Genomic DNA, 288,358 nt, shown 5'->3' on the forward strand with positions numbered 1-288,358 from the left:
TTCCGCGCGTCTTTATCTATTTAAAATGCACGCGAAGAAAAGAGGAGGGACATCAACAAGCGCGTTCATGGACGCCGCCAGGTTTTTCGCTGTATGTGCGTTTGCCGCGAATAGGCCTACTTTTATTTCCAATTTAATAAAAGTTCCGATTTTGGTAGAAGTTTGAAACCTTTTGATATGAATTAAGAAGAGTTTCAAAATATTAAAAACATTGTTTATTGGTGTTTAAATTACAAAGAAGTTTTTCAATTTCATTGTTATTTTTTAACCAATTTTTTTGTTATTTAAATTCAAGTTTTGGCCTTCAATTTTAATAAAATTACATAAAATATTAGATTTAAGATATTTAAGTTTCTAGTTTGCTTTATTTATACCACTGTCCAGTATTTTAAATTGTTATAACATTCAAAGTTTAATTTATATTAATATTCAATTTCAAATAGCCATTCATTACATCGCTTTTTTTTTTTTTTGTTTTAAAAGTGACGCTGGAGGGGGGTGGTAGGCCTACTTGATTGACATTTCTTGTCTTTTTAAATATTCTGCAGGTACTGAGAATGTTTTTTATTTTGAAGTTATGCACTTGTAAAAGATGTTCAAAGAACGTTTACTCTTAACATCAAATAATATCTTCATGAAAATAGCAAATCAGCAACCATTGTGCATTCATGTGCATCAAAATGACGAAAAATGGCAATTGTCGGCTATCATGCTTGTGCTTGAAATCGACACCCTGTCTAAAGTATGAAAGAAAATAACCCAAAATTTCTTACAATTAATTTAAAATGTAGTGAAAAAGATAACAAAATCATTTTCAAGGCCTAAAAACGATGTTTTAGCCTCTTCAAGGAGCAATTCCATGCGTTTTCCGCGCGTCTTTATCTATTTAAAATGCACGCGAAGAAAAGAGGAGGGACATCAACAAGCGCGTTCATGGACGCCGCCAGGTTTTTCGCTGTATGTGCGTTTGCCGCGAATAGGCCTACTTTTATTTCTAATTTAATAAAAGTTCCGATTTTGGTAGAAGTTTGAAACCTTTTGATATGAATTAAGAAGAGTTTCAAAATATTAAAAACATTGTTTATTGGTGTTTAAATTACAAAGAAGTTTTTCAATTTCATTGTTATTTTTTAACCAATTTTTTTGACATTTAAATTCAAGTTTTGGCCTTCAATTTTAATAAGATTACATAAAATATTAGCTTTAAGATATTTAAGTTTCTAGTTTGCTTTATTTATACCACTGTCCAGTATTTTAAATTGTTATAACATTCAAAGTTTAATTTATATTAATATTCAATTTCAAATAGCCATTCATTACATTTGCTTTTTGGACAAAACGGGTTAAAAGTGACGCTGGAGGGGGGTAGGCCTACTTGATTGACATTTCTTGTCTTTTTAAATATTCTGCAGGTACTGAGAATGTTTTAATTTTGAAGTTATGCACTTGTAAAAGATGTTCAAAGAACGTTTACTCTTAACATCAAATAATATCTTCATGAAAATAGCAAATCAGCAACCATTGTGCATTCATGTGCATCAAAATGACGAAAAATGGCAATTGTCGGCTATCATGCTTGTGCTTGAAATCGACACCCTGTCTAAAGTATGAAAGAAAATAACCCAAAATTTCTTACAATTAATTTAAAATGTAGTGAAAAAGATAACAAAATCATTTTCAAGGCCTAAAACGATGTTTTAGCCTCTTTAAGGAGCAATTCCATGCGTTTTCCGCGCGTCTTTATCTATTTAAAATGCACGCGAAGAAAAGAGGAGGACATCAACAAGCGCGTTCATGGACGCCGCCAGGTTTTTCGATGTATGTGCGTTTGCCGCGAATAGGCCTACTTTTATTTCCAATTTAATAAAAGTTCCGATTTTGGTAGAAGTTTGAAACCTTTTGATATGAATTAAGAAGAGTTTCAAAATATTAAAAACATTGTTTATTGGTGTTTAAATTACAAAGAAGTTTTTCAATTTCATTGTTATTTTTAACCAATTTTTTGACATTTAAATTCAAGTTTTGGCCTTCAATTTTAATAAAATTACATAAAATATTAGATTTAAGATATTTAAGTTTCTAGTTTGCTTTATTTATACCACTGTCCAGTATTTTAAATTGTTATAACATTCAAAGTTTAATTTATATTAATATTCAATTTCAAATAGCCATTCATTACATTTGCTTTTTGGACAAAACGGGTTAAAAGTGACGCTGGAGGGGGGGGGGGTGGTAGGCCTACTTGATTGACATTTCTTGTCTTTTTAAATATTCTGCAGGTACTGAGAATGTTTTTTATTTTGAAGTTATGCACTTGTAAAAGATGTTCAAAGAACGTTTACTCTTAACATCAAATAATATCTTCATGAAAATAGCAAATCAGCAACCATTGTGCATTCATGTGCATCAAAAAAAAAAAAATGGCAATTGTCGGCTATCATGCTTGTGCTTGAAATCGACACCCTGTCTAAAGTATGAAAGAAAATAACCCAAAATTTCTTACAATTAATTTAAAATGTAGTGAAAAAGATAACAAAATCATTTTCAAGGCCTAAAAACGATGTTTTAGCCTCTTCAAGGAGCAATTCCATGCGTTTTCCGCGCGTCTTTATCTATTTAAAATGCACGCGAAGAAAAGAGGAGGGACATCAACAAGCGCGTTCATGGACGCCGCCAGGTTTTTCGCTGTATGTGCGTTTGCCGCGAATAGGCCTACTTTTATTTCTAATTTAATAAAAGTTCCGATTTTGGTAGAAGTTTGAAACCTTTTGATATGAATTAAGAAGAGTTTCAAAATATTAAAAACCTTGTTTATTGGTGTTTAAATTACAAAGAAGTTTTTCAATTTCATTGTTATTTTTTAACCAATTTTTTTGACATTTAAATTCAAGTTTTGGCCTTCAATTTTAATAAAATTACATAAAATATTAGATTTAAGATATTTAAGTTTCTAGTTTGCTTTATTTATACCACTGTCCAGTATTTTAAATTGTTATAACATTCAAAGTTTAATTTATATTAATATTCAATTTCAAATAGCCATTCATTACATTTGCTTTTTGGACAAAACGGGTTAAAAGTGACGCTGGAGGGGGGGGTAGGCCTACTTGATTGACATTTCTTGTCTTTTTAAATATTCTGCAGGTACTGAGAATGTTTTAATTTTGAAGTTATGCACTTGTAAAAGATGTTCAAAGAACGTTTACTCTTAACATCAAATAATATCTTCATGAAAATAGCAAATCAGCAACCATTGTGCATTCATGTGCAAAAAAAAAAAGAAAAATGGCAATTGTCGGCTATCATGCTTGTGCTTGAAATCGACACCCTGTCTAAAGTATGAAAGAAAATAACCCAAAATTTCTTACAATTAATTTAAAATGTAGTGAAAAAGATAACAAAATCATTTTCAAGGCCTAAAACGATGTTTTAGCCTCTTTAAGGAGCAATTCCATGCGTTTTCCGCGCGTCTTTATCTATTTAAAATGCACGCGAAGAAAAGAGGAGGGACATCAACAAGCGCGTTCATGGACGCCGCCAGGTTTTTCGCTGTATGTGCGTTTGCCGCGAATAGGCCTACTTTTATTTCCAATTTAATAAAAGTTCCGATTTTGGTAGAAGTTTGAAACCTTTTGATATGAATTAAGAAGAGTTTCAAAATATAAAAAACATTGTTTATTGGTGTTTAAATTACAAAGAAGTTTTTCAATTTCATTGTTATTTTTTAACCAATTTTTTGACATTTAAATTCAAGTTTTGGCCTTCAATTTTAATAAAATTACATAAAATATTAGATTTAAGATATTTAAGTTTCTAGTTTGCTTTATTTATACCACTGTCCAGTATTTTAAATTGTTATAACATTCAAAGTTTAATTTATATTAATATTCAATTTCAAATAGCCATTCATTACATTTGCTTTTTGGACAAAACGGGTTAAAAGTGACGCTGGAGGGGGGGGTGGTAGGCCTACTTGATTGACATTTCTTGTCTTTTTAAATATTCTGCAGGTACTGAGAATGTTTTAATTGTGAAGTTATGCACTTGTAAAAGATGTTCAAAGAACGTTTACTCTTAACATCAAATAATATCTTCATGAAAATAGCAAATCAGCAACCATTGTGCATTCATGTGCATCAAAATGACAAAAAATGGCAATTGTCGGCTATCATGCTTGTGCTTGAAATCGACACCCTGTCTAAAGTATGAAAGAAAATAACCCAAAATTTCTTACAATTAATTTAAAATGTAGTGAAAAAGATAACAAAATCATTTTCAAGGCCTAAAAACGATGTTTTAGCCTCTTCAAGGAGCAATTCCATGCGTTTTCCGCGCGTCTTTATCTATTTAAAATGCACGCGAAGAAAAGAGGAGGAGGACATCAACAAGCGCGTTCATGGACGCCGCCAGGTTTTTCGCTGTATGTGCGTTTGCCGCGAATAGGCCTACTTTTATTTCTAATTTAATAAAAGTTCCGATTTTGGTAGAAGTTTGAAACCTTTTGATATGAATTAAGAAGAGTTTCAAAATATTAAAAACATTGTTTATTGGTGTTTAAATTACAAAGAAGTTTTTCAATTTCATTGTTATTTTTAACCAATTTTTTGACATTTAAATTCAAGTTTTGGCGTTCAATTTTAATAAAATTACATAAACTATTAGATTTAAGATATTTAAGTTTCTAGTTTGCTTTATTTATACCACTGTCCAGTATTTTAAATTGTTATAACATTCAAAGTTTAATTTATATTAATATTCAATTTCAAATAGCCATTCATTACATTTGCTTTTTGGACAAAACGGGTTAAAAGTGACGCTGGAGGGGGGTAGGCCTACTTGATTGACATTTCTTGTCTTTTTAAATATTCTGCAGGTACTGAGAATGTTTTAATTTTGAAGTTATGCACTTGTAAAAGATGTTCAAAGAACGTTTACTCTTAACATCAAATAATATCTTCATGAAAATAGCAAATCAGCAACCATTGTGCATTCATGTGCATCAAAATGACGAAAAATGGCAATTGTCGGCTATCATGCTTGTGCTTGAAATCGACACCCTGTCTAAAGTATGAAAGAAAATAACCCAAAATTTCTTACAATTAAAAAAAATGTAGTGAAAAAGATAACAAAATCATTTTCAAGGCCTAAAAACGATGTTTTAGCCTCTTCAAGGGTGCATGCCACTAAATCCGCCTGTGAAGCGGTTTCCGGTAAAAGTTTATCACGACTATATCCCAACTTTGCATAAAAATTGTGCAAAATCGGTACAATATTAACAATTTTAATGTTGCAAATCGTGTTTTGCTAGAACTTGTGAATGTGATCTCTATTAATTTGAACAGAAAACGCGAAAATTTGACTGATGTTTACGATGATGAGCGCATGAACACACGAGGTCAAAACGCGGTTAGCAGTCGGACGTAAACACGGGAAAATCGGGCCTTTTTATATAGCGCTATTTTTCTCAAAAAGTAGACCTAAAATATGGTGTCATTTTCAGATATGTTATGCAGAATTTTGTTCTGATTAAGATGATATCAAATATATATTTCAAAGTAAGACGTAACTCGACTTATAGCCCAAAACGTGACCCCTATTTTGCACGTAAAGTCTATGGAAAGCTATTTGGTGGCATGTACCCTTTAAGGAGCAATTCCATGCGTTTTCCGCGCGTCTTTATCTATTTAAAATGCACGCGAAGAAAAGAGGAGGGACATTAACAAGCGCGTTCATGGACGCCGCCAGGTTTTTCGCTGTATGTGCGTTTGCCGCGAATAGGCCTACTTTTATTTCTAATTTAATAAAAGTTCCGATTTTGGTAGAAGTTTGAAACCTTTTGATATGAATTAAGAAGAGTTTCAAAATATTAAAAACATTGTTTATTGGTGTTTAAATTACAAAGAAGTTTTTCAATTTCATTGTTATTTTTAACCAATTTTTTTGACATTTAAATTCAAGTTTTGGCCTTCAATTTTAATAAAATTACATAAAATATTAGATTTAAGATATTTAAGTTTCTAGTTTGCTTTATTTATACCACTGTCCAGTATTTTAAATTGTTATAACATTCAAAGTTTAATTTATATTAATATTCAATTTCAAATAGCCATTCATTACATTTGCTTTTTGGACAAAACGGGTTAAAAGTGACGCTGGGGGGGGGTAGGCCTACTTGATTGACATTTCTTGTCTTTTTAAATATTCTGCAGGTACTGAGAATGTTTTAATTTTGAAGTTATGCACTTGTAAAAGATGTTCAAAGAACGTTTACTCTTAACATCAAATAATATCTTCATGAAAATAGCAAATCAGCAACCATTGTGCATTCATGTGCATCAAAATGACGAAAATGGCAATTGTCGGCTATCATGCTTGTGCTTGAAATCGACACCCTGTCTAAAGTATGAAAGAAAATAACCCAAAATTTCTTACAATTAATTTAAAATGTAGTGAAAAAGATAACAAAATCATTTTCAAGGCCTAAAAACGATGTTTTAGCCTCTTTAAGGAGCAATTCCATGCGTTTTCCGCGCGTCTTTATCTATTTAAAATGCACGCGAAGAAAAGAGGAGGGACATCAACAAGCGCGTTCATGGACGCCGCCAGGTTTTTCGCTGTATGTGCGTTTGCCGCGAATAGGCCTACTTTTATTTCCAATTTAATAAAAGTTCCGATTTTGGTAGAAGTTTGAAACCTTTTGATATGAATTAAGAAGAGTTTCAAAATATTAAAAACATTGTTTATTGGTGTTTAAATTACAAAGAAGTTTTTCAATTTCATTGTTATTTTTTAACCAATTTTTTTTGACATTTAAATTCAAGTTTTGGCCTTCAATTTTAATAAAATTACATAAAATATTAGATTTAAGATATTTAAGTTTCTAGTTTGCTTTATTTATACCACTGTCCAGTATTTTAAATTGTTATAACATTCAAAGTTTAATTTATATTAATATTCAATTTCAAATAGCCATTCATTACATTTGCTTTTTGGACAAAACGGGTTAAAAGTGACGCTGGAGGGGGGGGGGGGTGGTAGGCCTACTTGATTGACATTTCTTGTCTTTTTAAATATTCTGCAGGTACTGAGAATGTTTTAATTTTGAAGTTATGCACTTGTAAAAGATGTTCAAAGAACGTTTACTCTTAACATCAAATAATATCTTCATGAAAATAGCAAATCAGCAACCATTGTGCATTCATGTGCATCAAAATGACGAAAATGGCAATTGTCGGCTATCATGCTTGTGCTTGAAATCGACACCCTGTCTAAAGTATGAAAGAAAATAACCCAAAATTTCTTACAATTAATTTAAAATGTAGTGAAAAAGATAACAAAATCATTTTCAAGGCCTAAAAACGATGTTTTAGCCTCTTCAAGGAGCAATTCCATGCGTTTTCCGCGCGTCTTTATCTATTTAAAATGCACGCGAAGAAAAGAGGAGGGACATCAACAAGCGCGTTCATGGACGCCGCCAGGTTTTTCGCTGTATGTGCGTTTGCCGCGAATAGGCCTACTTTTATTTCTAATTTAATAAAAGTTCCGATTTTGGTAGAAGTTTGAAACCTTTTGATATGAATTAAGAAGAGTTTCAAAATATTAAAAACATTGTTTATTGGTGTTTAAATTACAAAGAAGTTTTTCAATTTCATTGTTATTTTTAACCAATTTTTTGACATTTAAATTCAAGTTTTGGCCTTCAATTTTAATAAAATTACATAAAATATTAGATTTAAGATATTTAAGTTTCTAGTTTGCTTTATTTATACCACTGTCCAGTATTTTAAATTGTTATAACATTCAAAGTTTAATTTATATTAATATTCAATTTCAAATAGCCATTCATTACATTTGCTTTTTGGACAAAACGGGTTAAAAGTGACGCTGGAGGGGGGGGTAGGCCTACTTGATTGACATTTCTTGTCTTTTTAAATATTCTGCAGGTACTGAGAATGTTTTAATTTTGAAGTTATGCACTTGTAAAAGATGTTCAAAGAACGTTTACTCTTAACATCAAATAATATCTTCATGAAAATAGCAAATCAGCAACCATTGTGCATTCATGTGCATCAAAATGACGAAAAATGGCAATTGTCGGCTATCATGCTTGTGCTTGAAATCGACACCCTGTCTAAAGTATGAAAGAAAATAACCCAAAATTTCTTACAATTAATTTAAAATGTAGTGAAAAAGATAACAAAATCATTTTCAAGGCCTAAAAACGATGTTTTAGCCTCTTTAAGGAGCAATTCCATGCGTTTTCCGCGCGTCTTTATCTATTTAAAATGCACGCGAAGAAAAGAGGAGGACATCAACAAGCGCGTTCATGGACGCCGCCAGGTTTTTCGCTGTATGTGCGTTTGCCGCGAATAGGCCTACTTTTATTTCCAATTTAATAAAAGTTCCGATTTTGGTAGAAGTTTGAAACCTTTTGATATGAATTAAGAAGAGTTTCAAAATATTAAAAACATTGTTTATTGGTGTTTAAATTACAAAGAAGTTTTTCAATTTCATTGTTATTTTTAACCAATTTTTTTGACATTTAAATTCAAGTTTTGGCCTTCAATTTTAATAAAATTACATAAAATATTAGATTTAAGATATTTAAGTTTCTAGTTTGCTTTATTTATACCACTGTCCAGTATTTTAAATTGTTATAACATTCAAAGTTTAATTTATATTAATATTCAATTTCAAATAGCCATTCATTACATTTGCTTTTTGGACAAAACGGGTTAAAAGTGACGCTGGAGGGGGGTGGTAGGCCTACTTGATTGACATTTCTTGTCTTTTTAAATATTCTGCAGGTACTGAGAATGTTTTTTATTTTGAAGTTATGCACTTGTAAAAGATGTTCAAAGAACGTTTACTCTTAACATCAAATAATATCTTCATGAAAATAGCAAATCAGCAACCATTGTGCATTCATGTGCATCAAAATGACGAAAATGGCAATTGTCGGCTATCATGCTTGTGCTTGAAATCGACACCCTGTCTAAAGTATGAAAGAAAATAACCCAAAATTTCTTACAATTAATTTAAAATGTAGTGAAAAAGATAACAAAATCATTTTCAAGGCCTAAAAACGATGTTTTAGCCTCTTCAAGGAGCAATTCCATGCGTTTTCCGCGCGTCTTTATCTATTTAAAATGCACGCGAAGAAAAGAGGAGGGACATCAACAAGCGCGTTCATGGACGCCGCCAGGTTTTTCGCTGTATGTGCGTTTGCCGCGAATAGGCCTACTTTTATTTCTAATTTAATAAAAGTTCCGATTTTGGTAGAAGTTTGAAACCTTTTGATATGAATTAAGAAGAGTTTCAAAATATTAAAAACATTGTTTATTGGTGTTTAAATTACAAAGAAGTTTTTCAATTTCATTGTTATTTTTTAACCAATTTTTTTTGACATTTAAATTCAAGTTTTGGCCTTCAATTTTAATAAAATTACATAAAATATTAGATTTAAGATATTTAAGTTTCTAGTTTGCTTTATTTATACCACTGTCCAGTATTTTAAATTGTTATAACATTCAAAGTTTAATTTATATTAATATTCAATTTCAAATAGCCATTCATTACATTTGCTTTTTGGACAAAACGGGTTAAAAGTGACGCTGGAGGGGGGGGGGGGTAGGCCTACTTGATTGACATTTCTTGTCTTTTTAAATATTCTGCAGGTACTGAGAATGTTTTAATTTTGAAGTTATGCACTTGTAAAAGATGTTCAAAGAACGTTTACTCTTAACATCAAATAATATCTTCATGAAAATAGCAAATCAGCAACCATTGTGCATTCATGTGCATCAAAATGACGAAAAATGGCAATTGTCGGCTATCATGCTTGTGCTTGAAATCGACACCCTGTCTAAAGTATGAAAGAAAATAACCCAAAATTTCTTACAATTAATTTAAAATGTAGTGAAAAAGATAACAAAATCATTTTCAAGGCCTAAAAACGATGTTTTAGCCTCTTTAAGGAGCAATTCCATGCGTTTTCCGCGCGTCTTTATCTATTTAAAATGCACGCGAAGAAAAGAAGAGGGACATCAACAAGCGCGTTCATGGACGCCGCCAGGTTTTTCGCTGTATGTGCGTTTGCCGCGAATAGGCCTACTTTTATTTCCAATTTAATAAAAGTTCCGATTTTGGTAGAAGTTTGAAACCTTTTGATATGAATTAAGAAGAGTTTCAAAATATTAAAAACATTGTTTATTGGTGTTTAAATTACAAAGAAGTTTTTCAATTTCATTGTTATTTTTTAACCAATTTTTTTGACATTTAAATTCAAGTTTTGGCCTTCAATTTTAATAAAATTACATAAAATATTAGATTTAAGATATTTAAGTTTCTAGTTTGCTTTATTTATACCACTGTCCAGTATTTTAAATTGTTATAACATTCAAAGTTTAATTTATATTAATATTCAATTTCAAATAGCCATTCATTACATTTGCTTTTTGGACAAAACGGGTTAAAAGTGACGCTGGAGGGGGGGGGGGTGGTAGGCCTACTTGATTGACATTTCTTGTCTTTTTAAATATTCTGCAGGTACTGAGAATGTTTTTTATTTTGAAGTTATGCACTTGTAAAAGATGTTCAAAGAACGTTTACTCTTAACATCAAATAATATCTTCATGAAAATAGCAAATCAGCAACCATTGTGCATTCATGTGCATCAAAATGACAAAAAATGGCAATTGTCGGCTATCATGCTTGTGCTTGAAATCGACACCCTGTCTAAAGTATGAAAGAAAATAACCCAAAATTTCTTACAATTAATTTAAAATGTAGTGAAAAAGATAACAAAATCATTTTCAAGGCCTAAAAACGATGTTTTAGCCTCTTCAAGGAGCAATTCCATGCGTTTTCCGCGCGTCTTTATCTATTTAAAATGCACGCGAAGAAAAGAGGAGGGACATCAACAAGCGCGTTCATGGACGCCGCCAGGTTTTTCGCTGTATGTGCGTTTGCCGCGAATAGGCCTACTTTTATTTCTAATTTAATAAAAGTTCCGATTTTGGTAGAAGTTTGAAACCTTTTGATATGAATTAAGAAAAGTTTCAAAATATTAAAAACATTGTTTATTGGTGTTTAAATTACAAAGAAGTTTTTCAATTTCATTGTTATTTTTTAACCATTTTTTTTGACATTTACATTCAAGTTTTGGCCTTCAATTTTAATAAAATTACATAAAATATTAGATTTAAGATATTTAAGTTTCTAGTTTGCTTTATTTATACCACTGTCCAGTATTTTAAATTGTTATAACATTCAAAGTTTAATTTATATTAATATTCAATTTCAAATAGCCATTCATTACATTTGCTTTTTGGACAAAACGGGTTAAAAGTGACGCTGGAGGGGGGGTAGGCCTACTTGATTGACATTTCTTGTCTTTTTAAATATTCTGCAGGTACTGAGAATGTTTTAATTTTGAAGTTATGCACTTGTAAAAGATGTTCAAAGAACGTTTACTCTTAACATCAAATAATATCTTCATGAAAATAGCAAATCAGCAACCATTGTGCATTCATGTGCATCAAAATGACGAAAAATGGCAATTGTCGGCTATCATGCTTGTGCTTGAAATCGACACCCTGTCTAAAGTATGAAAGAAAATAACCCAAAATTTCTTACAATTAATTTAAAATGTAGTGAAAAAGATAACAAAATCATTTTCAAGGCCTAAAAACAATGTTTTAGCCTCTTCAAGGGTGCATGCCACTAAATCCGCCTGTGAAGCGGTTTCCGGTAAAAGTTTATCACGACTATAGTCCCAACTTTGCATAAAAATTGTGCAAAATCGGTACAATATTAACAATTTTAATGTTGCAAATCGTGTTTTGCTAGAACTTGTGAATGTGATCTCTACTAATTTGAACAGAAAACGCGAAAATTTGACTGATGTTTACGATGATGAGCGCATGAACACACGAGGTCAAAACGCGGTTAGCAGTCGGACGTAAACACGGGAAAATCGGGCCTTTTATATAGCGCTATTTTTCTCAAAAAGTAGACCTAAAATATGGTGTCATTTTCAGATATGTTATGCAGAATTTTGTTCTGATTAAGATGATATCAAATATATATTTCAAAGTAAGACGTAACTCGACTATAGCCTAAAACGTGTCCCCTATTTTGCACGTAAAGTCTATGGAAAGCTATTTGGTGGCATGTACCCTAAAGTACAATTTAATCGTGTAAAAAAAGGAATTTTAAAAATTCAGTGAGGGCGTCTTCCTCAGCAAATGTTATAATATGGCTTTAAATTGAATTTTATATTAGGCCTAAATAATATTAAAAACTTTTTAGGGCCTAGGCCTATTATTAAATACGGTATTATTTATGAATGATAGGCCTATCAATGATGTTGTAACTTGTGAGCCACTATTTACATGTAATTTTTTTGATAAAAAATGTGAATAAATTTGTAGTCTAATCTAATCTAACCTGATGCCTGATCTAATCTAATCTAATTTAATCCTAATCTAATTTTTGCTGTCTACTGAAGAAAGCACGAGCCAGGTGCATGATGCGGGCGAGATTGCGTCTGGTGCACCTTCGAAAAGCGGGATACAATAACATGTCAACTCCCAGGGCGTTGTTTACGTTTCGAATTCTTTTTAAATTTGTGCCGGGATAAAATACATGGATCGAATTTGAAACAAAAACCTACTTGAGCTGAGCTTACTGTCAACTTGATCAATGTTGCGTAATTGATGATTTACATCTAACTTTCAAACGGCGAGGCAAAGTAGAATTCTTGTGATCGAATCGAATCGCAAACCGAACAGTCAACTCAAACTCAAGTAAGCTTACCGCTGCCAGTGAGTGGTTGATGCGTTGTCACGCAATGTCAGACACTGTCATTATTGGGAAAATAACTACTCGTCCTAAACATGGGTCTGTGGATTCATCTGACATATCTGAAGATTTTCCCTCGTCAAGAAGTTCGAGGCCTACAAGCAAGGACTATGCAGCCGAAATTCAGAGACTTGAATTAGAAAGACTGAAATTACAAACACAACCTTTTTCTCTTCCAATTGCTATGAGCATGATGAATGGTAATTGTAAAAGTACAACAGTGCCTAAAACTGATAATTTAGATGACAGGCTTGAAAAAACAAGAGAAGTTGAAGTACCAATAATTGCAATTGGTAAAGATGGAGGACATCATGATCATGATGATGAACTTGGTAAGTCTTGTCTTGATGAATACTGCCTAACACCCCTTCGCAGGAGTCACTCAAGCAGGTTTAGGTGGGCGCGTATAGTGCTATTTGATGCTATTCTTCCGTGTTGTTATACAATTTGTTGACTGCTGATTTGAACTTTTGTTTCTCTTCTATGGTAGTAATTTCTTTGGGCAGGTTATTCCAATCAATCAGTGTTCTTGGGATGAATGATTGTTTATAACAGTTTTTATTTGCTTGAATTGGTGTGAAGTTTCTTGAGTTTGGTGAAGTTAGTCTAGTTGACCGTTGGACCGGACGCAGGATATTTTGAGTTGGTATGGCAAGGTGACCCCCAATAGCCTGATTAAATAGATTTAGACGGGCTACTTTCCTACGTGTAGCCAAGTATTATGCATGGAACTGTAATTCGAATAATAGGGCTTTAAAATGAGGGAAATTATGGGGTAAAAAACAAGGTCAAAACAACTTTTTGAAAACAAGTGAAATGGCCATAGGGAGTTTTTGACTCGAAAAATAATTCTAAAATAATTGTAAAAGCAAGAAACAAAATAAAAATCAGCAGCACTTCCGTCACATGAAAAGATGATCAGATGAGTGAAAAGGTGCAGGAAATTTGAGAAGTTTTAGGCCCTTCACAATTGATTCTTAGTTTCCTGTTTCATGGTTGTAAATTAGGGGTTCATACATATTCACGATATAACAACGTTTCTGATTGGATTTGGGCCCTTTCTTGCTGGTCATAAATTCCGTTTATGACCAGTACGCAGGGCATAAACAAGCTGCGCCAAGCAGCGTTGGAACCCAATTAACACGATCCACGATTTGCTAGTGTTCGCATGTCACCGCGCCCATCTCACGCGGAGCGCAAAAGATGACGCATTGACTCCCGGCCGTTGACCTCATGAGCCGAGCTGCTTCCTGCAAGTAGGCCTACTCATTTTCTCCCAATTTATGAAGGAAAACGGTATGGAAATGTTACTCCACACTTTGGGGTGTTACAAGAGAGAGTGTGTGTTTAAAACACCATTAAAAGAGGGCACATCCATGAGGAACTGTGGACATTCATGATTCATGGACAGTGTTAATCCCCTGGACACTACTGGTCATCCATTAAATATTTTCATCTGTATTGAATTGCTATGTTCAGAATGTTGGGTATGTATGAACGGGGTTCATTCATAGGATTGAGGGCATGATCGCTGTTTATGCCCGAGGCGTGAGCCGAGGGCATAAATCAACGTTCATACATACTCGCTATATAACGGCACGCGTGATTGGTTGAGAGCCGGGCATAAACAGCGTTTATGCCCGGTGTCCCGGATGTGAGATCACCGGGTAGGGAAAATGCAGGGAAATCGTGTATTTTAATAACTTTTTTGTTACTATTTTGATGAAATAAGAATCACAAAATGTTCTGGGATGTATGAACGGGGTTCATTCATATATTTTCATGACTAAACGGTTGTTTATGCCCTCGCGAATGAACCCCTAAATCATGCCCGAATTCATTCATTCATATATTTTCATTAATTTATTTTAATGACTAAACGATCATTGTTGACTAAAGCAATCAATGGTGTTAACCTAAGAAAATTAAACCAAAGACCATACATAGTCAATTTTTCAACGCTCAGTCTTTTATTAAATTTTCGTCCTCTTGTGCGTCAAGAACTGTCAATACGGTACCGTACAACAAATATGTTACAACCGTTACTAATTTTCCCCATAGGTTTTACAAGGACAAATTTGTCAAAATTGAGGTAGGATATTGAATTTTTGCTCGCTATCTCCTTACTCATGAAGATTAACAATGGCCATAATTAAAATCTGAAAGTAAATAGGAAAAAAAAGATTTGGGCAAAATAACCAAAAGGGGGTCTCATTACTGTGGAAACACCCAAATGGGAGTCATTAAAAGTTATTTTAAAAGAGAAAATCCAAAATATAAATCGCGCTATCGTGTCATTCCACTAAACTTGCGACATTATGCAGTGCACGCAGTACATTCATAACATTCATCCTCATTATTATTAATTTGATAAATGAGCAGTTTTAACCTTATATAGCTCGGGTGGTCTAAAAGTCAGGATCCCCACAAATGTAATGCCAGGAGCAGAACAAACCATTCACTTGCTAAAGGATTTGTTTGTTCGAGCATATTCTCTAACGCAAAACTTGCATCCGTGAGCAAATTTGTTGCTAGTGTTTCTCAAGCACGGATTTGTGTGTGATTCTATAATGTTTTTCAACCACGCTGTCTAATGTTATGTCTACTTGCAAGCACAAGGCTCATTTCATATGAGCAAATTAGTTCCAGTAACTGTAAACTTTGTATTTATCATTAGGATAAACCCTCAAAATGGTATACTTTTTAAGGAAAATCAACTCCCATACATTTAGTTAAAAATGCGATCCCCAACCCTTTGGTTACTTTTGTGCAAATTTGTAGAAGTCACTGTGTTGGAAAATTCCTGGTACACACATAGAATTTGCCGCATTGATTGAATTAAATGAATAATTCTTACGCATTCCAATGTGAATTTTAATGATGCGATGAGCCTGAAAGTTATGAATATATGGCCTTTGTCAGATTCCCTAAATACATGGATTTAGAAATGTCTTATTTTATTTATGTACACAGGGCTACTTCCACAAAATGGAAACAGAAGTCAGTTGCTCTATGAAACAAGAAGTACACCAGAACTGAAACTGAATCTAGATTCCGTCAAAGCTGATATGAAACATGACAGACAACTGGTTCATACCATACAGGAACAACTATCTCATAGATCAGTGGAACTCAGTAGTGTCAGATCTGAACTCTTACATGGAGACAAGGTACATGTAATGCTTTTTTGGTGTGGTTTTCCCTCAGTTACTTTGATGGACTGGCCTCTGGTGTGTTGTCACTGTAGTAGTTTCAGGCATCTGTGACATGATGTGTGATTTGCATGACTCAAGACTGTAGTATACTGCGCCAATAAAGTATCCTTACACTTGGAAAAATAATCACAATTTCCAAACTGAACAATATTGGGGTAAATTTGTTTTTTTAATAGATCACTATCTAATCCTGCACATTATGACACCACATTGAATCCAATGTGACTTCAAGAAGCAAAGTTACAAGCATTTGATTATACTAAGGTCCAGTTTTAAAAGTGACAAACTGCCCTATTCAAAACTCCACAGACTAGACATCCGGTTTGAGAGTGGTGAATGGCTAATTTATGCGTTTGGCTTTAATTTAAAACAAAAGGAACAAAAGAAAACTGAAACAAAAGACCTGACAAATAAAATGAAAGTTATGAAAAGTACAGAGAAGTAAAAAACTGAAATAAAAACTGCTTTAAATAACTGTGTTGTCTCTCTTTTAAAACTCGACCTTTATCTATTCAATTGCTTGTAACTTTACTTCTTGAGGTCACATTGGATTCAATGTAGTGTCATAATGTGCAGGATTAGATAGTGCATCTATTAAAAAAACAAATTTACCCCAATATTGTTCAGTTTTAAAATTGTGATTATTTTTCCAAGTGTAAGGATACTTTATTGGCGCAGTATATGATACTCTGGGCATGCTGTCAGGACTTACAAATCACCTGTCAACTGGAAATTACTGCCTTTCATGTTTTCAATGGTGAAAAAGAAAAAAAATACAAAATTCTTTTTGGACAATTTAGGCATGATTAACATGCAAAAAATTTCCTAAAGCGGCGGTAGCTTTGAGACAAACCTTTTAATTCATGTGACCTTATCTTTAGCTTAAAACTTGATAAAGCAGTTACACATCATGACTTCATGACATCATGATTGGTAGTAATTTTTGCACATCAGATATTATCATCATTACACTTATACATGTATTTGTTTGTCATCATGTATTTTGTTCCCCTTTTGGACTTTATGACAGCACAGCAAGCTTTTGCAGCCTGTACATAAACTTGTGAAGTACAGTTACACTAGCTGTTACAGTTTTGTGGCGTATAATTTGTTTGACTTGTTTTGTTGCACATTTCAGAGAGAAGTTACATTACCTGTTTCAACCCAACTAATGGACTTACACTCAGAAGATGTTTCTGAAGAACAAAGAATGATTGCAGACCTCAGGTGAGTGGGTGTGTACGCATTCAAACTGTGGAGGTGTGTATACTATACATACCAACTAGATAAACAGTGTCTTTGAACCATTGGAGGAGAGGGTATAACACCTAGTTCCAGTAACTGTAACTCGTCATACCTAGATCGTCAGGTCCGTAGATGTCATTATGTTTATGATAAAGACTGAAGTCTTGCTGGCAGGACTAGTATAACACCTCCCATTTTGTAATACGAACACTTCCACAGTAAGTTGATTGTGTATGGATATGTGTGTGTGAAACTCCACAGTTGCAAACTCACCCCAACTCCACACTTTAGGGTCTTACAAGAGGGTGTGTGTGTTAAAAGAGGGCACATCCATGAGGAACTGTGGACATACATGGTTCCTGGACAGTGTTAATAGTAATACAATGTAGATCAAAAAATAGCATATTATGCATTATAAGCCATGACTGCATCTGGAGGTGTAATGTCAGCCCACAGTAAAATCTCTGAAGTGGTTTATCACTGTCCATCCATATTTATTGTTGGTTACTCCTAGGGGTGTGTTTGAGGTTGTGTTTGAGGAAGCACGAATACAGGAGAAATAATAGTAGACTCAATATTACACACTTACAATTTGTATCTTGTTGCAGGAAACAACTGGAGCAACAAGCCAAAGAAAACGCTGCCTTACAACAGCAGGTGTCCAAGACCGGCACACATGTCATCCATCAACGTCGTGCAACCTCTACTTCACTCCCCACCTCGACTGCATCTTCCACAATGACACATAACAGTGCTACTATATCATCATCAGTTTATACTAGTCATGCACAGGCAACACAGCAACCTAACCTGCCCATATTATCATCTAGGAAGACCTTTGCACACACAGAAGCGCCTTCATCAACACATTCCATGGGAAGTCATGATGGCACCCTACAGTCGCTCAGCCCAAACAGTTCATTGACAAATGTCACCAGTATGTCAGAGGTGTCATTAGAAGGGAATATCAGAGAATCAAGGGTGAAACCTGTGTCACTCCATCCACCTGCAAATGTGGATGGACAACGGAGGTCACCAGATAGATGCAATGAGTAAGTTATCAGTTGGTAACATTGGATTTATAATTACTATACCTCATAAATATTTATTAGGTAATCCAGACATCTTATTGGTTAATAACGCCAGCGTCCGAAAGTACAGTATTTTGACTACTTCCCGTGCCTGTGCAATTACGCTAACGCGGGAAGTAGTAAAACTTCCGCACCCTACTACACACGGTGTCTCGACCCGCAGCGTCACCGTTCCTTCAGACGTAGCATTATGCTACACACGGCGATTCTGTAGATGCGTTCATCCTGAAAATAGCGTCTGCTGCAGTTATTTTGCCGAGATTACCGATGGATAATAACACGCGAATTTGACGTTTTATGAAACAAAATGTTACTTATGGAAAGTTCAAAAGAAAATTTGAATAATATAGGTCAAAATGTAAATATTGATTGAACAGAAATCCTGCAATAAAATCAGGTAAGCAAAATATTAAGCTTGTTTATCATTGCGGCTGGCACGTTGACTGGTGTGTGTTTTGACTTTTGTTTACGATTTTACCGTGATAGTGAAAATATTTATGAGGTATAGTAAAACAAATACAACATGTTTCATTTCGGTGAAGTAGTCAAAACTACTGGTCCCTCGGTGTTGGATGATTTGACTACTTCCCTCCGCTGACGCGTCGGGAAGTAGTCAAATCACCCAACACCTCGGGACCAGTAGTTTTGACTACTTCTCCTCAAAACATGTTGTATGTGTATAATATGAATTGGAAACTTTATCAGGTGGCCATTGGCATGGCCAAAAGAAGAAATTATAGCAAGAGACAAGTCATGGGCCATACACATGCAAAATAATATTTAGACATGAAAGTTACTTAAAATGATCTAGCTAGTTGCTTGAGAATGTTTCATTTGTAATAGAAAATAATTAAGGGACAGAAAGCTTTCCCCCAGTCTATTTGATATAGGATATTGTGCAATTGGTGCATTTTATTTGCTTTAACATGCATACATTGATATTGATAATCATGTTGCCTTCCTTCATTTTGTTTTCAGAGTACATCTACAGAGAAGACTTGATCAGTCCCAGACTCAGATAACCCAACTCAAAGACAGACTCAAAGAGGTAATTATGTTACCGTAAAGTCTGCAATATAAGCTGTGGCTTATACATTGTGTTTGGAGTTGCTGAATGTTGCTTAATGTGGTCATATACAGCTGTGTGGCTTATACACCAACATATTGGTCTACATGTTTAAAATAAACAAGCAACATGTGTCCGATGTCTCTCGAGAAGAAAAAAAACACATGATTTTTGCTGTTTTAAAAACAAAATTATCACTAAAAATTTTGGAAACTAGAACCAAATATAAATGCATCAACCCGTCCGAAAAATGAATCAATCCTATGCGACACAAACGTGTGTGAAAGCACTGCGCGTAGTACACAGAGTACACATTATACACAATTCACTCGGTTGGACATCCATGAACATTGTCCCCTTCATCCCCTTTGCACAAGCGCGCGCATAGCAATCACCTCGAGAAAGGGGAACTGCTCATGTGCACACTGGTTTTACAAGGCTATTTCCCTTTGTGACATCAGCCCGACCAAGAGAATCAATGCACTCCACATACTTCTCTAACCGCTTTTGGGATTGGCTGCTTTCATATAGGAGTGTATGAACAGTAGATGATGCATATGATATTTAATTTACAGAAGAAACTTTACACTGAGTCTGATAGGATTAGCAGCAGCAATAGGTCAACATATGTGCCCATCCACCACAAACTGGTCGTAAAGTTGGCATTTTCCATTTTGAGATACAATCAAAAACAGTATACATGTATGGATTTCTATGTAACATATATTAGGAATTTGACCTTTGATGAACCATAACTTCACTTCCAGATGTCCGATGAAGCTGGTTGAGGTGTCATTGTAAAGCTGAAAATGCATTCTTTCAAAATCTGCAATAAACTGAAAATGATCTAGAGCCGACTTTACTACCACTACGTGGTGGATGGTCGCATATCTAGACTGTAGTCTGTCTTACCCCAAGTTGAGAGTAACACCATGTTGGATTTCACAGTGCAAAATTTGAATCATTGCGTTTACGCAGTTGTGTCGTACACCCCTGGGGATTATGTTAGCTGGTGCCATTCTTATCTGCCACTTCAAAATCCAACATGGCATTACTCTCAACTTGAGGTGAGACACATTATAAATCCTTTGTCGTCTACACTGCATATGTATTTGTGTTTATGCTTGTAGTGACGGCTATAATAATAAAAGAATAAAAAGAATAACTTCATATCGTGTCGGACTCATGTCTACATCTGATCTAGATGGTGGTCCAAAAGATTGGGACTAAAAACAATAGAAACATGAGAAAAACAAGCAATTTTAATTATCATAACTACACAACCAACATGCTAGAGATACAGGGTTTACACGTTTGCATAGTTTACTTGATGGGTATTAATAAGACATGATAACCGAGTGGATCAGATCAGAATTTGTTTTGACCAACATATTGTACCATTTTACCAATCAATGTTACAGCTTACCTTCCTATTTGTTTTCAGTGTAACGACATTTGTGAGCAGCAAAAAATCCATTTCCGGGACTCCATAGCTGAGCTGCAAGCTAAGCTCAAGGACACTATAGTTGGAAGAAACTCTGTATTAGATCTAAGGTAAATGAGTACTCATCCATGTATTAAAAGCCTTTGGCTGTCAATTCATGCATGCATTATACTATCCCACTTATTCGGGTGATCTTTAGCAGTGAAATTGGTAAAACTACTATGCAGCGATACAGCTTGAGGTTTTTTGGCACTTCTTAGTTAACCAGTCTCCTACTTTTTAAAATGGACATCTCCACATTTATGTTGACATGTCGCAAGGTAGTAAAATCATATCTACTTACACTGGGACAAGCTCCTAAAAAGTGACAAAATCGGTAGTGAAGTAATTAATATTCTTTCTTGCATGTAGGAAGAAGGAAGCAGAAGGACAAGAGGATCTTATCAATCAACTCCAGAAAACACTGAAAGAAATGGAAGCAGACTACAGACAACTTCAAGAGGTATGCTGACCAGCCGGCCTGGTTATTGGTTTGTTGATCAACATTTCTTTTGAATTCGCAGTAGGATTGTGAGTAGGGGCGTACCTTAACTTTTTAGGCCCTAGCCAGTCGGGCCAGTAACTAAGTTACCAGCCGACTGGAATATTACCAGCCCTAAGATCTATCAACCTCTGAACCATCAAAGTAGTGGATGCTACAGCCTACAAACCCATTTTCCTGACAAAATTTGACATGAAGTGCAATGCAAGTCCATCTTCTTGGTGAAATATGACAGATGATGGAAAAAATCTATTATTAAGGAAAGTATATAATATTTTGGATTATATTCATCCATCTTGGATATATTAGTACCAGCCAGTTGGGCAGGTACTTTTAAAATTCAACCAGCCTGACAGCAGAGTTACCCCGGGCAGGTGTTAAAGTGCACATCTGATTGTGAGAGGTATCATATGTGACTTGAGATCTTGGTAGGACCATATAAGCTCATTATTTTATTATCCCAAAGGGGATTTCAATCTGGGGACTTGGGAAATGTTGTGAATTTGACAACCTATCCTGGAATCTTGCCTTTCCGACAAACCTCCAGGAACCTGTTGATGTTGAACCTGTATGCTTTTTAAAAGCTTGAGTTTGATAGTGACATAGAGGATATTTCATGGTGACAGTATCAAATCTTGTGCACTACTGTAATCTTGCAGTGTGTATACATACATGTACATCAGCAGTTTGTTGGCATGCCGTACCGAAATTACCAGCATCATTACCAAAGTTGAGGTGAATAAAATATTAACTTGGTGCTGTTTTATAATGCGATTGGTCGATCTTTTTTAAATTTATTTTTCAGGCTGCCAAAGCTGCCAACCTGCAAATAGATTCTCTTCAACAGAATCTTTCCAGTTCAACTGCAGCCCTCAATCAAATCAACCTCATGGTCACCAAGGAAACCAACAACAGAGGGCTCACTTTACTCAACATATCCTCCTCATCTGATGAGTTTCCTTCAGCCAATCAGAGACCAGCATTAGTGGTGACATCTTTCCAGCAGTTATGGAGACACTGCGAGGAAGAGCTGAATGATGTGAAACTAAAAGCAATGTATTCTTGTAAAGAGCTTGAAGATTTGAAGACAGAATATAGCGACTATAAAGGGAAAGTTTCTGAAGAGTATAGAAACAAGTAAGTTTGCCAGATTGTCTAATATGTGAGCCAAGGGATTTTACTGGGCCCTCAGAGATCTTCAAACAAGTGAGATGACCAAGGTGTCTAATGTGTGAGTCATAATATGAGGTTTCACCAGGCCCACGAAGAGCTTCTCAAAATAAGATCCAAAGTACAGGATGGGTTAAAAATGCCATTCTTAATTTGGTACAACTTTGTGGTATGGATAAAACTCTGAAGCTTTTTTAGCTTTTAATTGAGACTAAATTTAAGTGTGTACCAAATCTACTACAACCAATAAATAAAAGTTTATTTTACCAACCATTTAAATTAAAAGTGGGGCCAAATATGGAATTTTACATTAAATATATGTGGTATTATCAGCACAATCAAGTGATTACTGTCAAGAAATAATTGTCTGCTTTTAATCATTATTCTTTGTATTGGTAGGGGGTAGTGTATCCCTGAGCATTGTGGGTAATATTGTCACTAAAGCATTTTCCACCTTGATGTGTCAGTGACATCAGTGCGCATTTCATTGGACGCAGCTACAAATTGCTAGTGTATGATCAAAGCGCTGACGCACATATGCACATACTCAAAGACACCACATGGATGTGCGCACGAAACAGCTGCCTCAACGCTTTGACGTCACTGCCACATCAAAGTGGGAAATACTTTAGCAATCAGAAATTGTTGGTCGCAAAGTTCATTTACATAGGTTTTGTGTGTAAAATTCTGTCAATTTCAATGTTGTATTACGGGTATCATGGTTCCATAAATTCAAAAATACATAGAGGGGAGAAATATGTCTGCATTCAAATCAGGTGTAAACTTTGGATAACACACCCCACAATTCATGTTATTGAAACGTTGAAATTGACAGACTTGAACACACTACATCTGTGGGAACCACAGAATTAGAGAAGGAGAACCGGGACTCCCTATACCGCCACGTACAATCGGCGCCGTCAGCTATGGGGAGAAAATTGGGGGGTATTTGGGTCCTTGCCGACGATTCTGCGTCTCATCTGAAGCGTCTTGGTACTCGCGTGCACTGGTCGCATCAAGTGCGTGTCTCAAATGTGCCCTTCATCTATGTCGCGCTTGCATGACAACGAATGCCTCGAGTGCATTCTGAGGGAAACCGAATACCCCCAATTTTTGCTCCATGCTTGTATCAAGATGGCGGTCGAGTCCAGATTCTCTGTCTTTAATTCTGTGTTGGGAACAAACTTCAGGGTCAATGATTTCCGATTGGAAGTCACAATATTACCCACCATAACATCTAATGATGTGTATTTTTATGTATAGGCTTTTTTATTACCTCTTTTAATTTGTCTTGATTCTAATTTTAATAACTATGCTGTACATATTCTTGTGTTTTTAAAATGTTTTTTCACATGTATATTGCTTGTATATGCGCTGTGATCGCTTGAAATGGCGCTTAATAAATGCCTATGTAATAATAATAATAACCAGGGTACATGCTCCCCCAATGTGTCCTGTAATATAAAATCTCTTGTTTTTACAAGCCACAAATACTCTCCATGTGTTGATGATCTTATAACTGTATACCTTATATCTCTGTTCTTAGACTCAACCAGTTAAGTGAGGAACATGAGAAACAGATGAACACAGTAACAGAGAGAGCATTGAATGCACGTCAGCAAGCCACAGGTCTCCAGGCACAGCTGGCTGTACTACAGTAAGTCAAATGTAACTGGAAACAAAGAATATTGGACTGAAGCTGAATTTAAACTAAACTAAACTCCTCAACAAAAGTTTAGAAAGTTTTTTCAAGCATCTGTATCTCAAATTATTTGTGACATATGCATATCGTGTTGCATATCAATGGATAGCTACAATACTCTCCTTTACAGTGACACCCCATTTGAAACAATAACATTTTTCACGGCTGAGTACACGCCTTGTGAATGTAGTGGGGTCTCAAACAGAATTTGCCAAATTGACCATTATTCTGTGCTCAAACAACACTAGCGGCATAGAATAATGGTCAATTTGGCAAATTCTGTGTACTCAGCCGTGAAAAATGTTATTGTTTCAAATGGGGTGTCATTGTAAAGGGAGTATTGTATATCCATTGATATGCAAACACGATATGAATATGTCACAAATAATTTGAGATACAGATGCTTGAAAAAACTTTCCAAACTTTTGTTGCGGAGTTTACATTGTAACCTTGAACTCTTCATTCCTTCTACAGTACTGATAATCTCTGAATGAAAACAATAAAAGCAATTAAAATGCATGATTTTATTGTTAGATTTGTTTACATAGAATTAGGTAGAAGCAGCTTGATGTATAAACATCTATATTGGTTTGTCAAGCATTGGGCCCAAAGTAGTATACCTCTCACCAAAAACATCCATTGGGCCTTAAAAATACAAATGTTACAACCATTTATGAATTGTAGCATGTATCCATAATCATACTACAACAAGTATGGCAGGATATGAACATTTTCATGTGAACAAGTGGTGTTTGCTAGGCACATGGTGAAACAAATTGTATAAAAGGTAAGCTATTTCTTCTTATATAAGTGCCATGCAAATCTCTCTTTCCATGGATTTTCAATGGATTTTTCTAATAAAATTTATCATGGAAATCATTATTATTATTTCTGTTATTATTTTATTTTACACAAGAAACAGTAATAAGTATAATCAAACAAGAAACAAGAAAGTATTCACTGATCATTCAATCAGGACTACCGGCCCACTGTTATGGAATTACCTGAACGATAACCTTAATGTATAGCAAGCTCAATAAAACATTTTCGAAACAAATATAAAACACAGCTAATCTCATTTTATAACTAGTTCTTGGAGCCCCGTTTTTGTTCTTGTGTGATTATGGTGATAGGCTTAATATACTTTGTTTGTTTGATGTTGTATTAATTTAGTTCTGTAAGGGGATGGTCAATGCTGGCCTCATTGGCCTTTCAGTCACCTCCTCCATAATTGCCTTGTTTTATTTTATTTGATGTTGAATTTCTTTGCATTTTGTTATTTTTTATTATGGAAATAAAGATTCATTCATTTAATACAAATGTTTCGCTGCGTTGAATGTTAGAGCCCTATACTGCAAATATTATAAATATCATATGTTGCTAAACAGATGTCGTCCATACAATTTACCATGGAAATCGTTATTATTTTATTTTACCAAAAAATCAGCTTATAAATATATTTTAACATTTTTTTTCAGAGAACAGACACATGTTCAGATGGAAGCTAAAAGTAAATATGTTAGTGAATTGGAACAGACTATAGTAGAGATGCAGCAGCAGATGAATGAAACAAGGAAAACACTTGAAGAAAGGGTAAGGGCCAATTTATATTTGATATCATATATCTTCTATGACACAACGGGGTGAATTCATATTGATTTCCTTTGTACCTTTGTGGTAAACTTCCGACTCACTGTTCAAAATTAGGTTGTCAACTGCTCATTGTACAAGGAAGCAATATGGCTATCGGAATCTTGTGGAATGCTTGTGGGACGCATTCTTTGCTTTTAAATGTACATGTCTTGTCCGAGCATTAAATGTAGAAAGAGTAGGATATCTCTAGGTTTCTGTTTCAGTAAAGTATTGCAAGATTTGATTCATTGAGACAGTTCTGTTCTTACAAGTATCGCTCAGTATGTGTAATATATTGTAAAGATTCAACCAAACTTGGATACAGCGTGGATCATGAAACAAGATATATCTGATCTACAGTAATTGAGGTTAAATAAGTAAATGGTAATAGTCAAATGGAAGGTGTATATCAACTCACATGATTCACTACACTTGATTTTAGAGAACCACAGCACTCCCTTGCTCAGATTGATGTGAGTGCCATGTTAATAGGCGACATACGCAGAGCTTTGTGTTCCTTTCAAGCAGGACAATCTGCGCCGCCTAATGTAATCAGCCAATCAGATTATCGGTCTGTGATGTTGTTATGATTATCAGACTATTGAATCAGCCACTCAGAGCACAACTTCTGTGTTTACGCTGTGTACGCTCTCAAAATGTAAACAACCGCCGTTCTTCTCTGCCACAAACTGTAGCACTGTAATAAAATTGATAAATAAAATCTTATGTTTCATGTTATTAAATTTGATCAGCACACATACAACAGCTACATCTTTTTGAAACAGACATTTTGGTGAGTACATAACCAACTGAACTGTATGCATGGTATTTGCACTGTTGGAATGAATTATGATATGGTTCCTGCATGCAATCATGAAATGGGCTACTCAGTTGAAATCCATAAACCCATATGGAAGACATGACCTTAATCTTCTACACAAGGAGTATGAATTTCAAATGAGATTACCTGAATTGCTGACTCCATTTGAAGTCTACACCCCTGTGTTTGAGATTTAAGAGCATGTCTTCCATAGGGGTGTATAGATTTCAACTGCAATAGCCCAATGTTTACTAGAAGATGTAGAAGCCTTATTTAAATTGTTACTTGTGCCCTTGCATTCTCTAACACTTCCCTATAGCTGCATGGGGTTTGTTTCAAAAACATTGTAGTTACCATGACAATTTTGAACATTTCTGTTTCAGTGTCAGTCTTTGAACAATGAATTGGATGGGCTAACTGACCACCATCAAACAGTTTCCAAAGAGAGAGATGACCTGGTCAATATTGTGGAGGGTCTTGAGCAGGAACTAGCAGATGCCAAGGTCAGCAATACTTTGTATTTCTTATACTTTGTATAATATGTATTTTTTTACATGAGTAATACCTGCTGTAGCTATCAGATTTTGAGTGCCTGGACAGGAAATTGACTTGTTTTAAGCACAAAGAGATGTACCTAAAACATACTGACTCAATGTGTGTAACGTTATGTTCATTTCACCATTTTGGATTGCAGGGCACATAGCGAAATTATCCGTAAGTACACTATTTGCCTTCCATAAGTGACACATATGTGGTTCTACCTCTGATATTGTTAAAGCGTGAAATGCAAAAATGGGTACATTTAGGCAGTGTTTTAACATACTGACTAACATTTATAAAAAATAATGTAATTGCTAAAAGTCAGGGAAAAGTGATTAAATTTCCAAAAAGAGGTTAAGGGAAAAGGTTAAGGGAAAGTTATGGAAATTTATTTAAAGAGAAAGTGACAATATGAAATCTGTAAAAATGAATATAAAAAAGATAAGAAAAAACAATATTTCATTCAAGCAAGGTGTGCTTGATGAAGGTTGGTCAGAAACTGATTTCAAGTATGTTGTTGTATCTTTTGCTTTGGCATTTTCTATTGAAGAGTAATTGAATTTTAAAATTGAAAGTCAGTGGAAATCCTGACAGGTGAAGATAAACCCTTTTTGAACCGTCAAATTTTCAATTATAGAAAATAATATACAGAGATATAATTTTCAATTAATCTTAATTCATCACACATCTTTTTGCCATCAGGACTTGTTAGCTAGGGCTGATACAGATGCTGATTCCGAACACAAACAGTACACTCACCTCACGGACACTCTGGAGGAAACAAACCAAAAGTACAATGACCTGATGGGTCAGCTAGAGAAGAGGACGTCAGAGGTTGAGGATTTGAAGAAGTTGCTTGAGGATGCTAAAATAGAAGCCAAGACACAGATGGAGGAGAAGGTTTGTATTTGATTTGAATGATTTTAAGTAAAATGTGTGTTTTTGTATCATACTTGTCAAATATATTGTGTATGCTGTTGTCTATGGTTTGTGGCACATGCTTCGTAAAGTTTAATATACACTGGTTCATTTTGCAAATAAGCAATTTTCATCTTCAACATGAAAAAAAATACATAACTTTTACAAAAACACATGTTTTGTTAAATGTTTCTGAGAAACTTTTGGTTATCATTGCAGATGTCTGCAGTTGCAGCCCAAGAGAAACAGAGATCTTCAGAGCTCACCGGTCAACTCTCAGCCCAAGTTGCATCTCTTACCCATAAATGCACCATCCTATCTCAAGAACTGGACCAGAAAGAAAACATTCTTCACAACTTCAAGCTACAGCAAGCTGACACTTATAAAAACACAGAAGATACAAACTATCAACTCCAAATTGCTTTGGCTGACAAAACAGACCTGGCAAAACAGATTGAAGAAAGGAAGAAAGATTCTGAAATAATGAAGCAGGAAAGGGACCACTATTTTTCTCTTCTTGCAGAGAGAAATAAAGAGTTGAACTCTTTGAGAAGTGAGCAAGAAAAACTCTTAATCCAGGTCAGGGAACAAGATCAGCAACTGATGGCATTCAGAGAGCAAGCAACTAGTATGACCCACCTGGTGGAGTTGAGCTCTAAATCAAGTAATGACATGAAAGACGAGAAGGCTCGTCTCCAGCAACTCTTTGAGGAACAGAAACTGGAGACCAATGGTTTGAAGATTGCGATGGAAGGTGCGGAGGGTCGGCTGAAGTTGAAGGAGAGGAAAGTGGAGGACTTGGAAGAGGCAAATAGGAGGTTGACGGAGGAGGTCAACGAGAAGATGCAGGAGATGGAGGATATTATAGAAAGCAAAGAGAAGATGCTGACTGAACTCAGAGAGGCAAAGTTAGAGGTAAATGATATGATCCGACCAGGCCAAAGGTGGTAAATATGAAATTGAGATATATAGGGAGCAAAAACCAATGTGAAATACAAGCAAAATTTGCCATATGAAAGCTCACAACCTTGTAACCAAGTATGGTAGGGGATCTAACGATTTCAGCAATAGTACTCTGGTTCTTGGATGATGATGATGTTTAAAATGATAAAGACCAAAGTTTCATAATTACCTCCTTTTGCCAGGTTGGATCAGATTGTGTAAGAAATGATTAATTTGTCAGAAATGTAATGATTTAACTGACTCTGTAAAATGAAGGAAAACTCTGTAACTTGAGATGGAGAAGTGGAAGGATCCATACAAAGTCGTGACAGAGGCTGCAACTTGAGAGGGAAACTTCCTAGGACCATAGCGTTCAATGCACCACCTCCCGTCCCAAGTCGGGGGCAGTTGTAGTAGACTAAGAGAAATGACAACAGGATGTAGTATAGCCTAGGCTTGATAATCCCAACACTTTCAAGACTGCACACGTCGTAAAGAAATGTTGATGCAGAGCAAGCCAGGCAGTGACCACACTCTCTTTCCTCACTCTCAATCCTCTTCTTCTGAAGCCTAGCTATGTGGACATGATGATTGTTTGCAATCCTTCGGATTTGCATCTTGAAAGTTTCGCCCAAAAGTCTTTATCTTTTCCCTTCTTTCTTTTTTAGGTTGATGCTATGGCCAGAGATAACGAGAGGCTAAGACTGGATTTGGTACAAGGTAGACGCCAGTTTGACAAGGACAGAAATAAGCTTACTAGCAAGTTAAGAGCTGTACAGCATGAGTTAGCAGTAACTACCAAGGCTGTACAAACTGCTAATACAGTAGATGTCAAAGGTGAGATAAGGATAAAAATGGTTTGTTGAGCAAGACTGTAGATAACTGTTACCACCAGAAGAGATTAGGATTAAAATGCATTTTCAAAGTTAGATTAGATTAGTGTAATGGTATGGATTTAGAGTTAGGATTTAGAATTTAGGATTAGGGTTAAGGTTGGGATTAAGAGATTAGTGTTAGGATTAGGTTTTAAGGTGGCAACCACTATTCTGAGTTGCTCTGCTTGTTGTTTTTTCAACCAGGAAAAAGCACTTTTTTAAAACCCTCATAAAAGTGTTGCATGGAGGATATAAAGTTATCATCTACTTTTGAAATAAATCTTTCTTGGACAATATTGTATGGCTGTTCACATTGAGTACATGAATGTACTTAGCACATATCGGACACACTGCTTGGATAAAACATTGCATTGTGTGGCTGGTCAATTACACAGATTGGTCATGCATACAATACGGCCTCATATATTTGTGGGACACACAGGTGCATTCAAATATTCTGTCCAAGAATTAATTATACAGACAGTAGATGCCTAGATTTATTATAAATGTGGGTAAAATAAAATATCACTTAATAGTCTACCCTACCACCCAAAGGCAACAAAATATGGTATGCAGTTAAACCAAGTATAGGTATCTTTCATAATTTGTTTCCCGTTTTTTCAAAATGTGTTTTAATTTTGTTTATTGCTTTTCAGCTGTGCGTGTAGCAGAGTCCATGCAGAAGAAAGTGACAGCCAAACGAGGAGAGATAGACTCACTACAAAGCAAGATACACTGGCTAGAGGAGTGTCTGGATGCAGCCCACAAGGTAAACCAACTATGGATGCATTTATAAACATTAATTCATGATTATACAGGGTGCCCCCAAAATGATTAGCTGCATGTGGGTTGAAATAAATATTTCTTGCAGGTGATGCATCACCAAATGACTTTTTAATTTCAGAATTTATCGAGAACCACAAAACATGGTTTTTGCTTTATATTGTATGATAGCTTGCTTGATTGATCCATTGATTGATTGATTGATTGATCCATTGATTGGTCGATTGACTGATTTACCTCTTTTTCTTTACAGGAAAAATCTGCTGTGATAGGTGAAAAAGACAGGCTGCTATTGAAGCTGGAAAAATTGAGCAGGCAAAATCAGAGATTGACTACCGACCTAACAACTATGATACAGAAGAGAAAAGCACAAAAATCTGTTGTCAAAAAATTAGAATCGGCACTTGAAAAGGTTAGCAGTGCCAGTCATAAATTAAATGAATCTGGCACATAAATGTATAATATTTGCAAGTTTTATGATTGTATCTTTGTGTATACTCATCAAGTGAGGAATCCCTGATTGATGAAAGAGCCAATGACAGAATATATGTAGATATAGCTTTTGTACCATTTGATCAGTGACTGCAAAGAATTGTGTTGTCATTTCAAATATAGGTAAAATTGCCCGTACAGAAGCTAGATAAATTGGAAAAAAAAATCAACTATTCAAGCCATTTAATAATCTGGAGTTTATTGGGTTCCTGTTACTTATGTTTAACCAGTTGGTCTGGACGGACACACGTTTGGGTCCTGATAGGACCAGGCTCAAGCAAATTACTCAAGCCAGGCTTAAAAGCTTAGACAAGTATGCTGACCCGTATGGAGCAAAAAAGAAAAGAAACAGGATTGATGTTAAGGAGCAAAGAAAAGAAAGGCCACTCTCAACAAATCAAGATAGCAGTAATTAATTTGCTCTTAGCTCTAAGTCTCTAAATCTGTGAAAATGATTTTATCATAAAATTCATTTTGTAACATACTAAGAACTACATATATTTTGTAAAAAGAAGCATTTGTGTATTTGTGTAGACCCTCCCTCGGGTCCATGGAGAACGACTGGTAATGTATATTACATAGCATTAAAAATCAACCCAATACATGGACCCTCCCAGTCTGTAAGCAATTTGCCTTCCAGTTCCCAGCATTTTGTGGGAGTTCACTTTTACGGAGTTGGCGTCACGCCATCTCTCTATATACCACGTCCATGTTTTCACTACATTAACGTTTGTTTAAGCGACTAAAACAACGATATTGTATCCGACCAATCAACGCAGCTTGGCAGCGCGGGGATATTTGACGAGTCTTCCCCAGCTAAATAATGTGCAAACATTTGCAAACTGCACACGATAATATACGCAATATGGACAATAGGCCTAAGTCCGAGTCGAGTGGTTGCCTTTTATTATTGCGCGTACCATGGGTCTATCAGACGCGTGCCAGTTGAGCTCAATACCATATTTGAATAGAAACTGGGGCGGGGCTTTCGTAATTGACATTGGAATCACCGTGCTTCGTTGAACGATTATTTGGAAGGGAGATCTCTAACAGATTGGACCAGTCGAGGAATCAGCGCGCAGTGGACTTTCGCGTTCAATTATAATGCGAGTATATATCTATATTGCTGCATGGTTGACTGTGTGTAATCAGTGGCGTCGATTTGTGGATGAAGAGGAATGGGTTTTTGGCATTGAAGAAAATAAGGGGGGTTACAGGACTTTGGCATTTTTTTCATAGGGCATTATGTAATTATTTATTGTTACATTATCCAGAGATGAAACTGAACCGAGACTGGGGGACAGTCTAGTATTTGTGTTGTATTTGACAAATAATTGTGTGTAATTTGCAGGCAGCATTGAAGCACTCAGAGGTACAGGCTTACATTGAGATGCAGGAACAGGATATAACAAGGTTAAAACTCAAACATCAATTGGAAGTCAAGGTACGTTGGGGTGTGGGGGTGTGTTGACAAGTGTGTGGGCTGATATGATATTTCATCTCAGAGTGTGGGGATGTGTGCGAACTTATAATACGCCTCAAATCAACTCAGTGTGTGGGGATGTGTGTGGCCTCAAATTGTCGGCCACATCACATACTGTCGTATTTCAAAAAGACACACACATCATTTCAACCTGCAAGCAGATGTATTGTTAAGCATGGACTCTCCTGGGTGTGTCTGCCAGTGCATTTGCATAGTTCTACACTATATGCATGTGGATGTGTGCTGATATTGGTGACAAAATGGAAAACAAATTGAGGGCCCTATATACCTACCATGTTTTTATAAGTTAACTTTGACATATTTTTCTTCCTTGGCTCTTTTCTTCTTTTTATCTTGCCTCATTCATCCAGGAGTTACAAAGATCTTCAGCAGTGCCAACCACCAGCAGATCAAATATAACCAATACCCATAAGGCTTACTACCCATCACTCCCCATCAGTACAGTAATTCAATCCAATTTGTTAGGTGCCAAGGAAACCAAGACTCAAGCAGCACAAACAAACAGTACATTTCTCACAGAGAAGAGACTGTTCACAGAGCAAACAGAGAAAGGGAATTCAGTACCACAAACCACCACAGAGGTATGCATTTAACTTGACTTAACATGTTGGTGCATGCAATTCATTCGCCTCGTAGACCAGGAAGGTGTATAGAATTGCTAATCGCCTCAGCAATATGTGACCATCCAGCACAACTGAGCCCTGAAGTCGCCAATCATCATTTTTGAGATATTCAACCAAAATATTCTGCTTGAAATTAGCTTTAAAATGATGTATATCATGTCTATAGTACTTGACATTTAAGTAGTGAAAATCAATAAAACAGTCAATAAATCCTTTGTTTCCTATTGTTTATTGTTAAGTTCAATGGAACATATCTCAATAGTGGCACTGGCGACATCCAGGCTCAGTTGTGGAGGATGGTCACATATATGTAAAAACAGCTTATGCAATAACCTAACATTTCTTTGATAGTGGCTTCATGTTAACAATGTCTGAATTTGAATGCCCGTATCTCCAATCACATACAACATCATAGGTATTGTTTTGCTCAACATTAATTGTTGAATTTTATGAAATTGATTTGTAAAAGATGTAGACACACTGTAAATGCAGTGTTGTTATTACAGATCAGCTTTCCCTCTGATTATGTTTATATTATTTACCACTTTCCACCAACACATGTGAATCTTCACTGTCACTCATGTTTTATCTTGTGATGTATATTGTACAGTTGCTACCACATAGTGATGTCAACCTTGAGCTAAAAGAATTGCTGTCTGAGATGAAAACTGTGTTAAATACTGCAGTAGATTCAGGCAAGCAGCAAAGACAAACACCAGGAATGCCAACAAATCCATATAGGAATGCTGTGGTTATAAAAGGTGAGAGGAGAAAACAAACAAATATCTAAACCAAACCTATATCATCAACATCTCTTTATTACTACAATGTCTGACAACCTTTCACGGTTAGGGAATCAGGCAGTACAATGTACTCTCTATAAGAAGACAACATAAAGTTCTGCTGTCCTTTAGCCACTACTTCTAATACTGACAAATTTGGCATAAACACCATTTTGAAAAACATTAAATTATCAAACATCTTAACCATGTATGGTAGAGATGAGATATCAGTGGTTCATTTCACTTTTACATTTATGACGTTTTTGTAAGTCTCAAAAATCTATTGTAACTTACAACATATCGTAAAATCTATTTCAGTAAAATGATCTACAATCGGTACCCTCAGTGTTAAAGTTATAAGGATTTACTACAGGGACCCTTTGTAAAGGTAGGACAAGTAACAGGGTATTTTTCTGGTGAAGTCTGGTGGTTCTTGACGTTACTTGAGTTATGAAGGCATAAAAGTTTAATGAACTACACCCCTGGTTATCATCATTGTAAAGCTAAATATTATGAGCCATACTGTCATTGGCACAAGAGGATCCAATCAGCTGACAATTTTGATTTCGTCTCTGTACAGGACTTGATCCACCAATCCGTACATCTTCTCCAGTCAGTAATACCCCAACACTCGCTACCTCATACACACCCCACCCTCAAGGCCCCCTCACAGCCTACACACCTACTAAGCTAACCATGGATGGACCCCCTTCACCAGTAGCTGATCTGTTAGGGCGATACAGCAGGAATGTATCAGAGTCTGGGCAGGAGAGCCTTGGTGGAAAAGATTTACTGGAATCACAGTTTAATGGGGTGAAGATGGCATCGGCAGTCAAGACCAGAAGGACAAGACACAGAAGGTATTTATGATTAGGATATAAAAAACAGGTTTGCTTCTTGTAGGTTCAAAACCAAGAGGCAAGATGCCCCTTTTCATTTTATTATTAGCTGTTATTGTTTTACTTTTGTGTGTTAGGATATTCTGTGAGTCAGTGCCACATCACCTCCAGTTGATAATGTCATTCGTGGGAGTGAAAATAGGTTGTCAATTCGAAAGTTGTTGTTGAAGGTTGCTGTCATTGGTGTTGTGTATGTCTCGATTGTGTACATGTATAATCAATGGAACCAAACAAGTTTCTAGCTCTCCAGGAAGAAGTTACTTACATTGATAAACTATACTGATAATTCCATGGCTGAGTGTTGTTTTTTCGTAGTTGAATTTTTACGCCAACATCGATATGTAGCCTTCGGTTCTGTCATTTCTAACAAATGCAAAAACCATGTTTGAATTGAGCCATATGCAGTTTGGGCCCAGGACTAATTGATTTGTGGGTTACATAATAGCCCGGACTGACAAAATATGGTAAAGTGTCTTTCAGATCATGTGGTCAAATTAATAGCAAAATATGTTATTGAATCAATATTTTTAAACTTTTGCAACAGTAGATTTCCTTTGTAGGTAATGAATGAATGATGCATGTGTACTTGATCATTTTACTGCTGCCCTTGTGAACTTGATTTATCCCATGTGTGCTAATATCTCAAGTTCAACTAGAACTAGTTGTATTTTTGTCTGGGGTCATATACATGGGTCAACTCTTACCAAGACCCTAAGGATCATTTTGGTATGCTACAAGCCTGGTAAAATAGGTATTTTAAAAAAGTAATCTCAGTGGTAACAGTTGTTAAGTGGTCAGCACAGTGAGAAAGCATTTGCCATGGTCCGCAAGTGTACTGATTAAAAACAGCCATTATTTTATTGAGTTGGTTGTTTCATGTCTCATTGGGAATTTGATAATAAATCCCACCCAGTCTCCAAATTAATATTTTTACCTTAGGCAGCACTTTTGCACCCCATTTTGAAAGTTGTGGTGCAATTAAGTCAGTACAATGTGATATCGCAATTTTGCACCACACTTTTAGAGTTGTATCGCAACAGGCACATTTTGGGGTGCAAATTGCACTGTGATAGGGCTTATTTTGAACGCTGATCCCACCCCAAAAGTCCAATCATATTTCAGTTGGAAAAGGGGAGGGACTATAATACCCAGGGCAGTGTGGATATCTATCATCTCTCATTTTTATTCAGTGGGAGTGGTCTAGTTCGTAGACACATAATCTGATTGGATAATCGCATGATTTTGGGTGCGGTTTATCAGGCCGTAGACCTGTCTGTCGTCTATCGGTAGAGGATAGTAAAAACAAAAATTCCTATCGTTTATTCTCTAAATATTCAATCAAGTAGTTTATCAAAGTTTATGCAATTATTTTTCCTCAGAGTGTCAAATGGAACAGATGGTAATCAGATCACTGAGATTGCCTCAGAGGAAGACGTCATGTCTGTCACAAGTGTGGCAACAGCGGGTGAGTTGTATTATATGATTGGAAACATGTTTAACTTGGAGAATATTAGAATAAAGGTATTGTTTGAGCCGCTGTCATGCATCTATCGTCTCATATAACATGGGCGACATCATTATTTTAAGTAAAACAATGAGGCAAAGCTGAGTTGTTTTATGCCAACAAATATAACAGTGTTCTTAAAGCTTAATTAATTGCCAGTTAATATCAATACCTCAAATTAAAAGTCACCAATCACATTTATTGTTTTCAGATTTAGATTCCAGCATGGAATCCCAGAAACATCACATTGAACAGCTGGAAGAGCAGCTCAAAGTTCTCTCCAAGATTGGAGGACAATTACAGCAGGAAAATAAAGGTAAATTCGTCGCTCCCAAGACATAGTGGCGTATCAGTCATTTTTGACAAAATGAGATAAGATCAGTTTCATAATCTATGTATAAAGCTCTACATTCTGACAAACTTTCAAGACATGCATGTCATTAATTAATAAAGTATTATCACTAATTAGGTTTGGCGTATCTCACTCAATGGAATTATTGTGTACAACATTCCCCTTGTTTTGGATGACATAGTGGCGTATCAGTGACATACGCCACTATGTCTAAATATGTGACATACACCACTATTTTGGTATATCGCGGCTGTGTGGCCAATATGGATATGAATTCAACTATTATTAGACATACTGGCGTATCACGTGTCATACGTCAATTTTGAATGGAGAATAATTTTTCAAAAAATTTGACATACTGGTGTATAAGTTTAACAACTAATTACAATTAATTGGTGAATGACAACAATGTATTTTATACATTAAATGTAACTTAAATATTTATATTTTCATATCCATTCAAGAAAGGGGACATTTTAATCGAGGCAATGTATGACAAGCGGTTAAAAGTTGCACAAACTTCAGATGCAGTTATCTCAAAATGGCCATTTTTGTGATACGCCACTATGTCTTGCGGGCGACGAATTGATCAATTTAATTTGTACAATTTTAAACTTATGCACACAAGCATATTGAAAACTTTCACCAAAATTTTTCTGACTCGTCCAAATTCACATCATCAGCTGAAATAACTGCTGGCTGACGTTGGCAGTAATGGAGTCACATGATCAGTCATGTGATATCGACCCATGTGACTCCGCTACCACCAACATAGCTCTTCGGAAGGTGGTGGCATCCTTTGTCTTTGTTAAGATCACTTCTGTTTGGGCCAGGGGATGATACTCTTGCTTTTGAGGTGCTCATTTCAGCTGCAATTGCACATATTTAAGAAAGTGTGTTGCCCGTTAATCAAATGATGATATATGATCAAAAAATTTAGCATTTCAATGAATTGCAATTGCTTTATATTTCACAATAGGTAATGTATACTGCATATCATAGTGATTACCGTATTCATTCCAATAAGGGCCCATACCCCAATAAGCGCACACCCAGGGTATTTTCAATTTGCTAAAGGGTACTATTAATGTTGAAGTGACTGATAGACGTTGGTACAGTGAAATAGCTTTAGGATTTTAAGTCCTGTGTAAACTTGCAATACATTACTGCATCAGAAAAGCTACTAGAACATCTCGGGACACTATTATTATGTAGGTAAATTTGTCTCTAATAAACGGCCCTTACGAAAAAATTAGGTAAACCAGATAAAAAATAAGCGCCCACCCAAAATGACTTTGTAATTATTGGAATGAATATGGTACCTGTATCAAAGCAAAACAGTAATCAAATAAGAATCAAAAAATGGAAAAGAGAAATGAATAATACACTAAACAAAAGTTATTTAGTTAAATTGTCTGTTTATTATCGTTGAAAAAAGGAAGCGGTTATTTTTAGTTGTGATGTTATCACAAATGATGTATTTATATATTTTGTTTTCCAGAAATGGCTTCCCTCATTAAATCTCAGGACACCAAGTTGAAGAAATGTCGGCAAGAGGAAAGATCCATCAAATCACTGGTGTCTACCGCCAAATACTAATGCTGCAACACGAATATTTCATTCAAAAACAAGATATTTAACAGAACCGATTCTTATGAAAAAACACAGATTCATCAAATCACTTCTTTTTTCCAACAAGAAATCCAACAAATCCAGTGAATGGTTGATTTTTCAAACACAGCTATGCAAACTGAAGAATTTCCCTCCACGTTGGATGTTGGTTGCATTTTATGAAAATTACTGTCTTTTTTTTTCTTATTTTCTTGCCTTTTGTATTCAATTTAAATCTGTATTTGATGCAGTTGAAATGTTATATTGTTATTTATTTGTTACCACAGTTGATGAACTCACATTCCAAGGGAAGATGCAATAAAATAATTGTCAGTGCCTACAGTAAACAGCATTATATTAGCTTGTATCTACAAGAGATGTGACATTGGACTATTCCAGTTAAAATCCATACCCCCTATCCACACAGGGGATTTAAATTTCAAATTGACACCCCCTAAAATCTGACACCCTGTCATGTCTTCCATAGGGGGTGTAAGGATTTCAACTGGAATAGGCTAATAATTAAGTAACATTAATTACAGACTAAAGTGGGGTTTGGTGTAACCAAACATCACTTTTAATTGTCTGACTTCATGGCAAGACACTGTGGCTGCATGAGATGCATGTCCTTATGCCTGTCTGTTAATTGGTTTACTATATGAACTCAAAGGTCTACTATATTACCAAAAGCCCAGTGCGCCATATTGGCTTGTCACGCCTGGAGACCAAAATAGTGTACCTCTGACATTTATCAGTAACAGTCTAAAATCTTACAAGAATTTGCCCCTGCACACCGTCGACGTCCTATACGATAAATATAAATTTAATACTCCGTTGGTGAGCGACGGGCGAGTGGTAGTGAGCGACAGGCGAGTGGTATTTCACTGAACATAAGAAAAGGAGTTCTATCTGATTGGCTAGCAATCGATCGCTTAGGTCGCTCAGTAGTCAACTACAAACTCATGCATTCAATTCGATTGAAATCGATTATTCTATTATTGACGAAGATAAAGAGCGTGATAGTGTCAATAATGTACATTGTATTGCACCTGGTTTTACCAGCATTCCTTTATAAAATAATTTTCTCAAAGAGTTGAATATTATCAAAATTTTTACCCAGGATTTCAAATTTTTACCCGCAAATTGCAGTTAAACATATCCACAGCAAAATACCGGTCCTCACTAATTAGTACATTTAATTTCCAGTTAGTACATTTAAACGAAACCTGTGATTTACGTGACAACAAATAAAATTTTCTTACAATAGAAATATCATATGGGATACTGATATGGTAGGCCGCAACCGCCACAACGTGGAGCTGCTACGCGTAGCTGACTTTTTGTTCCGTGGAGCCAAATTGACCAATCATGTTAGAGTTTTTCATTACTCGGAGGTAAAACTGACCAATCAAGTACGACTTACTCATTACGTGAAGCGAATTTAGTCATTAAGAATTTGCCAGGCGAGCTTCACGAAGTTGCAAGATATCCTCGGTCACGATAGTTATGATTCAAAAAGTAATTTATGAAAAGTACGAACCGACTTATTATTAAGATGGACATGCACTCACAAGAAACTCATACAGTATTGTACACAACTATATAGCTAGGCAGAGTGGTGGTAAACCATGCACACAATTCTGCGATCTGCAGTGTATCGCTGGGAGCTGATTTGTACATCTTCTTGTGGCGTGGCCATGGAATTCGACCTTCAGCAAACCAGTTCGGATTTACTTTATATACTAGTAGTAGGCCATACATACTGTAGTTACGGTACTGCCCGTTTTCCTATACACAATACTCAGTGCGCTCACCATTGACGCGTGACCTAGTGTATGTTAGAAGTATTATGCCATTGCCTATATGACGTTACTGTGTAAAAAATAACCAGTCAATATTTAAAGTATTCTCTGAAATTCTAGAAAATATAGTTTTGTAACATTTCCTAAATTTTTAGCTAATTTAGGTGTTTGGAAATATTGGTACTTTTGTGTTTTAGGAAGGATATGTAAACGACAGATAACACCAAAAAATATGAACAAATTATTTCTAAACCGTGTTAAGTCTGCAAACCATTATGCTTCTCATTTTCAAGAACGCTGGTTAACAATAAGCAGACTATTGTCTCATTTAAGTAAACAAAAGCCCAGACAGTATTGTTACCTTGCGTTAAGCTTTATAATCATTCACCCAACTGAAACTATAATACCAGCTCATTGTTCATTGCACAGGTAAAACAGACACAAGTGCAGTGTGTATTTAACCAGAGAAGATCTGATATAACATAGTTGAGCTGTTTTCATTGAGTGTTATCTTGGTTTAATAGCTTTTAATGGGGTTTAAGTCCTTCAAAGGTCGTGGTGAATTCTACTGTAGACATGACTGCATCATGATTATTTTAAAGTCAACAACATTCAACAATATGATCACCGTGATAGTATGACAGTATCAGTACCGTGGGTGTCAGTGATCCTGGCCTGACACAGTAGACAAACAAACAAACACGCCACACACATGGCACATGCATGCAAGGTAACATTGACTATACACTAATCAAACAATGGTATTGATCCTGTACAACTGTTTGTGGTTTATTTACATTCGATTCATTTAAAATCCACATAGTAAACATTAATTTTGGCAAGAGTTTTCTCTCTCTGGAATGATGATGCATCAACTGGCTCCGCGTAATGAAAAGATCTAACATGATTGGTCAATTTAGCTCCGCGAAGCGAAAATTAAAGCTACGCGTAGCAGCTCCACGTTGTGGCGGTTACGGCCAGCCATATTATGATCATGCGAAAATCGTAAAACATAGAATAGAAACAGTGTGGCCGGCTCTCAAAATCTCAAATTGTATGCATAGCCTGAGTCGCATGGCCTATCTCGAACAAAATAGCTCAATATCACCATGCGTAGTTGTTGAAAAACGTGAGGATTTATCGTACTACCACGGCAATTTTTAACACGAAGATATAGGGATGATGACGGTGTGCCCTGTAAGCTTGAAGGATTCAAAGGTTTGTATATGTAGGTCATAGTATGAGCTACTGGCACTTTGCATTACATGCAGAATGCAAACAAGTACACACTTTTGAATAGACCTTGAATAGATTTGAATAAATCCCATCAGCCTTTGCGAGTACACCTGAGATGTCGACGACATGCCTATCTGCGCCGATGCACACATCGTTTAGCGAAACATCGTTACTGCGCATTGAAAGTTGGTGTGATGTCAAATGATGATATCTCAGGTGTACTCGCATCAGGATACGGTAATTTCAGTTGGATACCTCCAAAACCATATTTTCACAGAAAAAACACATTTTTTAAAAGTAAGCCCACGACTTAGCCGTAACCAATTACTACTGATTCAGTGAGTTGAGAGTGGCAGATTTACACTTCTGCAAGAGAGATTGTGAAAATGATACTTTGTAACATGCTTCATCAGCAGCTTGACTGTAGACCTTTCTGGCCAAGGTATCAGACAGTAAAGCAATATTTTCATTGCAGCAGCAGGTAAAAGCCATATTTTGTGAAAGGAAACCATATGCCCATATTTGGCCGTATTTTCCATACAAAATATGTCTGCATATGGAATCGCATATTAAGACAATAATTGCAACGGCCATGATCAGTTGCACACAAACTATCAGGTTGATGAGCTACATCATATCCTATGGAATAGTGCATTATGGGAAGAAGGGAAAACGGTCTATGGATGGCATTTGTCACATCAACCACAGTACCTACAACAGTGTATCCAAGGGGTTTGATTTGAAGTGAAAAATTGCAAAACTTCATCAAAGGAATAGTAATAGGGGAAATTCTGGTATTAAAGATAATTATGCATTGCTGTTGAAGAGACCAAATGAATAAACCACCAAACTGCTTTTAATACCAAACAGTTTTATTTTATATAAAAGATTTAAGAATAAGTTACATAGTTGTAATATGAGGTCCAATACAAGAGTATAACAATAAAACACTGAAATTTATGAATTCTTTGTGTAAAAATAAGTCTTGAATACAGTTTGTGTCATGTTTCAAAAGCACTCAAAAAGGGTTAAGTAGCTAGTACACTGTATTTAGCTTAATTAGCATCCCTCCACTAATTTGAAACACTCGATGTATTTGATGCATGATTTTTAGTTGCCCAAATATGGTGATTATGAACATATTGAAACTGAGGACAGATATATATTTTTTAAACATTTGAATACAAGTATATGAGCAAAAGCTGCCAATTATTGTTTAATTTCTGGCATCGCCTGAAAAATACTACTGTCTGTTCAATTACCGGTACCTTAGATTCTTGTATTTTTAAGATATCTGAAAAATAAAAAATGTTGGTCAAAGTCATCAAAGAAAAGAACGTGATTTACACTTTTCAAGTTCAATTTAAAACCCCATTTCTTTACAATTTTGCCTAATTTTAGGCAGTTACTTGGGTCCACCAAAAGGGTTCGCGACCTTTTCACAAATCGAGTGGGGCGGTCCATTCTTAACTTAGGGCATAGACCCTATCAAATTTATCAAAAAAAATATGTCCATCAATCTGTCCTGCCATTTCAATTGTTATACTGTTCCGGTTATTGGATAGGGTCTATAGTGATGATGGTCCACCGGTTGTTGTTGCACGAAATTAGGTGAAGCTCCGTGAGCAATGCGCGATTACTTTTTATGCATAACATTATTCCGTGCATTATTTTTTCCTAAACAATGACATTACAATTTCGGATTTCGTTCTTATTTCTACTGGTTTCATCGATACAATTTAAATTGAGTTTTGTTTAATACCATCATTTCAGGGGCAGATTTAGAGGGGGGCGCACCCGGTGCGCGCCCCCTTTATTTTTTGCAGATTGGCGCCTGACTTTGTGTGGGCGCCGAGCTGCGGCGGCGGTGGCTCAGCGCCCCCTCTAATGAAAATTCCTGGATCCGCCCCTGCATTCTTTCCCAGGAATAAATAAATATGCAAGGAATTTATCTATATAAGCTGGGCCTATTCTGAAAACCTTAGTTCATCTTCATATTTATAAAATAACATATAATATTCAACAATGGGGTTTCAACACGAATTACTGGCAAATATAGGCCTATATCTATTTTGCCGGACAATACTTCCTGATGCGGATGGTCAAATATATACTATCTCAGCGTGTCTAATTATTATGACAATAATCCCCATTGCACTAAATGGATTGATTCAAAAAAGTTTATGATACGCGGCGTTCTACAGCTTTTTATAAAAATATCGCAGGAAAAGACCAAAATTGAAAAGAAAAGGGGTTTCAAATTGAAGTTTGGAATTGAAAAGTATAAATCACGTTGGGTCTAAGGCTGTGCTAACACTTTTCTTTGGTGAATTTGACCACAATTTTTTCATATATCTTAAAAATACAAGAATCTAAGCTAATTGAACAGACAGTAGTGCCAGATTATGTGGTGTGATCAAGCAAAATCAGTCTGAAGTCAGTCATATTCAATTTGCAGTTTATTGGATTGTAACAAGCATTTGCAAAGTGACATTTGCAGAAAACCCCATTGATATTGAACAACCACTTCAAAAGATATGAGCAATTAAAGACTTTCCAAAACAAGGAAAATCAAATGGAAATATTCCCTTCATTTGGCTATATCTCAAAATTAAATATTTACGACTTCCGACTGATTTTGCTTGATCACATCATATATCGTTATGAACACGGCAGAGTGCCGAATACGCAAAATTGCTGTTCTGAGTAAACGATGTTTGAAAATATTGGTACTATTCCATTGATCCTTATAAAATTTAGAACATTCGTGAGCACTCATTTGAAATGTATATTATAGAAGTGAATGTACACGAATTATTTACAATACTTGCATGTTCTGAAACAATCAATATATCCCTCAAAACGCGTTTTAACAGCTATTCGGCTTTATGCTGTAGCCAAAATGTCTCTATCACTGCGCAGAGAGAGGTCGAATACGCATTCAACTACGTGTAAACCATAGCACGCATTCTTGATTTGGGACTTTTGTGTATAAATTACTGGTTGTCTTAAGGCTATGTAGACTTAACTTGCTATAAAAGTTATAAATAATCATCAATGTAATATTTAGCAAAAACTCGAAGATTTTAAAGCAAAAATAACAATATTAGCCTATATTTTGCGTATGATTTTCCAGGATTGTCCAATTTCACGGGGGCGCACTCACATTATTAAACCACAGCAATATCATGTGGGGAATGTTTGTACTTATTTTGGTATCACTGGATAGAATATACCTACAGCTATACGTTGGTATAAAATATATCAGTATAGGACATGTAATATAGAAAATTCAGGGTTTCCCGCTATACAATGCTATAGATCAACCTGATTTGTACAGTTAAGTATACGATTCGTCTCTCTGCCGAATTCATTTATCGCACTTAGGCGCGATTCGTCCAAATCAAAATTTCAATTACTACGCCGGTGAGTAAGATTTACCATTAATTTTTGTGGAAATAAAAGACAACCTGAAACATAATCATAAGCATACAAAAACTCAATTTACTCAAAATTCTCGATTCGTCACTCTGCCGAATTCATAACGATATGATTGACACAATATGTTTTCCTTTGAGGTAATAACTAATTTTGATAATCAAACTTTAAAAAAGTCATGAATCTTAATTGTGACTGGCTTTCGATTACAGGTCTTAATAAATACATCCTGTTCCAAGAGTATTTCACCCTCAATTGAAAACAATTTTTTTTATAATAAATCATCTGGAATCAGTACGTACCAAGTGGTTTGATTTTAATGCAGGAAATGACAGGTCAAAGTCCATATATTTATTTGGATACTTGTTGTCATGTAAATACAATGCAACAAAGTAGATGCATTCAACTGACTACATGCAGAGATGCGCTAATTACCTGGGGCTAGTAACTAGTTATGTGACAGGTTATTTATCAGGTTGTACTGCATAGAAAAATCCCCTGTAGAGGACAAAATTGTAACCTTTTTTGGGCCACATCTAAAAAATGTGACATTTGTCAGGTTCTGTATATTAAAAAACTTTTTTTAAATGTCAATGTTCACAAAGACTGTTTCAGTCAGTCTCCTTGTCACAAATAACTGCTCTATTTTCTTGCCCAACAAGTCAGCGGTTATTAAAGAGAGACTGAAAACAGGTTTTAAAAAATTGTGTTTTTACAATACCAAATTGTCCCATAGTGATAATTTATGTATTTCAAGGAACACTAAATCTGGGGGCGAGTTATGAAAATAACAGGTGTGCTACAAATTGCACTTCTGGAAATGTTAAGGTGGGCTGTCATGTGTTTGCACTCGCTGGGAAGTTTAGGAATTGAGGTGTGCTATAAATCGCACTCAGACAGGCGATTTAAGGTGTGCTATTGTAATTGCACGCCTACATACTCAATCCGTTTTAATAGTGAAATGTATTTCTAAAAGTGACAACATTACGCCTTTATAATCCAATAACAATAATCCCCACCTACATTTTACACACATCAAATGAAAGCGTGATTCTTTGGCGAAGTAAAGTTTTATATATGGAAAGGCGTATCTATTTGTGATGTAGCACATGAAAAGGGGGACTTGGGGTGTAGTCAATTTTGAGTTCAGTATTGCTGCTTTGAAAGCATTTTGCAAGCTTTAAAATGACACCTCATTTGCTAAAATTGATCAAGGCATTCATACTTTCTAAGTGAAAAAGCATCCCAACCTATTATTTTCCTTATTTTTGTCTATTTTAATCTATATCTTGAAAAGCACTTTGCCGCCTAAGTCCCCCCTTTGGATGTGCCGCATCACGTTTGAAGAACGCCAAGCCAATTACTTCCGTTTTTTTAAACTACTCCCTTTTTATTCAGCCATATTTTGATTTTGACATGCTGAGGCATAAATCAGTGTTATCCTCTGAAAGAATGAGTTGCCATCTTAATTTATAATTTAGAAAAAATAACAGATTGTGAACATTAGGTAAGATTGTGTTATTGCCTATTCAGAGCAGATATCAATAGCTATTTCAGTTCCACACTGAATTTTGAATGCACAAAACCTGTCTCTTGAAAACAATAGATTTGATCTAGGGCAGAGATTACTCCTCCAATTTCTGTTGATTTCTTGTCTCTATATAGTCCTGATTCAAGAACATATCCACCGGAAGCCAAATACTCATTGCCCAGGTATTGGTTAAAAGTGTTAAGGTGGTACTACACCCCTTGATAAATTTGTGAAGTATTTTTGCATTTTTCTCCAAAAAAATAATAACGCACTGGTAACAAAAGTTATGTATATTATAGGGGCAAGGAATCCAGTTACTACAATGGCATTTCAGTGACTCAAGACAAGCAGTATGTTATTTTTGATAAGAAAAGAGGTAAAGCTAGAATGTACCTCATTTCTTAACATTATATAATGAATCACTGAAATATCAATGAAGTAATTGGATTCCTTGCCCCTATAAAATACATAACTTTTGTTACCAGTGTGTAGTTTTAAGAAAAATGCAAAATTAGTCACAAAATTGACCAGGGGGTGTACTACCACCTTAAACTCATCTCTATTCCAAACTTTTGAAACCATCGAGTCCTCTATAACAGATGTGCTGTTGTTTTAGTACTGTACTAATGGAGAAACATCTGGTTGTCTTGTCATGATGTATCTGCCTTGGAAGACGTCGGCCTCCTTTCCACGAAGAACTGAAAAACAAAACATAATAAAAAGTAGTTATTGATATACTATAATTGAAGTCCAAGGGATACTAGGGAGAAATAATCAGTATACAGATACACAAAACACTTATTGAACATAGGATGCCATCCATATATTGGACTATATGCAAGATGGTGTGGAAAGTTTCACAAAGATATCCAGAAATTAGCCAAATCTATAAGATCATGAGGCAGGGCCCATTTGGTGTGGAATGGTACTTCCTTGAAAGCACAGTTGGTGAGAGCATTTGATGCATTAGGAGCTACAAAACCTTTATAAGGCTCATAGTTGGGAGATAATGATATTGGATGTTGGGCCTTTGCCAGGCAAGGGCAGGAGGTACACTACTTTGGTACACTTGTGGTTTTATGCCTCTGTGTAGCACTCTTTAAAATCAAAGCCCTGTTTACACTATGGAAAAGTCACAATTTGATTTTGGGGTTGGATTGCAACAGAGGATTTGCATAAATTAATTTGAGTCAGTTGGTGCTTACTTGATCAGTAAATTGAAGTCATCTTCGGAGATATTTATTACCGATTTTAATGCTTATTTATCAAATGCAAATGAATTGGACTTGACGGTTAATATGAGCGAAACATGCAATTCAATACAGCAACTTTGTCAAATTGACTGTATGATTCCATACTTATTATATGAAATAGAAACTGTACATATTATTAATAGCATACTTGGCACTGAAATATAATGGAGAATAAGTCAAAATTGAATTGTGGCTATTTCCTTGTGTAAAATGTCATTATTTCCTAATTTTAGTGCATATTGTGTGACCTGGATGACCTCTAAAACTGCACACACCGAATCAACATACATGCACAATTCTGCCCCTCCAAAGTAAAAATAAAATGCAGTATCCGCGAACAAATTGCAAAAATAGTTTGTGCCTTAGGAGGCAAGTGTTTTGAATCAGTCTGCTCACAAAGTCTAATAACAGCAGTATCTACAAATAATCTTTGTTCGGCTTATTATTGGCAAAAATGATTTGGTTTTTGTTACTGCGCACATTAATAAAGTAAAACACCAGTCACCCATTATGAAAAGCACAACTACAGTTTGTTCACTCTGAAGTACAAAGTGACAACACGCACGTAAACAGCGCGTAGTGCTGCGTCTCTGCTGCAGGTATGCGTGCCTTCAAAGTCGGCACACTTTTTGCGTCCGCGTCGGTACTAGACAGACTGTAGTAAGTACCGCGCCAAATTGAGTGCACAACCATTCTAATGATTTGATATCAATCCACGATGCTATGAGTCTTATGAACTGAACAAAGTATAATAACATGGCTGATATACAGCATATTAAACGAGGCAAATATTTGAATTAGTCTGCTGCCCTCAAAGTATAATGATCTCACCTTCCTGATAGCACCAAATGCTGGCCCAAACTTCTGTATGGTCTGTAGTCTCCGTGCAATCCAGCCAGGAAGTTTACTCTGTATAGATGATCTAGCATAGCGAGAGTCTAGTAGGAGAATAGTGGCGTAGTCACCTTTGTGTCGAATTGCACGACCTATACATTGAAAACACAGGTGACATGTTATGATTTTTACTTATAATGGATTCCATTGTCAACTTCAGTCATCATTTTATGGTAATTTGACTTGAGATCATACTTTTTATTGTCATTCTAAACAGATCAACCCTGAAATTATGTTTGGATCTAATTTACATCAACTTTTGTGACCATCTTTATCAAGTTCACTCCTGTGCTTAATGTTGGCGATTCCACATTGGTGTGATTACTGCTGTGCGAGTGTGTATTCTTGCGTGTAGCATCATACATAGTATGTGCAAACCTATTGCGAGATAAGCAAATCAAATTGCCAAAATTAAATATTATAGCTGTTTAAGAATTGCACATCACCTGGCTTGGGGCGAGGAGTGAGTAGCATCAAAAATTAAATACAAATCGGAAAACCATGACAAATTTCTTGCATGTGTAATACTAATAGGAAATATTTTTGATGTGTCAAAAGAAAAAAAATCACTGAAAATTGCAGGTAGGGTGAATCTAAAATTTGCCTGAAATTGGGATTTCAAAGTGATAATTTTGATTTCTTGTTTTGACTGAGGAGGTATAACCCATGCCCTGCCATTACTCCTGATCATTACTTACCAATGGACTGGTTGACTGCTTTCATACACAGATTTTCATAGTGGATTTGTCCCGGAGTTTTACCATTACTGGATGGCTGGTAAAAATGATAATATTAAAGAAGAAATATTGGTAATTAACTTTAGAAAATTCATACAAGACAAACTTAGGGCTACATATGTACGTTGTTGACAGTAATTTCCTTATACAGTGTTACATAATATGGATGATGGGCACAGTTCCACAATAGAAAAGTCAAAATTTGACCTTATGGTATATTTTTACTATCCCACTCATAGGCAGTCAATATTTGTATACCAATGACCTGACTGAATATATTGTTGCTTGGATGACCTATTGGTGTATCTAAAAAAAAAGCAGTTTTGAGATAATTTTTTAAACTGCAAAGTTTTTAAGTGCTCCATCTTACCATAGTGGCATTGAGGTAGTCCATCTTTTCTTTCAGCTCAGGTGACTTGATATTAGCAAATGGCAAACCAACCATCACAATGCACCTATTATATTGAATACAGAAATTATGATTGATAGAGTTAAACAAGACAGTAGCATAGCATGGTTCATCATGGCATAATGGGGGGCACCAGGTCTAATTGGGGGCACTAGCCATTTTTCGAACATTTTCCTATGGAATTTTCTTAAATTTAAGATCAATTGGGGGAGGGCTTTCCCCCTATGCCACTATGCAACTGTAGCAAGTCATTGGGAAGCTGTAATATGTTACTGATTGCAACATTCATGTTAAGGGAGAAAACCAAATGTTTGATGACGTCATATAAATGAAAGTCTGTTCGTTAGGGGGAAGGGGTTTAAAACATCCAATTATGTTTGTAAAGATTAGTTAAAATATCAGCCAAAGTTGACCTTTTGGGTTGGAATTTTCAACATTTCACACAATTTATGTTTTAGGGATGAGAGAGGGGTTCAACAACGAGTTTGAGAGATTGAGTAATTTGTACTGATTTTAGGACCCCCTTCTATTTTTGGTCATGAAAACTTGAGCAGGATTTTGCATAGAAATTATATGAAATTCAGACATCACGACTTAGAGGTTCAGTCACCAAAAACAATTAAGGACACCCTTTTGTTTAAGCTTTCACTAGCAAAGGCTCTTCATGCGTGCAATGGCTGTAATAATGTTGATGCTGTTTTGGATCTAGAAATGCTACCATGCATCTCCAATTACATAGTGATTCTTATATGTGTGCAAGTATTTATAAAGATATACAATATAAAACTGACCTGCCAAGGTTATCAGAGAAGTTAATTCCTTCACTCATTTTGCCTCCAACCACACACAATAAGATAGCACCATTCATTCCTCCAGACTGTACTCCTCCTGAACAGGCTTTCTGCAATATAACATGCAAATAGCTTTCTCATAATGATGAATCCTAGCCAACTATAAACTGTTTTTTTGTTTTAATTACTAGAGAGGGCAATGTTATCACATTTTTTGCAGTGACAAGGCAATTTTGCCACGGTTATTATCCGCGCTTGGCAAATTGCATAATCATAGGGCATTTGGAAATGACTTGTAAGAGAAATATCTCAAGAGTTTTCAAGGTTTGGGATATTCCAGGTGTTTATTACATACTTGTAATATCTGTTGACATATTAAGGGCTGGGGTATGAACGTTTGGACAGTATATATTTTGGGACATTAGAGCACATGAGACATATCGAATTGCATTCTGAATACGAAGAATGTCATTCTGATATCAAATAATTTTGATTTTTTGAAATTCGCAATTTAATGCACATTTTATGGCAAATCATTAAAATTGATATTTTTGATATTTAACAGTACTTGAAGTAAACTTTATAAATCTGATGATTTATACTTAAAGTGTATGTAGGTGGGATGAAAAGCCGACGATCAATTCAAAATATTGACCTTTTGTATTGAAGATATGGATTTTTTTCCCCAAAACACCAAAAAAAATTAGGTCTTTTTAGGAAAAAAATCCATATCTTCAATATGAAAGGTCAAAATTTTCAATTGACCGTCGGCTTTTCCTCCCTGCTACATACACTTTAAGAATATATCATTAGATTTATATAATTCACTTCGAGGACTGTTATATATCAAAATTTGAAAAATATCAAATTTTTATAATTTGTCATAAAATTTGTATTATATTGTGATTTTCAAAAATGAAAATTATTTGATATCAGAGAGACATGCTTCAGTATTCAGAATGCAATTCGATAGGTCTGAGGTGCTCTCATGTCCCACAAAAAATACTGTCGAAATAATAAACGCTCATTTTAGATCCCTTAAACTGAGAGATGGGAAATTAAGGCCAAACACGAAACAAGAATTTTATGGGGCTGGCCATTCGTATGATCAAGGGAAGGCTTTAACAGGCCTTAATTCATCACAACTGTTTAGCAGTTGATACTTTATCTTATTATTTCCAGAAATATGCTGGTTTCATACTTTCTGCAGCTTGCCGCTTAGGGGCGTGACGCTTCATCATGCCACTTGCACTTGTCTGCAAGCGGAGCGGAAACGACTCTGAAAGCCATTTTTGCTGCTCAGTACCGCTCCAAAATCTTGTTCTCATACTTAAGAGCGGCACCGCTCAGAGTTGACTTGAATTCAACTCCCAGCAAGGCTGCCACTTCGGCAAAGCAGTGGAGTGATCGATATATCAGCTTGCCGCTGGTCACCGCTAGTGTTTCTGGTGTGACTGCGCAGTGAAGCAAAATCACTTTCAGAGTGGCAAAGCGGCAGGAAAGTATGAAACCAGCATAAGGAATGGCCCTGGTCTTTCACTTTGTATAATTCATCAATACAAAAAGTAGGTGGTATATTATTACCCCTAGCTTCCTCCACCTTCTCTCCATCTTTATCCATCCATCCCTCCCTCTTTCCTCCATCCCTCCCGCTTGCTTTCCCCCTCTCTCTCTCCCTCCTTCAACCTTTCCCAATCTCCATACCTCTATTATACTGGTATACTGTCCCAGCATGAAGTCCACCTGGTTGGCTTTCCTTGGTTCTCTAAACACTTTTTTCTTCATCCCTAACCTTGCAATCACACCTGTTTTCTCCCAGTGACTATAGATCAGCTTTTCATAATCATAGGAAGGGAAGAATATCACTACACCACCAGGGACCACATTGGATACATTGACAAGGACACGCCCTACTTCATCCATCTGAAATGACAAACAGATTACAGTTTTGGTTGATAATTAACGTATCCAGACTTGTAGTATTGGCACCTGCCATGAGTACGGGTATGAGTCCCAGAGCCATGGGTACAGGTATGGGTACGGATATTGGGCCTCCAGTACGGGTTAGGGTACGGGTACTACAAGTCTGGTATGCAGTATGCAATAATGCTGGTCAACGCAACGATTAATTGTTTCAATTACATCCATCAATAACCCACATATATGTGCATCTTTACTCAACCCAGATATGAGTGTGAAATTTTGCGTTGCTCCATATATTTGTGCATTGTGTATTGAACATACAACTGGATTGATCAAATCTGTAGATGTGTAGTTAAATCAGTGAATGGAAGGTACAGTTTCAATACAGCATGTTTTATGATTTTGGCACTTTATAAATAATGATTGATTGATTGAAAGTGTTTTAAAACAAAATATCAATTTGATTTTTATAAAACAAATTTCTGATATGGCAGTACTGACAATAAGGCTAAAACACAAGCTAACAGCAAAATATGATGGTAAACAATATGATGGGCAGGCTTGTCTGGCTTGTTTTTGAAATTAATATAATTTATATAGTTTTACGCATAACAAACAGGCAAAGCATTTTGCAAATTTTATGCCAAATATATGAAAAATCAACATGAAAAAAAAATAGAACACCATATTTGCATATTTTTGGGTTGGTCGGAAAAGGGAAATGCTGTTTTTTTAGACCTAATTTAAAACCACCTGTTGTACAATCATTGTGTGAAATATTCAGGGTTTGTTTTAGGCTCCATATTTCACCTTGAGAAAAATACCTTGGCCAAAAATAAACCACTCAGATTTCACACAATGACCCACCCAGTATTGAATTTTTAGTAACATTTTTGAAATGCAGGACCCATTTCTTTAAAGTTAGACCACTCGGGACCCCATGCCATGTGACAATTGTTTCACATATCCCACCTTATTCCACAGTACTGGCCTGTCCTTCATGTAAGCCTACAATAAATATACCTATTGTCAAGACTTCATTGAGGGATTATTTGTAAGCTGTATATAAATCCTTACTAGGTTAACTCTGTGGAGGCTTACATAAGCTAACACCTGGTTAGTCTTGCAACCTCATGTTATGAGATTCAGACCCCATTAGGGCTGTGACCCACTGGCTGAGAACCCTAACTTACCATCTTTGGAGTGTCCCTAGACTGGTATGTGAAATTGAAGTCAACACCTGATGGACCTGTAGTCAGTGCTATGGGCAGTAATTGATCTGGTGGAATCACATGGCCTGAAAATAAATAAGCATGCAGGAAAATATGTCATGAAACCAAAGACATTACACCCAAAGAGAACCAACTCAGAATTGCCCTATGTGTAATGCTATGGTAAATTGAACATTATTGGTTTGTCATGCATAAAGACCCAAATACTATACATCTGGTATTTATCAGCAAAAGGCCGCTTTAGAACTGTGTCTTTAAGTTTGAGCATTACAAAGGTTTGTGCGCATAGTACTTAGCGTGTATTATTGGCACAATGCACTCTCGTACAACGTATACAAAGCACATACTTCAAGTTTACTGGTTGCATGGTCAAATTACCCAGAAATCTCTATTTTCCCCTATGTTCTCTTAGAGTCTTTATTCAGCATGGGATCACATTGTTCTCCGCAAAGTATTCTTTAAAAAATCAACATCATTATATTCTTGCCACATTTTGAACACATACATACATATACATACACAAAATAATGGGTAACAAATTTATTTCCTGAAAATCAATCTGGTCCTTAGCCAAGTGGACAAGCCAGGGACATACTAGAAGAGGAAGAAGGGGGGGGGAGGGGCTTCCAAATTGTGCAGCTATTAAAATGGCTTTACCAGGACAAATTTGTAAATTTAATGTTAAAATGGTGGATAAAATTAACCAAAATATACTATCTTGATAACAAAATCTCAGAGATGCAGATGGCATCTATGGTTTCCCCCTTACCACAAGAAAATTCAGCAATCCGATCTTCCTGCACTCCAGCACAGTACAACAGTTGATGCTTGAATTCATCCACTGGCTGCATGGTTCCCCCAGCAACGATGACCGCTCTGGCTTCCTTGATGACATCTTGGAAATGGACAGCGGGGTTCAGAAGCAGGAATTTCAGTCTGGATTGGCTGAGGAAATCTGGTCATGAAAAAAATGGGAAAGGAATATGAAATTTACAGAAATTCATACAACTTATTGTGTAAGTGTAAATTGCAACCCCAGGTGTTGATGTAGGTTAACCATAATTTCTAAATGACTTCTATCTTTCTCTCATTATGATATCATGTAGTTTTTGCCTTTATCAGATTCCTGTTTGCTATTTGTTTGCTACATCTATATGCTTGCTCCAAATATTTTTATTTTTTTAAATCTGAATTTTGATGAATTTTAGTCTTCTTGTTCAACAAAATCTCTTTAAGCTTACCTTGTTTGCTGATGACAACTCTGCCATCTTTGTCTGCATTAGTGAGTGCTAATAAAAACCCTTCTATGTGCAGCAGTGGGGAGGAAAATGCCTGGTATTCATCATCAATTTTCTCTGCAAAATTAAGGCATAGGAAATCTTATTATTTGGTGGTTGTAACTTACTAATGAAGCTGTAACACATGAGTATCATTTTCATCCAGCCCAAGGGATTTTATGAGTTTGTCAGTAACAATCATAGACAGGTAGCAGGTACAGTACCTCATTTTTCTGCAAAATGCTGGTAGCATTTATTAGTAATAATTATGCCTGTGATTATGCATGATGCAAAACAAAAGAAAGACAAACTTCACCAATATCACAGAGTTCAATACCACACCCCCCAAAAAATAATAGACTGAGTTCATTTTAGTATTTAAAAAAATGCAACAAATAACAGCTGGACAGATGACCGGACAGACAGAAAAGTGGTTACTATAAAGTCTCATCTTGAACATCAGGTGAGACAAAAAAACCTAAAACAGATGTTTGCCTACTTTTCACTGTAAATATTGTATGATTTAGGCTGTTAATGTAGTTACAACATTCTACTCACATAAAATAGCACAAACCCTGTCACAGACCAATATATTATCAAATATGCATCGTACAGAAAAACTGATAGAATCACTCAGATCCCAAAACGTTTCACTAAATTTTTAATTGTACTAAAATAAACATGCTTTGGCCACCTTATTTTGCTTTTTATGTTGAAGATCAAATTGGGAATATGGTGACCATATGCTACATCATAATATGTCAAACAAATGACATTCTAAAAATGTATGTCCATATCATCCCCATAACACAGGTAAGAGAAAGAATCCTTATACAAAAAAACACACATAAAAGTATGTGAAATTGTGTACAAAATTGAAATTAAACAAGAGTGTAAAAATCTGGACCATTTAAAAAAAAACCTGAATCTGGATTTAATCCTGAATATTCTCACACCAGACAAAGTCTCTGAATGTCCCTTCACCAACCTTATTGTACTAAGCTTCTTTATTGGCGTTCAAATGTATCTATTCACTATTTTCTTTTCATTTGACCTTGCAGTCCTTTTGAGAAGTGATTTGAGATGTACTTTTTATATTTTTCCAACTTTCACTAAAAATGTCACTATCAAAGTTATATTTGTGAATATTCTATCAAAGATGATATAACTTTGAAAGGAATATAAACTCCATATTTGCTGTGAAGAATCCAGGTCACATGAATATTACAAACAAGAAAGATGCATAAGGCTATCCTGATGCCAGTTTTCAGGAAAATGTAATATTTGTGTACCTCTGGATTAACCATCTTACCCAGTACTTGTGGTTCTTCCTTCTTCTCACTTGTCTTTTTACTGATTTCCTGCAGGAATCTGGTCATGCCTGTCTGCTGAGGCTCCTCTGGTTCTTGTATCTTCACCATAGGGGGCTGGTACTTCTCTACAAACCCATTCAACTATTTAAATATAGATGGAATATGTTATCACTATTTAGTTCATCATTTTTATGCATAAATATGCAAATATTGTAACATAAACTATACAGTAGCAGAACTCATTATGCTCTATCATCCTACCATATTTTATTTCAGACCACCAGAGTGAACAGTTAAAAATCTAAATCCAACTCAAACATGCATTTAGTTACAGCCCTGGCTAACATACATCAACTTACCTTTCTTGAGATGTGGCTTCTTTCACAGTATTTCTGCAACTATAAATATACAAATATAATTCAGTGATGTAACATTTCCATCATCTTCCATCTAAAGTACATCTCAATATTCCACATGGCATAACTTTCCATTTTAACATTCCTTGTTTTATGTTTTCTACACTCTTCTCCGAGTTCTTTCGCACCAGTTTTCTGATGCAGTGACTGTATAAATACATAAGTGAGCCTTAGTGAGGGCATGAAATATCGGCACTTTATTGGCTAAACATGTTGCATAGCATCGCATGACCCAGCTCTTTTCAGGCAATGCAAGGACCTTGCTGAGTGCTGTAGGGTTTTTTTTTCATTTTTTTTTTTTGCAATCATCAGAAAAAAAAGACATAGCAAAGAAAAATTGATGCAACAATTAAAAAAATCCCACATAGCATGTGACCTTTCTCAAATTGCCCTTTTTAACCTTCAAAATTGAATGCTGTGCTATTTTGGAATAGGAAGTCAATGCCTACATGACATGTCCAGTAGGATTAAGGGGAACAGTTTTCACTTACTTTGAACAAATTTATATTGTCCATCTGAGTTGTAAATAGAAAGTCATTGATGGTGAACAGCTTAGATGAAGCAGGGCCAGTCTTCTGTGTATCAGGAGCACAGCCTATCCTACCACCCAGACATCTTATCCAAGATGCTAGGACTTGTACGATCTGCTTGATGTACATCAGGTTCTTGGCTTTTAGTCGACTCCTGAGAAGTAACAAATATGTGAACAGTTCAGATGCAAAAAATGTGATACATGATGCTCTGGTGCATGTTTGTCTCAGAGAAATTGGCCAATTTAATTTTGTTCTCAATTTTTTTGTAAACAAACAATTTTGAAATCATTACTTGGCAGTATTGTGTTATTGGTAATTGACACTTTAAATTGTCTGGTTAAAAAAAAAAAAGGTTTGTCTCATGAATATTTGGTCAGAAAGCTGTGTGCTTTACATTTTTTTTTATTTGCGACAAAAAAGTTATGCACTACGCAAGATTTCTTTTTAATTGCCTTTTTAGCCCACTTCTGTTTTTTGCCACTTCACTGCCACATTGTCATTTCTTTTACATTTTTTGACATCTAAAAAGGTCTCTGAGACTAATCCTTTTTTTGCCTCCTCTCTCTCTGTGTCAGGTGGCGCTGTGTAGCGCTGCTGTGGTCTTCACAAGAGTACACCATCTCACTCGATGCCCCCTTGCAAAATCTGTTTTTCTACTCCTCCATGTTTCCTGACAATATGGCCAAAGTACTTCAGCTTTCTCTCCATTATGCCACTTCTGATGGTTAGACTTGTACCAATCTTGTCGAGGATCCAGGAATTTGTTCTGCTGTCTTTCCATGTCACTCATAGAAGCCTCCTCTAACACCACATCTCAAAAGCATCTACTCTTTTCCTATCATTCTTGGTCATAGCCCAAGACTTGCATCCATAAGTGGCAATGGAAAACACAGTTGCATGAAGTAGGTGTACCTTGAGGTCAATGGATTGGATAGGCCTCTGCTTTTCCATATGCTTGACATGCATGCCCTGCACAGTTGTCCTTGCAATAGCCAGTCTTCTCTTAATTTCAGTTGTGCTTTCACCACTGTTGTTAATCATTGAACCCAGATATTCAAATTGCTTCACCTCCTCAATCTGCTGTCCATCTATCACAAACTCATCACTTTTCCGCTCTCTGTCTACAACCATAATTTTTGTCTTCTTTGTGTTCAGGAGAAAGTGTTTTTCTTCGCTGGCCTCTTTGATGCGCTTCATCAAAAGATCAATCAGCTCTACTCTGCTGCTACAAATAAGAGTGGTATCATCAGCGTACCTCAGGTTAGTAATTCTTGTACCGCCAAACTTCACTCCACCTTCAAACCCCTCCAAAGCTGTTCTCATTATGTCTTCAGAGTAGATGTTAAATATATAGGTTTGGTGATAGCACACAGCCCTGTCGTAAGCCTTATGTGTATATGAATATAGGTTTCAAGTATTTTGAGAATCCCAAGCTTACAAGTTTATTTTGACTTGAGTCACACAAAAACCACATTCCACATTTTGCCTAATCATACTACTAATAACGCCAGATCTGTAATGTGCTGTGTCAGTGTGTCCGTGCTGTGTCAGTGTGTAGCTTCATCAAGCTTGGACCTGTCCACTGAGATGATTGTCTATAAATAGCTCTGACTGCAGTATTGGGCTTGCAGTATTACTGAGATGACAGTCTATAAATAGCTCTGACTGCAGTATTGGGCTTGCAGTATATAGCTCTTGCACAACCAAGTTGCAACAAGTTTTTAAAGTACGGTTACTGCACCATAGCTGAACCATGGGGCTTTAAAAGCACGGTTACCGCACCATAGCTGAACCATGGGGCTTTGGCAGTATAGGTACATGAAAGTAAACTAGAGCGGTTACCGCACCATAGCTGAACCATGGGGCTTTGGCAGTATATTGTGGTACACAGTATATTCCACAACCATGTGCAAAGTGCAACAAGTGGTACATACTTGGGCTTGCAGTATATTCCACAACCAAGTGCAAAGTGCAACAAGTGGCTAAAGTAAAACATGGCTAGAGTTAAGCAAGGCTAAAGTAAAAAAATGGCTAGAGTTAAGCAAGTGCAACAAGTTTTTAAAGTACGGTTACCGCACCATAGCTGAACCATGGGGCTTTGGCAGTATAGGTACATGAAAGTAAAAGAGCGGTTACCGCACCATAGCTGAACCATGGGGCTTTGGCAGTATATTGTGGTACATGCTTGGGCTTGCAGTATATTCCACAAGCAAGTGCAAAGTGCAACAAGTGGCTAATGCAAGAAATGCTGCCGTTCTCTAGTACCATAATAAGCATATTAGTATAAAACAACTGATGCACACTACAGAAAAAACACAATTACAATTTCAAGGTTGTTAGAGGGTCATATGAACCTTGCAATGCTATTGTTTGAGATCCACAACTTTCAACTTTTTAAATTTTTTGCACCTTTGTATTAAAATAAAGTATACCACTAATCAAATTGAACTTTTAGTGTGATGCTCCATATATTTTTTTAATAAAGCTCTTGACTACCTATCCTAATGGAGTTTGCCGTACCTGTATTTTTCCATATACTGGCTTAGTTGAGAGTGAGCACGACAGAGCTGTAAAAAAAGTAAATTACATATTCCTATTAATGTAATACATATGCAGTTGCAGTACATTATATGAAGAATGGAGGCAAAGGTTGGTCAATCTCAGTCTAAAGTTTGAGTGGCTAGCTTTTAATTGACACCCTAATTTATAAATTCCATGATTAAAAGGGCATTTCATGATCCACAGACTCATCTCCCCACTTTTCTCAAAAAAAGTTGAGATTTTTATACCACTGGAAACCTCTGGCTACATAATGTTTATGTACTAAAAATTTCTTGCAGATTAATTTGTTTAGCGAAGATATCGTGAAATTTGAATTACGAAATTACAACAGTGGCCTATGGAGCAGTGTATAGTTTAATTAAATACACATAATCATGCATAACTCGCAAACGCAAAATTGGAATCAACTGAAATTTTGGGAATAAGCTTTTTTCATGAATATCTACTGAAAAATGTCATAAAAAGAGGATGCTAGGATCACAACATCCTCCTTTAAGTCTTGAAACTATGATCATAAGTAGTACATATTTTCTTGCTTTATCTAAAATTGAGAAAAATAGATACCGGCTTTGGCATCTGAACTTTTCACATTCTCAAATGACATAAACATTAGTAACAAGTTGAGATTCACATGTATTGTACAAATTAACAGATGGAAACATAGAGTGATGAGTTGACTGCCTCAATATTGCAATCATATGGAAAATTAGTCTCTTTTGCTCAAATAAAAGGGGTCCCACAGTTAAGCAATGGGAGAAAATTGTCTTTTTTTTTTTTTTTTTTCAATTATTATAAAGGGAAAGTCTTTTATTTTTTGGCTCACTCTTAATTGTCTCATGTATATATTAAACTTTACTTTCCCCGATTTTCTAGGAAATCTGATGAAAGACCTTGTCGTACAGGAGCACTAAACACCGTGAGGTATTCTCAAAATCTCACTCGATTTATGGCGAAATACACTGACATGCACCCCCGTGTCCTTAAAGTAGCGTGCTATAGACGGTCCTCACTAGATAATAGTCAGTCCGATTGACTTGGCTCAAACGGTATTTCCTAGAAATGCTTTGCCAGATTCTCCTCTCTAAAAAGGAATCTGATTGGTTACAAAATGCCGTCGTACCGTAGGAAAAACCATACCCTCTTCCGTACAGCCCTGCTTAGTGTGTTGTGTGGTAACGTATGCATTGTGCATTGACCTCGAACGCCTCTGTACACACAGCGTGCACACACTGGAGTTGAGTATAATTTATTTAAAGAGACTTTCATAGGAAAACTTTTCCATATGTCAATAAAACTGATATTTAACTGATGAGAGTACCTTTCAATATTGTTGTCCCATATTAAGACAGTAAAAAGATTTTTGTATTTGGCATCTATTATTTGTTTCCACCAAATTGTGTGCTTCATGATGATAACAACATTGCCTTCTAGATGTATCCCATAAGCCTATCTGGTAGTAGATTTATTAACATGTTACGGTATGACTTTACCTGTGCACCATTGACCTCCACACTATATACATTGGATATAGTTTCCACCAAATTATGTGCTTCATCTATGATAACGACATTGCCTTCTAGATGTATCCCACATGCCTCTCTGGTAGATTTATGAAGCAAGGTGTTATATGGCAGAACAACTACCTGTATCAGTGACAAATTACAAAGCATGATAAGACAAAGACTAAATATGTGACATACTGAAGAAGAATAAGTTTAATGTTGACAAACCCCATTAAAATCAACTCCCCTGGCCTAAGATAACACATAGGTGCACCCTTTTTTAAAGTTCTGCATAGCAAATGTATGGCAAAAATTACATCCATTTCTATATAATGTTTTTTCACTCACGTGCTAAGCAAGTCATTTGGTTTATAAGCCACAGGGCAGCTATGAGCTCCATTTGAAATCCACCCCACTAAGGAAGACTTTGAAAATATAAGTATCAGTGACAAATTACAAAGCATGATAAGACAAAGACTAAATTAGGGATTCAATCATGTTTCACCGTTGTTCATCACCGTTACTTCGTGAGCCCGAGCCGAAGTAAACCACGAGACGCGCCGGACGCGAGTACATGATTGAATCCCTTTCAACAACGAAAAGAAGCTAAATATCGTATAATTCACGATTATTTTACGAGGAATGTCAGTTAATCATTGCCACTCAGCCTTACAAAAACTTCAATGATTTCTCTTTTGATATCAGCAATAAAACTACAGAATAAAACGGCAATGTTTAGCCGCTACCTGAAAAATACTGAATTCAACTTGTAAGCTGGCATACGCACAACGGTTCCAGGCATGGCGAATTTTACGCGCCTTGGCAGAACGCGTAGTCTCGCTTCGCGTTCAGCGTATACGCTTACAGTAAAAGTGTGGGTTCATCACGGTTTAACAACGGTTGGCTCCTGTACAAAGGTATAGGAAGAGTTGTTGAATATATTTTCAACCATAGAAAGTGGAAATGGTGTGGCAGATTTTTGCTTTTTTTCTTCATTTGAAACAAAATGGTGTAAAATTCAATCGGACTTCATTAACTTCAACAATTTTCAACTTGAATTTAACATAAAATGAGTAAACATTTCCGGCTGGATTAAACATAAGTTGAACTGGAATTGAAATTTTGATGGAATATTCCAATCTCTTACCTGTGCTCCTGGTATTGCATATCTTGTGCTGTAATAAGGGCAAGCCTTGAGTTCTTTGCCCCGTGTAAGCAACTGTTCCATATCATGTATTTGAGCTGCCATGCTGTCCTTGTACATGTCCATGTTATTCTGATTATAGTAGGGACATCCTGTTGATGGTATCTTTTGCTTCTTGGCTTTCTTTTGTAGTTGATCTTTCTTTGGCTCTGTAAAACAACCATCAAAGGAATTTATAAATGAGAATAAGGATCTCAAATTCCTTCCCCATGTCTAATTCAACAGAAAAACTATTCTTGCATATTGGATTTACCTGCAAGACAAAATAATGTAGCACCAGGATCTTTGGCATATATTGTGCAGGTTGAAACAACATGCCTGAGCACTATAACTGCAAATTCACTAAAACACTTTCACTTACAATTTAAACAAACACTTTTATAAAAATCTGATTTGTGTACATGTATTTTATTTTTGAGCAAACAAAATAACATTTCAGGGGAAACAATCAATCACAGACTTTTTCTTGTTTTACATTGTTAATGTTTCCACCTTTTTGCTTTATTACATTTTGTTGTTTTGATCTGTGTTGGCAGCATCCTCATTGTGTCATCACTAATCAGACAATGTCGCTCATGTTTTGCTGGTCCCTACATTCACACAATTGGCCAGCCTGTCTCCCGACTGATTTTCTGGACCCCTCCTAATGGGAAACTAAATAGAGGCAGAAGGCCACTTCAATACCCTGACACCATCACAAATGATATTGGCCTACAACTATCAGAGATTCAACAACTGATGAAATGCAGAAGAGTTTGAGCTAGCATAATTCTGATGCTACCTCCATACCGTCCACTAATGAATGAAGATGATGTTCTGATCTACTCTTTTTCTTTTAAGGAAGGGCTATCAAATGACATCAGTCAGCTGCATTAGCCGTCCAACACTTTCATCAATATCAACTTTGTTACTTGGTAAAAAAGTTTGATGTCATTTGATGTTTATGTATCATGTATGTGTTTTAGTGGGCAGTCTTAAACTTATCCAAAATCACTGGAAATTATTGAGTATCCAAACATTTTGATAGAGCCTGTATAATTACTTGCCTTTCTTATTCTTCTGCATTTCCAGGCATCTGTCATTGACCAAACTCAAGGATTTCAACTTCTTAACTGTCTCATTGATACATAAATTCTGTAAATAAGAAATAGAAAACATTATGGATTTAAATTCCTTTATTAAAATTTGTACAGCCACTTTCATGTAATGACAGCAAATGTCAATGTGGTAAAATCACACTCTGCCGTGTTTGTGTGTCACTCATGGAGGCCATTTAATGTTCCTCAGAATAATTTTTCTATGCACCTGGCAAACTTTCATTAGAAATGCGTGGTTGCTTGCATTCTATGTGTAATGGGTTGTGTCAAAATGTGCTCTAAATGCTGCATGCACAAACCTTTGTAACATTCAATCTTAAAGACATACATTATTGTAAGATTTTGAGTTCTTGCTGATAAATGGCGGCGATAAATGATATGAAGTTATATCTTCATATTCATGAAAGAAAGTTGCCTGTAAAATTAATGATCCCACCTGTCTTGATCCCAATGCCACGACTCTTGTAGTCTCACTATATGGACTCTTCTGTATCTCATGTACAAACTGACTCAGTTGAGAATGGGTACGACTACAGTAGTAAATCTATTGAATGATAAAAAAAATAAGCACAAGTTATTTCAATATTTGAACAAATTCATTATATGTTTAATAAGCATACATGGAATAACACACTGTCAACATTTAATATGTTAATTTCTTTGGAATAATGCTGTACATTACATCTGTTTCAAACTACATAACTCACCAAGAAGCAGATTTGGGGTGCAGAAGGGTGTCAGCCCTCTGTCACATCTTTCACAGTAACTGGTAATTTGACAATGTTTCAAATCCATGATTTTCCCCTTTAACTCACTTTGGTAACATGAGGTTCATCTTCCTTCTCCTTACTGTCATCATCATCACATTTGCTGGCCTCATCATCGCTATGGTAATCCTCTACCACCAGCTTGTCATCATCATCATCTTCATCTTCTAAGGATGGATCGGATGACTTGGTCTCTTTCATGGTGTTGTCATTCTCATCCTGATTTACATCATCAGAATGAGAAAAAAAAAAAAAAAAAAAAATAATCAATATTTAACACTGCACAAGTGCACTTGTGTGTAGCCATCTCATTGGTACAACTTTGTTAAGAGCAAACATAATGAGCTCTTCCAAATGCAAACATGTAGCATAGGATCACCTGAAATGGTTCCACAAAAGGGACACAGTGGAACTGACTGAATGAGAGATAACACTCCCAGTCGCTGAGCTGAATCATATGATTGGGTGCTGAGCTGAAATGTGATCCACTAATAAAATTAGCGACAACATAATGTTCCGTAGATAGTCATAAATGTGAGTCGGCAAGGGTTCAAAATTTGGGAACCGCTGCAATTTAGTATCTATTAGGACTATCATGAAAATAAATGAAAACACTTTAATTTTGGCTATAAAAATCAGTCTTCCTGTTTAAAATAGGAAAATGACCATGCCTGATAACCTGATAACCACTATAATATTTTCCCATTAGTGAATCAGCTGGATGCATGGTTTCAATGTCTCCTATCTTCTAATTTCATTGGTTCTTGCATGTGTTCTATCATGAGGCAATAGAGTACAGCTAGATGCGTATTGAATTGCAAAGATGGGTGTATCGTTTACCTTGATTGGCACAGTTATCTTTTGCGTTGGCGCTGTGCAGTATTTTGGGCTAGGGTATGAAGAACTCAATTGATTCGCAAATTCTGTGTACAGAATATCAAGTATCAAAGCTAATAAAAAGGCCATAAATAATAGACACACTTACATCCAAACATTATTTTACACTTGCCTGTTTAGAATGACAGTAAAATTATTGTTTTGAGACCCAATTTTGAGATGTGCATATTATTATCTTTATGTGGAATTTCACGTAATATAATAGAATCTCCTGAGTCTATCAAGCCATAGATACCCGGCTGGGTCTCACAACAATAATTTTATTCCCTAATTAACCGATGATACGATGATCATACCTTCCTCTTGAATTGCTTCTGCTTCAGGTTATTCCTTATCTCTTCTAACTTAGCTTCTCTTTTCAGGATCTGGTCTTGCTCATCCTAAAAGAAAAATGTTGTAAATGTAGCAAGGAACAAAATGAATTAAGGCTTTACACTGAAATACATTGTAATAACACATAATAGGAAGGTGTCAGAAATACCAATGTCAGGTTGAGAACTTATTTTGTTCAAGGCAAGGGTTCATGACTAGAGGGCGGTATGGCCCAGTGGTCAAGGTCTTTGACTCTGGTGCTATGCAGTGAATAACAAAGACCAGGGTAAACACCTGGCTATCTGTACACCCTATCTAGTACAAGTATATCCAATTTGACAATCCTACCATAAAATTCATTTCTATGCTAAATGCAATTCTACTAACACTGTCACCAACCACTACTATCACCATGATTACACCCAGCACCACTATCATCATTATTGGCATGGTCTTCCTTCACCTCTTATCAATCATCATGTTTCATGATGTTAAATTATTTTGGTAAGATTATTAAACCACTACTAGTAGTAGTCATTCCTGTGATAGCATGAGCCTGGAGACATGATTTTCCATTTAATTTTTGTTTACAAAAAATAAACAAAAATCGTTAACTGACCTTCATTTTAAGTGCTCGTTCCTTTGCGGCTTTCTTCTCATCAAATTCTAAAACCCAATCAGGAGTTGCTACTGATGAGCCAGTAGATTTATTTCCACTTGCACTGTATACATGAATGAAAAATGTTAAATATTGAAGTTACAGGCAAGCATGTGACTCTTCTTCCTTACTGTAAAGAGAATTAAAAAAAAAACTCCATTGATCATCTCAAGGATGACTCAGTTACTAGAGCTCAATAAAGTTTGAAAAGTACCTGACCTAGAGCATTTATCACAAACTTCTGAAATCAGAGGGACCATGAGATTCAGCCTAGGACATCTAGGAAATGGGAAAAGAGGAGGAGGGCTGACAAGAACAAAGCATTGCCAAACAATCAAGTAACTTTGGTAAGAACAGCAATGAGAGGCAGTAATACATCAGTGCATGGGTGATGAGTGATTGATTGACTGAGCTATTGAGTGACTAAGCAAGTAACCAATTGAGTATTAAATTATTACCTTTGCTGCTGTTGGTCATTCTGAGCTTCAAGAATAGCCTCAACTTCTTGTCTTTGTTTTTCTTCATAATCCCTCAGCCAAGTAAGAGCTCCACATATCAGGCTCAGTGACTTTCCCTGAAAAGAAGGAATATAACTTATTTTTCCATATGCCAAGTAAAAAAAAATACAGTATTACAAAAGTAATATAATATTAATTTAATTTTTGAGGGCTGCTATTAACCCTAATCCTACCCAATACCATAAGATAGCAAAAGCTGGGTGCCTCCCTCCAGTGGGGTGAGGGCGGGCAATACATAGGCCACCTTAGACCAAATCCCCTTAGGGTTAAAAGGGTTAGAAATAAAATAAAATAAACTTTGCCATGTGTGATTTGGTACTTATATGAACATTAAAATAACTCATGTACCCCTTTACTTTTGTTGTTCCTATAATCCTAAACTGCTGTGAACTATTGATTGGTCCATGTGGTTGTCTTTTATAGTGCCTAGGTGCCTATATAAGTTCTTGACCTGTGTCACACCTCATGGGGTATTGTTCACTCTAGCATTTTATTTTTTTTTAAAAGAAAAGAAACATTTAAACTCATCCCAGTTGTAACACAAAATGGTCGTAAATAATAACAAAGCACATATCGGGGATGTCAGTGGCATGAAGTGACTTTGCAGGAAAAGCCTGAAAAAACACACAAATTTGGGCTATAAAGCCTCAAAATGGGCTGAAAAATAAAGTATGGAAATTTGGTGAAAAAAAAAGTAGGAAATCAGGCAAATGCCTGAAAACTGGCATCCCTGACTTATAATATCCTTTTTGCATTGAAGCATCAAACTTACAGTGCCAGTAGGACTCTCAAAAATGCCAATTTTGCCTGCATCTAGAGCTGTGTAGAGATTCTTCATGAAGTCCTCTTGGATTGAGTATGGTTGGAAAGGAAATGGAAAAGCCTCTGGCAATGAACAGGTTTTGTCAACCTTCACATCAGAAGATGCCACACTTTGGTTATTGGTCGCCATGTTATAACTTCAGTGGGTACCTGAAATATAAATTGTAACTACACTGTATAAACTGAATTTGTTCAGGGGCGGCGCCAGGGTATTTTGATAGGGGGGCGATGCAATTTTAAAATGTTGAAGATTGTTCATGTGGCGCGACAGTGGCGCCCGCCAGCTCTTGCGAGCAGGGGGTGTCTTTACAGTGATATACAATTTTATAGGATTTTGATGAACAGTTTATGAATAGACAGTTTGAGTACAAAAACATGTAAATTGCTCAATTTTTTAGTGTGTAACGCTAAATTTGGCCCATCATGGCGCACGACCTTAGAGGCAATTTATGGTATTTTGCTATCCCATAGAAACCAATGTATGAATTTTAAAAACAATTGAGCGACTTTTCAATTATTTGACCCGCGATTTGGGCTTACATTTTTGGCAACACTGCTGGAGGTCAGTGGGTGCATATACAGCAGAGACACTGGCGTTGATCGAAGCTGTTCGGAGAACAATTATTGATGTTTTTCGTAAGTTCATGTATTAACAATGAATAAAAGATTATAGTACAGTGTGTCGTTAATATGTCACGAACAATTTCATGATATTTTAGAGACAATAACTAACTTAAGGAAGAAGTTTTTATTCATATGCATGACATTGCACTCTGTATGGCAACTGCGTACATGTACCTACATGTAAACAAGTACGTTACATATCATACGATAACATCCTTGCAAGTTCTAACTTTCTTATCACAAGCTATCGGTTGTTCACACGAAAGTTAGAACATTTCGAACAAAATAAAAGAGGATCTCCTCTTTCATGTGAAGAGGAAGTGATACCCAGAGGTGAACTCCAGACCATTTGAATCACCATTGGCATTGCATTGTCACTGACTGTTGCGTGTTGGTGGACTTTTCTCTCAATTCAATTGCATGCCAACAAAACTTGGCAATGACAGTCGGAGGGCCATCATGCGCGTTTTCCGTTAAAGGTCAAATTATTAACGGACGCGACCTTGGCAAAAATGACCGTCGCACTCTTGGGTATGCTTTTTCACTTTTCCCGCGGAAAATTTCGATTTGAAATGTATCGTATTATGTGTAGCCAATCATCTTGGGCAATTAACAGATAAGTTTTATTAGAAAATATCTTCACAATTCTCTACTTGATTTCCATTTTGTCTACTTTTGTCGTTAGAATTCGTGATTTTTGCGTTTGCTTTACCTTCAAATTTATTTTCGTTGCTAAGGACTTCTAACCCGGATATTTTCTGTCTTAACGCTTTAATCATTCTAATTTTTAGCCAGACAAGTAATTTCAACCTTTATCTATCGATTAGTCTTTGTCCCAAATTTTGAACTTAAAATTCTAAATTGTTATAATAGTTTAAATTGGTTACCCAGATTAGGCCCATCGACGAAAATTAAGTAAACAACTTCATAACAATACCGCGTGACTTGACACCATGAACGCAGTACACGCATGGCGTGACTTTTGTTGCGCCTAAGCGCCATTCATCTGCGTTCAGTGAAATACGCGCGCATAGTTTAACACTGCTCGCATGAACCTTCTCAATGCTGTTGTCGCATGGCCTACTGTTTACTGGTATTTTTCCGTCTTGTAAAATACCATTTTCATCCCGGCAGGTTTTTGTCTTAACCAACCAAAAATCTTGATTTTTTAATATGAGGATAATAAGCCATGTTTCTAATCATATGCAAATTCCTGATTTATGAACTCGCACCATTTTTAAAATAACGCAGTTTTTCTTACTCTTTTATCTCAATTCATGACAAAAATTTGTGTTTATGTGCCCATATCATATTCCTTGCAAAGTTACGGTATTTTTTGTGAACATATATGGAATTTTGAAAGCCTTTCTTGTAGTTATATATAAAATATATAGCTATTAGGAGTTGTAGAGAGAAATTTGAAAGCTTTTAAAACTGCAACCCAAACCAAGCAAATATAAATTTTCGTTGTGTGCGTATTCGTAGCGTACAGTTTAATAATAGCGCGTCAAAGTTGAATGGCCCTCCAACTGATGAATGGCATGCCAAAGACAAGTGTAACTTTTTTCATGCCAACTTTATGACATACACTGCATATGACCAAAAGCACTGTTCAGATTTTATCTTGCAACTTCATGGGTAGGCATAGTTTTGTCATTATTTAATGGTAAAACTAATACATAAGCTTTAAAATTTAAGCTTACCTCTTGATGTTGTCGTGTTGGTAACTGGACATTTCATCCCCTCGCATTTTCATCCCCTGGACATTTCATCCCCTCGCATTTTCATCCCCTGGACATTTCATCCCCTCATGTTGAAACGCTATTGTAGCGTTCTTTACTTTGAGCGTGATAGTAAAAAGAATGCATATGAATATAATAATTGTTTAGGATCTTTAGAAGGGAATAATATAAGGGAATTATCTTTATTTAAAATTAGTCTTATTTATCCAATGTATGCACCGTGTTCTGTATGAGCTATCACCAGCTGATCATGCATATAAAAATCGATCGATGTTGAATGGCAATAGTGCAATGAATTTACCTATTGAACAGTGCGTGTAGGCCCCCTACACAGATGATTCTAATTCAGTATTAAACCTAGTTTTATTATTAAAAGTATTATCATTTTGTTATTTTACCGGGGTAGGCCTATCGTTATCATTATTATTAATATTTTTATTATTATTATTTCTATTATTATATACTTTGGTTTTTTGTTGTTGTTGATATTAGCCTGGACTATTTAAGCTAAAGTGTATTTCTTCTCTTTCTTCCTGTTATTTATGTATTTATTGTGCATTGTTTATGTATCTACATGCTTTTTATTTATTTATAATTATTATAATTTATGTATTTATTATTTATTTTGTTTGTTTGTTTATTTATTATTATTTACTTAGTTGTTCATCTAACAAAATTAGTACATTTTTATGGGAACCATGTATATGTTACATGGATAGTATGTTATCTATATAAATAAAAGGAAGTCGCTAAATCTTGTCCAGAAGCAGGCTCCGAGATGCTTTGACTTTCAGCTCTGATTTATCCGTACATTGATCGGGTACATATTGCCATTAAACCATCTGACGTTCATTTTTGCAAAACTTTTCAATCACTATGGAAATAACAAAAAAATGGTCAGTTGCTAGGCCGTTGAGGTCAATAACCTTATGGGTCAGGTCATGAGAGCAAACGCGTCAAGTGTCGAGTCACGCACCTGCGCGTACACGACACCATGGTTTCACGCGCTTTACCACGCATGGTATGGACGCACTTAATGTTGGCTTACCGCGCGTAGGCCTGTGTACATGACTGACTTCTTCTGTCAGACAGTGGCGAATCCAGGAATTTGGGAAAGGGGGCACACTCGAAGTTTTTGCCGCCGCCTTCTTGAATGGCCACGAAGCACCATTGTGTCGCGCGCCGTGCAGGGGGCTGTGTCCCCTCAGAATTGGAAACTTGGTCCAAGTAAAGACCTTGAAGCCATTCTGGGGGAATCATTGGGTGTAAGCTGATGCAAAAGGGGGTCAGTGGGTGACAGATTTGCAAAAAAGTCCACTTTTCAGGGGGAATGTTACAATGTACCCAACAGGGACCGAATTAGTCGTTAACTGTGCAAAGGTTAAATGTTAGGGGGTGGGTGAATGTCCACATTTTGGAAATTCTGCGGCCCCAAATCCTGGCTAAGATATAGGTTTAGCTATTAACAATACGGAATCGCTTAAAATGTTTTGCAGCAACTTTTAAACATGTTTCTTACATGTTTTATACTATTATAACCCGGAATTGAAACGTTTTCTAACAACCTCTACTAACCTTATGTTTTATGTTTGTTGGGATAAAGTTAAAATCAATCATTCTGTCACGAGCTGTTTCAAAAGTAATCTGAGGGATTGAGTGAGTAGGCCTACCAACATTATCACAGGTCTGGATAATTATGTTTATCAAGCTAACATGATCATTACTATTATACTGGATGAATAATCTACACCAAGACACCTTGATTATCATCACCGTTTACCATGTTTACTAAACACTCCCGTTTACTAACCGCTCCCGTTTACTCAACTAGCGGGGACCCGCGCGAAGCGCGGGTCTCCCGCTAGTATTATTAATAAGATAGTGATAATAGATAATAGCATCAAATATGTCTGCATGTAGGCCCTAGGGAAGGATCATGGCAATATTTTTGTATTGTCCACTTGATGAGGTGATTAGATTTAGTGCAATGTCATGTTATACAATAGGAACAATAGCCGCCGGCAGCCGAATTGATACAGGAAGTTGAACTCTTTCAATCAGTGTAATACATATAACTATATTGCCAGTTTTAGTCGCCCAATTGGGTGACTTTTGACTTCCGTCCCACGACAAACAAAGTGCTCCCGCGAATTCGCGACATTTTGTCTACTTTGACAATCTCACCCGCGAAATCCATTAAATATTGGGCGATTTTTGAAAAGCCGACTTAAAAATTGTTAAATTGGATATTAGGCTGTCATAGTCAAATTTTAAGTCAAGGGTCCTTCAAAACAAAACCTCCAAACAACTAATTCAAATAAAAAGAAAACATTCTGTGGTCAGTGTGCATCCAAGTATGACAATGGGAAACAAATTGAAGTCGATACACACACAGGGAGATAACTTATATAAGGGCTTAATCCCCAGGATTATCCTTAGAATAATTATTCCCATATCAATTCTCACAAGTGGCTTAAGACGACACAAGTGCCAAGCGGGGGGCCAAGTTTCTCTTTTCATGTAGGTTCACTTGGGTTTATTAAAAATAACATAATTACATATCTTTCCATGGCTCTGGGGAGTGGGGCAGTGGCTGAAAATAGGTTAGTCTACATTACCAGTTGTTATCTATTTTTTATTTTTTTGAAAATCAACTAATTTTACAAAAATGCATGATGTAGGCCTACGAAAAAAAGAGGTTGTTTTGGGGTTAATTAAAAATATCACTAACTACATGACATTATACATTGGCACGGAGGGGGTGGGCACGGGGGGTGGATGAAAATAGAAAATAGCTTAGACTACATTACCAGTCGTTATCCACGGAGCCGAGAGGGTGTTCTGGGTTTATTGATTGAAAGTTGACTGAACTTAAAACTCATGGTTATAAAAAATTGTATAAAAAGGAATGGTAGGCTATACTATTAATTGATTTAACGTTTTATCAGCAAGGAAGTATATTCGTCCCAAAGTACATTTGTATAAGGTCTCACATAAATTTATCATGAAATAAAAAAAAAATCGGTTAATGACAACAACCTGACTTCCAGTACGGCGTGTACAAGCACGACCCGAAATATCATTCATCCATCATCATGCACAAATCGGATCAAATCCTTTAGGTATTTTCGAAATGACACACAAAGTTGAGCCCCATTCAAATACATGTACATGTAGTTGTGATGTGCAGGATCATAAATGGAGAAATATAAAACTACCCTGTGGTGATTTTTTTCATAATTTGGGTTTGTTGCAAATTGTTGATGTTAATAATATATGGGTTCCTTGGGCACGGGTTACAGCTCTATGGTATTTTAGGTCTTTTGGTGAAAAGCTCAGTCTTTGAGTCCTTCCCGCCAGAGTCTTTTTTTCTCAAGTGAGTTTCTTTCTTTCATTCATTTACGAATATTATTATGTAGTGCATGATGATGATGGGGATACAGCTAGATAAGATGGTCTGAGACTAGGTATTTTCGTCTCAGATTATGCATGGTAGGGTCTTTTGGGGACAAATGCTCAAAGTCTATAGTTTTTACAAGGGAACCCTTTTTGATGGTTCATCATTTGTTCTAGTCTTTTAATTTGATAAGTGGTATAAATATGTACCAAAACCTGGACCACCTCCTCCTCACATAATAGGTTTATACTCATTTTACAGATGAGCTCAGATGATAGCTGCATGATCTGAGTTGCGCTTTTCTCACCACGCGTTAGGAGTATTATGCTGATACTGATAGAACCTCCGGGCATGGAATTACAGCTCGGTGGTATAGGGTCTTTTGGTGAAGTTGTTTTAGTCCTTCCCCGGTAGTTCTTCATTCTTAAGTTTCTCTCTTGCTTTCTTCTCTCTTTCAATATGACTAGTGTGCAGAAAGTTGAATGTCAAGAGGCGGGGTCAAGAGCTAGAGACAAGGTCATAATGTATAGGCCTACGATTGTATTTCAGTAGGGCCTAGTTTTCAACCCTGATCATGCTGATATTTTGGCATATTATTTGTAATGTTTAAACATGTCAAGTAAAAGGTAAATGGAACAATTTTGTGTAATAATAATTATGTTTAGTGAATGGGACTTTTCAGATACTCAGGTTTTAAAAATATAATGCAGATATTTATTATCAGTTGAACTGACGGAATTCCAGTTTTTTGCGTATAGTACTCCTTAGTCTTTACCGTTTAGTATTAATTTAATTAATGTAATTAATTTAATTCTCCAAAAAGTATAAGTTCTAACTATCCTTGTACTTTACTACTTTTTGAACCTTTTAATCGCACCTTATCAGTGATAAGACTCTGGTTATATTACAGATTCCCGAATGATTATATACTAGTAGTTGATTAATAGCACACCAGTCAATGATTGAAAGAATTCAACTTCCTGTAACCAGGAAAGTTGCTTTCCTGCTGTAACCATTCGGCTATTGTTCCTATTGTATAACATGACATTGCGCCAATCACCTCATCAAGTGGACAATACAAAAATATTGCCATGATCCTTCCATATGCAGACATATTTATCAATATACAATAAACAGATAAATAGGCCTAATATTAAAAATGTACTAATTTTGTTAGATGAACAACTTTAGGTAAATAATAATAATTAATAAATAAATAAATAAATAAATAATACATACGGTAATAAATACATAAATAACAGGAAAAAAGAAAATACACTAAATATAACAATAAATAGTCTGAGCTATCAACAACAAAAAAACCACAGTAAATAATAATAATAATGATAATAATAATAATATGCCTAATAATCTTACTATAAATAGGGAAATGTTGTATCTATCTATCTATCTATGTATGTATCTATGTATGCCTATAAAGGCTCTGTCAGTTTCGATCCAAATGTCGCTAAATTCATACGGGAGATCGATGAATATACGGGAACGTGTTTAAACTTTATTTGGTTGAAAACGGTCAAGAATTGGCTGCAAAAACAGTGAAAATATGGGTAAAAACAGGGTTTTTGTTATAAAAATCCTTTGCCAGACTACGCGTCACTGCAGCTGGCCGGCAACGCGTCGGCGCCTCGTGCGTAATGCGCACTACGCCAATGGGCGCGTAAACGGCGCAGCGAGCCAGATACCAGTGGACATGATAATAGGGAAAGAAGGAAAAATAATAATGGACAAAAAGGTACATGGACGGGTCACGGGATGAAGCGGTACTATAAAGAAAAATTAAATTAAAATGAGGACAAAAAGGTACGAGTAATTAGACCAACGGGTTAAAGTAACTAAATGAAACGGGAACGAAACAAAGAAGGAAAGAAACTATTCAGGAAATGTAAGAAAAAAGAAGCTAAAATAATGAGAACAGAATTAAATAAAAAACATGGAAAATCACAAGCAGCAAATAAAAAAAGATGCTAAAAGGGAAATGTAAGAAAGAACAGATTTAGAAAATAATGGGAACTGGGTTAAATAAATAAATAACATGGAAACGGAAAATCACAAGCTTAGCAGAGGAAACTAAAAAAGAAAATGTTAGAAGAGACAGATTTAGATAAATAAAAATGTACCTTTTCAATGTTTCTACCTGTTCAGTTATTCTTCCTGTTATAGTGAACGCTCCCATTTACTCATCTAGCGGGGACCCGCGCGAAGCGCGGGTATCCCGCTAGTATTAACAATAATAGTAATAATATAATGATAACAATACTCACAGTAATAACAAAAGATATTCGCGTATGCACTGTTCAATTTAAGTAAATTCATTGAATGTATAAACTATTATTACCGGTAACTATTAGTCTATTATAGGCCCTGCTGCCATTCAACATTGATCGATTATTATATGTGTGATCAGCTGGTGATATAGCTAAGCTCATGCAGAACACGGTGCATACATTGGACAAATAAGATTATTAATTTCCTTATATTAGTTCCTTCTAAGTTCAAGATTCTAAACAATTATTATATTCACATGCATTCTTGATTCACTGTCACGCTAAAAAAAGAATGCTACACAATAGCGTTTTAACACGAGGGGATGAAATGTCCAGGGGATGAAGTGTCCAGGGGATGAAGTGTCCAGGGGATGAAGTGTCCAGTATTCGTCGTGTTGATATCTCGCGCCGTCTTTTTGTACATGTTTACTTGAACCCGGAAGTCGCACAATTGTGACTCCTACATTTCTACTGTAGGGGAGACAGTGAAATAAAAGAGGGGAGATGCGATATTTACGTATAATTATTTAATAAAATTCGTTTCCTTAAATGAAAAAAAAAAAAAAAAAATAGCTTATAGTTGTATAACCATATTCCAATTAAATTGTCAACTTTATTTTTCTCCTGAAGGTAAAAAGATGATGTCAAAAATAATGTATACATTCAGTATTCCTTTTATGGAATCGATTGCCCTGACCTTTATGACCTTTGACAAATCGTCAACAACAAAACGTGAACAGAACGTGCCGTCAAAAAGTACTGAACTTCCAACAATGGCAATAGATTGTTATAAAATTTCGACAGTACTGATATTCTTGTTCTTTGCCTTTTGCTTCTTGTGGATTTTGTTGAATGGTTTTTATTGGCTACTTTCCTGAATCTGAGCTGACTGCTCGCCAAATAACTATAAGTAAGCTTACCAGGCCGCGGATGGCATAGTCACGATTATCGCACTTTCAGTTTCCCACGCGTTTGAACGGGAATTGGATTGCGTACTTTTTCGATGTCTAGTGAGCAAATTTCTTCAATATTTTGAGAAAATGATGTCAAATTTTCTATTCTATATTGTTTGGTAATAATGTCTTTTGCCAATAGTATGTTAAAGTTGTAATTTTGTGTTTTTGATCGCAAAGATCGGATATTTTCGTTCCCGATTCGAATTCTGAACCCTTCGCAAGGGTGCCGATTTCGGCAGAACTTTGACGATAATTTTGCCTTTTTGGACACTAAAATGCATTCGATCCTTAATTTTGTTTCAACCGAGTCTTAAATTAGCAAGCACATTAAGGTTGGTACCACTTTTATATACATTGATCAAATTTTAAAGATTTTTTTTCAAGTTTCTAACCGGCGCAAATCGTTAAGTGTGTAATTTCCCATTGACATCCAAAATGGGAAATACGAGTCTGATGGACATAGGAACGGCGTCCATGAGACTCAGCGAGTCTAGGATGGCATGAATAATGCTAGTCCTGCCAGCAAGACTTCAGTCTTTATCATAAACATAATGACATAAATGGACCTGAAGTCTTGCAGCGGTATATAGGGATGCACTGTACATTTAAGAAATCCAAACTTCAAGCATCAAGAAATATACCTTGTATTTGTCAGTTTTACCTCAGAGATGCTGTAGACCCTCTCTACACAGTGTAGAAACATCACAAGTAGAATGCTGCTCAATATGATAAATCCAAATCATGAAAATCAAGACATTTTGCAGAGCAATATTTTGACCACTTTTGCACTAAGTAAATTACTCCCATGAAGATTGCAGGTTTTGCCAACCCTGGGAATTTTGAACCCACCCAAAAGATGAGATCAATGTTGATCAGTTACCTCAACTTTGGGAGTACAGTGGGATTAAAATCATCCAAGCACGCCCAAACCCTGCTACAATGGGATTAAAATCGTCAGTGCATGCCCAAACTGTCCTTGAGAGAGTTCCTCAGCTGCATCCTTAGAGCCCAAAATGAGCCCACATATTGTGATGTTTCTTATTTGTGGAAAAGATAATAATAGAGTGAACTGTAACTCTAGGTACGACGAGTTACAGTTACTGAGAACTAGAATAATGCAGACATGCCAACTTTGAAATCCAGATTTCCGTACTCAGAAGAACAAAAATCCGTATTTTGCACCCTAAAACCGTATTTTTTAAATATGTACCGGTACCTTTTGCATACCTGCCAACCCCAGAAACTCCAAAAGTAGAACACATAATTGAGAGGGAGCAGTGGCACTTGTGCGTAGTTCGCAAGGCAAACTTAAAAAAACCGGGCAAAACAGACGTGTCATTTATCGGCAGGGCTGTCAACTTTTTGGAATTGCTTGGCGTGAGACAGAGCCGTAGGCCTACCCCGGAATTTGTCGACTACAATGTTCATTTTGACCCATGATTATTTGAGCCATGGCGTTCGAGAATTATTTTGATGATGCGTGAGATTCTACTCAGTTTCCAGCGTTTTGCGTGAGATTTACTACCTAGGAGTGAGATTATACTACCTTGGCGTGAGACCGTGAGAAAGTGACCCAATGCGTGAGACTCACGGCCAATGCGTGAGAGTTGACAGCCCTGTTTATCGGTATGACATTTTCGTTATTGACGCTGCCCTATTTTACGGTATGGGTTCCTCGTACTAACTTGTGCGACCGAGCACGTAACGGCCCGGGTCCAGGGGCCCACTTTACAAATTTGCAATCAAATTTGGCAATACCAAAGAACCATTCCATCAAAGTAATAAATCAATACAGAAAGATGCTTCCTTTACGAGTTATCACTCATTGAAAGTGCTACTTTAAATAATAATTTTTTAATGTGCATGCATCACCGAAAGTCGAGAGAAAAACGATGTAGGCAACCACTTTAACAGACCAAGAAAGTGGTCAAATGATACCAGTAATTCAGTCGGTAGTTTAATCTTGCAGCTGTTTATCTTTTTAAGACACAACATTTTATTATTTTGGTCAAAATTCTGGAATACCGTATTTTTTGGGGAGTGACCGTACTACCAGTATTTATCACGTTTTACCGTACAAAATACGGTGAAACCGCATTACTAGTTGGCATGTCTGATGATGTACCACATAATGTGACATGACAATCATGACAATAAGACAATATGATCAAAATTTAATAATATCAATCATCATGATCATGCATGCATGATATTCTGTTATTCAGATTTCTTTTTACAAATTAAGCGTACTGCAAGCCGTCCAGCGCGTATTATTTTGCACAAGGTCCAATGTACACTAGTGGGGATTATGCACTTTCACTTTTCAGTTTCCCATGCGTTTGAACGGGAATTGGATTGCGTACTTTTTCGATGTCTAGTGAGCAAATTTCTTCAATATTTTGAGAAAATGATGTCAAATTTTCTATTCTATATTGTTTGGTAATAATGTCTTTTGCCAATAGTATGTTTAAAGTTGTAATTTTGTGTTTTTGATCGCAAAGATCGGATATTTTCGTTCGATTCAATTCTGAACCCTTTCGCAAGGGTGCCGATTTCGCAGAACTTTGGCAATAATTTTGCCTTTTTGGACACTAAAATGCATTAGATCCTCAATTTTGTTTCAACCGAGTCTTTTATTAGCAAGCACAATAAGGTTGGTACCACTTTTATATAGATATACATTGATGAAATTTTAAAGATTTTTTTTCAAGTTTCTAACCGGACGCAAATCGTTAAGTGTGTATTTCCCATTGACATCCAAAATGGCGTAAGCCAGTCCTTTATACATAGGTACTACGTATATAGGACTGGCAAGCGAGTCTAATGTACACGCTTGACATTGCACACTAGTACAAGGAATTTAAATACGATGTCCTCATTCACAAACTGATACTATCTGTCCATCGTATATTGACTGTTACCGTACGTCAGCGTGTTGAAGGAATATTACACAGTCAAGAATAGGTTCCATCATTTTTTTGTTCGGATCCCTCAGTCTCCCAAAACATCAAAAGCGTTGCACGTATACTTACTTAAGACTGTCCTTTTTCACATAACGCAGACAAAGTAGGGCCAACTTGTCTAGAAATGGTCAAATTTTGGCAAGAAATATCTCTGTGTACCCTATGTAAGTCCCATATCACATCGTAATCATCAGCGATCATGTTTTTTTTCTGAAGTTTGGCTGGTACCCACCAGCATCATTCCCGTGACGTGACACAGATAAAATAATCGACCATATCATTAAAACGTCAACAAATTTCAAAACATAGAAATCAGTAAACTTAATGGCGAAGCGGTCTGAATTTTGAGCCATACAAGTTTACGTGGTGAACTAAGTCGCACACCGACATCGCCTGGCTAATAATTACTTTCTCTGCAGAGATACTAAAATCAATACCCGGGATCGATACACGTGAATGTCCTATGCACGAGTTTGATATGAGACGAAAATAATGAATATCTCGCGTATAAAGAAACCAGATATGGTTCCTTGCACATGAATATATATTTTGAACAGATATGATAGTCGTTAGCATGCATCTTGAGATAGAAGCTTGCGTCTTGAGTCAGAAACTGACAATAATTCTGATTTATATGTGCGAATTATATAGCGTAGCTAGGCCAATCGTGAAGGTAGTCTTAAAAGCATATGACCTATGGCGTACATGTACCATGCTCGACTCGGCGAGGTCAGTCACCTGCCTAATCGGGGCTATTGTCAGTAGCCTTAGTCAGATGTCCTTCGGCCCATTATGCGTCTCAAAACTATTAAACAGGTCGATACAAAATGGCCATGCGTGGCGGTGGATTCAACCTACCATGGCGATTTCTGCCATGAAGATATCAGGGGGATGACACTGTGCGTCGTGCACGTATAAGTGATGGTTAAGCTGTGCTGGCTAGTAACTTGCATGACTTGGAAGATCGAACCCTATCATAATCATTTGGACGTAAAAAAATGAGCAATTAACAGATAATAGTAATACCCAATGTAAATGATAATGAACGAAGGTCTCAGCAGGGCTGTCAACTTTTTGGAATTGCTTGGCGTGAGACACTGTCAACACAGAGGCGTCCCGTGCGGAATTATTTTCTCGCCTACTATGTTCATTTTGACCAATGGAATAAAAGCCAGGGCACTCGAGAATCTAAAAAGTGGGGTGGGGAGGGGGTAGGGACACCAAATATTTTTTTACGTTGCGCGAGATTTTACTAATTTGACGGCTCTTTATGTGAGATTTACTACCTAGGCTTAAGATTATATTAGCGTGAGACCGTGAGAAAATGACCAAATGCGTGAGACTCATGGCCAAGGCAATGCATGAGAGTTGACAGCCCTGGGTCTCAGTTACTGGACTACACAATAATACACAATGTTCATGACATGGTGTTGTACAATAGTTTGCAGTAAACCTTTGACGAGCGCATATTTTAAGCATACATCGCGTACTGCGTTGGACGCACTTGTTTCTGATTGGCTGCTGAGGCGCATCATGGTGATCTGCTGTTGCCGAGTGGAAATTTATGAATGAACTGTGCGCCGTACGCATTGTTAGCTCCGAATTTGCAACATCACGGTAGTCGCGTTCATAAAGGTTATATATAGTACATGTATCATGTAGATGTACTATTATTTTACAAATAAAACTCCTTTTACAAATAACACCTTGACGTTGGGCACTTCTTATACGCAAGTACATAAAAGGAACCGCTGAGTCTGACCTTGCAACATCCAACAGAAATTGAGGTATGAAATTACTCCAGTTTCAGAGGTTCTGTCGCCAGAACACCTCCAATTTTGGAGTTTCTATGGATTTTACCTAAAAACTCCAAAATCGTAGGTTCTGTGGACGCCGCAACTGCACCGCCACGTCACTTGATGTGTGCCACTGATTGTTTTTTGAAATATTCTGTGTAAATATTTTTCAGATTTCCTTTTTTATAAATTAAGCATACTATTAACTGTCCAGCATGTATTACAAATACAAGGTCCTAGATGCATGTTTGATGTCGCGCATATACACAATGATTAACGCTAAGAGGAATCTTGCAAGTTGCAAAAGATCGTAAAAGCGGCAGTTTAAGTTTTGCATTTAGAATCAGATATGGTAGATTTAATGAGGAACATCCCACCATCGCATCGTTTATCATATGGATGTCTACATGTATCATGCTATGCTTGAAACTTATTGTGTACAATTCAAATTCACAATGAACTCAACTCAATGACACTGCGTGAGCAAAACAACGCGGTGGCGGGGTAAAAGGGTCTTGGGCCTGGGGTCCAGGACTCCTTGATTTGGCAGGTCCCCGAGATTTGGACCCCTTAATTTTGTCCGTCTGTGTAGAATTAGATGTCTGGACCCCTTTATTTGCCAATTTGGACCCCTGGACTCAGCAGGTCACCGATAACCCTCGAGAAGTCCAGCCACAAATTTTGCTTACTGATAGCTTCACATTTGTGGTTAGAGACCATTGCATTCAAAGCCTAGTCAGATTCACTGAAGCATGACTATTCAAACTAGGCAAATTTTATTCAAAAGATACAGTTGACTCATCGAAATAACTTTCATCCAATTTTCCACATTAACAGAATAAATAATATCTTTTGCAAAAATTGTCAACACTGTCCAACCGAAAAACGATAGCAACATACCCTAGCATCGAATGCATAACTATTGTATGCAAATTCGAAGCTAGATTTCTTGAGCAAAGTGCGCCATGTTATGTTGGCTTAGAGAAAAAGGTATGGGAGAGAAAGAGAGGAGGCCATTCCCCTCCCTGGCCATGGCTAGGCGAAGGGTAAGTTCCCCCTACCCCCTAAGCCCATCTTGCACCGCTGTGGAATACTGACCGACACGGTTTTAAAGTTGTTGGTTTTGTATTTTGGGTCCATTTTGCCCCCATGAAAATAACCTTGTCTCTCCTGCCTTTTCTCCCAACTACTTTGTAAAAATCCTCGCTACGCCACTGTCCTGGCGCGGTAACACACGCAAGTCTGTGTGCCAGCAATATTATTTAATCTTAAAGTCCAATATGTATCTATTCAGAACATGCAACTGTTATAAATGGGGTTTAATTATATCAAAAAATATACTATAGCACCTCTCTCAAAAATCTAAAAGTGTAAAATTTATTCTCCAATAATAGGCTATTGGCTTCATTATGGCTTTAAAAAAATATTTTCCAACTCTCAGACAGCCCTATTCATATCATTTTTATAATGCGTATTGACTGTGTAATATGGCATATAGCCTTATCATACAATGCAACTTAACAGACTCCGCGATGCGACTTAAACTTTGCATATTAAATTAAATCAGGACTTTGCAAGATAGATCTCAATAATTGTAATGCCAGTTCATTTGTAAGAAAAAGAAAAGGCCATGACATAAGAGAAGAATGCAGGAATGGGGTAAACATGGTAAAAAAAGAAATGTTCTTCCCAAAAAGGTAAAATTGGACGAGGAAAGCATAGGAAAAAGTAGGAAAAGTAAAGTGAACATAAAATTTGCACCTCAGAAGTCGGGCCTGTGAATGAAATCATAAAAATATACGGTTGAAAAATCAATAGATCTAATAAAAGGGTGAAAATGGTGCAGTAAATGGCTTCATTTGGGCTTTCATTTTGAAAAAAAAATTCAAAAATTATAGTGCAAGCACTTTTTTTTTCAACAGTTTGAAAGTCCATCACCCCCTATCAAAATACCCTGGCGTTGCTGGAAGCTATCAGTGAGCAAATTTGTGGCTAGACTTCTCAAGTAAGTTACAGTTTCTGGTATTCAAAATGTGAACAAGTGCTTTTCTTCTCTGCCAGGTTTATGTTTACAATCTGACACTTTTTAGTCTGCATTTTAACCAGGGGCGGATTAGGTGGGCCCGGAGGGCCCCTCCCACAAAAAAAGAGAAGAGAAGAGAAAGGGGAAAAAAGGAGAAAAAGAGAAGAAAAAAGGGAGAAAAAGAGAGAGAAAAAGAGATAGGGGAAAAAAGGAGAAAAAGAGAAGAGAAAAAGTTAAATTGCACGTAATTGTGTAGGCCCATGGCTAAAAAAATGCAATATCGGGTCGATCGGAAGTAGGTCCTATAACATAGGCAGGCGGGTCCTTGTCCTTAAAGCATGTGAAAATGACTGTGGGCCCGTCACATTTTGTCACCAAAGTCAGCAGGGTTGTCACCAGGACCAAAAATGTACTAGTTAAAATATTGAAGGGGAAGCATAGCGATATAGTGAACGCTAGGGGCATAGGCTTTGAGGTTACCACTCCCCTAACAAATTTTTTTGTTGCTCTTTTTATGATGAAATATCATCATCCACTTCCGGAAATGTTTAAAAAAAACAAAATTAAAAAAACAAAATTAGCATAGTGACAACCCTGAAAGTCAGTATTAAGATGGATTCCATATGCTTCAACATCGATCCATGCATGCTTTAGTAATTGCGAGTCGCAAGTCTTGTAAAGTGTCAGTGGACCTGTGTAACACATAAAATTGTGCAAAGTGAGTTTGGGCCATTTTTTTCTCTTTAAAGCAATAAAAATTATTATTTTCTCTTCGCGTCCGACCTTTGCCAATTTTAATTAAATTATGACCATCTCAAGATGCATGGCCATATACAGTAGTATGCACAAGGAAACCATTTTGGATAATTGCATTCTGCATCTGAACTCTTTACATCTTCTTTTGATCGCCAGTTGTTAACTTCCACTGAATTCCACTATGGCTACTATAAGAGAATTACCCAGCGAAGAGGTAGACACTGCCGATATAGAAGGTACTATACCAAGGAGTGATGAGGACAAAGCCAAAGCAGTTGATAAATGTCTGCAAGTTCTGAGCAGAGCTAAAACAGATACAGAGATATTTGCTGCCTTGTTATTGGTAAGTTCTCAAACTAAAATTAATATGAAGGTTTATATATAGCAATTTTAATTGCCATTAAAAAAATTATGAACACATCAATAGGAGTAGCATGATCATCACAAAAGATTAACTTCCCTAAAGTGCTAATATGGCTTCAGAGGTGTAAGTCTTCCTGAAATTCCCGAATTCGGAAATGTGGCCAAAAAAAAATTCGAAATGTATTTTTTGACATTTCGGGATTGGATGATGATAGTTCATCATAAAAAGAGCCAAAATAAATTTTTTTGAGGGGGTGATACCCTGCAGCCTAATCCCGGACAAGCCCCTTACTCTTCCGGAAATTTGGCGAGGTGCTCGCCTTTGGCTCGCATGTTTTTCAGGGAATGGATCGTTACCTCACTTACAGCTCTGTGGCTTGAAGAAGAGCGCAAGAATTTCCAATCATATTGCTCATTGATGCTACAAGCATCGAAATGAGAATTGTTTTACATGACAGAAAGATTGGGGTCTTTAAAATTTTGTGTAGTATTTGGTAATAGTTCTATATTGTTTAAAATGGTTATTTGTCTTTATTTCTTTTATTTCACCTTACATTGTAGGCTGGTTTCAGCTAGTTCAATACCGTACTTCACAATTGGAAATTGTTTTCATTTATTTATTTATTTATTTGTTTGTTTGTTTGAACTTCCTTAGGGTAGCTCCTTCAATGCCAAAACACTGATTTCCAAGGCAGCCTTGCATAATTGTTGTATGTGTATCCATATATCAAAAGGATGCACTTGTCGGCTGCTACATGTGTCTCTTATAGGAATACATACCAGACTATTCTCAAGTGGAAGTCACTTCATATCATTCCCAAGTCTCTGTATTCCTAAACCATATGACTAGGGGATAATTTTAAGTTATCATGAGGCTGAGGATTCCTAGCTATTACATATATGTAAAAAGAGATATCATGTGCATCCGTTTGATATGGATACTCCTTGGGGGGTGTAACATGTTCTAAAAAAGGGGTATAGGTGCCTCCAAAAGGTAAGAAAAGTTGACCCATATATAGTAAGCAAGTTCTAGAAATTTAACCATGCATAGAGTAAATTCCAAAGATATTGGACGGCGTATACTCTTCAAAATAAGCTGTACAATAAGATATATTACATGTTTGCTTGTTTGCAAGGTAGTAAAAATTAGTAAAACAGTGGAGAAATCCTTTGTTTTTATTGTTTTTGAGAATTTCAATTGACCATATCTCAAAACAAGTTGATAACATTACAGCCCATATGTGGTGGATCAGATTGCCAAGATAATTATAACAGATATTTAAGACCGTTTGTTATTATCCATTGTTGTTATTGTTGTTCAATTGTTTCAGGTCACCAAGCTAGTGCAAGCTGAAGACACAGATGCAGCATCTCGGAGGAAAATCTTTAATGGAGTGGGCTTTACATTCTTGAACAGACTCATCAAAACAGGTGGGTTTATATTGTGGACCTACAAAATGGTCAAGTACCCATTCTGTATGGGGCAGTGAATAAGATGCTTTTGACCAGGGTGAGAAATTTAGGGAGAAATTTGAGATAACAACTATTCTCCTGAGAAGATTTAAATATATTAGGTTTTTCAGTATTGTCAAACTGGAAATTTTCATCCTATATTTATTTTTGTACTTTTTACATACCAAATTGGTAAAATAACAATGCAGTAATTTCCCGTTCATGTTCATGTATACAATGTAGGTCAATGTAAGGAAGCTTAATTAAAATCACAAATTTAAAATCAAGTGAAATGAAAAGGTTCAGTATTGGAAAAGTGCAAAAAATAAATAATGCCAAAATGTACAAATGTTCAAAAGAATCTTGTAAAATTCTCTAACCAGAATCCAAAATTGACACTCACTCATAATTCAGTACATCACATCACATCACAGAGACAATATTATTAATTGTATAATATATTTAATAACAATATGCTTTATATTGGCTACAGTTGTCTACATAATGTTTCATGCAGTGATTTAATCTACAAGCAGACATTGAGCTACATGAAATTTATTGCAATGTAGTTTGCATTGCAAAATAAACTCAACCCAGAAAGTATCGAACGATTATAGATGGTCAGATATATCGGGAACTGAAATATATAGCAAAAACTTATTTAATGTATATAAAGCGCAGCTTTCTCCTGCGCATTTTGATACCTCTTTTGTTCCTCTACGATATCATTTGGTCGAGTTATGGGCGCTTGAGTGGCTTCAAGTCGGATTTTGAAAGTTGCACTTACCTCCTGTGTGTCTACCCAGACATAGTTTGCATCGATGAGTATGTAGGTTTATACATTTTATACACAATGTGTTATATAACTCATACAAAGTTTCTTGTCATTGGATTGGCCAATTACTATTAATTATTTCTGCTATTTAGCGGCCAGCAGCAAAAGGACTATTACACTCTGTGGCCCGCGCGAGTGCAATAGTAATTAAATTCCATTGCACTGAAGCAGAGCTACCATAGCAACGCTGACAGAGGCGTGTGCATATAGCGTGAGGTTTCCCCCTCGACTCACCAATTATAGGTGCGGGTGTTGCTTGTAAAATAAATATACATTTAGATATTTTAAAATTTATTTTGTTTTCCTGGTGATTTATAAAATTAAGTGGAAGAAAGGGAACTTCTGAGTTATATAAAACAAATATCTTGTTCAATGGAAAGAATTATATTTCCATTCGGTGAAATATGAACTGTTCCATTCAACTCAGCAAAGCCTTGTTGAATGGAACAGTCCATATTTCACCTTATGAAAATATTCTTACCATTGAACTCATAAACATTCAATATTTGTATACTATTTTATTGGTTGGAATGTTGTCACAACTTAGCTATTCCATGGCTATTACTCAACCTCCAGGCCTCCCTCTGAGACTGGAGTGATGATTACTGTTACGGTGATTGGGAAAGTTAGCAGAATTTGAAACAGCCGCCTAATCTTATTATGAAAAAGTTTCAACTTGTAAAATATTGTTCAGTTTGTTATTTCCCCATTTTCTGCTCAAGTATCCATTAGGCTAAAAAATGATGGGTGACATGCCCATTAGGTGATAACACCTGGGTCAGTTTTTTCCTGCAAAAATACGATGTGACACATAATACTTTACATAGAGGATTTTTTACATTTTGCACTTTACAAATGTATTCTACTGCATGACACGGTTCATAATTTATTTTGGACTTGCCAATACTTAAACTTTCTGGAGCTCAACATGTTCAGGCACATATTTAGGGAAAATACTACAGAAAATGTGATATTATTTTACGTGTATATTCAAAAGACAGAATTTGACAAAACTATTTGCATCTGCTGCAAGTTGCAATGACTGTTACACACAGGCAAATCACACCGACTCAACATGGCACAGCAGAAGCGCAACACTCTATTCGGGACTCTATTACTACACACGCTGTACCAGAAGCATAATTACTTATATTAAAGATACACTAAATAAGGCAAAATAAAAGATTTGTCTTTACAGGCTGCGCGCATAGCTGTTTTCTAAATTCAAATTTCAGTGCATTATTGTTTTCTCCATGTTTTGATTATTTAAAAAGAATTTTTTTTTACATTAGGAAAAAACGTAAGAAAATATTGCTGAAAAAGTGGTCCAAATGTACAGTAAAACAAAATTAGGGAGTTAGTGCATAGCACATAGCCTGTTTTACTTACAAAATAAACCAACAAAAATGTAAACCACATACATTTTCATATGAGACAAAGGTTTTTGTTTTGCTCAATGGGCTAATCGAGTTGAAATCCATACACCCACTAATGTAAAAACATGATGCATCTAGAATTGTTAAAACTGTTCAGTTTGTTGGAATAGCACAAACTCTCCCTCAAAGGGGGTGCATATTTCAACTGGAATAGCCCAATGCCCTCAGTAAACTACAGTAGAAATGTCAATTGAATGAACACAGCCTGAAATGGCGTGATGATTTTTTGCATACACTGCGCAATGTATGCCAGCGTGTGCGATTGCATGCATAACACGGAAGTGAATTCAACCATGCCAACTAACTTTGGTTGGTATTGTATCCAAGGTTGTGCATTTGAATTGTAGTTTGATTTACGCAATATACGATCACAGTTGGATAGAGTGTAGCTGTTGAAAGCTGTATTCATTCAATTGAAATTCCTACTGTAGGTAGAACTACTACTACCACAACAGATGGAGCTGTATGAAGGTGGTGGTTCACATGCCATAGGATTTGTCGTAACTGAACGAACTAGTCATATCAGAGTGTTATCTTGAATTTCTTCATTAGACAATAACTTTGTGAAGAATTCCTGTTTCCTGTGGTTGGAACATGGCCAATTACAAGTGTTATGGATGGTTGGGATGGATGTGTGTGAGTTGACGAGGGTGGGCGTCAGTGTTTACTCAGAGGCCGTATGTCTCAAATTTGGCCCAGTGAAAATTATTTTGTCTCACAAAATGTGTAATGCTGTATTACAATTAGTGAATTTGGGGAATTACTGGGCCAAAATTGGGCCAATTTGAGAAGAAAATGTTTCATTTGGCGCACCCAATTTCCAGAGAGAGTAAACACTGGTGGGCGTAGTTGAGAGAAATATAGAAAATTCCTTCAAATACTGAAATTATATGTTTGAATGAGAACCGCTCCTATTTTAAAATCGGGATAATCGGAGAAGGCAGAGTGGTCACAGGGGGTGCGTTGTGTTTTGTGGAAGAGCGTACATGTAGCTGGGGTGAATTGTTAATCAAGCAGGGACTGCAAAGAAATCTAGATTATTTTTGTTTTATTTGTTTGCTTTATTTTATTTCCTTGTGTTGTACTTTGCTTTAAAATTTGTTTAAATTTACTTTATCTTCTTTTACTTCATTTTACAGTTTGGCTGGTGAAGTTAAAAAATGGAAATGCTTTTTTAAGGAAATAAAATGTCCAAACCAATGCAAAATTTATGTTGAAAGTAACTCATATGTAACCTACATTTATTGTGTGCTAGGGTATGATGAAGGCATTCAAGAAGAATAGATAGCCACACTTGCCAAAGATCACTGTGTATGGAGAAATCATATGGATGCCTGCTCAGCAGCAGAAGGATGATAATGATGAAGATGATATTAAGATTAACTTTACATGTTTGTTACTGTCTTTAATATCAGACAAGGTTCCAGAAGGATGTGATTCTTCAATGTACCAGTCTCTGGCGGTCACACTACTAGCCTGCTTCAGTACTGATCCACACTTAGTTACCCATCCACAAATGCTTAACAAGATACCAGTCTTGAAGGATATCATACTCAGTGCAAGGTACGGCTTATAAATTATCTGGCACTCACCTCTAGCATATGTCAGTCGACTCTGTTTCACCTTCAGTTTGGTAGTGGGTATATGCAGATGTGCATATTTTGCTGGTAGCACTATTGAATCAGTTGCGGTAACCTGATCCTGTAGAACATATTATATACCTCATCTAAAGATTACCGCCATCTGATTGGCTAAAAGAACAGGCATAGTTTTGACTATGCCCGCAAAAGTAACTACCGTATTGTTTGTAACAAACGCTCCCCTCTAATAAACGCGCCCCCCCTCCAATTTTTCTGTAAAAATTGACAAAAATGCAAACATTTCCATGCCATATCGTGTAGGTAAGCTTTAAACTTGCATCAGTCATGTCAGTCACGATCGCTAAATTGCATGGAAAAAACCTATTTTGACTCAACTCCCATCCATTTCATTGCCTAATTATGGTAAAATTTCACTAATTCCATGCACTTTACAGCCTTACAGGTGTAATTTTGTTGTTTCCCACGAAATTGTAATTTTCAGTGGGCGTCGCCATCTTGTATGGTCGTAAATCCCTCCTTTTAACAGGAGCACCATCGGAAATTGAACCCGATTTTTAAGCTTTTTCACTGACAATTCACTTCCAATCGCGCCCCCTTTTGGAAAAATGCAACGCCCAGGCGTTTATTACAAACAATACGGTATTCCCCGGGCATAGTTCTGCGTGTGCTTTGTTCCCAGCGTAAAATGACATTACGCACGTGTTAATGTTTTCGCGCGCTATAATTACGCGAAAATCGTCTGTGCCTTTCGCATTAAAACTATTACTTCCTCTTTCCAAAATCGATGTTTTTAACCAAACGGATGACAAGAATCTTAAGATTTGGTATATAAAACAAATATTGACTGCTTTTTATTCGGGGTATGGTTAAAATTATAGGTCATGGTGATCTCAAAACCGTGACTATGCCAATCGGCTACGCCTCGGTGCATAGTCATGGTTTTAAGATCACCTTGGGCCTATAATTTTAACCATGCCCCTCATAGCAGTCAATATTTGTATAGTATAGAGTGTACTTAAGTGCCATAAACAGGTAGGTGCACTGAAGTCAGTACCAAACTCAAGGTGAAACAAAGTGTAGCTTTTGTGAGATCCATATGGATCCACTTTATCCTATCCACAAGCTAGCTCGGGTACTGCATGCCTCGCTCCTTTGCTAGTATAAGATCTCAGCAAGTTCTAGCTGCAGTATTGACTTGAACTTGACTACCCATCCACAAATACTGAACAAGATTGTCAGTGTAAGGTAAGGTATCAAGCATCTTGATGTCAAGCTACTAGCCTGTATCAGTATTGACTTGGACTTAGTTACCCATCTCAAGGCTTGATACTGGTTTTGAAGGACATCATATTCAGTGCAAGGTAAGCTCCGGGGGTTAAAATTTAAGTGTCGGGTAATCACACAACTAGCCTGCTCCGTACTGACTCAGACTTGGTTATACCCATCCACAAATACAAGATTGTGGTTTTGAAGGATATGAAGTATCTGACCTTCTCAAACTTAAGGGTGGTCAATGCAAGTAGATAACACTGTTGGAAATTTGCAAATCAATATTTTGGTATCACATAACTAATTATCAGCTCCCTCTAACATATGGAGGAAGACAAAAAGAAGAAGAAACAAAGAAGAACAAATATACTGGACAAAAAAAATCATACTTGTAGTAAAAGTATAATATACTAATGGAAATGTTAAGATTAATATGAAATTGACGGGGACTCTTGATAATTAGTGCTTTAACATGTAACTTGCTTGTAGTTGATGTAAAGTCTGCACAAAAAGAAACGCAGCTGTTATAAACACGCCTATAGCTTCAGAACTAATAATTGTTTTCACATTATTTCAACATAAAAAGAAGGATGGTTTATTTGGCGCATTTTGATACCCAATTTGTCCAATTTTGTTCAATATTAACAATACAGCAGTGTTTTGAAGAGAAATAGCGAATTTAAAAGTTGCAGCTATTTGTATTTATTTGAAGTAAGCGTAAAGATAATGGCGGGCTTTACGTGCTACCGTGCTGGCATAATAACCATTGATCGCTGTAAACTGCAACTTTTAAATTCTGGTATTTTTCTTTAAAAACACTACTGTGTTGTTAATATTGAACAACATTTGACAAATGGGGTATCAAAATGTGTGTAAATAATTCATCCTTCCCTCTATGTTGAAATATTGTGAAAACAATGATTAGTTCTGAAGCTATAGGTATGCTTATAACAGCTGTGTTTCTTTTTGTGCAGACTTTAGTTGAATGATGTGCATAGCATGCATTGTGGATGTGAGTTTACATTGTGTGGATGAGGTAGCCATTGAATATACTGGTGATTGAATCCGAGTAAGTAATGTATGTTGTTGAATGAGCCCTGAGTTTGACCTCATCACCAACCTGCAGGGATAAGATAACACTCTGACTTTGCATGATGTACCTACTACCTGACTTGTAATAGATCTTGGCCTTGGTACTGTCGTTTTGTAGCAAGAAAACATTAGAATCAGAATTATAAACAGGAAGTAATGTAAATGAGAAATAGTACAGTCCCTGTATGTGACATGTGAACACACCAGTGCTAGGATTGAAATCATCTCCAATATCAATATCCTCAACATCAAATGTACAACAGTCTGAGAACCTGAAGTGACTTGTTGGTTAGCAGTTATCCTAGCTGAAAATGCAGATGTAGGAGGTGCTGTATAAGAAGTTCCTGGTTCACCTTTGTCACCTTTGACCCCAGTCTGACCTTCATTTCCCTCCAATCCTTGTAGTCCTGGGATTCCTATTGGACCAACCTTGCCTGGACTTCCACGGAAACCTTAAATGTCAAAAAACATTATTGTCCATTTAAAATGATTATTTCAATAGGTCCATTGGTATCATATTTGTTTTCATTTCTATGCTAACCAATTTGCTGTAGTACCATCACTATTATTTACACTGCAGGCTAGTGATAAACACTACAGTGAACATGCATTATAACTTCTCTAATTTTTGGGACATTGTGACAAGTTCAAATTTTTCAGTGGTTGTTTTGATACAAGTATCAGTCTTGGTGCTGACCACATTAAAATTGAAAATTTTCATTTTACATTTTCATTAGGGGCCGGTGTGACTTTATGGGTAATTGCATTTATGGGTGGGTACCTGTTGTGATGGATCATCACTTCAAGGTGGAGTGAGAAATTTGCAAAAAAAAAAAAAAAAATAAATTGTCTCCAAACAATTGTGAGTGAGTAGCAATGGTATTTAGTGAAAATATATACCTTCAAAATATTTAATGTAAATAACAGCTTGTAAATATATCAAATTGATAATTAAAATCTGGTCAGCTGGACCTACTATTTTAACTGGCGACGTTTCACATCCTATCCTGGATGCTTCCTGAAGCCCTCTGATTTCTCTGCAGCGATTGGTCAGTGACCTGTGACGTGTCGTGAAACATCGCCAGTTAAAATAGTAAGTCCAGTTGACCAGATTTTAATTATCAATGTGATATTTTATATACCTGGATGACGAAGAATATACACAAATATAGTTTGTCAAGATATTATTTGGCATGGTTTGATCTTTAAATTATAGTTAAGTTATCAAAGGAAATGAACCCAGGTCTCTTGGATTTGGATTCTGTAGCTAGGGACCACCTCATTCAAGCCATTTCATGCAAGCATTCAGAACTAGGACATGGCATGTAAACATATTAAATAATGACCCTCGGGTAGCCTGTGATAAGTGAATTCAGGCCCTTATGTGTATAGACGAGTTGACATGTGACGCCATTGCCAGGCAGTTAGTCAGCAGTGGCCATTGTACCATGCCCAGCAGTATACACATGCATCATATTTTGTTCATGACCTGTGCTTTTAAAACTCCCGCCATATCTGTGAGCACAATGAGACCATTGAGCATAATACATTTGGATCCACACATTTAACAAGCTATTCACAAATCCATTCTGTAACTTACCTGGTGTGCCAACCAATCCTTGCTCTCCTTTTGGACCAGGATCACCAGGTTGACCTGTTGACCCTTGACCTAGGTCGCCTTTTTCTCCCTTTGCACCAGGATTGCCAATTTGTCCAGGATTACCGGCTTGTCCGGGTACGCCTGGTATTCCATTCATTCCTGGGTTTCCTACTGGACCTATGACAGTTAAACCTGTTTGTGGAAGAAAAGTGAAGAGTCACATAAGTTGGTCTCCAGGCGAAGACCTGTCAAAGTAGGTGGACCTACTTGGACTTTAATGGCAGAATTTCTGGGAGTGTAGAATCTGGGCTGTCATGGTTGAATGTCAGGATGAGTAATAGGGCACTTAATCAAATGAAAGGACTGCTGTGAAAATGCGATTTAAATTATCATAGCTTGTGGACCTTGTATTCCAGGGAGACCTTTTGAGACCAATTGGATCTGATAGGCCTTAGGGCCAGTAATAATAAGTATAGCAGACAGTGTCCGAAATAGCAGAATATCATGGGAGAGTGTAGTATCTGGGCTATGGTTGAATGTCTGGATGAAGAATAGGACACTTAATCAACTAAAAAGGCTGCTCTGAAAATGTAATTTATATTGCCAGGGAATGCCAGATGTTGTGGACCTTGGACTCCAGGTAGACCTTTTGGAACCAATTGCACCTGCTTGGCCTTTAGGGCTAATAAGGATAGTAGAACTACATGGGCGTGTATAATCTGGGCTTTGGCAATTAATGAGGCACTTATTCAAGTGAAAGGACTGCAGTGAAAATGTGATTTAAATTATAACATAGTTAGGGACCTTGGACCCCAGGTAGACAATCTGGGACCAATTAGACTTGTTAGGCCTTCAGTGTGCATGGGTTAGCTCCAACTTATTTGCGGGATAATATTTATTTTCCTTAACAAATTCAGTTTGGGAAAAAAAAAAACAATATCAGACTGCTTTGTTCTTTTCTTGATAGTACTAGACTCCACATTCCATATACAAACCGCTGCCTTGGGGAGCAGTCTTTCCATGTTGCTGGCCTACAGATATGGAATACACTTCCACAGCATATTTGTGAGGCCCCCAGATGAAAATGGTATTTAATCACTAAAAATACTCAGACCTGCTTGAGCAATTCAGCTTGGGTTGAGTTAAACGAGATCTGCTCAAAACTAGCCATTAAGTTGGTTAAATCAAACAACAAAAATTTTGTGTATGCCATAAAGGCAGGTGTAACGGACATGGTTTGTCACAAAGTAATTTATCATTTTGTCATAAAGAAACTGACTGAAACTAAGCAAGTGAAAAAATCTTGAATCACAGGGAAGACTTGCAGACCTTGAGAAAGCAGATTATGCATTTTTGATGGAGCATTTCAAAAATGGTGATTTAAGTGTCAATCTGATTAAGTTTATCACCAAAGCTAGACTCCAAATAGCGGAATTCCATTGGGTGAGTGCAGAATTTGGGCTGTGGTGGTTGAATGTCTGGATGAGGAATAGGGCACTTAATCAAATGAAAGGACTGCTATGAAAATTTAATTTAAAATTATCATAGCTTGGGGACCTTGGATTTTATAAGGGAGTATAGAATCTGAAAATATCAATTTAATTAACCTACCTTGTGGACCTTGGACTCCTGGAAGACCTGTGGGACCTGCAGGACCATTGAGGATGGCTGAAGGACATGGACAAGTGCAGGATCCAGTCTGTTGTTGATTGTCTTGCTGGCCATGGATCATATTTGGCAATGAAACCACAATGATGAGCAAAATCACATGGTTGATCATCTTGATGTACATGTAAAACTGGAGTTTGAGAAGCTGAGACTGTAAAGGAGAAAATGAAACTGAAAAAATCAAAATTATTTGAATCAAAGGACATTCCTCGTATTCAAAATGCAATTCAATTTGTCTGATGTGCTCTCAGGTCCCACAAAACAATATGTGAAAATGTCGCTATCCATGCTCTTAAGGCCAATAATATATCAAAGGGAATGTTTTGGGTGCTTCCCTTCCAAGAAAAACCATGTACATGGGGCGTAAACGACACCCCTTAAATCAAGCCATGGAATCGCCAATAATAACCCATACCATTCCTCTTGTGTGTCAGCTTTATTTGTCCCCTCCAACCCACCTTAATCTCATTGATTTCCCTTGCTATTAGTTTCCCTTTTACCACACTAACATACCAACCTCTGTTACCTGGCCATGATACAGGGCACACCGACATCGCCTGGCTAATAATTACTTGGTACAGCAGAGATACTAAAATGAATACCGGGGTCGATACACGTGCATTTGCTATGCACGAGTTTGATATGAGAAGAAAATCTTTGGATACCGGTGTAGAAAATGATGAATATCTCCCGTAAATGATTTCGTATAAAGAAACCAGATGTGGTTCCTTGCACATGAATATATATTTTGAACAGATATGATAGTCGTTAGCTTGCGCTTTGAGACAGTAGCTTGCGTCTTGAGTCAAAAACTGACAATAATTCCGCAATAATTCTGATTTATATGCGCCGAATTATATAGCGCAGTGTATAGGCCAATCGTGAAGGTTGTCTAAAAGAATATGACCTATGGCATACCATGCTTGACTGACACTCAGTCACCGAGGTAATCGGGGATTGTCAGTAGCCTTAGTCAGATGTCCTTCAGCCTATTTATGCGAAACTATTAAACAGGTCGATATGTATAATGGCCATGCGTGGCGGTGGATTCAATCTACCATGGCGATTTCTGCCATGAAGATATCGGGGCGATGACACTGTGCAGGGTGTCCCTGAAAGAACTGTATCGTCGGAAACTTAATTGTTTGGGTATTTTAACGCCACAAATATACATAACTAAATAACTGGTGTGGTTGAGGAATAAATCAGCTATCACATGCTTTTGGAATTTTGACAATTGATTGATCGCTAACTGACTATAGTTAGCGATTGCGGTTTTCGCCCTGCTGACTACAACTTCAGAAGGTTCAGAAGGTTCACCATTCTTGAAATATAAGAATTGTACGTAACTTCGTTTTCAAGCCGTTCCATAGATTCAATTATCAATTGATGATCGTATAAATATATGCATCATCAGCGCATGAGGCATCTATTGTCATTGATAGATATTTGACTCCGTGGAATGGATTGAATATCAGGTAGTTTCGTAAAATTCTTTTTTTTTTCAATAACGGACTGGTCAATTGTCAAAATTCGAGAAGTAGGCGATGGCTGATATATTCCTTAACCACATTGGTTATTTAGTTATGTTTAGTTTATGCATTAAAATACCCCAAAATTCAGTTCCGACTATACCGTTCTTTCAGGGACACCCTCAGAAAAGTGATTATCAATATTTAAATAGATCATTAGTTGGTAGCATGCCCCGGTTTCAATTTACTAACAGTTGACTTCAAGGCAACATCACTAGTTTTAAATTAAAAAGTTATTATGTTGCATTGATACATGCAGCAAATAAGATCCAATCATTTTATTGCATTAATGTTTCATAAAGACTCCTGGAACGCAGTGTTTGACAGAGATACACACTACAATGACTGCTGTATTTGCAAAGAGAGCATATGCTAATTAATAAGTGTTATAGCAACATCAACATACACTCCCATAACATAAGAAATTACTTACGATAAGGATGAGCAGATGGTCAAGATAATCGCACAAGACCGTAGAGTTATTGCATTTAGCTCGAGAGCCGTTAGGTTCAAGAGCTAAATGCAATAACTCCACGATCAAGTGCGATTATCTTGACAAATGCACTTCTGCAAAGTAATTATCCTGCATAAACTTTTTGAGTGCATCAGATATAATAAAACGATGGGCAATTAATTGCTGCATTGATATTTTAGTTTGAAAATGTGAGAAATAGATATCATAAATTAAAAACGCTGTCAGTTCAGTCAGTAACTTGTTAGGAAAATCAATCACTGCATAAGTTAGCTACCACTCTGTGAGTGCCACACCTTTGTTTCCAATGGACATTTTATTGTGAAATGTCATTGTACAAGGAATACATAAAAAAAATTTCCACATAGCCCCCGAATAAAAAGTATTTAATTATCTTTGTAATCACTCAAAAAGCATTTTGTGTGAATTTTACATCCGAACTAGAGGCTATTAAATTTTTACGAGCCTTATTATTTTACATGTAAAGCCTATGGAGGTGACGATTAGAAATGGACGGCAATATTGAAAAACCCTCATTTTGGGCCATTTTAGACACTAAAAAGAAAAAAAAAAAAGAATAGCCTCTAGTCCGGATGTAAAATTCACACACAATGCTACCTGAGTGAGTACAAACATAATTAAGTAAATTTCATTTAGGGGCTATATCAAAAACAAAAATGTCCTATACCTTCATGGTTATGAAACAAAGGCGCCACTAGGTTAATTGTATACCAATAATGTTGATATAATCGATTGCCCTTTGAAATATATGGCCTTAATACGTTGAAGTCATTAGAAAAACAAACCACTATATAATACCAATACATGCTTCTATGTATGCAGTGAAGATGAGAAAAGATATTGATAATATCAACACAAATTTATTATAGGCCTACACTCCTGTAATTTGAGCTTTCAAATCTACTTGTATAACAATGCACGACAGTGAAATATTACAATTTTAACAGTTTGAAATTACTATAATAATAAGCATGATTATAATGATATTAGACGCTATTGAGACTTCATTTCATTTATCAAATGATTTACTGGTTTTATGATGTCCTGTTTTATTTTTATTGCAATATTTTGAACTTTTTCATTAATGGAAGTGCGATTATTCTCCTTAGATGATTTGGTTTATTAAATCTTTTGTTTTTTAATAATAGCTCCAAACAGAACAAAATGCATAATTTATGATACACATTCTGAAAACCCAATACCAGAATTTTAACACCACATAATGTATATTCATACTTTTTGATGGTATATATAAGTTATTATGCCTCCACTGGAGGTATTATGTTTCCTGGTTGTCCGTTTGTCCGTCCGTCTGTACATCCGAGCTTGCGAGTGCAATTTCTCAGAACTGGTAAGGCGTATAGTGATGCAATTTGGTGGAGGGGTGGTCATTGGTGGTCCTCAAATTTTAGCAAGTTTTCGTCACAAAATATGGTAATTAAGTACCTAATTTATGTATATCAAGCAAAATAACCTTGTGCACAGATTATCTGGAGATCTGTATGAGTTACAGTGATGAAACTTGGCAGAGAGTAGCATAGCCAGAGTTTCTTGACCTGATTTGCTTTTCAGCGCAAAATTTGCGTGATCGCAAGGTCATTGTGAGGTCATCCGTGGTCAAATCGCCATATATTGTTGCAGGTTCATGAAATTTGGTGGGAACGACTACTGTAGGAAGAAATAAATGTCAAGGTCATTTTGGGGTCATCCATTTGTCGCAGGTTCATGAAATTTTGTGGGGACAACCACTGAAAGCGAGGCAAAAATGTCAAGGTCAAGTTGGGGTCATTCGGGTTCATCTGGGGTCAAATCACCATAGACTGCTGCAGGTTCATGAAATTTGATGGGCACGGCCACCTTAGTGAGGCAAATAATGTAAAGGTCATTTTGGGTTCAAGTGAAATTGCACCGGTTAAAATGATGGAGGCATTGCTGACCCGACGATTTGCGTTGAGAACCGGCTACCGGTCGAGAACCATGAAATTCTAGTTAGTTACGTGAAAGTAGTATTTATAGTATTTGAGTGTATACTTACTACTCCCCCTTCAAATCTCCTGTCGTAGTATTATCTAAAATCTATTGTTTAGCATGCAGGTTTCAGATAATGCATTGTTTAGCATGCAGGGTTTATATAATATGGGCTATGACAGGTAGTTTGTAAAGTGTAACACACAGGAGAAGAATACATAACAGTGAATAGAAATGGGCACTTGGAAGTTTATATTAAAGGTAACATCAAAGATTAAGACACGCACATATAGCTAAAAGCTCTATGGACACGCATCATTAAAAAGTTTTCCAAAATAAAAATACACCTTATGCAATTGAAAGGGTACACAAAATTTCAATATACCCTTCAGCAAAATGATTAAAGAAAACCCTGGTGACTAGCCACAACTGAATGCTGTAAGTTATTTAATTCAAAAACCTTGTGAATGCTGTAAATGTTGTACAACAACTACTGGTGCTTGATCACTAAGAATTTTTCTCTCCCTCACAGTGACTGCTTGAACATAACAGAGATTTGTGTAAAAGATGGTGAACTAATAAACTGTAGAATGATTGTCATGATCATGCAACCAAATTATACCCTAATAAATTGCCAGTATTTGTGAGATAAAGAAACTTAAAAATTAATTCTTACTTACCAAAAAGCTTCCGACAATGTTGTTAACAGGTGCTTCCTTTACAGTGAGCTGAATGTTAATGTAACATCACCAACGCTAGAAACTGCTATGTGATTTAGTAGGATCCTGTTTCACTTTGAACTTCATGAAAGTTACGGGATTGTCTCATCATACTAGTGTCATAAAAGGTGTTTCTTTTTTCCAAATTAAATTTCTACTTTTGTATGTTGTACCAATTGTTTTAAATTATGTTCGTCTGGTTTTAGCCGTTTATCATTATTCTAATTTTCTAAAGTTGATATAAAAACATGTTTTATCAGATGATAAGAAGGTATATGGATAATGATTTTAAATTTTGTCTTTTTTTTCAGGACATCAGTTGAAAATGTGGAGAAGAAATCACTCATAGAAGACTCCTTTCAAATTCTTGTTGCCATGGCTACTCAAGACTTGGGCAGCAAACAGCTCATAGGTGATGGAATGGTGCCAGCTCTGTGTGATGTTTATAACAACTCCTACTTTGGTAAGTGTATATAGGATTGCTGAGGATATTGAACTATATGCATTGTGGATGCACTTTTGAGTGTTTTATAGTTCTTATCACAGCTCTAATAAGGGGACACTACAGTGTCAGAGCCTGTCCTGTATAACCCAAGATTGTGTGTGTTGGGAGAGGAGGGTTTGCTTTGCTTTCATTTTTGTTTTTGTTTTGAAGGTTGTTTGGTTATTTTTTTTTTTGCTTATTTGTTTCCCCAAAACTCAAATCTGCTTTTTAATTTCTCCAAACCATAACCAGATATGATGATCTTATACTATAACATGATTATATAGGCTTAGATCTTAAGAAAATGTGCAGTCAGAGAACATTAAAAATTAATAACAGTTCCTGAAAATGATTTGGCTATTGAATAAAGTCCAAAATGATTTTAAAAATTCACATTTGGGCCCATATGTTGACAACCACAAACAGATTCGGAAAATGTTCCAAGTGCAATTGAAGTTGATTGACCTGGTTGTATCTGAAATAATACAAACAAGTGTTCAGTTTATAGAATATGTTTCTACATATCAAAACATAATTAAATTGATGGTGTTGGAACTTGGCAGAACTAGACAAAATAAATTACAAGAGTATGACTTGAAAAATAATTGTGTCATGATTCAATTTCATTTTGTAGGGAATGAGCAAGCCTTCAGCCTTCTGGGAATCCTGATAGAATACTGTGGAGAAGAAATATGGGAAACAAATAGGGCATGTCTCAATGAGTTACTAAGCAGCATGGCATCTGAATTTAAACAAATACAGGTAGGTGGATGTTTTTATGATTGGGTGAATTTTGAGATTGAGTATAACATATTGGACCTAATTAGTATCATATAGAAAGCCTTGATGTATGACCCAAATAAGCAATATTTGGTCTTCTAGCTAGATAATCTACAAGTTTTAATTTTGTAGTACATGAGTAAAAGTAGATTTGTCTAAAAATAAGCCGGTTCTTCACATATAGATGTTTATAATTTACTTCATATCTGATTTTATTATACTTCATCAATTAATACATCGGCTTTGACTTCATGGCTTTTTCACAGGATGGTGGTTTTGAATGAATAATCATCTAGATGGCGGAGTATAGCATTTTGCAAACTCTCAATGAGGAGTTGTACCTGGGCTGTAGTAAAAATCAAATCCAACTGTGAACATAAATAATACTTTTAAATAAACTGTGACACAACTTTTAAGTTTAAAACTTTCTTTCAAGGAGACAGAATGTTCTCAACCAAACTTATATTGCGTCTGAATATTCTTTTATGATTTTCTGTTTTACAGGATGAAAGAAAATTCAAATTGTGCACTCGGCTAACATTATTGTTAACTTCTTCCAATGAATTGGTAAGTTTTACAAACAAAATTGATCATTTCATCATCAGTTATTTTAATAATTTAAGTTTAACTAACTTAAAAGTGTAACAGACAAATGTAAATACAGACATTCTTTGCTATGTTTAGCTATAACCACCTGGTACCCACAGTATGAAATCTATATTTTATGGTTTAAAGTTCATAAATCAGGACACAAAATGATGTGGGCCAAGTGCTGGCAAAAATCGTAGCTGGCCCGCAATCTTGGCATGTTGCAGCTCAGAGAGCCCCCAAATTTGTGCACTATTCTAGGATTTTTACGCCAGTTGCAGGCTTTTTTAGTACCATGCAGTCATCATTAGCTTTCTTCCGTGTGTTTTTTTATCATGTTTACAGGTACCAGGAGAAAATGCAGTGTGGGCCTGGGACATTCATCATGGCTTATCAGATATTCTGAAGAGCAAGACAGGTAGGCTCTCCTCCTCAAGTTGCAAACAATGCACCAATATTATCATTTTGATAAATTATGAAATGGAATTAGAATATCAAGATTGATTTGAAGCTTTATAGTTTTGATTCTCTTCGTCACTTAAATGAGACAGAGAGGGCTAGATACATATACACAATGTGTGCCCTGACCTAGTTGTATGTCTCCCAGACAACTAGGGACTAGCTGAACATTTGAAGGGTCTTGTTTTGTCAACTTGCATCAGCTCCACAAGTGGATGTGCTTTTGAGCTGTTTGTAAGCTACAAATATATCTAAAAACCCTCTGCGATGACATGCAGTGCATCTAGTGCCAAATTAGCCCAGAGTGTGGAGAGTAGTACTGTCTATCTAAGTCCCTCTGTGATGACATACATCTAGTGCCAAATTAGCCCAGAGTGTGGAGGGTAGTACTATCTACCTAGGTGATTGTAAACATTGCTGTTTGGGTGGGTGTTGGGGGACCTGGTTAATAAGCACCGAGGTTTCTTGTACTTTGTATAGTCCAAAGTCAGCAACTTAAGTTTTGAAATCAGTATCACTCCTGATGTTCCAGATGCCTGGGAGTATTATGAGCTCTAGCTAAGTCCTAATGGATTTTTTTCTTGGAATAGGTCAAAGCCAGCGTAACCCAGCCCTGAAGTTAGCATCATTCATGATGTGCCAGCTGGGAGTGTCATGGGCTCTAGGTCCACAAGGAAGTGACAAGAAACTGTTGCTGTTGATTATAAACCTAGCTTGTGTAGAAGTCAGAATGGGCTTGGAAGATAGCAGTCAGGTAAATAATCGAAACATTTAGATTTTTGAATGTCATCTTGACGATACCTATACATGAATTGATATTACACACTGTTATCAGGAAAATGAGGAATAATTCTAAATTCAATTCAAATTTGGCAGTTTGCAAGTGATACTCAGTGTGGTAAATTCAGTGGTTACCTTGACCAGAGGTAGATGTAGATCCCTATTCGCAATTGACAAGCAGAACACTGACCAATCACAAATTAGTGTTTTCATCATTTGGGATGGGAGATAGAGCTGGAAAACCTATATACAGAACCCTGGTGTAGTATTTTAAATTTTTATACCGATTTCATTATATCTCAATGGATCATTATTTTGTGATTATTTTGTTTTAAAGTGCATGGAGAAATCTGTGATTCACAATGCGTTATATAAATGCTGTTTTATTATTATTATTATTATTATTAAAACTTACCATCATAAATTGGTACCATAATCATAAGGCAGACAGAACCACATGATTTCATTTGTTTTTAATTTTTAATGTAATCATTCTTAGTAATGTATTTTTTATTGAATACATGTAGGCTCGTGTGAAATTGGAAATAGAAAACTCCCTTCAATATCTTGGAAAATCACTCAATACTCTTTGATTTTCTGGGTGTCATGAGTTCAAAGTATCAAGTTCAAACATAGGCAGTAAACCATCAGATTGGGTTATCATTTATTTTGACAGGTAATAATTCAGAATGTAAATATGTTATCCTCTTGGAAAGCCATGATCCTTATACACACACAACCCTGAACACAGACAACCTTATACACACAAGGTAATGTCCTTACCATGTACTGGGCATAGACTGAAAATTTTCATGTGATTTATTTTTCATATGGCAACATTTTCACTTTTTGTTTCTTGGCAATAAAAAGGTTTGATGGGTTTAGACTGAGTAAATGCTTATGGCAATTCAAATTTTGTAATAAATCACTAAATCTCTCAAAAATCTTACATTGATTAACTAATAAAAAACCCACTGAATCTCGCAAATTTACATAAAATATATGGACCAGCCATAATTGTTATTGCTTCTTTGTTACAGAATGTGAGTAATAGGGACATACTACCAGCATGTTACAGTGTCTTGGAATCCTGCATAGAATTCATGACATGTGGTCCATCACTATCACTTGATGAGAAGCAGGTTTTACAGCTTCACAATGCAATGACTGGGGCATTTGGAGCAGTTCTCTTCTTTCTCAAAGAAAACCAGTTTGAACCTGAAAAGGTATGGCGGTTATATCCATCTTAGTTGTTTGTTTGTTTATTTTTTTACCAAATGATATAATTTTTTATTAATGAGATTAAGGGTTCCGAAATGATCGTTTATTGCGTTTCGACAGTATTTTTTGCGGGACATGAGAGCACCTCAGACCTATCGAATTGCATTCTGAATACGAAGCATGTCTTTCTGATATCAAATAATTTTCATTTTTTGAAAATTACAATATAATACAAATTTTATGACAAATTATAAAAATTTGATATTTTTCAAATTTTGATATATAACAGTCCTCAAGTAAATTATATAAATCTAATGATATATTCTTAAAGTGTATGTAGCAGGGAGGAAAAGCCGACGGTCAATTGAAAATTTTAATCAGAATTGATGCTATATATTGGTCAATATCCCTACAGGCACAAATTACTATTTTATCACAGCTAACAATAGTAAATTAATTGATTTCATAAATAATAAGGATCGAAACATCGAACTAATTTGTTTCTATTACCTAACCTAAGCCTAAACCTAAATATAACTCTAACCATATTCCTAAACATAAATCTGATTCTAATCATAACTCTGACCATAACCCTATCTTAACCTTAATGCTACCCTCCTTAACCCTAATCCAAACATAAATGCTCTAAACCCTTTTCAGACTAATGACCCTTCAGTCAAACAGGTTGGTCCCCAAAATGGCTCTTTGTGTACCTAGAGACAAGGGAAAAATATTTCACAAGCCATGCAGTACGTACTGTAGCATGGTTATTGTTTTAGAAGAAATTCTTGCAATTCTTTACTTAAGTTTAAAGAGTATCTGTGTTAGGAAAAGCGGTTTAGAAGAAATTTTGTGATTCTTCTCAATGGAATGCGAGTGCTTGCAACCAATTAATGTTTAAATACTTATTGTAATTGTAAATGTCTGTCTTATTGTTGTTGCCTTTCAGGTAGATGACCCTCTTGTAAGAGCTACAGTGAGAGTGTTAAGTGTGTGGTTAGCAGAAGAGACTGCAGCATTACGCAACCAAGTCTATGACGTATTACCATTCGTGCTCTCAGTTATGTAAGTGAAACTTTTAATTCAAGGACTGCAGCAATGCAAGATATGCAATTCTGGTGTCCCAATACATTTTCTTTTTATCTAACTTAAAGAAATAATAGTTTTACCAAGTTTACTGTCTATGGATTTTAGTTTGTCTCTCTTCATACAAAGCATCCACATAACTCAGCATGTTATTCTTCTTCTTCTTAAGTTCCGTCGACAGGGTGGCTTTATCAATATGCCACATATCGCCAACACTAGTGCTTAGGGTACACGCGCGCAACAAGAAATAAAGGGGGGGGGGGGAATAATGGCAAAAGGATAAGGCTAAATATCAATCTAAGTGCTGTGCATGTGCTGTGCTGAAATGGATTGGTATCTAACGTGCTGCTCTAGGATGGTTTGGTAGTGTTTGAAGCTGCTGCTTCAAGGCGTCAATTGAGGGCGCTCCAGCTACTTCTTTGGGTAACTCATTCCACTCTCTCAATGTCCGGGGGAAGAAGGAGAGCCGGTGAACATCCTTTTTGATGAAATCATTTCTCAGACTGTGTTTGTGCTTCCCTCTAGTACTGATAGTCTGTTCTGCTGCTTCCAGGTAGTTGGTTTTGTCTATACCTACAAGGCCATTGAGAATCTTGTACAGCATAGTCAATCTGCTGTTTTTCCTATGATCTTCCAATGTGCTCCATTCCAAGTGTTCAAGCATGGAAGTTACACTAGCTTCTCTCTTGATATTATGGACACATAATCTGGCTGCCCGTCTCTGGATCCTTTCCATGCTGTTGATGTCTTTTGCACGTTTTGGTTTTCATTGTCATTCAAATTTTTATTAAACAATTTTGTCAAACAATTATGTCAATAAATGAATTTGTATTATCCATTTGGTTTTGTATCTTTCAGAGAGAAGTCATTTGAAGAGGCTAAACTATCATCAGACCTAAAAGAAGCAAGAAACCATACCACAGTAGCACAGTATCCTCTCTTCAAATCCTCCTCGGCTAGTACTGATTTATTACGCCTAATGCTTCCTGCATTGTGTCATCTTACAGCAGATCAAGAACCTAGAGAGTTACTCATAATGCAAGGTGCCATGGAGACTTGTGGCAAATATTTCAGCTATCAGTGGAAACAATTTGAAGACAAACAAGGAGATCAACCAGAGGTATACATTGTGACTATTAAAGACACTATCAATGATTAACGAAATGAGAAATCTATAAAATATCTGGTTCTCATAGTTGTGTTAGGCCAAAAAAAAAGTTTGTCTCAAAGCTTGCACGCGCATTTGTAAAATCGCGGAATTAGAAAAAAAAAGAAATGCAGAATTTGTTTTATTTCAAAACAAAATTTTTTCCGGAAAAATTCGGCAAAAATTAGATTTTTTTTCAAAATACCATAAAAATACCAAGTTGGGAATTAAAAAAAAAATTAAACAAAAAAAATCGCATTTCGCATTTGTTTTCAAACCACTTGTGAGCTTTGAGACAAACCTTTTTTTTTTTTGCCTTATAGCTAGCTGCATGAGATCCATTTGTTGAATGATTTATTCCAGTTATTTTTATTTCCTTTGCAGGTTGCCTTGATCACATTGTGCAATATATTCCTAAATGTATCCCTGCAAGATACAGAAGCTGTCAAAAAGGCGGAGGTTTTTACAGAGCTCTATGGACTAGTTGCAAATGTACTACCAAAATTAGGTAAGCAATGCACACCCAAAAAACCTTGCTTGTTAGTTTTTTTGGTTTCATTTCTTTTGAAAAACCATTGTTTGAAATTATTATTCATTGTTATGTTTCTTGTTGTATAGATAGAATAGTATAGTTTCTGCAAATTTTCAACTGATGATGTGTACTTTACAAATAATCCACCTTGCTATTGTATTTCTAAATGATAATCTCACTAACGAAACTAATCACATTAAATAGAACATTTACACACCCAATATAACAGTACAATTTACCAGCTGCCGAAAGGCTGTGACCGCTAAAGACTGTGACCCTGATGCACAGGTGACCGCTTGTATCTAGATATTAACAGCCGAAGTCTAGGAAATAACCCTGACAAAACTTCGGCCAGGTACAAGTGACTTGGTGAAAGGGGTCACTATAGATAGCTGGTGCTGATAGATGTTGCTGATATATATAGCAAAAAATTAAAGAATCGGTATTTCATCAAAATAATATATTTTGTTTTCAATTTCAGGCAAGCAGCATGAAAACCTTGTTCTGTCCTTCAACATGGCCGTTCTGGGACTAACACTTATGAAAAATCTTTCCAACTCTGCCAGTATCCTAGATTTAAGCGAAAGCAAAAGATTTGTTGGGGCTGTGCTGCAGATGTTTGGAAACAGTCATCAATGTGGCAAGTCAGGTCAGTGTGAAATAGCACCAACATACCAGCAACACTGGGAGGATATTACAGAATTATGGATGCTAGGAATGCAATGTAAGTAAAAAAATAAAAGGTCTAATACAAACTTAAAATAATCATCATTCCATTCTCTTGCTTATTGGGTTATTCCAGTTGAAATTAGATCGATTGAGCCCATATTTATTGGTCGAGCCATGAGTTTTTAAAATATTGGACGAGACGTAGTCGAATCCAATATTTTAAAACTCATAGCGAGACCTATAAATATTGAGCGTAAAGCATCCAATTTTATCATTATTATGTTTTGGATCCAATATTTTCACACACTTGGAATCATCAAAACATAATAATGGGGCATACTTGAGTCTTTAATTGGTGACATAAAAGAACTGAACTAAAGAACCAGTTTGACATATGGGGACACATGCAGTCAGACTGAACATGAGGCCATGCATGCGCCCTAGATTTTCATTCAATGCTTGTTCCATGTAACTTTGTTCATACTTTGTGTGTGTCAATGTCACACTTGCCCACTTTTACCTTTTTATTGCTTGTATCAAATTTCTTTAATATTTCCTCTCTTTTGCAGTACTTTCAGAATGTGTAGGAGTATTTCCATGGTTTGCAGGTCTATTCCTACAATATGACTGGATGACTACTACAGTGAAACTATTGACCAATGTTGCAGGTGAGTGTGATTAACTGTACTGTGGTAATCTGTGTGTTGCTATCACCAACCTCACTCTCATCTCAATAACCACAAACAAACTGGGCTACTCCAGTTGAAATCCATACACCTATGGAAGACATGACCTTCATCTCCCACACAGGGGGTGTAGATTTCAAATAGAGTCCCCCATTCAGGTAACCCCATTTGAAATGCACACTCCCTGTGTGGAAGATTGAGGTAATGTCTTCCATAAGGAGTGTATGGATTTCATATGGAATAGCCAGTCATTTTGTGTACTTTCCTTCATCTGAGAAAGTGTTCAGATTGTGATCAAATTATTCTAGCCAACCAGAAAACAAGGTTTTGTGAGATGGAATCACCGACGTTGTGACCAAAACCTTTGGCCTTCAACTGAGTGGATGACCGAGTTGCTTGATGACCCGTATGACAGTATAATTCTGACACCACCTGCTGCATTGTGTGATGATTGTTCCACCCTCACTTAATGTTATGCTGAGTAGTTTCTGGGTGAGGGCAGAACACCTATTTAAAGAATACACTAATTTGACCATTATCGATGTGATTCTGTGCACAATGAAATATTTGTCAATTTTGTCCCAATAATTTGAGGCACTGGGTGAGGTTTGGAAAGTTTCAACCAGAAGTCTTTATACCACCAGTTTGATTTTACTACATTACTTATTACAGGTGGTGGTCTAGATGAAGAGACTTGTACTATGTATGGTGTTGTCTTATCGTCATTATGCAAACATTTGTCAGATGTGCATTCCCAGTTGAACCAAGCCAATGGATTAGAACTAGCAAGGTGAGTCAATTTAAGCAGAGATTGATATCTAATCTGATGACAAAACTATCACTATACCTTGAGTTTGTTAGTGATTTTCACTTTAGTCTTGCCATGGGTCTTACAAATAAACTTAGGCCAATGCCTGTCCCTTTACTCGGGGAGCTAGAGGCACCTCCTGTGCATCCCCCCCAGGACTAAACCAAACCAACTTTTTTAGGTTCCTGAGATGACCCCAAAACATAATCAGGATGTTCCCAAAAATATAAACTGGCCCCAAGTGGGTTTTTCCAAGATGGCATCCAAAATGGCCCCCAAATGCAGGTAATCACTATAAATGACCATATATGAATACTTTTTCTGAATCAAACTAACTTTTCTAGCTTAATTAAAGAGCCCAACATAAACTCAAGTTGATATAAAGGATAAAACGTTCCAAAAGTCAGTGTATTTTCAAAATGGCGCCCAAAATGGCTGCCGAATGCAGGTAATCACTATAAATGACCATATATGAGTACTATTTCTTAAACAAACTAACCTTTTTAGCTTAATTAAAGAGCCCATCATAAACTCAAGTTGATATAAAGAAACATAATTCCCAACAGTCAGTATATTTTCAAAATGGCGCCCAAAATGGCCGCCAAATACTGAAAAAAGACTAAGTTATCATATAACGGGATTTTTTCTGAACCAAACAATAACTTTTTGGCTTGATTTAGGGTCTAATATACTTCTAAGATAAGATAAAGGGAAAAAGTATCCCAGCCATCAGTGTCCTTCTGTGATAGCACCTAAAGTGGCCGCCGAAATTGGCACCAATACTAAAAATGAATAAAAATTCTCAAATATTAATGCTTATTCAGTCAATATAAAGTCAAACTTGAGACATCTTTGACCGTGAATGAAAAAAAAAACCAATTCAAATATATAGCAAATATTGTTTCCTCCCTATTACATCACTAATGATATAAATAAATAAATAAATGGGAGTTTCTTATAGCGGATGTATACTTTTCTCACTAATGCACAGGTTAGCATCAGCAATGACATCAGTAAATAAATGGACATTTTCTAAAGCGAGTGTCCACCGCTTTCTACTCACAAACATTTAAACCTGTTAAAAATGAATATATAGTATTCTTTTCTCACTATTGAAGAGGTTAAGGTTAAACAATATCTTTTCAGGCTTTGTCAGCTCAAAAAATATATTATCATCTTACACGTAAGAAAACATGCATACCAATCATGTGAATTTAAAAAAAAGTCAAAAAAAAGTGTAAAAATGACCATTTTAGCTTATTTTGTCACCTTCAGTCATCTCCTATTGTTCAATTTGTTTACCGATGCTTGGTAACAAATTTGATTGACAGGCAGTAGCTTGTCATCTGTCATGCATAACACAATTATCTCTATTATAAAACATACTATAAAGATGTCAGCCTCATGTCAAATCGCCCGTCAAATCGTCTGCAGTTGCAAGCTCGACCGCCCAAGACGACTCGGCCTCAAAGACACTGCCCCATTGTAATGCAGCCAGAAAAACCCGACCGACCCTGTATAGTTTTTGAGGCCTGTGATTGGTTTGGGGGGGCACCAGGGGAATCGGTGGGGAACATCTCCAATTTTAAAATGAAAACCTTAGAATACTGACTGGATGAGTCGGCTAGATAATGGTTCTCATTTAACATGCATGTGGTCAAATCTTTTATATTATTGAGAACACCTTTTCAAGCTTTTTCATGTCCAAAATTGATGAATTTTGATCCGTTATCGGACAGCATGTTATACTCATAATACTGATTGTGTCGGGAAAAAAAAAAAAAAACTCATCTCTTTTTCCTCAATGAATATTACCCAAGGAAGAAGTATGTAATGTGTATTAATGAACGATGACGTTTGAGATGATGCTATACTGATGTATATAGGCCTATGTATACTCTAATATCAAGTCATGTTTAAGTCTAAATGGAAGCAAATTTCGGTCAAAAGGTTTGATATGAACCTTTTAGCGGTATCCTTTGGCTTTATGTGGCTGTCGGGGTGGACTTGGGGTGGGGGTGGGGAGGTTGGTTGGGTGTGTGTGGGGTGTGTAGGCCTATGTATTTCCCTTGGGATAGGCCTACTATTTTAGTCCCAATTTGTAGTGACATCACTCTGTATGTTTAACATACCAAATTTTACAAATTATTCTGATCACACAATGTATTCTTCATGCACATTAGTACCCCCCCCATGGGCCCCCTCCCACATACCCGAAGGGGGGGGGGGTCAAAAATTTAATTAATCATTGTTTTTATATTGCCCATAGCTCCCGGGGGGCTTCGCCCCCTCGACCCCCACCGGAGCTTAGTCCCTTAGCGGGCCCGAAACCCTTGGCCGACAGCTCTTTTGGGGTTGCCAAAAATACCTACATATTTGCAAATATGCTAAAATTTTTGATGAACAAAATGTAGGCAGTCATATCTGATGACCACAGATATAATAGTTTGTTTTCCCGGGTGTCAGTATTTTATTCAAAAATACTGATTTCAATACAATTTTAGTCTGCTTAGGGGGTAAGGTGTATCGGTGGTGGTTGGGGGTCATAAAATGCCCCAAAAAGGGGGGTGGGGTTGCAATTTATTGCCCGCTTTATTGACGCCGACTTTTTATAAAGTTGGAACCCCTCTTCTGAAGAAAATGATTCTTATTTCACACAAAAAATAATATGCCCCTAACAAAAACAAAATAGTATAGGCCTACAATAACATCATTAAAAAGTGAAGTTACTTCCTTTCCCTACCCCATGATCGTACATCCCGAGGCACGCGATTGTTTTATGCTCGCACTCGACCAATCATGTGAATGAGAGGGAAATTAAGTAAAAAAATATAAACGGTAGGCCCACCTTATGGACCCGGGCCCGTTAAAAGCAAAGCCGAACGTAACAGAGACCTTAGGCCTATCCGGGAGGCCTATAAAAGTGAGTCCGAAAAAAAAAACCGAAGGGCCTTTTTACGGGCTCCTCCGACCCTCCAAACTCCACGGCCAAACTGGACCCTTTACCGCTCCCTTCTCCCCCCATTTTGGGATCCGTGCAATGGCCAACAGCAGTGTAGGCTATAGGGGAGTAAAGTTATCATTTGATCTTTTACAGGAGGCGGAGGGGCTTGATTTTTACACATACGGGCCTACATTATTCTCCTACCCTCTGCGCACCAATGTATTCATGAAACTCCCTATTTACTATTAGGCCTAGGCCTATTCATTGAAGTTTTGCAATAATTTTCATGCTCTTTTGCTATTGTATTTCTTCTATGATATATTTTGTTCTTCTTTAATATAAAAAAATATACTTATTGCTTTACGTAGGCCTATTTATCTAATTTCCTTTATTGTATAGGGGCCTAGGCTACAGATTTATTTTAGAGAAAGGGAGCTCTCCAGTGGTGTATAGTCATAGGGCATATTCCCCAATCGATCTGTCTTAAAAATTCCCGGAGGAAAATTGTCGAAAAACGGCTCGTGCCCTCCCCAATCAGACCCAGTGCGCCCTCAATCATGGTCGGTGCCCCCCATGTGATGAACCATACCACGCCACTGATCTGTGGCGAGCGTCCTCATAGGGCACAGGGTAACATGCCCCCAATCAATCTGAAAATTTAGAAAATCCCATAGGAAAATTGTAGAAAAATGGCTTCTGCCCCCAACCAGACCCAGTGCCGCCCCCTCCCCATCATGTTCGGTGCCCCCCCCCCCCAATATGGTGACCTACGCTACGCCACTAAGAAGAGAGGGTGCAGGAGAAAGAAGTGGAGGCGGAAGAAAACGGCATAGAAATTGGAAACAGTTGTTTGTCATAGTGGTGCAAATTGGTATTGGGTCGAGTTAGTCTTGGCCATGCCGTTAGTGTCACCCGAGGTCGTGACCTCTTATATTTATGGTATTTATGAAACGTGTGTGCCGGAGAAACATCTCGAGGAAATAATACAAAATTGTAAAATTTTCACCATTATGCTGAAATCATGTAAGTATTTAATTGGTGGCTGCAATGTCACACTAATCATTAATTACCATGCCCATTGTGCAATCAACAGATTGAAAGATAAAGCTAATACAAATGATTTTGTTCACGTGTATGACTTGTCATGGCCGTAACCCGAGTCTTGAAATCCGTGAAAATGACAGCATTGATGTGACAAAACACACAGATATTTCATTTTTGGCGAATCCTAGTAAAATTAGCATACCACGTGTGAGTTAAGAAGGTATCATAGAAATAATGTAGCTAAGAATTCTGGCGATAACATCAGACACAAAACGAATATTATTGTTGCAAAATGACAATAAAGTGGTACCAGATTTCACTCAAATTCTGTCAATGCATAAGCTTATAAAATGAAATTCACACAAGCTGTGTTTTAAATTGATAGGAACATTATTATATTGACCTGTTTATAATCTGCAGGCAAATCGAGAGAGAAATCGGGCTTGTGTCAATAAATTATGGCCTCTGTCACAAAAAATCTTCATGCTCATGATACGTGAACAAAATTGAAACACTTTCAAAGTACATATGTGTATGAGCTAGATTAATAAATAATAATTAATAATAATGCTTAGAATGTTAGCTTGAGATGACCTATGATTTTTAGGCCTCACGATGTTTATTTTCTGAGAAAAAAAATGGTTTAGGTGGCTGCATAACAGCCAATTTGAACCTAGAACCATCCAAATTGTGTGTAACCTTAACATAGATAATGACATTTTCTATAGCAGGTGTCCACGCTTTCTACTCACGAACGTGTAAAGCCGGTGACGGGTCAGCCATTGCTGAGGCTGAGGGCGGCCGCCGGGCGCTCCAGTGTGGCTTTCTGGCCTGGGAGGGTAAGGGGACAGCTGACAGGGTTGGATGTCAGCGAGGTGGGCCGGAGGGGATTCCCCCGCTGGTTCTGAGAGCTGCGGTACCTAGGCTGGCCACTCCTCTTGGCGGCTCTTCCAGCTCTGTTTGGCGAGAACGCATGCCGGCCCGGGGGGTTGCGGTGTGGTCCCATGTTTCAAGAAGGGACGGGCACTCTCAAGCGGCTGCCGGCCCGTCTCTCTCCTCCCTGTTCTCTCTGGGATCATGGAGAAGTTGGTCAACGGGGCTGTGTGGAGACATTTCGGCCATCGGAGGCTGATGTCTAGACGGCAGTTTGGTTTCAGAGCTGTCCACTCGACATCAGATGCCCTCGCTTATGTTTCCCTGCGTCTCACCAGCGCCTTGGGCAGCAGGGGAGAGGCTTGCGTTGTCTGCCTGGACGTCGGCAAAGCATTCGACCGAGTTTGGCACCCTGGACTCCTGGGGAGGCTCTCTGCTTTTGGCTTCTCTGGAGGGCTGTTGGTATGGTTGGCTGACTGCCTCTCGGGCCACTCCGTGAAGGTAGTGCTGAATGGCAGGTCATCCAGTCGGTACTGGTGTCCCGCGGGGTCCGTCCTTGGTTCTCTCCTGTTTGTAATGTTCATTGGTGTCGTCTCTCGGAGGCTGACAAATGGTTCCATCTTGTATGCCGACGGTATTACCCTGATGACCTTTATCGAGTCTAGAGAGGACAGACAAGCTGCTGCTGCATCTCTCGGCAGGGACCTACTGAAGATCGAAGTGTGGGCCTCTGCATGGGACGTGCTTTTTGGCAGGGGCAGCTGGATGCCAATCCATCGCGGTTTCCGGCCGCGGAGATTTTGCTGGTAGTCATCCTGGCCTCCAATTCCTTGGTGTAGGGCTCCCGGAGGCGGATGGTGTTGGACTCCTTGGTCTCGCCCTCTGCAGGGATTTGTCTTGGAATCCTGTTGTGACTAGGATGGCAGGGGCGGTGGCCCGGCCGGCGCGCTGGTCTCCTCCTTCGTGCTGCACCCTGCGTGTACCTGTATTATCCATATAGGGAGAGAAACTACTGGGAACCACACACTCTCGGAAACCATAGTGGGAACTTTATGTCATTAATTATGTTAACCTCTTCAATATTGAGAAAAGAATACTTGCTATATATTCATTTTTCACAGGTTTAAATGTTTGTGAGTAGAAAGCGGTGGACACTCGCTTTAGAAAATGTCTATTTATTTACATATGTCATTGCTGATGCTAACCTGTGCAATAACGAGAAAAGTATACACCCGCTATAGGAAACTCCCATTTATTTATTTATATCATCAGTGATGTAATATTTGAATTGGTTTTTTTTTATTCAGGGACAAAGATGTCTCAAGTTTGACTTTATATTTGACTGACTAAGCATTAATATTTGAGAATTTTTAGTCACTTTTAGTATTGGTGCCACTTTCGGCAGCCACTTTAGGTGCTATCACAGAAGGATACTGATGGCTGGGATGCTTTTTTTCTTTATCTTATCTTAGAAGTATATTAGGCCCTAAATCAAGCCAAAAAGTTATAGTTTGGTGCAGAAAAATCCCGTTATATGATAATTTATAGTCTTTTTTTCAGTATTTGGAGCCATTTTGGGCGCCATTTTGAAAATATACTGACTGTTGGGAATTCCTTTTCTTTATATCAACTTGAGTTTATGCTGGGCTCTTTACCTAAGCTAAAAAGGTTAGTTTGATTCCGAAATAGTATTTATATATGGTCATTTATAGTGATTACCTGCATTTGGCGGCCATTTTGGGCGCCATTTTGAAAATACACTGACTTTTGAGACGTTTTATCCGTTATATCAACTTGAGTTTATGTTGGGCTCTTTAATTAAGCTAGAAAAGTTAGTTTGATTCAGAAAAAGTATTCATATATGGTCATTTATAGTGATTACCTGCATTTGGGGGCCATTTTGGACGCCATCTTGGAAAAACCCACTTGGGGCCAGTTTATATTTTTGGGAACATTCTGATTATGTTTTGGGGTCATCTCAGGAACCTAAAAAAGTTGGTTTGGTTTAGTCCTGGGGGGGGGATGCACAGGAGGTGCCTCTAGCTCCCCGAGTACTTGGTGTTGAATATTGTCATTTCTTGTTTATCTGGTTGATCATCTTCTTTATATCTCTACAATAACATGAGGGGTATTGCAAAACTTGAAAAAAAGGAAATGTAATCATTAAAATGAAGTGTTACTAATTGGTGTTTCATAACTTTTTTCTCTGCAGAAAACACAACATGTTAGACTTGGCTGTAGTACTTCAGACACCACCATTGGATGGTCCCAGGTGACAGCAGTGTGTATGACAACATATAAAGGAAATCTGTAGCTATTTGAGATCAAGTGAGAGCCTAGTGGTAACTGAATTGATGAAAATTGACTTAATTTATCACCACACAGTGTGCCACTTGTTGGTGTACATGTTATGTCAAATTTATGTGTACAATGCCTAGACATTGATCCACAAGCCTCAGCACACTTTACAGGTTGTCGCTGACCACTACGGCCCCACATCATTCCATAAACCATTTAACAACAAATCAGGGACTTTGCTGCTTCAAGAGCGCACATCCTAGACTTTCCACAAATAACCATCGCATCCAGGATCAGCTCCCCAAGTTTTGTACGGGTTACAACGAGACAATAAGCAGTAAGGTCCTTGTCCAGGGGAATTTCAATCTAACTCAATTCTACCACGAGAGCGTACTAGGCACAACCAGGGTTCGAACCCGCAACCTCTCGCACCATAATCGAACGCCTTATCGATTGAGCTAACTTGACTGCTAACCTATATGAAGCAAAATGGGTCCATTCGCAGGCATAATTGTGACACAATCTGATCCATTCAGACCAAAGTTGGCAATAATGAAAATGAAATATAGGCAAAGACTATGGAGCAAAAACAATATAAAAAAACATAAGAAAATGAACATGTAAAAAGTTCATAACAAGCACTCTCTGCCTCGAGGAAGTCATATAACTCAGTATTGAAAATTTTCAACTATTAATTGTTTTCTCAGATTAGGCCCTGATATGAATTGCTTTGCCTAAAATTATGATTGTAAAATAAAATGCATTATTTGCTCCAAAAAATTAATTTTCCTTCAAACATGAGTTTGCTTGATCATATTGAATAATTATATAGACAATGATTGTACAGCAGTTCCTCATAAAAGTTACTGTTGTGAGCATCAAAATATCCATGTGCTTAACAGTATGGTAAATCTGCTATATTTAGGTGTCACACATGGGACCAAAAAAGACTACCTCTGGCATTTATCTGAACAAACTCAACAATACCTGGTGTCTTAAAGCTTGAGGATAACAATGCTTTGTGCATGTAGTGCTTAGCATTGGCACAATCATGCATTATACACAGAACACAAAAGAAGCACACATTTGAAATCAAACTTTGTAAGCGCATGGCATACTAGTCAGGTGGTACTCTTTTTTTTCACCCTTCATGAGTGGCAAACAAACATGGCAGTGTCTGGACTCTTAAGTTTATTATCATTGGTTATGAGGCCTATGTGGTCATCATCATAGGTTGCAGTGGCGTAGCGTGGGTCATCACATTGGGGGGCACTTGGTCTGATTGGGGGGACACAAGCCATTTTTGGCAATTTTGTTCTGGGATTTTTTAAAATTTGCCCCTCCCCCCCGTGCCCCTATGACGCTACGCCACTGATAGGTTATTAACAACTACAACTGATCACACTATCATGGCATGTTATATAACACCACAGCATTGAAAGAAACAAGCAGATGTTTGATATTAATTAGTTGCACAGACACTGCAATTTTGCTACCGTAAATGATGCCAAAGACAAAAAGGGTTTGTCTCAGGAGATTGTATGTAGCTTTAAAAATTCACATTTTAGGGTATGTTTGGAGGAATTTTCGCATGTTTGCTTTACATTCAGAAAAAATATAAGAAAATTCAGCTGCAAAAAACAACAAGACACAAACAGTTTGCCTTTTTTCTACTTGCTTCTGACAAGAAACTTTGTTTTCTCCGGCCTAAGGATGTAAACTTACAAAGGTCATTGTGATGTAGCATATGTATCCAAATATGTTGTGATTATGGTCACTTGTGAAAAATACTCTAGGGTAAAGAAAAAACAATTTTGCAAGTTGATACAAACATTTAATATTAAATCTTTTAAAAAGTGAATTCCATTCTAGTCCTTGTGTTTCCTGTGTTTAAAATGTAAGCTTAAATTGTATGCAAACATGTCATAAAACCATTATAACCCAAGAAAAAGTTCATTTATGTTGCACCAATGTTATTAATTTACGATGCAATTTTTGTCCTGTTTTTAATGTTGATTTGAGACTGCACAGTGTATACAGCTAAAAATATCTTAAGTACATCTAACGAAAACTGGAATTGTTTGATGGGTGTTTTGGTTTTGCAATACTTGAGGAGATTGCATATTATATATGTGTATAATGGGTCTAGAGTCCCAACATAACATCACACTGGTTCAAGTCAATATCTCTTTGAACCATCCTCTGTGATTTTGGCATCTGAAAAGATAAACAAAGGCTAAATAGTGAGGAGGACAAAGCCAATGCAGTCCATGTCTGGTGGTTTTGAGCAGAGCTATGGAGATTTGCAGCCTTGTTATTGGTAAGTTCTCAAACAAAAATTAATATGATGGGTTAGATGCACAGCAGCTGAAGGGAGTATCCCATTAGGCTTTGCGGTACCATTATAGAACTGATTGTGCCATAGAAAATGTACACAAAATCCCACACTTCAACTTTCAATTACTCTCTTAAATCAGGGAAGCTTAGACTTTTGTTTGAAAAATATCACCCATAGAGTATTGTCAATAGCTTTCAATATCTAAGCGGCTCTTGTTTATATTGTGAATACATTTGCTATGGAGCAAGCAGATATACTGCAATGCATGATGGGATACTCCTTTCAGCTGCTGTGTTATTTATTTATGTATTTTAAATTATGAACACATCAATCTGATAAGTCCACAGAGGAATCAAATTATAGTTTTGTGCATTATTATTATGTTTTGATGAATCCAAGTGTGGGAAATATTGGATCTAAAACATAATAATGATAAAATTGGATGCTTTACGCCCATATTTATTGGTATCGTTATGAGTTTTAAAATATTGGTCTCGACTACGTCTTGTCCAATACAACTCATAGCTCGACCAATAAATATGGGCTCAATCGATCCAATTTTATATCATGATTATGTCGTATTATTTCATTATGCGCACTTATAATATAAGCAGCAATATATTTCTGTTGTACAACTAAAGATTGTGATCTGTAAATTTTGTATAGCTGAAATGGTCATTTGCTTTTAATACTTCACTATTTGGCTATCTTCAGCCCATTTCAGTTAGCTGAATACTTCATAATTGGAAATTGTTTACTCTAATTGTTGTATACTCTTTTAATACCGTAAAGATTCACCTAATGATACATATGGGCTCTCTTGACATAACTGAAATTTTAGACACAAACTTAAAGTGCCCTCCCGAAAAATCCTACCAGCAAATTAAGGGCAGGAACACTTAATTCTCGTTGGGATTATCAGAGGAGGGAGCTCTCTATTTGTTTTTTAAATTTAGCTGAAGGCAAAGGAGCCCATGTGCACCTTTGGACAAATCTTTACGGTATGTTTGAAGTTAAAGTAGTGCTGTTGTCAGCTTGTTTGTTTGCTATATTAGCCATCTTTGATTTTCAATTGTTTCAGATCACAAAGCTATTACACAGTACAAGCTGAACAACACAGATGCAGCATCTCGGAGGAAAATCTTTGACGGAGTGGGCTTTACATTCTTCATCAAAACAGGTGAGTAGATGCTTGTCCTCTGTTGGCATGGGGCAATCTTCTGTGAACAGCTCTTTTCAGAGCTACCAAGAGCCACCACTTGTTTTTCTCTGTTGACAATGGGCAGTCTTCAGTGAACGGCTCTTTTCAGAGCTATAAGTAGGCAAGGGGCAGCCTACATGTCTCATACTTGGTTACTTTGTCCTGAAGAAATGGCAGCTACTCCTGATTAAAGCTTGACAGTTCTAAACTTATACAATGGCGAACCCGCCAAAAACTTACTAATTGCAAGTAAAACAGTTCAGCATTGGTAAAATGCGAAAAATGTTCCACTTTTTACATTAGTTAAATGGGAGAGAATGCAACAGAGTCCAAAGATTCTTGTAAAATTCTCTTGCCAGAATCCAAAATGGATATTTGTAGTATAAAAGACACTCACTGGTGGCTTATCCAGCACTTTTTCAGAGGGTGGGCAAAGGGGGCAAGACAACCTTTAAAGGGGTCAAGCTTTGACGAAAATGGCCTTAAATGGGCTAAAAAATACAAAAAAGGCTAAGAATCTTAAATATCAGGGTGGCCAGCATCCCACAAGGGCAGGAAGGGGGCAAGATTTCTCACAGGGAGCTAGCTGCCCTCCTTGCCCCCCCCCCCCACTTTGCAATTGACACTCACTCATAATTCAGTACATCACATCAAGACAATATTATCAATTGAATAATATGTTTAATAATAACATGCTTTATTGGCTACAGTGTCTATATAACACTTCATGCACAGTGATATAATATACAAACATACCTTGAATTACATGTATTGCAGTGCAACTTACACTCCAAAGTGGATTTGTGATGATACATCTGTTAAAGGTGGCATGCAAAGGAGCATTACAACTTAATTAAAGGTGCTTGACTAGATTCACAGCTCCTTCACCCTCCATCCCCATCAAAATGCAGATATGTATTGGGTCAAAGCTCTTATTTTATCTCATAAGGCCTAAATAAGAAACGTTTGTATTGCCCTTAAAGATCCAAAGTCAGGGTCGGTTGGTTGGTTTACTTTTATAACAAATATATGTATGAAAAAAAACACAACCCTATTTCATATTTGTTCAGATTTTTTGGTCGGTCAGAAAAGTGCAATACAATCTTTGGCGGGTTAACCGGTTTATGAGCACTCAACCTTCCCCATTCCCCCAGAGCACACCGATGGTGTTGGTGTATTTGCAGTGCTAGTATGAACTCCATCAGCCGAAATGATCCCGAGCACCTGCGTACATACCACCTAGTGCAGCGAGCTCAAAAGGACATCCTCAGACGTTATTTTGTTTTATTTGTTTGCTTTATCTAATTTCATTGTACATGTATTTTATTTTACTGTAGATTGATTTAATTTTCTTTAACTTCATTTTACATGTTAGCTATTGAAAGTCAATCAATTGAAATGCCGGTGTTTAAGAAATGCAAAATCCAATACAAAGGTGTTGTGTTGAAATTATGGTAACTTAAAATGTTTATATTTCTTACTTTCTTTCTTTAATATCAGACAAGGTTCCAGATGGATGTGATTCTTCTATGTGTACCAGTCTCTGACAGTCACACTACTAGCTTGCTTCAGTACTGATCTGACTTAGTTACCCATCCACAAATGCTAAACAAGATACCTGTCTTGAAGGATATTATACTCAGTGCAAGGTATAGCTTATAAATTCTGTGGCATTCCCACCACTAGCCTGCTTCAGTCTATACTTAGTTTCACCTCAAGTGAGGTGCATATCCACTAGTAGCAGTACTGAATCAGTTGCGCTAACCTTGTTCTTTGGAGCATATGTATACATCTCTAATTTTATTCCTTGAAAAAGAAAAGTTTTGTCTTTTTGAAACGTCAGGCTTTTAACTTTGTTTATACGTTTTGTGTCATTCCCCATTGGATGTTGTGCCATATTTCCCCTGTTTTTAATTTTATCCATTGCTAGTGTGACGCTAAGCAACCTGTATCATCAGCGGTAAACAGAAGATCATCACAACAACATCAGTGTTGAAAAAGAAGTCTGCAAGACTTCGAAACATCCACAGTGAGTACTGTTTTATTGGACTAGAAGTATGAAATCTCTTCATTTATTTATCAACAACAGTCCTGAGGAAAATGTTCAGTAGTGTGACACTGTTGTATCCTTTTGGATCCATCCTTTAGTTCCCTGCTGGTCACTAGGAAAAGATTTTCCCTGTTTTAATTTTATTGACCTTGTTAGAAATAATAAGGTTCATTTGTAATCAGCTATCTGTGCATTACTTTACAAATTATTTGTACCGCTCTGAACGTTGTCAGTTTGCATGTATAAGACCCTGGCAGGCTTTGAGAAATATGCAAGTTTGAAGATGCAGAATACATAAAAGTTACCCAGTGTGAGTAAATGACTTTGATGGGAATTTGCAAATCAATGTTTAACATCACTCATGATCAGCTCCCCCAGCCCCTAACATGGGGAAAGACAAAAAGTAGAAAAAAGCACTGGACAAGAAGAATACTCATACTCATAGTAGAAGTATAATAATTAGCCTACACTAATGGAAATGTTAATATTGATATGAAATTGACAGGGATTCTTCATAATTAGTGCTTTAAATTGCTTGTAGATGATGTAGTTGAATGATGTGCATAGCATGTATTGTAGATGTGAGTTTACATTGTGTGGATGAGGTAGCCATTGAATATATTGGTGATTGAATCTGAGTAAGCAATGTATGTTGGTGCATCAGCCTTGAGTTTGACCTCATCTCCAACCTGCAGGGATAAGATAACACTCTGACTTTGCATGACATGTCTACTACCTGCCCTGTAATAGATCTTGGCCTTGTGAATGTCGTTTTGTAGCAAGTAAACCAAAAAATGATATGAATTATTTGGTAGGAATGTAAATGAGAAATAGTACAGTCCTTGTATGCGACATGTGAATACACCAGTACTAGGATTGAAATCATCTCCAATATCAATATCCTCATAATCAAATGTGACCGTCTGAGAACTTGAAGAGACTTGTTGGCCAAGTTTTCTAGCTGAAAATGCAGATGTAGGAGATGCAGATGTAGGAGATGCTGTATAGGAAGTTCCTGGTTCACATTTGTCACCTTTGACCCCAGTCTGTCCTTCATTTCCCATCAATCCTTGTAGTCCTGTAACTCCTATTGGACCAACCTTGCCTGGACTTCCACGGAGACCTTAAATGTCAAAAACCATTATTGTCCATTTAAAAATGATGATTTCAATTGGCCCATTGACATCATATTTGTTTTTATTTTTATAGACTTGATCTGAATTTGCTGTAGTACCATCATTTTTATTTATACTGCAGGCTAGTGATAAACACTACAGAGAACATATATACATTAACTTATCTAATCTTTGGGACATTGTGACAAGTTCAAATTTTTCAGTGGATGTTTTGATACAAGTATCAGTCATGGTGATGACCACATTAAAATTGGAAATTTTCATTTACATTTTGCATCAGGGGCGTGACTTTATGGTAATTGTAATTTATGGGCTTGTACCCGTTGTGATGGATCATCATGGTGGAGTGAGAAATTTGCACTCAAATTTTTAAATAAATTGTTTCCAATCAATTGTGAGTGAATAGCAATGGTTTTTAATGAAAATATGTACCTGCAAAATATTTAATGTAAACAATGTTGTAAAGATATTGTTTGACGTGGTTTGATCTTTAAATTATAGTTTAGTTATCCCAGGAAATGAACTCAGGCCTCTTGGAATTGGATTTTGTAGCTAGAGACCACCTCAACCAAGACATTTAACCTTTCATGCAAGCTTTTATTTAGAACTAGGGCATGGCATATAAACATATTAAATGACCCTTGGGGAGCCTGTGAAGTGAATTCAGGCCCGGGTAGGACATCAATTTTTTGGGACCCAGGTACACAGGTTTTGGTCACTGCCTAATTTTCATGTTCAAAACAGCTACAATGAAAATAAAAATATGCAAATGTATTCCTTATGTGCAGGGGTGAGCTGACATGTGACACCAGTTGCCATTGTGCTATGCCCAATAGTATGCACACACATCATGTTTTGTTCAGGACCTGTGCTTTTAAAACTCCCGCCATATCTGAGGGCACAATGAGACCATTGAGCATAAGATATTTTTATCAACACATTTAACAAACTATTCACTTATCCATTCTGTAACTTACCTGGTGTGCCAACCAATCCTTGCTCTCCTTTTGGACCAGGATCACCAGGTTGACCACTTGACCCTTGACCTAGGTCACCTTTCTCTCCCTTTACACCAGGATTGCCAGTTTGTCCAGGATTACCGGCTTGTCCGGGTACGCCCGGTATTCCATTTGTTCCAGGATTTCCTACTGGACCTATAACAGTTAAACCTATTTGTAGAAGAAAAGTGAAGAGTCACATAAAGTTAGTCTCCAGGAAAACCTGTCAAAGCAGGTGGACCTACTTGGATTTTAAAGGATATTAATGATGGAAGAATAAGTAAGGATAGTATAAATGACTAGGTGGACCTGCATACATGACTAGGTGGACCTGCTTGGCCTGTAGGGCGAGCGTGGCGCAATGGTTAGGGTACTTGCCTTTGGTGCATGAGGTCCCGGGTTCGATTCCCGGCGGTGGCGATTTGTTGGGATATTGACTTGGAAAAAAAAAGTCTGAAATTAATTGGCAACATCTGTAGATTAAGTTTAGACTTCCGCTCTCCCCATGGTTCATTTAGAATTGGGTAAATGAATCATGAAAGTACTCCGCCCTTCGGAGGGGACGTTAAGCCGTCGGTCCCGTGTGCAGAGAGCCATACCTGTACATGTATCTCGCAGTCAGTTTCGAAAAAGAGTAGGGTGTTAACCCCTGACTGTTCCCTAACCCGTCCGGTGTTCAAATGGACCCCAATGGAAATAAGCTTCAATAGAGGCTTTCTTGGGTTATCCAGGGTTGTCACAACCGAACAAATAAAAAAAAAAAAAAAAAAAAAAAAAAAAAAAACAAGGATAGCAGAAATGACTAGGTAGACCTGCTTGGCCTGTAGGGCAAGTAAGGATGGCAGAAATGACTAGGTGGACCTGCCTGGCCTGTAGGGCAAGTAAGGATGGCAGAAATGACTAGGTGGACCTGCTTGGCCTGTAGGGCAAGTAAGGATGGCAGAAATGACTAGGTGGACCTGCTTGGCCTGTAGGGCAAGTAAGGATAGCATAAATGACGAGGTGGACCTGCTTGGCCTGTAGGGCAAGTAAGGATGGCATAAATGACTAGGTGGACCAGCTTGGTCTGTAGGGCAAGTAAGGATAGCATAAATGACTAGATGGACCAGCTTGGCCTATAGGGCAAGTAAGGATAGCATAAATGACTAGGTAGACTTGCTTGGCCTATAGGGCAAATAAGGATAACATAAATGACTAGGTAGACTTGCTTGGCCTGTGTAGGGTAAGTAAGGATGGCAGAAACGACGAGGCGGACCAGCTTGGCCTGTAGGGCAAGTAAGGATAGCATAAATGACTAGGTAGACCTGCATACATGACTAGGTGGATCTGCTTGGCCTGTAGGGCAAGTATAGCAGAAATGACTAGGCGGACCAGCTTGGCCTGTAGGGCAAGTAAGGATAGCATAAATGACTAGGTGGACCTGCTTGGTCTGTAGGGCAAGTAAGGATAGCAGAAATGACTAGGTGGACCTGCTTGGCCTGTAGGGCAAGTAAGGATGGCATAAATGACTAGGTGGACCAGCTTGGCCTGTAGGGCAAGTAAGGATAGCAGAAATGACTAGGTGGACCTGCTTGGCCTGTAGGGCAAGTAAGGATAGCAGAAATGACTAGGTGGACCTGCTTGGTCTGTAGGGCAAGTAAGGATAGCATAAATGACTAGGTGGACCAGCTTGGCCTGTAGGGCAAGTAAGGATAGCAGAAATGGCTAGGTGGACCTGCTTGGCCTGTAGGGCAAGTAAGGATAGCATAAATGACTAGGTGGACCTGCTTGGCCTGTAGGGCAAGTAAAGATGGCAGAAATGACTAGGCGGACCAGCTTGGCCTGTAGGGCAAGTAAGGATAGCAGAAATGACTAGGTGGACCTGCTTGGCCTGTAGGGCAAGTAAGGATAGCAGAAATGACTAGGCGGACCAGCTTGGCCTGTAGGGCAAGTAAGGATGGCAGAAATGACTAGGTGGGCCGGCTTGGCCTATAGGGCAAGTAAGGATAGCATAAATGACTAGGTAGATTTGCTTGGCCTGTAGGGCAAGTAAGGATAGCAGAAATGACTAGGTGGACCTGCTTGGCCTGTAGGGCAAGTAAGGATAGCAGAAATGACTAGGTGGACCTGCTTGGCCTGTAGGGCAAGTAAGGATAGCATAAATGACTAGGTGGACCTGCTTGGCCTGTAGGGGCAAGTAAGGATAGCATAAATGACTAGGTAGACTTGCTTGGCCTGTAGGGCAAGTAAGGATAGCATAAATGACTAGGTAGACTTGCTTGGCCTGTAGGGCAAGTAAGGATAGCAGAAATGACTAGGCGGACCAGCCTGGCCTGTAAGGCAAGTAAGGATAGCAGAAATGACTACAATCCCCGAAATATGTCCTTGAAACGCTTTAGGCATCTTGAATGAAATCACAAGTGTATTTTTAATGTGGATAAAAATGTTCAATATTTGGAATTAGAAGAAAGCTGGGCCATCAATTAACACTTTTCCCTTCCCCACCCCCCATCATTCAATGTTGCGACACTTTGGAGACACGCTGAACACATTTGCACGTTTCAACATTGCACTGGGGAGTGGGGGGACTTATTTTCCCTAAAGACGCTTTAATGTTTCAAGACATATTTGAGGGGATTGTCTGAGGCAATCGCTAAAATTAACATCTGATTTTAAACTTTTGGCTGTAACTTTAAAACTACTTGATAGAATTACTCCAAATTTTCAATGAATATTAGTTAATGCATAAGCTATGATGTGGATATAAAATAAAACAACTAATTGTATCAATTCTGACTATATCACCCTGCACTACAAGCAGGTTGCACCCATCACCTGTGTATGTCTACAATCATAGATTAAATACAATAGCGCTCTTTTCAAGCATACTAATCTTACAGATGTGATTGATCAGCATGATATAGTTCAATGCATAGGTATCGCGTGAACGCTGCAGTGCAGGGCAATACAGTCAAAAAAACGACCTTCTTCACCTTTTTCAGGCCAATGCCCTCCCCCAAAGTAAAAAACAAAACAAAACGAACCAATAAAAAAATCGCATTAGTACACTCATGAAGTAGGCCTACTCATGCAGAGATATCTTTAAAAATGATCATTTTATTTGCGTGAAATGGGAAAGTGCGATTGTAAATCGTTCCATTGAATCACATAGTGATTTGACGGTTTACCATAGTCTAATACTGAATATTAATACAAGGAGTTTCTTTAATTTAGAAATGGTAAACCGTTGACAAAATTCATAATTTAGGCAGAGTTGGTGTCAACTTTTACCGTAACCACTCGGGTATAAGCCCACCCCCCTAGATGGCAGATTTCACTTCAAAAATGGGGTGGGCTTATAACCGGGAAGGGCTAGTGCTGGAATTTTAAAATAAGAACAATTATCCCTCATCTGTATATGCCCAATGTACCAGTAATTTCTATCTTTTATGTCAATTTCTTAAAATTGTAAGTGTGGAATGTTAATTATCAACTGATATGTTTTTAATTTGTTCTTAAATATGAGAGCAAAGCATTGACTTGGCCAAAATTTAGCACTGGGCTTATACCTGAGTGCACCCTTGTTCCCAGAATGTTTTGAAAAATAGAGGGTGGGCTTATAGCCGAAGGTGGGCTTATACCCGGGTGGTTACGGTAATAACTCAAGTGTATTGTTTGAAAGCTTGTTAAAAACTACATCTAATTTTACTATTTTACGTTTTGTTAGCTTTTTACTGATTTTACTGATTTTAGCAAATGTAAATCGTCTGTCGAGATTTACCATTTTCATAATCACGAGAATGCAATGCGCACCCATATATCACGGAATCCCGTAATTATTTCAACATGACAGCGTGGTGTAATGGACAGTATATCAGATGGTGAAACGAAAGGCTAGTGGTTCGAGCCCCAACAGTTTCACGGTTTTTTTCTTTTTTTTGTGTGTGACTTATTCAAACCAGTAAACTATTCTTCTGTATTCATGACAATTGACATTGTGAAACACGAAAATAAGTTTTAAAACCCTAATTTATCTATGGCATGATAATTGATTGGTTTTTTTAAATTGTAATAAAGACACACATAGATCCGGACATCTTTAAAGGTCATGAATATGGGCACTATAGCAATTGTAAGATACCCCCCCCCCACACACACACACTTTCAGGTAGGTGGACCTGCTTGGTCTGTAGGGCAAGTAAGGATAGCAGAAATGACTAGGCGGACCAGCTTGGCCTATAGGGCAAGTAAGGATAGAATAAATGACTAGGTAGACTTGCTTGGCCTATAGGGCAAGTAAGGATAGCATAAATGACTAGGTAGACTTGCTTGGCCTATAGGGCAAATAAGGATAACATAAATGACTAGGTAGACTTGCTTGGCCTGTAGGGTAAGTAAGGATGGCAGAAATGACTAGGTAGACCTGCTTGGTCTGTAGGGCAAGTAAGGATAGCAGAAATGACTAGGAAGACTTGCTTGGCCTATAGGGCAAGTAAGGATAGCATAAATGACTAGGTAGACTTGCTTGGCCTATAGGACAAGTAAGGATAGCATAAATGACTATGTAGACTTGCTTGGCCTGTAGGGCAAGTAAGGATAGCAGAAATGACTAGGCGGACCCGCTTGGCCTGTAGGGCAAGTAAGGATAGCATAAATGACTACGTAGACTTGCTTGGCCTGTAGGGCAAGTAAGGATGGCATAAATGACTAGGTGGACCAGCTTGGCCTGTAGGGCAAGTAAGGATAGCAGAAATGACTAGGTGGACCTGCTTGGCCTGTAGGGCAAGTAAGGATAGCAGAAATGACTAGGTGGACCTGCTTGGTCTGTAGGGCAAGTAAGGATAGCATAAATGACTAGGTGGACCAGCTTGGCCTGTAGGGCAAGTAAGGATAGCAGAAATGGCTAGGTGGACCTGCTTGGCCTGTAGGGCAAGTAAGGATAGCATAAATGACTAGGTGGACCTGCTTGGCCTGTAGGGCAAGTAAAGATGGCAGAAATGACTAGGCGGACCAGCTTGGCCTGTAGGGCAAGTAAGGATAGCAGAAATGACTAGGTGGACCTGCTTGGCCTGTAGGGCAAGTAAGGATAGCAGAAATGACTAGGCGGACCAGCTTGGCCTGTAGGGCAAGTAAGGATGGCAGAAATGACTAGGTGGACCTGCTTGGCCTATAGGCAAGTAAGGATAGCATAAATGACTAGGTAGATTTGCTTGGCCTGTAGGGCAAGTAAGGATAGCAGAAATGACTAGGTGGACCTGCTTGGCCTGTAGGGCAAGTAAGGATAGCAGAAATGACTAGGTGGACCTGCTTGGCCTGTAGGGCAAGTAAGGATAGCATAAATGACTAGGTGGACCTGCTTGGCCTGTAGGGCAAGTAAGGATAGCATAAATGACTAGGTAGACTTGCTTGGCCTGTAGGGCAAGTAAGGATAGCATAAATGACTAGGTAGACTTGCTTGGCCTGTAGGGCAAGTAAGGATAGCAGAAATGACTAGGCGGACCAGCTTGGCCTGTAAGGCAAGTAAGGATAGCAGAAATGACTACAATCCCCGAAATATGTCCTTGAAACGCTTTAGGCATCTTGAATGAAATCACAAGTGTATTTTTAATGTGGATAAAAATGTTCAATATTTGGAATTAGAAGAAAGCTGGGCCATCAATTAACACTTTTACCTTCCCCACCCCCCATCATTCAATGTTGCGACACTTTGGAGACACGCTGAACACATTTGCACGTTTCAACATTGCAAGGGGGAGTGGCCCGGGGGAGTGGGGGGATTTATTGTCCCCTAAAGACGCTTTAATGTTTCAAGACATATTTCGGGATTGTCTGAGGCAATCGCTAATATTAACATCTGATTTTAAACTTTTGGCTGTAACTTTAAAACTACTTGATAGAATTACTCCAAATTTTCAATGAATATTAGTTAATGCATAAGCTATGATGTGGATATAAAATAAAACAACTAATTGTATCAATTCTGACTATATCACCCTGCACTACAAGCAGGTTGCACCCATCACCTGTGTATGTCTACAATCATAGATTAAATACAATAGCGCTCTTTTCAAGCATACTAATCTTACAGATGTGATTGATCAGCATGATATAGTTCAATGCATAGGTATCGCGTGAACGCTGCAGTGCAGGGCAATACAGTCAAAAAAACGACCTTCTTCACCTTTTTCAGGCCAATGCCCTCCCCAAAGTAAAAAACAAAACAAAAGCGAACCAATAAAAAATCGCATTAGTACACTCATGAAGTAGGCCTACTCATGCAGAGATATCTTTAAAAATGATCATTTTATTTGCGTGAAATGGGAAAGTGCGATTGTAAATCGTTCCATTGAATCACATAGTGATTTGACGGTTTACCATAGTCTAATACTGAATATTAATACAAGGAGTTTCTTTAATTTAGAAATGGTAAACCGTTGACAAAATTCATAATTTAGGCAGAGTTGGTGTCAACTTTTAATAACTCAAGTGTATTGTTTGAAAGCTTGTTAAAAACTACATCTAATTTTACTATTTTACGTTTTGTTAGCTTTTTACTGATTTTACTGATTTTAGCAAATGTAAATCGTCTGTCGAGATTTACCATTTTCATAATCACGAGAATGCAATGCGCACCCATATATCACGGAATCCCGTAATTATTTCAACATGACAGCGTGGTGTAATGGACAGTATATCAGATGGTGAAACGAAAGGCTAGTGGTTCGAGCCCCAACAGTTTCACTTTTTTTTTTTTTTTTTTTTTTTGTGTGACTTATTCAAACCAGTAAACTATTCTTCTGCATTCATGACAATTGACATTGTGAAACACGAAAATAAGTTTTAAAACCCTAATTTATCTATGGCGTGATAATTGATTGGTTTTTTTAAAATTGTAATAAAGACACACATAGATCCGGACATCTTTAAAGGTCATGAATATGGGCACTATAGCAATTGTAAGATACCCCCCCCCCCCACACACACACACACTTTCAGGTAGGTGGACCTGCTTGGTCTGTAGGGCAAGTAAGGATAGCAGAAATGACTAGGCGGACCAGCTTGGCCTATAGGGCAAGTAAGGATAGCATAAATGACTAGGTAGACTTGCTTGGCCTATAGGGCAAGTAAGGATAGCATAAATGACTAGGTAGACTTGCTTGGCCTATAGGGCAAATAAGGATAACATAAATGACTAGGTAGACTTGCTTGGCCTGTAGGGTAAGTAAGGATGGCAGAAATGACTGGGTAGACCTGCTTGGTCTGTAGGGCAAGTAAGGATAGCAGAAATGACTAGGAAGACTTGCTTGGCCTATAGGGCAAGTAAGGATAGCATAAATGACTAGGTAGACTTGCTTGGCCTATAGGACAAGTAAGGATAGCATAAATGACTATGTAGACTTGCTTGGCCTGTAGGGCAAGTAAGGATAGCAGAAATGACTAGGCGGACCAGCTTGGCCTGTAGGGCAAGTAAGGATAGCATAAATGACTACGTAGACTTGCTTGGCCTGTAGGGCAAGTAAGGATAGCAGAAATGACTAGGCGGACCAGCTTGGCCTGTAGGGCAAGTAAGGATAGCAGAAATGACTAGGTAGACCTGCTTGATCTGTAGGGCAAGTAAGGATAGCAGAAATGACTAGGCGGACCAGCTTGGCCTGTAGGGCAAGTAAGGATAGCAGAAATGACTAGGTAGACCAGCTTGGCCTATAGGGCAAGTAAGGATAGCATAAATGACTAGGAAGACTTGCTTGGCCTATAGGGCAAGTAAGGATAGCATAAATGACTAGGTAGACTTGCTTGGCCTATAGGACAAGTAAGGATAGCATAAATGACTATGTAGACTTGTTTGGCCTGTAGGGCAAGTAAGGATAGCAGAAATGACTAGGCGGACCAGCTTGGCCTGTAGGGCAAGTAAGGATAGCATAAATGACTACGTAGACTTGCTTGGCCTGTAGGGCAAGTAAGGATAGCAGAAATGACTAGGCGGACCAGCTTGGCCTGTAGGGCAAGTAAGGATAGCAGAAATGACTAGGTAGACCTGCTTGATCTGTAGGGCAAGTAAGGATAGCAGAAATGACTAGGCGGACCAGCTTGGCCTATAGGGCAAGTAAGGATAGCATAAATGACTAGGTAGACTTGCTTGGCCTATTGGACAAGTAAGGATAGCATAAATGACTACATAGACTTGCTTGGCCTGTAGGGCAAGTAGGATAGCAGAAATGACTAGGCGGACCAGCTTGGCCTGTAGGGCAAGTAATGATAGCAGAAATGACTAGGTAGACCTGCTTGGTCTGTAGGGCAAGTAAGGATAGCAGAAATGACTAGGCGGACCAGCTTGGCCTATAGGGCAATTAAGGATAGCATAAATGACTAGGTGGACCTGCTTGGCCTGTAGGGCAAGTAAGGATGGCATAAATGACTAGGTAGACTTGCTTGGCCTGTAGGGCAAGTAAGGATGGCAGAAATGACTGGGCGGACCAGCTTGGCCTGTAGGGCAAGTAAGGATAGCAGAAATGACTAGGTAGACCTGCTTGGTCAGTAGGGCAAGTAAGGATAGCAGAAATGACTAGGCGGACCAGCTTGGCCTATAGGGCAAGTAAGGATAGCATAAATGACTAGGTAGACTTGCTTGGCCTATAGGACAAGTAAGGATAGCATAAATGACTACGTAGACTTGCTTGGCCTGTAGGGCAAGTAAGCATAGCAGAAATGACTACGTAGACTTGCTTGGCCTGTAGGGCAAGTAAGGATAGCAGAAATGACTAGACGGACCAGCTTGGCCTGTAGGGCAAGTAAGGATAGCAGAAATGACTAGGTGGACCAGCTTGGCCTGTAAGGCAAGTAAGGATAGCAGAAATGACTAGGTGGACCTGCTTGGCCTGTAGGGCAAGTAAGGATAGCAGAAAGGACTAGGCTAGGCACCGGAGTTTCGCGCAAAAAGCGCAAAAAATTTTGGGGGTCCATCACGATTTTGATTGGTTTTTTTTAAATTGTAATAAAGACACACATAGATCCGGACATCTTTAAAGGTCATGAATATGGGCACTATAGCAATTGTAAGATCCCCCCCACACACACACACACTTTCAGGTAGGTGGACCTGCTTGGTCTGTAGGGCAAGTAAGGATAGCAGAAATGACTAGGCGGACCAGCTTGGCCTATAGGGCAAGTAAGGATAGCATAAATGACTAGGTAGACTTGCTTGGCCTATAGGGCAAGTAAGGATAGCATAAATGACTACGTAGACTTGCATGGCCTGTAGGGCAAGTAAGGATAGCAGAAATGACTAGGCGGACCAGCTTGGCCTGTAGGGCAAGTAAGGATAGCAGAAATGACTAGGTAGACCTGCTTGGTCTGTAGGGCAAGTAAGGATAGCAGAAATGACTAGGAAGACTTGCTTGGCCTATAGGGCAAGTAAGGATAGCATAAATGACTAGGTAGACTTGCTTGGCCTATAGGACAAGTAAGGATAGCATAAATGACTATGTAGACTTGCTTGGCCTGTAGGGCAAGTAAGGATAGCAGAAATGACTAGGCGGACCAGCTTGGCCTGTAGGGCAAGTAAGGATAGCATAAATGACTATGTAGACTTGCTTGGCCTGTAGGGCAAGTAAGGATAGCAGAAATGACTAGGCGGACCAGCTTGGCCTGTAGGGCAAGTAAGGATAGCAGAAATGACTAGGTAGACCTGCTTGATCTGTAGGGCAAGTAAGGATGGCAGAAATGACTAGGCGGACCAGCTTGGCCTGTAGGGCAAGTAAGGATAGCAGAAATGACTAGGCGGACCAGCTTGGCCTGTAGGGCAAGTAAGGATAGCATAAATGACTAGGTAGACTTGCTTGGCCTATAGGGCAAGTAAGGATAGCATAAATGACTACATAGACTTGCGTGGCCTGTAGGGCAAGTAAGGATAGCAGAAATGACTAGGTAGACTTGCTTGGCCTGTAGGGCAAGTAAGGATAGCATAAATGACTAGGTGGACCTGCTTGGCCTGTAGGGCAAGTAAGGATAGCATAAATGACTAGGTAGACTTGCTTGGCCTGTAGGGCAAGTAAGGATAGCAGAAATGACTAGGTAGACTTGCTTGGCCTGTAGGGCAAGTAAGGATAGCATAAATGACTAGGTAGACTTGCTTGGCCTATAGGGCAAGTAAGGATAGCAGAAATGACTAGGTAGACTTGCTTGGCCTGTAGGGCAAGTAAGGATAGCATAAATGACTAGGTGGACCTGCTTGGCCTGTAGGGCAATTAAGGATGGCAGAAATGACTAGGTGGACCTGCTTGGCCTATAGGGCAAGTAAGGATAGCAGAAATGACTATGCGGACCAGCTTGGCCTGTAGGGCAAGTAAGGATAGCAGAAATGACTAGGGGGACCAGCTTGGCCTGTAGGGCAAGTAAGGATAGCAGAAATGGCTAGGTGGACCTGCTTGGCATGTAGGCATTATAAAGCGTAGGCATTATACATTCTATTTCATTATGAGATGTTTCACGCATTCAAGCACTTCAAAGAGCCCTATCTAGCAACTCTGGAACATAACAATAAGAGTTACAAAATCTTAACAATCCTTTATGTTCCAGTATTGCTATGCATTTCAAAAGATTAAACCAAGCCATTGGATCAAATGAGCAGGCTGTTAATGTGTTATCATGGGTAGAAAAATTTCAATTTAATTTGCTTACCTTGTGGACCTTGGACTCCTGGAAGACCAGGGGGACCTGTAGGACCATTGGGGATGGCTGAAGGACATGGACAAGTGCAGGTTCCAGTCTGTTGTTGATTGTCTTGCTGTCCGTGGATCATATTTGGCATGGAAACCATAACGATGAGCAATATCAGCTGGTTGACCATCTTAATGTCTTGATGTAGAACAGGAATTTGAGAAGTTGAGTCTGTAAAGGAGAGAAAATGAAATCGGCATGTAACCATTTCTCATTTTGTGTGCAAGTGAAGGTTACATTGGTATGTACTTATATATCTGATTGTATGTGTGTTGGTATAATGTATGTATGCATGTTTATATTTCCTGTAAGCAGGACCCTGACAGTGAGTTCAGAAGTACGTTACTGCATGGAAGCGGCCATTGACCCTGTCATCGCGTATCAGGAACTACCGGTCGCGTACGGCGCACTTGAATGCACCCTATATGCACGTTATTGATCGCGTAGGACGCTTGTGCTGCTGACGCATTCGTTAGCACTCCGGCGACCCCCGCGTTGCCGTTAGCACCCTATGGCAGCTCCCATACATGTGATTCGTGGGATTTTATTTTCAGGCTCTGTAGCGTGCAAATTTGGCTGGTCCGTTTTTTACAGATAGGGGGACCTGCTGTAAGTGTACCAAAAACCAAGATATGCAAGATGCAATTTTATCCCTGCTAAACTATTTTAGAAAGGGGCTATGAAATGAAAACACTAAGCTGATTATAGTGCGCTATGCCAAACTTTCAGGCTTCAGCACACTAAAATGAAAATTGCTTATTACTATCCCAAGTTTGAAGTTGATCGATTATTGCATTTAAGCTACAGAGTGGATTAATTAAAATGGAAGCAAAATATGCAAATAAGCTCATTTATATTCATAAATGTGCAAATAACATAACAAAACTATACAGCACATCAGGCCACCATATACTATCACCATAGCAAGTTTGAAGTTGATCGGTTATTTTAAACTGGAGAGTGGATTAATGAAAATGTAGGCAAAATATGCAACATTATATGTACATGTCCTTAAAAGTTTTCAATGCATGCTTTTTCCAGCTATTTTCAGCTGTGACAGCTAGTTGCCATGGCAATTGCCATGGGCAAAGTGGTCCACCTGTCATCATAACCAAGTGGACTTGGGTCACCATACTATATGCCCTCCGGCAATTCAGCGCTTGGACTACTTTCAACCAATATTTTTATAATGGGGTTTGAAGTTCAAAGATGCCATATTAAAGTTCAAAAATAATATGTAGGCTGCCTGTACAGAAAAGTTTCACTTCCTGATCATCTTCAGTATCTTCGTATATCTACAGGAGGGGAAAAGAAGTTCCTCGATTTCAAGAAGTTGCTTTGTTTTTTGTTTTTTTTGTTTTTTGCGGGACATTGAAGCCATGCTTGCCAAATTGACATTGACAAAGGTATATTCATCCATAAGTCAAGTTTTTGAAGTCCACATCAAACAAAGAGGTATCAACTAAATTTTCTTCAAACAAAATCTTTTAAGCAGCTGGGATTTGGGCATTAAAATGAATCCCTGGTCTATTTTAAGATTGTATTAAAACAGATATAGGTTAATGAACTAGGCTGCATGTGAATTGATGTTAATAATAGGTCTACCGTTGTCCATCGGTCTCTACGAAAATAATCACGAATCTTAATTTTTACATTTGACATTTAACTAAAATACTATTTCCAAAAATTGGTGTCATAATTGTTCTGAAAAAAAAACTTAACTACAACTCATTACCAACATTTAAATTTCATGATTATTATAGGCCTACTTGGTATTTTATATTATCAAGTGTGCATAAGTTTTGCCTACGAAAGTTGACTGCCCATTAAAAATATCGGACGCCAATAAGCTACAAATGCAGGGCTCTTCAGAGCCAACAAACTTCCAGCTCTCTCTCCTCTCCTATATGCATATATTTTTAACTTTTAATTTTCATATTGTACTGAAAAGTGTGCTATTTACGACAGAGTAACATTGTATTCTGCTCCAAACATACCCAAACTCATTTGCAAACATTCTTAGTTTTTGATATTTGTAATAAACTTAATAAAACTAAATTTTCATGAAATAGCGAGATACTAATATTTTCACCACCATTCAAAAAAATATCACAAGGGACCAAGCTTCCGCAGTCACATGTTTTGGGGTTTCAATACTTCCAGGACTTGGCAAATTAAAACTTCCCTGTCTCGCTTGTAATTTTTTTTTTAACTTCGAATTTTCACATTTTACTAAAATTATTACTTTCAGCACCTGTATTATTAATTTCTAACATGTATACCCAAACTCGTTTGCAAAACATTCAAAATTCTTGATTTTATACTAAATGTTTCTATATTGTCAAGTTTTTTGTGAAATAACGGAATACAAAAATTTACCACCATTTTGAAAATATCACGAGCAAGCCTAGCAATCCAGGGCCTCAGCATGGCCTCAGCCACCACATGTTTCTGCAGACTAGCTATGCATGCTTGTGACTACCCGAGACGAGGTGACCTTTGCACTAAAGCAAAGCAAAATTGATCGACCTTGTAAGGAACAACCCAAAAGTTCGATGAAGTCCTATAAATGAAAGTCCTTTCGTTTAATAGGGAGGGGCCGGGGAGGGGGTGAAAAGTCTGATTATGTTTGTACCCAGGCATTTGTAAAAAAAAAGTAGTTACAACATCGGACAAAGTTGATCTTTTTTTTAAGGATTTATTATCAGTCTATAATATCGAATTGATTAATTCGAATTAAACAATTCATCGAGTGACCATGGGCAGCGCCATTAGACATGTTACAAGACTACCAAGTGACAGGTGACGGACCGTACCCACACAATTGAATAGGCACTTGTTTGATAATTTTCATCAAGGTTACTCAAAACTTACCTAGCTAATTTATTATACATCAGGGTCTCTGCCTTTTAATATGTTATGAAAAACTTAATTTTAAAAATATCTGCCGACAATGAAATAAAAATCCATCGACGGATAGTCTTGTTATGCTCTCACAAACTTAGAAAAAATCTGAAAAATCCAAAATTTTGGTCTAAAACATACCCAAGGTTACTGCTGTCCCATTCATAAGTACAGGAAGACCACCTACAGCGTTGAGGTCAACTTTCTAGACTTCCTGTCTACTGGCAGTAATGGCTACTACCCAGTTCTAACATCAATGAATTGATTAATTCGAATTAATCAATTCGATATTATAGACTGATTATATAATTTTAAAATTTAGTATTTTCTGGAAGTACGAGTTTGACATTTTGCAGTGGTCGCTTCAGATGATTTCAAATCAGTAGAGTGCAGGACGTAGGCCTACTCGTAATTCGCAAACTGCAATTTATATAACTTCATTTTCAAAGCAGTTGTACAGTTAGGCCTATACCGCAATTTGATTTTTTTTTATTAAAAACCCAGCAAGTCATATTTTTCCGCTCCAAAAAATGTACGAAGAAAAATATTTTAAAATAAAATGGAATAGTCAGTTGTTTCTTCCATAAACATGATCAATGTCCAAGCATTGCATCGCCAAGCCCCCCCCCCCTTAAACAACCACATCCACCATAAAGACAGCCCTGTATTCTATATGGGTTAGAATTTTCGATATTTGACACTTATGTCAGCAGGGGCGGAGGGGGAGTTGGTTAGCTTTCTACCCGGGGCCTAAAACGAAACGGGACTTTCGTTTATAGGACTTCATCCAAATTTTGGGTTGTTCCCTAATGTGATCCATCGTTTGTTGTGGCTCTGTGCATGTGCTTTAGCGGGTCAGCTTCCACGAAATTGTATATGTCAAGTGAAACTTCTTAACCACGTGTGACGCGGATGAATATGAATAGTGTGATTAGTAAATAATCAGATCTGAAACATTTCATGATGTTGCATTTAATATTTACAAATTTACAATTTACAAATAAAGATACTCACTGAATATGTCACACATAAAATTTAATAAAGAAATCCTCTAAATAATATAATATACTTGGAACTACATTATGTTATGGAATTCAATTTTCTCAGTGATTTGACTCAGCGAGCCAGGTTAACCTTGCCTCCAGAACATCGGGAATGTGTTGACACGCAAGTGGACAAACATCAGCAGGTGTCGAGTACTGGCCAGGAATATGAGATTAAATTATGATATCCAATTTCGGAAACTGAAACCAGTTGAGCAAGATTTATTGCCCTCGCTTTTTTCTAATCGAGGGTAATTTTGCATAAGTTGTTTAAGGACCCGTTGACGGGATGAATAAGCTCATTAATATTCATAAATATGCAAATGACATGACACAAACTATACAGCACATCAGGCCACCATATACTATCACCGTATCAAGTTTAAAGTTGATTGGTTATTGCGTTGGAGCTGCAGACAGACTGCCAAATAGACAGCCAAACAGACAACCATTTGGATGATAACAAATGCCCCACATTTGTGTGGGGCCAAAAATGGTATAAAACCTAAAAGCCCCAAAGATAAATATTATGTTTTTCTTTCTTCTTTTTCAAACTTGGTCCCATTTGTGACCTGCTCTATATTGACATTTCATGATTTGAATATTACTGGCCCCACACATATGTGGGGCTTATGTTATCATCCAAATGGTTGCCTGCCTGGTTGTTTGTTTCTTTGTTTGGATGTCCGGGCAGAAGCAAATTCATTAATCCACTGTCCAGCTCCAATGTAATAACCAATCAACTTCATACTTGGTACGGTGATTACGATATGGTAGCCTGATGTGCTGTATAGTTTTGTGTCATGTTATTTGCATATGTATGAATATGAATGAGCTTATTTGCATATTTTGCCTACATTTTGCCTACATTTTCATTAATCCACTCTGCAGCTTAAACGTAATAACCGATCAACTTCAAACTTGATTTGGTGATTGGATATGGTGGCCTGGTGTGCTGTATAGTTTTTTGTGTGTCATGTTATTTGCATATTAATGAGCTTATTTGCACATTTTGCCTATATTGTCATTCATCCACTCTGCAGCCTTTATGTGGGGGCCACCTTAATTATGAACTGTGTAATTCTAGTATAGATAGCATCACTACTTTTCATGATATGGATAATTTTGTAAATGATGCCTTGATATTTTTGCCAAATTGCTATTCTGAGGAATGGGATAATTAGTTTCCTGCCTTACACAGGATTGAATAGGGATTATCATAGTTGAACTTTTATTTATTGATTTAATAACCTTGTACTTTCAAGGATTTGAAAGGCCACTTAATCCACAGTCAAATACCATGAACTTAAAAATTCCAATATTTCATTTTTTATGGGAATGTCATGACCTATAACTCAAAAACATGTCTGATGACTTGTTCTGGGTTTTGTTGGAGCTGATAGTCACTCACCCCTAGATAGATATGGTCACATTTAGGGATGCTCATTTGAATACAAAATATGGAATTTGCGTTGTTTCACACAACTACATTCATAGGTCCGCGGTTGTTGGCAAGGTCCACAGACAGACAAGTTATTATAATGATCCAATCTTGCAGGGTGAAAGTCCACTTTTGACAAAAAGCCTGAAAACAGTGAGAAAATGAACAGAATGACCCTAAACATTTATTTATTTATTTATTTATTTATTCTTTCTTTAACCAGGGTAGCCCCTTCAGTAACTGGTACTGATCTCCAAGGGGCCCTGAGTGACAATTACAGCACACAATATAATAAAAGAAGTTGATAACAATTAAAAGCAATGCATGGAAGCAAAAGTTACTTAAATACAGTATTTACATTGTACATCAGGTCAAGTAATAATTACATTATACAGAATAGATAACATTGTACAAGTTTTACAATCAAATAGTGAGTAAAAGACCAAAAAATTATATAAATTTGTGGAATTCAATAAATCAAATAATTAAGTCAAATCACAATTTTGAAATACAGTTTTTAAAAGTATGAACGGTCATAGAATCAAAGTTTCCACGGATGTCTTGGGGAGTCTATTCCAAGCATAACATGATCTGTAGTGAAAAGTTCTCTTACCAGGATTTATGTTCCATTTTGGAATGACAAGAGAATTGAAAGTTTGGCTTCTAGTACCATGAGTATGAAGAGATTGCATATAAGAAAATTGAGAAAATAAATATGATGGTGCATTATGGGTAAGACACTTGAACACAATAATCAAAAGTTGTTTCTCCCATCTTGTATGAAGTTTATCCCAGTTAAGAGAATCCATCATGTCTTTAATAGGTGTTCTTATATCCGCTGATAAAAGAATACGAGCAAGTCTATTATGATGTACTTGAAGTGAAGTTGAAAGAGAGTTTATGCAATTTGTCCAAACAGGACTACAATAGTCAAAGTGTGGCATGACAAGGGCATTGGCAAGCATTTTAAGGGTATCATTTGGGAGATAATATTTGAGTCTACGAATAATGCCAATACGTTTTGAGATATTAGAAGAGAGATGGTTTACATGTTCATGCCAAGATAATAATTGATCAAATACAACACCAAGATACTTAAATTTATCAACTCTTTCAATATTATTACCATTGTACGAAACATCAATGTCATCAAATGTATTCAGCATATAACTAGTACCAAAAATCATGAGTTTTGTTTTCTTGATATTCAAGGTGAGATTATTTTCATTCAACCAAGATGCAACATTTGACAAATTTTCATTTAATTCTGCTTGAAGAGTTGCTGCATCATTAGAACTACAAATAAGAGTTGTGTCATCTGCATACATTATAGTTTTACAGTTTACAGAGTTTGGAAGTGAATTTACAAAATGATAAATAATAAAGGCCCCAAGATTGTACCTCATGGAATACCAATATTCACATCTTTAAAGTCAGACATAATAGAGGAAATGTTAACAGCTTGAGACCTATTACTGAGATAAGAAATAAACCATTTTAGACATGAGCCAGAAATACCACATTGCTTTAATTTGTTAATTAAAAGACTATGGTTGATGGTATCAAAAGCCTTCTTGAGATCCAGGAAAATTGCACCAGTTAATTTTCTATCATTCATGTTTTTAAGAATGTAGTCAGAGGTATCAAGAAGGGTTGTAGTGGTTGAGTGGTTACTCCTAAAACCAGATTGAGATGGGTGAAGAATACCTTGTTTAGATAAATAAGAATACAATTGGTCATGGACAGCACGTTCCAGAATCTTAGAAATTATACATAATACAGAGATAGGTCTATAGTTACTTACATCTGATTTGTCACCATCTTTATAAATAGGTGTGACTTTTGCAAGTTTCAATCAGAAGGAAATATAGAAGTGTACAATGAAAGATTACATATATAGGCAAGAGAGTCACAAATAATTGGTGCAGAAAGTTTCAAGAGTTTCACATTGAAATTATCAAGACCAGAGGACTTCTTATTTGAAAAATTACAAATTTAAAGTCAAATACAAAAGAAGGAGTAATAGAACCAAAATTAAAATTACTAGATACATCATCATCATTACATTCATCATTAGTAACATTTTTACATGAATCATCGTCACTATTATTTACATTGTCAAATTTTTGAGCCAGAGTAATTCCAATTGATGTAAAGAATGAGTTGAATTCATTAGCAATATCTTTATTACATGTTGTAAACCCATCATCTGTTTGAATAGATCTGACACTTGCATTATTTCTTGGAATTAGTTTCTTTATTGTTTTCCATAATTTAGTATTATTATTTACATTTTCTTCAATGGCATCAGTACAATATTTTTTTTAAGTATCTATTTAAGTTATTTGCTTTGTTTCTTAAAGACTTAGCCATCTTCCAATCTTCTGGATCATTAGTTTTATGTGCTTTTGAAAAGAAGTAATCTCTATCTTTAGTCAGTTTAATGTAGTCCCCATTAATCCACTCAGGAAGATGACCTTTAATTCTTTTCTCTTTAAGTGGGGCATGTTTGTCACAAACATCATTAAATGTCTTCTTCCAAACATCCCAAGCATTATTTACATCATTATAATTCATTATATCATTCCAGTTTATGTTCTTCATGTCGTCAATAAAATCATCAGCATTAAATTTTTTGAATGAACGAGTTTTAATTGTTTTTGGAGGCAGTTTAATTTGTTTATTTTTACGTATTACATAAATCATGCAATGATCACTAAGACCAAGATTATGAACTCCTGAAGATGATACCTTATCTGGTTTGGTAACAAATGCTAAATCAATTTTAGTTTTACTTGTTTCAGTTATTCTTGTATAATCTTTAATAAGTTGTTTCATGTTACTGTGAGTGGCAAGAGTATTTACTTTACTTGCTTCATACCTTTTACATAAGTCTAAATTAAAGTCACCTACAATTATTACATCATCATATAAGGAGGTGTAGTTTTGAAATACTTGATCTAATTTGTCAATGTAATCGACCTTCGAGTTGGGTACTCTGTAAACTGTACCAAGAAGGAGAGCCTTTGTATGTGGCAAATTGATCTCGATCCAGAGTGCCTCAATATTATCATCATGCAAATTAGACTTTTCTTTAAAAACAACACCATCTTTCACATAACATAAAATACCACCATGCTGCATTCCTATTCTATCAAGTCTGCATAAATTGTAACCTTCAATAATTAATTCATTATCAGTATCATCATTTGTTAACCAAGTCTCTGTCAAACATAAAATATCAATATTATTCTGATAAAGCAGAATTCTTAAGTGATCAACTTTGTAGCGCAGGCATTGAATATTGAGGTGAGCAATTTTGAATCCTTTAGTTATATTACAATTAAAATCAATAAATGGTTCTTCACAAAAAGGAAGTTCATATAGACAAGTTCTAAAGAAGCAAGAATTACACCAATAAGAGGCACTAGAGTTGTAATCAGTAGGTAAACAATTAATATGAAAATGAAGAGAACATTGTATACAAGAAACTATAGGCTGAGACGCTATAATTTTTCGAGAACAGGTGCCACAAAAATTCTCAGCTTTAGACAAATTAATATTTGAATGATTGTTATGAATATTATTTTGAATATTTTTTACATCACGAGAATAATTATTTGGAACATGGTGAATAACATTATTTGTTTGATGACAAGAAACATGTTTGTCATCAGTACAAGTAAACTTTACCTGCTCAGACCCTTTGTCAATTATAGTATTAGTACAATGGTCAATAGTTATTGATGGAGATTGAATAGATGGAGTGGTTTGTTGAGATGAATTGTTAGTAGCACTTGAAACTGCATGGTTATTAACAGTGATAGTTGAGACAGGATGATGGGATTGAGAACTCAAATCTGTATCACCATTATTTGAAATATTTTCAGTGATATTATGATCATCAGTAGTTGACAAATTGGCATCTAAAGTTATGTTATGAACATTTTTATCATTACCAGAACTAGAACAATTTGTGTTAAGAAGGGTCATATCATAATTATGAGAACATGTATCATGAAAAGTACATAAACTTGCATTCACAAGAACATCATTAATATTATTTTCATTAACTTTATCATTAGGTGTTTTAGAGTTTGATTTTAGATCAGGCTGAAATTGTGTAAATCTGGACTACTAGAAAGCCTGTAAACTTTCATCCTTGTTCTTGAAAAGAAATCACTACCTTAATATGAAAGTTTGGAGATGACGTTTTATATTCTAAACATTAAATTGGAATATAAAAAGGTGAACCCACAAAGTGATGAAGTGTGTCGACCGGCCACAAAGGCTTGTATTTTCCAGATAACAGGCCCCAATAGAAATTGACCAGTAGGCAAAAAAAAAAGATTGTTTGCTTGTCCTCCACACAACTTTTTTGGATATTTTTTTAAAGGTCATAGTCAAAACATGACTGTATGCCTTTAATTAGCTTAATAACTAGCCCAAATAGTTGTGAAATGGGATATTCTCTACTGTATACCACTTCATTCATGTTTTTAAAACAGTTTAGAAGTGTGTAGAAACTGTAAAAAAAAAACTTTTCAGAATGCCAAAAAGAATTTTTTTTTGGCCTTTGCGGTCATTCTCCGCTATTCACTGGAAAAATTCCGGATGCTCAATAGAAACACGCTAATTTTCTCTCCCTCTCTCTCTTTCATCTTCTCTGAGAAGCTCTTGAGTGAGGCTCTTGAGATACATGTTTTTAATGGTGTTCATATTTCATTTTAAATATTTGTCTGTTTTTCAGAAATTATATAAAAAGCATGTATAAGGCTATAATATTGTAAGATTATTTGAGTATTTTTAATGTTGATAGCTGCAAAACAAAGGCGGTAATGAAAATTAATCAATTATGCAAAATCAGCCTCTACAACATGTTTGTTGCCGCCATTTTTCCGGAACTAACTTTGAGTAATGTAATTTTGTCAATAATGGTATCCCGGGCAGAGATTGATGGCAAAATAATATATAAAATGAAAAAGATTACAATTGACTGACCATACTTTTCGAGCTATGGGTAACTCTATCCAAACAATTAATTTTCCACAGCCTTACTCAAAATCAAAATGAATAACTTCAGAGTAATTCCTCTTAATCATGTCACATACATGTATTTATAGATGCATTCAAATAAGATGACATTATTTACTTCTAAATTCAGGGTTAAACATTCATTGATTTTCCTTAATACAAGGTGTCCCAGAATGATTTATACCGTGTTTGAACAAAATAGCAAAAATATATAGTCAACTGTGTATGTAATCTTAATAAGTGTAATACAATGCCACACATGTCTCCTACTTATTCTGTGACTTTCATCAAAATAGCTTGATTCGTTTTCGTGTGACATTGCTATTACTGAAAATGGAAAAAAACGGCATGTGTGTAATTTACAGTGCAAAGGCATCATAACACATGGATCCTTCATCACCATCGTCCAGCCGCACTGTGCAATATATTGGAGAAATCCTACATTCTTTTATAGGAAATACACCAAATTTGGCACAGATGTAGAGCTTACAATGCTAAATAATTCTTGATATGGAATTAAGTGAAACATTTCAATATGACATCAGATATTTAGGTTGAAAAACATACTTTTTATTTGATTTTTACCACAATTTTTACCCAAAAATGTCATTATTACAGAGGATATAACTTCCTCAAGCATCCTACGCAGTAAAATTTTATCTTCTTCGTCACGTAGCTGTGGGTTTGCCAATATAATGTGGACATAAATGCATGCTGTGACACTAAGGATGAACCTTCTCTATACTTTTATGAAAACTCCATCTCTGCCGGCATTTCAAATGATGAAACTCACACACCGCAATAATTGGCTTCAAAACTGCCGCCAAAGAAAGAATAGTTTAAGGTCACTCAAGCATAGCAAATCCTTTATTCCATACAAGAATTGCTTCGTAACATCATAAATAAATGATGGATATTGACTATTTAGTAGAAGTAAGAACAGGACACAACAAATATACTGCATAACATTTTCCAAATAACTTTTACAGATTTTCAAAATAGGTTGCTTTGTCAAAACTTGGAATTCACCATTTTTACGCAATCCTCTCTAACTTCTACTAGAAACGTCCAATTTTTAATATGTAAAAAAATTTGAGAAAGCTAAATATATGTAGAACTTAAAATGCAAAACAATATGACCAATAGAAATGCCGTTCATACCTAAAAAATTCCATTTTCCCGGTATAAATCATTCTGGGACACGTACCCTGTATTGGTGGCCCTTCTACCACACTAACATCACCTCTTTTATCTGGCTATACATGTATTGAGACTGAAAGCTTGATTGGAAAAGCGATAACCAATCATAAGTTACTAGCATAACCCAGTTTAAATGATTTGCTACCAGTTTACTTTAAGGGATCTAAAATGGCGTTTATTGCGTTTCGACAGTATTTTTGTGGGACATGAGAGCACCTCGGACCTATCGAATTGCATTATGAATACGAAGCATGTCTTTCTGATATCAAATAATTTTCATGTTTTGAAAATCACAATATAATACAAATTTTATGACAAATTATAAAAATTTGATATTTTTCAAATTTTGATATATAACAGTCCTCGAAAGTAAATTATATAAATCTAATGATATATTCTTAAAGTGTATGTAGCAGGGAGGAAAAGCCGACGGTCAATTGAAAATTTTGACCTTTCATATTGAAGATATGGATTTTTTTCCAAAAAGACCCTAATTTTTTTGGTGTTTTGGGAAAAAAATCCATATCTTCAATAATGAAAGGTCAAAATTTTCAATTGATCGTCGGCTTTTCATCCCACCTACATACACTTTAAGTATAAATCATCAGATTTATAAAGTTTACTTCAAGTACTGTTAAATATCAGAAATATCAATTTTAATGATTTGCCATAAAATGTGTATTAAATTGCTAATTTCAAAAATCAAAATTATTTGATATCAGAATGACATTCTTCGTATTCAGAATGCAATTCGATATGTCTGATGTGCTCTGATGTCCCAAAATAAATACTGTCCAAACGTTCATACCCCAGCCCTTAAGGCAACTTTATTAGTCACTGTGATTTTTTCTGTCACTCGATGCCGCTGCTGATATGATCAGCTTAGGCATAATAGAAAGATTCGTATAACAGAGTTTGAAATGTAGGATGATTTTTAATCATGCAACCAAATAAAATCTTAATAATAAACTTCTGTAAGAAAAACAAAAAACTATAATACATGAAATCTTACTTACCAAAAAATTATCCAACGATGTTGTAAACATAAGTTGTCTGCCAGTAAGCTGAATGTTAATCAAACATTAGCTCACGACATGTGATTAAGGATCCTGTTTCACTTTGAACTTCCAAGTATGTTAAGGGATTGTCTCATCATGCAATGTACTGTGATAAAGTGCCCCGCAAATTTGAAAATCAAATACATGCTCTCTAGTATGCGGTGCCAATGAAAAAAAATTGAAAATTCAAGTATGTCTGGTTTTAACCATTAAAAATATTGTGCTGATAATAATAAAGCATGTTCTATCAGATTATTATTTTCAAAGATTCTGCAAGGATTTATTCCAAGTTCTTGGCTATAGATGGATGCATACACTTTTAAAGTAACAAAGGCAAATATATGAAAGTATACAAAGTTGGAAAAGAAATGGTGAGAGGAATTCAACTGTATCTTTGAAAATCACACACTTTTGAAAAAGTTTCAAAAACACGATTTTCCACACCATGCATACTTGTTGATTCACCATGACTTATTACACTTACACTTCTAAATGATAAAAATTACATATTATTTTGGAATCAATCCTCTAGTTACTACTTTTCTCAAATTTTTGATATTTGCTTATTTTCAATATATATTTTCAAGTTTTTAACAATTTGTAGGATATTTTTGGCCATAAAACAAATTTGGAGACCTAATTTCTTTAAAAAAATGAGGAATTGGCAAGTAAACTTTTGTCTCTAGATTAATAATATGTCATTTTAATGCTTTGAAAATGTAGGCCTAAGCATAACTAATTATGGTTGATCAAAATTTTTGCTTTAGTTTTTGTACCATTTTTCAAAGATAGAGTTGAATTCCTTAATTCAATCATTTCCTTTCCAAAAATTTTTCCTTATTTAAACTTGTCTTTATTACTTTAAAAGTTATAGTGAAAATAATGTTTAAATTTTCCCCGCCAAACCCAATCCTGTGTGCATCCTTTTAAAAGCCGCTTTTGTTACTCATTGCATGATATACACTAAATGCATAAATGTTGCAACAATCATGCAGTCATTGTTAAATGTGTCCTCACTGTGGATCTGAATTTGGAAATGCACACTGATGTAGATTTATTGCCCTCGCAAGATGTGCCCTAATATCACATTCATTGTAATTAAGATCACCCTCACCCAACAACACCTTGCATGTACCTGTTTGTGATATGGCTTTAGTCAATTTTGCCCTAAACATTGAAATTAGAATAGAAATCTGAATCATCACTATAAAAGAAAGAGGCTATTGGTATATCAATTCTCCATTTATTTGTTTATTTTTTTCAGGATATCAGTCGAAAATGTTGAGAAGTCACTTGTAGAAGACTCATCAAATTCTTGTTTCCATGACAACTCAAGATAGGAAACAGCTTATACGAAGTATTACCATCTCTGCTCTCAATTATGTAAGTTTGAAATGTTTTGTTTGAATTATGTACACCCCACACACACAAACAAAACTTGTAGTAAAGACCTTCAATCAGGGACTTTTTTGACCAAAAATCACCTGGCCAATCTTAGACCCCCACAAAATTTACACCACCCATCCACCCACCAGACATGCCATACTTTTTACATACCAAATGTAGATGACCCCCTACCCAAAAAACATGGGCAGTGTCCACATTGATTTATATGTTGAATTACTCACTGCTTTGCATTCCGACAACTGTGGACATCCTCGGTTGCAGGTGTGTTCCCTGTTAGGTGGCAAAAACTATATCAAGGTCCATGGTTATAGGTCTTTACAAAGGTCTACCCCCCCCCACACACACACACACACAAAGTTTGCCTCAGCATCCCACATGCCAAAAATGCATAGTACTGAACAATTATGAGCAAAAGTAGGCAGCTGAGATAACCTATTTTGAGGGCCTGTTTTGTAACTCCTCAGAAGTGTTGTAATTGGTTTTTCATAACTTTTTTCTTTGCAGAAAACACAACTTAGTAGATTTGGCTGTAGTACTTCAGACACCACCATTGGATGGTCCCAGGTGACAGCAGTGTGTATGATAAGGAAATATGTAGCCATTTGGATCTTGTCACAACACAAGGAACCCTTGAGATTGAGGGAGAGCCTAGTGGTAACTGAATTGATAAAAATTGACTTAATTTATTGCCACACTGGTGTACATGTTATATGTCAAATATATGTTGAGATGAAGCAAACTGGCGCAGTTATCGGCAACAGGATCTGATCCAGACAGATGGAAAGGACATATAGGCAAAGTCTAGAGAGCAAAAACAATATAAAAAATATAAGTAAATGAACATGTAAAAAGACAGGTTGATATCTTTGTAACCAAGTATGCCAAGGATATGGGGATTTCAACATCAGTCAGCTTAGGCTCCGACCAAGTTATTAATGCGAAGGTCATTGTTAAATACAAGGGGTCCCATAAAAAGTAGGTTCCAACAAATGTGGTGATATTTTAAAATGTTCTTTCAACCATCATTCAAATTGAGCCACAAATGGTTGAATGTAAGTCTCCAAAAACTCTTCATTGAGTGAGCATTGTGTGTGTGTACAATCAACCAGTACGGTGCAACTTAAGGGCTGGGGTATGAACGTTTGGACAGTATTTATTTTGGGACATTAGAGCACATCAGACATATCGAATTGCATTCTGAATATGAAGAATGTCATTCTGATATCAAATAATTTTGATTTTTGAAATTCGCAATTTAATACACATTTTATGGCAAATCATTAAAATTGATATTTTTGATATTTAACAGTGCTTGAAGTAAACTTTATAAATCTGATGATTTATACTTAAAGTGTATGTAGGTGGGATGAAAAGCCCGACGATCAATTGAAAATTTTGACATTATTGAAGATATGGATTTTTTCCCAAAACACCAAAAAAAATTAGGTCTTTTTGGGAAAAAAATCCATATCTTCAATATGAAAGGTCAAAATTTTCAATTGACCGTCGGCTTTTCCTCCTTGCTACATACACTTTAAGAATATATCATTAGATTATATAATTTACTTGAGGACTGTTATATATCAAAAATTTGAAAAATATCAAATTTTTATAATTTGTCATAAAATTTGTATTATATTGTGATTTTAAAAAATGAAAATTATTTGATATCAGAAAGACATGCTTCAGTATTCAGAATGCAATTCGATAGGTCTGAGGTGCTCTCATGTCCCACAAAAATACTGTCGAAACTAATAAACGCTCATTTTGGATCCCTTAAAGTCACAGAAAATTCCCAATTCATCCTACAACCATTTTTACATCCAAGATCATGGCTTCAAAACAGTTTATCAAATGAGATCTGGTTTTCTGCAAATTATAGCTACAAGATGTGGCTTTTACATATGTATACACTAAATGATAGTTGCAAACAAATTTTAAAATATCGCCACATTCGTTGGAACTTGCTTTTTATAGGACACCCTGTACATGAAATATGGGCAAGGGTTGCGCTGAACCTGTTAAAAAATTGTAAAAGCGTATGTACTTGTTTCAAATTCTTGGGACACCCAGCTGGCATTCATCACTATGAGAAAACTCCTAACTGTAATGCTAGGGATACAAGGAATACAGCAACACTGTGTGTTGCTGTGGGCATGTTTATGATGATATTAAGAAGTCAAATTTCAAAATTCTCTCCTTTCGCCCAATTGGATTAGATACAAGATATTTTATTTTCCCATAATTCACATGAAATCACACAAGTATAAATTTTAAAAAACAAAGGCAATATCAAACAAACAAATTATGGAGGGGATAACCAGATTCCATTGATTGATTTCATTTAGGTGCAAGTTGGGACATGTGTAAACATTAAAAATATGCTAAAAATCAGGTTTGAAAAATAATAATAAATTTCATATTCACATTAGGCTTTAATTTTGATGAAATTAAAATTAAATTTAACATAAATTTTCAATGTCTTTCTGTTATTATTTTGGAATTTTTTTTTGTAACTCCACAAAAGTGGCTAAATTACTACACCATGTATGGGTGTTGCATGTTGAAGATCAAATTATTTCTCAATGCAAAATGCGCACCTATTTTTATGTGATAAGTGCTGCATGCAAAACCTTTGTAACAAAGATACTTAAATGCGCATAGTTTATTTTCGAGTAGGCCTATTAAGAAAAAACTCATTCTTCACCAGGATTTGAACCGGGGACCCCTGGGTATCCAGACCAGCACTCTTACCAACTTAATTATCAAGGCCTACCATACCCTGTGTTGCTTTTTTTGGTAGTGATGTCAAAATGAGGCCTTTATGAGAGAGTGTTCAGATTTTGCAGCTTTTACACATGGGCATTTCAAGGCTATGCAACTTAAACATGCAGTAATGTCACAACCAAACTCAAAGTGCTATTGTAAGTTACAAAGAAATGGGAAACAGTATTGTATGGAAGGGACAAATAAGGGAATCTATTTCCTGTTCTTTTTGACCAACACCACTCCACTGGTTGCCAAAGTCAAGATTCATCAACTAAAATTTCTCGAGCCTGTGAAAGATTATGCGCTTTTTATTCCACTACATGGGAAGAGGAAACCGGGACGACCGCGCACACTGTACTTACAGTATGTCCAGCACCTCCTGGGAGATACTGAAGGGATGCTGCAGCCAAACAAAATTGTTTCGGTTGCCCAAGATCGCATTAGTTGGAGAAAGCTTGTAGTCCCCTGCTCCGCAGCCGACTGATGATGATGATGATATCTGTGGATATGGCAGTTAACCAATGTAGCTTATTCAGTGTAAAGGCTTGGCTATAGTCAAACATCTTGTGGGCTATTTTCAGTTGCAACAAATGCAGACAAAGCTAATCACTTGAGCAGAAAACCAAAAGTCACTGCAGAGAAATAAAAATGCAACAATGCAACAGAGAAACCCCCAAAAGACATCAGACTATAGCCTAATCTGAAGAGTATGTGCATAATGCAATAAAGGTAAACTTGTGTACGGTCAACATTTTGCTAGATCACATCACATTCTTTATACGTTCCACCATATTGGAAGAGGAAACTTGGGAAACCAAATGTTCTGTGCAACAAAACCATATTATGTTATACATTACTTGGTATAGTCTGTATATCTACCTCGAATCACCGGCAATATCTTTGAAGTTCAGCAGCATGTTCAGCGTTAGCTTAGCGTTACTTGGTGCGTGTACATACTTTTATGCACACGATCAACATGCCACATATGTACACACAAGAAACTACGCTAAGCCAGCGCAGCACACGCTGAACTTCAAAGCTAGTGCCTGTGACTCAAGGTAGATATACAGAGTATAGAACATCACGCTGAGGAGTTGGCAGAAGCTTGTGGCTACCTGCTCAGCTCTTACTGGAGGAGGAAAGAGACGAGGCCCCAGCAAGAAGCTAATGAATAACTGAAACATGAATCAAGAGATGAACAAAGTAAGTCATTATTTTATTTTATTTGTTCTAATTTATTGCACATTAGTTTCTTAGCTCACAATACAAACAGAATAAAAAACAATAAACAATATGAATTATTAATCAGATGCCAGGCAAAGAGAAATAAAGTTTGTTTCTAGTAGGTGTTCCAAAAACCCAGATGTATTTTGTTTTTCTTATTTTTTGGTTTTGTTTGTTTGATCCAAATATGTGATAAAATAATAGGTTTCAAAATCAAAATACTAGTAATTGTCAAATTGTGCAAAGTAGATTAAATATAAAAGAACTTTGGTATAGCTATAAATTGATGTTTGAAAAAAAGTTCTTGAACATTTTATGCATGATGTGTTTCTTTTCTTCCTGCATTTCTCAAATAAAAAATGAAATGGGGTTATAGGTCCCCAAAATGGAATATAGACGCCGTACAGGACTAAAACTTGTTTTGTTTAGTCTTGTCTATACGCCCTTGAATTAAAGAGTATCAGTATCAGCACAAGTCAAATCAAGTCAGAAGTTACAATAATAATAATGGGCTTCCTACATTGACTTATGTGGCCTGAAAAGCCAATGCCTACAGAGATGAAGGTAGCTGGACTTGGACCAGGTAAGTGGTCAGTGAAAATGGGTCTTTATGTTTTTATATAGACATTGTTTTTTTTTCATGTGTGTATGACTTTTTTGTCAAAATGTATATGTAGAGCAGAAATGTGTGTTCTTCATAGTTGCCATTGATTTGACATACAAAGTCATTTAGAATGTTTTTGCTCTTGGAGCAAATTATAGAATAATTGGTACCATCTGGACTACAGATTGGACAAGCCTTTGTTTTTAGACCCTAGCTCCCAAGCTCCCAGCAAATTATCTTTCTAATCACTTTAAAAAAATGTATTATATTTATATGTCAAGATCTATCACAATATGTTTTAAATGCTTTTGTATCAAATAGGTACTACCAACATGTTTTGATAACATTGTCAAAATGTTACTGTAAAATATTTTAAAAGACAATGTTTTGATAATGCTGCTAAAAATGTTTTAATCTTGATATAACCTAACATTTAAACATTTTGTGGCAACATTTGTATGCCCTTTTGCATATAATGATGCAAGTAAGAGGAATAAGTCTAATCTCGCCAATATTGATTTTGAGTTTTTTAATTAAAAACAGGTGACATATTCATAAATCTTTTCTTTGATTCTTATTTAGAGAATTTGCTGTCATTTTAAAGGGTTTGGACCATACGTGAGCATTTTAAGGTGTGAATGAATAATACACAAATGATCAAAATTGAACATTTTTGACATTAGACTCATAAGGCTATTCTATTTAAAATCTGCACTACCATATATCTTCCATAATGGGAATATGGATTTAAAATGAAATGAACACATTGGCAGCTCCATTTGAAACTCAACCTCCCTGAGTGGAAGATTCAGTTTGAATCTCTCTCAGAGGGTGAATGAAATTCAAATGCCTTACGTTTTAATTCCATTTATGATTCATACTACCCCTGTGGAAGATATTTCCACAATTTTCCACAGGGGATGAATTTTAAATGGAATAACCCATTCCTCTTGATCGTGTCAGGTATTATGATAATGTTTTATGTTTGACGGGCTATAATAGTACAGTCTCTTAATTTTTAGGAATCCAGATTTAAAGTATTGCACATAAATTATGTTAAACTATAATCAACAAAACCCTCAAAATTTAAGCTCTCTTAATCTGGTAATATCTTGCACGATATCAGAGACTTTCTCTTGTTTATAATGCGACCAATCAGCATGACTCTGTAGATTATGTTGTAGGGCTGTGGGAGATGGATACGGCCTCATGATGCCTCGGATGTTGCGTCTTACAGTATCGTTGCTGTACTTGACAAAGTAGTCCTTTTTGATCATAATGCATTCAGCCCCATTGCTTACCTGTAAGTGAGAGTATAAGAAGATTGTCATAATGCAAGTAACATATACTAGTAACAGGGAAGAAAAATAGTTAGCAAAATATAACCTAATTAAAGATCCATTCATTGGACCAAAATACCATACAACTCTCCACCATTTTAGTATTCATTTAACAGTTACATGCTAATAAGTTCCCATTACTGACCTGGGCTATTCTAGTTAAAGGCCATACACCCCCTATAGAAGACATTGTCTTAATCTTCCACACAGTGAGTTGAAATGGGATTACCTGAATGGTGTCCATGGTGTAAAAATCAGGGGCGTAGCCAGCTTTCTTGGTCAGGGGCGGGCAAAATAAAATTTTTGGGGCACAGACGAAAAAAATTGCAGTTGCATCATACAATACATAGAGACTGTATGTCTTCGAGCTTCCCGAAAAGGGCCTTATCGGGATGATGTGCGCGCGTAGCGCGATAAAAATGGTATTTTACACTATTTTCGCCCATTATCCGGCTAAACAAGGGCTTTATTGTTTGTATTTTACACTATTTTGGCCCTGAATTGTGCTAGAAAAGGGACTCCTTGCCCTTTTTATTTTCCTTTGCCCTCCTGATTTTCTCTTTCATTTTTTGTTAGAGGGCACTTTTTCTTTCATTTTTTTTTTTGTCAGGGGGGGCACTCTGCACCCCCGCTGGCTACGCTACTGGTAAAAATGGCAGTGATTATAGAATCATGGAATTGAACCAGTCAGATTTGCACACTCAGGTTAACAAAAAATGTTTCTCCTTAGTCTTTGTTCAAAGTTATGGTTTGCATTTATTATTTTAGAGGTTTCAATATGCCAATACGAATTGTGCCCTATGACTTAATTCTTTTAAAAACATCCAGGTTTCATAGAATTTCATGGCATACTTTTACTAGTCACTATATCTTACCAGGCTGACACTTGCTTGTTCATGGTCTATACCCAGATCCATGTTCAGAGTTGATAATCCCTGTGGGTATGAACAGAAAAGAATTTAGAATCACTGTCACCTTGCAAGAGACTAAGATGATGGGATTAGGCTTAGGATTCAAAGATTTGAGTTGGAGATTTTGAGGTTTTTTTATGTCAGACATATCTATAACAGCTGAAATCATTTTTTACAGGGAGAGTGCTGATTTGATATTTTGTTATGGTCCTGCATGGATTTGAACCCAGGACCTCTTGCACCAATGACAACGACCTTAACCAGTGTGTCACGCTGCTCCTTGGCTTTAGCATTATGGTTGGAGTGGTAATCAATTTGAAAGTTGCTCCCAGAAAAGAATTGTCAGTAATTGTCTCATTAAATTAAATGTATTGGATCAGTACCCTCTTCCTGATCATCTTCATACTGCAACAATTTGAATTTTACTCAAAATAAAGAAATGTTGACTTTGCATTTTATTAAGGCTCTGATAACTTTTAAAGTTTGAATCAATTTTCTACTTAAATATCACCCACATACTTACAAATACATCCGTCTTTGCAGGAGTTCTATCTGCACAAAAACTGAGATTTCATTTTGTTTGGATGGGTTGATTTCACTAGATTCATCCGATGAGTTGTTATTGGGTATAGTCAAATATGGCATGAGTGGAGTTGAACCCTAAATGGTACAAAAATAGTTAAAATGAAACATTAACATTCATTATGCAAGTTGAGATGTCATTACCTTAATTAGCTTTTAAATATACATTATGCAAGTTAGGATTAATTAGGGCAATCACAAAAATGTCAATGTTTTAGGTCATAACATCATAGGCTAATTTCCAGACGTTAATTCAAATAAAACTTTTTTTAATTGAAAATAGTGATCAGAAACCCTTTGCCCAATATGGTGAGTTTATTAAAAGCTGGTTTAGAGTAAAGTGGCAAGTTTTCCGTGTCACGGAAAAACGGACAAATCCATGGAATTTAAGAAAAAAAACGGAAAACATGGAAATTCGCGGAAAACATTAATTTTTCCTTGAGAAAAATAAAAACGAAGAAAAAAATAATGAGAATGTGAGGTAAAAATAATGAAAATGAACTCTGTCTTCAATAATATCAACCTTAAAACAACTAGACATAGAGTAGACATACGCTTATAGTTACTTTTGATTTGTGAAATGTGATTTTTAATCATGGAATGTGAACTCGGTATTGAAATTACATCACGGAAAATCACGCAATTTAGTATTTAAAACCACGCACGGAAAATCATGGAATTCTGTGTTTTAAGGTTATTAATTATTTTAAACTGTTGTGATTTGGTAGTTTACAGCATCTTACGAATGGTAGTGAGCTTTGGCAAAAACTGCATTGCTCAATTCATAGCGAGCGTGTAGAAGAATTAAAATATCACTTTTATAGGTGCTGCGGTTCTTGAGTTACGTTGTAAAGAGGGCTGAAACAACAACACTTTTGTAAAATGTACATAACTCATTAACAACAATAAATTAAGCAAGTTTGCAAAGTATATGATTTGTAGAATGAACTTTTGCAAAACATCAAGGCATTCATTTTCAATAATATATTAATATAGATAATGAAAATCAATTTTTAGGTTGCTTCGACCAACAATACCTCGTCTACCCTTAAATCACGGAAAACTTGCCACTCTAGTTTAGAGCATTTAAATGGCTGATTATTTCACAAGTAGTATTAAAATACAGACTTGTGCACCCCTTGATATGACCATACAGACACAAACACATCTTTTGTATGGTTAAACCTGGAATCAAGAATCTGAAAACTTACATTTTGTTGTGACTGTGGACCAGAAGATTTATTAAAAGCCGATATTTGATTATAACCACTCTTTGAATATGATGGTGTAGGAGTGGCCCCCTTACGAAGATCAGGTTGAATTTCAGGTAGCACTGATAAATTACTTTCAGATGATTTCCTTTGTACTTCCTCTTGTATGGTTAGACTCCATGGCCCTATGGAGGGCGCTTTTTCCTCACTAGTGGTCGACATAATTGATTTCCTTCGTAACGATGGCGCTTTTTCCTCACTAGAGGTTGACATGATTGATTTCCTTCGTGACATAAAGTTGCTGTGTGGTAATGAGGGATCATCTTGAGCCATCTGAAAGAAATAAAGCGATATTCACTTGTAAAATACAAATGTCAGGTGTAAGTATACTTACACCTGACATAAAGCTATGAAGTTGAACAGAGGATGTTTAAAGGCATTCCCATAACCCAATGGTGTTTCTGACCTTGGTATGTCTGGCTTTTGTACACATGTGGCCCAGTTGATGGTTGACTATACCTTGCATTGGGATTGTGTGCAAATATCTGGTATTTTCATCCTTTTATTTAGCATTCAAAACATTGAGACTTATGAATAAAATGAATGCAGTGGGACAATATGAATGTTTCTTGTAAGAAAGTCAAATATAAGTTATAAGTCTCAACTATTAGCTTGTTGCCTGCAGTTTTAAAATTACCATTTTGTGTGTGTGGCAATGGGGACTTTGCCTTTAAAATTAGGTTATATCGGGGGTTATATTGATCAAATTTCCCAATCATAGTGCTTTGTAGGAATGCCTTTAAGCCTCCTCTGGAAGCTGAAAATGTTTTAGTGAAAAAGTGATATTTAGTACAAACAAACAAACAACATTGTGTTGTTTTTATCTGAAGCTTGTAGATTGTGCACATTTTACCTGATTCAAGCATACTGTCAATAATATTTTGAATCGTTTTCAAAGCGCCTCAGAGCAAACTTTTTGATTGTGACATTGTATATTCAATGCCACAGATTTGATTGAATAAAGCCTGCTTCATATTTGAATTCACAGATGTAAACTTTTCTTTGCACATCTTGATCTAAAAATTAGGAACTGTAACATGAAATAAATAATTGCCAAAGTTGAATTTTGATCAAATTAAGCAATAATTTGATTTGGATAAGCCTTCTCTTGCATGTCTGGAAACAAATGTACCCATAAGCTTAAACAGTTACCTTTTCATAGTCTGAGTTGAGCAAAGACGTAGCTTGTGATGCCATCACAGCGTCTTCATTCAGCGTAGTGATTACACTCCTCTGGGTGGTCAAGTGGCAGCAGATCGTCATAGATGGCGGGCAGGTCATATCCGGCATCCCTGTTGAGTGTAGGTCTTTGGGTCTTGATCTCTAAGGCTTCTCTGATCTTTCGGTTCCAGAAGTTATCCTCCCTACCGATAACTTTGACATTGTCCAAACTGATGTCATGCTGGTGAATGGATTTATGTTCACCAACCGCTGTCGGAGGGGCTGTGGTTCTTGCAAAGACCTGCACTCAACAGGGATGCCGGATACGACCTGCCCGCCATCTATGACGATCTGCTGCCACTTGACCACCCACCGGGTGCATGGTCAGGTGACCGGAGGAGTGTAATCACTACGCTGAATGAAGACGCCGTGATGGCGTCGCAAGCTATGTCTTTGCTCAACTCAGTCAGTATGACAGAGTCCAATATCAGTCTACATGCTGCTAAATGTACCCATGTTTGACAAACATGAAAAAATAAAAATATGGATGATGATCAATTATTGGTATGATTGGATACCATGGACCATGATAGGTGTAGCATTGTACCAGTGAGTGTTGACTCGGAATCAACCAATCATGAAGGCGTCTTGTTACTAATTCATTACCACATTGTGAATCGGGTGAACTACACACCCACCACACACCCTAAAAATATATACTTTCTGTTGCTGTCAATCCAATATAAAACATTATTATGTTTAGATGAGAATACAAGTGTGTGAAAATATTGGATCCAAAACATAATAATGATAACACTTTATGTCCAATAATTATTGGTCTCGCTATGAGTTTTAAAATATAGGACAGTTTTACTTAAGATATTGAACTTGACTATTGAATATTTTTAAAACTCACAACTCTACCAATAAATATGTGCTCAATCGAGCAATTTTACATCAAATTGTGCTCCTCCACCTAATGGCAAGTAAATATAGGGATTGTACCAAACATGCAGGTGTCAATGAATTATGGAGTTTTTATGGGAATAGGTGACCATAAATATAATAGTGAATGTTGATCCATTTAGATTGACTCAGTTCTACCTGGTTTGGAGATTCAGATTCCATGTGTTTAACAGCTCCTTTCCTCCTGGTACTACTGCCCTGTATCACAAGTAACACAAGCTGGTAACTTGTCATATGATTCAAAACCACCCTCTTTCAAATTATTTGAATTGGACAAAGGTGGGACCTAATGCAAGGAATGGGTGTAACCGATCATAGAGACTTCAAGATATGCCATAATAACCCAATAACCAAATTCGCATTTAAAAAGGTATACAATGTCTCTCACCATATCCATGATAGCCTGCCATTATTAAAGAAAATATGGTGTAGAGTCGAACCCTGGGCGGCTTTGCATAAAGAATTAAACTTAAGTTTAAACTAAATCAAGTCCTGTTAAGATTAAACTTACGCTAAGTTTAATTTCAGCTGAAGTTGTTCCCAAGGTACAGACATGGTAATGTTTCTTTGAACTGTCAAAGTTCAACCTGTAAATTTTATAAATTATTTACATTTTGGTGAACAAATAGTTGTATTTACAGCTCCAACTATTATGTTGCCAACCATATTTGACTTACCAGTCTTTCGAATTCAGAAGTGTGCACATTATCATGGAGTGTGGGCACTGCTAAATACTGGTAGTCTGCAACTGTTGCATTGCTTCTTTTTCGACCAGACCTTCGCTTGTAATGCCTTGATTCTGAAGAAACAAATTATAGGCCTATTGTAAAAGAAAGGTTTTGTAACAAAAGACACCCATACCGACACCCACACACCCCCACCCCACCCCCTACACACACACCCCACACACCCCCACCCCACCCCCTACACACACACACTCACACACCAAATCAAAACAGCAAATAAATTATGCTTCACATATATATGTGTACTGAAAGTACCATAGAGTATTATAACATTTAAAAAAAAAAGTCATTTTAAAAAATACATATTTTTGTCCGATGAAAACAAAATAATACCAATCAGAATGTATACTTACGGTTTTGGTCGACATTTAGTCTAGGTAATTTGACATCAAATGATGTGAATTGAGGGGTGACTGCTTTCAACTGCTTCATCACCTGACATGTACCCTATATAAAATAGATCATAGATCAGTAACTAAAATAAATTAATATTTTAAAATAAATTTTTAAGTGATTAAATTAATTTAATTCATAAAAAATTTACATAAAGAGATTTTTTACAGCGATATTAATAAACTTACCGACATAACAACATAGATCCAATCTGATTGGTTGCTATCTTTCACTATCACCTGCCCTCGTCTGTAGTGAAAAGGAAAAGAAAAACGTTTGCCAGAAAATGTTTAAATATCGAGTTATATAAAGGGTATATAAAGGATATAAAACATTTTCATAACATTCAAAAATATTTTTGAAAACTTTGAACGCCAGAAAGTGAAGAACTTTTTTGTTAAGTGCAAGCTAAGAGGGAGAAGAGAAAAGAGTGGAGCAAGTGAAGAAAATGAGGGTAAAAGAGGAGGAAGAGAGAGAAAACCAACCCCAAATACTCACTTATAAAAATGGAACAAACACATTTCAGGAGATTCTATCAACTTCTCCACTGGCCAGTATTTCATAAAAGGAAGTTTCCTGTCAAATGTAAAAGCAGACAAAACTATTAAGAAAATAACTTTAATCATCTGGAGATATTATATACTTTGAATTTCCCCATTTGAGGCTATTCGTGGCCTGCGCTTTTTATTTTTTTAAACTTCAATTAAGGTAAAATCTGCTCCCAAGTGCCATATTACAGAACATGCTTGATAAGAACCAAAGTTATAACTATAATAAAATAGTCAATAAATATTTGACAAACCTTATGTATTTAATATGTTCTGGTTCTTCTCCAGGTTTCTGACCCCTCATGAATATATCAAAGAAATCATCTCTCCCAATGCACAATAGCTGGACATTTCCTTGACTGGAAACAGTAGCTGTACGTTTGGAGCGATGTAGAAGAGCTATTTCACCAAATGAACTGCCTTTGCGCAGAACAGCAGCAGTTCTTGCTTGACCATCACCACTAGATTTACCGTCCATGATGGTCACCACAACTGTAATATAATTCATTGGTTTCATGAAATGGGCTATTCCAGGTCAAAGATGCTCTTCCCCCATAAATGATGTTGGATTCCAGACTTTTTTTTACTCAGTTTTGAAGACCAGAATTCCAATATGTTTTTTTAAAAATAGTTTTGGACTATTTTCCCCCTTGGAATTCTTTTATCAGGAATAGCCCAATTCATGGTTATATCAATACATGTTAAACTTGGTAACTGCCAATAAAGATCAATTATAACTACTTTTCATTAGGAAAGTACCTGTATTGCATACAAGGAAATGAGATGAGAATATTAAGGGTAGACTAGGCATAGTTGGTCTAAGCAACCAAAAAATTGATTTTCATTATCTAAATCAATATATTATTGAAAAATAACACTTTGATGTTTTTGCACAAGTTCATTCTACAAATCATATACTTTGAAAACATGCTTGATTAATTGTTGTTAAATGAGTTATGTACGTTTTACAAAGGTGCTGTTGTTTCAGCCTTCTTTACAACATAACTCAATTAAGAACTACAGGACCTACAAAAGTATATATGTGATATTTAAATTCTTCTAAATACACTCGCTATGAAATGATCAATACAATTTTTGCCAAAGCTCACTACCATTTGCAACTACCAAATTGCAAAAGTTTAGAATAACCTTAAAAGAATGTAATGAGGCAAATACAGCAAATCGTTGGGTAAGTGCAAGAAGGTCGTATGTGCCATTTTTGTTGAAATTTATAGTGTTTGGTAGATTAAGAAACTCTTATTTTATAAGCCTTGAAATCAATTAATTTATTAATTTTTAATTAAATAATTAATTTAAGTAGTATATAAGTAAAAAAACGAGTGACCAAAATGGTGCATGCAACTTTCTTGCACTAACACGTCGAAATGTAGGTGTGTGAAGGGGTTGCGGCAACGTACCTGAGCCAGATATAATGAAATAGAAATTCTCTGCATAGTGTCCTTGTCGAATTATTACACGTTTGGGTGGAATTCTGTGTGAAAATAGATATTCAATTAGACCATTTCATGAAGTTTTCGGGGAAGTTTTGTGTGTAATATTAACATGTTTAGTATAACGACTTTATGGCAGTGCTCTTTTTTGGTACTACTCATTTTATAGCTCACCATTTTGATGTTTTCAAGAAATAAATCGACAATACATGTATCATATGTATACTTACGTTTCAAACCACGCCACTTTAACAAGCTTTTCTTGCATATGGAGAGGGTATTCAGCAAAAGAACGAATGGTTTGTAGACCATACAAAGCCTATAGGTGGAAATGAAAACGGTAGAGGTATTGAAGTCAAAATCCATTTTGTTCACTTAACAACACATTCAGAGCCAAATAATACAATATTATTACAAAGTGGAAACGTATTAAATTGGACGTTTTATGCTGAGACTAACGCTGGCAAATTTGCTGTTTCTTTTAGTGTTAGAGACAGGCCTTCATATTCATTTTAGATGTAAAGGATAGATCCTTTCCGACTACATTTTCTCCAGCAATTAAGTAACCAACTCATGAAAAACGGTGGCTTTTTCAACAGGAGTAAGCAAACTATGATGATATCTTTAAACTTATCATGTTTAAGCAAACTTTTGCAATTTATAAAATATCATCATGTTAATCAATCTAAACGAATGCACATTTAGCATGCTTACCACAGACTTTGAAAGAATGAAATGACTAGGCCTATCTATAATCTAGGTTTTGGAAAGTTGATCGAAATGTTTGGAAAGTCAATCAAGAGTTTGGAAAATCAGTAGTAAATCCAAGAGTTTGGAGAGCCAATGTAAATGTTTGGAGAGTTAATCAAGATTCAGAAAGGTAAATCTATGGAGAAACCATCTGAGAGTTTGGGAAGTGTTATCTCAGTAAAGTCAATCTCAGAGCTTGGAGAGCCAATGTAAGAGTTTGAACAGTCAATCTAAGAGTTTGGAAAGTCAGTAGTAAATCCAAGAGTATAGTCAATCTCAGAGCTCGGAGAGCCAATATAAGAGTTTGGAGAGTTAATCTAAGATTCAAAAAAGTAAAACCTATGGAGAGACCATCTGAAAGTTTGGAAAGTGTTATCTCAGAGATTGGAAAGTCAATCTATGAGTTTGGAGAGTTAATATATAAGATTCGGGACAGTAAATCTATGGAAAGCCAATCTTAGCGTTTAGTAAGTCAATTATCTTAGAGTTTTGAAAGATAATCTAACTTGGGTGTCAGTTTGGAAAATGGAAAAGTTAACCTAAGACTTTGGAAAGCTAGGGGTTTGTAGAGATAATCTAAGATCATGGAAAGTCAATTTATGGAAAGCCAATGTAAGAGTTTGAACAGTCAATCTAAGAGTTTGGAAAGTCAGTAGTAAATCCAAGAGTATAGTCAATCTCAGAGCTCGGAGAGCCAATATAAGAGTTTGGAGAGTTAATCTAAGATTCAAAAAAGTAAAACCTATGGAGAGACCATCTGAAAGTTTGGAAAGTGTTATCTCAGAGATTGGAAAGTCAATCTATGAGTTTGGAGAGTTAATATATAAGATTCGGGACAGTAAATCTATGGAAAGCCAATCTTAGCGTTTAGTAAGTCAATTATCTTAGAGTTTTGAAAGATAATCTAACTTGGGTGTCAGTTTGGAAAATGGAAAAGTTAACCTAAGACTTTGGAAAGCTAGGGGTTTGTAGAGATAATCTAAGATCATGGAAAGTCAATTTATGGAAAGCCAATGTAAGAGTTTGAACAGTCAATCTAAGAGTTTGGAAAGTCAGTAGTAAATCCAAGAGTATAGTCAATCTCAGAGCTCGGAGAGCCAATATAAGAGTTTGGAGAGTTAATCTAAGATTCAAAAAAGTAAAATCTATGGAGAGACCATCTGAAAGTTTGAAAGTGTTATCTCAGAGATTGGAAAGTCAATCTATGAGTTTGGAGAGTTAATATATAAGATTCGGGACAGTAAATCTATGGAAAGCCAATCTTAGCGTTTAGTAAGTCAATTATCTTAGAGTTTTGAAAGATAATCTAACTTGGGTGTCAGTTTGGAAAATGGAAAAGTTAACCTAAGACTTTGGAAAGCTAGGGGTTTGTAGAGATAATCTAAGATCATGGAAAGTCAATTTATGGAAAGCCAATGTAAGAGTTTGAACAGTCAATCTAAGAGTTTGGAAAGTCAGTAGTAAATCCAAGAGTATAGTCAATCTCAGAGCTCGGAGAGCCAATATAAGAGTTTGGAGAGTTAATCTAAGATTCAAAAAAGTAAAATCTATGGAGAGACCATCTGAAAGTTTGGAAAGTGTTATCTCAGAGATTGGAAAGTCAATCTATGAGTTTGGAGAGTTAGTATATAAGATTCGGGAAAGTAAATCTATGGAAAGCCAGTCTTAAGAGTTTAGTAAGTCAATTATCGTAGAGTTTTGAAAGGCAATCCCTCCTTCCCACTAAATTAAAGATTTTGGAAAGTCAGTTTTGTTAGTCAATCTAAGAGATTGGAATAAAACTTAGGGATATTGATCTCACAGTTTGGAAAGTCAATCTTAGGCAATTTTTCTATCTTTTAAACTTGGATTTTCAATTATTTTTTTTAGGGGGGGGGGCCTTTTCAATCTTTGGTGAGATTTGATTTTACGTCTGTATATCATAAAAATATTTTAAAACGTTTTATTGTACAACAACATTTCTTTTTTTTAAAACAAAAAAACGGTCAAAATGTTATTGCAAAATATTTTTGGCAAACATTTTTGCAAAATATATTGTCAACTCTTGTAACATTATGTTATAATATTTTGTATCAAGTTCTATAGTTGTTTAAGGGGCCATCCATAATTTTCGCCATTTTCACTTACGCACAAAGCGTGCATAACTTTTTACCCCCCTCCCCCCTCGAGTTATGCACAAATAAAATGGCGAAAATGTTGCCATGAGTAGGGGCCTACTACTGATCCAAATACATTATGGATACGGTCAGCACATATGATGCAACTTTGGTGCAGGAGAACCCACTAGCCTGAGCCTATATAAATCAAAATTAAACTGTAGGAATGGTCTGAAGACTGAAGGTCTCTTTGCAAGTTTATTTTCTTTCCCCATATTTAGATAAACTTTCGGATAAAGTTTAACACCATTCATTCTAAATGGCATGCATGGCAGTTCTTTCTTGGTCTAAAAGACTTCCACATAATAAAACATAAAAATAATATTACTTCAAACAAAATATCCGAAATCAAGGAGTGTATCCTTCCTTGCATCACAAACCATCAAAATTGGTTGGGTGAGTACATACGACTGGGTCTCAGAAAACTTACCCAGAATTTAAACCGTGTTTGTGAAATAGAGACTTGAATTTACTATTTCAACTTTTAGGAATTTTCTGTTGAAAATTAAGGTAAGATGCTGTATAGAGTGCCATAATAAAGTTTTGCATTCAGCAAAAGGTATATAATAGGACCGCTGTTTATAAAAGACTCGAACTTAATTTAACTAATATTAGAGATAAAATCACTATTGGTATATTATAGAATTTGTTAAACAATTTCATTAAAATTTTAAGCGATGAATAAAATGTTGGGAAAATATCATTATTTTACACTTTTATTTTATTTTTTTATTGCTCGAACAAATCGCCATTTTTCTTATGCACACATGCCCAAAATATTTACCCCCTCCCCCCCCCTCTTATGCCCGCTTTGTCCATAACTTAAAATGTCGAAAATTATGGACGGCCCCTAATATCAAAACATTTTATACCATTCATATAACCCTGCATTTAAACGTTTTCTGTGAAACGCTTTGTGTTTGCTGGGTATTGCCTATGCATTCCAAACAAATGGATCATCAATATGACCATATCGATATAGCTATGTAATTATTGAATATTGCTCGTGGGTCTGTATTTGTTCAAATAATGACTTCGATTAGTTTTATAGGTTCCAAAGCTATTAAATGTAAACACTTTATTAATTGTGGGGAATGCGGGATGATTTTCTGAAATGTGAGTTGGGAGTGTATTTTATTTCAGATTACATTCTAATAAGTGTTTGCAACCTATTTTTGATGTTAAAATAAAATCAATCTAATTATCAATATGATCGTCGGTGTTATTCCAAAGTCATTGAACATTGTCAGTGGCTCGTCATTTATGATTTCGATCCGAGCAGTAGTTTCAAAGCCATTTGACAGTCTTACCGTTTGAAGCTGCTCAGGCTTGCGAGCAGAACTAGGAAGGCTCAGTACGTGCTTCACTTCATTACTGATGTTTATCTGGAAAAAAAAGGAATGATTTGGCTATAAATATTTGTTCATATTCAAAGAAATTGTGACTGGTCTACAGATTGGTTGAAAATAGATTAATGTTCAACTAAGCTGAATGGGAATAAAGAAGTATAATCTTATAGATTGAAATACGTTAAGATTTATTATTAACTAGTCTTGAATTAAAATAGCGAATTAAGAAATTTCAATCTAAGTGATTTTAATTTCCATCTATGAGATCTAAATTCTTTAATCTAATTCAGATTAGCTGAATTTTAATATATATAATTATAAGGTTAACTATGTTTTAAAATCATGTTTGGAATTTCCCCCATCATGATCTAGATGTTGTTTTTAAATGTACAAGACTTGTAATAGTGATGCAGTACCGAGTAGCGTCCCAGCAAACACAAACACGTTTTAAATAAGTTATATTTTGGGTTTTGGTTTAGGTAAAAACGTTTTAATAACATTAAAATGTGGGGTTATATAAATGTCATGAAATCGTTTTAAAACGTTTTGTATGAAACACACTACAACAATATTTTTAAAATGTTTTCGAAATGTCATTGTAAACTATTTTTGCAAACATTTTTGGCCAAATACTTTGGGTTTTGGTTTAGGTAAAAACGTTTTAATAACGTTAAAATGTGGGGTTATATAAATGTCATGAAATCGTTTTAAACACACTACAACAATATTTTTAAAATGTTTTCGAAATGTCATTGTAAACTATTTTTGCAAACATTTTTGGCCAAATATTTTGCCAACACTTAAATAACATTATGTTAAAATATTTGCACCCAGCAAACACAAAAATGTTCTTAAAATGTTTTTTACAAAACGTTTTAATAACATTTAAATGTCGGGTTATATAAAGGTCGTGAAAACATTTTAAAAACGTTATTGTGAATATTTGGGCAAACATTTTTTGCAAAATATTTGTTCAGCCCCAAAATAACATTCTGTTTAGAATGATTTGTACCAAGTTTTCAAAAATGTTTGTAGAATGTTATTAAAACGTTTTTATACCCTTTATATAACCCGACATTTAAATCTTTTCTGTAAAACATTTGTGTTTGCTGTGCAGTAAATTACCAACAAATGTTATTTAATGTTATGAAACCGTTTTTACCATTAATGTACCCTTTATATAACCCGACATTTAAACGTTTTCTGACAATAACCTTTTGCGAATGATGTCGAAAACGTTTTGTGTTTGCTGGAGTAGCCAAAAGCAAGGGGAGCAGAGTGCTCCCTGACAAAAAATGAAAGAAAAGTGCCCTCTGACAAAAAAATTAAGAGAAAATAGGGAAAGCAAAAGAAAAGGGGAAAGGAGCCCGTTTCCCACCAAAATCCAACCCGATCATGGGCCAAAATTGTGTAAATGCTCGCTATACGCACTCATATAATCATCCCAATAATGCCGGCCTTTTTTTTTTCTTTTTTTTTTTTTTTGGAAAATAACGGTAACAATAAAAATCATACAATTACAATTTCGCTTTTTAGAAAAGAATAACAGAGATCACAGCAACAATGTTATACGATGTGGAATCCGTAACATATTGGCTAACAGAAAAACCTTACTCAATTTCTTTACTAGTTTGGGCTCAAAGTTCAAACGCTATGCTCAATTCACTAAATCGTTCATACTTACCTCCTTTTTTGGCTCGGTAATCTCTGGGATCAAATGAGAGTCCAGAATGCTTGTAAGCATCTGTCTCAATATCATTTGCTATTTCAGTAAATGTCATCACCTCTCGGTTTTCACTCTTGGGCCTGGAAGAAAACAATCAGATGATTTGTTTTAGCTTGTTTTATTCATAATCTACAAAAAAACAGTAAGACCGAATGGGTTCATTGCGCGGGCTCACTCGAATACTGACAGACATGGCTTACGATACCTGCGTATTCGATGGTAGGGTTATTCAGCATCGAAGTGGTTACGTAATTCTCTTGGTTACCGGATCACGCTACTTTGGTATGCCTTCGTTCATTCATTCATATTTCATTCATATTTATTCAGTACTCACATAAAAAATATTACAGCACATATGATAAAAAAATATACATTATAAATACGTATACAAGATGTGGTCAATTGCATGAAATACCAGATATAGCAACGAAATATATGGATTATGGAGTAAACACCAGACGAGTACCAAGGATAGCCCAAAAAGCCTCAATAAAATTGAGGCTTATTTCCATTGGGGTCCTTAAAGAAAAAAGAAATGGGGGAAAAAAGAAATGGGAGTGCCATATGATCCTGTGTCATATACTGGGATACCCAAAAAGGTGGCTTTGTTACATTTTGGTGTGCAGCTTGGATTTCAAAACACTGTCTCTTGAGTATTCCTTCACTTAGAAGATTCAATTAGGTCTTAAATTGAGGCTAATTTATTCTAGTTTACTCATGTTTTTATCCTGTTTTGAAGTATTTTTTAATTATTTTATTATGACGTTTGGCATGAAATGTGCCAAGGGTGGCTGAGGATTAGGGGAGGAGGATTAGGGGGAGGATTCATATCGTAACTTTGATTTAAAACCCCATTAAAAATTTGAATCTAGTAAACAAATGTATAAATGAACTCCCAAACATCTAAACCAAGTAAATAAATACAGAAGTTCATTTAAAAGACCAATACTTGCTCAGAATGATTGTAAATGTGGGAAAAAGAGGTGGGTTTACGTCCTCCCTACTCTGTGATTGTTTTTGCCCGCACTCTCTCATTTTTTAACCGATTTCCATAAAAAAGGTGTCAAAATGCTCAGGAGGATGAACCACTTCAAATGAGATGTGTAGGCAAAATGTTTGAACTACTTATTTTTTTTACTATGTAACACAAAGGTACCCCAAGTTGTGACACAGGACCATATACTTTATGTGGTGATCATTTCGATCGTGGTTCATTACTCCAGCGCGTGATCCCGTTGACATAGTAACATTACGTAACTTCGATACTGAATTATGTCGGTGGCGTGCACATAGAAAAAATAATTTGTAAAACTTCACAGCATATTATTATGTAGGCCTAATCAGGAAACTATAATGTTTAAATGTAAAAGTTTTACAGATGATCTGTGTGTATTTGACATAATTATGTTATTTAGAAAAATTTGACTTGATATTAAGGGATCTGGAATGAGCGTTTCGACAGTATTTTTTGAGGGACATGAGAGCACATCAGACATATCGAATTGCATTCTGAATACGAAGAATGTCTTTCTGATATCAAATAATTTTGATTTTTGAAATTCACGATATAATACAAATTTTATGACAAATTATAAATTTGGTATTTTTCATATTTTTGATATATAACAGTCCTCGAAGTAAATTTTATAAATCTAATGATATATTCTTAAAGTGTATGTAGCTGGGAGGAAAAGCCGACGATCAATTGAAAATTTTGACCTTTTATATTGAAGATATGGATTTTTTTCCCCAAAAGACCTCATTTTTGTTGGTGTTTTGGGAAAAAAATCATATCTTCAATACGAAAGGTCAAAATGTTCAATTGATCGTCGGCTTTTCATCCCATATACATACGCTTTAAGTATAAATCATCAGATTTATAAAGTTTACTTCCAGTACTGTTAAATATCAAAAATATCAATTTTCAATGATTTGCCATAAAATGTGTATTACATTGCGAATTTCAAAAAATCAAAATTATTTGATATCAGAAGGACATTCGTCGTATTCAGAATGCAATTCGATATATCTGGTGTGCTCTAATGTCCCACAATAAATACTGTCCAAACGTTCATACCCCAGCCCTTAAGGAGTTATATATTTGGATATAGGATTTTAAAGATATTCTTGCCTTCTATGGGTTTGAAATGTATCATACTATGTCGTTGGTAAGTTAAAAGACATATCTCAGCAAACACAAAACGTTTTTGAAAACATTCGCAAATGGTTAGAAAAGGCTGCCATAAAACGTTGAGCCTAAATGTTGGGTTACATAAAGGTATTAAGGGTATAACACGTTTTAACATAGTCAAAAACATTTTTGAAAACTTGTTATTTAAGTGTTGACAACATATTTTACAATAACATTTTGACAACATTTCAACACATATGTTGTAGTATTGTTCCTATAAAACGTTTTCACCAAATCCAACAATTTGTGTAAAACGTTTTAATGATTTGCTGGGATTTATCAATTGCTTCACAAATTGAGTAGGCCTCCAGTTGGTCTAATGATCTGACCAGTCTCCACTGCACATCAACGACCTCACTCATTAATATATCGATCACTGCATCCCAGATCCAATCATAATTAATGTTAAACATCTCTTAATGGGAAACAAATTAATGTCAAATTTGTTCAGCAATCAGCCAATTGTTTGTCCTTTATTCAAATCGATATTTTTGGACGTTGGTGCCTTCTCTGCTGTAATTAGTTTAGTACATTTTATGATGTCTAAATCGCTTTTTAAACATGCAGGCCTATATTTATCCGATGAGTGAATGTTCGTAGTCATAGTTGTAAAACAGAATTTTAGAAATAAATCTAATACTTGGACTTACTTTCGGCAACTTTACTATACGGTGCGTCTGGAATCACCAGACTTCATCAGACAGCTGAACTGGTCATGGGCCAGTTCCCTGAGTCTGGTGGTTCCAGACGCAAAGTTGCCGAAAAGTAAGGTCCAGAGAAATAATTTTTTTTCAAAATTCTATGCATATTTATTATAACGTTTGGTATACCTTTTTAAAGCAAGAGGAAAACATAAAGGAATTAATGTTTTAAAGGAGGATTTCGTGATCCTAGCATCCTCTTTTTATGACATTTTTCAGTACATATCCACGAAAAAAGCCTATTCTCAAAATTTCAGTTGATTCCGATTTTGCGTTTGTGAGTTATGCATGATTATGTGTATTACACTGCTCCATAGACAATGCGTTGTAATTTCGTTCCGGTGCACCAGAACGAAATTCAAATTTCACGATATCTTTGCAAAACAAATTAAATATTTTGTACATAAACATTATGTAGCCAGAGGTTTCCAGTAACTTTTTTTGAGAAAAGTGGGGGGATGAGGCTGTGGATCACGAAATGCCCCTTTAATACCAACTTTAGGGTCTATTTATTATTTGAAATACATTTTTAGCATACATGCTAAATTCATGAAGGTACGTATTAAAATTAAAATATTTGCAAAGATGGTGTAAAAAATACTAGCGCGGCAAATCATTTATTTGCAATAAAGTGTTAGTATCATTGAAATTTATAATATAAAGAATAAAGAAGGAAAAAAAAAGAAATGTAATTATTTATTTAGTGACTTGTGATATATAACATCGATGTATTTGTTATTTTGTTTTTGTTTTGTTTTTTACTTTTTAAAACAATTGTTGATGCATTTAATATCGAGATAAAAGACTGCACCAAAATGGGTTATCTTACCTTTTGATGATATAGGATAATGCTCGTTGTACAATAACAATCATTCGAACGGCATGTTTGAAACGATCCCTTGCCTGTAATGAAAGAAGGCACAGAAAAGAGACTTTTATAGTAAAATATCACGACAGCAATACCCATATTTTTGATTGACAATTAAAAAACAATCAACAACCGAACTCTACCGTGAATGGATAAAGTAATAATTGTTAAAAAGAAAATGCAAACGCCAGAATCCAAACCATCACGTGTTTGGTTTGTGAGTCTTTATTTTGAAAGGGTTTCATTGACATCATGTCAAGTGAAACGTCCATGCTGCCAAAGTTGGTCTTTAATGTTATTCAAAGACCTGTCAAAAGATAATGTCCCAGCAAACACAAAACGTTTTCGACATCATTCGCAAAAGGTTATAAAAGGTTGTGAGAAAACATTTAAATGTCGGGTTATATAAATGGTATATTAAGAGTATAAAACGTTTTCATAACCTTAAAAACATTTTTGATAATCTACTGCTCAGCAAACAAAAATGTTTTACAGAAAACGTTTAAATGTCGGGTTATATAAAGGGTATAAAAACGTTTTAATAACATTCCAAAAACGTTCTTGAAAACTTGATACAAAACATTCTAAACAGAATGTTATTTTGGGGTTGAAAAAATATTTTGCGAAAAATGTTTGCCCAAAATATTTTCAATAACGTTTTAAAAACGTTTTCATAACCTTTATATAACCCGACATTGAAATGTTATTAAAATGTTTCGGAAAAAACATTTTAAGAACATTTCTGTGTTTGCTGGGTTCAAATATTTTAACATAATGTTATTTAAGTATTGAGACAATATTTTGCAAAAATGTTTGCAAAAATAGTTTTCAATAACATTTTTTGAAAACATTTAAAAATATTGTTGTAGTGTGTTGTCCTACAAAATGTTTTAAAACGTTATCATGACCTTTATATAACCCGACATTTTAATGTTATTAAAACGTTTTTACCTAATCCAAAAGCCAAAATATAACTTATTTAAAATGTTTTTAAAACGTGTTTGTGTTTGCTGGGGTGTTCCCAAAATACCAGCAGCAACAACAGCTATTTAGAAGGGTATTCATATCAGGCATCATTGCGACAAACACGGCGAGGCGTCGCAACTTTGCCGTAGCGGATTTTTGTACACTGCGGCAAAATTAGCGACAAAACGTTGAGAAGAAGTTAAGAAATCCCCAAACAGATATATCCTTTGGTAAATCACGCTGGAAAACCTCATGAACGGAACGCCGCGGACTACGCCAATTCCTTACCTCAGTACAGCCGGACCAAAAAAATACCTCGTTAAATAGCTCGTTAAAAATCAAGCACATATTATTAAAATGATCACATTTTGAAAGGAAGAAATAGCAATTTGTGTATTCCTCTTCATCGTTTCATGTACCTACCAAGGCATTAAACATATCGTATTCGCTATCGACCGTTTCCTCGTCAGTAACTGAAGAATTTATCGTGTCCACGGACACCTTCTTTACTGCAAATGGGCTATTAGTAGCAGCATCTCTTCGTGCCTTCCTGCGAAGTCGCGTCCACATACCGTCAACTCGACTACTGTGTCTTCGCCCAATTAATATATCATCTACCCGACTGCTTTGTCTTCGCCCACCAAGGAAAATGAGTCCGTCGTCAACTCGACTACTGCGTCGTCGCCCAAGATAGGCTGGTACTTCTGCTATTGTTGTATGAGACGTCATCTTTTCATCTAGGCTTAGGCATATAATATTCTTTTTGAGGTTTTTGACGATGCAACACCTACATTACTTCCGAGTATTTACTTCTGTCCAATTCTGGCTGCATTACGTAGACGATTATTATAAGAAAGTTTTAAAGTTTCTTGGTGCGATGTATTCCCTAACTTTTCTCTTGCGTAAAGCCAAAACTCCTGACAAACTTCAATTTCAGAGTCTATTTTCCCCTCCAGTAATGTCCCGGGTAATGTCAGTAGTCAATTCACCGTATTTCATTTGCAGATTTTTATGCTGAGGAATTCCAGGTATTAGGCGACTATGCGTACGTCCCCAAACAGCGCCCAAATACCTCACATGTGACTGTACTAAAGTGTAATGTAGAAATCTTTGTATTTTCGTCGATACCAAGGAAACGGAAAGCTGATTGACCGATTCAAGACATCATATCATAGTGTCAATACTTCCCTGATTACGCTAATATTTATATAGGTATCATTTACAGTCGTCACAGTTTTCATTACAATCTACATTGAAGAACACATCCCTATCTATAAGTACTGATAATTGTCTTCGCGATCCGTTGATAACCATTAATATACTGATAAACAGTAAGATAGGTTTTTAGATTTATCCTGCTCATCTTATACAAAAAAGGCATGGGTACCGTCTAATACACGTAAAGCCTTAACAAAAAGTAACACATCCGTTATTAATACGCACAATAATTTAGCTTAGAAAAAAGATAGTTCATTTGTGCTCAATTTGATACTCCGTGCGTCCTTAACATACTTAATGTCGGCCAATATTAACAACACAATAATAGTGCTTTTGAAGGAAAATAATTTAAAAGTTACATTTGTATTAATTTGAATGCAGTGCGTATATAGATAATGGTTTGTTTTACATGCCCCGGGTACATGCCACAACAGGCTTAACCATTGATCGCTGTCAAATCAGTGCAACTTTCACTGTGTTGCTAATACGTAACGACAGAGTGTTTGGAATTTAATACTTAAATAGGAAGCCCCGCCAGAGCAGTTCTTCTGGGGTGAACCAAACTTGCCTGATTATCGAATTAATAGTGACAAGGTTAACTCTGAATTTTACAGATGCTAATTGATGCAATAACATTAAAACATCACCTATATAGTAATTGTCAAGTTCATCGATAATCTTATCACTGATTAGTTTGATAACCAGGCAGGTTTGGTTTACCCCAGAAGAACTGCTCTGGTGGGGCTTCCTCTTTAACGACATTAGGCAAATGGGGTATCAAAATGCGCGTAAATATGCGTATTCATAACGGCTGTGTTACTGTTACTTTTTGTGAAGGCTTCTGTATAGACCAAGACTTTTCAACACTTTCGAATCTCAACCGCATGCTTGCTTCGGTTACCTGCAAATTGTCACAAATGTTGCTGCCGTATAGATCAGAGTGCTGACTACTGTCGCCGTTCTGGTCCCTTTGGATTCGGGTTATACGTTAATGGGGAATAATACCCTGATTTTCATCAGTACCCCTCTTCTTTTTTTTCTTGCAAATTTACGAACTGCATAAATATGTTCATCATCTCATGTCCTAAACTTATAAAATATCTCTACCTACAAAGTGATTTTAAACCATTTTAGAAAATCATTTTAGCCCTATATATTTTTTTTTTTGTTTACTGTAACCTAGTAACTGAGATGTGTGTTTCATAACAAACCATAATTTATTCTATTGAACATGTCCAAGTAGAATACATGAATAGAATACATTAAATCCTTTGTTATACTATCTATAGAAATGTACTCACTGATTATAACACTGAATAAATTAAATAGGCCTAATCTCTTCCACATAGACAATTTAATACTACACCATGTATGTATCTTCCATAATGTGTTGTTAGGAAAAGAGATTAAAAAAGGCTATAAGGTCATCAAAGGTCAGGTTATAGGTCAATTGGTTCAGGTCAAATTCAGGCATCAATTCTGAATACATGTGATAGTCTGTCTGTGATATCATACATGTCATAATGAGGCATCAATTTTGATATTTTGTCTGTTACTGGATATATAATGGAAATGTGGGAGGTGGATATACTAAAATACCTTGGGATGTAAATGGTGAGTACAATTTAGATTGCCTAGTTGAGATGGATTGGGCAAATAAATATAAAATAGTTACCAAAATCACAAAAATGAAGCTTACGGAAAACTACCTAATATGGTGGTATAGGTGACAAAAAATACAATCTTTTTCAACATTGTTGTAGTGTGGTTGTGATAACCTGTTACCTATGGCTTAATTAAGTTTCAGTGAAATAGTGTCGCAAGTTCAAAATACAAAATATAGCTCAACATTGAAAATAGAAGCATTTTAACCGGTTCGTTTTTTGATAGTTGTGGAGCACCAAGTTCATGAAGTCATAAAAGAAATCAGGGACCACTTATTCCCATTTTACATATCAACATTATTTCCCTAATGTGTTAGCAACACATATCCAAAATTTTAACGAAATCCGTTGATAGTAAGCTTTCCAAAATGAAGTGAATTTAAAACATCAGTGATGTACCACTTTTGGCTTATACCATTAGAAGCATGTACGCGTCATTGATACTGATGCCACCAATTGAACGAGAAGATTTGCCCCTTCATTTTGCATACCACTTTGTCCAATTTCTTTTTCTCATTTCTTCACAAAATGCAAAAAAATGCAAAAAAAATGCAATAGGTGTAGTACCCCCTTAAACTAGACCAGCTATCAAACTATGTAATTTTTATTGGATTAAAAAAATACGAAGTTGAAAATCAGAATCGAAATCGCTCTATATTTTGCGCGTTAAAGAAAGTAGACAAAGTATAAGACTTCAATAATAAATTGTAATACTTCTGGTGAGATGTCACAAGACAATTCTCCAAATAAAATATATTGATATTAATCCGCGATGTTATAAGTCCCGCCGATTACGAGCTGATCAAAGTATAGGTGTTATAACCCTCATCTGTCCGAGGCAGTTTGTGTAACACGTTAATTACCCCCACTACCCTCTGGATTTTCTCTAATGAAACGTCCAATGAATAATGCGTCTCTTCTTTCCATTGATGCCAAAAAACTACGAACATTGACGTCACATTAATTTGACGAAATATAATTGACCGTAACCTCAAAAAACCGCCAAAATTTCAGCCAACAATCATAGAAACGTCGGATTTTTCAGTATTTATCAATGGACATGATATGAAACCATGCACTATTATGTAAATGTCCATATCCCAATACCAAAGTAGACAACAGTGTCTTCGCGGGCCTCAACAATTCCGCGTATGAGTTCAAAGGATGGTCGGACAATTTACTAGAGTCGTTTGGCGCGCGGTATGTTTGAGCGCTTTTACCATGTTTACGGCGACAGGAACAAAATCCCGAGGCAGTTGCATCTACCCCCGCCCGCCCATTCGTTAGATAAGGGCAGGATGGATTGCAAATGATATCCTGACTTTCTTTTCTTTTCATTATTTCATTTTTTGTTCTTTCGCTGTTTTGATTTTTATTTAAAGATGTGTCCATCAGATATATTAAGTAAATGTCTAAAATTACATGCTTTATATTAGCGCATATCTGTCACATTTACACCTGTTTAAAATGTGGGCTTTATACGTGATCTTTTAATTTGAAGAGATATCAGTTATCAAAAATAAAGACAAATATTGTGGCATCATAGTATCGACTATTTGGTAGTAACAATATGCATTGTTAAAATGAATTGTTTGTAACTTTATGTCATACACCCTATAGTGATTTTTTAGAATTTAATCGATCAGTACGTGTGAATACTAATTTTAAGCATTTATTATAAACCGACATGACTGAAAGTGTTAGAAATAAGGGGGAAGATAACTTCTTTACAAACGCTCTGATATCCATAGCTATCATTCTAGAAACAACAACAATTACATTCAAACAAAAAATAAAAAGATTTGATCTCCCTCTCTCTTCTACACAGATAGACATGCCATAACATTGTCAATGACATTTTGCAATTTGTATTAGTACAACATAAAACCCAACGTCTGTTTTGCAATCCAAAGCCATAAAAACAAAGTATGGATCTAGTGTAATGCCAATTACGGAAGACTTGATCATTCCAATAATGTTGATGGTCGAAGTCAACTGCCATGCACATGAATGTACTAATCGGGGCCTGAGCAAAAGCGAAAATGAAATAAGGGGAATAATTGTTAGAAGGGGCCCGCACTGCTCCTCCTTGCCCATGGGCTCGAGGCTCTTGCTACGCACCTGCATGTTGGTATAATTATAAAGAAGTTGGATTATGGCATCTAGCTATTTACTTTTAAGTGTTTATATTATTCCAAAATATTAAGTACCTTTTTCTGTCGTTCTTCTTCCACCTGTGTCAGAATCCCAAAGCCACCAGCTTTACGACGACTAGTCAATGCAAGCATACTCATTCGACGAAACATTCGGACAGCTTTCAGTTTCTTGATAGACCTTCTTCGCGTCAGTTTCATATTAATTCCAGGTGTTTCGTTTTTGTTCGTCTCCATTTCTTCAGCGTCCATGATGGATGCGTAACTATGACTTCTTCTTATTCCCGTCCTGTTGGGTTCTTTTTGTTTATTACTACTGAATTGATGCATAGATTGGCTAGTTATCTTCGGTAGTTTTCCTGTCATAGTGTTCCTTCGACTAAGCTGAGGTTTGCTGTTTCCTAAAGAGGACGAAAGTCCATCCTGAATCTTTGGTAGCCATTCTATTTTCGACGATAATCTATCCATTGATGAAATTCGTTCTAGTTTGGATGGTAGTCTCTCCATGGTTGGTAGCCGTTCCAATTTGAATGGTAGCAGTTCTATTGTTGGACGTCGCTCCAATTTATTCGGAAACCTGTCCATTGTTGAAAGTCGCTCTAGTTTGGATGGTAACCTGTTCATTTTAACTCCATTGACCAGACTGTTAACTCTATTTAAGTTTTCATGGAAGCAGTTAAAGCAACAGGATACGGACTGTAAATAGTTCAATTCTGAGAAATATTGTCCTCTATGTTGTTTCCTACTAGTTTCAAAATCATGATCACCATAAGATGTTCTACGTTGTTTCATGAGACGATCTCCGATCTGAGGCCGAAAATAAAAAGACATCCGCCGATGTGAATAAAGTCATTGATTTTTGATGAAGTAGTTTACACATCGGAAAATGTTCACTTCAACTTTTGGTGCAAGTACCTCAATCCTTTATGTATTCAAATCAATAGCTTCACCTGCATTTGAAGTTACTATGGGAAATATTGACATTTGAAAGTGAGCTATATATTACAATAATTGGTTTCACTAAAAGTAAAACAAATGTGAAAAAAATCACAATAATCTATTAAGGAATGGACACTTTTTGTTTTAAATTTCCTTTTAGTTTTATAAATGATGCATGGAGACTTATTTACTCTGACCCCTACATTGCACATGCCGTTGCAGTAGTAATGGTTCTTAATATTAATGTTTATTATGATTTGAATGCAAGCAACCAACATTTATTTGTCTTCGTATAGTGAATGTCATTTTATTGCAGGTGTTTCGTCCCTGAGATTCATTGAATAACACATGTTTGAATCAAAAGATACCGGACACAAAGTAATTATTGTCATCGGAGATTCATAGAGTGTCCAAAATATGCAGTGATGTTAAATGTAACCGAAAACATTGCAACTTATTTTTGATAGGCGTAAATATGGTTCCATCTCTTCCAGCACATTACTTAATATTTCACACGGAAGATGAAATGTCTAAAATTACTTATTCCAAGATCTAGTAGTCAAATAAGCATGGTAAGTTGGCGAGTACCTCGTAATTAAGTTGCAACTTTATAGCCTACTCCTCAACCATGTCAACCAGGACCGTAAGCAGGATTCAAAGAAATATTGAACGCCAGAGCCACCTCAAATGAACTTAGGGCCTACGTCTTTCGTATAATTTGAAGATTTTACGGGCCATTTTGCTGTGGGTTAGTGTTTGTTTGTTTGTTTGTTTGTTTGTTTGGCTTTGCGATGAACGAGATCAGACGTCGGCTTTCGTCATAACTGCTCAGTGACATTAACCGTTTAACTTTCAGTCCTGATATCTGATGTCTGTGTGTTGGTGCAAAGTATGAATCCGCATCCTTCGAACCCATAACGTATATGGTCAATTCCAGCGAAAGCGGGACAAAATTCTCTCTATATTAACTTTCCACTTTAAAATGTCATTTATAATAAAGGAAATTACGTCATTGATGGAGCATATCATGTCACGTCCAATGTGCCCTCTTTGAGCATAGGCCTTTACTAGCAAGTCATACCAGGGGACAAGTTATGATGGCTTAAATGAATTGGCGTTACCCACGAATTCAAAGATAAAGCACCATATATGTCATTGAATGTCCTTCAATCAAAATGAAATTATTACCGTTAGAAAGAAGTTTGCATGATCTCTCATCATATGTAAAACGATTGAATTCCACCTATGTTTGTGGACTCTAGAGGCCATTAAGTCAATTTGGCTAATAATTTTGTTACCCGCGTATCAAAAATAAAATGATCGTTCTGAAAAATGTGAATATGCCATAAATGACTATATCATGAAACGAAGTTTCGTACTATAATTCTGAGGTCCAAGTGATTACTTTATACAAATACATTTTACCCATAAAATTCCACAAAATCAAATTTGACGTTACCCACGTATCAAATGTTATCCACGAGTCCAGCAAATATAATTGCCATAACTTTATTTAACATTTAATGACCTTGGACACTGAATTAAGTTTGACAAGCGCTTAAAATTGTAAATCGTATAAATACGTTCACCACTTTAAAAAAAATCTACGACGGTTTAAACCTTTGATACCCACGAATCACGAATAGATAACCTTGAAAAACAAGGGGAATATTTATCTTCGTATCTCTCTCTCTGTCAATTCGACAGATGATGCTCATAGGCGCTGGTGCTGCTGTGCATGGCTTTCACAAGATAGACCTCGCTATCATCCCTATTATTTCCAGGCAGGTACCTGTATTATAGTTCTAACTATATATCCCTACCTGTATACAATATCCATGCAGTTGTTGGACGTCCTCTACAGCCTTCTACCGACGACCGCGACCGCTGAATAATTTGCTTTACGATGCCGTGTTCCTTTCTCATAATGTGACCAAATGCTGAAGCTTTATAGCTCTGTTGCCACCAAGTCATCCCGGCAAGTCATTAAGTTCTCTTGCCAGGATACTCTGAGAAGTCGTCTGTATAAATGCATTGATCCATTTGCTATCATTCTTGGTTGTTGTGCAACAAGACTCGCATTCGTATGCTGCTGTGGAGGAGACCTGTTGCTCTGATAGCAAGCGTAGCTTGATCTCTGTGGACAGGCCTCTCTTCCAGATGTTTAGCTTATTCCGAGTTGTCCTCCTTGCTCGCTAATCTACGTTTGATTTCAGTATCTCTCGTTTGATTTTGATAAGCGAAACCAAGTACTGAAATTCCTTCACCTCATCCGTCGTCATCCAAGCAAAGCTCATCCCGCTGCTCTCTATCAAATACTTTGGTCTTCTTAGTGATGAGAAGCACACCTTTCTCATCACTGTACTACCTTGCTTGACGCATATCAGTAGTTTCATGCATCAATTATCCTATGTTTCCACATGTAAGCGCAGTGTCATCAGCATTTCTTTCCACCAGATAGACTCCTCCCTCATATCCTTATTAGGCTTTCATTGTGATTTCTTCTGAGTAGGCCCTTATACATTGTAAAGACTTTGTGATACAACCCTGACGAAGACCTCTTCCTTTTTCAAACCATTCTGCGTTGCCACCGCTTGTCCTCACTGTTGATTCCTGGTCTTACTTGCTGTTTCGTAGATTGAGTATCTGATCTCTTGTTCCCCTTCCTTCTCGAAAACAAGTGTATATGGTAATGATAATGGAGATCTCTCCTTAGGCCCTACAGTTTTATCTTTACTCTGTTAATTGATGATAATGAAATTAAGCTAATGGTGCAGCAGTTCGAGCATTTTTTCAAGTTACCATTTTGTTAGTGGAAACACTGCTCTACACCAATGGCCACTTCTCGCCATTGCAGATCTTTGTGATTTCCGCATCTCAGCTGTATCATGATGCAGTCATGTCTACAGTAGAATTCATCTCGACCTTTGCAGGACTTAAACCCCATTAAAAGCTATTAAACCAAGATAACACTCATTGAAACAGCTCAACTGATTAAATCGGATCTTCTCTGGTTGTGCACAAGTGTCTGTTTTCATGTGCGATATCGCAATAAAGCTGGTATTATAGCTTCAGTTGGGTAACCGATTATAAAGGAAACGAAAGGAAACAATGGTATATGTGTACCTTTGTTCACGAAATGAGACAATGGCGTGCTTTTTGTAAACCAGCATTCTTGAAAATGAGCAACATAATGATTGTTGACTTAACACGGTTTGGAAATAATTTCTTCATATTTTTGGTGTTATCTGTCGTTTACATATCCTTCCTAAAACACAAAAGTGCGACCCTCTCCAAACACCTAAATTAGCTAAAAATTTAGGACATGTTACAAAACTATATTGTCTAGAATTTTAGAAGAGTACTTTTAATATTGGCCGGTTATTTTTCACACAGCGACGTTAACTAGGCAATGTACTATTACCTATAACATTAACTAAAACACCAAAGTACGAATATTTCCAAACATCTAAATTAGCTAAACATTTAGGACATGTTAAAAACTATATTTTCTAGAACTTTAGAAGAGTACTTTTAATATTGGCCGGTTATTTTTCACACAGCGACGTTAACTAGTCATATCCCCATACTTTTAACGTAGGCTATTTGTAGAGGTCACGCATCAATGGGAAAGAGCACTGTGTATAGGAAAACGGACAGTAACTGCAGTATGTGTTGCCTGTTCCAACTTCCAAATTCACATTATTCATCTAAAACCGCAGTGCCTGTTTATCTCTGGCCTGGGTGGTGGGGTCCCGGGGTGGGGTTCATCTTCCAACCTACCTGGGGATACTAAGGGTTTTCTTGTCTTCATTATTAATAACAACAGAGTGTGACATTGTATTCATAATTCTCATTAGCACATTTGGGACTTCTATCAAGCAATAACCAGACAGTAATGTCCACATGTTGTCGTCTTTTATTAATCCTGATAATAATCATGGTTTCTTTGAAAATGCAACAAGTTTACGCACCGTTTCACTAGTTGGCAAATTGTTTTAAGCTCAAATCAATGTCATCATGGTCACTCATAATATACATTTTGTTGATGTTTTCGCGCACCGTAGCGTTTAAAGTGAGGATTATATCTATTATTATAGTTTGTCAACGTTTTTATTCCAATAAAGGATTGATTATTATACGCAATTAATTCATAATCGCATATCAAAATGTACAAGAGTGCAAAAAGTCACCTAGGCTATTATACTTCCACAGCACAGCATATTTTTATCCAAGCAAAATCTGATTGTTCTCTGAAGTTGTTGAAGTACAACTACAAGTATACGAAAGGTCTTCGTCAATCCGTCAATGAAAATCTTCCATTTGCCGTCGCATTCCGAATGATCGTCAAAGAATCGCTAATTGTTTGCTCAGTCTTCAAGTTTCAGTTCAATATTGAAGTTCATAATTTTAAGTTTCAGAAACGATTGTTCAATCCTTTATGTATACTTATCATGTAATTTTAAATTCACTTTTAAGTACAGCACCGATGACTCATGCTGATCTATTGCAATGAAGTGAATTGGTCATTGAATGTGCACCATTCTGGTATTCACTCCATGATCATGATCCAAGACCGGCACTTCGGCTTCTTACATTTTGGACGTGTTTCTTTAAGGCTATTGGCCGATCATGTATGATCAAAATGACTAAATGAAAAAAGTAGGTGCTGTTTGTACGACGTTAATTTGATCAAGTTAGAAGATCTGTTGAAAACTGCATGCTTATCCACAAAAATGGTCTGAGCTTTCGATCCCGAGTGCAGGATCTTTATCAAAGACAGAGTGCAACACAGAAACACACATATATATACAAAATGTAGACCATAGAGAAGGAATGATAAAGACAGATAATGATAACAGTATAAATTAATTCACTGGGCTGAATAGAAATAAAATGGGACGCCCATGCTAACACAAGAATGTTTTTAAAACGTTATAAACGAGTTATAAACGCATTTTGGTTTTATATAAAATGTATTAATAACATGTAATGTCGGGTTATAAAGGTCGTGAAAACATTTTTATATGAAAATAAATCTATAACATTTTGAAAATGTTAATGTAAAATATATTTTGCTAAACAGTTTTGCAAAATATTTTGTCAGCATTTTAACATTATACATGAATGTTTTGCATGAAGTTTTTAAAAATGTTTTCTAAATGTTATTAAAACGTTTTATCCCCATTATATATATAACATTTAGACGTTTTCTGTAAAACATTTTGTGTTTCCTGGGTGGTTAATGAGGAGAGAAAGGGTTTAAACGGTTCCCATAACATTAATGGAGGGGATTCGAGGGACGGAAGAAAAGACAAATTAGATTTATTTTATTAATATATTTTACCTTTCTCACTCGTAGTTGTTTATTTCTCGCCAAACGTAATCTTTTCCATCCACTAACGTTATCCTCACTTGCACCACTCTGTATCATCTGATTAAACTCCTTCACATCTTCGTCATCCAAATCAGTGGCACCAGCTTGGTCACGAATATGCACCAATTTATTCAAAACACCGGACTCAGTATTACGACGACGATTACGCTTCTTCTTTCTCACTCTTACATTACTGAAAAGTTCTTTGGATGTCTGTTGGTGTCCGAACACCAACGAAGATCGTGATCTTCTCATTTGGGCTATTCCTCTCATGTCATTTGCGCACTTTTGAGCATCCATACCTGGACCACTTGTCTGAATCAATCGAGGAAATTGCATCTTTTTGCCAATCTTGGTATCCCTGCGGTCCTGATTTCGTCCACCTTTTACTGGTTTTTTCGTAGGCAGATGACTTGTTGAACTTTTTTCAGAAGCCCTTGCCATGACCATCAGAACCACATCACTGAACTCGGGCTTGTTTGAAATTGTAGTTGCCATTTTACAATATTTGTTTTTTTTTATAACTTTCTGCCTATAACCATCTGATATATATCAGGCTTCACCTCCATGGAATAAATCAGTTCATGTTTGTATTAGTAAACCCTTGTTCTTCTAACGTGTGTCAAGGCGAAGTATAAAATGATGTTGTCTTTTCATGACGGGTTTCTTCTTGAAGCCAAAGTCACATGCCACTGCCATCACATGTATGTTTTTATGTAGTAACATTTAGTTTAAGCTCAAAATCAATGGCATAGGCTAGACCCCGCCGTGGGCTAGAGATTTTTGTCGATAGCTTGCACTCACTGCATTCCATATAGCTTGGCAATCAAGTTAAAATTCCAATAAACGATTGATTTAATCCCGGAATTTACTTAATGCTTTCATAACATAATAAACGTAATTAATTATTTATAATTTTGTAACGCATTCTTGACCGCCAACTGGTATGTATCCATAGGCCTATTACACATTAATGTATAGGCATATAGCCCATGACTGATAACTTAATGGCGGACGAAATCTAGACTTTCTCTGAACTTGTCGAAGTTAGTAGGAGTAGAAAGTTCTTCATCAAGTCAAAAAAGCGACTTCTTCAATCCGCCAAATCCTTAATCATTACCATCACATTCGATGGTCGTTCAGCGATCAAATTCAAGTTACAACTCACAGTCATAGGCCTATTTTGAGTTTCAGAAACGTTTGTTCAATGATCCTGTAATATCAAAGATACTCAAAATAAATGCACGGTAATTTCAGCTCTTAAGTGCAGCTAGCCTCAGCGCTAGTAAAAAGTAGTATGTTGATCCATATGAAGTGAATCAGTGATGATATTGATGTGCAACATTGCCACTTTTCGCTCCATATGATTAATCCATTAAGGTTACACAAAGAGACGTATAAAAAACGTATAAAAGACGTATAAAGTTGTTCTCTAAAACAGAGTTTTCTCAGTAATCAAATATCGCAGCGAGTGAAATGTTGGTGCATTGGATGTAGCTTAACATTTTTTGTGTGTGTTATATACAAATTATTAGAATAAATTTGAAAATCCTTCGTTTAAAGCATTTATACCCACCATGTACACAAGATCAAAAACACGTTCCATGAGGTTGTTTTCAAATGTGCGCTCCGTATAAATCCACACCGAGCGATTGTTTTCTTCTTTTTCGTATTGTATTACAAATCGATCAAAGAAATAATGTTGCCATGGGGAAGAACCAAATACAGTACCGATTAAATTTTAAAGGCCCGTTTTGGGGGAAAATTTTGGAGAATTTGCTTGAGAAAAAGCTGGTTTGTGAAATTATCGATATCTTGATTACGAGACGTTAATTTAGACATCTGAATACCTACATTATTTCTCAACATTCTGCCAATTGCTATTCCATTTGATTTTCACTCCAAATTGAAGCTAGTTTTGCAAAAACGAGGTTTTCCTCCATCAGTTCGTTCAAAATTTCAGCGCCGACATGCGTGTTTATTCTAAGAGCCATAATGCGGACGCGATTGTAATCATATGTAATTGCATCCAATTACAGTAATATCATCCGCTTTGAGAACAGTCAATTTCGTAAGCTGAGCTATGGCCCAGTGGAAAGAGCGTTGGACTGGGAATCTAATATGAACGTTTTTGTGGGTTCGAGTCTCCGTGTGGCTGAATTTTTTTTTTTTTCTCTTTTCTCATTTTTACTTCCTTTCTTTCCTCTTTTCTTTCTCTCTTTCTTTTTTCATTTCTTTTTTTTTTTTCATTTCTTTCTTTCTTTCTTTTTCGTTCATTTTCTTTCTCTCTCTTTCTTTCTCTTTTCCACTATTTCTTTATTCTTTCTTGCTCCTTTCTTTTTAGTTTTATTTGATTGATTCGCTGAGTACAGTGAATCGTGATTGATTGTTTTTCACTTTATATAATTCAGAAATTTGTAGGCCTGCTAAGTCTGTCTTGTTGATTTTCATCCCAAATTCGATTTACAAATAATTGCTTTTTGATATTGTTGTTGTTGCCTACCCTTACATTGTAATCAGGGGAATAGCAGCATTGACTTCATCAAAGATATCAAGGCTATAAATTCAAAATGCCCCCAATCAATTTTAAAATTTATAAAATCCTTGTGAAAATTGCCGAAAACGGCTTGTGCTACCCCCCCGGCATCCGAGCTCCGGGCACGAGCTAAGCCAAGTTTCATAGCGTTTTCATGTCTTGACCGTGGATCGATATTCTATTGTAAGTAGGCCTACGTCCCGGTACGCTTGTTCATTTTCTGCATGGCTGTTTCTGTTATGAACTTACGCCCTCTGAAATCAAGCGCATGAAAAACTCTCGGCTAACCTTAATCTATGTCTATTGTAACCCTGGTCCTAAAATAATATTAAAACAATTCATCTACATTGACAAAACATTAAATAAAAATTATAGAGCGGAACAACCTTTTGGACGTTGCTAGGGCCACGATACCACACGGACACGTAAACACACAAGATCAATAGGGAACTTTTGCATTCGACTTTAATTTATTTTACAAAAAATAAAAATAAAACTACCAACTTAAACTTGTTTGAGGTTGCTAGGCAACTGGTAATACGGTGGAACCAGTAGAGACGACAATCATATCATGATATTGGGTCTTTTCAGTAACTCACCACTCATTCCCTGACTCATTCCAACAAAACCCATTTACGCACCATTCATTTCAGAAAAGCATGTTTAAGGGCTGGAACGTTTGGACAGTATTTTTTGTGGGACATGAGAGCACAACAGACATATCGAATTGTATTCTGACGAAGAATGTCCTTCTGATATCAAATAATTTTGATTTTTTTTTTAAAATTCGCGATAGAGTACACATTTTATGGCAAATGATTAAAAATTCTGAATCCTTTTTATGGGTTTTATTAAAAGAGTTGATCAATTCAAAATTCACCCGCTGCATAAGCGGGCATTTTGGATTTATGCAAATTAGTCACTTTTCCACTACTGGGATTTTTGGGACTACTGGGATTTTTGTGTTGTTAAGCATCCTTTTCTGATATGAATGGTGATTAAATAGATTCTGATGTTGTAATCAGCATGATCAGTGCTGGATGATTTCACTGGCCTATAGCCAAAAGTTCCCTAGGCCTATACTCCCGGTGGGCACTCAAATTTTGATATGAGGGGTGTGCGGTGCGGAAGAGCGCCGCACTTTGGGAACTAAGAACTGATTTTCAGACAAAATAGGGGCTTAATCCGGGGGCTTGATGAACTGAACGTTTTGAGGGGCGGGTCTAGTTAACTGAAATCTGGCCAAATTATAGCTTGCGGCGCTAAAAAAAAGTTCAAATTTGAGCGAAAGAGCTACAGAGTTTGAGGCTCAAAGAACTGGAGCCGATCAAATGTGGGCCTTAAGGGTAGACGAGGTATTGTTGGTCGAAGCAACCTAAAAATCGTTTTCCATATTATCTAGATCAATATATTATTGAAAATTAACACCTTGATGTTTTGCAAAAGTTAATTCTACAAATCGTATACCGTACTTTGCAAACTTGCTTAATTTATTTTTATTAATGAGTCATGTACGTTTTACAAAAGTGTTGTTGTTTCAGCCCTCTTTACAACGTAACTCAAGAACCGCAGCACCTACACTCATAGAAATTGTTCGTTGGCATTACTCAGTAAGTTGATGTAAGTCGTTGCGTCAACTTTCCGAGTAATGCCAACGCGTATACAATTTTGAGTAACGCTGACTCGATATCATTATGTTGGTCGCACTCATTTGCACTTCCTTTATTGAGTTGTTACAACTCAGAAAATGAAACTAGCCTAGGTTAGCATAATAGAGGTGTGCTATAGTATACAAAATTTTGCACTGATTACAAAAATAAATATTTGAATACTGCTAATTGTGCAGAAAATGATCCAATTACGTGAATTAGGTAACAAAGTACCAAACTGGAATAACTCAAAACAATAAGTACCAGTAACTTAATATGAACGAGTTACATCAACTTACATGTTGAGTTACAATAACTCAACTAATTGGTTCTTTGAACCTTGTTTATTTTTCTAAGTTCCCTGAACTTGAATTCAGAAGTTGCCATTACTTAAAAAGTTGACGCAACGACTTACATCAACTTTTTAAGTAATAACAAAGTTGATTAGCTGACGGAACTTTTTGAGCTTTTTCAGCATTTTTAAGTTCGGATAACTAAAATGAATTTTGTTTTGGCAACTTTTACACTATTTTGAGTTGTCCAAACTTACTCCTTTTGAATTGCGCCAACAAGGCGAACAAGTCATTTCTATGAGTGTATAAAAGTACATCTGTGATATTTTAATTCTTGTACACACTCGCTATGGATTGAGCAATGCAGTTTTTGCCAAAGCTCACTACCATTCGTAAGATGCTGTGAACGACCAAATCACAACAGTTTAAAATAATTAATAACCTTAAGGGAACTGGAATGAGCGTTTTGAGCGTTTCGACAGCATTTTTTGTAGGACATGAGAGCACATCAGACCTATCGAATTGCATTCTGAATACGAAGAATGTCTTTCTGATATCAAATAATTTTCATTTTTTTTTTTTCACGATATAATACCAATTTTATGACAAATTATTAAAATTTGATATTTTTCACATTTTGGAGATTTAACATTCCTCAAAGTAAATTTTATAAATTTAATGATATAGTCTTAAAGTGTATGTAGCTGGGAGGAAAAGCCGACGATCAATTGAAAATTTTGACCTTTCATATTGAAGATATGGATTTTTTCCCCAAAAAGACCTAATTTTTTTTTGGTGTTTTGGGAAAAAATCCATACCTTTAATACGAAAGGTCAACATTTTCAATTGATCGTCGGCTTTTCATCCCACCTACATACACTTTAGGTAGAAATCATCAGATTTATGAAGTTTACTTCGAGTACTGTTAACTATCAAAAATATTAATTTTTAATGATTTGCCATAAAATGTGTATTACTTTGCGAATTTCAAAAAATCAAAATTATTTGATATCAGAAGGCCATTCTTCGTATTCAGAATGCAATTCGATATGTCTGATGTGCTCTAATGTCCCACAATAAATACTGCCCAAACGTTCATACCCCTTCCCTTAAGGAACTGTTGGAGAGCCTGAAAAAAGGAACCTTGACCTCGCACGTACCCGTACCACCTTTACATGTGGGTGACCCCACCCCCATTCTTTAAAACTAAATGAAGTAAAAACTTCATATTTTGGTGTGCAGCATGACACATGGATATTTTAATTTCTATGAACTAAATCATCACTTAATTCAATACAATGGGTGACATGACAATGCCATTTTTTTGTGGTTTTGTGCAGTTTTGACAAAAACAGTAATGTTTACTTTGGAAATTGTTTGAAAAATGTCATAGGCCTATTCATCATGGAAGGTGTATAACTGTTAAGATGGATGTTTGAATCAAAAAAGTTAATCACAACAGTTTTCTATGACCTATGGCATAAAATGCACGTTTTTTGTGATCATTTTGGCTAAAAATTTACCCTTTTCACCATTCGACCAAAACTTTGATATACCAAAAAGAAATCTATATTGTTGAGAAAGCAGTGATTGGTCCACTTGTTTGACAGAATTAACCACTTGAAAGTCCACTTTTTAAACAAATATGACCAGGGTTTTCTTCTTGAAACAAAAAGGCTCATTATAAAATCTAAAACACTGTGTTTTTTTCCAGAAAATGTTATTCTGAAAACTTCAAAAAATAACGCTGTAAAAGAAAGTGAATCACGTTGCCACGAGAAGAATAATGCACCTTTAATAATTGAAAGGTGAATGGACATCAAAACAATGTCATATGATCAGTGGTACAAGTCACATGACATTAGAGAGCAGTGTTTTTATAACAGGTAAAGTTTAATGAAATCATTTATTATTTTGCTTATATGATTTGTATCAATATATCTAGTTTAAGTAATTTGTACGTACTGAAAGAGCATTTTAAAAAACAAAGATATTTAAGAAAAAAAAATCGTGATTATTTTTTAATTAGAGATTTTACCTGAACCCCAATCTGGTATTGACTATAGTAACACTAATTTTGTCACAAGTTGGGATCACAAGTTGGGATCGGAAATCGGGGAAAAAAACCACATGAAATCCGGTGAAAACAACGATTTTATTTCTCTTGGCTGATGTATTTTGGGGACAAAATGAAGTTCAAATTATTGCTAGTGATATTTGCGGTGGCAGTCGCTGGTGTTTATGCTCAAGACATTCCTCCTGTAAGTCTAAAAAAGTAAATTAGTTAAGCTTACTCAGAATTAGTCCGAGGTGCTCTGACGTTGCTCGAGAAACACTAGCCACGAATTTGCTCACGGATGCCCTCGCATTCGTGGCTAGTGTCCCTTCGCCCTGAATATCGGTCGGTAAACAAATTACGTAAGCTTACCGTTACGTAATATCATTGTAATAACAATAGGCAATTCTGAAATATCCCTAAATACCTCCTTGTACATATCTTTACCTACCAATTTGTTACTATGCGTGTTGTTGAAGTAATTCTCAGTTCTATGTGCCATTTCAGGTGCATTTAGGTAGATATTTCATCACTATTTCTGGAAAAATTGCTCCAATATTCTCAGGTGATCGCCTTATTTCACGAAGTAAAAGGGCATTAGAATGGGAAGAGGTCATCTTGCGAGAGAGTGGCAATGGATTAGTCCATTAAGAGAAATAGGGCGGCGTCAGCCATATCCATTTTATTAGAAGTTGAAGTGCCATCTGCTTATCATAGAGTGCCTGGATGCATCGATTCCATATTTGACAAACAATTAAAAGCCCAACTTAAAGCAGAAACCAACGTGAAAGGGTACTTCAACAATTGTTTATCTGACGTCACATCCTCATCATAGCCATATTCACCCATTTTCAAATGGAATGGTCATCAATGAGCGTTGTCAGGTTGACGACTGAGGGCAGCAGTCTAAGGTCAGGTTATGTCAAGTAAGCTCACGTGATAATAATATACTCTCATCTATAGAAGCTGTTAGCCTATGACCTTCCAGTCATTATTCATGAACATTTGCCGCGTCAATTGCTCCCACATGGTGAGGCTAAATTTCTGCCATCTTTTCGTCAGCTGTGCAGCCAGCAAAAATCAGCTTATAATTGCTTCCAATTTTCAGGATCGTAAGTATCGAAAATGTAAAAAGGTACGGCTCAATACATGCAATAGAATAAAGCTTATAATGACACGCTTATGAAGTGTGTTTGTGAACTATGAAGCATGTTTACGTCTCGGTACAATTTTATGCATCGGACTATGCAAAAGCCTGGCATACTTGTTATCTCTAACGCAAATCAAAGATTTGCATTAGAGTACATATGCTCGAACAACTCTGACGATAACACTCCGATCGCCAGGCAATCTACGTTGCACACCATCATCATCCCTATATCTTCGTGTTAAAAATTGCGTGGTAGTACGATGAATCCGCACGTTTTTCAACAACTACGCATGGTGATTTTGTTCGAGATAGGCCGTGCGACTCAGGCTATGCATACAATTTGAGATTTTGAGAGCCGGCCACACTGTTTCTATTCTATGTTTTACGATTTTCGCATGATCAGTATATGGCTGGTCGTAACCGCCACAACGTGCGTGGAGCTGCTACGCGTAGCTTACTTTTCGCTTCGCGGAGCTAAATTGACCAATCATGTTAGATCTTTTCATTACGCGGAGCCAGTTGATGCATCATCGTTCCAGAGAGAGAAAACTCTTGCCAAAATTAATGTTTACTATGTGGATTTTAAATGAATCGAATGTAAATAAACCACCAACAGTTGTACAGGATCAATACGGTACCATTGTTTGATTAGTGTATAGTCAATGTTACCTTGCATGCATGTGCCATGTGTGTGGCGTGTTTGTTTGTTTGTCTACTGTGTCAGGCCAGGATCACTGACACCCACGGTACTGATACTGTCATACTATCACGGTGATCATATTGTTGAATGTTGTTGACTTTAAAATAATCATGATGCAGTCATGTCTACAGTAGAATTCACCACGACCTTTGAAGGACTTAAACCCCATTAAAAGCTATTATTAATAAACCAAGATAACACTCAATGAAAACAGCTCAACTATGTTACATCAGATCTTCTCTGGTTAAATACACACTGCACTTGTGTCTGTTTTACCTGTGCAATGAACAATGAGCTGGTATTATAGTTTCAGTTGGGTGAATGATTATAAAGCTTAACGCATAAAGGTAACAATACTGTCTGGGCTTTTGTTTACGAAATGAGACAATAGTCTGCTTATTGTTAACCAGCGTTCTTGAAAATGAGAAGCATAATGGTTTGCAGACTTAACACGGTTTAGAAATAATTTGTTCATATTTTTTGGTGTTATCTGTCGTTTACATATCCTTCCTAGTACCAATATTTCCAAACACCTAAATTAGCTAAAAATTTAGGAAATGTTACAAAACTATATTTTCTAGAATTTCAGAGAATACTTTAAATATTGACTGGTTATTTTTTACACAGTGATGTCATATAGGCAATGGCATAATACTTCTAACATACACTAGGTCACGCGTCAATGGTGAGCGCACTGCGTATTGTGTATAGGAAAACGGGCAGTACCGTGAACTACAGTATGTATGGCCTACTACTAGTATATAAAGTAAATCCGAACTGGTTTGCTGAAGGTCGAATTCCGCAGGCCACGCCGCGCAAGATGTACAAATCAGCTCCCAGCGATACACTGCAGATCGCAGAATTGTGTGCATCAGTGGCGTAACTAGACATTTTCATTTGGGGGGCAAGCGGGGCAAACATAATAAATGAGGGGGCAGGAATGCAGAACCTTTTGGCGACAAAAGAAGTGTATGGTACAAATGGTAAAATTTTTAAGGTTAAAATGACCAGATATGAGGTTAATTAATAACTCTCAGAAGTAGGCCTACTTTAACTTTTTCATTTGGGGGGGGCAAACAGGGGGCAAGGGTTCAAAATGGGGGGGGGGCTCCAGCCCCCCCCCGCTGGTTACGCCACTGGTGTGCATGGTTTACCACCACTCTGCCTAGCTATATAGTTGTGTACAATACTGTATGAGTTTCTTGTGAGTGCATGTCCATCTTAATAATAAGTCGGTTCGTACTTTTCATAAATTACTTTTGAATCATAACTATCGTGACCGAGGATATCTTGCAACTACACGTGAAGCTCGTCTGGCAAATTCTTAATGACTAAATTCGCTTCACGTAATGAGTAAGTCGTACTTGATTGGTCAGTTTTACCTCCGAGTAATGAAAACCTCTAACATGATTGGTCAATTTGGCTCCACGGAACAAAAAGTCAGCTACGCGTAGCAGCTCCACGTTGTGGCGGTTGCGGCCTACCATATCAGTATCCCATATGATATTTCTATTGTAAGAAAATTTTATTTGTTGTCACGTAAATCACAGGTTTCGTTTAAATGTACTAACTGGAAATTAAATGTACTAATTATTGAGGACCGGTATTTTGCTGTGGATATGTTTAACTGCAATTTTGATGTAAAACATTTGAAATCCTGAGTAAAAATTTTGATAATATTTAACTCTTTGAGAAAATTATTTTATAAAGGAATGCTGGTAAAACCAGGTGCAATACAATGTACATTATTGACACACTATCACGCTCTTTATCTTCGTCAATAATAGAATAATCGATTTCAATCGAATTGAATGCATGAGTTTGTAGTTGACTACTGAGCGACCTAAGCGATCGATTGCTAGCCAATCAGATAGAACTCCTTTTCTTGCGTTCAGTGAAATACCACTCGCCTGTCGCTCACTACCACTCGCCCGTCGCTCACCAACGGAGTATTAAATTTATATTTATCGTATAGGACGTCGACGGTGTGCGTTGTAGTAGGCCAGTGGGACAACGAAAACGCTACGTGAACGAGCTAAACTCAGAATGTACTACCAATGACTACAGCATGTACAGGGAACCCATTACCGTAGTAGCTCCGTAGTAGCTCTCTGCACAACGATAGGGGAGCACCAAAATAACGAAAATGTCATACCGATTAAATGATGTGTTTGTTTGCCCGGTTTTTAAAGTTTTCATTGCAAACTACTCTGATACTGATAGTACCATAGTACAGGGCCTTTCGGTTCCAGTCAATTTTCTCAGCACAGAAAATACCAATTTGCCTGTTCTTTGGTTAGACAAATAACTTTACACCACAGGGTTCGCAGATTTTTGCAGCATGGAAAAAACATGGTTTTAACCACGGTTATAACTGCTTGGCAAAAACAGTTTTTGCCGGATAAAAATGGCAAAAACTAAAAAAGGGATTTATACAATGTAGTTCAGTTTTTAATCTCAAAACAAATAATTAAGTTACAAAAATTATTTCCTGAGTGTAACAAGGCCAGATTTTGTAATTATAAGTAACATTCAAAGCATGTGTTTTCATTGCTCAAGTGCATTTAACCGAAATGTGGCAAAAATCAAATTGAAAACTTTTTCATTTTAAGGACTTGATGAGAAAAAAAATTATTGAATGATTCATTAATAGTTTTGTGTTACTGTTTATGAGCTTTCTGTGTTACTTTTTAATATTTGAGTAACTATATGTGATTTTTTGCCGGTTTAAACCAGACATCGACAAAACCTGGCAAAAACAGGTTTTTGCCAGTTTTTGCCACTTTGCCGGCAAAAACCGAACCCTGTTACACCATCTATTTTGAGGTCATTATTGTGTGAAATCGGAGGGTTTTGTTTTGGGCCGAGGTATTTTTTCGAGGGAGCGGTAGCTCCCGCTCCCTCGGAAAAATACCTCGGCCCAAAACAAAACCTGACAATTTCAAATGAACTCAAAATAAATGGTGCAAAGTTATTATTGTCATTCATTACTGTCGTATCTGATATTTTGAACAAATCAAAATAGCATTTCATGTTATTTTATGTCATAAAACGCTGTTAAATATAATCAGTTTTAATTATTCTTATTACCTACCCTACAAAAAAAATCAACCAGGTGAATTAACATTCGCGCTGACAACAAGAGCTACCAATCACAGAAGCACGACGGCATGGTCTCTTCAGGACATCATTAACAGCCATGGTATCAACACTATCGTTTATGCAGACGACACGCAACTCTACCTCACATTCCCTCCAGAGGATAGAGATACAGCAGTCTCCAGAATTGAGAAATGTATCCAGGATGTGAAATTGTGGGCCATCGAAAATAAGCTTGTTCTCAATGATGCTAAAACCGAAGTTCTTCATTTCAGATCACGTTTTTCAAATACATCATCCCCATCTCCTACTGTTACAATTGGTGATTCAGAGATCAACGCGTCATCGTGCGCCGCAATCTTGGTGTCCATTTCGACGACGAGCTTGAATGAAAGACCACATTTCCAACACTTGCAAAGGTGCTCTCACAGCAATTCGTCAGATCGGCCAAATTCGCAATTTTTAGATGATACAACATGTGCGCGACTGGTTCACGCTTTTTTGTTACATCGCGTTTGGATTCATGCAATTCTGCCCTGTATGGTCTTCCTTGTTCCGACATCAACAAGCTTCAACGAGTCCAGAATACGGCTGCCAGACTTGTCGCACGCAGTATCTCGTCACGTAACACATCTCCCCAGTTCTTCATTCCCTTCACTGGCTCCCGGTCAAACAGCGTACAGCTTATAAGATCCTTCTTCTCACCTATAAAGCGATCAACGACCTTGCTCCACGCTACATATCTGACATCATTTCATTGTACAAGCCCAAACGTCATCTTCGCCATCTTCCAAAACTCTTCTGTCTGTTACCGCCGCTCATCTACGCAGTTTTACGGCGATAGAGCTTTCAGCGTCAGCTGCACCCGCACTGTGGAACACCTTACCAGAAAACATCCGTTCCGCTACATCTGCTGCTTGTTTCAAAAAATTGCTCAAGACACACATGTTTCAAAATTTGTAATACCCTGCTTCATCAAGAAGATCTTGGTTGTGGATGCATGTGCTAGCAACCTCTGTTCCACCAGGGTTGTGTGTTTTGCTTATTTTTCTTGTGCTCGGGTTCCCTGCTTGTTTCAAGAGCCGGATGCTGAGGATCTAGGCTGAGGATGCATGTACTGGCGACCTCTGCTCCTCCAGGGTTCCATATAATATTTTGTCTTTGTATGTTCATGATAACCGGTTTCATGCTTTTTTTATATTTGTTGTATTTATGATTGAATTGTTTATCATTATACTTTGTTTGCATCTTAATGTTGCTCATATGTACTGGTGACCTCTTCGTTATTCAAGGGTTCCCTATTTACTCTAGCCTTTGCGTGTTCCTCATATTGGTTCATATTTTGATTCATTTTGCATTATATTTTGCATATATATTGTATCTTTGTTAATTGCTTGATCACATTATTTGGTTTTGTTTTCATAATTATTAATGATCTTTCCGATAATTGATCATTAGTGGTTTCATATAGTTTGTTGAAATGTAATATGCTCTTATGTTATGTATTCTAATGTTTGTTTAGATAAGGTTTTGCCTGCATTAAAATAATGTTGTTTGACATGTTCTTTTTTTGCCGAGGGCGTGGATGCTGGTCATCCATACTCTCTTTTTATTACTTGGCATTTGTAATTGAAATATTTTCTGTTTATATTTGCTTTGATATATTTGTAGCTTACTTTCATATTATATCATTATATTGCTTGCCTATATTTTGTGGTTCTATAACTGTATTTTACTTTTATTGCTAGCCTGCTTTCGTAAAACCATCACGTTTGAGTTTCAGCCTTTGGCCTTGTTTTGCTCTCCTTCTGACTGTATTCTTAGGCGTGTTGGTTCTTTTAATGTTTTTTATGCTTGTATATTTTGTTGTAAAGCGCATTGAGGCTCTTCGTAATAATGCGCTATATTAAGTGTCTGTTTATTATTATTATTATTATGGTGTAGGCGTGTGCGTTACCATAACGCTTAGCATATATACATGCACGCGCGCGCAGAAGTCATTGTAGCACGTCAGGAGTCATCGCAGTTAGTGCGCGGTCAGGCAATCAATTTCTTTTGATTGGATCACAGGCTTCGCATATATTAATGAGGTTATGAATAATTATTGGCAGCTGATTTCCCTGATAAGAAATCAAACTTTTGGAATTGTGTTTATCAAGAGGTACTGGTATTTATTTTATGACATGTTTTGTGATTTCCCCCATTGAGTGCAACTGCAAATGTAGCAGTAAACGTAAATATAAAGCAAAATTATACTTCTTCTACGCTAGGCCTACTCAAATTTGGTACACTCACCGGAGCGCTTCCACCAGGTCAACCGGCGTCTTCAGCAATAACATCCACTGAAGATACAAGTTGATCCGATGAAAGTGCTCCAGTGAGTGTACCAAATTTGAGTAGCATAAGTATAATTTTGCTTTCTAATTATGGCCCTACTTGTTCGTTCCTCAATCCTCACCACAGGGCCATGATTCATGAACGATATAGTATTTGGAGTCAATTACACTGTGAAAAAAAGTAACCTGTATTGGGCAAATCACCTCGTTTTTAATTCCCTGTAACAATGAGGAATTATCTTTTGTCTCTCCTTTGTATAGGTTACACCATTTGGTTACACCATCCACTTCAAAATGAGTAGCAATTCAAGACATTCCACTTCAAAACTACTTTGGCTGGAATAAGTACTTGTTTCATACCTTGTTTTACTACTTGCATTGCCAGGATAACAAAGCTAATCCACCATTGTTCAGGGGCACTTTAAAACGAGGTGGTGTGTCCAATACGAGGTACTTCCTTTTCATACTGTTAGGAAGAATTCAAAACATGGCGACGATCGATTTGCACAATCAAACTAGCAAACCTTAATTCCAACCATGATATGAATGATCCTAGCATTTAGCATTTAGGTCCAGAGACACTCCAAAACCGAAAAACTAAATAACTTTTTTTTACATCTGTTACATGGCTAACGGACCGCATTGTGATAGACAAATAACCGTTAATTTACACCCCTGATACAAACCATTTAATTTGTCAGGTGCATTACATAGTGATGGATCTACACTTTACGGTAAAATCCATCAGTAGTGGCAGATGTTGAGCTCTCAAAAAAATTTGTGCAAGACATAGTGACAGATAACTTTTGCAATCTATTACCGTACTGACGCGAGTATAGTCCCACCTTCGAGTAAAGTCCCACCCCCAAATTTTCGAAAAATTTCAGAAATTGAAATTAATTTATTTTTTCGGCTTTGTAGTGTCCCAGGACCTAGACCTAAATGCTAGTATCATTCATGGTTGACTTAAAAATAAAAAATAAAAAAAAAAAATTTCAAGATATTTTGTATTTTTAATATGAAAATTGATACTTGGTATTCATGTCATAATCTATTAATGATTTCAAAATGCATTCAAATTCAATGCATTTTGAAATCATTAATAGACTATGACATGAATACAAATTATCAATTTTCATATTAAAAATACAAAATATCTTGAATTTTTTTTTTTTTTTTTTTTTTTTTTAGGTCAACCATGAATGATCCTAGCATTTAGGTCTAGGTCTAGGGATTTATAAAACCAAAAAAAAAAAAAAACTTTAAAAAAATTTTTTTTTTTTTTTTTGAAATTGAGTATAGTCCCACCCCCAATTTTGACAAATGTTCACCCAAAACGGGGTGGGACTATACTCAACGTCAGTACGGTACATATGTGAGATGTACGATTTTACTACATTTTAACATTTTGAAAATATCTTTCGAGGGTCTAATTTTAATAGACAGATAATTTGCTGAACATTAATGGCAAGTTTATAATCTATGCCCAATACAATTTACCTACTCAATGTTTTCCCGATGTCCATTTTTTGATAAATTTGCGATCAACATGCGTCACTATGTAGTATGTAACACATCTTGGGTTTGACACCCGACGAATTATAATATGTATATTTTTGTTGACAGTTTACTGAAGATTGCAGAACAGATGTCTATCCTCCCCCATCCTCGGAAACAAAGGTTGACACCTTTGTTTTGAACCTTGACCTGGCTCCTGAGGACCGTTGGACTCCACTGGTTAAGAATAAAACAGGCGAAGTAAGTACTTTACATGTTTTGTTGCTAAAAATGTGTTCATATTTTACATTTATTTTTCATTGTTTCTCTTTTGCCAACTCTGTTTCTATGTTCTTTAATTTCATATCTTTGTTTGTTTAATATGATATTTCTTTCTCTTTCTCTTCCTGTTATGAAGTTCTTTCTGTTCAGTTTTTGTAGTTCTTTCTTTCTTTCTAAGCTCTAATGTTCTGTTGTAGCAGTCAAGTTAGCTCAATTGATAAGGTGTTCGACTATGGTGCAAGAGGTTGCAGGTTCAAACCCTGGCGGTGCCTACGCTCTTGTGGAAAAATTGAGTTTGCTTGAAATTCCCCTGGACAAGGAACTTACCGCTAATTGTCTCATTGTAACCGGTACAAAACTTGGAGAGTTGATCCTGGTTGTGAAGGTTATTTGCGGAATGTCTAGGGTGTGCGCTCTTGAAGCAGCAAAGTCCCTGATTTGTTGTTTAATGGTTTATGGAATGATGTGGGGCCGTAGTGGTCAGCGACAACCTGTAGAAGTGTGTGTTTGTCTCAATTATTTTGTCATCATAATATAGTTGTAATGTAGACAAATCAAGCAGTTAGTGTCAGAATGCCGTGTCTACAATTATTGCTGCCCTGTAGTCATTTGATAAATTGTACACATCAAAATATATGACATGTGGGAGCTATATCATATTGGGGCTTCTTACACTGATAAATGTCCATTTTATATTTTCAGATGAAAGCAATGATTCAAGATATCATTGATCTAGTAGGAAATTTTGTCAAGAATGAGACGGGTGTTGTTGACTGGATCAATGAGATCATGGTAAGTGATTGCTCTGTAGCAGGTGCTTATATTGATTGCAATTTGAACTTGATTATGGAGTGGGACATGGGGGTGAGGAAGAAAGTCTATTCGCCGATCGCACGGTCATCTCAAAACAAGATTCTACCCTCAAAGTGCATGTTATGCGTGTGCATCACGCCTGTTGAGCGTGTGCTTTAATCGCTGAGCACGCTTTGCAAAGCCTTCTGGCGCATTGCTAGAAAAGAGCGAGAAACGGAGATGCACTTTTTCCACATTATGCGTTTGCAGGAGGACCTCCTTTTGGCAGCAAGATGGCGGATCCGTGCAAAGGGTGAATAGCAAGAAAATATTTGTAGATGGTTTTTAATGTTATTTAATCGAATAGTCAAACTTGGTTTCCAGTCATCAATGGTTATCAATTTGGCTTCATGTTGATTTTGAAGTTGATTTTATTATTTCTTCATTATTTTTTATTCATTGTCATTACCTGTGTGATCATAGAACCTTTGAAAGCTAGGAATATCAGAAATTATTCATTAAATATGCACTCGTAAATACAAATAAAGAAAGTCTATCTCGGACACCCACACGCATTACTATGTGAACTCCAATTAACGCTTAGCACTACGCGTTGGCCGTAAAATTCAGTGTTTTTTTGTTGTTGTTTATTTTTCCATATGTTTAAATTTTTCTAATTTTCAGTATCGTATTGTGATCCAATTTTTACTTTAGTAAGTTTTTTTGTACATATTTTGCCATGATTGTAAAAGAGGCAAATAAAACTATTCATTGTGTATGTATAGTATGTTTCTGTTTTTGAATATCACAAAGTACATAAACATTGTGCTTCGACTGTTAAAAAAATTGCATAGGACTTAAACTCTATTCTTAAAAGCACTACCATTATATTGTAAGAATGGCTGGTAACATGAGGGAACTGTATGTGAAATTTGTTACATTTAGTAAGAATCTAAACCAAATAACATAACTTTTTACACATTGAAACTTTTATGTGATCTTTTATTCATATTTCAGGCACCTATAGCAGACACTCTACCAGATCCATACCAAGGAGAAATCAAAGGCATTGCCAAGGCAACAGGCATCCCATTGGGTAGGTACATATGGGGTATGCCAGGTGCCTCTCACCTGTGAGAATTAAACACATTCCTTCTGAAGGATGGAATACTTTCATGGTTCATTTATCCAATTCTAAATGAACCATGGGGAGATTGGAAATCTGAATGCAATCTACAAAATGTTGTCAATAAAATTTAGACCTTTGTTTTTCCGAGCCAATATTCCAGCATGTCATTACCATCATGAAATGCGGGACCTAATGCACCATGCAAGTACTCTAACCACTAGTCCATCAGTTGCAAGTGATCTGACTTTCAAGAAATATTTGCATTCCCAAAAATGTTTTTAGTATAATTTTCAAGTTTGTATAAAAATCTGGCAAGTGACAAGATGTTTAGATCAAAGTCCATCTATAAATACTGCCATTGTTTGCATCTGGATTTGTTACTGTGATATGTCACTGATAACACAATGACAGAGATCACAGATTAGTAAACACACCAGTCAGCAATCAGTCAGCATATTGCAAGATTAAAAAAAACTAAATGAACACATAAGTTGAGCTGTCATTGTTGATCATACTAGAAACACAAACAAACAAAAATGAAACATTTTATTAAATTTACCTTCGCACTCTCATAAAAATGCTTAAGCATTTGAGTAAGTAAAGAAATACTTAAGTAAAGATTAAAGGAAATAAACTTATTTTACTTATGAGCAAAATTGTAGCTTCTCTTTCCCTGATAAAACTTCCATTAACAGATTAATAGTAAAAATATTCATCAAATATGTATTTGTGGTCAATCTGGATTAACTTAACTGATTTATTTTTCTACAAAGTTGCCGTTTTGTTCCCCAAATGAACATTCATTTGTAAATTGGTAGCAAGAATTTTCAACAAATAGCTATAAGCATTCTGAACTTGATGATAAACATTGTGTTTTTTTATATTTTTCTTCTTCAGGAGAGGTAGTGCTGTATAATATCTTTTACGAGATCTTCACTTTTTGTACTTCCATTGTAGCAGAAGACAAGTCAGGTTGGTTGAATTGTATTTGGATAAGACAATGTTAAATAACCCTACTGTATCTAGTAGGGTTGCAGTAATTTATTAAGTTGACTTTAGTTATAGAACTGGTGGTGATAGTCAACTATCCGATGTATCCTGAAGAAAGTATAAAAGGAAAATATATTATTTTTTGAATGAAATTGGAAAATCAAGTTTTGTAACATCGGGTGCAGGCATTGAAATAAGTGAGAGCCAGTGGCTATTTGAAGAATTACATGATTCCCATTTTTATCAAATTCACTCCTGTGCATGAAATTGGCGAATCCACCAAGTCGTCATTCAGGCACGCAAATGCAAAATATTGCGCTTCCCTGTGGGATCTGTACTAGGCGACATGTGTACTCTTGAACATAGTCGTCATGCATAGTATGTGTGTATTTGTTGTGGGATGTAACATGGCTCTGATAGAAGGATAAGCCAACCAAATTGCCAAGATTATTATAGCTTTTTAAGGATTGTAAATTTAATCCAACACTTCAATGTCCACTTAGTACTTGTGGTTTAGTCATTAATGCTTCAGTCTATAAATCTGAAGCCACAGGTTCTTACTGGGTGAGTGCACATGAATTTTTTCCCAACATTTATGTGATCACAAATAGTGAGGAATGTAAAATGGTTAATGGGGGAAAAAATAAATACTTAGATAAATAGTTTCATTTGCTTTCTACCAAGTTAAGTTGTTGCAATTGTATTTTGATTATAGGCAAGCTTTACCATGCAAGAAATCTTGACTTTGGACTGTTCTTGGGGTAAGTTAAATTCACAAGGTCTACACTTCGTTTCACCTCAAGTTTGATAGTGATGTCAGTGTCATTACACTTAATGCACCACAAGCCTATTGATGTGTGTGTGCACACACTCTGACGGATTAGATTAGCGCACTTGATTCTATTTTGCGACAAGTGAAATACGCATCTTTGTCATTACCAAATTCAAGGTTAAACAAAGTGTAGTCTTCTTCCCTAGCTAGAATTTTAGTGAGATCTGCAATGAGATTCTTGTAAAGAGTCTCATATTCATAGAAGATTTGATTTGAATTCAACTTGATGTTTGTACATTTTTACAGCAGATAATATACAAGAATCAAATCATTCTTGCTAAATTTCTTTACAAGAGTCAAGATTGATTCTCGCACTGTGTGATGCAATTCTTACACAACCTGCAAGTGGTGTAAGACGCTTTGCAATTGGCCAAGAGTATACAATCTGCGTCGGTTCAAGTCAATCATGGGCTTGCCTTGGTATAAGAACTGACGGCCGTCATGAGCGGGGGGGGCACCTGGCTCCCCACTGGCTACGCCACTGATGAACCCTTTAATATTAGATGCATGTATTAATGTTCATACATCAGGAATATTTGATTTGATCTCTTGTCACCCATCCTATTAAATGAAGGAATCTCCTATTATACATAGAGCTTTCAACACAAATTCTGAATCTTGGATGACAATTAATTGATTGGAATATAACTTTGAGAGTGTTACATTATGTTGTTTGAAAGAATCACTCTCATCGCATGACATGAGATTTTTGTACACTACACTGGGTTTCAGAGAAGAACAGCAGTCCCTTGCTTAGATTGACGTGAGGGCCCTGTTAATGAGCGACATACGCAGAGCTTTGTGTTCCCTTCAAGGGCGCCGATCTGTGCCGACTAATGTTTTGACACACAATCGGCCAATCAGATGATCGGTCTGTTGCTATGATTATCAGATGATTGATTCAGCCAATCAGAACCCCGCTTCCGTGTTTACGCTCTGCACGCTCTCAAAATGTAAACAAGTGCTGTTCTTCTCTGACAAAAACTGTAGGGATGAGAACATTCAATGCTTTAGCCTATAAGGTGGTGTTCTATAATTGCATACCCTCTTCCATACCTGTTAAGAGTTTTGATCACATATTTGGAATGTTTTCCTACCAGGTCCATATGATTTAAATCTATCAGATTTGTTTTCTTACAGGTGGGACACCAAGACAAACCAATGGGAGTTGACAGAGCGTCTACGACCACTCATCATCAATGTTGACTACCAGATGAAGAACCAAACCGTCGCTAAGGCAGTACACTTTACTGGCTATACTGGTGTTATTACTGGAGTTAAACCTGTGAGTTTAAAGATATTGAGAGTTCCAGATCTGCAGGTGTTTGTTGTGTTTCCCCATGGTATTCTCCTTTGCTAATATCAGGAATAAATGGTGCATTGGTATCTCATAATCTATAATGCAAAAGCTGAATATGACTGAAGAGGTTCATCAGGTCTGTTGATTGATTAAACAGCTAATAAAAGTTCTTTGCCAAGACCAAAGGAAAAACTTATGTTTTTCTGCTGACAGTTGTTTGATGTTGTTATTGATCCATCTGCTTGGAGAAAACCGCAGGGCAAGATGGGTCAAGGAATCAGTATGAATTCGTAAGAGAGGAGACAACACCATGAACAGAGACGAGGGGACATTCTTTCTAAGCCACATCTTTGATCCTCTGCTCATGACCAACGTTGGAGACAGGAGTATTTCCGGTAAAACAATAACATTCCAAGCAGATGGATTAATAACAATATCAATCGCTTTGAGAAAGCCAGAAGGTTTCTAACGAAACTGTCAGCAGAAAAACCTTTTTCCTTTGGTCTTGACAAAGAACTTTTATTGACCAACAAATGAAAATATTTGGTATTTAAGTACCATAAACACATGAGTCCTCCCCTATTTTTCAACACATCCTAGAATTGAGGTACACTTTGGTGTAAGCCCAGTAGTGATTTTGGTACAATTACACCTGTGTATGAAACTAAATGAAAAGAATAGATAATGAATGTTTCTAGCACAAATTGCAATTTCTCTTCCTCAGATAACAAGCATAATATAATTAATTGTATCAATATATATTAATTAATTGATTTCATTGTAATATTGCTTTACTTCTAATGTGTATCTTTATTATTTCTTTTATGATGATTGATGAATAAAATTGAATTGAATTGAATTGGAAACAGCCCTCGAATTAAGGCAAGTTGATAATTGCCTTGTATTTTCACTGAAAAGGCAAGGCAGCACAGCAGTTTGTAATATTTCAAGAGGGCATCATGGCAACTGTTGAAAATTTGAGAAGGGCACCAAGGCAATTTCTCAAAAGCAAAGAAAACACACACAAACAGTCTGATAGATGATTTTATAATGAAGGGGCCGGGCTGGGGCACCGACAGCAACTTCATTAGAGGGCACGGCAAGTGACTGCCATCGGTAAAGGACATATTTTGAGGGCATTACGGCAGTGGGGATGGGCACCCACAGCATTATGCCGTGGGTTAATTTGAGGGATGATTGGAAAACAATTTAATTGAGGCACAGAGGTATTAAGCTGTATGAACTACTGACACAAAATTGCTGTTGATTCCCATTTCAGGGTGTAATCACACTGACAATGAATGAGCGTTTCAATATAAATGGAGGCTACTTGGGACTACTACAGTGGATCCTAGGGGATCATACTGGACATTGGGTTGGCTTTGCTATTAGAGATGTACTGTTAGATGCACAAAGGTATGTTATATCCAAAGAGGGTGGACTCGGCTATGTTTGGATGTCACTATAGTAGTGTGTCTGGTCTCAAGTTGAGAGTAACGCCATGTTGGATTTTGCAGTGACAAATCAATGTGTTTATGCGGTTACGTTACCAGTGTACAGACAAGTCGCCCAATCTGCCACTTCAACATGGTGTTACTCTCAACTTGAGATGAGACAGACTATAATGAGGGGCAAAATAATGTACATCCAGTCCAGATTATCCTGACTATTTGGTCCCCAGCATGACAAACCAATATGGCATATGATTATACTCATTCAAAATTTAACCTTTCACAATCCATGGCAGTAAAAAGTTATGACACATCTGTATTGTATTGATGTGTTTTCTCTTTATTTATGCTGCCGCTCGAAATTGAAACTATTTGAGATTGATATTTAAGTTTTTCACCTAAATTCTTGGGGAAGGTACTATGGTACTGTGGTTATCTTTAATGGAGATAACCCATGTCAGACTTCAGGTATTTCACACATACTTTTAGATGTAAATACCCTCATACTATAGAATATTAAATATGCACTTTTTTCACTACCACCATACATAGTGAAGAGCACGATGCCATCCTCGACCAAAATTTGTTGACCTGGGTCAAAATTATGATAAATTTGTTGTCATTTATGTTATAGCTATGATGCAGCTAAAGAATACATCAAAAAGAGGAAGCAATTCAGGTTAAAATGTGTGTCCTTTCATCAGAATTATACATGTATAATGTAAACTAAATAAATTGCATAAAACATGTTACCAGCCCAAGCTATCTTATGGACACCCAGGTCAATATGCCATACTGATATGTTGTTTTATTTCTTTCCTAGCTATGATGCTGCTAAAGATTACATTGTTAAGAGTAAGCTGCTAGCTCCAGCCTATTTCATCTTGGGTGGAAGCAAGTCAGGTCAAGGAGCCATTATTACAAGAGATAGAGAATCATGTGCAGAAGTCAGAAGGTAAGTGCACTCATTTACTGACACTACGGCAAACTGCTGGGTTTCTCATACCAATACCAATATGCCTTATACTGGTAACTTGGTTGTTCCTACTGAGAATGCTTACCATAGACATGTCAAATCATGCCATATATACAACGTGTGAAAATGCTCTATGGAGAAGATTTAATTTTAGTGTACCATTACCCACCAAAATTATGTTATGGGCAGTTTCTACGTAGTTGGATGATTGGTCGACCGGTGTACTCATGGTAAATTAGAAACTCGCTAATAGTAAAGGTGGGACTGACATTGGTCTCTTCCATTGTAAGTGATTCTGGTGGCAGCTATGTACTTATGTAATTAAAACATGTTCAAGTGGATTTGACTAACATTTGCACTTGTTTCTAATGTTATAAATTATTGTCATTTTGATCATTGTGATTAGTAAATGAATTAGCACAATAAAGCCTTCAGATAGATGGCAGTAATTGTTCAGTGCTGTTCACATAATAAGTGCATTCGCTTGAGAATTGGAACATTTTCTAAAACCAAAAGGTATTGATCTAATTGGCTTAGCCCAGCACATCAAAATAGATGGCAGGTAAAGATTATGTACAACAAAAACTTGTTATTTGGGGAAGGAATGATAGAAGGATAAATTAAGCTAAATATCCATATAAATACAAAAAAAAACAGGCATTATTGTAACTTTGATACTTTTTTCCATTTCCAACCCTTGCAGTCTTCCATATGACTAAATCTTCCATTTGTTGTTGTTATGTATTGCAGTCTGAACCCCAAGAATGGCACATGGTTTTTGCTAGAGACCAACTATGACCCATGGACATCACCACCATTCTTTGATGATAGGCGAACACCAGGCACCAAATGTATGAATAAATTAGGCTATGATGTAAGTACTAATATGATTATAGGTTTATTGGCATCATAGAGTTCTTATACTCTGTTAGATATTTAATGTGGGTTTGAGCTATTTTTCTGGCATATAAAAAAGGTACCTGCTATGGTGAATTGTGTGTCATAACAATGGCATATTTTTTCCTGTGAATTTCGGATCAGACACACAAACATTTACCATAATCATTGACCAGTACATCAGTACTTGGTTACAGACAAAATGTTAAAGATTACAGATCAATGAAAGAGTTGAACTCTTTACCACAGTCTCTCATCCAGTAACTAAACCTAAAAGCCTTCAAGAAAAGCCTTCAAGAACATGTCCAAAGCATCAAAGCAGCCCACACATTTGTACCAACATGCCTTATGCTGGTAACCTGATTATTCCCTATGAAAATGCTTTATACCAGTAGGCTTGTCAAATCATGCCATAAATGCAACATGTTTAACCCTAAACTGAAAAGATTTAATTTAGTGTAGCATTACCCACCAAAATTATGTTATGGGCAGTTTCTACGTAGTTGGATGATTGGTCGACCGGTGTACTCATGGTAAATTAGAAACTCACTAATAGTAAAGGTGGGACTGACATTGGTCTGTTCCATTGTAAGTGATTCTGGTGGTCTGACACAACAGCAAAATGCACTGACATGCAACACCTTCCTTGACCACATTCACAGCGCAACAGATTTCTTTGACTGGGTTCCAATTATTCGCCTGTTCATGAACAAAAATTACACACAGGATTACTACAATCCTCTACTCTAAACACATGTCAGTAACCAAGCAGTTGTCCAACTGACACAACAGTGAAAGGAACAGCTTCCGGGATCACATTCACAGGCGAATAATTGGAACCCAGCCAAAGAAATCTGCTGCGCTGTGAATGTGGTCCAGGAAGCTGTTCCATGTCAGTGCATTTTGCTGTTGTGTCAGTTAGACAACTCTTTGGTTACTGACCAGTGTTTAGAGTAGAGTATTAAAGTAATCATGTGTGCCATTTTTGTTCATTTTTATGGAGAGGATTTTAAGATATGACCTTGTGAAAAAGTTTCTTTTTGAGGCCAGTTTAGATGAGTATGTATCTAATAATAAGAGTTCATATGGATTAACAAAGTGGGAAATATTCCATAAAAGGAAGAGTTTGTCTGTTTATCTTGGTGTGATGGTTTGGTTTAGATATTGCACAGGTAATTAGATGAGTATGTATCTAATAATAAGTGTTTGTATGGATTAACAAAGTGTGAGATACTCCATAAAAGGAAGTGTTTGTTTATCTTGTGATGCTCAATTTTAGATATTGCACTGGTAACTAGATGAGTATGTATCTAATGACAGGAGTTCATATGGATTATGAGGTACTCCACAAAAGGAAGAGTTCAGCTGTTCATTTCAATAGTGAGACTTTACATGCACAGGTTTAGATATTACACAGGAAACTAGATGAATATCTATCTAACATGTACTGATGGATGATAAAAGTTGTGAGATACAGGAGTTTGTCTGTTCATTGCCCACCTTTTAGGTCATTTTAGTACCAAACCTGTTTCTTTTCACAGTCTATCGTGACCTAGCACCGTCCAGACACTTGGATTGCAAACATACTCATCTATCAAGACACAGTCCATTAACCCTCATATATATGTACATTCATGAGAGTGACCTTAAACAGTGTTGAGTACAAACACTCATACTTGACCACTTGAGGTCAAATTTTGTGTTATGATTGTCAAATGAAGTTAAATGAACTGTGCCATTGAGAATGAGAGTAACTTTGCTGAGAGTGATATATTTCTGACCAACTCAACCAAGTGGTGACACTGGTAACCTGTTGTGCCTCATCTATAACCTGCTTGTCAACCCTTTTTTGCCTTGACCTGTTACCTTACAAGAATTCAGGTCAGACTAAACACAGAGATGTCAGCTTCATAGTAGTCACACTCAGAGATACTTTTTATTTGTCTCCACACCCACACACACAAATCAGAAGTGTCACATGTTGATTGTCAACTATGGGGGGAAAATCAGCTAGTCCCTTGATAGACCACTGCCCTCATTCTGGGTTGAGGACTGAGAAAATTATGTGTTCAAAAAGTGTCAAGACTAACCATCAGAATCTGAAGGTCTGTGACTGTGCAGTTGTGTCCAAAAATAACCTTTTGACCGCATTTGTTTTTCATCAACTATTTTAGATCATGTCCCAGAGCGAGATCCTGTAACAACGGTGTGGGTGGAAACCGGCACGCACAAATATTTTTACGGGAGTTCTACTAGTTTTTCAGTCATCACAAACGAGCATAACACAGAACATGTGCAGTTAGTAATCAATGAAGGACTCGGTATAGTCCCTTGAACTACCTTGTTTCTAACATTAGGTAGTCCACCAAGAGTTTTGGTGGTCTGTGAAGAATAGTTTTCCATCGATGATCCTACAAAATTTCAGAGGGATACTATCACTCAAAAGTTACATATGATTAAATCACATAAATGCTTGTCTTTTTTTGTCAGTCAGTGTTATTAAGGATAAGGTACATTCATCAGGATCTGAGCTAGAGACATGCTACAAACAAAACAAAAATTGACTTCAAAAATATTATAAAAGCAAGTCAATAGATATCAAATATCCTTTTAATATTGTGACAGCTTACAAGAGTGACACACAATATATGTCCTTCCACTTTAAGCAAATTACTATTTTATATATTAATTCCTTTTAATTATATCTTGCATTGTATTGTATTGTATTGTATTGTATTGTATTGTGTAGCATGACCATAAAATGTTTGGACAGCTGCCCAATATATTTTTCTTGTTATTGTCAAATCACTTGATACATGTTGTTTAGGGTTAAGGTTAATGTTTTGGCATGGTTTTGTATTAGGTTAGGGTTAGGGCTTGGTTAAGGGGCAGTATTGAGGTTCAGGGGCAGTAAGTGACATAATTAAGGTTCATGGGCGGATCCAGAATTTGATGGTAGAGGCGGGCAGCATTGGTAGAGGCGGGCAACATTTGCTCATGTGTGGATATGCCCCTGAGCCGCCTGAAGTTAGTGTTTGGGATAGCATTAGGTGTGTGCAGTATGTGTATCAGATTCTTTCTTTCAAAATATTCAAAATCATAGCCAAAACAGAAATATTTAAAATGATCGCAACTGTCATATCTGTAATTAGGTTGTATGGGATACAATATTGTTTACAGCTATCATGTAGTGTTTTGAGCATGTGTGACAACTGTGTGATTGGATCTTCTAATGACAGTGCTTTGTGTCAGTCCTAATTTATTTTATGGCTGTTACATATTTACACAGTTGCAAAAGGTGATGGAAAACCAAACCTGTTCTACAGGTTCGTTTGCTTGTTAAATCAATTTTAAATGGATTGATTTTGACTGAAAATACAAGCAAATTTGCAAAGTGAATGAAAAATATTTCATATATCTTTTACAAATATTTTTTGGGTCATAAGTAAAAAACAACACACCTGACCAACCAGTCCTACTTCAAAGGTTGGCCTTCCTGTAGAACAGCTAAACAGTAAGTTGTGAGAAATTGGTTAAACTTTTCATTCATTCATTCAAGGGCATTTTGATGCCTAATAATTATTTTTAAATAATTCAATAGAAAAATGTTCAATTTTGTGAATTTCAATGATTTAGAGAATTCACTCTTTGCATGCTGTGTCATTTATTGTGTGGGTAGGGCTTCAAACTGTCAGCATCACAAATGGGAAGTGGAAAATTAATTATGTAATATTGTCCAATGTTCAAGTATGCAAGCAAGGGTTGAATGGAAAGTTGAGCTCTGCACTAAGTAACTTGATGTAATACTATGAACTAATAGTACCAGTTTGCTGTTTACAGTAATGTGGCCTCATGCAACTTCAGAACCAGCTGCAAAGTTTCAAAATGACTTCATAATATTATGACATATTATGTGTGATAATCCTGACTTAAATCAGGAAACACAATTGTGTTGTAGGAAATGAAATGGTAGTAATTGGGGATTATGTAATAGCGATTGGAAATTAATTCCAGATTCCAAGGGAAGTTTTGCCTGTGTGACAGATGTTTTCTGCAACTTACGGAAAAGAACCACAAGTGAGTGAATCACTAAACAGATTATATCCAAAGAGTACCGACTCAAAATTACTTACTGTGTATCACAGAATTATTATGCATTCCCTTAATTTATTTAAAAAGGTTGTGGAAAAAGTGGAAACTGATAGAAAGAAAGGGAAATGATAGAGGTAGGATCTGATAACTATATGCTACAAATTGGCTTAAAAATACAAATTTTGATTTGTAAAGTCAAATATGAATAACTGCTGCCTAGCTAGCTATAGACATTACATCATAGATATTTGTAGTCACATTCACGAGTGTGTGAACAACATGCAAGTCATGTATGGTCATATTGTAGATCTGTGTACCAGGCTGTGGCACAGGTATAGATTAGAGTAATTTATAACTTACCCAATTTTTATCAGTTTAAAAAACTGATTGATCAATATGGAGCCAATTTATTCTGACTCACTTTTCTGAGATTTTTCCCTATAACTGTCAACCTTTAGTATAATGATAGGTTGGTGAGCAAGTAAAAACAAGACTGAATGCCATTTTACAAGCAACAACCTCGTCAACAGAATCAGTCAATGCATATTTTTGCTAGCTAAAAAGTACTCTAACCCCTGTGTCTATACTGTTTGATACTAGCCCGGGAATACTAGAGTCATTATTTAAGCTAACAAGCGTGGATAAAGTGGTGAATCAGAAACCTCTTTTCCATGAAATTTTTGCATTTGGAGATAAATTGTGCTTTTCTTCCCAAGATAAAGAAATACAGTGTGAATTCTTGTTATATTTGGGGTGATCAGCCATCACCCGCCATATGCAGCTCTTGTGTGACAGCGATGAGGACCAATTTGGGGGGGGGGCTTTGGGTGCTGAAGCCCCCCGCACTTTGTTAAAAATCATGTAAAATCAGCCGTTTTTTGGCGATTTTAGCCATTAAAAAAAAAGCGCAGTGATTTATAGTGCGCTACGCACAGGCACAACACCTAGGCGTTGATCCACAAGCCTCAGCACACTTTACAGGTTGTCGCTGATCACTACGGCCCACATCATTCCATAAACCATTTAACAACAACACAGGGACTTTGCTGCTTCAAGAGCGCACACCCTTGACTTTCCACAAATAACCATCGCAACCAGGACCAGCTCCCCGAGTTTCGTACGGGTTACAACAAGACAATTAGCAGTAAGTTCCTTGTCCAGGGGAATTTCAAGTTAACTCAATTTACACGAGAGCGTACTTTACCACCACTAGGGTTCGAACCTGTAACCTCTCACACCATATTCGAACGCCTTATCGATTGAGCTAACTTGACTGCTATTAAGCCCCCGCATAATTCAGAAAGAGGGGCTGAGCCCCCCGCAGGAAAAGATCCTGGACATGCCGGTGCAAATAGTGTATCATACATTCAAATTGCCATGAAGTTACAAAGAGAAATCAATATGATTTCAAATCAAATTCAAATTAAATTTGTTTTCATCATAAACAATACAATGAGTCAGTTGTAACACAAAATGAATGGTAAAAGAAACACTATAATGATTTTATATTGATAATTGAAAAATGATTATTTTAAATAGGATTACAAATTTAGCAACCTCAGTGGTTGCTAAATCAGCAAACATTCACAGCACTGATACAATAACCTTGTTGGATTTTGTTGAAATGCAGGAGCTGATTCATTCACAATATTGTGTTGACATTCAAATCTCCGAGTCTCCCATGTCTGGCAAAATCACCCCAGTCTGATCTGGTAAAAATAGAAATGTATAACTCCATTCATTAAATGAAGAGAGATATAGTACCATACAAGTCAAAACATTGCCAGCCAGTTCGAGTTGAAATCCCCACTATAAAAGATGTGCAGGGGCGTCGCTAGAGCAATATGATTCGGGGGGTGTACAGCATGTTTTGCCGATGCAAATATTTTGTGAATTGTAGACCAAATTTTTTAGCCAGGACGGCGCTCAAGAATCTAAAAAGGGTGTGTGTGTGTGTGTGTGGGGGGGGTGTAATGGTCAAAATATTTTTCGACAATTCTTTTAAATTAGTAGCCATATAACATTAACAATAGGCCTATTACGTAACAACAGCATAATTTTGTAACACAATAATCTTTTATATGACTCTTGCAATTTGCCGACAATCACATAGCTTTCACTACTTTTGCCACCAATCACATGGTTTTGACGACAACAGTCAATTTTTGCCGACAAAAATTGTGTATCGGAGGGTGTCACACACCCCATACCCACCCCCTCTAGCGACGCCCCTGAAGATGTGACCATAATCTTGCACACAGGGCCTGATGGAGTCACCCATCCAAGTACACAGGGAAAATATGCCACATAGTGCCAGGTTGGCACTTGCCAACTGATGCCAATGTGGCATTTGCCAGGTTCGCCAAGAAGAATGTGCAAAGTACGCACAACCAGGCATTTGCAGTCACGGGCCAAATTGGCATTTGCCATCAATATCCAGAGTGTCAGAAATCATTGGCATCTGCCAATTGTACCAGGTTGGCAAGTGTCAATCTGGCAGGGGTTGGCATTATCATTTTTGGTGATTTATAGATTTGTATTATTTTTGAACAAAATGAGATTTTAGATGGTTTCAGCGGTGGTTCCCAGTGTTTTAGGCTCCATATTGTTTTGAACATACAAAACATTGCATGATCTTTGTTTTCATTGGTTTTTGTAATTTGAATAAATCAAAACAATGATTTTGTATAAAAATGAGCTATTTCTGATGATTGAATTTCTTTTTCATGTGTTTTTAATTTTATTATTCTAATTTATTTTGGAACAAAAATGCAATTTTGGATGGTTTCCTGTGGTGGTTCGGGGTTAGGCTCCAGGTCGTTTTGATAATAATTATGAATTTGCAGGTTTGTACTTTGATGTGTTTTTGTTATTTTTCAAGATTTAAATTATAATGGAACAAAAACAAAATGCATTTTTGGATGGTTTCCTATGGTGGTTCCCGATGTTTTCGGTTCCGTGTTGTTTTGATAGTAATTGTGCATTGGTTGATTTGTGCTTTCATATGTTTTTGTTACTTTGCAAGATTTAAATTATTTTGGAACATTGGATGCATGTTTGGATGGTTTCCTGTGGTGGTTCCCGGTGTTTCGGCTCCGTGTTGTTTTGATAGTAGGCCTACTGGTGCATTGGTAGTTTGGGCTCTCTCATTTGCAAGAATTAGGCCTAAATTATTTTGGAACAACAATGTATTGTTAGATGATTTCCTGTCCTGGTTCACGGTGTTTTCGGCTCCATTTATGCATTTGTGTTCAGTCGTGAGCTCCCTCAAATGCTGTTGTATGTGAAAGAGCTCTAATGACAAATTATCATACCAAACCAGTAAATGTGCACGTCATAAAAAAAAAGTAGATTTAAGATTATTCAGATGAAAAATTAGTGTGTGTTTCAGTCAAAAGTAAGAAGAAAGCGCCATTATTAAACTTAATTTTTGTTTGCAATTTGAATAACACAATCTTAAAAATCACAATGAAAGATAAAACGGTTTTGTACACAATACCACGGAAATGGTGTACATATTGGCGTAAATCAACCGGGAGGTTGACAAGTATTGGCGAAGATTAAATTAAATGAGTTTTGAAATTTTCAAAATTTTTTTAAAAATTTTGTTTACTTTTTTATGGCTTGAAGAACTGAATCACGTATTACGCAGCCCACCACTGCGCATGGCGCAGGCGCCACATAAAGTTCATTCTTGGCGTACCGGTAGCGTAATTTTATCGCAATCGCGGATAAGCCAAGTTGATTGATCGGTGACGCAAAATCACGCATACGAGAAATGCATTATTTACGATCTGCATCATTTTCTAGCTCGGAAGGCGCGCGCGCAAAAGGCTATCTCCTGAAGATAGCATTGCGGGCCTAAAGCAACAGAAAACATTTCACGCATTTGAAAAACATCTCTTGTTAGGAAAGTTTGTTTTTGATGTGTTTTGTTTGTTTGTTTTTCCACTATCTACTCAAGATAGCGGGTTTTTTTATAATAAAATAGGCCTAAGAAAGTAAGAAAGGTTGACAATATTTTGTTATATACCATTTAAAACTGTATGAACTAATTTTTAAAAAAAATATAGAATTTACGGTGTGATTTGCAAATCATTATAGGCCCTTTGCGACATCACGAATCATGCAAATGCTGTCAAAAAAACGCGCTCAAATCCTACTTACGGCCTGCATCATTTTGTCGGCACTGCAAAGCGGCTTTACGGGCTTAATAAAACAACGCATGAAAATATTTCACAAATTTAGAAAAGCGTCTGTTAGGAAAGTTTGTTTGATGTTTTTTGTTTGTTTATTATTATTTGTCTGCTTGTTAGTTTTTCCGCTATCTACTCAAGTAAAATACAAAGAAATTGAGAAAGGTTGAATATATTTTGTCAGGCCTATCTACTGGTGATAGCATTATAAAACCTAATGAAATAATACAAAAAAAGAGGAAATTATAAGACTTAGCATGAGACGAGTCAGAAAGATAATTTGATATGTTTTTGTATATTTCATGTTTGTTTGTCTGTTTTTTGTTTTTTATCTACTCAAGATACCATTTACAGTGCGATTTGCAAATCACCCGTTGCGACATGCATCTGTGAACACGCGCGAGCCCACTTACGGCCTGCATCATTTACGATCTGCAGCATTTTCTCGGAAGGCGCTCGCGCAAACGGCTATCTTCTGAAGATAACATTGCGGGCCTAATAAAGCAACAGAAAATATTTCACACAGTTAGAAAACATCTGTTAGGAAAGGTTGTTTTTGAGAGTTTTTTTTTGTTTGTTTGTTTATTCCGCTATCTACTAAAGATTTTTTTTTTGTTGATAAATTACAAAGAAAGTAGGCCTAAGTAAGAAAGGTTGACAATATTTTGTTATCTACTGATGATACCATTTGGAATTGTATGAACCAACAATTTCTTGTTTGTTTGTTATCTACTCAAGGTAGAATTTACGGTGTGATTTTGCGGAACCAAGCATCATCTGCACAAAAAAAACCCGCTCAAAGTCTATTTACGGCCAGAAAATATTTCACAAATTTAGAAAACGTCTATCAGGAAAGTTTGTTTTGATGTTTTTTTTTTTTTTATTTATTTATTTGTTTGCTTGTTAGTTTTTCCGCAAGTAAAATACAAAAAAATTGAGAAAGGTTGTTCGTTAGGCCTATCTACTGGTGATAGCATTTTTAAACCTAATGAAATAATACAAAAAAAGAGGAAATTATAAGACTTAAAAAAAGATAATTTGGTATATTATTGTATTTTCCATGTTTGTTTGTCTGTTTTTTATTTGTTTGATTTTTACCTACAAAATGAATTTTGACAATTTTTGTTCTGTACATCATAACAAAAAAAACACTCTTTCCAAAATTTTTTAGTTTTTGATATTAGCCTTATTTTTTGAGATATTGACCATAGGCCTATAAAGCATCAAAATGTACTTTTTAAAATTCACAAACGCCTATTTGCACAAAATGATGCCTAAAATTGGAAATAGACTAAAATATAAGAAAATGAGAAAAACGTTTCTTAAGTCGATCATGCGTTTTATGATGAGCACAATTGCTTAATAAATGCTGTATTCATTGAGTTATCGTGTACCTAAATCGTCATTTTACCGAGAAAATGAACATTGAAATAAAGGCAGTTGAAGTTTAAAGTCGTCACATTTTGCACTTTGATCAAAGATCACAGGAGAATCGGCATTTCTCGTCTTTCTTCCTTACATTACGTGAACATCGAGTAAATCCACAGCCCCTTGAGAAGTTTGGGCGAAATCTTTTCATATCTTGATGTTAAAATCGGGGAGAGAACTTGAAAAAAAATCACAGTAGCTAAAAGCGGGCCCTTTGACCGCAAGGTTTTTTGAAATCAGTGCTTCCGTGGTGCTTCCATAAGATGCGCGCGTATGCAGATAATCGTTATGCGTATCGCGTAGCGTATCCGCATGCGTTAACAAATTGCGCGACTACAAAACGCGATGTGTTGTTCCTCGCGTGTACCCCGATGGTACCATTTTCTTGTTTGTCTGGGGATGGTAGGCCTACAACAAAGATTTCCTTTCCTTCTAAATTGCGGAAACAAGTGGAATAGTGAAATAAAATCCATAAAATAGAACAGTTAGAGTTAACAAATCTGGATTATTTTTTCTTGTATTTATGAAAAACATAACAAAGTAAATACATTTCAAAAAACTCAATTTCGCGAAAGAAACAGTGTCTACGCCCCATTCCAGAAAAATACAGAACTAATTTTTTTGCGATTAAAGAAATATTATCCTGTTTTGGCAAATGAAACATAGCTAAATCCTAATCCTTTAGTTAGTCCTAACTGGAGATAAAAGAAAAAGTTCACTATTTCACTAATATCTTGAAAAAGAGCCAAAAACATGCATTTTCGGCATGTTTTCTGACAACCAGTCACGAAAATCACAAACTTGGAACAAATCTAAGCATTTAAAATCTTCAGTATATGCGAAATTTTGATCTAATTTTCACTTTTTTTGTGTTACTTTAATAAATGGTTGCTTTATATAAGAATGATGTCTTTTCAAAAATTAGAAGGCATAAAATGTTATTATTCTTAGTTCAAGTCTTTGGGCTTGATTATCACAACATCGGAAAACACCCTAAAACGCATGTTTTTGGCCCTTATTTTCAAAAAGTGGCTAGATATCAAAATTTGACTTTTATTACTAGGATAATGTTTTTTTTTATTCAAAAAAATTAGTTCTGTATTTTTCTGGAATGGCCCGGGAGTAGAGTAGGCCTACACAGCCACGTTAAACTCGTACTCGTATGATAAGCATATTTCAGCAGCTCAATGATCTAAAGGTTTAAAAGCACGATAGGAATGAAAAGGGGTGTTCTTATGTCAGTTTGTTACAATTTCAACTATTATGAAATTATCAAAATAGAATAGCTAAATTATTTGAAAAGTACATGCTGGTGACTGTTTTCAGGAATATACATGGCGTAGGTTAAAATAAATGTTAGGGTAAATGTCAGCAAAAAATATAAAACTTTCTTCAGAACTTATACTAGCAGCTGTAGATTGCGGTTATTTGAAAATGACTATATAGGCCTTGGCCTACCCGGCACCTAGTCAACACAAAAGTTGACAACCATGAGAGTTACCAAATTGAAATTGCGCGGAAAAGGGGTTATTTTTTTACCAGCAGCAAGGACTAGCCTGAATCCTTCTGGCCTCTAATGGCGGCGCCTTTTACTTACCCACAATCTTTCACATTGCCTCAGGGCATTGCCTTAACCTGATGACCGTGCGTAGTTGTTGAAAGACTGAAGGATCCAGTCTAAGCAAGGATCGTGAAATATGGTGTAGGGTCTATTTAATGTGTTGACCTCGAATTTGCATGAAAAAGGGGGGTAAATTTGATGAAAAATCATTGCAAAGGGGATCTTTGAAAGATTTGGTTACTCTCGTGGTTGTCAACCTTTGTGTTGAGGGGGGGCTACATAGGCCTATTTCTTTTACAACCATGAGTAAGATGAGTCGAGTAGACCTACCGTTTGATGGTTAATATTTCAACAGCAGTTTCATTATTGGTGTTATTCGACATAATCATTTTTTCGTTTGTCGTACATTATTTTTGTAAAATCAGTTGATTTTGAGAAAATCAGATTTCAAAGTTAATTTAGCTTTATTCCGTGTTAATTTATGTACAAAGCGAAATAAATAAAAATTGACACAAAAGCGATGTCGTATACATTTTACAATTTTTAAACTGTTGAACTTTTGTATCACTAAATTGAATATATTATGACGGTTATGACAATGTCAGGTTTCCAAAGATTACATGTAAATAATACATGTAGAACAAAGGACTCGTTGACTTGAAATTGTAGAGGGAAATTTAAATGCAAATAGAAATGGTGCTGGTGCAATATCACTCGTAATTGAGAACAGAATTTTTCACAAATAATAGGAAACATAACCTACTACCCTGTTACAGCTTGCTACATAAAATTATTTAAATGTCGGTAAGTATTTAATTTTAATTTTATTCATTTATCAATTCATCTTATTTTCATTTTTAAATAAACATGCATAATTTATTTTGAACTAAAAGCGTCTGAGGGCAGTTGAGTGATCAAACCGTTGTAGAACAGAATATTTGATTAAAATACTCATGTGTGCAACATCGTTTTTGGTGTGTTTTCTAAGAATGTATTTTTCGTCCAAACCATTAGAGGTAAAGACATGATTTTATCACCAATAATAGAAAACATACTATCCTGTTACAGCCTACAAACACAAATTATTTAAATGTCGGTAAGTATTTTATTTTAATTTTTGAAGTTGGGTACAGTTCATTTTAAATCACCCTGTATTTTAAGATTATAGCCTATACACGCCCTTAATGCCCTTATAATAAATAATGCCCTTATAATAAATAATGCCACTTAATAAAATACAACGTATTTTTTCTATCGAGATCTTGCACGAACCCAGCAAACACAAATTATTAAAAAACATTTTTTTAACATTTGTTTTACATATCTAATAGAAAACCTAAATTAATTTATTACCGATTTTGACAAAATACTTTTATTATAATCAATGTTTTGTTTATGAATAAAAATACGCCGTATTGATATTGACAGTAAGCCGATATGATTTGTGAAAATGTTAGAAAAGCGTATACAACAATATTTAATTTAAGGCACCGTTAGTAGGCCTTTTAAAAATATTATGAAACGTTTCATGATTTTTCTGGAAAGTATTTAATTAAACCCACCAAAATTAGTTTTACGCCTACTTATACACGTTGCTTGTCTGGGGCGATATACGTTTTCTAAATTTGTGAAATATTTTCTTCTATGATTTTTTTAAGATATTAGTTCATACGGTTTCAAATGGTATCATCAGTAGATAACAAAATATTGTCAACCTTTCTTACTTTCTTAGACCTTAGGCCTATTTTATTTTAAAAAACTACTATCTTGAGTAGATAGCGGAAAAACAAACAAACAAAACACATCAAAAACAAACTTTCCTAACAACAGATGTTTTTCAAATGTGTGAAATATTTTCTGGCCGTAAATAGGCATTGAGCGCGTTTTTTGGACAGCAGATGATGCTTGGTGTCGCACAGGGCCTATAATGATTTGCAAATCACACCGTAAATTCTACCTTGAGTAGATAACAAACAAACAAGAAATTGGTTCATACGGTTCCAAATGGTATCATCAGTAGATAGCAAAATATTGTCAACCTTTCTTACTTACTTTCTTTGTAATTTATCAAAAAAAAATATATCTTTAGTAGATAACGGAATAAACAAACAAACAAACAAACAAACTAACAAACAAAAAACCCTCAAAAACAACCTTTCCTAACAGATGTTTTCTAAATGTGTGAAATATTTTCTGTTGCTTTATTAGGCCCGCAATGTTATCTTCAGAAGATAGCCGTTTATGCGTTCGAGAAAATGATGCAGATCGTAAATGATGCAGGCCGTAAGTGGGCTCAAATGCGTGTTCACAGATGCATGTCGCAACGGGTGATTTGCAAATCGCACTGTAAATGGTATCTTGAGTAGATAAAAAACAAACAAAAAACACAAAAAAAACAGACAAACAAACATGAAATATACAAAAACATATCAAATTTTCTTTTTGACTCGTCTCATGCTAAGTCGTATAATTTCCTTTTTTTTGTATTATTTCATTAGGTTTTATAATGCTATCATCAGTAGATATGCCTGACAAAATATATTCAACCTTTCTCAATTTCTTTGTATTTTACTTGAGTAGATAGCGGAAAAACTAACAAGCAGGCAAATAATAATAAACAAACAAAAACATCAAAACAAACTTTCCTAACAGACGTTTTCTAAATTTGTGAAATATTTTCTGCGTTGTTTTATTAAGCCCGTAAAGCCGTTTGCGATTGCCGACAAAATGATGCAGGCCGTAAGTAGGATTTGAGCGCGTTTTTTGACAGCATATGCATGATTCGTGATGTCGCAAAGGGCCTATAATGATTTGCAAATCACACCGTAAATTCTACCTTGAGTAGATAACAAACAAACAAGCAAGCAAACAAACAACAAACATGTAGTACAAAAAATATACCAAATGAAATTTCCGACTTCTTTGATTTTTTTTAAAAATTAGTTCATACGGTTTCAAATGGTAGATAACAAAATATTGTCAACCTTTCTTACTTTCTTAGGCCTATTTTATTATTAAAAAAACCGCTATCTTGAGTAGATAGTGGAAAAACAAACAAACAAAAGACATCAAAAACAAACTTTCCTAACAACAGATGTTTGTCAAATGTGTGAAATGTTTTCTGTTGCTTTATTAGGCCCGCAATGCTATCTTCAGAAGATAGTCATTTCTTGTAGCGCCTTCGAGCTAGAAAATGATGCAGATCGTAAATAATGCATTTCTCAAATGCGTGATTTTGCGTCACCGATCAATCAACTTGGCTTATCCGCGATTGCGATAAAATTACTCGCCGGTACGCGCAATGAACTTTGCGTGGCGCTCTGCGCCATGCGAGTGGTGGGCTGCGTAATACGCGATTCAGTTCTTCAAGCCATAAAAAAGTAAACAAAATTTAAAAAAGACTGAAAATTTCAAAACTCATTTAATTTAATCTTCGCCAATACTTGTCAACCTCCCGGTTAATTTTCGCCAATATGTACACCATTTCCGTGGTATTGTGTACAAAACCGTTTTATCTTTCATTGTGATTTTTAAGATTGTCTTATTTAAATTGCACACAAAAAATTAAGTTTAATAATGGCGTTTCTTCTTACTTTTGACTGAAACACACACTAATTTTTCATCTGAATAATCTTAAATCTACTTTTTTTTGCGACGTGCACATTTACTGGTTTGGTATGATAATTTGTCATTAGAGCTCTTTCACATACAACAGCATTTGAGGGAGCTCACGACTGAACACAAATGCATAAATGGAGCCGAAAACACCGTGAACCAGGACAGGAAATCATCTAACAATACATTGTTGTTCCAAAATAATTTAGGCCTAATTCTTGCAAATGAGAGAGCCCAAACTACCAATGCACCAGTAGGCCTACTATCAAAACAACACGGAGCGAAACACGGGAACCACCACAGGAAACCATCCAAAAATGCATTCAATGTTCCAAAATAATTTAAATCTTGCAAAGTAACAAAAACATATGAAAGCACAAATCAACCAATGCACAATTACTATCAAAACAACACGGAACCGAAAACATCGGGAACCACCATAGGAAACCATCCAAAAATGCATTGTTGTTTTTTTTCCATTATAATTTAAATCTTGAAAATTAACAAAAACACATCAAAGCACCAACCTGCAAACTCATAATTATTACCAAACCGACCTGGAGCCTAACCCCGGGAACCACCACAGGAAACCATCCAAAATTGCATTTTTGTTCCAAAATAAATTAGGATAATAAAATTAAAAACACATGAAAAAGAAATTCAATCATCAGAAATAGCTCATTTTTATACAAAATCATTGTTTTGATTTATTCAAATTACAAAAACCAATGAAAACAAAGATCATGCAATGTTTTGTATGTTCAAAACAATATGGAGCCTAAAACACTGGGAACCACCGCTGGAAACCATCTAAAAATCTCATTTTTGTTCAAAAATAATACAAATCTATAAATCACCAAAAATGATAATGCCAACCCCTGCCAGATTGACACTTGCCAACCTGGTACAATTGGCAGATGCCAATGATTTCTGACACTCTGGATATTGATGGCAAATGCCAATTTGGCCCGTGGCTGCAAATGCCTGGTTGTGCGTGCCTTGCACATTCTTCTTGGCGAACCTGGCAAATGCCACATTGGCATCAGTTGGCAAGTGCCAACCTGGCACTATGTGGCATATTTTCCCTGTGTAACCCCATTTGAAATTCACACTCCCTGTGTGGGAGATTAAGGTCATGTCTTCCACATAAGTTGTATGGATTTCAACTGGAATAGCCTAATGCACTCCTCAAGTATTAATCCAGGAAAGTAGGAGGATGTGAAAATTGGAATAGTTATCATATTTGTTCCATTTAACACCTATGCATCTCCTTGTCAGTCCTTGACCATGTGTCTGATTTAGAGATTATAAAACTTTTGTACTGGCCGAGTGAACAGGCTCCGACTCATAATCAAAAGGTTACGGGGTTCGATCCCCGGCGACGCCATCATGTTGTGCCCTTGAGTAAGGCACTTTATCTCGATTACTCCTTTCTACTCAGGTGTATAACTGGGTACCAGCATTCTTAAATGCTGGGAAGGTAACAGACTCGCTGTGGAGGAGGTGTAGCGATCCCCCTATAGCACCATTACATGGAGGAGTCTGGCCCAATCGCCAATGAAAGAGAGATGGGCACTCCGATCACTGTTTACAGGATCGTCTCCTTTACCTTTACCTTACTCGACCCCTTTGATATAGCACATAACAAGGCCTGTAGGCAGGATTTTTTGCAGGAGTGATGAATTTCCAAAATGTGGACCTTTCCTCTCCCACCCCCCAAAAATAAATTGCATGCATGCAAAAAGTGGACTTTACCCCTGCACACAAACTTTTGGTTTTTTTTCTTCAAATAGTGGTTCCCTTTTCCTTCCTTCTTTTTAATTTGGACTTTTTACCCTGAATAGTGGACTCCCTCTTTGCTTACAGGCCTAATAAAACCAGCTTACACTTTATTTCATAGGATGAGGATGAGTGAATTACAAAAATAGTGCACATAATGGGTGGTTCCGCATCAGTCGTAGATAAAGCAAATAAGATGCGACTGAAAGTGGGTGTAGATATTGATGCGCTTCCTCCGCTATATCATTTATGTCAGACTGGATAATATTCTTATCTTGCTAAAAATGGTTACATAACCTATTTTCAGGAATTCAACGCATGAAGCCATCATCAAGTCCATTTCCTTTCAGGCCTTCAAATTAGCTGTCCAATCCCACATCATTTTGCCAGTATCCTTAAATAATTTCCTTGATGTTTTTCTTTTGCTTCTTTCATCTGTTTGGGATATTTTTATACCTTTTAGTGTTTTTATTTATTCCCTTACGTCATTATTGGATTTCACCTGGTGTTTTGCTGAATGCAGATGCTATTTGTGCTCAAAATGTGAGTTCCATGACTACAAGTGCCAAAGTGTTATATGTGGGCTAGGTTGAGACCCAGGTTTGAGAACATGTCATTGTTCCTGTCATAGACATAGGCCAACATATCAAATTGATAATTTAAATCTAGTGAACTGGACTTACTATTTTATGACTGGCGACGTTTCACATCCTATCCTGGATGCTTCCCCAAGCCGTGATAGGATGTGAAATGTCACCAGTCATAAAATAGTAAGTCCAGTTGACTAGATTTTAAATTATCAATTTGATATTTTATATACTTGGATGACTGAGAATATGCACAAATATAGACCAGCATGTAAATAATTGGACAAAGAGATACCATTTTCAATTGATGAGTTGACTGATACCCATTACTTTTTGTCAAATGGGCCATTGGCTCAGCAGTGGCAGAAATGAAGGTGTATGGTATGGAGCTTGACTCCCTTGGTTCCTGTCGAGGGTTAGGATTAGGGTTAACAGGAGGGTAAAGCTCACACTAAAACCAAAGTGGCTTGACTCCTGTGGTTCCTGTTGAGGGTTAGGATTAGGGTTACTAGGAGGTAAAGCTCCTACTGAAACCAAAGTGGCTTGACTTGTGTGGTTCCTGTTGAGGGTTAGGAGTAAAGCTCACACTGAAACCAAAGTTACTTGACTCCCTTGATTCCTGTTGAGGGTTAGGTTTAGGTTACCAGGAGGTAAAGCTCCCACTGAAACCAAAGTGGCTTTCAGGGTTAGGATTAGGGTTACCAGGAGGTAAAGTTCCCACTGAAACCAAAGTGACTTGCCTCCTTTGGTTCCTGTTGAGGGTTAGGATTAGGGTTACTAGGAGGTAAAAGTTCCGCTGGAGCCAAAGTTGCTTGACTCTCTTGGTTCCTGTCGAGGGTTAGGATTAGGGTTAACAGGAGGGTAAAGCTCACACTAAAACCAAAGTGGCTTGACTCCTGTGGTTCCTGTTGAGGGTTAGGATTAGGGTTACTAGGAGGTAAAGCTCCTACTGAAACCAAAGTGGCTTGACTTGTGTGGTTCCTGTTGAGGGTTAGGAGTAAAGCTCACACTGAAACCAAGGTTACTTGACTCCCTTGATTCCTGTTGAGGGTTAGGTTTAGATTATTTTTTTTTTTAGGTTACCAGGAGGTAAAGCTCCCACTGAAACCAAAGTGGCTTTCAGGGTTAGGATTAGGGTTACCAGGAGGTAAAGTTCCCACTGAAACCAAAGTGACTTGCCTCCTTTGGTTCCTGTTGAGGGTTAGGATTAGGGTTACTAGGAGGTAAAAGTTCCGCTGGAGCCAAAGTTGCTTGACTCTCTTGGTTCCTGTTGAGGGCTAGGATTAAGGATTATACCTTGAGGTGAAGCCTCCACTGAAACTGAAGTGTCTAGGATGACCAGATATGATAGCAAGAAAATGTTTCCTGATTATTGGTATAATCTGAAATTTATCATTTCATAACTTTCTTTTCATGTAAATTGTTGTGGGCCAGTTCAATTTAGAATTTTATAAATACCGTAGTAAGTAAATATAGCAGGGGTGTAGATTTGTTGAAGAAAGTGGGTGGATGATGTAGAGAAAGGTGGAAGTGCACAGTACTCTAGCCGCAGAGCAAAGTGCAAGCCTAGTGGCATGGTGTCCCCTGATGGGGCCAAGTGGGAAGCCTCTAGAAGTCTTTGGCATTTACAGAAGCTGAGATGCAGACATTTTACCAATACTGTGATAGGAATCACAACATTATGTATACATTAAAAATTGCCCAATATACACTATATCAAAAAAAGTTGCCGTTCAAAAATGAAGTGATTTTACCCCATAATATGAAGTATTCTGCTGTTGGAGATGACAGGGTGAGTGACAATTGTCCCCTATCTCCTTTGGGAACCTTTACATTAATATGTCCAGGTCATCAGTCTGAGACCTGTATCTGATAGAGACAGGCAGGGTAATTGACTGGTGTACCCTGAAGACCTTGTACAGGTTATTGCTACACTTGTTATTCTGCACTTGCTACTCCCTCTTGTGATTTCTTGTCATACTGAATTTCCTCTCTCAATGGATTGCTTACAAGACATCTTGAATTGTACAGTGTGTTTCAAAATTATCTGATTGCAATCAGTGGACTGCTTAGTGTTTACAAGACATGATTCCTACAGTGTGTTTCAAACTTAATTGGTTGCAACATGTTTTCTAAACATGTACATAGTATGTATATTTTAACTGGAAAAGAAAGCTTGAGGGAGGGTGTCCGGGACCAAAGCACTCAACCCACCGCACTGCCCTAACCCTAAATCCTAACCCTAACCCTATTATTATTTTGTGCTCTCTTGCACGAAGGATAAACCCAAGTTGCAGTAGACTGAGTGAACTGACAACAGGGTATAGTATAACATGGACTTGATAATACTAACATCTTCAAGAATGTGTATTCAGCCACACCCGGCCATGGTTTTCAATCTCACAAATTGAGATATACAAACCACAAACATCAGAACCTCAGGGCATTGCATTTAAAGATTTCCAGTGGAGAGCCTATCCAACTGTGACACACAGATCTACAGGGACTGCTGATGAATCCTAAATAGTCCTGATCACTTCCTCTGTGTGTCAGCAGCCATACCAATACATTTTGCTTGGCAAACTGTAATGTTGGTAGTCATTTTATTGTTGCAACTGGCTGTAGTGAATTAAACAAAATCAAGGCACTGTTCAGCATTTATTGCTTCCTTGTGTTTAGTCACTCAATGAACAGTGCTGTCACCCTGGATCAATTGATTAAAATTACAGTATGTTTCACAACAAATTGCATCTAAAATGTAACTACAGATTTCAGTGTTACTCCGGGAGTATCAATACTACTGTACTATTGAGGCGACCATTGCCTGCAATGTTCAACAAAATCAGGTCGTTGAGTCTAAAAACATCTGCTGATGTAACTGCCAATTTTCATTTCATAGTATGTAGCAATGTGTAGGATCATCTCGGTCGCATGATGTCACTTGTGCAAGTTCACTGCATCGCCGCCTTGGGTTTTGTGGTGTGAAGGGGTGCACTTACTGTTGCACTCAATGGGTAAAATCACAAAACATGCCTTAAAATAATAGCCCTATGTGAAACAATTTCAACCAAAAGTATGATTTTTGTACCAAGGAATTAATAATTACAAAAGAACAGGCTTATTAGTATTTTCAATGCACAGAAAATTGACTGGAACTGAAAGGCCCTGTATAAACCAATAGGGATTTCAAGAGGGTGTCCTCTTTGACAGAGGTGAGAAATGGTTAAGTGCAGGAAAGTTGGGAAAGACACTGGTAAGTATTATATACCTCATATATAGATTCCTCTCATCTGATTGGTTAAAAGTGGAGTCATTAAAATAGCTGTGCCCCCTTTTTCTATCAAGATGACGTCATACAACAACTGTGCCCCTGCACAGTTGATTCTATGCCCGGAAAATAATTGGATATTCGCAACCCGAATACACAGATCGCTTCGTATACATTGCGCACCCACTATACGGCCGGCGTTGATTACGAGTGTTGAGACTATCGCGGTCACAGTTCGCAATGAATTTGACCTCTCCTTGCTTGACGACGATCTTTCACCGCCGCCGTAGTGAGTGCAGTGATTGTTTACAAAATGTTACATGTCAAGGATTTATACCTGCCAAATGTCACTTTTTAGACAAATTACTACGATCTGGAGACTCGGCAGTGTGTGATGTTAGCACAGAAAGCGGTAGGGTTGTTTTAGATTATGACATCGGTAGATATCGGTCCAAATTCTGCACCCTTGCTCTTGCATGCACTGTCATGCTGTGTGCATTTAAGCCTAAAGGCCTATGCAGTTAAAAAGCTTGTAGGCCTTGTCAGTCAGGAAATCTTTTAACCAATCAAATGAGAAGAATCTATATTATTCGGTATATAAAACAAATATTGACTGCTTAATATTAGGGGCACAGTTTAAAATTATAGGCCCTCGTGTGATGTCAAAACCATGACTATGCCTCAGCTTCGCTTCGGGCATAGTCATGGTTTTGACATCACCTCGGGCCTATAATTTTAACTGTGCCCCTCATAGCAGTCAATATTTGTATACTATAATACATGTAGATGGAACAACCCAGACTGAGAGAATACTGGTTCAAATCTCTTGCTTAAACCAAGTGATAACAATGATGATATTGCATGGGTCAGTGACCACAGTGTTGCTACCTTTTATCTCTGTCTCAATCTTAACAAAAGGTCATGTTTAATGACGCCTTTACCAAATCTACTCAGGAACTGGAAATTGTGTTTTGGTATTATGGATGTCTACTGATTAAACTGGATTGAACTTATTGAATTAGTAGTCTGCGGTTAGCAGGAAATTTATGGTTAGGTTACATTAATGTTAAAAAAACAGTTTATGATTTCTAGATTTTTGTTTATAATTTGATAAACAAGAATTAGTGTGCACTTTTGCACGGTGTTAATGTTGCAATCATATGTATTTTCTTCAAATATATTCCTAAATATAAAAATGTGTACATGCATGGTTAATTGCTGTCAAACAAAGATGCAAATGTGGAGATTGGATTATGAACTCCCTCTCTCTTGACCCAGGCTGACAGTAACATTGCTCACATTATTTGTTGTGAATTTCCTTCAGCTTTTCATTCTTCTTTATCTTCAATTCTGTTTCTTTTCTTTCCATATACTACATGCTTTCCATACATGTCAGCATGCATATAATGGGCTTTTTTTAGCTTGTCTTATGTATTTTGCTTGAGCCTGGTCCCATCGGAGACCTAATTGTGTCTCTGCACGGAGTGGCCGTTTAAACAAACAAACTGCAGGTGCATGTTCAACCATGTATCTTCCATGTTCTTTTTGTATGCGCAATGGACTAGAAACACCAAGAAAATGTATTTGAGCCTTATATGTCTCCCATTGATATAATACTTAATAGTTTGATACTAGATTGATATCCGTACAGCCTTTCCAAATATGGACAGTCACACTCAGGAAGAATCCACATCAAAGGAAGCATCAGTCAGTTTAACTGGTGGAATGGAAGAAAAATGGGTTCATATTAGGTTACAAAATCTCATGATAGTTTCATAAAAGTGTCATGGACAGCTTTTTGACAAAGGAGACGAGACAACTATTCAATACAGGAGACAAGGTCTGGTGAAGCCTGTAATTCCATGTCAGATGATGCTGGCCAGTTTGGTGCTTTGTATTCAGGAAACAAAAGGTGACAGATGTGTAGCAGGTGGGTGTGTCTGATTTAGGGACACTTTAGGCCAAGGTTTGTCTGGAAAGGAGACATCAGGTAAACCTCAATGGAGCACTTGATGGATTTGCCTATTGTCTGCTTGTGTAGCAGGCCAACCTTTGTCCTATTAAGGGCAAATTATAGGCCAAAATGAATTAAGGTCCCTGGTATTCTTCAAGTTACCTCAATGTGTAGTTGTGCAGGGCAAGCAGGCCAACTTTTGCATCATTGGTTAATCCATTTCCATTATTTCCATAGGCACAAAATAATTTACTTTAGACCTGGTCTAACTATGGAGATTAGTTCTATGGAGAAGGAACTTGTAGATCCTGTTATGGGTAAATACATGTAGCTGAATATTAGATAGCTGCAGTTTAATTGTTGGACTTGATGACTGGTATTCTTCAAGTTATCCTTAATATTATCTGGTCCTGGCAGGCCAAATTTGGTCTCAATTAAGTACAAATTAGACCAAGGTTTGTCTGGTCTTCATGTTACCTCAGGGGTGAGGGTGATGGTCTTGCCTCATTCTCTGGTTGTAGTAGGCCAACTTTGTGTTATAAAAAGGCAAATGAGGACACGGTTTAGCTATTGATTGGATACATTAGAATCCCATGTAAAAGCTATCCTCAATGATCGATGGAGGTGATATATTTGTCTTGTAGTCTGGTGTCTATTTTAGTTACAAATCAAGCCAGGTAGGCTACATGTGCTCACAGATATTCAAGCCAGGTACACATGCTCATAGATATTGGAATGTGTTCCAATATCTGTGATGTGCTACAAGATGCAAGCCTTGAAATCAGATTGGATCTTCTTTTCTACTTCAGAATACATGTAATTCCACAAATCTTTGCTAGGCATTGTGCCAAGGAGGGTTGGAAAGATTGGCATTGGCTGAGTGCCTTCTGATTACCCTTCCTCAAACACCAAGCTAATAAGGATCCAAGGAACTGAGTCATTTGTAGGTTTGCTCTGTTTAAATACAGGAATGTGGGTGTCTTTCTGTCTTCTTGTTAATGTGTAGAAAGTGCTATTTTGTCAATTTTGTGTGTGTGTAGAGACAATCTTTGATAGAGGATGTCCCTATTTTGATCCTTGTTTTCTTGTCAATGTGTAGTCTGTGCTACAGACTGTGTACCTATATTACCCATAGGGAAAGAAACTACTGGAAACCACACACTCTCGGAAACCATCTCAGCTTGTACTCATCACTTCACGCCTTTTCTGGCTTGCTCCACAATAGTCTTTAACAAAGACTAATCAATGTGTAGTGTGCAGTCCCAGGGTAGTATGTCCTGTTTTGTCTACTTGCAGTCAGGTTGTATCTATCTTGTGTAGACAAATTGTGTTAAGTTACCTTTTAATGGAACAAGCTTTGATAGGAGACTTCCCATCCTTGTAATTTGCTTTAGAGTATGGACTATTTCCACTAGATTAACCTCATTTGAAATTAATTGCCTTAATCATAATCATTCTTACAGGTACAGCTGTTGTAAAATTGGTCAATGTCACTCAATTAATTTGTTTTGGCACTTAATTGCATATTTAATTAAAAACATCAAGTCTTGTGCTTGGTGTGATAATTTAGAATTAGAAGTGGATGAGAGTATAAACATGAGGAGATCACTTCACTGTTTTTCAACATGTAAATCATCTGTGTACAAAAAGAAACAAGTTAAATGGTTGTTTTTCAGTTTTTCATGGCCAGACAATATACTCATGTATAAGTATTTGGCCCTTCAGGTATAAAAAACAGCAAAAATTCAAAAATGTCCGTCCCTTTTCCCCATCATTCACCTAGGGACAGACCTTTCTCCACCTCAATCATGGGATAGGCATCCTACCACAATCAAAAATACTGTATCTTTACTTGGGAGGGCAGCAATTAAGTTACACCTAATAGTTTTTGACAAATTTCAAGCATTCTATTTTGTAAACCCACTTACATCGTAGTGTACAGGTGCAAAAATATAAACGATTTATATTGACTTTTCAGAATTGTCTAATTTCTGTTTCTATCATTACATATGTGTTTATTTTCAGAATGCTGGTCTACCAGGACTCTTCAACGTGCTATCAACCAAGCCAAATTTGAACGTGGTAAGTAAATTATGAACAGCTTTGTTCCATCACTTGTTAAAATAATTTCAGGGGTTTTCATTTTGTAACATTTGGATCCTTTGAGGGGAAAAGGTCTTAACACAAAAACAATAAAACAAAATAGTAAATATTCTCAGTCAACCAGTCGTTAATTAAGTTTGCAATTAAATCATTTCCTGGAACTTAGTTTTACAACATGCTACATTGCATCTGATACCATCAGACTTTATCAGGCAACTGATATGTCACATGACCAGCCCAGATGCAATGTAGGAAGTTGTAAACGCAAGATTTAATTCCAAACTTTGTAACAATAAAACAACTTTAGAAGGCTTGTTTGAAAATTGTACTTACAGTACAAAATGTGAACATTTCCCAATTATGACCTTTCTGAGGACATTTCAACATTTGATTCTGCCATAATATTCTGAAAAATCAGTGCATGCCCAATTAAGTGTTTTATGGGGGCTCAGTCCATCTTCTTTTTTTTTTTGTAAAAGGATGAAAAATCAAGCATATTTGAGGCACATTTCAGCTAATGAGCTCCCAGGGTGGACTTCTAGCCCACAAGCTTGCTGGTTTCTTCTGGGCACAATCCTTATATTCATTGTTTACTGAGGGATGTAAGTTTTCAGGCTTTTGCCTGATTTTAGGCATTTTGTTTGTATGTTTCCTGTACAATAGTTTTAAATACATATTGTCAGGCAGTTTCAGGCATTTCTATCAGTGCTTTCATTGCTTTCGTAATGTTGCAAGTATTATGAGTATCATGTGTACATATGTATTGAGTATTAAAAACATTGACACATAGATTGAATTATTGTGGCTTATCAAAGGGCAAGTGATATGTAATATCACAGGTCTGTATGTTTTGACAATTGCTGCTGATAAATGTATAAATATACAGAATCCACCAACAGAAGATAGAGCTATGATGATAGTGGCATGTGTTAATTCCAGAGGTTAGGAAACTTTATTTTTGTTGAAGAAAAAAAATCAACATGTGAATTGAAATGTTGCAGTTGTTCAGCTGTAGCCAGTCTCTAATAATGCATAGGAAATTGAAGTAAAGGGAACATCCTCTAAACGAAAGTCTTTTTGTTAGGGGGGTCAAACAGTCCAATTACTGCTCACATTAAACCCAGTTTTAACCACCGTTTATCAGTGGGAGTTGGTAGCCTAATGGATAGAGCGTCCGTCTAGAGATCGGAAGGTTGTGGGTTTAAATCCCATGCCAGCACATTCCTTGCTTTTTTTTCTAGTTGGGTTGTGTGGCGTGCGGGATTTGTCTTTATTTGTTGTCTTGTAACACTTTGGGTTGGTAAACTCAAACTGTTCTTTCTTTCTTATTAATTATATTCCGTTTCCTCTTGTAGTGAGCAATCATTCCCCATTGTGTTTATATATTCTTGTGCAGGGCCAGGATGCATATCCCCATTACCTACTTAAATTGTATTATGCTGGGGAAACAATTAAGCATCAGTAATGATCTCCTGTACTTGTGTATAATTTGCGTAATATTTGTTTGTATGTATTGTATACCTTGACTGCTCACATTAGACCCAGTTTTAACCGCCGTTTATCAGTGGGAGCTGGTAGCCTAATGAATAGAGTGTCCGTCTAGAGATCGGAAGGTCGTGGGTTCAAATCCCATGCTGGCACATTCCTTACTTTTTTTTTCTAGTTGGGTTGTGTGCCGGTCGGGATTTGTGTTTATTTGTTGTCTTGTTTAATTGTAACACTTTGGGTTGGTAAACTGTTCTTTCTTTCTTATTAATTATATTCAGTTTCCTCTTGCAGCGAGCAATCGTTCGACATTGTGTTTACATTTATTGTGCAGGATGCGTAACCCCATTACCTACTTAAAAAGTGCAATTACGTTTGTAGAATCTAGTTAATCATTTCACACTTATGTTTCAGGGAGGTGGTCAGCTTCCTAATGGATTGTTCCCTAATAAAATCCAGTGAAATTTTAATTGAATGATTAATGACATATTTGTGTGTATCATTGTTCTTAATCTATGTATGTTTCATGTTGATTCTTTTTATAACCAGTTGACTACTTATACCACACTCATGCAAGTTGATAGTGGACACATGGAGACCTACATCCGACATTGTGAGCAACCGTGCTGGCCGTGGTAAATGATATGAAATCAAAAATGATGATAGGCTGATCATAATGCAACTCATTGTTAGAGCCCAAGTGCAACATAACCATTATAACCCTAAGGTTGATAGAATTGTGATGCATTTGGGTATTTATGATGGGTGGTGTTATCAGGTATATCACTATAGTCTGTCTCGTCTCAGTTTGAGAGTAATGCTAACGTTGGATTTTGCAGTGGCAGATTTGAATCGCGCACGCTAAGTTGCCGCTAGCCTAATCCCGGGCGTATACACATGCTTAGAAGGGCGATTTGTCTGTATGCTGGTAATGCACCCACTAAATGAACTGATTCCATTCTAGCACTGCGAAATCTAACATGGCATTACTCTAAACTTGAGACGAGACACTATAGACACTATAGACAGACAACAGCTTGGATCTTCCTGGTGTACCCAAAAAGCTCCCACACATGTCAGATACCGAATGAATCACAAATTTTAAGGGATGCCGGAAAGATCCAGGTTATTGCAGCGGCTACAGTAGGGATTTCCATGTAGCACTCCCTGTCAGGTCCGATTGTTTCACCAAGACTTAAAATCTTGAATTTGATTAAACAGGGCTTATTGTTTGGTAAATCAGACTTAAGATCCATTGTAGTCTTCATGAAACAGGCCCTGGTCTGTGTGTGATGAAATGGATTTTGACAATAAGTGATGTGTAGAAATCCTGTTAGCTCATCATTTTCTAATCAAAACTGAGATCCAGCATGATGAATGTTATATGCACAACACATACATAATATTGACACCAAATGAGGCCTTAAGAATGTGCAACCAAGGACCACTAATTATGATCTATCTAAACAAGGACTTCAAAATTGAATTGAAGGGAAGCAGAACTTTATGCCTTTGATAAGCAATTTGAGTAAGGTGTCTGCATGTACTGATCAGCATAAACTACCATTTTAGAGTCAGTGTCATTTTGATGCTATAATTTGTTCATATCTGATGAGCTTCAATGTTGTTGAAGTAGCTCCAATGTCATCTTTTGATAAACATGGCAGTGAGGCTGAAATGGTCCAAGAACTTGGCATACAGCAGCAGAATTCACCCACTATAATAATCAATATCAATGACAGATAAATTAATGGTAATATAGCCCTGTACTATGTATGAGATGTTTAATTGCTCCAATGTCATCATTTGGTTACATGGCTCTTGACACTGAAATAACACGTGATGATAAATTTATAATCAAATCAATGATAGATAAATTAATGGTGATATAACCATATATATATATAACCATATATATATTATGTATCAGATCTTTGGTGCTGTTACATTGCTCCAATGACATCGTTTTGGCTACATGACTCTTGACATTGAAATGGCCCAAGGACTTGGCACACAGTGGCAGAATCCACCCACTTTGATAATCAAATCAATGATAGAAAAATTTATATTAGTACTAAATATTATATAATTATCAGATATGTAAGTGGTATCCTTAGAGCAGTAGGGTACCATTTCAATTGGCTCTAAAGTATGATTTGATACCAAAGAGCTCTGACTCCACACCATAATTTGGTCCTCATGAGTCACAATCCAATATGGCAGATTTTTCCATGTGGCTAAACTGAGCCTGCACTCTCTTGTCAATCCTCTGTGTTTGATTCACAGTAATAGATTATAGTGATTAGATCTGAATGAATTCTTGAAATACAGTGCAGCAGCAGTAATTGTTTGTGTTGGGAAAACACAGGGAAAAGAAAAGTTTGACAACTAAGTTTAAGTGTCAGAAAGTTGACATGATGACTATGCAATTTTAATATACATGAGGCTGGTATCTGTTTATAAGCACCTGCCTAACTGAAAAGTAAAAACTGAGGAGCATAGGCCATCCTTGCATACGTCAGTGTACAAGTTAATTTGTAAAACCCTCATTCACATGGTGAAAAAGCAGTCTCACCCATTGTTTTTGCAAAGTATTGGAATGAGTCAGTAAAGTCAGTTTGATGTAGGGCCAAATCCACTGTTCTAAACGACCTAGAACTGATCAATCCTTTCTTTTCATAGTTCAATTTTGTAGTTCCATATACACTGTCTTTTGTAAATTTATTTATTTAATATAAGCAACTCGCTTGGTGTGATTATATTTTAGTGATGATCTTGAGACTTAAATGGTCTTGGTCTGGATGTCAGGCCCATATATGATAACTGGGTTGCAGGGTGCAACAGCCCCCCCCCCCCTTCCACACACACATATATATATATATTCCACAAACCCAAAGTTTGAAAGCCTATGCCCTACAGAAACAACTCCTGGCTATAACCCACTGGATGTGACATTTAGCCATTTTGAATACATGCCTCCGAAAGCCAACCTCTTTACCCGCTGCTAGTGTGTACAAGCACATGTCCTAATTTTAGGATCTCTGGTACAAGTATACAAACTGGAACAGGCACAACAACAGTTCACAGAATTTAGAAATCAGTTCAACTTTCCAATGATCACGCACATATAATTATAGTTGATCACATGGTTTAATAAGCAAGGTTGAGATCATCATGTGGCTGATATTTCATTACAGCTGTGATCACTTTTATTCACTGCTTAGTTTACCAGGATTAAAAGCTTCCACAAAACTGTGTTGGTTAAATAGAGAGTCTGAACCAAAGACTGGTGTATGATTAGAGAGATTTGTCTAAAATATCATGTTGTTTTGACAAGTTTGTAATTTATACTGCTGTCTGCCAAGTTTTAGTAATAATCAGTGAGCTTCCTTTTTAATAAATTCAAAATGTAGAGTGATCAGTGATCATATTTTGAAGATTCAATTTTGTAATATTTTTTGTGAATTTAACAAGTCAAGTTCTCTCAGGAAAATTCTACTGCTTGTTTTATGAAGTTCAGCAATAAATTTATTTTTCTGTGGTCTATTTTAATTGTCAACTATAAGTGTCAATGATAAGATAAATAATATGGAGATGAAAAAAAAGCCCCACTCTATGTCCCAACCAACCAAAATTGGTAAACATTTACAAAACCGTTTTCCTGTACAAAGGAATACAGATTCAAATTTCCAAACTTTCTGACTTTTTTTTAAATATCTGATTATTTGGATCTGCAATTCATACTCATATTTCCATAGTGATGAAAATGCTGTTGTTGACAATTCTTCTAAATTAAACATGAATTATAGTAGTAACACTAATAATATGAGGCCTATATTATAATAATGAATTGCTATGGGAATGTACATGTATGTACTAAAAAAAACTTCTTCCCAGTAGAACAGGGTTTCCTTTTTATGCCACCTAAAGACCAATATTATACCTCACCCATAGATTCTTAATTTCTGATTACTTGAAAATGGGTCACCTGGCATATCAGAGAAACTCTTTTCTAAATGTTTTAAACAACTCAGTGAAATATATAGTCTGATATTGGTGATAAATAGTGCAGTGATTGCCCAATGTATTGTCTATAATTGTAGACAGCGCTCCTTAAGTGATTAATTAAGTTGATTTAATTTTTAACTCTTCATATGAACAGTTTAATACTATGCAAGAGAATAATCCGAGTTGAAATCTGTACTAAGCTGCATTTAATGCAATTTCCTAATAATTAGACATGTTTGATAATCATTTGTTTGTTTGTATGTTTGTGTGGGTATTTGTTTATTTGTATGAAAGTAAATCATGGTACAAATTTGTAATGAAATGTCATCCAGGAACATCTAATAATCCAGGCTAATAATACAAGTGTCAAATTTACACATGATACAGTGATTCTTTAAGCGTGACAAGTAAAGTAGATGTTTCAAAGATATTATCATTTATTATTGAATTTGGTTCCTATGATTTACATTGTGATGTTCTTGATGATAACAGTGTTAGTTGAAGCATGTCTTATTATTTTTAAATTTTAATCGAATTATTTTTATGTGCAAATATTGAAAAGATATGTTGTGTCAGTTATAACCACATTTCCAACAATATTTTATTGAGAGGTTTTGAAGTTACAGAGTTAGAAAACTGTATCAGATATAAACAAGTTAAGCATTATATGGCTTTTTTGCTGATGTAAGTAAGTATATTATCGCCCAAAAATGATAATTGCATAAGTCATTATGTTGTGTGAATGCAAGATCAACTATGTGTACAGGTAACAAATAGCTGCCATTTGCATTAAAACATTAACATATTCCTATGAATTGATGCACTATTCAAGTACTTCCCCCCATCCTATCCCAGGAAATGTGGGGCACTGGGGAATGTAAGCTGGGGTTACATATTGATTAAGTGGTTGGTGCGCCCCAGTAGTGCAGGCCTGCAGTGTATTGTAATCTCAGTCCCGACATTGCAAATGGTAGAAACAATCGGATTGTGGGGGCATGTAATGCCTACCCAGGGGTCAGTAATATACTTCAATGTGATTAGTCCGAATATTACAACCCCATCATTTCCCTACATATCCCAGGATGGGGAAGAGAAGTATTGAATGGTATAATGAAATACAAACGGTCCAAGTAAATGTTTACAAGTTCACATAAGATTGCATTTGCAGTATGAAATGAGTTGATGCAATTGCTGTTTATTCCATGAGCAGTGCACTACTGGTCAAATTATCAGCCTCTTAGGGAACTATTTTGGTTGGTTACAAGGAGGCTTATATCATGTATTGAGCCAATTAGAGATTGGTAAAAGTAGTCAGTAGGGCTTAAAGGGGTTAAGCTTCAAATTGCCTAGAGATCTACAAGCTCTATTTAGATGGGTTACTCACATGATTATATCATTTAATTAACCAATCATAGAGACTGTAAGGAAGGCAGTAGTGCCCTTTGTGTTAAAATGGTGATGATGTTGAAGAGAGGTGTTGATAGTTTGTTTGAATCACGTTATGTCATATTGCCTTCTTATTGGCATAGCAACTAGACTCATCTCAAACATTATCCAGTAATGGTGGCATGGGCATATTTGCTAATTTTTCAACTTATATTTTGATATGACAATGTAAATGTATGTATAAGAGGATCTAGATGAACATTGTGATTTGTGGTTATGGAACCACTCTTTTTATTGAAATATATAATGAAATAATATGTAAATTTGGATTAGATTTAATATAGATATACCAATTCAAGAAACCAAGTGCAATTATTTGAAGGAAATACTTTACTATTAACGTAACCTGGCATATTTAAGAATTTTTGTAAAATTATAAAAGGTTTTAAAAATTCAATATGATGGAGCATTTACCTAGCGTGAAGCAATGATGTCGGAAAATATCACATAATACACTGATCGTAAGATATTTGTTTCATGTATAAACAGAAATGTGTCTTTATTGCAGTTTAGGGAGAGAGAAAGTTTTATCTTAAGTCTTCCAGCTTAGAACTGATAATTGTGGCACTTCAAATTGGTGGTGGTTGTTATTATTATTATAATTATTTGTGAATTATTGATACATAATACCTCTTTTTGTATATTGTCACAAATTTTATGATTTTTATAAAATGTGTGTGACTTTAATATTGGATTATTATTATTATGTAAATTTTGTATTGAATTTTTAATAAAACTGCAAATTTTGAAATCTTAAATATTATTGTTTCAGTGTGATTTGAATGTAAGGGTTTTTGATCTGTGGCTATATTCATTATCAAAACTGAGGTACATTGTTTCTAAGGATTTTCCTCATATCATTAACATATCGACAGTTGAGCCAGTAAGCCTTAACTCACAAAATAATCCTTTGTGAGTTCAGGCTTTCTGACTCTCAACCCTCGATATAAATGAATTCGTCCTAAATAGTGAAAGTGATTACCTGTATAAGTAAAGCAATCTCCCTTAATTTTGACCCATCAAAAGAATTAGAAATTTGCCCATATTGTTCTTCTCATTGCAAGAATAACCTTAAGAAGAGCTATTCAAAGAACAAATGTGTGTAATTAATTTGAAACTAACACTTAAACATGACACACTTCCATTCTTTGTCAGCGGATAAACTGAGTAACTGTTAGGATTCCACTTTAGTTCTATACAGGAAACCTGTATGAAAATGACTACCAAATCATAAATGAAGCATGCAGGTGCGTATCTGATACAGACATCGTAACTTCTATTTCCCTGAATTTGTTTCAATATATTGAAAGTCTTACATTGCTGCATGTTTTTTCTTGAAGCAGAGCAGTCAAAGGGCAGATCCTAGGGCAGATATCGGTGTCTCAGGAAGGTTATTCCTGTTGTCGACAACACCGAAGAGTAATTTTGTGGTACCTTCTTTTTTGGTACAGAAAGCATTGAAGTGTCTTACTCCTGGATTCCCCCAAAGAGTACGTGCGAACCATGTATTCCAGAATCCTTGTGCTCAAGAAATGGTGTTCAAGAAACTGAATGGAGTCACATTCCCCAAAATGATGGTGATCCTTGGTTTAAGTTGACTAACTTTATACCATTGAAATGCCTAACTTGTTAGTGTAAGTTTTGAAGCTATGTTTGAGTTAGATGATAACAAGTAAATGTTTTTGTATTTCAATAGTAGCCTACAATGTAGATACTAGTTCTTTTTGTCAATATCCACATCCACATTGTCAATTTTCAAGAAATGCTTACAATAATAAAATCCCACATCTGATGTCACAAGGAAACAAAATGCGTAAAACGATTAATTTGTGCACATTGATAACTTTCCTAAGGTTTCAAAGTTAGGCTATATGTGATGAAAGAACCCTGGAATTGTATTGTCTGTTGTATCACATTCACATTAAATATGAATGCACACCAGACAGGTCTAATTAATTACTTTGCCAATATCAATTAGGAATAGCACTGAGGCGTGTGAGATAAAATTATTTGAGATAGGCCTACTATTATTAATTTTATTGTTATGATTATTGTTACTTTTATTTTTGGTTTGTTTTAGATAGAAAACGAGATTTTAAACTTCTATAAATATGAACCTCTCTTTATAACCAATACGCGCATATAAATAGAAGTTATTATAAGAAATATCACTAATTAAAATTACTATATATTTAATGCCTCAGCATCCGGTTGCAATTTGATATAATGCCTTACACGATTTACGATAACTGTCATGTTTTACGGTTTCTGATGATACCTGCCAATAAAAAGCTATTTAACCTACATGTACAAACAAACGCAACCGAGCTGATTTCGGTATTATGATATGTCAGTCAATTGTCGTTTCGACAGTATTTTTGTGGGACATCAGAGCACATCAGACATATCGAATTGCATTCTGAATACGAAGAATGTCCTGATAATATCAAATAATTTTGAAATTCGCGATATAATACACATTTTATGGCAAATTTGATATTTTGATATTTTTGATATTTAAAAGTCCTCGAAGTAAACTTTATAAATCTACTGATATGTTTGATGCGCTCTCATGTTCCACACAAAATACTGTCGAAACGTTCACACCAGAGCCAGAAAAACCAGAGCCCTTAAGGGCTGGGGTATGAACGGTTGGACAGTATTTATTTTGGGACATTAGAGCACATCAGACATATCGAATTGCATTCTGAATACGAAGACTGTCATTCTGATATCAAATAATTTTGATTTTTGAAATTCGCAATTTAATACACATTTTATGGCAAATCATTAAAATTGATATTTTTCATATTTGAGAATTACTACACCCCTGCCCAATTTTGAGCCTATTTTTGCATATTTCTCAAAGATTATAGCGCATTGGTGACAAGTAAGATATGTATATTATAGGGGCAAGGACTACAACTACTGCACTGGAAATTTTATTTCAGCACAGACAACAGTAGCGGAGTTACAGTCAAAAATGAGGGAAAACCATTATTTGATCAATAAATCAAAAACTACTTGCCTTGAGTTGCCGAATTTTCGGTGCAGTAGTTGTCGTCTTTGCCCCTATAATATACATATCTTACTTGTATCAAATGCGCTATAATTTTTGAGAAAAATGCAAAAATAGGCACCAAATTGGCCAGGGGTGTGGTACCCCCTTAACAGTACTTAAAGTAAACTTTATAAATCTGATGATTTATACTAAAAGTGTATGTAGGTGGGATGAAAAGCCGACGATCAATTGAAAATTTTGACCTTTCGTATTGAAGATATGGATTTTTTTTCCCAAAACACCAAAAAAATTTGGTCTTTTGGGAAAAAAATCCATATCTTCAATATGAAAGGTCAAAATTTTCAATTGACCGTCGGCTTTTCCTCTCTGCTATATACACATTAAGAATATATCATTAGATTTATATAATTTACTTTGAGGACTGTTATATATCAAAAATATCAAATTTTTATAATTTGTCATAAAATTTGTATTATATTGTGATTTTAAAAAATGAAAATTATTTGATATCAGAAAGACATGCTTCGTATTCAGAATGCAATTCGATAGGTCTGAGGTGCTCTCATGTCCCACAAAAAATACTGTCGAAACGCAATAAACGCTCATTTTGGATCCCTGCATTCTGAATACGAAGCATGTCTTTCTGATATCAAATAATTTTCATTTTTTGAAAATCACAATATAATACAAATTTTATAACAAATTATAAAAATTAGATATTTTTCAAATTTTGATATATAACAGTCCTCGAAGTAAATTATATAAATCTAATGATATATTCTTAAAGTGTATGTAGCAGGGAGGAAAAGCCGACGGTCAATTGAAAATGTTGACCTTTCATATTGAAGATATAGATTTTTTTCCCAAAAAGACCTAATTTTATTTTGGTGTTTTGGGGAAAAAATCCATATCTTCAATACGAAAGGTCAAAATTTTCAATTGATCGTCGGCATTTCATCCCACCTACATACACGTTAAGTATAAATCATCAGATTTATAAAGTTTACTTCGAGTACTGTTAAATATCAAAAATATCAATTTTTAATGATTTGCCGTAAAATGTGTATTAAATTGCGAATTTCAAAAACCAAAATTATTTGATATCAGAATGACATTCTTCGTATTCAGAATGCAATTCGATATGTCTGATGTGCTCTAATGTCCTAAAATAAATACTGTCCAAACGTTCATACCCCAGCCCTTAAGCAGATCAACAAATGTCTAAAGATCGGTACAGGCCTGCATGAACAAAAGATCCAATTATATGTTGAAGCCAAATTTGCTATCAACAACAGCAAAATAGCCTAAATCGTGATTTCAGCAACTTTGTATTTCAGTAATCTGAAAAGTATTCGTGTCAAAATTTAGCTCAAGCATCCGAAGCTTAACACCAATGCAAAGTCACCGGATTTAAATCATTAATCCTTTTAGATTTACCTAATTGATAAGCTTATGATTAGGAATATAACCCCATCAGATTGTGTGGTCTTTGGTTCCGCCTTGGAGTTGTACCTTTGAAAATAATAAGGGCATTATTTTTAGTAAAAACTGCACACACAACCTACGTACCATTTCTTATTTTGCTTTCTTAATCCTGATTATTTCTTAATCGGTGACGGATAACCCAGTAAACCCCCCGCGTTTATCCTAGCACATATTATTCAACTAGGCCTGAAACTCAGGTTCAACCTGGTACTCAATGATGAATAGCTTAAATCCTAGGCCGAGTTGTAGGCCTAAACCTATATAGGTTCCATCGGCAGAAAATCTATCATCAAGTTTATCATGAGGCCCAAGTGTGTGTAAATCCTTGATGACAACAAAGCTCATCGTAAGTTATGTTGTTTGGCTCAAGGAAACGATTTGATTACAACTAAGTGGTGAACTTCAACCTGACATAATTACAGTCATCATAGGGACACAAGGTGACAAATCGATCAAGGGCCAAGGATTAAGGGTGACAAACAGATGAGGCATGGGGAGTGCATGGGGATTGATAAATTCATCACCCCATGCGTGCATCAGAGGTGTTTATGTCACATCCCTGTTTGGAGCAACATTTGTATGAGTGTGGAAAAGACCCACAGAAAAGTTTGAATTTTGTTTTGAATATGTCAACTGAACAGCTGAAAGGATGTCAAGTCCTGCAGAAACGCGATCATGATAATAATGAAGTTTGACATCACAAAAATCACCCTTTTGACGATTTCACCTATAGGTGCGGAACTCACTGAAAGGAATCTCCTGTATTCAACGCGAGTGCTTTATGATTATGAGCCTAGCCAGAAGCATTTTTTCCTGAATTCGGCGATTAGCTATTAATCTTGACCTAATTGATTTGTAATTTTAGGGACTTTTCCAAATTGGAAAAGAGATTGACCATACATCTGTGGATACAAATTGCTAATAACATGGATAAAGTATAAACAGTTTGTGCTTTTTAAATCCATTTGGTGGTACTACTATTGTTGCTAACAGACACTTTCACCCGCACTTTTATAAAGCCAACAAAGATTCAGATGCTTTTGACAAAAATTGGCAATCAAAATGTTGGACTATCAATTATATTGAACAACTTCCCCTTTTGCAGGTTGGATAACCAGGTAACCCCGATATGTCGTCATCTCGCTTATTTGAAATCCTACACAATAAAACACATGTACTGAAAGAGATGTTCCTGTTAAGATAAAGCTGATATATCATAAAATGAACAGGGATGACAAAAGGATGATGAGGCAAGGACGTAACCAGGCGGTGGTAGGCAATTCCTCGATAGCGCCGAAGCCTTCTGTTCTGAACGACTAGACAGATTAGTGTAGATGGCCCTCGATCGGGGATGTACTTTTTTGTTTTCGGCTTTTTGTTAACCAAAAGAAGTTGATAAAATTTCTTGAATCTGCTATATTAATACTTATATTGAATAAGTTGGTACATCTCAATTTTGTCCAGGCTGCCCACCTGTGGTTATTGTCTCCATGTCTCTCTCAAAATTCGACAGGTAATCGAACTCATCTCTCACACTGTCTTTGCACTGTCGACAGGCAAGTCTATTAATCCTGGTTCATTATTAGAAACCTACAAGGCAGTGGCTGACATTGGAAATGCTAGAAGATCAAATTCAAATTGACTAATCCAGCTATCAGTTGTCGATTTGGTAGGGTTTGGTAGTAAGGCTGAACACCTGACTGAGTGAGTGATGCAAACAGGGGCCCATAACTTTTTAGGAAAACATGTCAGCGCATTTGACCATGAAATGGTAAAGATTATGGAACTCTTGTCTTACAATCCTTGAGTCAGGATGCATGACTGTGCTGAGTGCGTGACCAACGGCAGGTGTTGAATGGGTTTCACACAGGTATTATCGACAGGCTTAACAGGTTGGTTGACATCAAATCGACAAAACTTGTTGACCTTCCTCAAGTTCCTGTGCTAATGTCTTCTTGTAGGTTTCAATTGGTCTCTTCGTTGTGGGTCAGTCGCAGTCCAAATATATGAAAGGAAGGACAATGGTTTACCAAAGAACAAGACGATCGGTTGATCAATTCCAAATTTAGAAATTGATGACATACGGTAGTTTTTAATTTAACCTGTTATTTACAGCAATTAAGTGGGTCAAAGGGGATCAAAAATGAGTCAAGCCCATCCTTTATTATAATGCTGTATCAATTTGTGAGCCCGGTTTGTGAGTGGGTATTGTGTAAAAGGTGAAATCAGGGAAGTGCGTAAAATTGACCAATGTAACCAAAAACTTCTGAACTTTGTTGATCATGTTATAAATACCATTGCATTGTTCGCTTCTGCTTCAACTTTCGACCTACAACTTGTATCAAAATTCTGATTAGTTAATGAAAATTGTCAAAATTCGACTCCTTAGAAAAGAAACAAATATGCAATGGTAGGTAAAAGATCCTGTATAAACAGTAATCGGAGTGCCCATCTCTCTTTCATTGGCGATTGGGCCAAACTCCTCCATGTAATGTTGCTATAGGGGGATCGCTACACCTCCTCCACAGCGAGTCTGTTACCGTCCCAGCATTTAAGAATGCCGGTACCCATTTATACACCTGGGTGGAGAGGAGTAATGGAGATAAAGTGTCTTACTCAAGGGCACAACACGATGGCGTCGCCGGGGCTCGAACCCGCAACCTTCCGATGAGTCGGAGCTCGTTCCGCTCGGCCACCGTGCTCCCAATATGCAATAGTGTCTTGACAAACCTTTAACAACAGTGTCTTGCAAAATGAAATCGTCTTTAACAATGAAAAACGCACAGAAAATTAAAAGACGCAACCAAACACACCTTTGCTACTTCCGGCGGATAATATTCCTTGGTCTAAGGTTTAACCAGAAGACACTAAATCAAGATGTGTCTCAAGACTGCCTTCAAATGACACGTCTTCGATTTGAGACATGTCTTGCGTGGAGACATGGCTTCGAATGAACTTCGCATGCCTTTGTGTCTTTGTGCACGTGACCCCTATATAGACACAAAATATAATGGCCTCTCTTCTATATGGCTTCACAGAGCTTGTCTTAGATTTTGTCTTTAGTCAAGACGTTTGCTTTTTCTGATGCAAGACAATGTTGCTAAGACACTGCCGTAGAGATTCGCCTAATGACGCATATACCCCCCCCCCCCCATGTATACCATGATGATGAGTACGGATACGAGAAGAAGTATGACACTGGAAAGCGACACCCCCAGGCCGGAATGTGTCTCAAATGAGAATGGGGAAGAGATGCCAGATTGTTAAACATTGTTAAAGCCATTTGGAGGTGCCGAAGTCGATGGTTTCGTGGACATTGACGAAACCTCTGGAAAACAACTTTAAACTCGGAACTTGGAACGTGAGAACAATGAACCAAGGAAAATGGAACATTCTGACCAGAGAAATTGACAGAAACGATCTTAATCTTGTAGGAATATCCGAAATGAGATGGACAGGAAAGGGCCTCTTCACCACACTCAACAATCATGTAGTTTACTGCTCTGGAAAGGACACCAGAAGATAACATGGCCATAGCGAATTCAGATGTTGCCGGCCAGATGTGTCCTTGGGTACAATCCGGTTAATGGGAGAATTGTCATCATTCGCCTACAAGGAACACTAATGGTTCAAGCCTATGCACCTACCTCAACATCATCACCTCAAGAAGAAATCAAGACCTTCTATGATGATCTCCAGAAGGCGATAGATGACATCAACAAGAGAGACATAACCATCGTCACAGGAGATTTCAATGCGAAAATTGGAGGGAAATGTACCAACAGTAATGTGATGGGATGGAAACTTTTGGTTTAGAAGACCAAAACGAAAGAGGAGAAATGCTAGTTGATTTCTGCCAGGAAAACCATCTAACCATCCTTCAGGCAACATCCAAGGAGGCTCTACACATGGTCATCACCAGATCATACCATAAGAAACCAAATCGATTACATCCTGGTCCAGAAGAGATGGCGATCTAGTTTCATGGCTGCAAAGACCTACCCAGGAGCAGATTGTGGATCAGACCGCCAACTGCTTGTATCAACCATGAAGTTGACGCTAAGAAGAATCAAGCGTACAAAAAACGAACAAAATACAACGTAACCAAGATCAACCAAAATTATTGGAAGATGATCCTGAACAGCCTACACCAGAGGAACTGTGGGAAGAAATCAAGCATGCAGTAATAGATTCAGCACATAAGACACTGCCAAAACGTAAGAGTAAGAAAAGGCCATGGCTTACAGAAGAAGTTTTCAACCTTGCTGACCAAAGAAGGAAGGTCAAGGAAACGGGATTTGATAAGGATGACCATCGCCAAGAATACCGTGATCTGAGTGGGAGGATCCAGAAGCAGAAAGGACAAAACGGGTTTCATCAAGCAGAAGTATGCCGAGGTAGAAAGGAACAGTGTAAATAATAACACCAGCTAGACATGCGCAGAAACATCAAGCTACTGACCAGCAAACCAACGACCCGGCTCAATGTTGTGAAGGACGAACATGACAACATCTTTACAGAGGAAGAAGAGATTAAAACAAGATGGAAACAGTATTGTGAGAAGCTATATGCTTCACAGGAAGAAAGTACTCGATCTGAAGAAACAGACCAGGAGAACTATGATAATGATCCAGACATGAATGAGGTTGAAGAAGCCATAAAGAAACTCAGGAAAGGCAAATCACCTGGGACTGATAATATAAAGGCAGAATTGCTCAAAGAGAGTGATGTGGAAGGAGTTACCATCATCCATAGACCACGTAATACGATCTGGAGAAGCAGGGAACACAAGAGAACATGGAGAATGTGTCAACTATCGTACACTCATCTCCCATCAGCAAGGTATATTGCTTCATATCATTGAAGAAAGTACTCCATCTGAAGAAACAGACCAGTTGAACTATGATAATGATCCATACATGATCCAGGTTGAAGAAGCCATAAAGAAACTCAGAAAAGGCAAATCACCTGGGACTGATAATATAAAGGCAGAATTGCTCAAAGAGAGTGATGTGGAAGGAGTTACCATCATCCATAGACCACGTAATACGATCTGGAGAAGCAAAGAATGGCAGTGTTTCTCCCTTTACCAAAGAAAGGTGACACCAGAGAATGTGTCAACTATCGTACAATACCTCTCATCTCCCATCAGCAAGGTATATTACTTCATATCATTGCTGAGCGAATTCGGAACCATCTAGAAAGAGAGTTACCACCAGAACAGGCAGGTTTCAGGAAAGGAAGAGGAACAAGAAATCAGATCGGCAACCTGCAGAGGATCCTAATGGAGAAAAACATGGAGTTGCAGCAACCTCTGTTTCCATGCTTAATAGACTACTCCAAGGCATTTGTTGTGTCCATCATGGCAAGTTATGGCTCATCATGAAGGAAATGGGATTCTCTGCACATGTGGTGAAATTGATAAAATCTTTGTACCAAGGACAGAAAGCCACAGTAAGAACTGAGTGTGGCGACTCAGACTGGTTTACAATTGGCCAAGGAGTACGTCAGGGATGTATTTTATTACCCTATCTTTTTAACATAATGCAGAGTGTATTATGAGATTTGCACTTGATGGATACTACGGAATGGTTTCAATCGGAGGAAGACGAATAAAATAACCTTAGGTACGCTGATTACACCACCCTCATTACAATAACAGCAACTGAACTTCGATTCGAGACATAATAAACAGGTTAATGGAAGCTAGTGAGGAATATGGACAGTTCCTTAATGTCAAAAAGACAAAGGTTATTATTTGTGGAGGGAAAGCAGATCAGCGGTTAAAGGATGATGGAGAGGACATAGAGGATCACTCGTTGTTGACGAAGGAGGCAGCGGTCAAGAAATCAAAAGACGCATGGTCATGGCAAGAACATCTGCTATTGCTCTTAACAACATTTGGAAAGACAGAGGAGTTTCTATAGCAACCAAAATAAGCATCATGAATTCCCTGGTCTTTCCAATTGCTATATACATGATATATGGCTCTGAAACAGGCTGTCAGAAGGGCAGACAGATCTAGGATTCAAGCTTTTGAGATGTGGTGCTGGCGAAAGATGCTGAGAATTTCATGGAAAGATCACAAAACAAATGAATTTGTTAGAAGTCAACTTGGTGAGCATGTCAAATATACAGTGTGTCAGATTGCAGTACTTTGGTCTTATCTCAAGAAGAAATGGTGACATCTTGGAGAAGATATTCAGGGTCGAGTTGAAGGACTTCGCAGAAGAGGCAGACAGAAGCTTCGTTGGACAGATGGAATCAAAGAATCCACTGGACTATCCCTTACGAATGTTTAATGTCTTGCATTGGACAGGCAGAGTTGGATCAACAATTCAACATCATCAAAATGGTCACCGAGTCAGTCATGTCACTATGTATACACATAGCAAAGTTCTTTAAACGGGCCGCGATACAACCACTTCCGTTCATATAATGACGTCATCAGTCTGTTGCATTGGAAATCAATGCTTCGCTTCGAACGCTGACAAGGGCCGTGCGAGCAACACAATTGGTCTTTTTTCAGGAAAAATACGAATAACAAATTGCAACAAGTATCAACTTGTAATGTAATAATTATTTTCTTTCAATGGCGTTAAACTTGTTCGGCAATATGCCCTTTGATATTGTTTGAATTTTCAGAGGAGGGCGCTCTCTATGTGTACGTAGAATTTGCCCTAATTATGTGCGCCATTAAGCGAATCTTTACGGTATTTGAATAAAGCCTGCTTTATGAAAAATCTTAACCCGGGGGAAGGGGGACTAAAATGTTGAAGCATAATTATTGTTTTGTTCGTGCTAAAACATTTCTTGCACTTTTGGAAGAAGATGAACGTTGGTATCTTGTTTCTCCTTGACTTGTGTCCACATCTACATGATCTATGTCAATTAAGTTTGACGGGAACTCCGTCTCGTCTGCTTTTTCATCAATGCATATGGAGCAGAAGGAGCAAGCAACCAAATGAACAGATGAATCACTTCACATTTAGTCTCGTATTTAGCCATGAACTTACTTGATAACGACGTGACACCTGTACAGCAATTTGCACGTCATCTCAACTGATCATCAATGTCAATTAAGAAGTGCCACAGGTATGGCCATCAATTTGTAGAATAACCTTAAAATTGAATGAATAACTCAATTGAACCTGCATGGATGCAAAGATCCGTTATGAGTCCAAGTCATAACAGGAAACAAGTTTATCTGACTTTTAATGGAAATAAATTATAAAGAATCTTATTAAGGTGATTGAAGGATAAAACCTGTACACAAGCAGACACACCCAGAAGTCAGGGTTGAAATAATTTAAATCGGACTGCTCCATTTGAAATCTTTATTGCATCGCAACATTTGTTTAGTGCAACTGCGATGTGATACGGTCTAAGTAGAGGCCTGTTCGGGAGGCAAAAACCCCAACAAAATGTGTGGGATTGGGATTGAAGCCCGGAGATCGAAGAATCAGAAGATACAGAGATTCGGAGCCTACTTGGACTGATGCCGCGCATTGGACTGCTGTTTTAAACCACCAAACGGACAGTCGTGATAGCCCTAGTGTTTAAATATTTTGTTGATAGCATTTATATAGGCCTATACATTCACATTGTCTACACTGCATAACATCGGGAATAACATCTGCTATGACACAAATCTCTCCCTCTCATCTTGTTAACAAACTTGTATCTGAAGAGAAAGTGAAGACAGACAAACGTAATTAATTATTATCTATTCCTAGTGTGTGTGGTTGCCCATCTTGTAATTATGTGGCCACTAAACAGGGCCTACTTAATACCTGTCACTCTGTACTGGATCTTATCATTTAACAGATCCCTAATTAACTAATGACTAGACCTAATTAGTTGACCAAGCCCACTTTCACCATGTTCACCTGTCTCATTACTCAACACACGTGTGTATATTTTAGGTTCATCATCGGTAAAGGGTCATTCAGGTCAGTGAAAATTAACTAATTTGTTACCAAAAAGTTTAGATTATGAATGAGTGTAAACAGACATGTGTCCATCAAAAGTTGACAGATTGTTACTGGAATACAAACAGCAAATAAATACAGCGGATAATGAGGGAGGGGGAATGCTGTAAAAAATATTCTTTCCATCGCACTTCGGATATAGCAATTATCAATTTGGATATTTTGCATACGCAGGAATATTTTAAACGGCAAAGTTACAATAATTAGGTTATAAAAAAACGTTTAAGATGTCAACCAATCAGTGGCGTGCCTGGATTTTTGTCCGGGCGTGGGGGAAAAGAAAAAACAAATTACCCAGTGAGCAAATTTACTGTGATATCTGCAGGGCCGGATTTACCTTTTGGGGGACCAGGGCCAGGCCAAAATTTGGAGGCCCCCAAACACACCGTGATGAAGGCATGTGCACTGAAGTGGCCAAGACTAGATTTTACTAGTACATTCGCGCGCGAAATGCGCGGACAAATTTAAAATTTAGACTATTTTAGCCCAAATTGAAGCTGAATTTTGCTATATAACAGGCCAGTGCGCGCGAAGCGCGCAAAATTTTGCAAGCTTTGGCAATAATGTCTTGTCTGAAGACACGATCTGAGACTGAATTGAGACATGACTATCAAGCAAGTCACAACTCTAATCAGAAGACACACAATCAACAGTACTCTGTTGAGTTCTAAACACGGGGGGTCTTCAAAAATATTTGTACGGGGATGTGCCACGCATACTTTTGGAGGCTGACTTAACACTGATTTCACTATCTAATCAAGTGTTACTCCTAACAGCCTAATGTACTGCCAAATGACATGCATTGTGTTGCATATGTTTGGAATGAGATTTCAAACTGTTTTAGAGTGAACAGTTTTAACCGGAAAGGACTTGTCCCTAATTTGGGACGTTAAAAGATTGAAAAACAATGAAAATCAATCCTTCCTACTGAAAATTCAATCGAAAAAGATTTGCCCCTAACTTTAATCGCTAAAAGATTGTAAAAGATTGAGAATCACTCCTTTTGATTGAAAAAAAAATATACAGTCGAAAACGATTTGTCCCTAATTCGGGACGGCGAGATTGAAAATGCAATCTTTTTGATTGAATATTCAATCGGGCAATTTAAGAGAGACAACTTTTCAACAAAAAGCACCCAAAAAACACCAAAATTTGCCCTAATTTGGGTGATTTTAAGGGCACTTTTGCCATTGGTCGTCACTGAAAACCCACCATCGATATACCAAAATCACTGAAATGTGCAAAGGTACCCCTTTAACCGTCGTACATCCCAGTATACCTTCAACCAGGGAGAGACCCCCCCCATGAAACCTATTGACAGCACGTGACTACGGGTTATTACTGTTCATTATGTTTAGGAAACCCCTGTCTGCTGAGGTGGTAAACCATGACAACCCACTTCCTATAATATGATTTCGTTTACAATGTTTGTATATCAAAACACATTGTTATTATATTGTAAACAAAATGAGTTATATTTCCGAGGTTGGGATTGTTCAGAACTTTAGCCTATATTACGTTTTTGCACTTTTCACATTATACATAGGTAAAATGACACCAATTTAAAGGCGATTGTAGAAAATACGTTACAAAAAACTCTGCTGCTATTATGTTTCGGTAGGATTCCAGGTATGCACTTAACATCATGACATACAAATGTAGTCACAGAGATTTGGATGAAATGTTTGCTTAAAAAAATCCCTTTAAAACGGGATGGACCGGGACAGTATTGATTCCATGTGAAGTATGAATAATGCTTTTGATATATTATTTTCTTTGATAGTATTTGATGGCAAGAGATGGTCTGAAATTATATTTGGGACATAAAATATAATGATGTACGTGTAATTGATGATAAATTAAAGAAATCATTCTGCAAACATATCGATAATCTTCCTTTAATATTCTGCAAGTTGCGCAATTACCTGCGGTCAGTTGATGTTATTGTTTTGAAATTAGAATATACAATTACAAGTATTGTTCAAGTAATTATCTATGCTGTATCGTTTTATGGATAAACATTTTTAGGTCCTAGCTATAATATGGGCATAATTTATAAATGTAGGCCTATAGTTAAGAAATAAAGGGTAATGCATGATCCTTTACACGAAAATAATGTGTCCGAGGCAGTAAAAATGTAAATAAGGAACAGTTTGCCATATCTCAGGTGGTTTGTTACCTTGGTAACATGGCAAAGAAGATCGAATTCCATTGAGCCCTGTTGACCTTGATTTTGTGATGTTACTTATGTGTAACAAAACATCCAAAACAATGCAACTTTTCGCGTTTTGATTTATTTTGCCAAAGGAACAATTGAGACTTGATTAAAATTGGAGGATATTTCCATTGTAAACGACTGTGGGCCCCAAAGAAGTTTATGTCGGAGACTGGTCAACCTATACTTTTTTTTAATCCTTATGATGAGAGCAAGATATTGGTATTTTAACAAGATTCGACCAACTTTGAAACTTTGCTATTTGCTTAGTATTAAAATGATAGATTAATTGTTAAAACTGTAACATGTGCCATGTCATCTTGTGATCGGGCTCGTGCTTCATAATTTACAAACATCTGACTACTTTCAACAAGCACTTTGATTAAATACCCATATCCGCTTGACAACCTTAAAATGTACCACACATACAATTTTGTTTTAGGTGTTCTATTCAAACGTTGAAATACGTTAATGGATATGCATGTCTAATTGATAACAAAACCAACAAATACAGCAATCAGAAACAAAATTATAAACAAGAAAGTGAAATAAACAAAAGAAACCTAAACAAGCTGAACTCCATTTGGTTGTTTGAGGAACAGGGGCTAAATTAACAACAACAACAGCAGCAACAAACAAACCAACAAACACCCAAACAAACAACAATGTACTCAAAAATTAAAAGTAACAAAAGACATTTATCAGTTCATCCATAATAGCTCTCTAAAATTCAACAATTGAAATATTGTGGGCCACCCTATATAATTCTAAAAATATTATAGTGAATTCTGGATAATTTTAAATTGTTTATATTTAGGCTAGAAGGGGAAACCGGTTTTCCTTTCCTGAGAAAGTTTTCCTTTATTATTAAGCAAAATGTATCAATGATTAATTTTGACTCCATTTGTAGCTATTTATCCCGGCTATTATTATGCGGATGAAATACTTGCAACAGATGACGCAAAAAATGTCAGAATGAGTATTTATATTATATTAACGCATGTATTATGTATTCTATTGTTTTCAAATAGAAAATTACAGGTCAAAATACATTAACAATGGAACAGAACAAAATTGTTGCATATATAAAATTCAAGTGATATGACAGTAAAATAAAAATGTCTAATCATAATATTAAGTAATTAATATTCATATTTCTATATCTTCAAAGTAGATTTTCTCCTATTTCATATTTTACCGAAAATGCGCTTTCAAAAGAATGTGGATTCAAAACTACACTACAAATTTGGCCGAAATCATCTGGAGTTGTTACGATATCTAACTTTAAAACATGTTTAATTTCAGTTTTCCAACTCTTTATATATGGGCAGCTTCCACAAAATTCAGGTGGGGCAAATCACATATTCACATACGACACCCCTCAAAAGTTAGGAAGTTTTCTAAAATAAGACCAAAATCACAAACATTTCATTTGACACCTCGACCAACTTCCTGTGATGTTTTATTACAGAGCTATACATTTTTTCAAATATTTTCTTTGGCGCGCTAATCAAATATGCAAATTAGATTATTATTTTTGAGTACTTTTCATTTGAGATACACTCATTGCCCAACGTTTTAAGTTCCTGTAATGTTTAATGCCAATCCTTCCCCTTATTTGTACCTTAAGTTGTCCTTTTTGTTTTTGCAAACGGTAGTTGTTTCAAAAGCTTATTTCTCTCTGGTCAGACAATATCCACAATGTCATATTTGTCAATATTGCAGGTTACTGGTCAATGCACTGTAATCCACTCCTAAACGTGTTGAGAGGTAGGGGCCGTGACTTGGCCATGCACGATTACCCTATTATCCTACTGGATTGCCCTGCCATCCCTAAGGGTTACCCACCCGTTCCCGGTGGGTTCAGTTTGTATTTAAAGGTAGGACGTATGACCGTTCCAGGATTTGAAAATGACCCCTATTTCACGGGGAATCGAGGACATTTGCAGCAATTTTACCCCCTATTTTGCGCGAAATCAAGGAAAATTTGCCCCCAAATACCTCCCCTATTTTTATCATTTCGAGGACGCATTTTCATTTCACCCCCTTATCACAAGGAATCGAGGACATTTTTCCGAAATAAATACCCCTATTTTTACCATTTCAAGGACGCTTTTGAATTTCCTCCCTATTTCACGGGGAAATGAGGACAATAACGAAAACTGTAGCGGTAAAACGCGGACGAAAGTCCTAGAAATACACCCTATTTTTCATTTCAAGGACAATTTTGCTCCAAAACACCCCTAATTTGAAAAATCGCGAACAATTTTGTCCTCGAAAATTCCGCGGACATTTCTTGAAAAGTACCCCTAATTGGAACCATCATGCGTACACATTGTCAGTGAAGACTGAACCCACCGGGCACCCGTTCTAGTGCTTTGTCCCCTTAAGACCTCGGGCTATCCCTTAACAGGTTACTTTCTAATGAGGGTGCAAGTGGTTGCTTCGAAAGTTCATCTTCTTATTTTTCAGCATCAACAGTACTAGAGATGAGAGTTGAATACACTTTTTAGTGATGTGTTAATAGGGGGAAGCTTCCCTTAGGGTGACAGTGGGATGTGGGTATATAAACACCTTTTGAAGATGAGCGAAATTGTGTTTTGGTTACAAATAATCTAATTGTAAACGTTTAGAGAAAACATGCTTTTGTAATGTTTTACATCAAGGATAATTTGTTCAGTTCATCACAGGGTTTCGTCAGGAGTGTAAAATTAAGGGCGAAATGAAAGGTTAAAACGGTGAGACCGAGTTCACAGGCGATTCAAATTATCCAGTGATGCCCGATATGACGATCGTTCATGTAAAACCAGGAAACGGAAAACATACATTCTACTCATCATGTATCCTTGCAAAAACAAAATGTTTTTAAAACGTTTTTTGGTTTTGGTCAAAACGTTTCAATAACATTCAAATGCTGGGTTATATAAAGGTCATGAAAACATTCATTTGAAAACGTTTTATATGTAAAACCGCTACAAGAAAGTTTAAACGTTTTTTTGGCAAACATTTGTGCAAAATATTTTGTCAACACTTAAGGGCAATATCACTACAGATATCCACCTACTCACCCACAAGCACAATCACCACACCCTGAAATACACTAGAAGTTTATATATACACATACATTAGGATTGTAGCCATAAAGGATGGACACTGATGGAGTGGGGGAATGTTAGGGAGCTATAGCAGCCTAATCACGAAGCTCCCGTGGCCAAGTGGTTTAAGGCACAGGTCTTGTAAACCTGAGGTCCTGGGTTCGATTCCCGGTGGGATCTCCTTTTCTGTTTGTTATTTGCAACGGCGAACCTGGTGAAAAATTATGTTTATCTATTATATAGATACATAATTCCTGTCGATAATGCCACTTTTTTCCAAGCTATATACTCATGCACATCACCAGATCACGGTATAATTATACATGACTGGAGATTGACCATGAGACAAGACCCTGGATTGAAACGTACACTCTAGATCTGCAGATAGACAGATTGAAGATTCTTGTTAAAAGGAAGAAGACCCCGAATGAAAACATTTGTCATGCTTATTTTATAGTTGTATAGACGTTTTGCATACAGGCGTCATACATACTGGCCAGTTTATGAATCATCTCAGCTTTCGGAAATGAACATTTTGACTGAGCGACTGTTTATCCAGAGGCGATTATAGTTTCCTTATAACGTTTCTTTCAATGGGTTGTTTATCTAATAATTTGACAATAGTGATATTTGAGACAGATACGATGAAGAATCTAAATAAAGATACGTTTTCTGGAAAACACTAAAATAACATTATGTTAAAACAGGGATATGAAACATATCCTTGGTTAAAATGTTCAATTGTTTTGCAGCAAGTTTTGACAAAGGTTTTTGAATGTTATTGAAACGTGTGATATTATGCTCGTTATACAATCCGATATTTAAACGTTTGTAAAACATTTTGAGTTTGCTGGTATATAGGACTATTTGTTACATGCTTCTGACTTCTGAGAACACTATATTCTAATTAAGAAATTGAAGCCTATCATCTGATCATTATCCAACCTATCTTCTTCATGTACGACCTAAACAGAAAAATTCAGGCCCAGATGCGGTTGTTCCTCAAGAGTGCCCCGCGATGACTTTGACAGGCAAGTCATACCCTTGCCGCCTAGTTAAACTCCTTGTCCATGCGATTATTAGGCTTATGTGATTTAAACCAAATCGAATGACTCAATGCGTGTCAGTCACTCAGAAAACCTTGTAAACACCATGACAAACTAGAATGACCCATCATTTTTCTGTCAAAAGAGTAATATAGGCCTCCTCAAATGTTTCACATAAATTCGTAGAATAATTTCAGAAATACTAGTAATGTTAGAGCTTTTAAGAATCGTGATGATCAATCACGACACGACAAGTCCTGGACAACAACGCCGACGACTCGACCACGGAGATGACGACATGTCGACAAGTACCAGGCAACAGCGCCAACCAACGACGCCAGCGCCAACGACCATGATCGGGCCATGATGATGACAATGCATGGACCGTCTATGGCATGGGCACTGTTACAGCGTCGGATCGGCGACGAAGATGTCGCGCGCTCGCGGATAACCTGCTAGAGCGAGCATGGACTGGAAACTAAATAAAGCCGATTAAGAAGAGCCGGGGCTCGATCCCAGGACCTCAATGCAAAGCGAGGGCAGACAATATACGCGCTCTCTCAGATGACAATTAGCGACAGAAACATACACTGTAAATGAGCCAACATTGGCATTGACAAGAAAAAAAATTTCGGTCCAAATTTCAGTTGGTTTATATTGGCCAAATAACGACGCTTTTGTTTTAACCAACATTTTGCGGGCCTTTTTTTAGTCGATTTTAGTAATTGTTTATTGACTTGGTATGACTTTCTATATAATTATCATGTACTTTTGCAATTTAACTTCAAGATATAAATTGTGTACATAGACTGCAAACCGAATTAATAGTATATTGACTTTGAAGATGCTATTTGTGTTCTTTTTATGTGTGATCATTATTATGTGCTGTTTCCATTCATTGACCCCATCAAACTAAATGAGGACAATGACGAGGTGAATGTTCTCATTTTGTATCATTTCACATCATGATATATGAAACTTTGAATAATTATCTTAAATTTGTTATAAATGCTATAAGAAAGACAAGATATAGTTGAAAACATTGGGAATTTATAACAATAACAGACAATATAACAATATTGTCCTCGTTGTTCTTGATCGGGTCACATGTACTCATTTCAGTTCATGAATGTACTTTGAACGACCGTTCAATAATCTTTTAATAATTATCATGGGTCCCTGGGCCCCTATGATTATTATATGTCTCTCCATGGAACATTAGGCCATGCAATGCACAGGTGTGTATGCGTATTTTTGTCTTTAGTTCACGTCATACCCATTCCCCAGAAAACGAAATTTGAAAGGACTAACGTAATGTGTTTGAGTAAAAACTGTTTCAGCATGTTAAGATTATTAGGCCTATGTGTAACATCAGTAAAGATAACTGCCACTGGTACATGGGAATACAATCTTAGAAAAGAGGCCCCAAGTAGAACCTAAAAGGTTCTTAAGCTGTCATGTATGTAGAACCTTAAATAGATTTGACAAATAACTAACAAGTTTTGCAAAGGAAGCACCATTTTAAACATAAATAAAAATTCCTTTAAAAAAGGAATGGGGCGCCCAAATTATGTGAGCTTGGACGTGATATGGTGAATTCCATGGCATGGTGTTTAGATTTGGTCCCGGGATTTGGTATCATAATGATTTTTTCTAGGGAAGAGTAGAAGATGATCAAATGCAAGAGAAATGTGTTTGATTGGGGAAGGTGTATCACAGGACCGTTTTGGATGAAATAAATTGAATTGGAATGAAGCTGTCGTGTCAATTTGCGATTATGTGGGGTGGGGAGTTCAATTTTGGGGCATATTGTAGTGATGATATTGCTTTGGATATTGAATATTGTTGAATTTCGTTATGCAGGGGGGTATATGATGGATAGTATAGAAGAGGATCTACCCCTATGTTGACCAAAAGAAAAGTTTTTATGAATGTATAACGTCTGTGATACATATACATCATAACGTCTGTGATACATACATCATCTACTTGCTAATACACTGAAAATCTAATAGAGATGAAGGATAAAAGACAATTACAGAACATTCATTCTTCATAAAAGTAGCTATATGGGTATACAATGTTTACAAGATAAGAACGTTAATGTTTTGTACATGAACGTAACATCTTTGATACATAGTTGTTAACACACTGAAAATCTGACTAGAGATTTACAATTTGATGATATCCAAAAGAATACTTGCTAACTTAGCATTGAAGAATTAAAATAATTACAGAACTTTCATTTGTTAACATACACGTAGCAATGATTAACAATGTTGAAAATACAAACGTAACGTTTTGTTCATAAACATAACATCCTCGACACATCTAGGATCCGCATAATTTGTTGATTAATGTCATAAACAGTCACAAAAGATTTATGGTCTGATCATTTTATCATTTTACGGGGGACCCGATATTGCATTTGGAAGAACCAGGCTTTTCAATTACTATCAAAACTGCTGGGTACCAAACTTTTTGATACAGCTTGTATAGTAATTTGTTCTAATTTCCATGCAAAAGGAGCCAGTTGTTTCATCCTTAAAACAAATAGGCTACACCATAATTTCCAATTACCCCATGCAGATAGATAAGACCTTGGTAAGATAAGCATGTTAATTGTTATTTCACTATCACTATCTTGATCTTGATAAGATGCCTGACTTTGAAACTTTGGGTACAAAAACTCATACTCTGCAAGTTAGGTCAAATTTTGCACTATGATTGTTTATTTGAGGTTATTGGACTATGCCATTCAGATTAGGCTATTGTAGTCCATAGTGTTGGTCACCGTCTATCGGGTTCTAAGAGGCGGTAAATTGGTTACAAAGGTCAAAGTGGTTACAAAGGTCAAAGGTCTCGAATTATTTGGTGTTTTTACAAATCCATTAATTTTGTCTTTTAAACAAAGAATATACGCACACCATTTTATCCTGTGCATAACAGAAAACAATAATAAAATAAAATCCAAGCATATTGTGGTTTTATTTCTGAGCAAGGGCATAATTTTAGCAAAACAATTGCGGAGTAAATCTAGTAAGAGTGAAATTAGAAGCTTCTCACAAACTCATGCCTATATTGTGGGCCGCCTCCGTAGAGGGCGCCCCAAAAAGCTCAATAGAGGCAATAATGAACCATACAATACAATACAATACAATACAATACAATACAATACAATACAATACAATACAATACAATACAATAAACGGAATTTATATAGCGCCTTAGCAGAAGTATGAACAAAGCGCTTTACAATGATCTTAAAAGTAAAATGTAGCAATTCATATAGAACCTTTTTCTCTTGAGCTGTCCTGTATCATGTGTATGTACGAGTTTTCTTCTAAGGCTTATTCAAACGCACTTAAGTGCACTTTTCATAAAGAGTATATATCTTAATATCTTACAAATGGTCTCAGTTTTCCTTTTATGCCTAGATACTTATTAATGATGTCCCCCATAACCTTCTCATTTTAAATGTAGGCTACTTTAATGAAAGTATAAACACTTTCTTTTGGTTAAACACCGGGGTTAAACAACATGACAAAGCGTTTTTAAATTTTGATGACATTGACAGCTAATTATCCTCTACACATAAGCGCGGCCCTGATCAAGTGATCCCTTTGTTTCACCTTGAAATTGGTATAAATAATTGAGTAGGCCCTATACTCTATTTAAAATCGCATAATTTTATCGAAAGTACATGTATTCCTCTTTCAATAACTCCATGAATATCCTATCATATCCATTTCCAGCACCTGAGAATCTCAATAATGTATAATTAACATTAAAGTACTAATTCCTTATCTCATAATATTTGGCATTGCGCGGATTTCCTTGATTGGCCAAGTTTTCCTATAAACCTGTTTTTTAGTTTCAATATCTGTGTAACTTGTAGTTGTACATGCAGTTTAGAACTAATTTATATAGAACAAAACTATATGCCAACATTATTTGATTTCGAGTTCATTGCCCGAGCTGCTTTTAATGTTTTCCCCATGTGCCTATTGTAAAATGAAGATTAATGTTTTTGAAAACTTAAATTAACTTCGGTATATTGCATACTATTAATTTTCTATCAGAGCAGACTTTGCCGCAAGTTACATTTCAATTAATCTCATATTTTTGTTTTAATATTAATTTTGTACTTGCAAAATCAAGGTTTACGTAATTTGGGTTCACATGCATTTCAAGGGACACAATATCGAAAATGTCTGAGTTGCGTTCGAATTAATTGGTTAATAAGTACTGATGAAGATGATGATGCAGATGCTATACTGATGCTGATGTTATATATTGATAATGATTGATCGATCGATCAATTGATTAATTGATTGATTACTTGCTTGCTTTATTTATTTATTTATATGACAATGGCAACGATGATGATGTGCAATCTAAAGAGGATGATGACGTCGACGTTAATCTACGTATAACCAGGAAACGGAAAACTTGCATTATGCAAAAATGTAAGATTACTTTTATAATGATTCTCCTCTCTCTCTCTTCGTCCAGCCATACCGAGAAGAATTTAATTAATTACTGGTGTAATGATTACCATGTTTAATTATCTTACTTATCAGAATGACCTTTTACTGGTCCTGAGCAACGTCAATATGATAGGATGGGGTAGGGTGCCAAATGTACCATTAATGATAACCTTTTAAGGATGTGCTGCTTGTACTGATGAAACTAGGATCAACGGTACGACGATGCCACACAATTACTGATATGACATTTGTACCCATCCAAAAATCCTCCAAAACACAGAATCCTCTCACAGATCCCGACGACAGAGACACCAAGACACATTTTCCCCACGCGCTCGCACGTCGTGAAACAGATGATGTACGGTATTTAATTTAAGCAATCCGGAAGCTTTCTCTTCCTGATGTTGAACTTTTTTGTACATTGTCTTTCGCAGTTTTGATAACGTACACTCTGTAAAACTTTTTGGTGCTGAAATGTTAAGTAAATTTCCTGCAGCAACGTTGCCGGAACTTTTACGTACACATTGATGATCAGTAGTTAACTTTCCATAAGAATATTAATGTATAACTTTCAATAAGTATGGATCCATATCCAAAGGACTGTTCCGTGCGGCGACTTTGTTGCCGTATATTTCCGTAAAATGACAGCGCTTTTTTTTACAGTGTGTTGTAATTCTGGCAACTAACAGCAATTAAAATATGTATTTCTTACGACCTTCTTTTATTTCCTATTGTTTTATTGGTGGGATGTGGACAATTTCACCTTTAATTATGCCAACCTTTGTATTGGTATATAGCATATCATGAATCATATCACCAACGAATAAGACAATTTCACCAGGCATATTCAGCAAGTACAGGCTGTACCAAAATGATTGGTACCCATTGTTTTTTGGTGTTTATTGAAAAGCCCGCTTTTTATAGATGCCAACATATATTATTATCCTCTTGGAATGGCCAGAATTTTTAGTTTATAACCTTTTATCACATTGATCTTATGTTGCATTTTGATGAGGAAGTTTTGTCCATAATCACTAATAGCAGATGGGAGTGCCAATTATTTGGATACATCCTGTTGCAAGGGTGAGACTGGTGACCTAAATAGCTCGAAATATTTTTGGGGCGCCCTCTACGGAGGGGGCCCATATATAGGCATGACTTTGTGAAAAGCTTCTAATTTCACTCTTGCTAGATTTACTCTGCAATTGTTTTGCTAAAATTATGCCCAGCTCAGAAATAAAACCACAATAAAACCGCAATTTGCTTGGATTTTATTTTATTATTGTTTTCTGATATGCACGGGATAAAATGTTGAGCGTATATTCTTTGTTTAAAATACAAAATTAAAGGACTTATAAAAACACCTAATAAATCCAGACCTTTGACCTTTGTATGGCTTAACCAGTTTACCGCCTCTTAGAACCCGATAGACGGTGACCAACACTATGGACTACAATAGCCTAATCTCAATGGCATAGTCCAAAAACCTCAAATAAACAATCATAGTGCAAAATTTGACCTAATTTGCAGAGTATGAGTTTTGTACCCAAAGTTTACCGTGTGTCTTAGAACCCGATAGACGGTGACATTTGACCATACACTACTAGGATCCACAACATGCTCATCTATCATGGGAACAGTTCTTAAACCGTAATACCTTTGTACATTCATCCTTTGAAGATTTGGGTACACAAACTCTACTCTGCAACTTGAGGTCAAATTTTGCACTATGATTATGTAATTGAGGTTATTGGACTATGCCATTGGGATGAGACTCTTGTGGTCCATAGTGAGAAGATCAATTAACGAGGCCTCTTAAACTTTGTTTGCTAATTACCATAAAATCTATATAGCGGTTATTGCCAAAGTTGCAATATGGTGGCACAATTGGGCGGCAAACTGTATGCAAACAACACAGCATACTAATTATACATGTTCTACATTGTTGTATTTTAAAACACTGAAGACCAACATTGACGTAAATGCCATCGGAACTGCATATGTCGAGGGTTGACAAACAGAAGGCCTTAACTCACTTTGGGCCATTTTGAGATTTTGGTACCAAAATAATCTGTAATACCCACAGATTCTTAAAATACGCTGCAGCATGGTAGGCATCTTATCAAGATCAAGATAGTGATAGTGACATAACAATTAACATGCTTATCTTACCAAGGTCTTATCTATCTGCATGGTGTAATTGAATTGTGTATTAGTTTTAAGGATGAAACAACTGGCTCCTTTTGCATGGAAATTAGAACAAATTACTATACAAGCTGTATCAAAAAGTTTGGTACCCAGCAGTTTTGATAGTAATTTAAAAAGCCTGGTTCTTCCAAATGCAATATCGGGTCCCCCTTAAAATGATAAAATGATCAGACCATAAATCTTTTGTGACTGTTTATGACATTAATCAACAAATTATGCGGATCCTAGATGTGTCGAGGATGTTACGTTTATGAACAAAACGTTACGTTTGTATTTTCAACATTGTTAATCATTGCTACGTGTATGTTAACAAATGAAAGTTCTGTAATTTTTTAATTCTTCAATGCTAAGTATTCTTTTGGATATCATCAAATTGTAAATCTCTAGTCAGATTTTCAGTGTGTTAACAACTATGTATCAAAGACGTTACGTTCATGTACAAAACATTAACGTTCTTATCTTGTAAACATTGTATACCCATATAGCTACTTTTATGAAGAATGAGTGTTCTGTAATTGTTTTTATCCTTTATCTCTATTAGATTTTCAGTGTATTAGCAAGTAGATGATGTATATGTATCACAGACGTTATACTTTCATAAAAACTTTTCTTTTGGTCAACATAGGGGTAGATCCTGGGTGGGGGATAACCCCCCAATATTTTGCCAGGGAGAGCTTACTTATTTGTGTCTTCTATACTATCCATCATATACCCCCTTTCATAACGAAATTCAACAATATTCAATATCCAAAGCAATATCATCACTACAATATGCCCCAAAAACATAACTCCCCCACCCCACATAATCGCAAATTGACACGACAGCTTCATTCCACTTCAATTTATTTCATCCAGAACGGTCCTGTGATACACCTTCCCCAATCAAACACATTTTTTTTGCATTTGATCATCTTCTACTCTTCCCTGGAAAAAATCATTATAATACCAAATCTAAACACCATGCCATGGAATTCACCATATCACGTCCAAGCTCACATTGGGCGCCCAATTCCTTTTTTAAAGGAATTTTTATTCCCTATGTGCAACTAACAACAGCATATATATGCGTAACTATTACGACCTTTTATTTCTTATTATTACACCTAATATTCCGCCCTTTTGCATTGTAGCACGTCGTTCACGAAAGAACAAACCACTTGGTAGCACATTCAGCAATAAGCATGATAAGTCATGTAAGCACGAGCAGTAATACACAAATATTTTTCTCCAGGGCCGTCGCAAGGGGCGGCTGGGCGGCCATGGCCGCCCACTTTTTTGCCAAAAAAAAAATAAATAAAGAAAAATAAAAAAAAAATAAAAAATTGATTTTTTTTTTTTTTTTTTTTTTTTTTTTAAAAAAAAAGATAAAGGTGTGGGTGGGTGGGAGAGCACTGCACGGTACCAGCCTCTCATCCTTGCCACCGAGAAGAAAATATTATGCAACAAAATATCAATGAGAAATAGTCATCAGATCATAGACTATTATAGTTTAGGGACACCTCACTAGACTCCATGTCTAGTCGATTTCTTCATTTTCAGGCTGGCCCGTGCCGCTCCTATCAATAATTATAATTGTTTTATTTTTTGTCCTAACCTTTCATTTAAAGAAAACCGTACAGGCTTAACCCTGAACTATACAAATCCTTGGCCCTCACCCAGAACCCCCCAGGTAAATAATCATTGGAAGAAAAATTAATTTCCCTAATATAAAAACTTTGGCTAACCTATTTTTAGTGTTATTATGCATGGATATGCAATTTGTGTTTTAATTAATTTCTTCAGCCTCATTTCATTGAACTTACCTGATTGATATTGCTAATAAAATAAAGGAGAAACCTTCCAAAGAATTTTGGAAATAAAAAAAAAAAAAATCTTTCATGCATGAATTTTCTTCTTGAATGCAAGAATAATTTTCTTGCATGTTTGCATTTTGTACTTGCATGCAAAAGCTTTATCTTGTGTGTTTGAAAACTAAACACAATACATTTTGTGTATGATGACCTACTTTCAAATTTCTTACATGCAAGAAAAAAGCTCTTGCAGGCAAGAAAAATATTTAAACATGAACGATTTTCACCACATCATTCCAACATTCTATATCGGTATTATTATTTATTATGCTAACAATAATCACAATATCAGACAGTAATGTTTTATTGTTTAGCGCATTTGAATTATATGTGTGTAGTTCTTGCGTTAAGGTTAAAAACATCTAAATGAAATGAGTAAAAAAAACCGATACAAGTTTTGATACCCCTAAAACTAGTTTTTAGCAGTTTATGTACATTTACATTCATACAAATGATGTGAGTAGTTTCAATTCACATACCGGGTTTTACGCACATTGTGTACCTCAAAATGCGAGAGCTTCAGGGGGCTTCGCCCCCTGAACCCCCACAAGGGGCTCTGCCCCCTTGACCCCCGCTGGGGGCCTCAGCCGGCCCCCAGACCCCCGCCATATGGCCGCCCCACTATTTCATACCTTGCTACGGCCCTGTTTTTCTCCATGCTCAACTTACAACCATGCATAACTATGCGTTTCTTACTACCTTCTTTTATTACCTATTTATTGCTGAGACGTGGAAAATTAAACCTATTAATACCAACGATGTATTAAATTAGCTTGATTGATTGGATGTGCATATCAAAGACAAGTTAGTGTATAATTTTCATTTATATTTCGATTTCATTGTACTGAGATAAAGGTATATCTTGACTTTTTCGCCGAAAACCACCCTATAATACCAGGAATATTACACTTTTGTTGCAGATGTAAGAACAAAACAAACCAAGACCTTGATCTCACAGCTTATCTTTAACAGTTCTTAATGAATAAAACAATCGACTACAGATTACTTGACACCTTTTTGGTGGGAAGTTTGTATTTTGAATTAAGAGCACAGAAATTATTACAAAAACAGCTTTATAGGAAGGTTATTTTGGTCGAGGCTTCGGGGCATCCTACCAAAGATATGTACTTTAAATTTAAAAACTTCAAATCAGGCGATATTAAAAATTCATAGACACTTTTTTTAAAAACCGAAACTCAATTGAAAGACCACACAGTACCAGAGGGACAGAATCAACACTTTTCATGGCAAATAGCATGTGAATAGTGACCAAATCTCACGAAGTAAGCGTATTAGCTGAATGTATGCTTCATTTGTTGGTGATGAGCGTCGCGATCCAACCAATGGAAAGACTATTTTCACCCCACTTCGAGAATTACAATCAAACTCATTGGTTGAAAGAAATCGCATAACTCAAAGCGATTGAGCTATGGATTTAGATTTAAGGCGCAAACATATTAGAGGAATAGGTCAGAACCAGGGTAAACTGTCCATCAGCTCGGGGGCAACAACAAATTCGTATAATTATGTGTGCAGACACCGTGTCAAACAAAATATCACCAGGGATATATTGGCAGTCGTCTCTTTCATAATCAAGATGACATCTTAAATAAAATTTTAATACAAATATGTTCCTTATTCATAAAGTGAAATAACAGAGTATCATTGTTATTGTCTGGTGATGAGGTGCGAAAGGAAATTGAATTTATATCAATAAGGCGTGAAACGGTTATGAAATTTGATCAAAAAACCAGGACAAACCTGGATCAAATAGATGCGTCAATTTGCTAACTCGTTTAAAAGTACTTAACGAGTCAAATGATATTATCAATTTATCTCTTCTTGGTGAATATCATATTTCCATGAACATTAACTGGTATCTGGTCTTAGCTTAATCAAAGAAATTATTGACATGTCATTTATGCTAATACCAACAACATGCGAATAACTATACAAGGCATAAGTTAACAAACTGCATTTTTATATAGAACAAATCACAAAAGATAAACAACATTCATGTGCATTGAAATGATGAAATATATCAACAAAGTTATTCATATAATGATGCATATGATATAATGAAAGTTATTCTTAATGAAACTTTTTGTGAACACGAAATGAGATGATACATGTAGCCTCTCTCGCCTTCTTTGACACCAACTAGAAGATAAGTTAGGAAGGGTACAACACAGTATCTTTCTTCGGTATAGCTTTACAAGCTTTTACAGGCTTGGTTTAGCTGCAAAGTAGGAAATCTGACCAAATTTGTTGGATTATATAGCGCTATTATATTTATAGGTTTCTAATAGTAATAGAAGTGCAAAAGCAATGTAGTCTTATTTGCGGGGCTATCTTAATTGACAAAGGCAATGGGCGTTACCTGTTTTTAGACCTTCGTTTTGCCATTGAGAATGATCTCTTCTTGCGATGACTGATATCCAGGGACAGTCGACAGGTAATGTCCCACTTACTATATGCAGGGACAGTCGACAAGTTGGTTAAAAACAGCTTTTCTGCCAATTACTGCGAAATAATTAAATATAGCATAATGGTGTAGATACATATTGGAAGTCTTTTTGGACTGATTTTTAGAAAATTGATTTGCTAACTACATTGTTATGCTAATTAAGGAAACCTCGGGCAGGTGCCAGGTGCTAGGTAGTATGCAATTATTTTGTCATTCAATAAGATAAATATCTACATTCAAATTGTATTAAGATATACGGTATTATTATTAACATTTTTGCCCTATCTACTATGTAGTATTTAAAAGACATATGCTACTCAACTAATTTGGTGCAGTAGAGATGTATAGCCTATAATAACACATTTAAGTGCATAAAGTTAAGAACCATGTGATTGACTTAAAAGGGCATTTCGTGATCCACAGCCTCATCCCCCCACTTTTCTCAAAAGGCTACATAATGTTTATGTACAAAATATTTCTTGCAGATTAATTCGTTTAGCAAAGATATCGTGAAATTTGAATTTCGTTCTGGTGCACCAGAACGAAATTACAACGTATTGTCTATGGAGCAGTGCACATAATCATACATAACTCGCAAACGCAATATCGGAATCAACTGAAATTTTGGGAATATGCTTTTTTCGTGGATATCTACTGAAAAATGTCATAAAAAGAGGATGTTAGGATCACGAAATACTCCTTTAAGTGTTGATTTGTTACAACTAAGTTTTCTGCCAAACCATTCAGGCGAATGAGCGGAAATGCTCATTTTGACATTATTGTTTATTATTATATATTTAAGGTAAATGAACGCGAGCCACGCGTTCTTTGTTCATATTTTATTACATAGTATCCCTGTCTCGTGGTCGTGTGACCTACTAGATAAAATCGTCCAATAAAAAAGCTGCAAGCTGGATGACAAGTGAAGCGATGACTGAATTAGTTGTCTGTAATATGATCCGCATATTACCATATTTTACGTATAACCTTACGGTAAGTCGGACGCGTGCCTTCACACTCTACTGACCGGCTAACTAGAAACAACACTTGCCACTTCTAATGTGGTTACTCAATTGATAATTGTAAATTTAAACCAACCTTGCAGCGCTTAGTCAGATTCAGACAAAAGAACTGTGGTAGAAAAATAAAATTTCAATAAAAGCAGTGTTATATATACTACACGAAAAACACCGTTGTCAGCGGCTGTTTGTGAACTTGGAGCAACTTGAGAGATTTGCTTTTATGTGCTGTATTGAATCTGTTTAACAACACTGATTTATTGGAGCTGAAGCTGATTGGCCAGTTTGACATGTTCTGAGGCGCTTTTTACGCCACATTCATTCGGGAAGTTACACATTGTGTTGGACTTAAGTTCACCCTGACAGTTCACTATAGTATTTTGCCACTCAATGAATAGAGGTCTACTGCCTGAGTGAGTTGTAACTTCACAACATCGCGACTGGTATCCAACATGAATCAGAGCTGAGCAGTGACCAATCAAATCCAAGCGTAAAATTTCATGTGCAAAAGAACTTCTTCATATGGGAGTTGCTTGTGAATTCGTCATCATAATACTCATACAATTTGGATTTTTCTCTTGATGTAGACGTCTGTTTTTCAACAGTCCCGTCGAGACTTCATTGAATACTGCTGTTCGAGTTGGAATCGTGCCATCAGAAGCAACGTGTGTTGGTTTTGTTAGTTGCATTTTGCTTATTGTTAAGTGCAACAGTTAAGAGAGCTGTTTCAACTTAACTCATTGCGGGATAGTGTGTAAAGACTGAGGAAATAACGAAATTAACAATGTGTTATATTTCGCATCCATTGTTATTTCCAACGGAATACGTAAACTGACTTCAACTGCCTCTGAAAGATTTAATAGACTTAAACTATTTATCTAGCTCTGGATAGATCTTGGAACTTGTGATTATATATAACATCCTTAACTGGACACTTTGGATTGAATTAGTTTTACATTTGTAATTCACAATTGGAGAGTGTTAAAGCATAATGACGGACCCTACGACAAAACTGTTAACGACTCAGTCAGCAGTGACACCTCAAGAGGAATTTGAATTCGTTTTCGACGACTATCGTCAGCGAATTGTTGTCTCCTGTATTTTCGCAATCATTTCGATCGTCGGGACTTTTGGTAACAGTCTTGTCATCGCCGCCGTTCTGGTATCTCGAAAACTAAGAACAGCTACTAATGTATTTGTGGTGTCACTTAGTTTTGCTGATTTGCTAACTTGTCTCTTTCTACCATGGAATGTAGTTGCTTTGCTAAGTACTAACGGATGGCCGACTGCCGACGAAATATGTGCCACCGCTGCCGTCGTCATGTTCACATGTGTCGGATGCAGTGTGTATACATTAGCTGCAATCGCAATTAACCGATATGTGTTAATTACACAACCTATGTCTACTTATAGAAATTACTATACAAAATGGAAGATCGCTGTCATGATTGGTATAACCTGGGCAATGCCTTTCTTCACGGCTATGTTGCCTGTGATTTTTGGACTAGGAGAACTTGGATATGACACTAGGTATAGCACCTGTACGCACAAGACATCTCATCCATTGTCGGATTACTACAGTCTAACTCAAGCCATTCTTATTTATCCCTTCCCTATGATCACAATAATCATGTGTTACACTCTCCTATTTCTTCATATAAGGCGTCATGCCCGAAACATCACGGAACAAGCCGAAACATCTTCGTCATCTTCTTCGCGACCGATTCGTAGAGAAAGTAGCGCGGCAAAACGAGGTATTAGCAGACGACAAGTGGAGATATCTAAAAACTTATTTTACGTGGTGGTTGCTTTTGCTCTTTGTATAACCCCTTACTGTGCCAGTTTAGTGATACCATACAGTGAACCATTTGTTCCATGGGCAGGGGCAGTGATTCTTTTGAACAGTTGTATCAATCCACTGATTTACAGTACAAAACATCCATATTTCAGGCAGGTCATGGGTGCGATTCTTCGGTGCAGACCAGAGGATATACCTGAACCTTCAGAGTGGCTTAGATCACGTGGTGGTTCGACTTGGGCACCAAGGTAAAAACGAGCATTAACTTTGTTCCTGAAGAGGACATATTGGATAACTTATATCGGTTCCTTTTACAAGATGTATAAAGGACAGGTGGTTGCGTGAAACCACGATAAACAAAATGACGCCGTATCGGGGCCGAGGATGGATCCTTGAGGAAGCACGGACGTTTGCGGAAGATCATTGGAACAATAAACATGGCATTTATACGCTTCAAGCGTGCAAGGCATAAAGTTATGTCAACATAACCGTGATAACGAACCATGATAACGTATACTGTCAAAAGGAAGACAATTCAAGCATGTAAACAGAGCATGAAAAAACATGATAAATAGTGTTTGAATCTCTTTACAGAACTGTGTGTTTTATGAAAACAATATTTTGTATATAATTATTAATATATTGTTTAAGATTATCTGTAAATATGTTTTCGTTTGTATGTGTTGTTTTAAGAATAAAGTCCATGCAGTTTGACAAAGTCATTATCTTTCAGAGAAATCACGGCATGACTTACGAAATGATACACCAGAAACCACGCTTTTAAAGATCTAAATATTTATATTAAATTCAGAAAACGTCATTCTTCTTTGTTTATATAGGCTAACTCGAATCACATATGTGACTCCTCGCCACAACTGAGCCCGGATGTCGCCAATCATCATTTTTGAGATATTCAACCAAAATATTCTGCTTGAAATTAGCTTTAAAATGATGTATATCATGTCTATAGTACTTGACATTTAAGTAGTGAAAAATCAATAAAACAGTCAATAAATCCTTTCTTTCCTATTGTTTGTTGTTAAGTTCGATGGAGCATATCTCAATAGTGGCACTGGCGACATCCGGGCTCAGTTGTGGCGAGGAGTCACATATGTGTGTATAGATCACTGTGCAACACAAAAGTAAAAGTTAAGTTTAACCTCCCTGACACATAGTGATAACATTACAGAGGAATGCTTCTCTATTAAATTTGCTACCCACACATTTTATCACTCTGCAAATATTTCGACAATTCTTGACATTTTATTCAATAAAAGTCATCTCTTGATAAAATATGTTGTCTTTAATATTGCAAAATTAATTTTTTTGATGAATATTTGGATTAAAGCGGACAGGAAACTTACTCGTGACACGTTATTTGCTAGGAGGATCAATAGTGTTAAGGGCACACCCCGTAAACCCTTACCGGAATTAAAAGGTGGATACCAATAAATTCCAAAGGAGAGGGTTTATACAAATATACCACTTTGTCTGCAAATTTCTCTAGTTACCAAGCCCTTAGGCTTCAGATTTCACAGTCGATCAAGTTCAACTTCGCGGTTGGCAAAGTTCGCCCTACAGGGCTGGTTTTCAATATCGGCATGTGGCTTACCAAAAAAATGATGAAGTTTAAAGCTTTTTGTATCGAGGGTAAAGGTGTACTACATAATATCAACCACAAACGCTGCGTTCTGTTATAAGAATAATAATGTTTAGGGGTAAAAGGAGAAAGTGATTAAATAAAGCTTAAAGCAGGAGGAATGACATTCCGGTCGTTTGTATACGTACATTAATATGAATTAAATATTTAATACATACTATAAATTAAACAATTACAGAATGATAGGCCTAAACCTCATGAAAATTGAATCAAATGTTACCTCATGATTTTATAGTAGCAACTTTAGTTTAATACTATAGCAAGTGGTTAACCCACTCTGGTTAACCATAGATTTTAACCCAATGTGGCATGCTGTGTTTCTGTATCCTGATTATATACAGATTGTATACTTCAAGTTTAATTAAGGGGGTTTTGTTATACTTATAAACCTTGTATCCTTCATTTGTTCTGTATTTAAATGCAGCTGTATTTGGACAAAGGAGGTTTATAAAATAACCAGTTCGGTTCATTTTACTTTCTAAAATAACTAAAATTGGTAATATTTTGGGAGTGATAACGTAAGGAAATGAGAAAAATCTTCTTTGAAGATAATAGGAAATGATCATACAGAAGGATTCCTTATGAAAGTGACTGATGCTTTCCGTATTGGATACATCTGTTCTTAACAAGTAAAAACGCTGCATCTACTTGGTTGATAATAGACCGATACTGCCTTTTGCATTGGAGGCAGACTGAGCTGAGTAAAGAACATTAAAAATCTCTGCCTCCCAAATCAAATCACAGTATCTGCCATGTTGTTTACTTGTAGATACATCATGTATAACTGATTGGTTCAAACACACCCACCTCCCAAGCAAAAAGGGAGTATATGCTATAGTATTCAGTTACAATTACTTCGTTTTTACCGTGCGGAGGACGGAAATGCATAAACGTCGTGAATTGTAATGTGTTCTTTTCTTGTTATAAAAACATGATGTTGGCACAAGTCTTTTCAATGCCGAACAATGTATTTTTCAAAACATTTTTACAGCCTTGAAAAAGCATGTTTAACAGTTCCGATTTATATTCCAAATACAGACGCCATTTTTGGTTGAAGCAAACAAGCTTTTGAATGTTTTGATATTTGTGACAGGCTTGAAATCGAAAAAGCATTCGACCATTCTGTGAAGCAAAATGCTTGAAATCAAAATGCTCTGAGTGAAGTATAATAATACTACTTTGTGTTCTTTGGTTGAAAATTGTTCATTCAATGCAATTTATTTTTAAATAAATTGCATTTTTCTTATCTATTGCATTTAATTCTAAACAATTATAAGATACTGTCAAAAGTATCATGTGCCACTTGTATCAAATTTGATCAAATATAAAGCAACTTGAAAATGGGAGATTAAAATATGATAAATTAAACTCTCGATGCATGCAGTCCTATATTCAAAGAAAACTTTCGATATATATGTGTAATCGTGTCAAAAGGACTGAAAATTCCATATAAGTAAATTAAGCAAAAAACCTTAATAACGTGCAATATCTGAGTTAAAGATCACGTTCATATATCTATGCATACTATAAATTAAAGTTATGTCATAATTGTCAAATTTAGATAATAACTTTCTTAATAGTCACGAGCACAAGGCAGAAGGTATCAAGGTATGGCGTCTAAAAGATCTATGATTTATTATCAAATTGTCTAAAATAATCATAAGATCCAAAAGATTCCACAGTTTTCCAAAATATGTATAGCCTATGGCCCATTAAGGTCTACAAGGGCTTTGTCTAACGGGTGCCGTGTCGACGAACGGGATTTCCGAAGATCATCACACTCGTGGATACGCAGGGGATAAGTTCTTGTATACCCATAATGCATTAGAAATGAGTAATTGATTTGTTTGCAATGAAAGTTCAGCCAGTTTTGAAGTTTGAAAATATAATAATTTCCGTCTTTTACAAGTACAACCATTTGGGAAGAAAGATATTCAGTTGTCGAAAATCATGAAAATGCAATGTTTAGTTTAAACCTTGGGGTGTTCATACAATACATATAAACACGATCCTTTTAAGATTTTTTTATGAGTGGAACGAAAAACTGTCCATCTCCAGTACAATATTAAGCGTCAAATGGGCATCCATCATATACCATAGTTCAGATTTTTTTCATAATTATCTAAGTACCAGAACGAGATTAAAGTCTAATCTAATCTAATCTAATCTAATCTAATCAATGTCTATTTTTTGCAACTCTAAAATTTTCCGGAAAAATTCTGCATTGCATTCTGGGATACGTATTTTTTCCTTCCTAACACGGCGACACATTCATGACCAACCAACTAATCCCGAAGGCGTGAAATTCAGTTCAAGTTCACTCACCTTTGTAAAAGACAACTAAGTTGTTGTTATTGAAAAGAAAGATGTCAATTGTTTTGTGTTTAATTATACTGTGACAAGCAAATGTGGTTGAAGTGTAATTATTCCGCTACAGGTTAAGAACAAGCGCTAGGATCTCAAACAAGGCTAAAATAAAGAAAAAACAGTTTGTTTCCTGTAAGCAGCATGCATTTGGTTTTTGGGAGTAATTTTACAATTTCAACGCATTTCGGGTTTTTGGTCTGAGAAATCCAGAAAAAAAGATGACAACATTTTCAAAAACCTTTTTGTTTTTCAATTTTGTTTAAAAAGCAATACGAAATCACCATTATTATTAAAAGGTAAATATTTAATTTTCCTAAAATCTAACAAATATTTGTGAGTTGAGGAATGTCACCATATTTACACATCCTACATGTAATTATCATGATTATAAAAAATGTTTAAAAAAGCTCATTTTGCATTTAGGTTTTCAGGTCACCTAATATACAGGAAACAAACTTTTATTTAGCCTTATTATGATATCTGAAATGGAGCTACTGCTAGTACTACGTCCCTGGAAAATCGAACATTTACTAGTAGCTTATATCATGTTTATGCCCTAATTAAAACAATGTATAGGTTTCATTGAAAGTGTAAACTTTGTTTGAAAACAGGCAAAACTGTTTTATTATGCATGTTTTCCTGGATTTCTTTAAAAAAATTAAAAGCATGTGATCTGATATTTGTAATAACAAAATACACAGAGAAATATGATATGTTTAGAAGGTAATTATATACTTAGTATATGTGCAACTTTTACACGATTTTGTTATTTTCGAAGCTAGTTTTGTAAATGTTTTACATATATTTACACAGGATTGTGTACATGTTTTTTCTCTGTGTATGACCAGAGTGCAAGTTTGATATTTAATGTGCATATTATTTTAACAATGTTTTTATAACAAACTGTAATAAAAATGAGAAATTAAATAATATTGTTTTCTTGTTGTTTTGTACTGTTGTTGCCTATATATGCTAAATACTCGTAATTCCAAAACAAAGAAGTACGTATTTCGTTTTTAAAATATCAGATATATGCATGATTATTTGAAAAAGCTTGTAAAAGGCGACCGATCTGACAATGCTGGGGTATGGCAATAAAACTGACAAAAAATACACGATTTCCATAGAACGGAACTTTCAGAAGAAGTGTATGTATTAATAATCACAAAATTCCGTTCTCCGCCCATACAATTCTGATGAAATTCATGATAAATGTGATGATTTTGAACCACGATGCCACCGTTCAGGTCGGTGACGGGCCAGGTTGCGATGTCATTGACAAAAGATCAAAAATATGTTTCATTTTGCACTTATGGCCTCGTTTTTGTCTTCAAACATTACCACGTGCGTATGTGTTTGACAATGAAAGTATCTTGAAAGGGCTTTAAAAGACATGAAAGAAGGGGGGAGAAACAAAATCTAACACGATATAAACTTGACTATGGAGAATACTTGAACTGAACTAAGACGTTTAGATCCCGTGACCATGGTGACCTCGGAGAAATAGATTTGTTTGTCTGCTTTAAATACAGCATTTTTTCAATTAATTTAAATAATTGATTACATTTTTTGTTTGTTTTTGGGCTGGGGTGTGTGTGTGTGACAGTTGGGTATGTGCGTTTGGGTTGGGTGTTCGGAGTATGTAAATGTGTGTAAAAATAAATTTGTAACTTGCACTGGACACCCACGTGACGAAGCTTAACATACTGACTTAAAAGATATATTTTCTGCCCAGTTTATTTATTAAATGTGACCAGATACTATCCCTGCCATCTGTTATTAGACTATCTATCAATGCGTATATTTGTTCAAGGAAACACGACTCGCGAGCTCGTCTGCCAAAAAGTCATATCATAATGCTCATGTCATGAATATTATGATAAAGGCACGTAACATCGCATGTGGATTTTCAATTTTAATAATTCTAATTTGTTGTAAATTGGTCGTGCACTTGGAAACAGATGGTATTGATGCGGGTGAAAATCACGATTTAACCAGATACAAGATAGCCTGTATATTGTGGGTATCATGACCTCTTTGTAAATGGGTATGTCTACATTTTGTCAAGATTCTAGTCTAGTTATTATTAACCACTGACAATCAGCTGCTCGAACAACATCAACTCTAAGAAACATCATACCTCTTAAAACAATTGCTCTCAGTCTGAAAAATGAATGGCGAGAAGGAACAATATATTTGGCGACAAGGAAAATACTTTGAAAAAGACAAGATGGAGAACAACTGATTTGTGAACTTAATTCTGAACAAAATTACTTTGTGTAGTAATATCCAGTTAATTTAAAGCACGACATTTGTTATTTTTACTTGATGAGCATAACAGTAATTAAGCAAATGAAGGATTTCACTCAACATGCTCAAAGAGAGTCTCCGGCAACCATAACAGAATGCCTTATATGTTATCAAAATAATTATCATGATGGTTTTATTTAAAACAAACTCATATTGACCATAAAAGCAGTCCGCTCTCAACACGCGATATTCAAATTCCCGCGCCGAAATTGTCTAAGTGCAATGACGTAATAGATATTTGTGTTCAATTGTCGTCAGCCTTCATTGTATTACTGGGATGTCATTGCACTCGACAATTTCGGCGCCCGGGAATTTGAATATCGCGTGTTGAGAGACGGTATATTTTTATTCGTTTTATGGTCACTATGAGTTTGTTTCAAGTAAAACCGTACCTCGTGATTCGTGCTTGATAATTATGTTTCTTAGATTTAAGGCATAATGTGTCGCCAAATCAGAAAATCTAAAATATTACCAAAAATTGGATTTTTGCATTTCTGTAAGGAGTGGGTTCGACCAAAAGCGACCTTTATATTATTATATTGTCAACTTTCCTCATGCTCTGTTATTGCCTTTTAGCCCCTGTATGATTTCCGATTTACTAACCAAATGAATTGCCTCAATTGTTTGTATCAATGACTAAGCACTCAGAATGAGAACCAATAATTATGACCCCCTCCATGATTTTTCAAATATACTGTATAGATACGAGTCTCCTCTATCGAGTGATACCAAAATAAGTACTAACATTCTCCACATAATATGACGTCATGTATGTGAGGGCACTCTTGCAAAATTGGGAAATTCTGGATATGTACAAAAAGTATAGGCAAAATTGATTTTCGGCTAAAAATTCTACAAACAAGAGATTTTCGGAAATGACTATTATAAACTAACAAGTAAAAAGTCAAGATCTCTTGGAATCATTGACAAGAGCGAAATGAAAATCATGCATTTTATTGTAAAAACATGTGGTGGGCCTCACCAACCTCCCCTCTATTGTCGTTTTTGTTGGCCGGTCCTACCCCAGGTACTATAGGTAAGGTGATGGGGTAAAATGTTATCACTTAAATGAGCGAGAAGGATGGGTATATACGATTAGGTTAAGTCGTTTGGGCGTAAAGATGCGCATTTTTGACGGATGGAAAACTTAAGAGGGTACAACTCCACCCTTCGTAGTTATAAGATGTAATTCAAACTGACGTTGTAACATAATCCTTGAACTTAGAATTAGGACCATCATATCATGCTCTGGTTATAATACATGTTGTAGGTTAATGAATGCGTATCACCTGTTGAGAGTACTAAATAATGCACGCGTACTGAGACGTTGTCACGTTGGTGCGTCTAATGCACATGATGCACGAGCCCCGCAGGGGAAGTGCATCAACATCTCAGTACAAGTGCATTATTTTGCACAATTCTCGAGCAACAAGTAACGTTTGCTCTGATTGGTTCTCACTATCCAGGAGTGTATTGCATTGCTAGAAATGTGTCACCGTTGTATTAATGTACTATATATATTTGTTGTTAATTTGTCAAAAAACGAGGACAACGTGTGACAACATTATTATTTTTGTTCTAGAGCTGTCAATATGTGTTACTCAATTTGACATGTTTGTTCAATACTTACCGCTGTTCAGCCTACTACTTCCTATGGCCATGATGACACCAATGTGGTTGTCAATTGCCAATGCCTTTATCATGTTCATTTACAATGAAAATACAGGCTATACCGCATCCGAATTATGACCAAATAAATTGTTGACAACTTTAAATTGAGAAAATAGAACACGGGACTTTGAGTTCATCAAGATGTTCAAACTCTCAGATTAAAAACATGTTATACTGTGAAAAATCACTCTTTCTAATCGTGGCATGCTTAGAGAACAGTAATTAGGGGCCTAATATGAATAACAATCCACAAAAACAGAATGTTACTCTTTACGAATTTCAGAAAAAATAGAGTTGCATTCACTCCCATTGTAATATCAATCGGATTGGTTACTGCAGATTATTTTTAGAACGAAATAACTTGAAACTGACTCTTTCACACTTACATGACTTAATAATTGAGAGAACTTGCATCCTTAACCCTGTTGTTACTGCGGTATTGTTGGTTACATGTTCTACTTGTTCGGAAAGGGTGGCACAGCCCCTATACAATAATTATCTTTAGTACTAATTATGGATAGATACAGGTCTCCTCTATCCAGTGTTACCAAAATAAGTTCTCCATTAGCTTCCATTATAACGTCACTATGACATCATCCCGCCGGTGCACCCATGCAAATTAGGGAAATCCTAGATATATACAATAACAAAACACATCCTAAAACACATCCTAAAGTTGAATGTTGGACTCACTATCACTTCAGCTGAATATCCGTGGGCTTGCACCCCTACCCTCCAAGTTTGATCGTTCAATCTCCCGGGTTCAATCCCGGGGGGGGGGCACTTCAATTTGAAATGGATATAGGTGTAAGGCTGGCGCTTTCGCACTAAGGGGCATTCGGTGAGAGCAACATGTAAAAAATATGGGGTCATTGGGTGAGAGCATGATTTTTGGCATTCAGTGAGAACAAAATGTAAAAAATATAGGGTCATTGGGTGAGAACATAACCTTTTTTTTAAATGGAATCTTTGGGTGAGAACCAAAACAGCGCCACAAAAACCTCGAAAATCGAATTTCTAGTTCTAAATGGCTTCAAATTTCTTTATTTTTTCAAAATAAGTAACAAAATCAGTGATAAATGAAAGTTGCTGTTCAAATTGAACTTGTAAGGGTCTTTGGGTGAAAAAAAAAAAAAAAAAATAGGGGGTCTCTGGGTGACAGAGCGCGGAGCGAGCATGTGTTCGTAAAAAATATGGGGTCTTTGGGTGACAGCGATGCTGAAAAAGGGGTCTTAACAGCCCTACATACGCGTCACCTCCAAAGTTGGAGTGCCCCCCCGGGTTCAATCTACCCAGTGTAATACGTGTCCCCCAAAAATTGATATCAAGATGAGCGCAAGGGGTATCCCAATTAGCCCGAGTCATTTGGTGGTTCATGTGAGTGGATTTAATGTACAATCGATCCCCTCCATAGGCATATAAAGACGAGTACATGTAGTCAACATTACTATTAATTCACCAACGCCCTTGCTCTTTTATTTGTTTGAAATGTTCATGAACTTGGTTCAACATTTTGAATAAATATTTGTGATATTCATGAACTTGGAGTATATTAAAGACCTTCATCCCCATTAACATGATTCATTTAGAAGTTCAATATCATTTGAACAATATGGCTCGTTGTGTGGTTTCTTGATTGCCTCCAGGCATTGAACCAATGCGGGGAAATGTTTATTGATTCAAATGTGTGTTATAAACACAACTTAATCGACTGTGAGGAGAAACATAAGATAAAAGTTAACTACAATTTGCACGTCACTCCTTATTTACGCTCTAACTGATTCCAATGGATATTCGTGGTTTCTGATTTTATTGAAGCTATAGTATTATTGATACATGAACCATACTTAAACCCCGTTTTTATAAACATTAAACTAGAAAAATGTGTTAAGCACGTGCGAATAATGTTTTAATTGTTCAATTTAATCTGGATATCATAATTATTCGTATAATAATATTAAAAGAGGTAAAATAAGAATAGCTTCAATATTTGCCGCTCCTTTTTAAATAGGGATTTGTAAAACCTGAATTACCTTTTGTGTGGTTATAAATTTAGAGCTTTATATGGACCACATAATTTAGCATTAATGGATTCTGAATTGTTGTAAATAGACATATTAAAAGAAAATGTGTGCCTCAAAAATAAAGAATGTTATACGCTGTGCCTCAAAACAAAACGGTGTTACGGTCCTATGATCATTGATACTGATACATCAGTTCTTGAATAAATACATAATATTTTAAAGATAATTTGTTCACATTCTGTTTGCAAATTAACCAAAATTTTAATCCCATATTGTTATCGATTTCAAATTCAACAAGGGCAGAGGTCTATTTAGAGTGTTTTTTTAAAAGCTAGAGAGAGAGAGCATGGATCATCAGATGGAGGGGGGGGGGGTGAGAGTGAGGGGAGGGAAAGGACGGCAGAGAGACAGACTCACAGACATACAGACAGGAGACAGGGAGAGAGACAGTGAGTGAGAGACAACTAGAGAGGCAAGACAACATAGATCGATGGACAAAGAAATACCCACACCAAACGCAAATTATGTTCTTACTTACTACGTACTAAGTAAGTTCAAATTTCTTAAATTAATTTTCATAAAGTTATACTTATGCCATAAATTGTAGCATAGGCTATATATTACAAAATTTGAGTAATATGCATGATCGATGACTGACTGATGAATGAATCAGAATTTAAGTGAATTTTGATTACCTGTAAGGTGAGAATATGCAAGTGTAAATTGTCATGAACAATATCTCGTTACCTGTAATTTATGGGAAACAAATTTGTCAAATACTTAAAACAATATGAAAGTATGCACACAACTCACACAGGGGAGTTCCTGTAATACATCAATGCCGTCCTTGTACTGATTTGAAACAAAGGCAATTTATATGGCATTGAGGTCTTAATTGGTGAAGTGTAAAATGGAAATACCTGTACGCGTGACAAATTTGGTGTTGAGAATTTGAATGACATATTGTGGAAATATTTACACATTTGGCAGGTAACAATCAAAACAATGGTGATCATGGTCATATATTGTATTTTATTTAAACATTCTCGGGTTATATATGTTTCAAGTAGTTACCAACTCCATGCATGTACGTCTTGTTGAGAGCCCCTCGACATTATTCAAGTGTTCTAGCAATACAAACATCACGAATACTCCCGGGTGAACATTCCAAAGTTCTACCTGTAGACACACGAGCAGATTGAGGGACAACTCTATAGGGATGGTAAAACTTTATTCTAAACTAAAGGAATATGATACATTATTTTGTAGGTTTTGTGTTGAAGTGGTTGCCTACAAGTGCCCAAACTAATTCATGAACCGGAAAACCCTGTCCAAGGCTCCAAGCTGAGATTTCAATACAAGTATTTGAATTATTGGTACAACTAGAGATGCATGTGAAACGTAATATATACTATATAGTAATAAACTGCTCAAATAAAGAAAGTCCGCAGTCATGTAACCCGTCCTACACCAAAATCTGATCGTGTTATGAACATTTAATTAATAAAGTCGTGTGCAGAATCTTGTTAGCTCCAACTTGATACCAAATTTGCCACCAAAAACTCTAAATTCAGAGAGATTGAGACCAGTATATGAAATTTGGTGCATTTTCAAAAGTTGCAAATTAAAAATGGACCACGCGAAGCTATAGAGGTGAATGGCACAGCGCGACCATTGATAAAGCCCGAAACAACCGCTAGGTCATATCGATCGCATCGAGCCCTAGTATTCATCAGTAAAGCACTGTAGCAATCCATGCGTTTTAAATTAACAATTGAATAAAGCGCGCACTTGGGATAGTCGACATGGGTTCATCGTGGGCAAGCAAGCTTGACCACATTGCCACGCTAAGCAATTTCGACCGCGTTATCGTTTTGATTTGCAACTTTTGAAAATGCACTAAATGCCATAAACTGGTATCAGTCTTTGTCACTTTTGAGTGTTTGGTATCAAATTTGGTATCAAATTAGAGCTAACAAGATTCTGCACACAACCGTATCAATCAAATTTTCATAACAAGATCAGGTGTTGGTGTAGGACGGGTTACATGACTGCGGACTTTCTTTATTTGAGCAGTTTAGTATCAACTCTTTAACACAACCTTAATTGCCCACTCACAGGTGCAGTTTCAACCGGGAGTTTCAACCACAACTCGCCCTATAACTACCTCTATAATACAACTTACCCCACAACAAAGCACAACTCGCCCATACACAACTCACCACTTAAACCCTAAGTTTGGGCCTTTCAAATAAGTTACAAAAATCATAGAATCTTCAAAAACGGGCTTTTTGTCCCAGTGTCATCTGAAGGGCAAATAATACCGGGTAGCTAATTATGCAGTATTCTTCTGTTCGTGTTTGTTTGTTGGGTTTTGTTTGTTTGTTTGTGGGCGTGTTTGTATCATATGTTTGTTTGCTCGTGTTTTGTTGCTCTTCTTCTAGTTGTATTTTTAGTTGGAAATTTAAGTATCTTATTTACAAGAATAACATAGGGTTGAGGTTTTCTAAAAATAATTACCAATATGCTTAATCGAACAATTTTCTCTAATGCCTATATCTTGTCAAGACTTATAATAGCCCAATAAATAATTTAAAGTCCACAGCAGAGGAAATAATCATTGTTGTTGGCCACGCTAAATATAACCAGGGAAGTATTAAGATAAATAATTGAGACTAAAACAAAAGCTGTTTAATTTTTAAAGGCCAACACAATCATGTCCCAGGTTGTTAGTAATCATCCTATAATCAATTGTACCAAACATTTGATAAGTGCTTTTGTCTGTCAGACTTATACCAGAAAGTCTTTGTTTGTGGTTGACTGTTAGTAGGGGATTGACCCCTTCCTCAGTCTTTTTGTATTGTCTTAAACCCCAACGCCACGCTACCCCCACCCAACCGACAAGACAAAATTAAGGCTTCATTATACAACAAGTAAGATAAAGCTTTAATTACCCACATATGCTTTTCCGGTGCGATAAGACATGTTGAATCGGGGATTTCCTTTCATGCGAGATAGATTCAAGCCATAATTTGTATGACCGCTTTTAGAACGGGGCAGCCAAATAGATTTAAGTTATTAAATGACCGGTCAATGGAATCTTAGTGGACATAAATGGACATTTGAATCATCCATTTTGAGCTGATGGATAGTCCATATTTCAAAAAACTGCATGGGACTTTAAGAAATCAAACTAAAACAAACAAACTCGAACAAAAATGTAAAAAAAATGTTATTACTCATATCTTAATCAAAGGAACTTTGCTATTGGCACACCATGATAGATATTCTTAATTTATTCATTTAATTAGGTGTTTAATGTATATATAATATATTTGTGTTAATTAAGCCTATATTTAGTTATAAATCACCTTATTTATATATATCACCTTATTTATATATATATATATCACCTTATTTATATATATCACCATATTTATATATACAATGTTCATGAGTCAGTGTAAAGTGCGATCTATGCTAAAAAACTACATATATATAAGAAATATCATTATTTTATCAATGAAACTTGAATAAAACGAAAAGAGTGAAGTTTAATCCACAGCCATTATTTATATAGAGAGCTCTAGAATTCAGTTTGTGGATTTATTTATAACTTCTTTCAGTCATCTAGTTTACAACGGTTCAAGTTCACCACTCTTATTTTCATGTATCGCATATGAATATAATATAGCAACTAGTTGAACTATTAATGAGGTGTCAAATCTTTCGTTAATTCGTTATCGCCTAGTCAACATATTGTTAATGAACTTTAATTGCATCAACTTCTATAATGTTTCATGGCTTTGATTGACATTCATGCTTTAATAACTATTAACAGTCAATTAATCACGTTTATTACTGTGTCCCGTTACACTTAACGCGACCTTAAACTTCACACTTACTTTGGTCATGGAAGTACGAGAGTGGTTTGGTCAATTAGGCGGAACAGCACCTAAACAGCTAAATCGTCCCTCAGTTGGAGGTTCTCGAATAATTTACACATACCGTCATTTCATCACCACGTAAAGCGTTCTACGTTTTGACTTTTTGTTTCGCTAATAAGGCGTGACTCCCGGTGGAACAAGTTTTGACTTAAAACACGACCAAGAAAAAAAGTTTGCTTGTCCTCAAATCACTTTCAGGCATTGGGTCAGTCTAAAAAAATTTTTCAACCAAAAAAACACAGATATTGAATCCCAAACGCTGTCAATGGCTCCAAATATTCTGGTATTTTATTTCGGCTCAGACATGTCCTACCTTTAAAAACATTGTTTACATTATATATAAGTTTGGTTTTGCCACACATTAATTATTGTAATATTATTTGGGCTGATCAAAATAACTGTAACTTAAACAAAATTCACATTAAGCAAAAGCGAATAATTCGATTGTGTTCAAATTCTCACTTTCTTGCCCACACGCCGCCCCTTTTTGCTTCATTCAATAGTCTCACAGTCTATGATATCCACAAACTGCAGAAAGCAATTTTCATGTATAAATTTTATAATGATCTTTTACCAGATATTTTTCAAATTATTTTATTAAAGCTAGTACGATTCATGCATATAATACTAGGTCATCGGAAATGTATAGAGCTCATCATTTTAAAAATGATTTAGCCCGTAACACTGTTAGACGACAAGGGCCTATACTATGGAACAATATTAGTTTAAATACCAAAAATTCACTTACTCTGACAAGCTTCAAAAATAAGTACAAATCTGAGTTATTATCTCGTTATAAATAATCTCGTTAGTTTGTGTAATGTTTCATCATGTAATTTTAAAATTATTATTACTATTATGTATAATAGGTAATCTTAAACCATAGCCAACATTGTCTGTCTCACGTGTCCTGTCCGGTCTTTGTCTGCACATAATTATGTCCTCATACGTCTTTGATTGTGTTTCGTC

At 36.3% G+C, this 288,358-nt stretch overlaps 9 protein-coding genes, 1 long non-coding RNA gene and 1 other non-coding gene across 13 annotated transcripts; 6 read left to right on the plus strand and 5 right to left on the minus strand.

Annotated features, from left to right (window-relative positions):
- The first annotated feature begins 12,593 nt into the window (after nt 1-12,593).
- Nucleotides 12,594-39,398, plus strand: LOC140161276 (uncharacterized). The gene is made up of 23 exons (XM_072184747.1): nt 12,594-13,196; nt 15,838-16,034; nt 17,218-17,306; nt 17,933-18,376; nt 19,394-19,463; nt 20,926-21,035; nt 21,337-21,427; nt 22,272-22,603; nt 24,183-24,293; nt 25,817-25,931; nt 27,174-27,293; nt 28,033-28,230; nt 28,468-29,163; nt 29,859-30,027; nt 30,722-30,834; nt 31,102-31,260; nt 32,692-32,784; nt 33,195-33,425; nt 34,078-34,228; nt 34,830-35,109; nt 36,528-36,613; nt 36,864-36,968; nt 38,506-39,398. Exons 1-23 carry the CDS (start codon nt 12,839-12,841, stop codon nt 38,601-38,603), a joined length of 4,416 nt encoding a protein of 1,471 aa, XP_072040848.1. The 5' UTR covers nt 12,594-12,838; the 3' UTR covers nt 38,604-39,398.
- A 7,711-nt stretch (nt 39,399-47,109) lies between these two features.
- Nucleotides 47,110-64,770, minus strand: LOC140161277 (ATP-dependent DNA helicase DDX11-like). The gene is made up of 18 exons (XM_072184749.1): nt 64,581-64,770; nt 64,202-64,309; nt 63,715-63,802; nt 62,612-62,817; nt 61,453-61,605; nt 59,921-59,967; nt 57,359-57,551; nt 56,811-56,849; nt 56,451-56,592; nt 55,103-55,216; nt 54,631-54,816; nt 53,823-53,926; nt 52,411-52,629; nt 50,707-50,816; nt 49,877-49,961; nt 49,468-49,543; nt 48,707-48,861; nt 47,110-47,320 (listed from the first exon to the last, which is right to left on the minus strand). Exons 1-18 carry the CDS (start codon nt 64,731-64,733, stop codon nt 47,273-47,275), a joined length of 2,226 nt encoding a protein of 741 aa, XP_072040850.1. The 5' UTR covers nt 64,734-64,770; the 3' UTR covers nt 47,110-47,272.
- Nucleotides 64,771-65,719: 949 nt separating this feature from the next.
- LOC140160207 (ATP-dependent DNA helicase DDX11-like) lies at nt 65,720-76,511 on the minus strand. The gene is made up of 6 exons (XM_072183484.1): nt 76,177-76,511; nt 70,067-70,077; nt 67,690-67,889; nt 66,858-66,973; nt 66,361-66,463; nt 65,720-65,809 (listed from the first exon to the last, which is right to left on the minus strand). Exons 3-6 carry the CDS (start codon nt 67,867-67,869, stop codon nt 65,720-65,722), a joined length of 489 nt encoding a protein of 162 aa, XP_072039585.1. The 5' UTR covers nt 67,870-67,889; nt 70,067-70,077; nt 76,177-76,511.
- Nucleotides 76,512-76,528: 17 nt separating this feature from the next.
- Nucleotides 76,529-118,569, plus strand: LOC140161279 (neurochondrin-like). 3 transcript variants are annotated; one of them, XM_072184750.1, is made up of 18 exons: nt 76,529-76,697; nt 83,425-83,507; nt 84,438-84,624; nt 85,976-86,075; nt 89,783-89,930; nt 100,621-100,772; nt 101,428-101,555; nt 102,078-102,140; nt 102,507-102,579; nt 103,211-103,374; nt 104,441-104,626; nt 105,571-105,686; nt 106,566-106,827; nt 107,239-107,362; nt 107,868-108,110; nt 108,625-108,723; nt 109,414-109,531; nt 116,623-118,569. In XM_072184750.1, exons 3-18 carry the CDS (start codon nt 84,463-84,465, stop codon nt 116,684-116,686), a joined length of 2,202 nt encoding a protein of 733 aa, XP_072040851.1. In that variant the 5' UTR covers nt 76,529-76,697; nt 83,425-83,507; nt 84,438-84,462; the 3' UTR covers nt 116,687-118,569. The 3 variants fall into 3 exon arrangements, with proteins under 3 accessions (XP_072040851.1, XP_072040853.1, XP_072040852.1); XM_072184752.1 differs by lacking the exons at nt 76,529-76,697; nt 83,425-83,507 and adding an exon at nt 76,710-76,797; XM_072184751.1 differs by lacking the exons at nt 76,529-76,697; nt 83,425-83,507 and adding an exon at nt 81,370-81,493.
- Nucleotides 92,170-100,378, minus strand: LOC140161280 (uncharacterized). Its single transcript, XM_072184753.1, has 4 exons — nt 100,271-100,378; nt 95,541-95,748; nt 93,930-94,121; nt 92,170-92,781 (listed from the first exon to the last, which is right to left on the minus strand). The coding sequence occupies exons 2-4, from the start codon at nt 95,719-95,721 to the stop codon at nt 92,183-92,185; spliced, it is 972 nt and encodes a 323-aa protein (XP_072040854.1). The 5' UTR covers nt 95,722-95,748; nt 100,271-100,378; the 3' UTR covers nt 92,170-92,182.
- A 1,542-nt stretch (nt 118,570-120,111) lies between the features above and the next one.
- Nucleotides 120,112-150,398, plus strand: LOC140161282 (uncharacterized). Its single transcript, XR_011860086.1, has 4 exons — nt 120,112-120,226; nt 121,748-121,896; nt 149,071-149,189; nt 149,718-150,398. It is a non-coding gene; the product is annotated as an uncharacterized lncRNA (long non-coding RNA).
- On the minus strand, nt 121,883-147,825 carry LOC140161281 (uncharacterized). The gene is made up of 4 exons (XM_072184754.1): nt 147,765-147,825; nt 135,088-135,297; nt 124,411-124,602; nt 121,883-123,420 (listed from the first exon to the last, which is right to left on the minus strand). The coding sequence occupies exons 2-4, from the start codon at nt 135,254-135,256 to the stop codon at nt 122,885-122,887; spliced, it is 897 nt and encodes a 298-aa protein (XP_072040855.1). The 5' UTR covers nt 135,257-135,297; nt 147,765-147,825; the 3' UTR covers nt 121,883-122,884.
- A 4,305-nt stretch (nt 150,399-154,703) lies between the features above and the next one.
- On the minus strand, nt 154,704-186,298 carry LOC140160208 (uncharacterized). The gene is made up of 16 exons (XM_072183486.1): nt 185,208-186,298; nt 172,882-172,955; nt 169,122-169,240; nt 167,396-167,472; nt 163,410-163,498; nt 163,147-163,220; nt 161,983-162,220; nt 161,679-161,756; nt 161,369-161,429; nt 161,141-161,234; nt 160,719-160,840; nt 157,855-158,187; nt 156,585-156,721; nt 156,323-156,386; nt 156,026-156,085; nt 154,704-155,111 (listed from the first exon to the last, which is right to left on the minus strand). Exons 1-16 carry the CDS (start codon nt 185,733-185,735, stop codon nt 154,890-154,892), a joined length of 2,370 nt encoding a protein of 789 aa, XP_072039587.1. The 5' UTR covers nt 185,736-186,298; the 3' UTR covers nt 154,704-154,889.
- A 5,509-nt stretch (nt 186,299-191,807) lies between these two features.
- Nucleotides 191,808-237,113, plus strand: LOC140161283 (acid ceramidase-like). The gene is made up of 12 exons (XM_072184755.1): nt 191,808-191,976; nt 200,683-200,814; nt 201,538-201,627; nt 202,645-202,723; nt 203,654-203,728; nt 204,462-204,507; nt 205,719-205,863; nt 207,158-207,294; nt 208,153-208,284; nt 209,056-209,179; nt 233,708-233,764; nt 235,820-237,113. Exons 1-12 carry the CDS (start codon nt 191,887-191,889, stop codon nt 235,907-235,909), a joined length of 1,197 nt encoding a protein of 398 aa, XP_072040856.1. The 5' UTR covers nt 191,808-191,886; the 3' UTR covers nt 235,910-237,113.
- Nucleotides 237,114-258,638: 21,525 nt separating this feature from the next.
- Trnat-ugu (transfer RNA threonine (anticodon UGU)) lies at nt 258,639-258,712 on the plus strand. The gene has a single exon. It is a non-coding gene; the product is annotated as a tRNA-Thr (tRNA).
- A 12,868-nt stretch (nt 258,713-271,580) lies between these two features.
- Nucleotides 271,581-274,265, plus strand: LOC140161285 (5-hydroxytryptamine receptor 4-like). The gene has a single exon (XM_072184756.1). The coding sequence runs from the start codon at nt 272,604-272,606 to the stop codon at nt 273,660-273,662; it is 1,059 nt and encodes a 352-aa protein (XP_072040857.1). The 5' UTR covers nt 271,581-272,603; the 3' UTR covers nt 273,663-274,265.
- The last annotated feature ends 14,093 nt before the right edge of the window (nt 274,266-288,358 follow it).

This window comes from Amphiura filiformis, chromosome 9 (genome assembly GCF_039555335.1).
Source record: "Amphiura filiformis chromosome 9, Afil_fr2py, whole genome shotgun sequence".
Taxonomy (NCBI): Eukaryota; Metazoa; Echinodermata; class Ophiuroidea; order Amphilepidida; family Amphiuridae; genus Amphiura; species Amphiura filiformis.

Bases quoted from the DNA above. Each gene is read 5' to 3' on its own strand.
- LOC140161276 (XM_072184747.1), top strand. From the start codon at position 12,839: ATGCGTTGTCACGCAATGTCAGACACTGTCATTATTGGGAAAATAACT. The intron at 16,035-17,217 runs GTACATGTAATG...TGCACATTTCAG, and splicing joins AACTCTTACATGGAGACAAG to AGAGAAGTTACATTACCTGT. The intron at 30,835-31,101 runs GTAAACCAACTA...TTTTCTTTACAG, and splicing joins GTCTGGATGCAGCCCACAAG to GAAAAATCTGCTGTGATAGG.
- LOC140161277 (XM_072184749.1), bottom strand. From the start codon at position 64,733: ATGAAAGAGACCAAGTCATCCGATCCATCCTTAGAAGATGAAGATGAT. The intron at 53,927-54,630 runs GTAAGGGGGAAA...ATTTATTTTCAG, and splicing joins GATTGCTGAATTTTCTTGTG to GCCATGTGATTCCACCAGAT. The intron at 50,817-52,410 runs GTATGGAGATTG...GTTATATTGCAG, and splicing joins AGTATACCAGTATAATAGAG to AAAGCCTGTTCAGGAGGAGT.
- LOC140160207 (XM_072183484.1), bottom strand. From the start codon at position 67,869: ATGGCGACCAATAACCAAAGTGTGGCATCTTCTGATGTGAAGGTTGAC. The intron at 66,974-67,689 runs GTAAGTTTGATG...CCTTCTTTTCAG, and splicing joins TTGAGAGTCCTACTGGCACT to GGAAAGTCACTGAGCCTGAT. The intron at 66,464-66,857 runs GTAATAATTTAA...TCATGTATACAG, and splicing joins AATGACCAACAGCAGCAAAG to TGCAAGTGGAAATAAATCTA.
- LOC140161279 (XM_072184750.1), top strand. From the start codon at position 84,463: ATGGCTACTATAAGAGAATTACCCAGCGAAGAGGTAGACACTGCCGAT. The intron at 89,931-100,620 runs GTACGGCTTATA...CTTTTTTTTCAG, and splicing joins GATATCATACTCAGTGCAAG to GACATCAGTTGAAAATGTGG. The intron at 106,828-107,238 runs GTATACATTGTG...TTTCCTTTGCAG, and splicing joins AACAAGGAGATCAACCAGAG to GTTGCCTTGATCACATTGTG.
- LOC140161280 (XM_072184753.1), bottom strand. From the start codon at position 95,721: ATGTACATCAAGATGATCAACCATGTGATTTTGCTCATCATTGTGGTT. The intron at 94,122-95,540 runs GTAGGTTAATTA...TTCCACAAACAG, and splicing joins AGGAGTCCAAGGTCCACAAG to GTTTAACTGTCATAGGTCCA. The intron at 92,782-93,929 runs GTAAGTTACAGA...TTGACATTTAAG, and splicing joins AGGATTGGTTGGCACACCAG to GTTTCCGTGGAAGTCCAGGC.
- LOC140161281 (XM_072184754.1), bottom strand. From the start codon at position 135,256: ATGGTCAACCAGCTGATATTGCTCATCGTTATGGTTTCCATGCCAAAT. The intron at 124,603-135,087 runs GTAAGCAAATTA...TTCTACAAATAG, and splicing joins AGGAGTCCAAGGTCCACAAG to GTTTAACTGTTATAGGTCCA. The intron at 123,421-124,410 runs GTAAGTTACAGA...TTGACATTTAAG, and splicing joins AGGATTGGTTGGCACACCAG to GTCTCCGTGGAAGTCCAGGC.
- LOC140160208 (XM_072183486.1), bottom strand. From the start codon at position 185,735: ATGGCAACTACAATTTCAAACAAGCCCGAGTTCAGTGATGTGGTTCTG. The intron at 172,956-185,207 runs GTAAAATATATT...CTTTCATTACAG, and splicing joins AACAACTACGAGTGAGAAAG to GCAAGGGATCGTTTCAAACA. The intron at 161,757-161,982 runs GTTTGTCAAATA...TACATTTGACAG, and splicing joins GAACATATTAAATACATAAG to GAAACTTCCTTTTATGAAAT.
- LOC140161283 (XM_072184755.1), top strand. From the start codon at position 191,887: ATGTATTTTGGGGACAAAATGAAGTTCAAATTATTGCTAGTGATATTT. The intron at 200,815-201,537 runs GTAAGTACTTTA...TTATATTTTCAG, and splicing joins TTAAGAATAAAACAGGCGAA to ATGAAAGCAATGATTCAAGA. The intron at 201,628-202,644 runs GTAAGTGATTGC...TTCATATTTCAG, and splicing joins ACTGGATCAATGAGATCATG to GCACCTATAGCAGACACTCT.
- LOC140161285 (XM_072184756.1), top strand. From the start codon at position 272,604: ATGACGGACCCTACGACAAAACTGTTAACGACTCAGTCAGCAGTGACA.